Source organism: Papio anubis, chromosome 3 (genome assembly GCF_008728515.1).
Source record: "Papio anubis isolate 15944 chromosome 3, Panubis1.0, whole genome shotgun sequence".
Classification (NCBI taxonomy): Eukaryota; Metazoa; Chordata; class Mammalia; order Primates; family Cercopithecidae; genus Papio; species Papio anubis.
Window position 1 is genome coordinate 10,504,555 of NC_044978.1, and position 288,358 is coordinate 10,792,912.

The window sequence follows — 288,358 nt, forward strand, 5'->3', positions numbered from 1 at the left end:
ATAGGAAATTGTTGGGGTGGAGAGGCAAGGTCTACATAGTGGAGAACATTGTGGCATCAAATATTTTTTTTTTTTTTTTTTGAGACGGAGTCTCGCTCTGTCGCCCAGGCTGGAGTGCAGTGGCGCGATCTCGGCTCACTGCAAGCTCCGCCTCCCGGGTTCACGCCATTCTCCTGCCTCAGCCTCCCGAGTAGCTGGGACCACAGGCGCCGCCACCTCGCCCGGCTAATTTTTTTTTTTTGTATTTTTAGTAGAGACGGAGTTTCACCGTGGTCTCAATCTCCTGACCTTGTGATCCGCCCGCCTCAGCCTCCCAAAGTGCTGGGATTACAGGCGTGAGCCACCGCGCCCGGCCTGCATCAAATATTTTTTATGTTCAAGGCTAGAGAGTTTGATTTCTTCTTTCTATAAGTCTATGATTGTGCAGAACCAGTTGGGATTCTTAGGATTTAGCTAATCTTTATAGCCTCTTCATTACAGTAAATTGACTGATTAAGTAACATCTTAGATAAAGATTACTAGAGACTCTGACCCAGAGGGAATTTTCATATTTAATTTCTGATATATCTGTACTCTTGAGATCACAGAATAAAATACCTAAAACTAAACTAAAATAGATACAATGGTAGGGTCGAATAACACAAGTTAGAGTAGGCTGCACAGGTCTTGACTGACAGTATTCCAAACGATGATGCAATAAGGAGAGAAGATTAGAAGACAGATAGGTACAAAAATGATAGATAGATATTTGGATGGATGGATAGATAGAGAGATAGATAATAGACCTGCCACACTCATTAAGTTGCACATTGAGACATAAGATGTCTTCAGGACTGGTCTTTCTCTTGACTACCTTATCTTCATCTTTCTCTTGACTAAATTCTGAGCAGGCAAAAACTATTGTGGGGCTTAGAGAATATTGCGCTCAATAGGACAACTTATCTGACCTCTAAAAGAATGAGTAATATAGATATTTTAGTCCCAATTACTGTCTAGTTAAACTAAACAAAACTCTTCTATAAAGCAGAATGCAGTAAATAAAGTGTTTTATAATCTGAATGTGACATAGTTTCTATAACTTTTTATTCTTTCTTAAAACACTTATTTCTCATTTTGTACATTGTCTTGACAAAAAGGACTATGAACTCTAAACATGACAGTTGATTTTCTTAAAATTCTCAGTGTTCTGCTAGTAATCTAGGTCCAGTCTATCATTTTGAAAAAAGAGTGATGCTAATTAAAATAAATCTGAAAAGCTTTAAGAAAATATCAAATCAAGGTAAAAGAACACTAGCAGTGGATGAAGAAAGATGGAGAGAATTATAGTAACCAGTTTGACCATGTGATAAACAAAGGCTGCCATATTGGTCCAGATAGTTTGCTTTCAACTCAGAGAACATCAAATTGTAGACTGCAATAAAATGAAATGATGCCTGTAAAATATACTAATGTGGTAACTAGTGTCAAAAACTGACATTTATTAAGGTTTCAGCATTCATACCTTTATACTCTTGGAGTGCATCGTGCATGCACATTGTAATGTGAACTTTAATTAATAAATTATGTAAAAGGTAATTGCAAAGTTTTTATGCTTAGCCATTTCCACACTGTTCAGTTATCCATAAACATTCTTAGAAGAATTTAAAGTCTTATTTCAAGTATTTTGTTTTTATTTGGTATATGAATATCATTCTGCATAAACTTGAATTTGAAGTTCATATTAAACTTTTCCTGTTGTTGTTTATAAATGTATGTTTCTTTAGGTGTAAATTTACATATAAATTGAAACAAAAATAAAACTTCTCCGAAACAGAAATCTCCTGCTATAACTCAATGTTTATCTTCCTGTATTATGTTTAAGCCAAGACAAATTGGAACAAACAATTCTTTCTTAATAGTACATTATAAACCCTCCCCCAAAAATTCATGACAAAGGCTTATCTAGTCTAAACTCATTTGTATTTGACCGAGTGAAACTCATTTAGATTATGTCTATCATGCTCTTTTTAAATTACGAGATTCAACTTTGTAGTGTAACATGGGCGTTTTAAAATATTAAACCCATTTTGTAATTTAAATGTTATTCTAGCCATCAGTTAAACACAATGTCTAGGTTAAAATGAATAATTTTAGGTGAATTTTCTTTTTTATTTGTACGTTCTTACATGACAGTTTAAATATCTTTAATTTTTTATAATCATTCTGATTTACAAATGAAGACATTTTCACTATGTGATACAATTATCTTTCAAACTGAAGTACATGCAATCCCAGACCCCTTTTCTGCTCTCGAAAAATGCATTTGAATAAATTTGTTTGCATAATAATTTAACAGAAACTAGGAAAAGAAAAGAAAATTAGTGTGAGAGACATGATTAAGGATCCCTGAGAGATTTCTGCATGATTTTACACCAAGATTTCTTCTAAATGGATGAATAATCAAGATTCCAGGTTTGTAAATCACATTAAGCTGCCTAGGTAATGCTTCAATTTCTGCCTCCAGGTACAGTTGAAAGGTTTTTGGTTTGGTTTGGTTTGGTTTGGTTTGCCAGAATGAACTGTGTTGGACTCCTAGGTTTTGACCTTCAATTTGTGTGATTTGGGCTGAATTATGTATTCTGTTTAAGCCTCAGTTTACTTATGAGTAAAAGTACAGGTGTTAACATAAAAGTTGTAACAATTGTGAAAAACTGTAAGATTACCTGGGACATATCTGTGTGCAAGAAAAGTTAATTTCTTTTTAATCCTTTTCTCTTCTTCTCTACTTAATCATTTCCAAAACAATTTCCTACCCTTCGACCCCAACATTAGGATAATAATGTGCCCATACATTAATGTTTTTCTCCTGAAGCCTAATTCTACTTCCATAGTCCCAGTTTCAAAATATCACACCACCATTGACCCAACCTAAGTCAGAACTCCTTGATGACATTTTGACTCCTCAGCCTCCCTTGAGCAGCATTTATGAGGTCCCCATATTCTGTCAATGCTATGTTTTTCCTATCCTTCCAATCCCTCTCACCATTTAAGCTGCCCTTTCCCAAGTCTAGAATCTCTTTTTTTTTTTTTTTCCTGTATCCTTTAGACATATTTGGCTGCTATATACACAATCTTATTTTGATGAATGGCTCCTCTGTCACCAAAGTGATTTTTTAAAGTGTAGTATTGATTATCAAGTTAAAATCGTCAACGTTTTTATCACTCTGTTTTAAAATCAGAGCTATTTAGCATGACATGAAAAGCTTTTTTTTAAATTAAACTTGGCTTATCATTTTCACATCGTCTTATGCTATGTTTTCATTTTAAAATAATGAAAGGTAGTTGTCCAATGTCACAGTGTTTCTCACAGTATCTGTCTCTTTAGAGGCACAGGGCTCTTCTTTATGAGGAATCCACCTTGGCTTCCTCCAACCTCACTCGTAACCCTGACAACAACTCCTCACTCTCTCCTGTCCCTCAAGGTTGAGTCTAGGCAATAGTCATCTCAAGAAGCAACTGAGCCACAGCCGCTCTCTTCACCCTTCCAAGTCTGTTTTAAATGCCATTTGTACAAATAGTTCATTGCAATAGTCATCCTTGATGTACTTGTCTATCTTCCTAGAAATATACTTATTGATATACACTGCTTTAAATTCAACTTAGTATTATGAGAGCATATAAGACTATAAAAACAGTAGCTGTCATTAGATCTCCCATTCGAGGATTGGGGGGAGTGACGATATGATATTAGTACTGGCAGTTTTATACACAGCCCACCATTTACACTAAGATTCAGAATACTCTTGAAGATGGCAGGGAGTTAAAGATGCAATGCTTCTCACAGAAATAACATTGTGGTATGGTCTGAATGTACTACCCATAGAATTCATATGTTGACACCTAATTACCAGGGTGATAATATTAGAAAGTGGGGTCTTTGGGAGGTGATTAGGTCGTGAGGGCAAAGCCTTCAAAAATGGAATTAGTGCTCTTACAAAGCAAAGTCCTGGGGGAGTTTGTTTGCCCTCTTCCCTCCTACCATGTGAGGACACAGTAAGAAGGTGATATCTATGAGAAAGGAGTCCTCACCAGACACCGCATCTGCTGGTGCCTTGATTTTGGACTTCCCAATCTCCAGAATTACAAGCAATACATGTCTATTGTTTAACAACTACCTAGGGGCTGGGTCCAGTGGCTCACTCCTGTAATCCCAACACTTTAAGAGGCCGAGGTGGGCTGATCACTTGAGGCCAGCACGTTTGAGACCAACCTGGGTAACATGGCAAAACCCCATCTCTACTAAAAATAGGAAAATTAGCTGGATATGGTTGTGCGCACCTGTGTACCAGCTACTTGGGAGGCTGAGGTGGGAGGATCACCTGAGGCTGGGTTGCAGAGGTTGCAAGTGAGCGAAGATGGCACCACTACACTCCAGCCTGGGTGACAGAGTGAGACTGTGTCTCAAAAAAAAAAAAAAAAAAAAGAAAAGAAAGAAAGAAAATTGCCTAGCGTAAGGTTTTTGGTATAGCCACCAAAATATACTAAGATATGGTGTAACTGTTGAGATCTTACATATTTTCACATTTTTATGAAGATAAGTGTTTTTTAAAAATATTATTTTAATCCAACTGTAATAATCCTAATAATCCTTGAGCATTCTTTAATATCCCAATAAAGGAAAAAATCACCGAATCAATGTGTTTTTTATTCTTGAAAAACATATGAAATAGAAGAAAACCTACAGGTATTGCTATTAATTGAGTTCCTACACTTCAGTGAATGTCTGTACTTCTGGAAATCAGCACAATAATAACAAACTAACACTCACTTAACTCACTCTTCCAACCTCCTTTTCCTGATGTTCTACACAGATGAGCAGAAGTGTGCTACTTAATACCTCATAAATGCCTTTTTCATTAATGTGTCTTATAATTAAAATTTAAAATACTTATCTCACATTTATCCTTATGTACGTGGAATGTCATAAAACTAATAACATTTAATATTTAGAAAAACAATGTAAAATTTGTTTTATACAATTTATATTTACTGTGATATATTCTTCATGCTTCATATCTGTGGAAACATTAACCTAGTTGGGCCAAATGTAAACTAAGTATTTGTCTCCAAAAGAATGAAGTGTGAAAACTATAGGCAAAATATGTATATAGACCTGTAATACCAGGACACCACACTCCAAATAAACAATGTGAGCAGTGAAGAGCCATCAAAATGAGTAGTTAGGAGTAGCAAAAATAACCCTTGCGATGTAAGAATATTGGTCTGGACTTTCTGTTGAATAATGATTAGCAGAAGGTTAATCTGGGAGTCAGACTTCCAGTAGGAGCTGGTTGTGAAATTCTTGGATGGAGGTAACAACAATTTGAATTAGAATAACAGTTGTAATTGAGGAGAATGATCAGGAAGATTGACATGAGAGCCATTTCCATTCATTTGGCATATCTTCATTAATCTTGGTAATTTACCAACATGTAACCTTTGGGAAGTTATTTAACCTTTCTATGTGTTATTTTTCTCATCTGTAAAAACATATTATAGTGACATTGACTTCATAAATTTATTAATATTAAATGAATGAATGCATATAGAATGGTTTAAGTGCAAATACATATAAGAGATGACGATGGTGATGATGATGATAAAGCATGAACAGTTTTTGCAAACACGAATTAGAAGTGAAATGTGAGAACCGCCCCCACAACATTGCGCGCGCACACACACACACACACACGCACAGTCAGAGAGAGAGAGAGAGAAACAGAAAAAGAAATTAAGTTAAAACATCTTTGTTTTTAGGCGATTTGTGTTGCAACTTATGAGAATTATTAAAAATAGTAGTAAGTGGGTGGTTGAAAATGGGTAAGTGGAGATAGAAAAATTGTTAGTGATTGGAGGTATAAGTTTATATAGGAGAGAAATAGAGAAATTATAGGGAAAATAATCACTGCAGTTTAATATCTGGAAAAGAGAAAATGAGCAAGAATCATATATTAAGACATTGTGATGGAAGGAAAAAATGAAAGAAGAAATGCCCTCAATGAAGATGGGAACAAAATAGAGGTCCCAGGATGGTAAAATAATATAAAGGCTAAACTACTAAGAGTCACTTCGTATCTAATGAAGGGATGTGCAAATTCTATGAAATTTTCCACATCATTATTGACATCAAAATGTCCCTAAATGTGTGATTTTTGTACCATGTGTTTGTAGACTATGGATATTGGAAGTTACATCTACTAGAGAATGATTACTAATATTAGCAAAATTGGGGTGGTTTTAACTTATTATAAAAGATGATTTGCCAATCTTGTTATTTACAGTTGCAAATACTATCAAGCTATCTGATTTTGTAAGTATTAAAACCCAAATTGATTTATTGGATTGCACTTAAGTCAATGAGTGGGCATGCCTCTAGCCAGCTTGCTTTCTGTATGTTCAGGTAATCTCCATTTAACAACTCCAGCAGAAAGACAATATCTTGCTTTTATTATTCATTTATCAAACCTAATATACTACTACCCCCCAAATATTGTAGCTTAAAACAAGAAGGAATTTATTATATCCTAGAATTTTCTAGGTTACACATTTAGGCAAGCATTTTCTATTAACAAGAAAGTTTATAGAAAGTTGTGTCAACATAGGTTATTTGGTAGTATTCAGCTGACTGGTCCCCTCATCTGGAGAAGGCAAGATGAGTTCATGCACATATCTGCTGTTTTTGTGGAGATGGCTAGGAGGCATGATGTTAGAATTGGACTGGCATTTGGGTGCTTCCATGTGGAATATCTATGTGGTTGGGGCTCCTCCTTCCATTACAATGTCTTAACATATTATTCTTAAGATACTATTCAGGGTAATTGGCCTCCTTATATGGTCTTATATGGTTCCAGGTAAACAATGGGGAAACCGTCAGTTCTCCTGAAGCCTAGGCCCCAAATTGGCAGAGCATCACCTCTATTGTATTTGATTGGTCAAGCAAGTCACTAAGGCCAGCCCAGAGTCAAGAGAATGGAAATTAAATTCCACTTCTCAGTGGGCAGAGTAGCAAAGTATTTGTGACTATTTTCAATCCACTCTATTTAGAAAACATCCTGACTGACTCTGTTTCTGCCTCTGTCATATTCTCAGGTGGATGAAAACAGGTTATTCACCAACAGATCTAAAAGACAGGAGAATGAAAAAAGGTGCTGTGTTAAACAGTTACAGTACTAATGTAGAAGTATATTAGTCCATGTTTACACTACTGTGAAGAAATACCCAGGACTGGGTAATTTATAAAGAAAAAGAGGTTTAATGGACTCACAGTTTCACATGGCTGGGGAGGCCTCACAATCATGGTGGAAGGTGAAGGAGGAACAAAGGCACATCTTACATGGTGGCAGGCAAGAAAGTGTGTGAATGCAGGGAAACTACCCTTTATCAAACCATCAGCTCTTGTGAGACTTATTATCATAAGAACAGCATAGGAAACTTCCTCTCCCACGATTCAATTAACACCTACTGGGTCCCTCATGTGGAGATTATGGGAGCTACAATTCAAGATGAGACTTGGGACATATGATATGGGATATAACAAAACCGTATCAATAGACATCATCCACCAACAGGCTAATCATCTAAGTATCAATCTTCTTGCTAAAAATTTTAGAAAATAAAAAGTAAGTTATTTGGTTGCAAACTTTCTGAAAATATAAATATAGTGATTTTTTTTCTGTTCTACTTTTGACAATGTACTTGATTAGGTAGCCTAAATCTGAAAAAATAAAAAAATAAAAAAATAAAATGTTTCAATATTAATACCGAGGATGTTCTATTTGTAAGTTATTTTGTTAGGCTCTCTTCTGTTTTGGCACAAATAGGCCAATGTCAATGAGAAAAATAAAGACAGGTAGAGAAAAAGAAGAAAGCTAAACTAGTAAGAGTCACTTCGTATCTAATGAAGGAATGTGCAAATTCCATGAAATTCATAAAGACTATGAAGTTAAAAGACCAATATGATTTATTTTAGACATACACTTGTCCATTTTTTTCAGAAAGAAACAAAATTTTCACTGACTTTTTGCAATAATGCTTATAAATTAAAGGCAGTAGTGACATATTTGGTTAGAAGTTTATGGATATACATGACTGATCAACCAATGAAAACTATTTCATAAGGACTAAGAATTAATGAGAAAGAAATGGAAATACAATAGTTATGAAGAAAGTGGCACTGTGGATTTGACATTTATAATGGATTAGCTGTTAATTTTTCCTCTTCTATATGTTACTTTAATAAGATTTGTCAGACCACTGTACAATTTATCTTTCTGCACATTTCTCTTACAGATGATGGATCACTGCATATTATAAACCAAATTTTCAAATACAATGAAGAAGAGACTTGCTCCCAGCACTAGATGCATATGAAATAATGGCATTTGTATGGTTATAATCATGCCACCAATACTCTACTATTCTTTTTCCAAAAATATGTTTATAATCAGGGCTTGACTACCAGTTAAATTCTGTTAGTTTTTTGCTGTTGGTGGTAGTTCATATGTAAAACAGGTACTTTATGCACTTTTTTCTTTCCCCCTTTAATTTTCTCACATTCTTTTCTACCTTCTTTCATGACCCTTAATTCCTTACTGACCTTTCTATTTCTCTATGTATGTCTCAGCTGGCTTCGTGCCCCCTTTCTTCTGTTTTTGTATCTTCCTCTTTGTCTCTATCTGTCTTTATTTCTCTCATTGACACTGGCCTACTTGTGCCAAAACAGAAGAGAGCCTAACAAAAGAACTTACAAATAGAACATCCTCGGTAGATTCAGTAGATGTTTATTGGGTCAATGTCCATATAGGATTCAGGGCAAGACAAGATTGCTGGATCTGCAGTTTATAAGGCTAAAGTCAGATGGGCCAGAGATACTGTGAGCTTTCATTTTTAGTATTTCAATATTGTATTAGTCAGGGTTTGCCAGAGAAACAGACCGATAGGATATATATAGTCTGAAAGGAAAATAAATCTTGGGACCCCCAAATCGCTAAATCAAAGGGAAAAGTCAAGCTGGGAACTGCCTGCCTCCATTTTATTCCTAAATAAGATAGCTATTATACAAAGACGAAAAAGAAAAAAAAGAAAGCTACATACCTGCCTCACAATTTGCCCACAAGGAAATTCCTCTTAGCCAAAGGACAGACAGAACTCAAAATCATCCCTCTGCTCATCTGAGACAAATGCATATCTGCCAGCTTCCTCTGCCCTATTGCTTCACTAAGCCAGACTAAGGCAAAAGTGATTATTCCTCTGCCCTCCTCTATATAAATTGTGTATTCAGCAAAAGGCTAATCAGAGACTCAAAAGAGTGCAACCAATTGCCTCTTATCCACCTGTAACCTGGAAGCCCCCTTCCCTGCTTCAAGTTGTCCTGCCTTTCCTGTCCTAACTAATGTACATCTTACACCTATTGATTGATGCCTCATGTCTCCCTAAAATGTACAAAACCAAGCTGTGCCCTGACCACCTTGGGCACATGTCAGGACCTCTGAGGCTGTGTCACAGTCATGTCCTTAACCTTGGTAAAATAGACTTTCTAAATTGATTGAGATCTGTCTCAGATATTGTTGGGTTCACAATATACATACAGTCATATCTTAGTATCCACAGGGATTGGTACCAGGACACCATGCCCCATGGATACCAAAATTTGTGGATGCTCAAGTCTCTTATATAAAATGATGTTGTATTTTCATATAATCTATGTAAATCCTGCTATATACTTTAAATCATCTTTAGATGACTAATAGTACCCATATAATCTAAGTGTTATGTAAATAGATGCCATACCGTATTTTAAAATTTTGTATTATATTTTACTATTTCATTCTTACAAATTTTCTGAATAGTTTTGATCTGTGGTTGGTCGGGTTCATAAATATGGAACTCATGGGTACAGAAGACAAACTGCATATAAGAGGAGATTTATTATGAGAATTTGCTCATGCACTTATGAAGGCGAAGAAGTCCCATGATATTCTAACTTCTGGAGACTCAGGAAACAGCCAGGGGCATAATTCCATTTGAGGCCAAAGGCCTGAGAACTGTGCCATGGAATTCAAAGGCCCGAGAACCAGGAGCTCTTGTGTCCAAGGGCAGGGAAAAGGGAACATTCCAGCTCAAGGAGAGAGATAATTTGTCCTTTCTTCACTTCTTTTTTCTATTCTGTCCCTCAGTGGCCTGGATGATTCCAGCCATATTGGCAAAGGCAGATCATCTTTACTCAGTCTACCGATTCAAATACTATTCTCTTCTGGAAACACCTTCACAGGCACATCCAAAAATATATATATATATTTTTACCAGCTATCTGCACATCCCTTAGCTCGCTCAGGTTGAAACATAGAGTTAGCCATCACAAAGACCAATATACCAATATACCTTTCGGCATGGGTCAATGTTATGAATGTTTATAACCGGACCTGTCACTATCTCTTCGTTCAGGAATTAATCCTCTATCCTCTCCTTCATTCTATTCTTTCCCAAATAAAGATACCATCCTAATTAGCCAACATCACACTTTCTCCAGGGGTGAAATAATCTTGTCTACTATACAGTAACAAATATATATGGGCCAAAAAGGTCAATTTTTCAGCTCGTTTTTAGGTTTCAATAAAAATGACATGATTCTAGGTTTCTATAAAAATGACATGACCATTCTTTACTATTATTATTTTAGAGATAATGTCTTGCTCTTTTGCCCAGGCAGAATGCATTGGCACCATCTCAGCTCAATGCAACCTCAGATTCTGGGCTCAACAAAGCCTTCTTCTTTAGCCTCCCAATGTGCTGGGATTACAGGCATGAAACATTGCATCCAACCATCATTTATTATTAACTAAAATTTCCCCTTTATTCTTGGACCTGGGACCCCAATAGAACAATTTTTCTCTTGTTGTAAAGAATCATCAGGAAAACTTCGAAATGAGAAAAACAAATATTGAAAATTTAGTGTTATCAGTTGTCTATCTAAAACATTAACACAGTGCACTTTAAATTATATATATATGTACCTATAATATCTCCAATTTTAATTAATTTATTTATAGTATTTTAAGGCGCTATATTGAATAATAAAGCATGTATTTGTATAGGTATAATGAAATAGAAAGGAAAACAAGTTTATATCAACCTTTAAATTCACTCCTACTACCAAATTATGTTTCTATTTTACAAAATTAAAATCAAATACTTCTATTGATTGTAATCTTTGTCATTGATAAGTAATTCACTTAGAATAATTATTTCATTAAGAATGCTTACATTTATCAGATGTATAACATTTAAAAAACCCTAAGTGTACTACAAATTTACATATTTATGCCACATCTTATTTAAGAGAAGTTTTAAGGTTTATTACTGTAAGATAAAATAAAACAGACAATGAATAGATGATGAGGTCAATAAGACAGACAAATGAGGTTTGGACTAGGTCAACTTTTCCAACATATTTATTTGCTAGTTGTGGATTTTGCCAAAGGAAAAAAATGTTTAACCATGCCTATATGGAAAATAGAACTAACATTTCAAAGAAAACCATATATTCCTGGTCCTAAGACCAAAAATTATTATAGTGACATATTTGCATAAAACACCTTTAACTTATTAAGGAGATGAACTTTATCGTGTTATTTATTAAACTATCTTTTGATACAGATGTAAAGAAAATCACCTTGTGATAGACACAATTTTATACAGGACATCAAATCCATACATTACAAGTTTGTGGCTCTCCCTTTGTCTTACTCTCCAGGTGTAGAGATAGGTGAATTTAGAATATTGTTTTACATTTTCATAGCTAAAACTTGACAAACCATTTTTCCAGGTAAATGACCAAACGCCAACCACACAAGGCTTTACAAATGCATTTAGGATGTTTATGGTTTCCCTGAAGCCTAGGTTGAATACTCAAGATTATGAGCAGGGGATTCTCAATGAGTCTTATTATGAAAATCAACTGGGAGGACTTAAAAAAATACAGATTTCTTATCTGTCACCCAAGACATATTGAATCAGAATTGGAGGGAGTGGGGGGAAGGGGAGAGTTGAATAAAGAGGCTGAGAGTTTAAATGTTTAGGACATCTACTGGTGAATTTCACGGTCTGTCAGAATCCAGAACTACTAAAGCAGAAATGGCTGCCATTGCTCAGACCATTTTCCATCTGCAAAATAGATGAGACATAATCCAAAAGATAAAAATTATGAGATAAAAGATAATGTGTGTGAAACATTAATAAAGGAAATAATAGATCACATTTATTTGGCTTTTACTACATGCTATGTAGTATGCTAAATCTTAATATCATTTATTTCATAAATTTATCACTTAAACAAAACATATACAACAGGTATTATTATTGCTATCATTCCCCAACTGTTACATATGACAAAATTAAAGTTTAGAGAGGTTAAGTAACTTGTTCAAGATCTCAGAGTAAGTGAGGGGCGGAGAGTGACTTCACCCCAGATAATCTGATATCAGTAAGATATTTCAGTACAATGTGGAACTGAGTTACATTTTCATGTGGATAATACTTCTCTAGGATGGAGATCTATACTATACAAGGATGTCTCTGCTATGCTAAAGGGTTGTGTCCAGGTGATGGGAAGATTAGTAAAGCTGTTTACTTATAACAATAAGCTTGAGGGTATTTTTGGAGAGTAGACAGCTGGGCTTTTGGAACTATGTGTGCATTTATTGGCCTGACATTGAGAATTTTACAAACAAAGCTTTATGATATATCCAATTTGCAAAAACTCAAGTAGCATGTAAGACTTCTCCTATTAGAGAATAAAGACTATGGTTATAGTCAACTGTGTTGTCAGGTTTTTAATCTGGATTCTCTGTTAGACAAAGAAATTTACATATACATTTATAGTGCTCATAAGGTAACTAGACAGAAAATCAGCAAAAAAAAAAAAAAAAAAAAAAAAAAACAAAGTTATCTTTATGTATGTTTTTACAAAGGTCACCTGAAACAGAAATTTGTGAATTAATTTTCTGCTGGTACTCTTCCTCACTTCCTTTTCTTCCTGAAATTAATTAATATCATATTATATCCCCAGTCACAGTAGACAATATTGTCATAAGGCAGTTTTTTGGAACCAGTGTAGAACTCTGATTGTCAGGGTAATGGAGAAGGTCTACATATGAATTATTCAAAGGCTTGTATAATCAGTACGGTATTCAAATTAAACCCAAGAATGTGTAAATGAGGCAATTATTCATAAAAATTATTAACATTTTAATTTTTCAGAGTTCGATGTGACACTTTGCATAGCTTTGCTTAAATATAGGATGGAACACTGCAATTAGAGCCACAGTTCCATACATAAGCATTGGATGAGTGTTTATACAAATCTACAAGTAATATTGTGGAAATGAAATGGAACAATGAAATCAGACCCATAGTTCCATACTTAAGCATTAGACGAGTTTGGATGAATTCTTACAAGTCTCAAAGTGATGCTGTGAAAATAAAAACAAATAAGAAATACTAATAAAAACATTATTGATGATTCCACAAATGTCAACGTGGGTCTGATTATTTAAATTTACCAATTGCAATCAACCAGATATTTTGAAATCTGAACTTCAGCCCTTGTGAGATTCTCTACCACCAATCCATATTTTTCTCCTTGGAGAATACAGAGACTCCACAAAAAAATTCCATCACAGTTGTCATACACACAAAACGCATACCTCCTTGTATTTAGCATATTGTAGGCATTCTATTTTTAAAAGTGAATGACATTATTCCTCTTATAATATCAAGATATACTATTTTCAGTGGCTTAGCATAGAAATAATGAGACTTTGAAGTAAGGGCAGTAATTAAGTAAGTGAAAATGTTAAAGAGGAGCTGTATTTGAGTGTGAGAAATGACTGAATTTTCTGCAAGAGAGGAACATTAAGATTCAGCAGAATGTCTGCCTTTCTGGATTAAGTAGATTATAACATGACAAAACAATTTAGGAAACTCAAGAAATAAGTCATTTGGGAGTAGAAGTATGGCGTTTGTAAGAGACAAAAAAATGTATTTAGGACAAACTAAGTTCAATATGTTTATGAGAATTTCCCATAGATGGGATCCCCTGAATGCTGGCAGAAATCCTATTGGGGTAATGTTTTATGCTTGGGCATAGACATCCAATAATTTTGGTAGATTAAAAAGTTAGTTTATTCACAGGTGCTGGGTAACAGGATGTCTTTGGGAGGTCATTATTCTGCCTATTACAAGTTTCAGGAAGTGGGTTCAGAAGTTCAAATTTAAGAGTAGGAGGTATTATCGACAAAAGTATCGAATGCTGCGGAGAAGTTAAATATTAGAATGTTTCTGCTACTTTTTTGTCTTTTAGAGATACATTAATCCATGTACAATTGCTTTCAAACATGAAGAAGATTTAGTTAAGCATTGGAGTCAGGATGTGTGAGTGAAACCAGGGATCATGAGCTTAGGGAAGAGAAGACGAGAAGAGCATTCTCCAAAGTAAACTCTGCAAGGTGCTTCAGGATAAGTTAAAAACCAAAGCCCATCACAATGGGGGAAAAACAAAATGTGATATTAAAAGTAAAGTGAATCATTAAGCAACACTTTTAAATCTTCTCTAAAGTTTGAGAATCTTACCAGCTACTGCTGCCCGGCTGTTCACTGAACTGGAGTGGGGACTCCAGCTCAAATACTGTGTTAGAGACACAGCTGTGGCTGGGGGAAGAGGGACAGCCTTCTGAAATGAAATGGACTAGAGATTTTTGAGTACTGGTGTCCTCAAACACCAACTAGCTCAAAAAGCAAGTTCCAGCACTGAAGAATGTATGCATAGACAGCATTTGATGGAAAGAGAAGAATTGCTCTTTCAAGAATGAACATGATAAATAGGTAGAGTTAAATGCTGGGAAACCAAATGTCCCAAATAACTTTCTTTAATTATACTTTGGGAACCAGACAATGTATGAACCATTAGTTATTCTTCTCACAGTTCTTTTTTGGTTATTAAGTTTTCGTTGTTGTTTTGTTTTGTTTTGTTTTGTTTTAGGAAATGTTACTGGAAGAATAAACACATTAGGTTCTTTAAGCTTACTGGCACATTTCTTTCTTGAATTCGATTCTGCCTGAACGGACCACAAAAAACATAATTTGAAAGGTGAAAAATGCTACAACTTGGGGAATAAAGTTTAATTTTGACAAATTTCGCGATTTGTTCTGGAATCACGATCTAGAGGATAAAGATCGATATCTGAGCCACACAAACCCATAAATGAATCTCTGATCACATTTTATTGTGCTGTCATCCCAGTCAAGATATTTGATACATTTTGGCCTCTATATACTTAGACTGTATACATAAGTCTATTGCTCATATATAAGTAGATATAGTAGTCCCAAAACTGATGAAAAACTAGAGAAAATTAATGAAAACACATGACAGTGTCTGCTGCATAGCAGGCATGCAAAGAGAGTAAGCAAAAATAACCACCATAAATGTATTAGACTTCCAGAGTCTTCACACTACACTTGGACCTCGTCTTAATATTTGGTTGAGGAAATGCATTCATCATATGTATGTCTTTTACTTATTCACCTAAATATTAAAATTTAATTTATTCTATTTAAGGTGGAAAACTTGAATTGAGGTAGGGGTAAAACCCTCTTAGTTAATGAATCTTGTATATTAATTAATATTATTTATTTTCCTTTGGGATGCCATGTATAAGCATTTAACATAAAGAAAAATCCCATTTTAATTCTAATGAAATACTCACAGGCAAATGTTTAAAATAGACTTTTACTTCAAAGTAAAGCACTGCAAGGGGTTAACTTCTAATGAAAGAACTTGTAAGTGTTGATGATATCATAAATTTTCATGTAATATAAAATGATAATTATCTTTCATTTTCTTCCGAAGATTTAACTTGGCAGTGGAGAAGATTTCCATCCTGAAATGCAAGATTAAAATAATTAAAACAGCCCATTAAATCTAACAATTTTTTAAAGGTCTATTTTTTAAGGTATATAATTTAAACTATAATTTTCTTTTGAAAAGCCATTGGCACCATAACTAATTTGAATTGTCTGACAACATCTACCAGTGGGCAAGGCATGCTTTCGAAAAGTTAGAAATGTGAGTAACACCAGAATACATTCCAGATGCAACTAAAATATTCACTGTCCAGAAATGACTGTGCATTTCAAATTTTGTTAATGTATAAATAAATATGCCCTCCTCTGCAATTCTCTCCTACCCAAAATGTTCATATTCCAGTTTGGGATAAGTCTAACACATATAAGATGATATTTAATGCCAAAGAAAAACTGAATGTTTCCCAATTAAAAACACATTTAAAGACAAGCTTGAAAGCAGCATGGTGTAGAAAAAATGACCAGATTTGGAATGGAAGAGAATGAGAGGGAGTCAACTGCAGACTCTACCTTCTCTGAGACCTGGAGAAAGCTGCTTTTCTGGTCTCCATTTCCTCATCATTAAAGTCAATAGTAAAGAACTACCTGCCATTATTTCTGTGAGCTTATTTTGTGAAAGTATCTTTTTAGCTACTGTTATTGCACAAATACAAAACATTTTATATCTGAGTATTTTCTATTGATATATTCAAGAGAGAAGGAGGAAAACATTGCATGAAAAAAATTAAAATTACATGCAATGCAATCAGACAGTCCTGCTGTTAATCTATGATTTACCACTTAGTAGATGAGAGACCCTGGGCAAGTCTTTCAAATTTTTAGAATCTTTTTTAGCTCATTTGTAAGATGAGCATAATCCTGTCTTCATTGCAAGGTTTTGTGGGAAGTTAATGAAATATTTTCACACGAAACAATAAACATGAATGCCTGCGACAAGGTGGGCATCTCATCAATCTGAGTTTTCAGTCCCTCATTATATATAATTTATGAGAGTAATGTGTTCTCTTTCATATGTATTAACAATCTTCATTATCAAAATTCAAACTTAAGTTTAAGACCAAAAAGGGAAGACGTGAAGGAGAAGTAGGGCAAAACCAAAGAATGTTTCCTCTCTAACAGTGCTTTTGAAAATTCTTTTCTGACACTTTTTTTTATGCCCTGGTATCTCCTTTTGTAAGAGAAAGATGGCCAGAAATATGGCCTATCAATTAACCATTTTATCTCTCAGGATCAGAAAATTGGGGCCAAAGCAGGGGAATGATGCTTCTTTTCTTTTTGGTTTGTTTTATAATAGACGTTTAGCAATATAAAATACAGGGAGAAAAGAGAAGTGACATTGCTTAATGAAGGCAGTTTTAGGACTTTTAATTATTTTTTCCCTTCTGGGTTGTGCACATAGGCAATTGCCAATGGGGTATTTTGCCACCCAATAGAGAGCCCCATTGAATGTCAGATATAAGTCAAAGACACACACACACACACACACACACACACACGCAGACACACACACAATCAGCTGTGCAGTCCACTAAGTACAGATTTCCTAATAATTCACAGTAACATCAAGTCTTCTAAATAGCTGGGCCAAATTCCCTCTGGCCAGTTTTACAGCCTCTTGCACTTTGTTAAAGAAGAGCTGATCACATTCACTTTATTTGAATATCGTGAGTACATGTTGTCCCAGCCGACTTCTAACTGTCCCAGTCAAGTCATAAAATGTTTTCTTGTCAATAATCATGTTAAAAATTCTTAATATAGAACAGTAAATTGCACTTTTCAGTTTACATTATGAAAGTTTGTATTCATAAGGTTACATGACCTAGATATAAGTGGATAAAAAAAAACTCCTAACAGACCTTTTAGAAATCTCTATGAAGCAAATTTGATGAAATAACTCAATATTTCATATTAATCACAAGTTAACCTGTGACAGAAAAGCCTCTTCAAAGTCTGCTCAGTCCATGCACCTGGGTGCCCTAAGAATAGCTTATCTTCTCAGAAGGTGTGATAAACTAGGTCAGTTGGTGGGGGGGTGACTTACAGAGACATTTGTGGCCACCACTGAGCTAGGCTTGTTGTCAGGCAGTAGAATCTGTGGTTCTCTATGGAAACACTAAGATGCGGGGCATTTTCTTACAAAAGAGGAAAATTCAAAGTCACTGTAACTCTAGGGCCTTGTCTTATTTTATAAAGATGAACATCCTAATTCCCATAACATTGACTTTATGTCTGAAGTTTGAGGCTATCATATTTGCTAGGGAAACTCTCTCACACACACACACACACACACTCTCTCTCTCTCTCTCTCTCACACGGTCTGTCAGAAATAATAGATTGAATCTGAATCTACTAAATAAAAATATGTGGAGAAGAAATTAATAATTTCCTTATACAGTACTTTTAGGTTCCCATATTTAATTAGCACATGCCTAGGTTTACAACTGCAGTCCTGGTATGAGAAATCATAACCCTGGAGTGTTACTCCTTTAAATTTTTTGGCCATTGCTTTAAACAACCTTAAATACTGAGTATGTACTATTGGAAAGATAATGTCCCAAAGGATGAGCCACTGCTATTTTAAAGATTTTTTGTAAACAGACGGAGAGAGGCTCCAGGGATTATAGAAATTTAATCCACCTGAGCAATCCTCCTGCTCTATAGCTTCCTGGCCTACAGCCTGTACTTACCAAAACCACGGGTGGAATGCAGCCTCCTCGTTGGTTTAAACCAGGTCTTTCAGACTCCCAACAATTTACAGATGAATCTCAGTGAACTTTCCTCAGGACCATGCTAAAGTCTCCACCTTGCGGGGAGCTATAGCTTCATTATCATAACATGTGACCTGTGTGCTGGCGTGAGGAGCCACTATGATTTTGCCACTGGGAAGCCTCCTCTACATGTGATGATGCACCCATTCCTCTCTCCATCACCCCGTAAAACCCTCCTGCCACTTTCCTTCCCGGAGGCACTGCTTTGGAGAATACTCCAGGTCCTCCTTACTTGAGCCAACTATTACCATTTCTACTGACCAAAACTTGTGTTCTCCTGGAGAGTGATTTGTTTCTTGCCCGGAAAATAAACCCTGGTATTTTTCAGGTTTCACTGTGATCTTTAAAGTTCTAATTTAAAGGAAGAAGGGATGTTATAGAGAAGCTAGGGGAACCTTAACTGAGGGGCGAAAGTACCAACATGAGAAATGGAATGACACAGATAGAATTCATTCATTTACCCAACAAAAAGAGTTTGTTAGGTATAGTGTATACTATGAATATCCAGTTCGACGTGGCCCTCTTCACCAAATAGGGAAGAAAGACGAAGAATAATTCTCAAGGAAATGTGAAGAATGCTATGATTGTTATGATCATGGATAATGATGGAAACACTCATCAAGAAAACCTGCATTTGGTTAGAAAAGGCTTCTTGGAAGCAGAGAGAACTACAGGAATACCGAATGCATGAATGAATAGAAGTCAGATAGTACAGGATTGGATTTAGAGTTTCCGGCAGAGCACACTGCATTTGGCAGGGCCTAGTGGTGAGATAAAATGTAATATTCAAAGAACTAAAACCTAAAATCTTTCAGCACGGCTGAGGCAGGAAATGTAAATAGAGAGTGGCATAAGAAGCTAGACAGGAAGGTAGGGGCTAGACTTTGAACATCCCCTGAGCCAGTCAGGAGATGTTTATGTCATCATGATAGAAAGTCACTGCCCAGCTTTAAGCATAGGTGTGGTATTTCCTCCTTTGTGTCTTAGAAGAACCAACCTGGTGGCCATTTGTGGACTTCTATGAGGAGGATGATGAATGCTCATTAGCAAAGAGACCAGTTAGTGAGGGGTGGTTGTTAAATGAGAAAGAAGAAATGGGAAAGGGCAGAATGTTTTATTCTCAATAAGTTATATTTAAGAGGTGTGAAGGACAGCGCTGGTGACTAAATGAATGGGCATGGTTGCAATAACAGAGAAGGAAAGTCAGTGTCCACCCCATTTTTCTGACCTGAAAACCTGTGGGCAAGGAAATGTCTTCTACATGATTGGTAAAGACAGGAAATAAAGGAGCAGTGCGTACGGGTAGAGAAGAAGATGTGCTCATGATGAGTTAACCTGCTTTTGAAATACCCAAGTGCAGACACAGGTAGCTAGCTGTTTAAGAAAGGAGCTATAGACTTCTATGTACTTGAGTACATAGAAGTGGAAAGATCCTTCAGAGCAAAAGTGTAATTGAGAAGAAAATAGTGGCAAATGTATTTTAAGATGTATAAGACAGGAAGAACACAAGAAGTCTTCCTAAAAAAACAATACTGAGAGAGAAAAATCGAAGATAGAAGGAAAACCAAGGCAACGGGTTATGATTGCTATGAGTGCATTTTAAAAAGGAGGAAGAGGTGGGGCATGGTGACTCATGCCTGTAATCCCAGCACTTTGGGAGGCCAAGGGGGTGGGTCACCTGAAGTCAGGAATTTGAGACCAGCCTGGCCAATGTGGTGAAACCCCATCTCTACTAAAAATACAAAAATCAGCTGGGTATGGTGGCACATGCCTGTAATCTCAGCTACTTAGGTGGCTGAGGCAGGAGAATCATCTTGAACCTGGGAGATGGAGATTGCAATGAGCCGAGATCGTGCCACTGTACTCCAGCCTGGGCAACACAGTGAGACTCTGTCTCAAGTTAAAAAAAAAAAAAAAAAAAAAAAAAAAAAGAAGAAGGAGTCAACTGTTGTAGACACTTTTCGAAAGTCTCAGTAAGGTCTGAAATGTCCTGTGTATTACTCATAAGTGAGTCATGGGTAATTCTCCTGACAGGAGTTTGTAATAGAGTGACAGATGTGGAAGTCACATTGCAGGAAGTTTTACAGAGCAAATTTGATCTGGGTAAGGAGAGAATATAAAAACAAACACAACAAATAATGTCCACAGTTTGACTACGGCGTGTGTTTTAGGTGGGGTTCTCTATAAGCAGGCTTTGAGGAGGAGCTCATTGGGACGTTTATTAGGCAGTGTTCTTGGTAGAACACCTGCGGAAAGAAAAAATGGGGGAGAGAATATTTGGGCAGAGAAGAAGTGGAACTATGATGATGCAGTGCTGACTACAACTTTGACCAAATCCACGGGAAGCCCTGCAGCCAAAATGGCCCATTGCATGGCTTAAATGGCTGACATTTTATACCCTAGCCTTGATGAGTCAGTAGTTGTAGGTTGTCTCAGGAAGAGGGTGATTTTGGAAATGTTCCTTCTTTGCAGTTGAGGGAATCCCTGAAGGGTTGTCAACAGCACTTTCAGCAGTTGGAAAGTAAGTGCTCCTTGATGGGGAGCTGGGTGGTTCATAATTTGTCATCAGAGTTCACCTTTAGCGTTGTTCAAATCTACTTCTTAGGGAGCAAGCCCTCCAGGTTTCTGGTGGACCTCTTTGCCTTGGAGAAACTTTTTAAAAAGAAAGTAAGTGGGGCAATCTGTAGCCCTTCAGCTTCTTTTGAGATCACAGCTGATATTTATCTCCTTTGTTACTCATGACAGATTCTTCTAGCTTTAGCTGGTAGCTCAACCAGTCTCAGTGGCTTAGTTGATGATGTGACTCAGATCCTCAGACATTTGATACTCTGCTCATCATGCCCTTTTTAGGCCTGGGCAGTGCACATATCCATTTGTGGTCAAAAGTGGACAAGAGAGTACCAGGAGCTGCCCCAGTAGACAATTTCGGTGCCCTATATTCGTCTCTGCTTTACATGTACAACAGCAGTCCTATCTGCATAGAGATGATGACTCATTTTCTTGACTCCAGATAATTTGTCACAAGTGCAAGGAGGCAGGAGCAGTTTATAGTTAATTAAGACTCCTAATATGTTCCCCATGGGAAGGATCTAGGTCCTTGGGGACCTTGACATCTAATCATGCAGACCCCAGAGTTGTGGGGATGATTAAAGCGAAAGAGTTCCAGTGGATGACTGAGACTGATGGTTAACAGTGCTACTGCTGTGTTCCCTCTTGTTTCCTGAACCTGAATGATGTGATCTTCCTACTGGAGGAAACGAACCATATGAAATTTATCGATTCTAAGTACATGTTGAGTCATTTGTATGTCACACATCCTCATAAAATATCTCTTAAAAGTTCATATTTTAGCTGTGCCATCACCAGCTGTTTCCAATATTCTATCAGTCTGGCCACTTCTAGATCATGGCCTATTCCCACACATTCTTTGCAGCAAGGTATTCTGACCTGATGCAATGTTAGGTGGTAACTTTTGCCAGTTTATTAAATATTGGGATAAACCATCAGGTAATGGTGCTGACTAGGTCTTCAAGGCAAAAACGACAAACCTTTACTCCAAATATGTATTTACTCCTATCAGAATTAATTACCATTCCTTCTAGGGTGGAAGGAATGCAATGTGGTCAACTTGTCACCAGGTGACTGAATGGTCTCTTAGAGGAAGTAAATAAAATCAGGGCTCAGCCTTGGTCTCTGCTTCTAATAGGCTGAAAATTCAGCCTGAAAATCAAGCACATACTACAAGATACATGCATAGTTTCTTTGTCTGCTATCATGGATGCTTTGTTTATGTGTCATGGTGCCAGCACAGCACTGGACAGCCAAAGATAAAGGCTGACTGATATCAGCAAGCTGATTCATTTGATTGAATTTGTTGTTTATTGCCTCTTTCATAATAACTATTATTCAGTGGACACTCAAATATGATGCAAAGATTTTATGCTAGTTACCCACTCCCATTCCATTTATAGTTGTGTCTCTGGACCCAAACTGCCTTGTTCCTAATCTTCTGATCTTCTTTCTTTCAGGAGACTCCTGAGGAGAAAGCCTGCTCACTAGCAACTACAGAGGAAGCCATAAATATCCTATATGTAATGCAGCTTTTCTGTCTACGCAACATGGATGATAAGGTTCCTGGCACACATCTCTAATTATTGGGAAGATTTTCCCTCACCATCCTGGTGTTGGGCTGTAATGCAGCTGCAGTCCATTTTCTGCTTAAAACCATGCACTGAAATGACACATCGATAGACCAAGCTCCTCTTCTGTCAGCTGGTTGTAGGGATCTCTCATAGATGACCACAGGTGCGGGCTGTGAGAAAAGCACTGGCTGAACTATGGAGGCTGCTATGAGGGTCGAAGCTACCGCTCATGCAGCTTGCTAGTGTCTCTGGTCATGCTTGTGCTTGATTCTTCATGAAATTGTTACATTTATAAAACACTGGTCTGGTTTCACTCTACTTTACAGAATGGTGCATCTGGTAGAATCCAGCTCATGTTAAATATAAATAAATCCAACAGAAAATGGCTGGGCATGGTGGTTCACGCCTGTAATCTCCGCACTTTGGGAGGCTGAGACAGGAGGATCACTTAAGCTCAGGAGTTCAAGACCAGCCTGGTCAACATAGTGAAACCCTCTTTCTACTAAAAATACTAAAATTAGCCGGGCGTGATGGCACGTGCCTGTACTCCCAGCTACCCGGGAGGCTGAGACAGGGAAATTGCTTGGACCTGGGAGGCAGAGGTTGCAGTGAGCTGAGATCATGCCACTGCACTCCAGCCTGGGTGACAGAGCAAAATTCCTTCTCAAAATAAATAAGTAAATAAAAATAAAATTAAAATTAAAATAAGGCACTTTTATAAAAGTAACTACTGACAGTAGAGGAAAGGGCTCCATTCTGATTTGCACAGAGATGATTGGGTGTTTTATAGGGAGAATGGGAAAGTAGGAAGAGAGAACAAGGAGATTCAAGTGAAAAATTATGGAGCATTTGTCAGTATAAATGTGATTTGACCAGCCATGTCTGCTAGCTGGCAATTATAAAAGTTAGGATTTTATTATCTCATATTGACTGGGAGACAGAGGCCTTATCCTTCCTGGAGATTATATTTTAAAGGAGTGGCTTTTCAGGTCCTTGAGAAAAATATCCCTGAGTTATATATGTATATATATATATATATATATATACACACACACACATCTCAATGGGGCAGAAAAAGAATGATTAATCATTGTAAGCCGTTTAAGTGAATGTGCTAAGAAAAGGAGGTCACAGGCCTACCTTCAGGTAGGTCTCTCATTAGAATAAACAGCAAATCCTTTTTTGCTGCCCTGATATTTTCTAGACAGAAATTCATAACGGGAATGGTTGTCCCACTGATGTGGGGTTGGACTGCTAGAAGCATTGTTAAAGTTTGGCCAAGTCTCCTAGTGCAGGATTTTGATTGGAGGGCTGTGCTGAGAGCTTTCACAGTTCTTACTCAAGATTGGCAGTTTGGGGCATATGGTGAATTGGGACCCTACGGTCAGGTTCTCTGTCTCAACAGGAACCCAGGAGAATTCCAAGAGTTATGTTTAAAAAGGTGACTATGAACAAAGCTATGCTCCTGAAGATGGTATAACCTCACTCCAGAGCATTCTGTCTCTGAAGACAGAGTATTCTGTCTCTGAAGTCGCCGTAAATTCTACACTATATCTTTTCAGTCTCTTACTTTTAATTCCAAAGTGTCTGGTAGGTCAAATATCACAAATATCAAGGAAGCTGGCACTTTAGCCTGGATCTGCACGACCTGGTGCTGAGCCACACAGAAAAAATTGGTAGCCTTTGTTTCTGGAACATGGACAAAAATTGTATTCCTGGGTGTGGAAGAAACAAAATGTTCCAATATGCCCCACAACCTGATGAAGCATAGCAGGGAGTATTATTTTTTTTTTCTTTAGTAAAGAAACATTAGATGCAATATAATATACATTGTTCTTTCCTTTGGATGGTATGTTCATTCTTCTGACCATTGGTCAGCTAAAATATTTCTTAATATGAGAGGCCTCTGAAATTTCTTGAAGCTTATCTTTTACCCTCTGGAATACATATTCTTAGCAATTCATTTAATATGATAAATTCTTTTGGATCATCTGATCCAATTAGCATGATGTCTCTGCCATAATGCACGAATGTGATATGTATAACGCCCAGATAGTCCGTTTCTCTTCGGACTTCGTATGACAGATAACAAAATATTTCACATAGCTCTGGCCAAGAACATCCATGCTTGGTGATTGTGAACCATTTATGATTCCATATCCTGATAAGAATTAAGTGGACACACACACACATATCATCCAAAGCTATAATCATTTGCCATGTACCTGAGTCTTGTGGAGGTCTGTCCCGCAGACCCTGACCCAGCAATGGATGAAAAACATACACTGACACAGATATTATGCTTGTCAGTCCAGCTGAGTGTCCAGGCTGCTTACAGACTCCAAGGAGAATGGTGTGTAAAGAGTCAGCAGCCACGGCCCTGATCAACCAGCAAAGCTTCTATTTATTTAGTAAAGATTAATTGACAAAGGCTTGAGTCTTCACACTTGTGAGTAATTAACCTGGTCGTACCCACCCTGGAGAGGGCCATCTTGCCCATGAATGATCAAAGGTTAGTCTTAGAACCACATGGGTAAACAAGCTATTCTATTTAGATAAACTTCCCCACATTCCCTTGTAGCTACTTTAAGCTATTTACTCAAGGTAAAGATCAGGTTGCCTTCAGCCATAACCCTTCCTAAAGCTATACAAACTGCTCGGCCTTTCAAGAAGGTTTGTGTTTCTACTCCACAATTTCTCCCACGATCCTGACTGAGCCCCCACAAGTCCGATGTAGTGAGCTCTTGAAAAGACATCACATCTGACACAGCAGCTGCAGTAGTCTATTTCATTCCTGAGAAACTATCTCATTTTTACAGGTGCCATGGAGAAGTTAAATAGAGATCTAATAGGGGCTACATGCCTTGCAACCTATAGAACTTTAAGTGTGACACTAATTCTGTCCCCACTCCAAGAATTTTTTGATTTAGCCTCTTGCCTGGTGGATGGAAGTTGTCCTAATCGGTTTTCTGCTACTATAACAGACCATCGCAGATGGGATAATTTATAATAAATATAAATTTGTTTGGCTGGTGGCTCTGGAGACTAGGAAGTCCAATGTGCCAACACTGGGTGAGAGTCATCCCATGGGGAAGGCATCACATAGCAAGGAAGTACATTTGTGAGTACAGGCATGAGAGGGAGGGAGGGAGAGGGAGAGAGAGAAGTACATTTATGAGTACGGGCATGAGAGAGAGAGAGAGAGAGAGAGAAAATCAGACCAAACTCATCATTTATGAGGAGCCCACTCCCATGATAATGGCCTTGAATCATTCATGAGAGCTTGGCCCCTGACCTAATCGCCTCTTGTAGACCTTGTCTCCCTATTCCATTACATTGGAAATTAAATTTTAACATGAGTTTTGGCAGGAACATTTAAACCATCACTGAAGTGTGGTTTCAGGAGCTTCCACTTAGTCATCCGCACTATTATATCCCCTACTCTGGAGGTCAAGGAGTTCATGTGAGGTTAAACCAACTACCAAGTATGTCTATTCCAATTATACATCTGAGGACCAAGAAAATATTCCTGTATGACTCTCCAGATCTAGTGGACCCATTGAGAGTCAGACCTTGGCCAGCACTGTATGTATTGCCTGATCTCCATATCACCCTCAAGGGGTCATGGTAACTTTTCAGTTCTCACATATCAGTACCTCCCCAGACACTACTCATGTCATTCTTGAAAATGCTTGGAAATTCCCCTTAACACAGTATGCAGTTATCTGAATATATAACTATACATTCATTGTGGAGAGGATGGAGAGAGTTACTAGCATGTACACTTACCATTGGTCTTTCAGGGCTTATTCATGAAAAATGACCTCCTCTTCAAACCATAGACTCTTGACTGAGAACTGGCTTAGTTCTGAAAGCAGCAAGAGGTTTAATGTGTTATTGGTGTACTAAGTTGAGTAGTGTTTGCTCCAAAGTTAATGCCCATCTAAAACCTCAGAATGTATTCTTAGAAAATAGTCTTTGAAGAAGTTTTTAGTTAAGATGAGGTCATAATGAATTAGGGTGGGCCCAAAATCCGATGACTGATGTGTTTTTAAGAAGATAAGGCTAGGTAAATACATACAGAGAAGAAGTCACCTGAAGATGGAGGCAGAGACGAATGTGTCTACAAGCCAGGGAATGCCAGGGATTGCCTGTAAAAGCAGAAGCCAGGAGACAGGAGTGGAACAGATTCTCTCAGAACTTTCAGGAAGAACTAAGCTTGCTTTGTTTTTTGAACTTCTGGCCTCTGAAACTAGGAAAGAATAAATTTCTGTAGTTTTAAGCCACCCAGTTGGTGGAAAATTGTGGCAGCTCTTGGAAAATAATATAATTGGTGACTGCCTTTAATTCTCTAATAGTCTGCCTTTTGTTCTTCTCATGGTGCACGCTGAGAACCACCTTTGCTACTTGACGATATATTTTTACACTAATAAAGCTGTATTCTATTATCTGTGGGTTAGGACACTGTAGCTGCTACTCTAATCTTACTGGTCATTACAATAATTGAAACCACCTGTCTCTTGGCAGTCAAGCATTGCCACATAGTTCCTGTTTTCTCAAGATAATACTATCCCATTGGTATCAAAGAGCCAAGCACTACAACAAAATTTTACTATCAGCCCTGGTTCACAGATAAGAGGCACCAGAGAACATTTCAATGATGCTGGTGCCCCTATCACCAGGGTATTGTCTATGGGCTTGGTAAGTGTTCTAAACTGCATAACTTCCCATTGAATTAGATTCACCACTTGGTAGGTGTTCAGCTTTACTTAGTTCATTCACTCCAACATGACCCCTTCCTTGAGTCAATTCCTTCCCACACTGTCTGCTTTGTCAATTCCATCAGGTCAACCACACTTAACATGGGCCATAATTTTCTTCATGTTTCTGGGAGCAATTCCTGTAGCAAAACAAGCAAACAAAAAAAATGGAAAAAAAAAAACCCACGAAAAAAGCAAAAACATACCTGCCTTAGTGAGTTTACCCGTTTTTAGACATAGATTTTGCTGAAGGTAGATTCTGGACAAGTGCTCAGTTTTTTTATCCTCTCGCTGCAGATGAGACGTTCCTTGTATGCTACTAAGGTGACCTTCTGCTTTTACACGTGGCTTTGAATTTTCTATATTTTCAAACTTTAATTATAGTTTCCTAGATCTTCAATAGAAATTAGCAAAATCAACCAAACACCATCATTTGTATAGTTCTGATTTCTCCATCAGCTTGTGCATTCCCTTCTATATACCATTCTAGTTCAACACCAGTGAGATTTTTAACAATTAGATAGTTACCTGGAAGAAGAGTTATCTGTGTTCTCTTACATCGCCAGTTGTGAAACAAGGGATCCAACTCTAACACCTATATTACTGTTTAATCTCAGGCCACACCTGTTACCAACCCTCATAATTTGGAATCTCTGGGAAACAGACTTGAAAGAGACAGAATTTAGCATGCAGGACATTTATTAGGAAATGCCCTTGGGATCAGTAGCTCTGGAGAAGGGAGAAGTGGAGCTGTGATATGAGATCCGTCAGAGCCCAGACCAACCCTACATGGAACTCTGGAGCTAAAATGACCCTTAAGGGTTATCATACTTTGGGCCACAATGACTGTGCTTTCATCAATATGATACAGTGCAGAAAGGTTGTAACCTTTGAGTAAGAAGTCTCTCTTGCAGCTGAGGCAATTTCTACCAAGGCTAACTGATATTCTGAAGTTACCAAACTCTCTTTTAAGAGCTACTACTGGTGCTTTGAATAACACTGGCATACATTTTAACTTATTTCCCTGATCAGATTGTAATTTCTATGACAGCAGAATGAGTACACGATTATATTTTGTAATGTATCTCTCACACCTATTAATGCATATGACACATAGTAGATGTCTTACAGGTTTTGAATGAAATAATAAATGAACAGAAAGTTACACTATTGGGGATGTGATATGGTTTGAATCTGTGTCCCCACCCAAATCTCTTGTTGAATTGTATCCTCAATGTTGGAGGTGGGGCCTGGTGAGACGTGATTGGATCATGATTTAGCAGCATCCCCTTGGTACTGTTCTCACAATCTGGTTGTTTTGAAGTGCGTGGCACCTCCCTGCCTGGCCCCCCTTGTTTCTTCTCTAGCCATGTAAAATGCGCCTGCTTCCCATGATTTGCCTTCCACCATGACTGTAAGTTTTCTGAGGCATCCTCAGAAGCAGAAGCCATTATGCTTCCTGTACAGCCTGCAGAATCATGAGCCAATTAAACCTTTCTTTATAAAAGCCCAGCCTCAGGTATTTCTTTGCAGCAGTGCAAGAACAGACTAATACAGGGTAATGTAAAGAAAGGGAAGATTTTCAGCAGGAAATGGGTTGCTTGAGATATGTATCGAGATGACAAAGAAACTATCTTGACAAAAAACTAATAGATTCTATTAAAGGAAAAATAGGTAGTTAACTTCATTTATTCATTTAATTTGGGAAGACTTTGAGGTTTAGAGAAGCTAAACATTTTTTTTCCCAAGGTCACACAGTGAATAAGGGGCAACATAAGGATTGTCAGAGCTGTCAGACGAAAGATACTTACCTCTTAACTAAATGGGCCAGCAGAGACATCACAGAGATGGTAATCAGGAAACCTGGTTGCTCTGCCTAATTTTCTCCCTACTTATCTACAACCTCAGGCAAGCTAGTTATTAACTCTTGCCTCCATTTATTCATGTATTCTACCTTCTACACAGGATTGAATGAGTCCCAAGAGTCACAGAAAAAGTTAGGACTGTATTATACATGTTGATATCACTTTTATCAGTGTTAGTCCCAGTGCTGAAATCATTCTCTAATCATACATAACTGAGTTCTTAAGCATCTTGAAGATAATATGACTTCATAAGAACTGCTTACTTCCAACTGGAGAGCAAAGAGCAGAACATTTGTTTTAATATTAAAATTTTAAATGGATCAAAATCAACTTTCTAGACTCATAGGATACCTAGCATTCCTCTCCAGCCAGAGACAGCCCTGCCCCTATCATGGACCATGGAGGTGCATGTCTTGGGTCGAGGTCACCAGTTGACCTTCCTCAACTCTTAATTTGAATTCTGTTTCAAAACAAATTAGCATCTTTTCTCTTGAGCTGGTCTATTTTAATCCTGGTACAGCCTAAAGCAGTTAAACTTCAAACGGAAGGGTCAGAGTATACTCTCCTTTCCTTCCAGGAGACCTCTTGTACTATATGTGAATTATCCACTTGTCCCCCTGGAAATGACTATTATTCCAAGCAGTGTAAAGAACCACATTTCTTCATAAGGCATAAACTCTCTTGTCGCACCATTTACTCAACCAGTGACTGCCTCCTAGTTACCCCAGGTATTTTTTTCCAGAATATATAGAAGGCATTCTTAAGAGACTTTGCCTTTCACCTACTCACAGAAGGCACTGACAAATTTAAATGTGAGTCACTTAGGCACTACAATAATAGAAATACTTTATTTCTGATTTGAATTGCACTTTTTGCCCATATCTATTTATTTTTCAGGGGGCAGGGGGTTATGAAAATTCGATTTTTCTGTGGAGGAAGAATTGTGTCATTTAGAGTTCTGTGCAGGAAAGTAAAACAATCAATAATATTTTAAGCAGCAGTATGTTTAATAGTGGAAAATAAATGCTTATAAAATCACTGGGAGGGCTAGAGGAGTTGGAGTCAGGAGGATTCCACTAATACAACCTAGTCCAAGCATGTACACTCTCACTCTCATCCAGGGATCAGAATGCCACATAAATCCCCTCAACTCAAACAAAGCTGGTAGCTAAACAATGAGTGCTTAATAGAACTACCACCATAGCTGGCTTTTGCTACTCAGGATTTTATGTCTTTTCTTTAAGAATAGAAATAAAATAATCCAAAAAGGGATATTCCACTTCATATTCCTGCTAGGAATCTCACTCTGGTATATATAAGCGGCAGAAGCTAATTTACATTTGGAAAGTCAGCTGAAGGACAGTCTGGAAATGTAGCTGTTGGCATTTCTGTCTCTTCTTAACACAAAAGTTCAACAATTAAGGGTATGGAATGAAGGCTAACTTTCCCTAAATTTATTTCCCTCATTCTTTGGAACTCTCCTTTTGGTAATTCAACATCTACACATACATCCATTCACCTACATTTCAAAAAAAAAAAAATGGAAATAAAATGAGAACAAAATGAAATATCTCTATACCTTATGTAAGCCCTCCCCAAAAGAAGAATATGCTTTTAACTTATAAAACCTCTCCTCCAAGGAAGAAACCCAATAAGTCACCTCATTAATTTTGGAGTTACGTTTATTCTTCTCTTTAAGTCACAATCTCATCTGAATTTGCTGTAATCTAAGGAATCAATTATGAAGATAATCACTATTGATATGCCTTTTATAAAATATGAGGGAGAGTGAAAAGAAAGTATGAGTATGTGTATCACAGAGCTGGAACAAATATACGGATAGCCATTATATCTTTTTCTTTAACTAGACACCAGACTATGGTTAGTAGTAATGGGTTTCTTTCTCCACCATTTTTTTAAATTTATTTTTTATTTATTTTATTGTATTTATTTATTTATTTTTATTTTCTGAGACGGAGCCTCACTGTCACCAGGCTGGAGTTCAGTGGTGCAATCTCAGCTCATTGCAACCTCCGTCTCCTGGGTTCAAGTGATTCTCCTGCCTCAGCCTCCTGAGTAGCTGGGACTACAAGCCTGTACCATCACGCCCAGCTAATTTTTTTTTTGTTTTGTTTTTAATAGAGACAGGTTTTACCATGTTGGCCAGGATGGTCTTGATCTCCTGACCTTGTGATCTGCCCACCTCTGCCTCCCAAAGCTCTGGGATTACAGGCATGAGCCACTGCACCCGGCCTTCTCCACCATTTCTTACATTTTTATTTTGCTCTTAGCCAGTACTTGAATTGTCTGATAAGCTATACTGGATGGTGTTACCCAAACCTTTATTTCTACTTGCTCTGAAGCATTGTAAACTTTCCCACATTGGTGTATCAGTTTAGTGGGGCTGCCTTAGAAAAATTCCACAGATTGAGTGTCTTCAACAACAGAAATTATTTTTTTTCACAGTTTTAAAAACTAGATGTCCAAGATCAAGCTCCATCAGGATGGTTTCTAAGGAGGCCTCTTCCTGGATTGTCATCATCTTGCTGTGTCCCACATGGCCGTTTCTCTGTTCACGTTTAGAGAAAGAGAAAGAGATCTCTGGTGTCTCCTCTTCTTATAAGGAAACAAGTTCTACAGGATTAGCCCTTATGACCTCATTTAACCCTACTTCCCTTCTTAATGGCCCTGCCTCCAAATACAGTCACATAGGGGATCAGGGTTTCAGCAAAATACATTTTAGGCACACACAACTCTGTCCACAGCACTAGGATTTCCTGTTGGTCTATTTTACTCCTCCATATTTCCATTTTGTAGTAGTAATCCCACTTGCCTTGATAATAAAGGTCAGTAAATATAAAGTCGCTATAACTAGGAGTGTTACCTCACTGGCATAAAAAATGCAAAATAGTAAAGTGACATTTTAATTTCCAGCTCAATTGACCCATTATTAATGTCCTGATGCAAAGCATTTATTCCTTGGATACTAGGAATGCAAACTAAAAAAATTTAAAGCCATCAGGAATGAAAGACGATAATATTTATGAGAATGTAATTGGCTGTAATAGAGAGATGTGGCACTTACACTTTCAAACTTTAGTTACCAGCCAAATGGAGCCACGAAAACCCAGAACTCTGAGTTGTATATACAGCTCTGGGTATATTCTGCATTCTGTGAAATAAGACGCAAAGACTGCAAGGTAGTGTCGTCCAACAGGAGCCATAATTTTACCTTCAGTACTTTATTCCATTGTGCTGTACTTTATTCCATAATTGTATCTTCAGTACTTTATTCTATCGTACTGTAATTGTATCTTCTTCATCTATTCCATTGTCATAATTATTCTAGTTATTTCAGAGTGATGGGTTATAAGGAAACACGGCCTCACTTTGCCACTGCCTCCGTTCTTTTAACACAAAATCCATGCTCAGAAACAATATCGTGTGGGACACTGTAGAGGTGCATATGGAATTTTATTAGTTCTCAGATTGTTTTTCTGGAAAAAGCATATCAGCATGATGAGCAAATCTACATTCAGAATAAGTGACTGTTTTAATGACAACAAGTTGCTCCTCCTGACATAATGAAAGTGGTTTAATACAATCAAATTAATATTAGAACATTTACTAATATTCCTGAAAGATTGTGCTATGGTGGGGATCACCTTCAGTTCTGTTATGTAGGACTGTGTTTAGCAGTAAGATAGACTACATAAGCTTTGGATTGAATTGAAAAGTTCAAATTTTTGCACCATGTCCAACTTTCATCCCTGTCGTAGCAACTACTTATTTTATAGATATGTTGACAAACAGCAGGGTGACTGAAGGAGGAATGACATCCAGAGAATGGATCATTTGTATTCACTGTATGAGGTCTCTATAGCTGGAGCTATTTTGTAAGAATTTCTGTGTAACAAATATTTTGAGATTCTGGTCCGTGTTGAAAAGTCTGTCCACACATGGCTTATCAATGCCTCCTGTCGTCATGCTTCTAACTCTATTCTTTCAAAATTTTTGGCCATTTAGTCAAACTGTTAATTATGGTCAGCAGATGAATGTTCTCCCATATCTCTGAAGGTTTTATTTTCAGGTAAAGTCAACTACAAGATATTTTGACGTTGCAAAGATTTTTCTTTCATGCAGGATCTTTCCTGTGTGGGGCTGTAAAGTTGGTCGTCCTATTTCCCCTGGTACGTGTATATTGCTTGAAACCACTTATAAATCCGGTTTCCTGGGGAGTTCCCCATGAAGTTACTGGTGTGGGCTTATGGGGTTTGTACAGACAAGTGAGTGTGTCAGGGGAAGATACATTGAATGTGTGAGCCACATGACTATGTAACTTACTCCTTCAGGGATATCTCACAGTACGGGTCATAGGTACCACTTCTACTTCATCATACAGTGCTTCCGTGAACAACAGTTTTATGGCTTTGTGTCTCAATGGTCAGCAAAGCAATGTGGTCATAATCACTTAGTGTCTCAACCTCCCAGGGTCTAGTAAGAACGAAGAAAATGTTTCTTGATGAAAAAAATAGTTATTTGCTTAAGAGTGTTACAGACTGAATGTCTGTCCCCATAAAATTTATAGGTTGAAATCCTAATCCCCAGTGTGAATATGTTTTTGAGTTATAAAACCTATCCTCAAAGGAAGAACCCCAATAAGTCACCTTATTAATATTGGAGTTACATTTATTCCTCTCTTTAAGTCACAATCTCATCTGAATTTGCTGTAAGCTAAGGAATCAATTATGAAGATAATCACTATTGACATGCCCCTGGGGATGGGGCCTTTGTCAGGGAAGAAGGTAATGAGGGCTCTGCCTTCATAATGGGATTAGTGCCTTTATAATAAGAAACATAAGACAGTTTGCTGCTCCTTTCTTTTTGTGCCATATGCAAATATAGCAAAACAATATCTCTCTGCCAATCAGGAAGAGAGGCCCCCACTAGAAACCAAATTAGTTGGCACGTTGACCTTGGACTTCTCAGCCTTCAGGGTTGTGTGAAATAACTGTTTGTTGTTTAAGCTACCCTGTCTATGGCATTAATATGTTTGTTATACAATTCTAACTGACTGAGACAGAGGATATGGCTCTGCTCTAAATCACTAGGGACCTATATTCTGATTACTTCAAGGAGTTTAACACATTTGCAGCACAAATTCTATTTCTATTGCATCTGTTAGGAAATAAGGTCAAAATATCAGAGCTGCAAGACAAAAATGTCAGATAAATTCTCTCTTTTTGAGCCCAGCAAAAATACCAGCATATGTATATTTCACTTGGTAGTGGGTTTGAAGAAAATAATCATATGCAGGATATGTTGCCACAAAAATCCAACAAGTGTTTGCTTCTGAAGCTTGGCTTTGCACTTTCTGGAGTGGAACATGTTGAGATCATACTTCTCCCTTAGTGATAGAATGGGAAAGGGGAATCATTTTGATCTTCAATTTGCAAGATAAATCATACAGACCACTTGAACCCCCCAAATTTCACCATCATTGCATAATCTGAAATTTTGTAAGATATATCTCCATATCTCCCACCCTCTAGAATGTACCTGTCTTAAGAATTTGAAATCTCTTTTGTTTCCTGTCTGTAATATCCTATTGCTGGTTGCAAAATTTATCACCATGCTAGAATCTATGAAGTTGTCTAATAAGAGGTCAGGACTCCAACAGTAGAAATCATTTCAGGAGTTGATATAGCTGATAAATAAGGCATCAAAACTGTCCTGCTATCCTGCTGTCCTGCTTTCCTTGCCAAGTGAAAGCTGTTTAAACTATTTTTATTGTTCTCTCTCCTTCTCTCTCTCTTCCCTCCAAAATAATTGCTGCATATAACAAGCTAGAATTTATATTAATTTATTCTAGCATCTCAAAACCCAATTGCATTTGAAGTCACAATTTTACATAATTTTATTAAGATTGTGTGATGCTCTATCATCTGCTAAGTCCTAAATGATTTTTCTAGAGGACAATCAGTTGTGTAAACAAGAAGGAATGTGATAGGAATTGCCACCCCTGAATCTTTGAATAGTTTTATGGTTTTCTCTCCATAATTCTTTCAGGAGTCTACCGTTGTTTATGGTTAGTATTTTGGTAAGAGTTTCATTCACAGACATTTACTCTTGGATATTGATATAATAAAAAATCTTGCTCCAAAATTAAGAGAACAAATATAGGAATCTTTCAGTTGCCACATATGTCTCATGTTGATATATATTCAAGAACTGGGGAAATATCCAAAGGGTGTATTCTTTTTACAACCTCTAGGATACAGAATTAGTTCAGAACAAAACTTATTGCTTAACTCCCATAATGTCATATTCTCACCATTGAAACACAGTCATGTTTTGGATCCCTCTGATTAATATTAGCTCAAAGATGATGTCCATATATCTGAAATCTCATCTTATTATTCCTCAGTACCTAGTTACCCTTCTACACCGCTTCAGATCCATTTACTGAAATCCAGGAGGAATATTTGTAATAATTTTACATGCGTAGCATCTGTGAACTTCCCTAATTTGCCTGCAGACTCTTTATTGAAGTGTCCTGGGTTGTAAATTTGCCAGTTTAACTGGGTATAGAAGTAACTCTCCAACTCTCCATAAAATAGACTAACATTAAATTTCTCTTCTTCAGACCTAGAGTGGTTTTTAAAAAACTGTATTTTCTTTATTTCAATTTTACAAATATTATTGCTTTTGAGGATGCTCATCAAATTGTCCAAGGTCTCTGTGGATCAGAACAGGAGGGTTAGAGCACTGGCCCAAATCATATTGTGTAGTTAAACACAAACATGCGCCTTTTACCACTTTGGAGTTTACTAGAACCATCCACGTAGTAATAGAGCTGGAGATATCAGTTTGAACTCATGTTTAGCTTAACATAGATATAGATGGTTACACATGGAAATATTTATAGGTAAGAATATGTGCAAGAGTTGACATATACACATATAAATCTTTTATCTTTTAGCAAAGATGATCTAGAAACATCAACACCGCAGTAGCAGTAAGTACACATAGTGCTCAGATACAGTTTCTAAACCCATTCTCTGGTAAGAGGGTCCTAAAGGACTCCATAGAGAAATAACTGGTTATAGAATTTGGCAGAAAATGTACAAATAATCCTGGAGCATGTGTAATTTCAGAAAATAAGGAAGTGACTAGAAGTAAAATATTGCAAAATATAACCAAAAATACACATTAATGGGGTGTAGGCAAGGGCACAAGAACCAAAAGAAAGAGCTTTGAAAGGCCAAAGTTGGACAATTTGAGCAACAAAATTAATGAATGGTTTTGGGATTATAACCCAAAGTATGAAATAAAATATATAAGCTCATATTGATATAAAGAAATTAATAAATAATTGTAAAAGAGAAAAGAGAACAATCTCCCATGCAAAAGCATTCAAAAAAATTATGTAGATATAAAACACCCTCAGTGGGGTGGAACATGACTCTTCACTCCTTATGTATTAGACTTGTATAAAGGCTTTCTTCCAAATGGTACATACAGTATAGAAGGAATGGGATATGGTCCATGGAGAAACCTAACAAGCACTATCTCAGCCAAATGGCCAAGGCCAACATTGGCAGTGATAAGTCATGTTGATTATATGTACTCTTGATACGATGCAATGAAAATGGGATTTTACATCTTTGTTCTTCCTTCTCAAAACACCAAACCAGGCAGAGGACCCAGGTCAGCGATAGACTACAATAGATCATCATAAAGATTTCTAAGGTTTTTAAATCAAGTCCTTGTCTCCTGGACCACACCTTTGGATCCAGCCAGGGTCTGGAGGAACTCATTAAACTGAAAGAAAGAACACAAGCCTAGCTGGCTTTATTACCTGCTGATCGTAGAGCTCCAGGGCTTTGAGCAAACACAGGTGGTGGCCAGGCAGTGGTTACAGTAGACCTTGGGTGATACCCAGTGCTGTGTTGGCTTCAGGTTTGACCCAGCATAGTCCCAGTGTTGGTGGCCACATGGGCGCTTGTTTCAACCCACCCCCATCTCTAGGCAGCTCAGAACAGCTTTATTTGGAAGAAGATCAGATAAGAGAAAGAGATAAAGGACATCCAAATTCGAAAGGAAGGAGTCAAATTATTCTTGTAAAGTTGCAGGATACACAATCAACCTACAAAAATCAGAAGTATTTCTAGATGTCTACAGCAAACAATCTGAAAATAAAACCAACAACATAATCTCAGTTATAATAGGTACAAATAAAGTAAAACACCTAGTAATTAACTTAACCAAAGAAATGAAAGATCTCTACAATGAAAACTATAAAATATTGGCGCAATAAATTAAAGAAGACAGACACAAAATGGAAGGATACTCCATGTTTATGGATTGGAAGAATCAACACTGTTAAAATGTCTATACTAACCAAAACAATCTACAGATTTAATTCAATCCCTATCAAAATACCAATGGCATTCTTCAAAGAAATGGAAAAAAACCAAACTTCTAAAATCTATGTGGAACAACAAAAGACTCAAAATAGTCAAAGCTATCCTAAGCTATCCTGTTCTAAAAAGAACAAAACTGGAGGAATCCCATTACCTGACTTTAAATTATACTACACAACCATAGCGTAGCATAGTGTAGCAGAATAGCATGGTACGGCGTAAAAACAGACACATAGATCAGTGGAACAGAATACAAAACCCAGCGGTAAATCCATACACTTACAGCGAACTCATTTTTGACAAAGGTGCCGAGACTATACACTGGGGAAAGACAGTCTCTTTAATAAATGGTGCTGGGAAAACTGGATGTCCATATGCAGAAGAATGAAACTAGACCCCTATCTCTGCACATACACAAAAATCAAATCAAACTGAATTAAAGACTTAAATCTAGTAAATCAAACTATTAAATTATTCCAAAAATAATTGGAGAAACTTTCACAGGACATTGGGCTGTGCAAAGATTTCTTGAACTAAAATACCCCACAAGCACCCAATGGGATCACATCAAGTTAAAAATCTTTTGCACAGTGAAGGAAACAAACTACAAAATGAAGAGTCAACCCAGGTAATGGAAGAAAATATTTGCAAACTACTCGTCTGTCAAGGGATTAGTAACCAGAATATTACAAGGAGTTCAAACAACTCTATAGGAAAATATCTAATAACCTGATTTTAAAATGGGCAAAATATCCAGACTCTACAAGGAACTTAAACAAGTTTACAAGCAAAAAACAAACAACCCCATCAAAAAGTGGGCAAAGGATATGAACGGACGATTCTCAAAAGACATTTATGTGATCAACAAACATATGAAATAAAAAAGCTCATTATAACTGGTCATTAGAGAAATGCAGATCAAAACCACAATGAGATCCCATCTCATGACAGTTACAATGGCTATCATTAGAAAGTCAGGAAATGAAACATGCTGATGAGGCTGTGGAGAATGTTTAACCGTTGTGGAAGACAGTGTGGTGATTCCACAAGAATCTAGAACCAGAAATACCATTTGACCCAGCAATCCCATTACTAGGTATATACTCAAAGGATTATAAATCATTCTACTATAAAGATATATGCACAGGCATGTTTATTGCAGCACTGTTCACAATAGCAAAGACTTGGAACCAACCCCAATGCCCATCAATTATAGACTGGATAAAGAAAATGTGGCACATATACACCATGGAATACTATGCAGTCATAAAAAAGAATGAGACCATGTCCTTTGCAGGGACATGGATGAAGCTGGACACCATCACTGTCAGCAAACTAACACAGAAACAGTAAAGTAAACACCACATGTTCTCACTCACAAGTGGGGGTTGAACAATGAGAACACATGGACACAGGGAGGGGAACAACATATACCGGGGCCTGTCGGTGGGTGGAGGGCAAGGGCAGGGAGAGCATTAGGATACATACCTAATGCATACAGGGGGAAAGATCTTATTTAGATCTTTTGCCATATATATACACACACACACACTCAAATATATATACATATATGTGTATATATATATGGTAAAAGATCTAAATAGACATTTCTCAAAAGAAGGCATACAAATGGCAAACAGGTATATGAAAAAGGTGCTCAGAATCACTGATAATCAGATAAATGCAAATCAAAACTATGGGATATTATCTCTCTCCAGTCAAAAAGTCTTTTTACCCAAAAGGCAGTAACAATTGCAAATGAGGATGTGGAGAAAAGGTGAACCTTCATATGCTGTTGGAGGGAATGTAAATTAGTACAACTACTATGAAGAACAATTTGGAGGTTCTTCTAAAAAACTTAAAATAGAGCTAACTTATGATCCAGCAATCCCACTCCTAGGTATATACTCCCCAAAAGGGAAATCGGTGTATCACATAGATAACTGCATTCCCCAGTTTTCTGAAACACTGCTCACAACAGGCAAGATCTGGAAGCAATCTGTGTCCATCAACAGATGAATGGATAAATAAAAGGTGATACAAATATACAATGAAATAGTATTCAGCCATAAAAATGAATAAGAACCTGTGATTTACAACAACTTGGATGGAACTGGAGGTAATTTTGTTAAGTGAAATAAGTCAGGCACAGAAAGACAAACAGCATATGTTCTCACTTATTCGTGGCATCTAAAAATCAAAACAATTGAACTCACAGAGACAAAAAGTAGAAGGCTGTTTACTGGAGACTGGGAAAAGTAGTGGGTGGGGGGGGGAAGTGGGGAGGATTAATGGGTACAAAATTAGTTACAAAGAATGAATAAGACCTAGTATTTACTAGCACAACAGGGTGACTATAGTCAATCATAATTTAATTGTACATTTACAAGTAACTGAAAGAGTGTAATTAGACTGTTCGTAACACAAACAAATACTTGAGGTGATGGATGCCCAATTTAGTCTGATATGATTATTATGTATTGCATGCCTGTATCTCTTGTAACCCATAAATATATATATATGCATACTATATACCACAGAAATTAAATTAAAATTAAAAATACCCACATTACCAAAGTCTAATTGTGGAAAAATCTTCAGTCAAAACTACATTGGGAGCATTCTACAAAATACTGATGAGTACTCCTCAAAAACTCTGACATCATCAGAAACAAGAAAAATCTGGAAAACGTTTCCAACCTAGAGGAGACTAAGGGAATATGAAATCTAAAAGTAATGTGGTTTCCTGGGAGGAATCCTGGAACAGAAAAAACAACAAGAAAAAATTAGATAAGAACTAAGATAAACTTTTTTTTTTTTTTTTTTTGAGACAGTCTCACTCTTGTCTCTCAGGTTGGAGTGCAATGACGCTATCTCAGCCCACTGCAACCTCCACCTTCTGGGTTCAAGTGATTCTCCTGCCTCAGCCTTCCAAGTAGCTGGGATTACAGGCATACGCCACCATGCCCCACTAATTGTTGTTGTTGTTGTATTTTTAGTAGTGTCAGTGTTTGACCATGTTGGCCAGGCTGGTCTTGAACTCCTGACCTCAGGTGACCCACCTGCCTCCGCCACCTAAAGTGCTGGGATTACAGGCGTGAGCCACCGCGTCCTGCCAGAACTAAGATAATTTTAAAGAAGGATGGACTTTAGTTAATAATAAGGCATTGATATTGATCAATATATTGTAACACTTGTACTATACTAATTAAAGATGTTAATAACAGAAAGAATTGGGCGTATGTGGGGAGGCATATGGAAACTCTCCTTGCGATCTTTTCATACATCTCAAATTATCTGTGAAAACAAAATTTTATTTAAGTAGAAATAAAAATTTGTTGAAGAGTTTGGACATACTGAAGTCACGTGACAAGCATTTGGACTAGCTGTAGTAATATCACACGGATCAGGAAGCCTGCACAGCACTGAGCATACTGACTGTTTTTTGACAGCTAATGAGTAGACAATGAAACACTATGTTCAATGTTCTTGCCATTTATGTGCCCCTGCTTTTGATTCTCAGGAGAAAAATGTTTTTAAAAGCAGCAGGGAGATCACCTCTGTGTGACTTCCTTCTTTCAAGTTTCCTTCAAATGTATATAATTGGCAACATATTATTTGCTTCCAAAAACTTACTAAGAGAGTTTGTAAAATACAGAATTTAGGTTTACAGCCTCTGCAGATGGCAATACGTTTAAAGGAAGGAAAAAATGGATGCTGTGTATCAATCATCCAAATCCAACACGCTTCCCCTATTTGCCATCCATAACTATTTGGGTGATGTTTATTTATTTTCCTTCTGTCTCTAGGGATGTGGGTACAAATTAGGATTTGCCTAATGAAGATATTCTATTTTTCTAAATATAATAATGAATGCATTAATCTGAAAGCCAATCTTGGGATTTAAGGGGAACTATTGAAGCATGGAGCCAAATCCAAAAAAATCATAGCCATGATATAAAAAGCAGCACGATGTGTTTAGATTTTGGTTCCATTTTGCCTAAAGCTAGCCCTTGCCATGGCCTTCTCATTCTAAGTAAACGTGTTCATTCCCTTTTGTTTACATCTGTTTGAATCACAGTTTTATCAATTCACATTAAAATATTACTAACAAAGACGCGTTCCTTAAAATTTTGTTCCTAATACAAGAACCCAAAATGTGGTGTTGACTGAGGTAAAGTTTGAGTACGGGGCAGAGTGAGTCTCTCCACACTTAACTGGGAAGGTTACAATACTTCTTGTGTGTTAGCAAACTAACAGCTTAACTTTACCTGTTTCATCATGAAATTCGATTATATATTTAAATAGCTGGCCCATTAGGAGACTTGGTAGAAATAACATACGCAAGTAAGTTTGTTATTTTTTGCAGTCTACAGTAACGTCCTATAAGAGAGAATGTTTTGAAAACTGTTCCATTTGAAAGTTCAATGAAAGAAACTACAGGCTTTATAAAGGAGCTATTTCCACCTAAAACCCATAGCGAAAGAGTGCTGTGTTAATCTGGAAGATTTGAAAGAATCAAGATATAGGGGGAAAGTGGTACAAGATTAGGACTGGAGAATTCTTTCTGCTGTGTTCATTAAAGAACCACTATTTGCATGCCTCCAAAAATGAGTGACAGATTACGCGTGCCTTCACCTCTGCAGTGAATGCTTTCAATTGACCCTGAGTGAAACTCCAAAATAGAAGCCATTGAAATGAGAGCTAGGGAAATGATCAGCTCACTGATGTGTTGCTGAATGACAGACTTTCCCCACCCCTCTTCCAGGTTGTCGTCTCTCTGGCATTGGCCAGTAGCCCATACAATTGCAAAACTATTAGTACAAGGAATGACTAAAACTTTTTAAAGACAGTTTTATTGTTGAATAAACCTTAAACTTAGAAAACAGACTTTTATTTTCTCGGTCACGAATGAAAATCTTCAGGCGTCCACACTAATACTAAAAGGAAGTTATCTTCCATAGCAGTATATTCTCCAGCAGAAGGCTCACTAATATCTGTCTGGACAAACTATAGAGAAAAATGGACCAAAAAAAAAAAAAAAAAAGACCTCCAAGAAAGAAGAATTAAGAAAAGCTACTTTGGTGGTCTCAAAATAAGTCACTCCACCTGCAGAACTCAGAATCTTTGCTCATTCTTCCTTTCACAAATGATGTCACTGATGTTTATTAAAAAATGACCATTCTATGCTGTTTCTACTTATTTACCTTTTTCAAATGTACTTTATTACCTTATTTATCCTGAATCCAAATGTGCTTGGGCTGTTATTTAGCTATGGATATCTGAGTCTTGAGGAGCTTCCGCTGAGCCAGACATCAACTTAGGAAATTCATTTAGAGATTCTTGGTTTGGGCCAGGACGGAGAAACGAGATGAGATTTTGCATTAAGGACATGATCACTTTCAGTTTTTTTGAATGGATGCATGATATTAGTTATTGGCATTTTACAAATTGAATTACAAGATGAAAAGTGTAGGCCTACATGTTGATAAGCTGGACTGTAATGCTTACTCAACATCCAGAGAAATCATTATATAACTGCAGTAGCTAATTATTTTCTATAATTAAACACAGTTTTCAGGATAAGTCAGTATATGACGAGTGGTGTACCCGAAATAGAATATGCTTACATATTTTCACAACTAAATTTTCACCCAGTTATTAGGGCTTCAACAGAATCTGTAAAACTTAATCTGAAACGCTTGCATTTAACAATCATGAAAATTACTGAAATGTGGAGAAATAAAGTCCAATTTTATTTTGGACTAGATATGTTCTTCTAAAGCAATTAAAATGTAAATATAATTTGCAAGCAAATAGATAAAATGTCAAAACCTTCAGATAGGTAATAGTTCTTTAACTCAGAAATAAGTATACAACTGCATTAGAAAAAAATGTGGAAGGGTGAGATTTTTTCAGGTATTTCACAAATGCTTAAAATAGTAGTAGTTCAATAGCAATTATAATAATTATTAAATAGTCTAATTAGGATGAATGAATCAGATTTCATTTTATTTTTGATGTAATGTAACTATCATAAGCTAACTCCTTTATGGTGAGGTTGAGGAAAAAGGGGAACCCTTATACACTGCTTCTGGGAATGTAAATTAGTTCAGTCACTGTGGAAAGCAATCTGGAGATGTGTCAAGTATCTTGAAATAGAGCTACCACTTGACCTAGCAATTCCATTACTAGCTATCTACCCAAAAGAGTATAAATTGTTCTACCCTAAAGACACCTGCACAGGTATGTTCATCACAGCATTGTTCACGGTAGCAAAGATATGGAATCAACCGAGTTGCTCATCAATGGTGGACTAGATAAAGAAAATATGGCACATGCACACGTGGAATATTATGCAACCATCATAATGAACAAAATAATATCCTTTGCAGCAACATGAATCTAGCTGGAGGCTATTATCCTAAGCCAATTAATGTAGGAACAGAAAACCAAACACCTCATGTCCTCACTTATACATGGGAACTAAACATTTAGTACACAAGGACAAAAAGAAGAGAACAATAGACATCACGTCCTACCTGAAGGTGGATGGTGGGAGGAGGGGAAGGATTGAAAAACTACCTTTCTGATATTAAGTTTACTACCTGGGTGACAAAAATATCTGTACACCAAATCGCTGCAACATGCAATTTACCCTTGTAACAAATCTGCACATGTACCTCTTGAACCTATAATAACAGTCAGAAAAAAATAACTATTGGATGGAGAAAAGTAGAAATAATATACAAAGAGAAACTTTCATCAAAATAATACTTTTTGCATTGATTTCATCTGACTTCTTACTGGTCCAGTTAAATCACCTAAAACATGTTTAGATTCATGGTAAATCTATTCTACTGAATAATATAAAGCACTCACTCCAAAAAAAAATCATAAACAAGTTTTAGATGTGTACAGAAATGTAAATAGTATTCAATTGTTAAAATATTGTTTTCATTCCGTTCAAAAAATTATTGCATTCATTTCTTAAAATTCATAGTATTTTCCTTTGTGGCTCTGCACCTGAAGCCAAAGACATTATTTTAGGGACGAGCTATAATAATTCTTCCTTTTATTATACCTAGAAAAGGGGATTTCTGAAGCCTCCATGTAACACCTAAAGCGTTTATTAAGGCAGCAAGATTCCACAGATGAGAAAATACATGACCTACCTGAGGTAACTTCTGCAATTAGGAAATCTGCTGAGATCAATTAAGGCCTGATTATAAATGGAAGAGAGATACCTTTCATCTCTCTATATTTTTGCTGTCCAGAATTGAACTTCAGAGAGATTATTTCAGATAGGAAGCACTGACCTGCAAAAATGTACTTGAGGCTAAAACTGTCTTGACTGCTCGTGATAATCTCCTAAGCAATAAGCTCTTTGATTTAGCCCCCCACTGAGGATCATACTGACTCATATAAGAAAATGGCTCAATAAATTAAAAATTAACTAATACCTTGACTTGAAAACAGGAAGAATAAAGTAGGCACATATAAAGAAAGGGTTGACATAATGATGCTTTAACTTTACTAATGTACAAGAAAAAAGCTGCACAATTCTAAGTTTATATAATGATTTATCATACCTACCAGTTAAAATTTAGAGTATTATAATCTAATAATGTTAGTCAATTATAGGTCATTTTATTTTGTTTTTCTTGACTGTCAAATAAAGAAGCTCAACTAAGGCACTGAATATCTTTCCTTAAAAAGGAACAGTTTGGTTCTTGTATCTTTCAGAATTACAAGATATCTTCAGAGGTATGTTTTCTAGGTCCATATGAAAAAAATCCGAGTTCACAGTATTTACAAAGTTTGCTTTAAGGAAACTATTTATTTTCTACAATTCAGAAACATATAGGTGTTATCTTTTCTACACATAGCGAATAACTGACAGAATTTCCATGACTTCAGAAGCATGTGGGTAGAAAATGTCCTTTTGCTCCATGGTGAAGAAGAAAGATGCCTTCCAGAAGCTGAGTTTTGTAAACTCACTTTATTCTGAGTATATTCCTATTCACAGGAAGGAGCAGCTCTCTCTGTCTTTGAATTCATGATAATTTGATGAATATGTTATTTTCACCTATTACATCAGAATATGTCAATGGATCAATCATACAATGTTTTGCAGTGCAACAATCCATAATATAAAAATACACTCACTTTAAAATCTTACCTTCGCTGACTCAAATTCTACTCTGCCATGTTAATATGCAACTTCCAATATGTCTAAATAGTAATTTATTTTTTAAAAAAAAACACAGGAACAGATTTTTTTTTTTTTTGTAGCAAGTATATATACTAGGTATTTCAGCTTCTTATCCAAATAAAATCATCTAGCTAGCGTGAGGGGTAAACAGAGATAGTACAGAGCAGTACAGCAACTGAATGTGAGAAATTGACCCTGCAATATTAACGAAAACAGAGTCTGGTCACTTCTGGGAGTTAATAGAACATCCTTCTCCTTTATGATGCCTCAAATAGTTGATAAATAAGTCAGAACATTATAAAATGTGCATGATCACATCTAAAATGCTATGAGATACTCATCCTGCCTCTACCTCCTCCATTCACAGTAATTTTTAGTATTAATACCATTATTTTCTAAAAATACCAGTATTAATGTATAATTTTTCAACATAAAATAAATTTTTAATTGAATCTTGATTTTTAAATATATGGTTTTGTACTTATGATATTTATATATGATACTTCAGTGTGTGTGTGTGTATGGGTGTGTGTGTGAAGTAGGGAAATAACCAGAACACAATTGCTAATTACATTTATTTTGTATTTATCTTTTCAATGTAAGGCATTCTTCAATAAAATATATATCTTTTCACTGATTTTTATGGTGATTTTCCCATAGGAAAGGAAGGAAGGAAGATATTGTGATTTTCCCATAGGCAGGAAGATATGTCTTGACCACATTTTCAATTGTCAACTGCTTTAATAATGATGAATAATTTGTAAAATAACTGCTGTGCTCTGGCAAAATTGAGTTATTAAAAAATTTTCCTCATTAAGTCTCTTGCTTCGAATTTTAGTCTTTATACTTTATCTACATATCTATACTACACACACACACACACACACACACACACGCACACACCCCTCTTAAATCATCTGACCTTTTCAACATTTCTGGTTAATCAGACATGCCTTTTAAATATATGATATGATAATAAGGATAGGATAATATTAATTCCATAAAAAGAATAAAGTAAAACCAGGTTTTATAATGCAATTTACATTGGAGAAATTAGAAAACATTTACTGATTTGAAAGCAAACTCCAAACAAAATTAAAGATAAATTGAATATTTATTTTCCCTAATGATAATTCCAATAGCTGTCCTGTCATCTAACCAGTTATTTTGATCAAAGCCAATGGTGACAGCTATGTTTGGTATTTTGTTTAGATATATAATTAAAGTGAAGAATTATCCTCTATGAATATTCAATGTGATTAAAAAGAAGTTTTCTTATTTTTCTTGTTAAGTATATACATGTATCATACATATATACACACACACACATTTTTTATAACAATTTTAAGCATCATAACCTTAAAAAACTTAACAGTGCCACAATGCAGTAAAATTTATCCCCTAGAAAATACATTCTTTTTATATCATTATAGAAAATATGAGTAAAGTTAATATAAAAAAAGAGGAAACTACGTAAACTAGCAGCAAGGCTTCACACACACACACACACACACACACAAATTCATAGAAGATCAAAGATCACAGCTTTAGGCAGGCTAATTCAGTAGTACTACCATATGTCATATGATTTAATATATGTTTCACTATTATCTATTTCTCTAACTACCTGCATAAGAACAGACACAGGTGTCCCTCAACATGTGTGTGTTCAAGTGCTTGGAATGAGAAACTTGAGGAGCCCATATGTTGAAACAGATTTATTTTAGAGATTGATACACAACACAATGAGCTTTGAAAATAATGATGAAAAATCTGCCAAGTAAAATATCTCTACTAAAGATTTGTAAATTTTAATAGTAAAACCAAATAATATTTAAATCAGCTCTTAAGCAAAGAAAACACTAAAATGAGTGTGCTTTTTAGGTCAGTGATCATCAAGGACACATTTGAGAGAAGATGGAGTAGCTATGGCAGGCAAAAGACCAAACATGAATTTGACGTCAATGGCTCTGGTCTTTAAAGATCCCTACTCCATCAGATTTAGGATCACGCTGTTTATCTCTCCATCTGTCATCTTTCACATATATTTATATTAACAGGGATATTGGAATTCTTAAATATTTTGGAAATTTATTATTTGCAAGAAGAAGGTTGAAGAACTAGTGTCACCCTAGATAAGGAAATCCATTTATTGAGTACCTAATATAAAACCAGCCCTGTATTATATGTTTATATGTAATACTTAATACAATCTCATTAAGATTGTATTTAGTAAGATGGTAGTAGTATAACATGTATCAGAAAGAAAGCAATTACAAAAGTTAATTCATGCAAGTTCATGTATTCAGTCAGTGCTAACTCAAGTCTACCTGGCTCCAAAATATTCTCATTTATTATACATGGTTTTTGATACATATAATAGTTACATAGCACTATAGCACAGCACTCAATATTTCTTAAGTTTACTTTAAGTGTTGAGCATTGAACTCATATGTGATCTCGCAAAATATCTTGTCCAGTAAGTAACATTGTTAAGGAGTAGTTCTAACAAGTAGTATTTATTGAGAACTTCCTGTCTTCTAGACACTTTTCTCCTGCTTTTATATGCGTTAGTTTATTCTGTCCAAAACTTTTATGAAATAAATCACTGAAGTTACATTTTGACTTAGGCAATATGCTGTCCTCAGATCTGAACTTCTGGATATTGCTGTGCTGCACAGGGCCTGCACTGGTGGTCTCACTCCATCAGAGGCCTGGCACAAGTGTGCACAAGTGTTCATTCACCAGAATGTGGGATTTTTGTTTAGGAGGTAGTGGTGGAGTTACCGGCCCTCTGCTACCACTTGAGAATGACACGATAGCTGATATCCCAAATTTGTATGGAAGTAGTGAGTAGGTAGTAGAAATAAAGGCAGAAATCTCCTTTAATGAAAGAACTAGACTCCAGGGGAAGGTAGGAATCAATGAATTGGGGTGAAAATGAATTATTGGGTCTAATGCAGCAGTCATAGATGTTATAACTAATCAAAAATAAATATTAGCCAAAAATTGGGTAACTCAATTTACTTGGCGAAAGAATTCCATCAAGATATAGGATTTTGATATATGTTACTGGAAAAAAAGAATTAGAATTACTGATATGGAAGACGTGTCAGAAATTGTCCAGATAGAAATACAGAAACATAGAAGGAAGAATAATTAAAAAAAAAAAAACAGTTGTAGGCACGTACATACAAAATACATGTGGCATGATAACAGGGTCTGTGATTCAAGAAGAGAAGAGGAAAAATGGAGAAGAAGCCATATTTCAAGAGCTAATGGCTGAGAATTTTTCAACACTGGTGAAAGACTTAATGCATAAAGTCAAAATGTGCCACAAATAACAAGCAGGATAATAACCCAACCCCTAATAAGGCACATCTGTTGGAAAACAAGAACAAAGAAAAAGACAGTATAACAAGTGGGTCATACAGGGAGGAGATAGTAAGACAGTAGATTGAACTAAATGTTATCACTAATTATATTACCTATCATGGAGTAAAATTTTCAATTACAAGACACTGACAAGCAGACTGAACATTAAACAGAAAACATAAGTTGCTTCCCCCCAAAGAAAGACACCTTGAATACAAGGCTATACAAAGACTGAATATTAAGATATAGACAAATGTCCTTATAATTTTGGGTGTCATAAGCATGTTAAAATGTTTCACAATTCCTCAGTAGAAATTCTGAAATCTAAAATTCATAGTATGCCAAAAATTTGATCATCACTTTCAGTTCAAATATTTGACACAAACACTTCTGGAAGCAAGACTTGGGCTTATTTGACCTAAGGCTATCAGTCATCTTTCTTTATGCTTACGTCGAACATTAATATCATACTCCAGAGATATTAAAGTCCTGTAGTTCCCCCTATCTCAGTTTCATTTGTCATTGTTTCAGTTACCTCAGTCCACTGTGTTGGGGTCCGCGTGTTTCCTAAACAAAGGAATGAACACACAAGACAACACAAGACAAGACAAACATGGCGGCCGCCTCTAATGGCGCGCTCTGCTTTATTTTATGCAGTCGTTTGTGGAATGTTGCCAAGTCACAAGACACATTGTTGTTTTTCTGACCTTTCCCTGACTTTCTGGATTTTCAAGATGTTTACACATAAACAAGCCCCCAGGGTCTGCTGTTTGCAGCTGGCTCCTTTGTCCTCCCTGTTTAAGGATAGGAACGCCCTGCTTCCTTTGCAAGAGTAGGACTTATCGGGAACGTCTCATTTGCGAGCACGTAGTCCTCTACACCACTGCAGTTCAAAAACGTTAAATGAAAAATTCTAGAAATAGACAATTCATAAGTTTTAAACTGCATGCCATTCTGTGTAGTGTGGTGAAATCTTGCACATTCCCCCTCTATTCAGCCCAGAAGGTGAATCCTCCCTGGACACTATAGTGGATGCTATCATCCCCTTAGTCACTTAGTAGAAGTCTTTTCATTTTTTACTTTTTTAAGAAACAAGGTCTTGCTCTATTGCCCAGGCTGGAGTGCAGAGGAACTATTATAGCTCACTGCAGCCTTAAACGACTGGGCTCAAGCAATCCTCCTGCCTCAGCCTCCTGAGTAGCTGGGACTACAGGTGATCCCACTACACCTGGCTAATTGCAATCTTGGTTCAAATCCATTATCGCGATATGACAGTGTTTGTATTCAAATAACCCTTATTTTAACTTAATAATGCCCTGAAAGTCCAAGAGTGCTGTGCCTAATTTATAAATTAGGCTTTACCATATGATATATGCATAGGACAAAACATGATATATATAGAGTTTGATGCCATCCACGGTTTCAAACATCCATTAATGATCTTGCAAAGTATTCCCCAGGGACAAGGAGGGACTATGGTGTTTGTTTACAAAGCTCCGCCCTTCCCTAAGGGAAAGATTTCATTACATACAAAATGTAGTATCTTGAAGATCATTTACAAACATTTTACTCTCTGGAAGCAGTGTACTTCCCTGACCCATTGAGGCAGGACCTGGTGATGTGATTTGTCTGTCTAATGAGATGGGAGCAGCTAAGATACATTCCATCTCTGAAAATAAGTCTTAAATCCAACTACAAGTTCAGGTGGGTCTCTTTTTTTTTTTCTCTTGTATTTCATTTTTGGCAAGAGAACAGTTATCTCACTTAGGGGCTAGACAGAGACTGTTTTCTCCTGCAATGAAAAGAGTTGCAGGGTCACCCCCCTACCCCCACCACCCCCCGCTGACTCATAGCTGAGCTACCGTTTTTACGTGAGAAATAAACACCGTTGAAAATTTCTGTGTTATTCAGGTTCTTCATTATCATGGATAAACAGGCTAATATAGGGTAATATATAATGTATTATGTTTCTAAAAACTGATTCTATTGTCAATGCTAAAAACACTAGCCTCCAGCGTTTCAGAAAAGGCACTGGGTTTATTGATATCTGTCAATTCAGTTAAGTCCAAGTCTCCCAGCGGCTTGGTGAGGGCTTGGAAAGGTTCTTGGTTGTAACTATCCATGTAGTTATCCGTGTTTGTATATAAGATAGGTTGAAAAATAATGTACAGAAATAATTGAGGGTGTTCTCAATATATGGAATAAGGAAAGAAAAAAATTAATTTCCAGAAAGCTTCCCTTACTTATCTTTCTGCCCACCCATTTCTCGACTGTCTCATCTAATACACAAGACAAGAGAAATAGCTAATCGGATTTGCCGTAATCAAACACATTGATTTGCTTGTAGGGGAGATTGTGGTTTTAAAAGACGTAAGCCCATGGTATCCTCTTTTTGTTCTTTCTTTGTCTGTTAAGTTTTTGAGTAAATTGACCTAGTATCTGACTTGTTTTCATTTGTTAGCTTTGTTTTTTTGTGTTGCTTTTTTGTTTTGTTTTGTTTTGTTTTGTTTTTTCAAATGGAGTCTTGCCCTGTCACCCAGGCTGGAGTGCAGTGGTGTGATCCGGCCTCACTGCAACATCCACCTCCCAGGTTCAAGCGATTCTCCTGCCTCAGGCTCAGGAGTAGCTGGGATTACAGGCACACACCACCAGGCCTGGCTAATTTTTTGTGTGTTTTTCGTAGAGGCAGGGTCTCACCAGGTTATCCAGGCTGGTCTCAAACTCCTGACCTCAGGTGATCTACCTTCCTCAGCCTCCCAGTCCTGGGACTATAGGCATGATCCACCATGCGTGGCCTAGTATCTGACTTCTTAAAACAAGTTCAATCCTATTTCTCTCCCCGTGTTTCCTTAATCATGTTTGTAAATTCCTGGTTACTGTGTTAGATTCATGAATAGAGTAGAAAGTGATAAGATGCTAGCATTTATATGTGGGGAAAGAAGGAAGTGTCATTTATGTCTTAAGTATTAAATGGATTTCTCTTCATGGCTTTATTATCACTATCTCAGTTGGTGAACTTAGCATTCATATAATTATTAAAATATATTATTTATTTTCCACTTGTAGAATCCTTCAAGAAGGAATATACTAGCCAGGCAACCTCAATATATAAGCATAATATTACCAAATACATTAAATTCTCATTTTAACTCCATCCATGCAAGAGTGTCATTAAAATGACGCACCTCAGAATATAGTGAATAAAAAATTTACTCATAAATTAGCATGAGATTAGGAAGAATAAATCATGTCAGTAAGGACATAAGATATGTAGAAGGATAGGATGCTATAGTGAGAAAATGGACTATTATATTTGGTGCATGTGTATTAGATATTTTCAGTGCTGGATTTTGACAGTGTGTGTGGTGTGGCCAAGCTGTGCACAGCTGAAATGAAAGTGATACCCAGTTACTAGAATTTATCAGGTCAGGAAATCATAAGGCTAAGGGGCAGTGGTGTGAATGTTGAAATTCCTCAGTTTCAAAGCTGAAATTGGGATGGAGTGAAAAAGGTATCAGATTCCCACGTGTTTGGTGAGATTTTAGTTAATAGAATCTGTGAATTGATGATTAATCTTTTGACACTGGCAAGGGAGATTTAGGGAAAAACAACTGTTCGTTGTATGTGGGACATGATAGAGTGTGTGAAGGTTTCATTTAAGAAGGCTGCAGAGGTAGCAAGATTCTTGGGAAGAGCTAGGTTTCACCAAATCAAGTATTTGGATTATAGGTTCTGGAAGAGATTGATTGTGTATGGTAATATGTTTATAAAGTATAATTGGCTCCTAAAAACTTAGGTGTGAGAGTTGGTGGGTAACATGACAAGAGAAAAATAAATTAAGAGGGAATTATTCAAGTTAATTGAATACCTTCCTGTGCAGTTAAGTTAGCTAGTTAACATATAAAAAAAACCTTCAATGATGGCCTATAAACATATACATTTTATAATGTATTTGAAATCATGACATCTTAGATTCTTATTCAGCATATCTGGCAAGCATCCAAATCTATATTTTACTTTAACTTCTATTTTTCTAGAAAGACAAGCTATATTTGTTTATGTGTAATCTTTTGGAGCTAGGTCTGTTCTACAGTATTCATCAGCATTACCTGGTAGAGCTCATTAATGGCATTTGCAAGTCACTGATTATCTTGTGATGCTCATTTAATGAGGGAATTTAAACTCGTTTAGAGGATCTGGGTGTTTTCTCATGATCTCTTTGCTTATCTGAGTCTTCAACTGTATCCTACACATGTTTGTTCCAATCTTCCTTCTTCACGAATCAGTTTTATTAATGATGGAAAGCAAAGTAAGTGTTGGTTGCTCATTTCTCTGCATAGTGTGCATTATATCCCAAGCAGAGTTTTCGTGGATATTTAAAAAATTATTTTTGACATATTTAAACTCTCTGACTTTCTTTGGGTCTCTGTCCTTCTTTCACCATATTATTAATATAGGTATGCTATGTTATGTTTATCTTTTATTGTGCTTTGATGTTTTTGCCTTTCTTGCTCTTCTCAAGGGACTTAAAATGCTGAGTTGGTCAAGGATATGTACTGTACATCTCCCTTATGAATAACTTATTTTCTCAATAGGATCATTTACAATTAGAGCATAAGAACTCATTATTGCAAAAGATTCAGACTATAGATTTATGTCTCTCTGTATCTGCTTCCTAAAGTCTGAAATCTTCCTTTCAAAAAGTCATATTGATGAATATGTTGCTTTATAATTGGAGGCATTTTAGTGTGGCATTTAGAGTGAAGATCTTGGAGTCCGACAAGGCTGAAATTAAACCCCAAAGTTCTCATTTACTACATGTGAATTTAGTAATTCTTAATGAGTCCCAGAAACTATTTATTTGTCAATAAATGGCATAACAGTATACATCTAACTGGGTTACTGGGTCAACTTTATGAATTAATGATATAGAAAAATTAATCATGATATATGACGAATCACAAGCATTTAATTAAACTTTCTTGTTATTGATATTAATCGTTTTTTCTTTTTAAAAGTGTACATGTGTAATATCTAATCACAAATCATTTGCATTCAGAAGTTTGCAGGTTTCAAAACTATCTCTTACATCAATAAATATGGAATTTTTGAATCTTGCTTTCTTAATAAAAATAACATATTAGAACCTGTTTGAGGGTTGCTTTTTATTTTATTTTACTTACTGCTTAGTTTATTTCTTCTTCTTTTAATTTATTCATTATTCACTTCATCTTTTTGTTCTTACTTTTCTCATCACTCTGGCTTTTCTATTTTTAGCAACAGGATAATTTTTTTGCTTTTTTACATGAAATTTCATTATATATTTTTCTAAATATTATCTGTATTGGTTTTGAGAATTTACTATAGATGGAGAAGTTTTCCTGAATATTATGACTGGAAAGCAAATGTCAATTATATCATGCTTGCAATGTTTTAAACGAATTGTATATAGCAAGGGGTCAGAACTCACACGCTCTTCTGTCCTCTCTCCACGAATACTAAAAGATCACTTTATGACAAACAATTCTATAGTTGATGCAGAGAAATATCATGTTGAGGTTAATGCCTGGTTTTTGCTCTTTTTTTTAAGCATATATTTTTAATAATTATGTCATTTTACTTCATTTATGCTAACTAGTTAATGATTCAAATTTTGTACATATATGTAACATTTTAACTTAAGCAAACAGAATTTAACCCTTATTAAAATTAGAATGACTGAAGAAATACAAGTAATTTTACATTATGCTATTCTACAGTAATAAACATTTATGAAAATCTAACAGGCTGAATACCAAAGTTCACTGTGGTCCTTCCCCATCTTGTGGTTTTTGCATCTTACTGCAAAACTTCTGTGTTTGCTTCTGCGAAAGAAAGACAACTGAAGGATCATGTTCCAGCTGATAAATGCTTTGTTCACCGGCTTCTGGCCAGAAGTCATCGAATAGTTCACTCAACCAAACCACAGGAGGCTGGGGAATACGTGAGAGCAAGCACATGGCCATGTGATGACTAGGGAACATCTCAGCCACGGTAACCTTTCTCAGGGTTCTTTAGTTTCCTTATATTATTGTTTCCTAAGGAATTTTTCAAGGTAAGGACTCAATTGCATTGTTTGCTTTTCCTGATTCTATTGAAAGGTTCACGCTATATATTTTTTTCTCCTATTTTAATGTAATGTCATAAATTAAATCAATTATAGCAAACCCTCCTTTTATACCTAGGTCATATTACTATTTTAATATGTTACTGGATATGGATTGCTATTATTTAGAATGTTTGCATCTTTTTCACAAGATATTCTAGCCTGAACGTTTATGTCCATGTGGTATCCCCTCAGATTTTAAGAGCTAAATTACATATGCTTATTATAAGATTTTCAGTGTTTCCTCTTTTTCTGTTCTCTGGGAAAGTTTTTGTAAGATTGGTATAATGTCTTCCCTAAATATGAAATAATTAACTGAATAAGCAATCTGGAATATAAATTCTTTATTTAATATAATAATATTATATATTTATTTTATTAATAACAAATTTAAAGTAAATAAAAAATACGTTTAAAATGAATACATATTTTAAAATATAATTTTTAAAAAATAGAGCACATTCTTCATGCTTCCTATTATTTTCCAGTTGAAGATTGTGTTTTTTAGAGCAAAGATTCTCCTGATTGGGTTTATGCCAAATGTTGGAGGAGGAGGGGTGTGGATTGTGGGAACTGCTTCACCAACCTCTGTGTAGAACATGATGTAGTGTTGTTTGCGTCAGCAACTATGCCAGATCCTTCTAAGAAATAATACGTAACGTGGGAGAATGTTCATTAGCAAGCAACGTGGTGTCCTCTGTGCTAACAAACTTAGCTACTCAGCATAATGCATAATTTATCTACATGTCTACATCTTCTTTATTTGGCATATTGTGCCTACCAATATGTAAAGATAGTTTTTTTAAAATTGTGTTTTTTAAACAACTCACACTATTTAATCTTAAGCTTCTTTTCCTAAAGTTGCTTTTATATTTTTGAAAAGTCTGCGGAACTTCAAGTAATATTATATTTTTTTAACCTTGATATTGGAAGCTTATATTTTCTCTCTTCCATTTTTTCTTGATTAATCCTGCTGCATGAATCCTGCTTCTTTTATAAATGTAATCTTTTAAATGGCACAGTATTACCTTTGGTGATATTTTGATTGTACATTTCTTTCTATGTACCTAAGTTTTATTTCCTTGTTATTAGTTGCTGTCTTCTGTTTATTTAGGTTTAGTTTGTACTTTTCCCCAGATGTTTAGTTCATTTGGTATCAGCCATTGTTTTTTTTTTTTTTTTCTAATATGTGCACTTAATGCTTTAAGTTTCTTTCTGAGCACTACTTTATCTGAATTATAAAATGTCTTGCACAACATCTATTCATCATCAAACAGTTTAGATGCTTTCCTCATTATTATTTCAGTTATTTTCTGTCATTCCTTATGCTGAATAGAAATTATGAAAGGATTAAAATGATATAAATATACCAATGAATTTAAGAAGTAAACAAAGCCAATATCTGATTCAATAATTTTTTCTAACATTATTTCAGACATTTGATTTCTAATTTATTTTTAATAATAGCTACATGTTGCTTAACATTTCCTATTGAATTCCATATAAAATAATAGAGAAATTCTATATTCATTTGTTAATATTTATTTTTTATGTTGGAATGCTATGCAAATGTCAAGGAAGTTGAAGAAGTGATTTCATTATGGGGCAAAATCTAATGTAAATTATCTTTACCCCAAATTGTTTCAGAATATAATTGCATAAATTTAAAATATGGCAGAGAAACTGGGGGAATAATGAAAATTTAAAAATGTATTAATAAACAAAGCTAGTAATAATGACCACACTTTTTACATATAGAAGATCCTTACTCCATAAAGCAAGTTAACACTTTTAAGTATTTACCCTGTTTTTTTTTAATCATTTATCAAACTACTTTTTAAAGAAATAATAAGTGACAATTTTAAGAGTAGAACTAAATGACAAAAGATATTTTTTTGTTTTTTACTTAGTGATTTAAAAGGGAACCTATTGTTAAAATTGTAAGAAATAATAAATCAATATCTATTATGAACATGGATGCAAAAGTCTTCAATGAAATATTAGCCAGATAAATCCAGCAATATAAAAATAATTTATTCTGGTCAGGTGTGGTGGCTCATGTCTGCAATCCCAACACTTGGGCAGACTGAGGTGGGCAGATCACTTCAGGTCAGGAGTTTGAGACCAGTCTGGTCAACATGGTGAGACCCCCATCTCTTCTAAAAATATAAAAATTAGCTGGGCGTGGTGGCACATGCCTGCAATCCAAGCTACTAGGGAGACTGAGGCAGGAAAATTTCATGAACCCAAGAGGCAGAGGTTGCAGTGAGCTGAGATTGTACCACTGCACTCCAGTTTGGATCACAAAGTGAGATTCCACCTCAAAAAAATTAGAAAAATAAAGATAAAAGTAATTTATTCTATGACAAAGTGACATTTATCTCAGAAATGCAAGGTTGATTAAAATCTGAAAATATGTTAATGTCATATATCATAAGAGTAAAATAAGAAACAAATGATTATTATAATAGCAGCAAAAAAAAACTTCTGGAAAAATTCAACAAAAATTTGTATCAAAATTTAATGTTTTGATAAAAAACACTCCAAAAACCAGAAATAGAAGGAATCTTTCTCTAGTTGATAAAGGGCATTTATGAAAAACACACAGCTAACTTACACGTAATGGTGAAAAACTGTCTGCTTTTTCCCTAAGATAAGGATTAAAAGAGGGATATCTGTTCTCACCATTTCTATTCAGTGTTGAACTAGTAGTACAACTGAGGGCAATTCGGCCAGAAAAATAAACTAAAAGTATTGATACTGGAAATAAACCAGAAAGACTGTCTCTATTCCCAGATGGCATGATCCTGTATATAAAAAAATCTAAAGAACTGAGTAAAATTATTGGAACTAATAAACAAATTCAGCAAATTTGCAGGACACAAGATAAATATGTGAAAATTAATTGTATTTTTATACACTTTAAAAAGCAATTAAAAATAAAATTAAAAAATGATTTCATTTATAGTTGCATAAAAAATACTTAAATTTAATAAAAGTACTGTAAAATGTACTCTGAAAACTACAAAACACTGTTGAAAGAAGTTCAATACTTAAATAATTTTTTAAAATTACATCTTCGTGTACTATAAGATTTAACATTAAGATAGAAATACTAACCAAATTTCCCTACAGATTCTATGCAGTCCATATCAGATTTTCAGATTACTTGTGCAGTTGATAAGATGAATGTAAACTTCATATAAAATTAAATGGGACCCAGAATAGCCAAAACCATCTTGAAAAACAAGAGTAAAGTAGGGGGACTCATATTTCCCAATTGTGAAACTCACTAGAAAGCAACAATAATCAAGGTGGTGTGATACTAGCAAAATGATAAAAGTATAAGCCATGGGATAAAATTAAGAGTCCAAAAATAAACCCATAGATCTATAGTTATTGATTTTCTAGAACTTAACCAAAACTGTGTAATGGTGAAAGAATGATAATTTTAACAAACTGTCCTGGGACATCTGGATCATCACATACAAAAGAATAAAGTTAAACTCACACTATATAAAAATTAACTCAAAATAAATTAAATTTAAATATAGGAGCAAAAACTATACAATGCGTAGAAGAAACTATAAGGGCCAACTTTTTGACCTTATACTTGGCAAGGGATTCTTAAATACAACACAACAAGCATTAGCAACAACAACAACAAATAAATAAACTAGACTTCATCAATATTAAACATTTTTACATTTCAAAAGACACCATCAAGACAGTGAAAAGACAACCTATGTAATGGGATAAAATATCTACAAGTTACATATCTGATAAGAGGCTTGTTTCCAGAATATATAAAGAGAACTTACAACTCAGTAACATAAATACAAATAACTCAAATTTTTTAAATGAGTAGATAATGTTAATTAACATTTCTTTAAGTAAGATTGCAAATAACCAACAGGCAAATGAAAAGATACTCAATTTAATTCATCATAAGGTAAATTAAGTCAAAAATATAATGAAATACCACCTTATACCCACTAGGAAGTCTAGAATTAAAAAGTCAGATAATAAATGCTGGCTAACAAGTGGAGAAAGCAGAACCCTCATATAGTGCTGGTGGAAATGTAAAATGGTATAGCGTCTTTGAAAAATAATCTGGTGACCCCTTACATGATAACACAGAGATTTTCCAAATGGCCCAACAATCCCACTCCTAGGTACATACACTTGGAGAAATGAAAATTACATTTACAAAGAAACTTGCACAAAAACATTTGCAGCAATGTTATTCATAATAGTCAAAAGGTATAAACAATTCAAATGCCCATCAACTGATGAATGAATAAACAAAATGTGGTATATACGTGTAAAGTGACATTATCCAATTATAAAAAGGAATGAGGGAGGATAAGGTCCAAGAATCCAAAAGTTGCAGACCAACCTGAACCACGTAATGGAAATGAAGTATTGGATGCATAGTATAACAGGATGAACCCTGAAAACATTATGTTAAGTGAAAGAAGTCAGTCACATAGGACTACATAGATAATTCCATTAATATAAAATGTCCAAAACAAGGAAGCCCATAGAAACAAAAACTAGGTGAGTGGTTGACGAGGGCTGAAGGAAAGAGAAGGATCACAGAGTGGTGATAGCTAACGTGTACCAAGTTTCTTTCTGTAGTGACAAAAATGTTCTAAAATTGCTTGCAAATATAGATGCTCTTCAACTTGCAATGAGGTTATGTTTTAATAAACTCATCATAAGTTTAAAATACTGCATGTCAAAAATGTATGTAGTATGCCTAAACTACTAGAATATTATAGCTTAGCCTCTCCTACTTCAAATGTGCTCAGAAAACTTACATTAGCCTAAAGTTAGGCAATGTCATCTAACACAAATCCTATTTTATAATGAAGTGTTGAATACCTCATATAATATATTGAGTGTTGTACCGAAAATAAAACAAAGAACGGTTGTATGGTTATGTAAAGTATGGTTTCCACTGAATACATATCACTTTCACACCATAGTGAAGTTGAAAAGTTGTAAGTTCATTGAAAGCTGGGGAATGTCTGTATCTGTGAATACACTAAAAACCATTGAATTCTATATCTTAAATGTGTAAATTATATGTCCTGTGAACTATATTTCAATAAAGCTGCTTTAAAAATATTCTTTGACAACTGTATTATACATGAATATGTAGTCAAAACCAAAGTTGTAAAGGAACAATTGCAATAATTTCTACAATTTTACAAGTGCTCGATATACAACCCAAGCTACAAATAGAGCCCTGTGTCAAGCAGCATATACCAATTTATCCCAGCATTTTTGTAGGACATCCTGTTGATGCTGGAGATGGCAACCATGGCTCATTCCTTCATTTCCTCAGGATTGTGAGGTTCTTGACTCATACTCATAAAGATGTCAATGATATGATATCTTAGGGGTCCAGGGGAACTACTATTCCAAGGCAAGCTGATGTTTCAGGAAAAAGCCCTCCCCATTTCCTTTGAATATATTCATAAAATTAATAACTTCTAGACTGCATAATGTATGTGAGAGGGAAGCCACATTTTCCTGCAAAATGGCATTCATAAAGACTTTCTAAAGCTGCGAGAAAACCCTTCAGTGTGAGGCAATTTATAACCCATCACTACGTTCTTTACACACACACACACACACACACACACACAGAGGCTCAAAGATTTATAGTCTTATCACTGAATTAAAAACAACTTGCAGAGTCAACTTTGTCTTCCATGTGAGCCTAGAAATGACAGCTGAAATTTTATTTTCCCTTATCTACCTCCAGCAGGGTTTACTGGGTGAACAAAAGGGTTTCACCTTTCACCAATCAAAGAGGAACATGAAACTCTCAAGCAGCCCTCCCTGTTGATGAACTAGGCTGAATGGTGACGCAAAGATGATTCGTGGCTTTTCAGCTGTGTGAAATGTAAGAGCAGTTCAAACTTAATGTCTAATACATGTTTACTAGGCACTGAACAATACATTTTTGAATGTGTTCAATTAGTTTGAATTATTTTGCATATACTCAATAAAAATTACATGTTTTCATTCATAATTTTTTATAAATTTGTATTTTACTATTTACCAAGGTATCTAAGCACTCTTTAAAATAGGCACACATAGATATCACACTGTCTTAGTCCATTCAGACTGCTATGCCATAAATTGGTTTGCTTATAAACTAAAAAAATCTATTTCTCACCGTCTGGGGGCTGGGAAGTCTAAGATCAACATGACAGCAGATTTGGTGTTTGGTGAACAATCACTTCCTCACAGATGGCCATCTTCTCATTGTAGCCTCACGTGACAGAAGGGTCAGTGTGGAGATCTCTCTGGGATCTCTATTATAAGGGGATGAATTTCATTCGTGAGCGTTCCACCCTCATAACCTAATCACCTCCCAAAGGTTCTACAACCCAAAACCATCACCTAGAGTATTAGGATTTGAACATATAAATTTTGAGGGAATGCAGACATTCAGTCTATTGCACATACCATAATACTGTGTCACTTTATAAAGCATCATGACTTTTATATATGCAATTCATGCTGAGAGCAATTCTTGAAGACAAATATGACCTCCATTTTATAGATAAGAAAACTGAGGCTCAGAGAGACAAAGTCACTTGATCAATGTCTGGCCATGAGCAGGTCATAGAACTGGGATTTGTTCCCAACCCTAGCTAAATCTACAACTCTAAAATTAACTTTTATTCACTATAAATTAACCATAAATATCAATCAGGTTCAGTGGCATGCCTCTGTGTGTATGTTTACTTTGCTTATTTATTTGGATGTAGTCAGAAAATAATTGTTACTATTTAGTTCATTATGTTTACTATAATTTGTTCACATGTTTGACATTGTATATTTCCCAACACTGTTACTTAGAATATAGAGATTTGTGACAGTTATACCTTCATTGTTCACTGTATACTTCATCATTATAAACTTACCTAATTTATTACTTTAAAATAGATTTTTGCCTGTGTCAGATAAAGAAAGTATATAATAAAAAATATTAAGAAAAAAAGTGCTGCTAAGCATTGAATTCTGATGTTCAATATATTTGTGTTCAAAATCACACACATACAAGCACTGTATACACAGGCATGAGGTTATCATAATCTAATCAGATTCTATCTGTAATTCAGGTGAAGCAAGAGGCAAAGCCTTTCTTGTTGAATAGCTGGATTATTGATAATATTTTCATCAGGTCCCTTCAAGGTAAATCAAGAATCTTTCGGCCCAGCACAGTGGCTCACACCTGTAATCCCAGCACTTTTGGAGGTTTATGTGAAGTCTTTCTACTTTTTTCATGTGGGTATTTATTTCTATAAACTTTCCTTTTAGAACTGCTTTCTGCTATATTCTATATGTTTGGGTATGCTGTATTTCAATTTTTATTTTTCTCAATAAGTTTCTAATTTCTTCGTTAATCTAATTATTGTTCAGGAACACATTATTTTATTTAATTTCTATGGATCTGTACAGCTTCCAATGTTCCTTCTGCTATTGGTTTCCAATTTTATTTTGTGGTGGTCAGAAAAGATGTTTGATACGATTTTAATTTTTAAAAAAATTTGTTAAGACTTATTTTGTGACCTAACATATGGTTTTTCCTGGATCACTTGAAGCCAGGAATTTGAGACCAGCCTGGGCAAAAAATTGAGACCGTTTCTCTACAAAATGTTAATAAATTAGCCAGGTGTGGTGGTGCCCACCTGTAGTTCCACCAACTATAGAAGCTGAGTTGGGAGAATCGCTTGAGCTCAGGAGTTTGAGGCTGTAGTGGCTTATGATCACCCCACTGCAGTGTGGCCTGGGTGACAGCGTGAGACTGTGTCTCTAATTAAAAAAATATATATATATATTTAAAATAAATTTTAAAATTTTTTAGTTTTTTTTTTTTTTTTTTTTTTTTTGTCTTTTTGCCTTTTTGCTTGCCTGAGTTCTCATTGGTCAACTGATACTTTCAATACCTGCAAAAACTGGGACGCAAAAACTGTACCTTCCAATGAGAGTATTTATATCATGTTCCAGGAGTGGCTGAATTTTACAGAGAGGAAAAAAATAACAACAACAACAACAACAACAAAAAGAAACTCACTTTGTGTTCTGGGTCTTAAATTTGGGTGTTTAATTGGTGCAATAAATATCAGAAATAGAAAAAAAAAAAACCTATCAAACCTCCAAAGTTATTTCTGATGTCTTTGGGGCAACAAATCAAACTGCAAGATGACATTCTGGTTATATGCTTTGATACCGGTCAGTCTGCGAAGTTGTTATTTAGGTTTTGCAAAAAAGTATGTGTAACTGCAAAGTGATTTCATGACACTTGTGTTTTGCAATACATTGTTACTAAAAAAGCTTTAAAATATTTACTATTATTTTGTATTTTGTATCATAGCACCTCACACTTTTATATTGATATGATAAACCTACCTCCTTTATGTATTAATGATGTATAGTTAGTTGTTCTTTTATAATTCTATATGATGCTTTTTAATGTTTTTTGTCCGTTTGTTTTTGTTTGTTTGTTTGTTTTGGGGGAGATGGAGTTTTGCTTTTGTTGCCCAGGCTGGAGTGCAATGGCACAGTCTTGGCTTACTGCAACCTGCGCCACCCAGGTTCAAGTGATTCTCCTGCCTCAGCCTCCCGAGTAGCTGGGATTACAGGCATGTGCCACTACACCCAGCGAATTTTGTGTTTTTCGTAGAGACGGGGTTTCTCCATGTTGGCCAGGCTGGTCTGGAACTCCCAACCTCAGGCGATCTGCCTTTTAATGTTTTATTACAACCCTATAGTCTTTAAATATGCTTGTAATTCTTTTAAATTTAGGATGTATAACCCGTTCATAATTATTGCTATAGGACACGTGGTTTTGCTTTTGTCATCTTTATATTATTACTAATATTATTATCATATTTATTTCTATTTCTTCCATTTTTATGTGGTTACTAAGTTTTACAATTCAGTCGAATGCTGTATTTTAAATCTATATCACCTTAAAACCAACCATTTGCGACAAGGGAATATGAAAATAATTTTTTTTTCTCTATCTACTTTTGCTACTCAATTCTCAGTCTTTGTCAATAAATTATTAAGAAATTTTAACAGTTATTATGTTGTATTATATATTTTTTTCTAATATTCTCATACATTAAATTTTACATATAATTGAAGCATAAACATCAATTGGTTTTAATATTTCCAAGAATTTCTTTTATAAATATTTCATAATGCTTAGGAAACCTTTATTCGATGGTAGGAACACCTGAAAATCGCATATCTTGCATTTGCCTTCACAAAAAAAGTTAATTTTGCTGGGTCTAAAATTTTAGAATTCAAAACTTACATTTGAACAACCTTATACATGTAAAACTTTGGTATTATAACGTTTAGTATTTCAGTTAACATATTAAATAACAACATAATTTTTAATAATTTTTAAAACTTTATTTTTATTTATTTATTCTTTTAGAGACAAGGTGTCACTCTGTCACTCAGGCTGGAATGCAGCGGCACAATCTCTGCTCACTGCAACCTCCACCTCCCAAGCTCAAGTGAGCCTAGTACCTCAGCCTCCTGAGTAGTTAGAACTGCAGGCATGTACCACCATATTTGGCTAATTTTTGTATTTTTTGTTTAGACAAAAGTTTCACCATGTTGCCCCGGCTGGTCTCAAACTCCTGGACTCAAGTGGTCTGCTCACCTCAGCCTCCCAAACTGCTGGGTTTATAGGTGTGAACCACCATGCATTGCTTAAACTATTTTTTTGTGAGGATTTTTAGTTTTATTTACTTAAAATGTTTCAATATTACTGAGAATATTAGATGAAAATATTAGAATAAATAAATACTTAGAATATTTGATGAAAAGGTCATATTGATAGTGCTGGAGATTTTGTTGGTTGTCACAGTATTTCTGGAAAGATGTTTGGCAGAATGTAACAAAAGTGATACAAAATGTTAGAGGTTATTTGAGCCGATGAAATTACATGCCCAAAAATTTTGCAAACTCAAGCACTATACAAGAATTATTATTTAGTTCAGATGAATGTTATAGCATTTTATTTCTCATTGTCTATGTCAACGCCTATCTGTTTCATCCATTTGAGAGTCTATTTCAGAGAAACCAATTATCTCCATGTGTACTTTCTACTGCTTTCCTCAATCTTAATAACTGTAATCATTTATTGTTTTATCTCCGTGTTTATTAGTTCTCCATATTCTGAGAATCCCACAGTATCTTCTATTATACAAACATGATTTCCTACTTTTGGACTACCTATTCTCCAAGTATAATTTAAATCTCTTTTGTTTTAGATACCCGAATACTGAAAACTGACAGCATGTGACAATTCATTTCATCGGCTTGTAAAGATATCCATTGCAGTTACATATCTTAAAATCGCAAGCTCCAGTTTTTGTTTTTTTATTTGTTTGTTTTTGTTTCTTTGTTTTGAGATGGAGTTTTGCTCTTGTCATCTGGGCTGGAGGGCAATGGTGCGATCTTGTCTCACTGCCACCTCTGCCTCCTGGGTTCAAGCAATTCTCCTGCCTCAACCTTCCAAATAGCTGGGAATACAGGCACTCGCCACCATGCCTGACTAATTTTTGTATTTTTAGTAGAGATGGGGTTTCACCATGTTGGCCAGGCTGGCCTCAAACTCCTAACCTCAGGTGATCTGCCCACCTCAGCCTTCCAAAGTGCTGGGATTACAGGCATGACCACCACGCCCGGCCACAAGCTCCAGTTCTATGCAGATCTTCTATTATTGGAAATGTGAACCTTTTCTAAACTTTCTTCTGATTTCTGCAGTAAATTATTTTCAATAATATGATTTACTTGAGTCTTAAAAATTATGCGATGTTTTATTTAAGACATGTGAGGTCCCATTTTGCCATTTTATCTTTGAATTATACAGGGCAGCATCAGTTAGCATGTGAGGGCCAGCAGATGCATTGAAGGTTACACTTGGTTATATACTTTGTCTAGCTGTGCAGTCATCAAATCCTCTTTTCAGACCTATTGCTAGGCAGGGGAATTTATTTCAACTTCCAGTTACTAATGAGATTATACAAATTATCTTTCTTCTGTAGGAGAAGTAGCATCTTTCTCTCAGTCCATATTATAGATTCTGTATTATTCCTATGCAGGGGATGCAAAACCACTTGGATGGAATACTGCTAGAGATTGCCTCTTTCTCCATTCCTACTTCAGGAATTTTATTGCTTTTAATTTGCATATCCCATAATAAGCCATTAATTTATCTAGTTCTACTTCCTTATTTTTAGAAACAAAAAATTAAATTGATCAAAAATCTAACATGAAATATACTTGCACTCATAGGTGGGAATTGAGCAATGAGATCACTTGGACACAGGAAGGGGAACATCACACACCGGGGCCTGTTGTGGGGTGCGGGGAGCGGGGAGGGATAGCATTAGGAGAGATACCTAATGTAAATGACCAGTTAATGGGTGCAGCACACCAACATGGCACATGTATACATATGTAACAAACCTGCACGTTGTGCACATGTACCCTAGAACTTAAAGTATAATAATAATAATAATAACAAAAAAGAAATATACTTGCAGAATATTTGATGAAAAAGTCATATTGATAGAGTGCTGGAGATTTTGTTGGTTGTCATAGTATTTCTAGAAGGATGTTGGGTAGAATGCAACCAAAATGATACAAAATATTGGAAGCTATTTGAACTGATAAAATGACAGTTATTGCTACAAAGAAATCATTAGAGATATTCAGAAATCATTAAACTATACATGTGTTTAGTATTATATATATCAGTAAGATTTTAGATTGGATTTAAATATTTAAAACAAAGATATTCAAAAATAATTATGGGATAAAATGAAATAATTACATCTATGGATTTATAAATATTTCTTGAAAATCTTGTTATAAATGAGATTCATTAGTATGTCAAAATATTCAAAAGTAATATTAAATGAAATGAGGTTAGGTTAAAATATTAAAACAAAGAACTGATAATAATATAAAAGATAGAATATAGATTATATTTTGAGAGAGTGATATTTTATCTTTATATTTTGAGGTGTTTTCTATATTTTGTATAATAAGTATAGATTACATTCATCAAATAAAAATTATGATAAAATTACTGCAACAATTTCTTGGGGCCAAGTGGTTTTCTAATTTTACTTATAACTTCTTTCTTAATTTGTTATGAACACATTTTGAAGAGAATGTAAAATTCGATATACTGGTCTGATACATTGTTAACTACGGACTTTATTGGTCTTCACCTCTTCCTATATGGATGCTATGATAAAATCTTACTGCAATATCACAGCAGTGACCCATTTCTTTGTGTATTATGGTTTGACAATATAAGAAAAATTAAGTAAAATTAATTATATTAAATATTTTTATGTAGTTACCAATTGGGACAACTGAAGATGTGCATATTCATGAGTTGCTGCTGTGTGTGTGTGTGTGTGTGTGTGTGTGTGTGTGTGTTTGACTATAGTTCCTGGAGACATAAATATGACTCAACTTTTTTTTTTTTTTTTTGAGATGAAGTTCCACTCTTGTCACACAGGCTGGAGTGCAATGGCACAATCTCGGTTCACTGTAACCTCCACCTCCCCAGTTCAAGTGATTCTCCTGTCTCAGCCTCCCCAGTAGCTGGGATTTCAGGTGCCTGCTACCATGTCCAGCTAAATTTTGTATTTGAATTCCTGCCCTCAGACCATCTGCCCACCTGGGACTTCCAAGACTCAACATTTTGTGCTTCATTATGTCATATTTTCTATTTAGTAGAATTATTTCTTTAAATTTTCAATTAAATCTTATATTTAAAACAAATTATATTAGACCTACTGTTTGAGTTCCTGAAAAGATTATATAGGTTAAAAAGATCATATAGTTTTTAAATGAAAAAATTAGCAACACTAACAACATCAGTATTTTATCCAAAAATGTATATTTTCAATTAAAACTCAAAATAATGCTGGTGTATAATATATATTATAAATGAATACTCATATATGTATATTAGAGCGTGTATTTTAAAATGATATTAAAATATGCTAATAAATATGCATGATGTTTACAGATTTATTATATTGCAATGCAGACAATATTTAAAGTAAATAGCATACAATTTTATAATACAATTGTATGTAAATATGATTATATACAACATTGATATTGATCATGTCTGTCACTGCTACAAAACAGTTTTTTAAATACAGACTTTAAAATTTTGTTGGATAGCATATCATGTTGGTAGATTTTTTTGCATGTTTATATTATTTTAAAATTAAATGGCTAATGTGGAATAATAAGTTTTAAAAAATGATTCATAATTTCCTGTCAACTTATGTTGGTATATATGTCATGTTTATTTTTATTTTTTCATACTCTCAAGGTATAAAAAGCACATCTGCTATCTGAATATTTTTATTGAAGTGCTGCAGAAATTGAAATAGTTTCTACTCCTAGACACTAAAATATCACCTGCTTTTGGTTAGTTAATTGAACTAGTAATTATTCTTGAACATGTGGGTTGGTTGTTTTCTGCCTGAAATAATTACTCAATGAAGCTTACACTAGGGCTATCAGCAGGAAGCTAACAATTGGGGTGTTGGTAGAAGAATGTACATAACACTTTTGTGTCTGCTGCCAGATGGAGAAGCAGATGGGTGTGTAATACATGCAAAACTAACTACATGATCTAAAATCTGCTTACTACCCATTATCAACAAGGTCAAGGTTTCTGAAAATCAAATTTATCCAGCCAACAGATTACTTCAAACTAGATAAGAACAGGTTTTCATTAATAAGTCTATATTTTACCTGCAAATTATATTTGAGCCAAATAGTATATTTATTTCCTGTTACTAAAATGTATAGTAATACTGATTTTTATAAGTTTATATGACTAATCAGGTAGTTACGAAAAAGAAAATGAGGCTACTTCTTAGTGTTTCTTTTTTATGTCCTTCCCAGAGTAAAGATTTAAACAATTAAACAATTCAATTTGGTAAAAATATCTCCCTAAAGTGTGGTAAATAGAGATTTTAGTTTGAAGACAAATTTACATTTGTACCATGTAGGCCTGTGTATCCATGAGCATCTATACACACATGCATATGATTTATTATAATTACTGCACTCTGCTATCCTAGAGAAAGAAGTTCAAATTTGTCCAACATATTTGTTTAATATATTCATTGGGATTTTAAACTTAGTTACATGATTCCTATAAAAACATTATTTAATGTTTAACATTCCCATAAAACATTAATTAATCAGTGTTACTCAGCAAAGTGCACTTATTTCAGATAATCCCTAGTTACGCATCAAGGTTTCCTTATGTGTTTGTCATTACAAAGGAAAAAATAAACTACCGAAGAATGTGTTCATGTCACTAACTCAAAAAGGGAAGTTAATCATAACAATCAGAAAATAACACTCAAAAAGTACATATGTACATTCCCAGTAAATCTGGAAAGGAAAATCCAGATAGTTACACACACAGTCTGCTTACCTGAAGGCAATAGCTGCCAGATCCATTCTAGTACGAATACTTAGGAAGTAATTTGGTTAACTGCTGGTGGTTGAGTGTGATCTAGCATGAACAAATAACCTCATGCTCAACCACCAACTAGCATGGGTTTTACTTCCAGGAGCCCACCAGTGACTTGTTGTGAGGATCTAAGAAAGATCTCATAGCTTTGACAAGTGGGTGGGAAGAGGAGGAGTGATTCTTCTGGAATATGCCCAGAGCCTTCTCCATTAACAAAGGCCTCCTCTCCAGTTCTTTACCAGAGCCTTACACAGCTGGATAAAAAGCATTTTTTCCCCCTCCAGGCCTCTACGGTCTTCTTGTCTTACCTAACTGGGAGGGAAGCAAAACAACATAAGAAGAACAGCTTCAAAATTCAGAGGCCAAAGACACAAACTCGCTAAATGAGACTTAATCATAAGACTATAGAATGTTTCTCCTTCATTCCATACTCTACCACAGCACCAATAGAGTTTCACTGTAATGATAGCGGACTGTAGGCGAAGGACCTGCAAGATGTAGACTCTCTCTGAGGAGATGTCCATAGAGAAACACAAAATCAAGAGGGGAGATTAAATAACGACACTGTAGGGATTTGAAGTATCAGGCATGGTATGGTCATCATTAAACAAATTCAGGCTCCTCTTCAAATACACGCAATTTCTCACAGTAGAGGATTTTTTTTTTCAATTACTCTTATCCAATACTACATGTTCAACTTTCAACAAAAAATTACAATAACCACAGAAAAACAAAGACAAAATGTATAAAGATGCAAAACAAGCATCAGAACCAGACTCATATATAACACCAATGTTAAAATTACCAGGTGGGGAATTTACAATAACTATGACAATATGTTAAAGACTCTAGTGAATAAAATAGACAACATGTAAAAACAGATAGGTAATATAAGAAGAGAGATGAAAGTTCTAAGAATAACAAATAAATATTGGAAATGAAAAACATTATAACAATAGTGAAGAATGACTAGAAGGACTCACAAGTACATGTGACACCGCTGAGGAAAGCATCGCTGAGCTTAACATAGATCAATGGAAATTACTCATTTTAAAATGCAAAGAAAAAAATGCAGAAGAGATCATCCAAGACCTGCAAAAAAGTTCCAAAGACATAACATGCACCTAGTTAGGATGCCAGAAAAATAAGAAAGGAAATGAAAAGGAAGAAATATTTGAAGTAACAATGTCAGAGAACAATTCAAAGGTAATAACAGACCAAATCACAGATACAGAAAGCAAAGAAACAACCATTACGATTAAAACACAAACACACAAGCAAATAACTGTACCTAGACAAACAATATTCAAACTACAGAAAACTAAGGCAAAGTTTATCTCACTTTTCTTTTCTTTGCCATAAAAGTTAAGAAGTTATCATTTTAAAATAATGTGTTATAACTGTAAGATTTTTTTTTTTGAAAAATCATGGTAACCACAAAACAAAAACTTAAAATAGATACTCTTAAAATAAATAGCACAGAATCAAAAAGTACTACCAGAAAACAAACAAACAAAACAGTCACAAAGGAAGACAATAGGAGAGGAAGCAAGAAAGCATTATAAAGCAATCAGAAACCAAGGAGGAAAATGGCAGTAGCAACACTTTACCTAGCCATAATAACCTTGAATGTAAATGAATTAAATTCTCCTATTAAAAGACATAGAGTGACTGAATAGATAAAAAGACAAGACCCAACTATATGCTGCCTGAAGCACTCACTTCACCTCTAAAGACATGCACAGACTATGAAAGGATGCCAAATATATTCCATGCAAATGCAAATCTAAAAAGAGTAGAACTAGCTATATTTGTATCAGACAAAATAGACTTTAAGTGAAGAACAGTTAAAAGTAAAAGAAGGGCATAATATAATAATAAAGGGATCAATACAGCAAGAGTATAAAACTCAACATCCCACTGTCAGCCATAGACAGATCATTCAGACAGAAAATCAATGAAGAAACATTGGAGTTAAACGTCACTGTAGGCCAAATGGACCTAATAGACATTTACAAATATTCCATACAATAACTACAGAATACATGTTTTTCTCAACAGCACATAGGACATTTTCCAGGATAAACCATATGTTAGGTCACAAAATAAGTCTTAACAAATTTTTTAAAATTAAAATCATATCAAACATCTTTTCTGACCACCACAAAATAAAATTAGAAACGAATAACAGAAGGAACATTGGAACCTGTGCAAATCCATAGAAATTAAATAAAATAATATGTTCCTGAACAATAATTAGGTTAATGAAGAAATTAGAAACTTGTTGAGAAAAGTAAAAATTGAAATACAGCATACCCAATCATATAGGATGTAGCAGAAAGCAGTTCTAAAAGAAAAGTTTATAGAAATAAATACCCACATCAAAAAAAGTAGAAAGACTTCACATAAACAACCTAATGATGTACCCAAAGGAACTAGAACAGCAAAAACAAACTAAACTCAAAAAATTGAGGCTAAAAGATAAAAAAAATCAAGTCAAATAGTTGATATTTGAAAAAATAAACAAAATAAACAAACCTTTAGCTAGAATTAACTAAGAAAAAAAGAGACATTACAACTGATGGCATAGAAATGCCAAGAACTGTTAGAGTCTATTATGAACGACCATATGCCAACAAATTGGAAAGCCTAGAAAAAACAAATTCCTGAACACATGTAACCTATCAAGATTGAATCATGAGGAAACAGAAAATCTGAACATTCTAATAAAGAGTAACAAAATTGAAGCAGTAATAAAAAGTCTTACATAAAAAAGACCAGAGGTGGATGGTTTCACTGCTACACTCTCCCAAATAATTAGAGAATATCTAGTGTTAATTATACTGAAACTATTTCGGAAAATTTCAGGGGAGATAATATTTCTAAACTCATTCTATGAGGCCAGATTTGCCGTGATACCAAAATCAGACAAGAACACAACAGAAAACCCAATTATCACTGATGAACATAAATGCAAAAATGGGCAATAAAATATTAACAAACATAATGCAGCAATACATTAAAAGTTTATTCATCAGGATAAAGTGGGATTCATTCCAATGATGGAAGAATAGTTCAATACACACAAAACCAATAAAAGTGATGCATAACATGAACATAATCATGTACATTTAATAAAATTCAACATCTATTTACAATAAAAACTCCCAGTATACTAAGTATAGTAAGAACATACCTTAAAACAATAAACCCACATATGACAAACCCACAGCTAACATCATACCAGACAGGGAAAAATTGAAAGCCTTTCTGCTAAGATCTGAAAGAAGACAAGGATGCCCACTTTCACTACTTTTATTCAACATAGTATTGGATGTCCTAGTCAGAGCAGTTGGGCTGGAGGAAAGAAAAGAACATCAAAATTGGAAAGAATGAAGTCATATTAGCCTTGTTCACAGGCAACACGATCCTACATTTAGAAAAACCTAAAGACTAATAAATGAATTTAGTTAAGTTGCAGATAGTAAAGAAATATAAACGTCATCACATTTCTATACACCAACAGTAAACAATCTGAAAAATAAATCAAGAAAGCAATCTCATTTACAATAGCTATTGAAAATAATAAAATACCTAGGAAAAAATTTAATAAAAGAAGTGAAAATCCGTGCAAGAAAAACTATTGAACACTGATGAAAGAAATTAAAAAGCAAATTAAAAAATAGAAAAATATCTTATGCTCATGGAGTGAAAGAATTAATATTGTTGAAATGTCCATACAACCCAAAGTGATTTACAGGTTGAGTGAAGACCCTATTAAAATGCCAATGGCATTTTTCACCTAAATAAAGTAAGTAACCCTAAAATTTGTATGGAATTACAATAGTCACCAAATGACCAAAGCAATCCTGAGGAAGAATAAAGTTAACGGTATCAGCTTACCAGACTTCAAAGTATACTACGAAGCTACAGTAACTAAAACAGCATGGTATTGGCATAAAAGCAGACAGTATAGACCAATGGAACAGAACAGTTAATTCAGAAATAAATACATTTACAGCCAACTCATTTTTGACAGAGGTTCCCAGAACATATATTGGGGAAAGAACAGTCTATTCAATAAATAGTGCTAGCATATGCAGAAGAAACTAGACTCCTAGCTCTCACTATATACAAAAATTTAATAGAAAATGGATTAAAGACTTACATGTAAGTCTTGCAAATGGGAAACTACTATAAGGAAACTTTGGGGAAATGCTTCAAAACATTAGTTTGGGCAAATATTTTTTATAACACCTGAAAAGCATAAGAAACAATAGCAAAAATAGGCAAATGGGATTACTTCAAGCTAGCAAGTTTCTGCACAATGAAGTAAGCAATCAACAGGATGAAGAGACAATCTACAGAATGGGACAAAACATTTGCAAATTATCCATCTGACAAAGGCTTCATAACCAGAATATACAAGGAACTCAAACAACTCAATAGTGGAAAGAAATAAAATAAAAATAAAAAAATAAAAATAAAAACAATTTCAAAATGCACAAATTACCTGAAAACACATTTTACAAAAGAAGACATACAAATGGACAAAAGATACATTAAACAATATTCAACATTACTAATTATCAGGGACATGTAAATCAAAACCTTAATGACATATCATGTAACCCCAGTTAGGATAGCTATGAAATATTATTCAGCCATAGAAAAGAAAGAAATGCTGTCATTTGTAACAACATAGAACTGGTGGGCATTATGTAAATGAAATAAGTCAGGCATTGAAAGATGAATATCACATGTTCTCATTCGTATGTGGGAACTAAAAAATATTTATCTCATGAAGGTAGAGAATATAATAATGGTTACCAGCAGTTGCCAAGAATAAGAAGGAGGAAGAATAAAGAGAGTTGTTTAATGTTTCCAAAAATACAGTCAGAAAAGTGTTCAATAGCACAGTAAGGTGACAATGGTTAATAATAATTTCTTGTGTATTTTAAAATAGCTGGAAAAGAAGATTTGCAATGCTTCAAACACAAAGAAATAATAAATGTTTGAGATGATAGATATCCTAATTACCCAGGTTTTATCACAATACATTGTCTGCATGTATCAAAATTTCACATATATCCCACAAAAATGTACAATTACGATGTATGAACTAAAAACTGTGCCCTTCATAAGTAAGAAAGATATTAAGACATTTCCACATAAGCAAAAGCTGAGGCCATTTGTTACCACCAGGCCCTCCCTGAGAGAAATGCTTAAGGCAGTCCTGCAGGATGAAATGAAAGGACACTAGAGAGTGACTAAAAGACATATAAAGAAGTAAAAAGTTTCAATAGAGGTAAATACATGGGCAAATATAAAAGCAACATTATTTTAACCATAGTTTGTCACATCACTTTTTGTTTTTTACATGATTTAAAAGACTGATACAGATGGGTACAGTGGCTCACACCTGTAATCCCAGCAGTTTGGGAGGCCGGGGCTGGCGGATCACTTGAGAAGGGGGTTAATGATGAGACTGGGCAATATGGCAAAAACCCATCTCTACTAAAAATACAAAAATTAGCTGGTGTGGTGGCAGGTGCCTATAATCCCAGCTACTCAGGAGGCCGTGGCATGCGAATTGCTTGAAATTGGGAGGCAGAAGTTGCAGTGAGCCGACATCATGCCACTTCACTCCAGCCTGTGCAACATAGGAAGACTCTGTCTCAAAATAAATAATAAAAAGGAAAAACTAATACTTTAAAAAAAATTACTCAAAATTCTAGTAGGATGATAAATTTTAACTCCACATTTTGTTTTCTACATAATTTAAGTGAACTTATGCATTTAAAAATATCATTAGTTTATGTTTTGGGTGACATCAACAACTGAAAGGGGAGGGGGACAGACCAGACCAGACCAAAGACCAGAGTGGTTGTGTGTTACTGAAGTTAAGCTTGTATACATTTGAGATGGAGTGATAACTCTAGAATGTTAAATATAATCACAAATTTGTAAATTGTAAGCACAAATAAAACAGTTGCACAGTATATTCAGGAAAAGAAAATGAGGAAGAGGCTGGGTGTGGTGGCTCACACCTGTAATCCCAGCACTTTGGGAGGCCGAGGCAGCTTTATCATTTGAGGTCAGGAGCTTGAAACCAGCCTGGCCAACATGGTGAAACCCCGTTTCTACTAAAAATGAAAAAATTAACCAGGTGTAGTGCTGCATGACTGTTGACTATAATCCTGGCTACTCGGGAAGCTAAAGCAGAAGAATTGCTTGAACCTGGGAGGCAGAGATTGCAATGAGCTGAGATTGTGCCACTGCACTCCTGCCCAGCCTGTGTGACAGAGTGAGACTAGCAGAATGGATAACATAACATTATCCAACTATATGTTGTCTATGAGACTCACTTTAGATCTAAAGACACAAAGATTCAATGCAAAAGGATAGAAAAAGGTATTATATTACATTAACCTGGCATGGTGGCACACACCTCTAATGCCAGCTACTTGGATACCTAGGGCATGAGAATTTTTTGAGCCCAGGGGATGGAGGTTCCAGTGTGTTATATTATTACTAACCAAAGTAGAGCAGCGTAACTCTACCAATATCAAAACACACTGAGTTTGTAAAAAGCAAAAATGGTTACAAAAGACAAAGAAGTACATTATATGTTAATAAAGGGTTCAATACAACAAGTAACAATAATAAAAGCTTACGCACTTAACAAGAGAGCATCTAAATATAGGAAATGAAAAATTATAGAATTAAATGAGGAAACAGACAGTTCTACAGCAGTAGTTGGCAACTTGATACCCCACTGTCAATAATGGATAGAACAAGCAGAGAGAAGTAAGACTATAGAGGCCTTAACACAATGAACTGTCAAGATCTAAAGGACATAGACTGAGCATTTCATACAACAACATACAAATGTTTCGCTTCCCCAAATGCTCATGAGACATTTTCCAGGATAAACCATATGGTGAGCCACATATTAAGTCTCAATAAATTTTAAAAGAGAGATAACATACAAAGCTTTGTCTTTGACCTCAATAAAATGTTAAAAATCGTTAGTCAAAGTAAAACTGGAAAATTCACGAATTTGTATTAATAGAAATTACACAACACATTCTTAAACTATCAAAGAAGAAATAACAAAGGAAATTAGAAAATACTTAGAGATGAATGAAAACAAAAATACAATATATCAAAACTCAAGGGCTGCTGCCAAGACAATGTTAAGGGAAAAAATCAGAGATGTAAATGGTTACATTAAAAAACAACAAAGACCTCAAATTAACAATTTAGCTTTACAACTTAAGAGACTAGAAAAAGAACAATCTAATCCCAAGGCTCTTAGAAGAAAGGAAATAATATATATTACAGCTGAAAAAGCAAAATAGAGAATTTTAAAAAATAGAGAATATATCAATGAAACCACAGTTAGTTCTTTGAAAATATCAACACTTTGGCAAACTTTTAGCCAGATGGACTAAAATAAATAAATTAATTAATTACATTTTCTTTTAAAAAAAAGAGACACACACGGAGTGAGATGAGTGAAATTACTAAAATTAGAAATGAAAATGGGGACATTATTATCTATCATATAGAAATAAAAATAATTATGATAATATGGTATGAATAACTATATATCAACAAACTGAATAACATAGATGAAGAGGACAAATTTCTAGAAACACGAAGTCTATTAAGATGAATAGAAAGCCCCAATAAATCTATAAAAAGAAGATAAAAATAAATCAGTATTCAAAAGTTCATCACAAAGAAAAGCCCTGGACATGATGGCTTTACCGGTAATTCTGCCAAACATTTAAAAAACTGTCATCAATAATTCCCAAACTTAAAGAAGGAAGACATCCAAACTGATTTGATGAGGTCTGCATTATCTTGATATTGAAGGCAAACAAAGACACAGCAAGAAAGAAAACCACAGACCAATATTCCTTACCAACAGTGATGCAAAAATAAAATGTCCTTCACAAAATACCAGCAAACTGAATTCACCAGCATATTAAAGGATTTTACACCATGACTAAGTGGGGTTATTTCTGTAATGCAAAGATGTTTCAGCATACAAATTCATCAATGCAATACACTACATTAATAGAATGATGAAAAAAACCACATAATTATCTCAATCGATGCAGAAAAAGCATTTGACAAAATTTAACACCGCTTCATGATAAAAGCACTCAACAAGCTAGGAATAAATGGAAACTACCTCAACATTATAAACACTATATGTTAAAAACTCATAGCAACCATCATACTAAATGGTGTAAGACTGAAAGCTTTTCCTCTATAATCACGAATTCCTGATTTTACCACTAACATTCAAGATGGTATTGGAAGTTCTAGTCAGGGCAACTCAGCAAGAAAAAAAAAAAGGCATCTAAATTGGAAAAAATAAAATAAAATTAAGTTTGTTTGCAGATGATATAATCTTATATTCAGAAATCCCTAAAGATTTTATGTAAAACTGTTTGAACTAATGAATGAATTTAGCAGAGCAGAAGGATACAAAGTTAACACAACAATAATTGGCATATCTATACACTAACAATGAGTAACTTGAAAAATAAATTATGAAAATAGCTTTTTTAAAATAGCATCAAAGAATAAAATACTCAAAAATTAACCAAGGAAGTAAAAGCCTTCTTCAATGAAAATTAGAAAACATTTATGGAAGAAATTGAATAAGAGATAAATATATTAAAACACATTTGATGCTCATGGATTAGAAGAGATTCAATTGTTAAGATGCCAATACTATGCAAAGCAATCTACAGATTTAATGAACTCACTATCAAAATCCCAATAATGCTTTTTGAAAATATTTTTTAAAAGTCTTAAAATTTATATGGAATCTAAAGGGATCCCAAGATACCAAATAATCTTGAAAAATAAAATAAAAGTGGAGGACTCACACTTGCCACAACTCCAAAGCAATATTAACAAACCATGTGGCACTGGCATAAAGATAAATATATAGATCAATTTAGTAAAACAGAGATTACAGAAATAAACCCTCACATATATGGTCAAATGATTTTTGACAAGTGTGTCAATACAATTCTTTTGGGAAAGGGCAGTCTTTTAAATAAATGCTGTTGGGAACCTGGATGTTCATATGCAAAAGAATGAAGATGGATTCTCACTTCATACTGTTAACAAAAATTAATGTACAATTAATTTTTGGGTTAAAAATTAATTTAATACAGATTAATTTAGATCTAAGGATTAAAGACTTAGATCTAAAACCTAACACTAGAAATCACTTAGGAGAAAACAGAGCAACTCTTCAGGACACTGGATTTGGCCATGTTTTTTTTTTTTTTTTTGTATATGACAACAAAGGCATAGGCAACAAAAGAAGTAGACAAATTGTATGTTATTAAGTTTTGTTTTTTTTTTAAACATGCATTAAAAACCCCTCTCATCAAAGTAAAAAAGCAACCCACAGAGCGGGAGAAAAAATTTTCAAGTTTTGTGTCTAATAAGGGATTAATATCCACAATATGTAGAGCATTCATAAATCTCAACCAAAACAAAAAAGCAAACCCAATTCAAAAACGGGTGAAGGACTTGCATAAACACATCTCCAATGAAGATATTCAAATCACCAATAAGCACATGAAAGGATGCTCAACTTCGCTAATCATTAGGGAAATGCAAAACTAAATTATAATGAGATTCCACTTTGCACACACCCATTAGGATGGCTACTATTAAAAAAAAAAAAAATACCCTGCATTTTGGGAGGCCAAGACAGGTGGATCACCTGAGGTCAGCAGTTCAAGACCAACCTGGGCATATTGGTGAAACTCTGCCTCTACTAAAAATACAAAAATTAGCTGAGCGTGGTTGTGAGCACCTGTAATCCCACCTACTCAGGAGTCTGAGGAAGGAGAATTCTTTGAACTCATGAGGCAGAGTTTGCAGAGAGCTGAGATGGCACCACTGCACTCCAGACAGGGTAACAGGGAGAGACTCAGTCTCACAAAACAAACAAATAAACAGAAACAGAAAATAACAAGTGGTGGCAAAGATGCGGAAAAATTGGAACTCTTGTACCCTATGGGTGATGTCAGAGGCGTGTGAACCAGAGCAACTTCATGAGGCTGAGATCTACTGGGCTGCATTCCCAGACAGTTAAGGCATTCTAAGTCACAGGATGAGATAGGAGGTTGGCACAAGATAAAGGTCATAAAGATCTTGCTAATAAAATAGGTTGCAGTAAAGAAGCTGGCTAAAACCCACCAAAACCAAGATAGCGACGAGAGTGACGTCTGGTCGTCCTCACAGTTTACAAATGCCATTGCAATGTTAGGAAGTTGCTCTATTTGGTCTAAAAAGAGAAGGCATGAGTAATCCACCCCTTGTTTAGCATATCATCAAGAAATAACCAAAAAAATGGCAACCAGCAGGGCTGCTTTGTCTGTGGAGTAGCCACTGCAAGCTCTGCCTCCCGGGTTCCCGCCATTCTCCTGCCTCAGCCTCCCGAGTAGCTGGGACTACAGGCACCGCCACCACGCCCGGCTAATTCTTTGTATTTTTAGTAGAGATGGGGTTTCACTGTGTTAGCCAGGATGGTCTCGATCTGCTGACCTCGTGATCCACCCGCCTTGGCCTCTAAAAGTGCTGGGATTACAGGCGTGAGCCACCGCGCCTGGCCTTCTTTTATTAAACTTGCTTTCGCTTTAGGGACTCACCCTGAATTATTTCTTAGGGGAGATCCAAGAACCCTCACTTGGCATCTGGATCAGGACCTCTTTCCTGTAGCAGTGAGAATGTCAAGTGGTTAAGCCACTGTGGAAAACAGTATGGCGGTTCCTCAAAAAGCAAACATTTAAAAACTTCCTTACAATATGTTCCAGCAATTCTACTTCTGGGTGTTTGGGCGAGGGAGAAGGGACAAGATGGAGGAAAGTGAACAAGATGGAGCAGTCCCTGTCCTTTCCGGGTTCTTCATCACAGATTTTCCTGCGCCTGGGAAAAATTCCCGCGCCCGGGAAAAGAACCAAATCAACTGAGCATGCGCAGAGTGACATCAAGCCCGGGACACGGAAATTCAAGAAGCCACTCCTACACACACGCCCCAAACTCCTCCCCTTCCAGCTCCCAGGCGTAAAAGTCCGCCCCCCATAAGCGCCTGTGTGACTTCCCCGGCCCCCACATTCGTGGACCAGGGAACTTCACCGGAGAGCGCCAGCGCGAATTCCCTGGCCCCCCCACACCTGAGGACCAGGGAACTTCGCCCCAGAGTGTGTGCATATTTGCAATAAAAGACTGCCACTTTCTTATGTACTTTGGCCTCATGTTTAATTATTTAGCTCTCCTAAATTAAATTAAATTAAATTAAACAAAACACTGGGTATATATCTAAAATAATTGAACAGAAGGTATTTAAGATATATTTGTACAACCATGTTTGATAGCAGCATTATTCACTATAGCTAAAATGTAGGAGCAACCCAAATATCAATTGGTAAATGAATGAATAAACAAAATATAGTGCATACAAACAATCGAATATTTTTCAGCCATAAAACTGTTGACAAAAAGAGTCAAACTCTGTAAAATATTTTAAGAGATTATTCTGAGTTAAATATGAGTGACCATGGCCCGTGACACAGCCCTCTGGAGGTCTTGAGAACATGTGCTTAAGGTGGTCAGGGTGCAGCTTGGTTTTATATATTTTAGGGAGGCATGAGATGTCAATCAAATAGATTTAAGAAATATATTGGTTTGGTTCAGAAAGGTGGGACAATTCAAAGAGGGGTCGGGGGTGTTCCAGGCTATAGGTAAATTTAAACATTTTCTGGTTGACGACTGGTTGAGTTTGTCTAAAGACGTGGGATCGATAGGGATAGAAAAGAGTCTTCAGGTTAAAGATAAAGGATTGTGGAGACCAAGTTTTATTGTGCAGAGAAAGCTCTCAGATAGCCGACTTCAGAGAGAGCAGGTTGTAAATTGTTTCTTACTCAGACTTAAAAGGGTGCCTGGCTCTTACTTGATTATCTCCTGGATCTGGAAAGAAAAGAAGGAAAACAAAGGAGGAAGGGGATTTTCTATAGAATGTGGATTTTTTCCCACAAGAGACTTTACAGAGCAAATTCAAGGTATGGCAAGGAACTATATTTTGGGGTAAAATATTTTTTCCGTGTCTCATAATGTTATTTATGCCAGAGTCAAATTGAAAACTAAGCCACAATGCATAGGGTCAAATGAAACCCATCTGATGAGAGTTTATGTTTTGTCGGACATGACTCCCTAGACCCCTTAGGTAGGAATTTGGTAAGAATAAAAAATCAAAGCTTAGTCCTCAAACAGTAGGAAGTTTTGATATAAGCTATAAGAAGGCTAAACCTTGAAGACATTGTTATATGAAATAAGTCTGTCAGAAAAAGACAAATACTGACTGAATCCACTTGTGAGAAGTAGTCAAAATCATAGAGACGGAGGGTAGAACAGTAGTTCGCAACCTCTTGGAGAAGGGGATGATGAGGAATTATTGTTTAATGGGTGGACAGTTTCGGTTTATAACATGAAAAAAGTCACGGAGAGGGATTGCGATGATGGTTGTACATTATGAATGTATTTAATACCACTAAATTATTTACTTAAAAATGGTTAAGATGGAAAATTTTATGCTGTATGTATTTTACATCAATAAAAACATTAGGGAAAAAAAAAAGGAGGCAAACAACCCATTTGGTTTGCCTCTTGTTACACAATTTCCTAACATCCTCAACTTGGATTTGGCCATTGAAGCATTTCAAGCTTACACATGTGAGTCTAAAAAAGCATGTAACAATTAGCACTGTAAATCCTACATGTGCTTATAAACTGGAAAGAGCCAAGCAAATGTTGGTCGTGCCGTTCTTCTGTGTGCTATGTTATGTGCTTCTCTATTGGTGTGCCTATCACCGATGAATGCACTGCAGCAACTACCTGGAAGGTTTTGAGTAAGGCTTTGTTCAATGTGTAAATAAAAAACACGAGAATATATTCAGATACATCAAGGCCCAGGAGAATGCTCAAATACAGAGAATGTTCAATCCCCTCAGAATTGCTAAACGCTCTCATTTTCTGAGTGCTTAACTGTTTGCCAGGAGTTGTCCTAAGGGCATCATGCATGCTCACAGAGACCCCTTAACATAAGTGTTACTATTATCTGCCCCATCCTAGAGATAAAGAAACAGAACCAAAGAAAACTTAAGAGACTACCCCAGGCTATACCCAGAGTGGCAGAGCTGAGATTGGAAAAGAGACTGCCCAGCTTTGGAGTTCATTGTACTAATCACTGCGCCCTGCTGTTCTCTGAGAAGAGAGCTCGGCAATACAGATTTCAGATTTTGAAAAGAAGTGGACGTTTATAGCGTCAAATATATATTTTGGTAATGATATGTGATTCAAAGCAATTCCAAACTACTTTTATACTCTGAGTGGTGAAAAGAGCTCAGTGGGTTAGAATTGCAGTCCTGCAACTTGAGAACTGTAGGTCTTGGGCATACCACTGAGCTTCTCTAAGCGACAATTTTTTGTATACAGGATGTTTCCTTGGAATCCTGGAAAGTGGGCATGTTACTGCAAGCCCGTTGTTCAACTTAGAGATGTTGCACATAAACATCCAATAAGAGTGTCACAGTGTATACGCTCAATAGAGGGTAAAAATTTTACTTAAAAAATGTAGATTGTGTTAATAAATTCTAGGCAAACAGTGACAACTGTTTTGAAGGAGGTATAATGGAAACACTTAGCAGGGAGATAAGATGGAATTATAAAATGCTCAATTAAAAAGAGAAGATAGAAGAGGAAGTCATAGCCAGCGCGGTGGCTCATCAGAACTTTGGGAGGCCGAGGCAGGCGGATCACCTGACGTCGGGAGTTTGAGACCACCCTGACCAATATGGAGAAACCCCGCCTCTACTAAAAATATAAAATTAGCTGGGTGTGGTGGCACATCCCTGTAAACCTAGCTACTCAAGAGGCTGAGGCAGGAGAATCACTTGTACCTGGGATGCACAGGTTGCAGTGAGCTGAGATCGCACCACTACACTCCAGCCTGACCAATAAGAGCGAAACTCTGTCCAAAAAAAGAAAGAAAAAAGAAAAGAAAAGCAGAACAATGAATGGAAACAATTACAAAAATGATTACAATTAATCTAAATATATCAATAATCATTTTAAATGTGAAAGATTGTAATTCATCAATTACAGACAAATTGTCAGAATGATACAAAAAAAATCCACAGCACACAACTATGTTATCTATAAAACCCACTTTAAATATAAATATTCTGGTACAATGAAAAGTAAAGTGTTTGATAAAGATATGATAGCACTAATCAAAAGAACGTAACAGTATCTATATTAATTTCAGAAAAAGCAGACATCAGAAGAAGGGAAATTATCAGTGATAAATAGGAAAGGGGTCTATTCCTTAAGAATACCTAACACATACAGATACGCATCTAACAGCAAATCATCAAACAAGCGGGAGTAAGCACTGACAGCAGTAACAGCAGAAAGAGACAAATTCAATATAGAACATAGAGACTCCAACAACACTTTGTAATTTACAAATCAAAAAGGCAGAAAATCAGGAAAGATGTAATTGTCCTGAGCAACATTATCAATCAACTTGATCTAATTAACTATTCTAGAAATACTTAATTCATAAACAAAAGAGTACCCATTCTTCTCAAGTTTACAAAACACATTTACCAGGACAGACAACATTCAGTGCCGTGAACTACATGTAAAATAATTAAAGTATTAGAAATCAAACAATAAACATTCTTAGATTACAAAGCACTCAAAGTAAAAATCAGAAACTGAAAGATACACGGAAGATTTTCAAATATTTTAAAGATACGCTTCTCGGTAAAACAAAAATCAAAGAAGTACCAAGAAAAATGTTTAAATATTTTTGAACTAAATAAAAATATAACCCATAAAAATGTTGCCTGCAACAAAAAGCATTGCTGAAAGGGAAATGTATCACATTAAATGTCTGTGTTAGAAAATAGAAAAACTCAAAAATCAGTAACTGAAGCTTCCATTTGGTAAACAAAGAAAGAAGAGTAATTTAAGCTTAAAGCCAGCAGAAGAAAAGAAATAATTCAGCAATTAGTAGAAATTAATGAGATAAAAAACAAGACAATAGAGAAAATTAATAAAAACAATAATTTTTTTTTTTTAAAAAAGAAAAACTAAGGATATTGACAATCCTATATGTAGGCTAAATAAGAAAAAAAAGACAATATAAATTACCAACATTCCAAGCAAAAGGGGGATCATCACTAGATACAGTATAAGCATCAAGTAGGATAAAATAGAAATACAATGAACAATATTTTTATGTCCACAAATTGATAGAAGAAATGAACTAATTTCTTAAAATGCACAAGCTACCAGAACTGTAACAAGGAGATGTAGACAACTTGAATTGTCTTATATCTATTAGAGAAAGACAGCTGAATTCAACCAACCATTTAAGGAGAAAATGAGGTTAATTTTAAGAAATCACTCTCAGTAACAGAGAAAATAGTTTGTAACCTATTCTGTTAGTCCAGTATTATCCTAACATCAAAATAGATGAAGACTTTACAAGAAAAGAAAACTGCAGACTAATATCTCTCATGAACATAAAAGCAAAAATACTCAAGGAAATATTAAAAATCAAATCCAACAATGTATAAAAATAAGTGTACAACATGGCCAAAAGGGATGCAGTCTAGGTACACAGAAATGATTCAATATATTAAAATCAATCAATGTAATTCACCACATCAAGGACTGAAAAAACGTCATATGATTACAGTAATTGATGCAAAAGAAACTGACAACATCTAATGCCCATGTATGTTAAAATTTCTTAGTAAAAGGAAAATAAAAATGTTCTTCAACTTGATTCTTAAAAATCTACAAAAATCAACTAACTTCATTTTTATGGTTAGAAAATGAACACTTTCCCAGTATAGATTAGGAAAAAAGGAGGATGATTTATCTCACTCAGGCTACTCAACAATATACTGGAGATTCTGAGCACCGCACCCCGCCCAATGAAATAAATGGCATACTAATTGAGAAGGAAGATATTAATATGCTTCTCTTCAAAGATGACATTTGTCTACTTTACAGAAGCCCTAAGAATTGACAGAGTAACTCACAGAACTCATAAACAAGTACAACAAGATTGTAGAATACAAGATGAAACATAAAAATGCCAATTTCTTTCTTTCAGCAATTAACAATTGGTGTTTAAAATAAGAAATACCATGTATAGTAATACCCCCAAATGAAACACTTAGGTATAATAAATCTAACAAAATATATACATGAGCTATATGTGAAAACTTAAAACACTGATTTAAAAAAGAAGCAGAGATTTATATAGAGATATAGTTCATATTCATTTATTGAAAGACTCAATATTATTAAGATGCCTATTATCTTAACTTCATATCTAGATTCAACTTAATCTCAAGGTAGAAAGACCTAGTGTAGCCAGTACAATATTAAAAAAGAGCTAATTTGGAAGATTTAAGGTACCCAATTTCAAAAATTACTATAAGGCTACAGTTATCAAGGTAGTGTGATATTGGAAAAGAAAAAGATCATTGAAGAGGATACAGAAATTAAAACAGACCAACATAAATGTAGTCAACTGATCTTTCATAAAAGAGCAAGGGCAATTCAATAGAGAAATAGAAGGATTTTTAACACACAGTACTGGAATAATTGGAGAGATATATACCTATATAGAAAAAAAACGGACCAATGAAACCGAACTTACACAAAAATCAGTTTAAAATACATCCTAAAATGCAAAAATGTAAAACATCGTGAAATAAACAGAGAAGAAAATCTACTTGGCCTTGGCTTTGCAGGTGAGCTTTTAAATTTAAAAATAGCATAATTCATGGGTAAAAATTACAATATTGGACTTTACTAAAATTTTAAAAATATGACTTTGCAAAAACTACTAGCAGGAGGATAAAAAAACAAGCCATAGGCCCGGAGAAAATATTTGCAAAATAAATATCTGGTAAAGGATTTGGATCCGAAATAAGCTAAGAATTCATAAAACTTAACAAGAAGGAAGTGAATAGCCAAGTTAAAAACAACAACAACAACAGTTCTGAATCAACACCACCCTCAAAAAGACCTACAAATAAAAAGTCATATGAAAAGATGTTCAGCATTTTAATTAGAAAATTGCAAATTCCCTTAGATATAAATACATAGGAGTTAAATTGCTGAGTAATAATACAACCTTATGTTTGATAATTTGAGAAAATGTCAAACTATTTTGCAAAATGACTGCATGTAATTTCTCCACATTCTTTCCAATATATGTTAATTTTTCTTTTTGATTTTAGCTATCTTAATGCATATGAAGTAGTACCTCATTGTGATTTCGATTTGTATCTCCCTAATGACTAACTGCATCATATATCTTTCTGTGTGCTAATTGGTCGTGTCTCTGTGTGTGTGTGTGTGTGTGTGTGTGTGTGTGTGTGTGTTTGGTGAAATGTCTATTCAAATTATTTGTTCATTTTAATTGAGTTATGGTCATTTTTCTTTTTATTTTTAAGTTATAAGTGTTTTTTATATATTCTGGATACAAGTCACTTATCAGATATATGATTTGCAAATATTTTCTTTCATTCTATGGGCTGTCCTTGTTAATGGTATCCTTTGAAATACATAGATGTTGAATTCTGATGAAGTCCAATTTACCTATTATTTCTTTCATTGTTTGTGCTTTCAGTGTTGTGACTAAGAAATATTTCCTAATTCAAGGTTATGAAGGTTTACTCCTCTGTTTTCTTCTAAAATTTTTACAGTTTTAGTGCTTACATTTATATATCTGATCCATTTTAAGTTAATTTTGGTAAATGATTTAAGGTTCCAGCTTCTTTTGCATGTGACTATCCAGTTTTCCTATCACCATTTTTTGCAAAGTCTATTTTTTTGTCACTGAATTGGACAGACATCCTTTTCAAAAATTATTTACCATAATGTAAAGATTGATTCTGGACTCTCAATTCTATTTCATTAGCCTACCTTTGTAGCCTTAAATCAGTGTCATATCATCTTAAATATTGTAGCTTTGTAGTAAGTTTTGAAACCAAGAAGTGTGATTCCTCAAAGTTTGTTTTTGTACTTCAAAGTTTTTTTTTCTTTTGCTATTGTGAGTTCCTTAAATTTTAATATGAATTTTAGAATCAGCTTGTCAATTTCTGCAAGAATAAAAAGACTGGAATTTATAGGGATTTCATTGAATGTGTAGATCAATATGAAGAGTATTTACAGCTTCATAATATGAAGCCTTACCTTAAATGCAGAAGTGTAAATGTGGGGATATCTTTCTACTATAGATTTTTTGAGATATGAATGTGGGGATATCTGTCTATTTGTCTTCTTTAATGTTTTCAATGATATTTGTGATTTTCAGACTTCCTCTTAAAATTTTTGTTAAAATTATTCCTGGATGTTTTATTCTTTTTGATGCTATTGTGAATGAAATTATTTTCTGATTTTCATTTTGGAATTATTTATTGCTGTTGTTCAGAAAGACAAGTGAATTTTGTAGATTGATCTTTTATTCTGCAACATTGCTGAAATTGATTGTTAGTTCTAATAGTTGTGTGTGTGCAGTCATGTGTGTATTCTTTAGGATTTTCTGTATACAGATCATGTCATCTTTAAATAAAGATACTTTTACTTCTTCCTTTCCAATTTAGAAGTCTTTTGTTTCTTTTTCTTGCTGAATTGTCCTGACTAGAACTTTTAATACAATGCTAAGTAGAAAAAATCTGTGCATTTTAACAAATACATAACTTTTATCTTGAATGCCTAATAACACATATTGTATTCACTGCAAAGGAGTAAGACCTGCTAATTTTTATTTAGCATTGCAAAATCCGTAAAAATCACCATTGGCTATTCACCCTTTTAATATTCTCTGGACTTAATAATCAGCAATACAAAACTAGCTTTGTACACTGAAGTGCACAGCTCTTAGCAAGGGATTAACATGTAAAATAAGTTTTGTAATGAGATTGGAGATTTTAAAAAATAATCTTTATGATAATGTTCATATGAGTAATGGCCATATCTATTAATTCAAATAGCCTTGCTCAAGTATCTCCTCATATAAATGTATTCAGTATCCGAAATTGCCTAGGCTTATCACTTCAGAACCAATATATCAAAACTTTTATTACCAGTAATAATATATTAGGATTTCATAGCAAGACTGATTGGTAGTGGAAGGAGATACATTGCCAACAGTTTTTTGCATTTATTATAGACAATGATTTTCTTAAGTATTGTGGAAAATTGTTATATTTCTTTTTGTTTCTTCAGTTGACCATCCATATTCCCCTTGCTATGATAACCGAATCTTGATTTATCACCCAACTCTAACTCCATGTCTGTGTCTTGGATGGAGTTTATTCTCACTAGCAGCGTGCACAGGATCTCAGGCCTATTACAGTAGCATCTCCCTTTCCCTTGAGTTATTGATTTATACAGACAAATGAGGCCTTGCAAGCAATAATTTCAGATTTTTTAGTAATAATAAGATAGAAAATTCCTTTTTCTTTTAGATGTAAAAACAGGGAGATACAAACCAATACCTACTACTGGACATGGGGACATATCAAGGAAAGACCTGCTTTGATAATCCAATCAATTATTTATTAAGAATTCTATCCTCATTCTTTCTCAAGTTGAAATGTTTAAATTTATAAGTTCTTCATGTCATATTGCTGTTTAATTAGCAACTAATAGACTCAATTGTGAGTTATAAATTCTCTTTTATAGGAAGTGTAAGACTTACCCACTTTCTTAAATAAAGATATCAAACATAAAGAAAAAAACAAACAAAAAACAACCAGATATCTTGATAACAGGCCTTTAAAAATTCATTCATTCTTTCAAACAGTCCTAATACATGTATTAAATACCTACTATATGTCAGCCTGCCTTTTAAAGCTGTAGATAGAAGAGTAAGTAAGATGAATCCCTGGAAATCATGGAGCTTCTTTCCAATGAGAGAGGGTAAGACTATAAAGCAACAAAAAAACAGATAGACTTTTTGGTGGTAAATGCTATGAAGAATGAGTTAACATAGAAGAGATAAAATGTGAAGAATGGTGCCATTTCAGAGATACTTGTAATCTGAGGAGATTACATTTGAGCAGAAATTTGAAAGAATAAGGAGCAGTTATGCAGAGATCTTGGGGGAGAACATTTCAGGCAGAGGAAAGAACAAATGAAAAAAGACTTTAAGAATCCTATTGTTGGCTGGACACGGTGGCTCACTCCTGTAATCTCAGCACTTTGGGAGGCCAAGGCGGGTGGATCAAAAGGTCAGGAGTTCGAGACCAGCCTGGCCAACATGGTGAAACCCATCTCTACTGAAAATACAAAAATTAGCCAGGCACGGTGAGGTGCGCCTGTAATCCCAGCTACTCAGGAGGATGAGGCAGGAGAATGGCTTGAACACAGGAGGTGGATGTTGCAGTGAGCCGAACTCGCGCCACTGTACTCCAGCCTGGAAGACAGAGCAAGAGTCTGTCTCCAAAAAATAAAAATAAAATAAAAACCTATTGTTTACCTTGTTGATATGAACTGAGATCGATTCAAGTATTATTGTAATAATTATAAATATTTTTGTTAAAATTTTAATTAATATCTTAATATATGTAAAATAATGTAAAATAATGTTTTATATATAGGACAAAAACATTAGTTAATTCAGAAAATAAGATAAACCTTCTTTGACTTAATGATGCTTTCTGCAGTCTCGGTATTCACACCCCATTCAAAAGGATGATGCATTTGTACTGCTGTTGGAGGTGTGCAAGGGTTCACATGTATGTAAGGAACGGTGGAGGAGAGGGGAATCCTACAAGGTAAATTTTCGTATTTTCTTATTATTGCCATTCTTAAAAATGGTAAATTTTGATTTGGAGTCTGACATATATTCCTGTCATCTAAATAATACTTTATTTTGAATATATTTTCTAATTATATAATAAATATATTTATACTGTTACAGAAACTTTACATAATATAAACTTAAAACATTAAAATACAACTTTTTTGTTTTACTCATCCATTATAATTTATTAGAAAATGCCTCATAATAAATCCTCGATGATACGCAAAATTCATGGTGTTAACATTCTTAATTGCTATTCAGGCAATGTATTTCATAAGCACAATTCTAAACCCAGCCTTCATTCCTACTCTTTTTCCAAGATGTTGCAATGGTCCACCATAGTGGGTAGCCTTACCGGCCATATTCTGTATGTTTAAAAGCATATAAAACAGTGTACATATTTTTGTGTTGATTTTGCACTCAAAATATCTTTGATGTATTCCCATGCCAATATGTTTGTCTTCTTCATTCTTTTTAACAATCACATGCTTTCAATATTTTAAATTACTCTGCCAGGTTGTTGGACAAAAAACTCCTCTCATTGTATAATTTTGCATTAGTTATTTTAGAGAGTTAATTTCTAGATTATTTTCAGTGCAACCAAAATCATTCTTTAACATTTCATCAGACTTTGCACTCATCCACCAAAAATACTTCAAGGCATCTTACATCACTCCAAGTCAAATCTAATACCCTGAATATAACCTCCAGGGCCCCATAATATCCTCTCGCTCTTCCACTCCCCATCACTGACCCATTCCCACTCCCTCCTCATGCTGCTCCACACACACTGGCTTTGCCACTCCTCCCTTGTAACAACCACATTCATACTTTAGGGACTTGCACCTGCTATTTTTCTGTCTGCAAAGTACTTCCTTTTTCAAAAACATTTTTATCATATATATATTCTTTATGTATACTCTCTCATATATATCTCTCTATATATTCTCTATATATATTCTCTATATGTATTCTGTATATATTCTCTCTATATATTCTCTATATACATTCTATATATATTTAGATAGATAGATAGATAGATAGATAGATAGATAGATAGATAGATAGAACCTACTATTTTAGTTCCTTCAAATATTTGCTCATTTGTCTCTGTATCAGAGAGGCCTCACCTGCTCATTTTATGCGACCGCTCACTGACGCTGTTCCTTGCTGTCTTCTTAAACTGCTTTAACCTTTCCACGTGGGATCTTTCATTTGACATATTGTATATTTACTTGTTCATTGATATTCTGTTTTCTTCTCTTGCCATTCACAAAAATGTAAGCTTTTGTGGGTGGGCTGTTTGTGTGTTTTGTTCCTTGATCTATCTGTAGCAACAATTTTCTTAAATGGCATTATAATATATTTTCACTTGTTTGTTTATCTTCTAGTATTTTATTGTGGTATTCAGCATTTTTTAATTGATATGTAGGGGTCTACTATAGCTTTGTTTTTCAAGTTTGTCCTGAGGAAGGACCAAATTTTCAGTATTTTCTTATTACTTGAAGGAATAAAATTAGTTATTAAACTTAGAAGTCCTTACTAATGTTATTTACTATGGTCTAGAGGTTTTATATAACTCTAAGCTGTTGCTACATAGCATGTATTGAGAGCAAGTATAGGAGATAAAAGAAGAAATTATTGTGATTAATGGAAGGGGGTCATTTAAAATAAATTATGGCTCCTTACTCTAAATGTTCTTAAATGTTTCATTCCCAGTGGAAGAAGGAAAGGAGTTGTTAAGATGTAAGCCCAGACATATCTCCCTGAATTATAAAAGTTGAGGAGACATTTGCAGTTCTTTCTACATTCAGCCTAAATATTATTGGTTTAGAGGTCTTAAGAGAATATGGTTGATTTAAGCTCAATTACATTTTGACTTAATTTATGATAGTGATTTTCTGTAACATTACCTAGTTTGTAACATTTGCTAAACTAAAGAATGGAAGTTCAATAATTTATAAAATATTATGCCATATTTAAAATTTGAGTATCTTTATTTATGAACACTTCGTATATCAAGTAATTTAATAGGATTTAATAACATGTATGTGTGTTTATTTTCAAAGTTTTAAATTGTATTTTACTTACTTTGGAGACTCTAGGTTTACATTAAGACATTTTATGAAAGCGATCTGGAGACTACAATTTGTTCATAATTGTCCCAGTTTTTAACAGGCAATAATCTCTTAATTTATCAACTGCACATGTTTTCACATTTTTAACATCTGTGAAATTAGCTTGAGTCTTACAATAGTTAACATGAAAACATAATTGGCAAGATTTTTCTTTATTGGTGGTAAATGTTAAATTATACCTATAAATATCAACTAAATATGTTATTTTTCTTATTGGGCTTTGCTTTATCCATGTATATGGAAGTCTACTCATTTTTCCAATGTAATTAGAGAAAAAATAAGCAGATAGCAATGAAATTAAAACAATATTTAAGTTAAAACTAATTTAAAATAAAAACTAAATATAGGTAATTAATACAACTGGGATATCCCATTTTAATATTAATAGTTTAATAAAGAGATTGTTCTTTTTTAGATGGTATCTAGGTTTTTTCCTTAGAAAAGGCTGATAATTACAAAGGTGAAAACTTGAAATGATGCTTGGAATTAGATGTAAACTATTATAATAATGTGCATACTGAATATCCTGGAAATAAATAAGTTCAGGTAAATATTTGTATAAATTATGATGTTGAAATGGCATTAACTGGCATTAGGAACATAATGAGAAGACATATCATTGTTTCCTCTTCTGACCCTGAATGCATAATCAGAAAAATCCAGGATTACTCAGATTCTGCCCTTACTAACCATACCATTGAGCCAGACCTACAAGAGCTACATGCAACAAATAGAGAAAAGCCAAGTAACATCTTATTGTTATTTTTTTTACTTTGATTTGAACAGAGATTTGAAGAAACAATCTCAGTAAATATACTGCATTTTAAAAACAGTCAGGACCAAATAGTTTCAAACTAACATAGACTTCCAAGTTCCTGTAATCAATGACATCCCTGAAAGTCCAAACATGAGTCTCAGGACATATCCCCCTACAAGAGAAGCCCCACTCAAAATATTCACACTACAGTCTGAGCATCCTTAATTCAAACATCTAATATTTGAAATGCTCCAAAATTTGAAACTTTTTGAGCTATAACACTATCAGCGGAAAATTCCATACCTGACCTGAAAACACAAATCAAAAACACAGTCAAAACACAGATACACAACAAAAAGTCCATTCTCAAAGGAAAAAATATCCTCCTAGACCCTGTCAGCTACAATATATCTTTTCTGTGCATGTCCAGATTCTCCCACCAAAGCACCCATGAAGGATAATAAAATAGCACCTGCGCAAGCCAGATGTGTCACTGACAGCTTCTCCAAGATGTCCCACATAAGATCAAGACCTACAGTCAATACTCACTGTGTTTTTCTTGCTTATTCTCTGATATGTGGTGCAAATATATTGTTGAAGATATCAAAGAGGCCTGCAAAATGCCTGTAGAGGAATGCAAATATTTTATAATCTGAAAAAAAATTGCAAGTCTGAAACACTTCTGGTCCCAAACATTTTGGATAAAGCATATTCAACCTAATACATTCTGTATTAGAATGTACCTGAAAGCAGAAACAGATTTGGCCCAAACTGACAAGAATAGATTAGATGTGTATGTGACCTATTTCCAGAATCTGTAAAATAAATAAATAGATATTTTAAAATATGCTATTTTAAATCTATTAATTGCTAAGTTCTTCCTTTGAATACATTGCCAAGTCAAATAAATTTGATTTGTAAGACCAAATATTATCTCCCTTTTGGGAATAAAATTAAAAAAAAAAAAAACTCAAAAACTAAATGTTTGAACTCAATGGAGAGATTTTTTTAAGAGTCATGAAGTTTCTGTTCAGAAATGTCCTTTGCAAATTTGCATCTTTGTACAGGCTTTTAAATTTTTTTCCTTTTGTATTTCAGTGCCTCAGTGAAAGCTTCCAAAGTAATACCTTATGGAGAAGAGGAGAAAAATACAAACAAACCAAAAAGCAGAAGAAATATCTTGCCTGCCTTCCATCACTGAAACTTCTTGCCTGGAATGGGCCCTGTCATTGGGAGGAAAGTTGTCATTTTTTAGGAAGTTGCTACTTTCATTTTATTAAATTGTACCTCATATTCAAAGTGCTGAATTAAAACTGTTTCTGCAACAAGACTGAGTTCAGTTCCAACTACCAAGATACCCCTATCTTTCCAAATTGTCATTTAAGTGGAAGTAGATAAGCTAATGGCATGTTTTTGCAGATTGTTTGTGTAAGCATCGTGCTTCCTAACTCTCTCCCACCCTGCTTGTGTGAAGAGCAACACTTGTATTGCTTGCCATGTGGGCCATGTAGGTAGAGACCAGGCGTGTTCTACAGAGGAGCCAACATAATCACACGCTTTGTAGGCAGCAGGTACCATTCTGAGCACTTAAAAATATTGGTTGATTTTCTCAACAACGGTAAATGGAAAGTATTGCAGTAATATGCATCTTAAAGCACAGGAGAGCTATATCCAAAGAGCCTAAGGAACCTGTCCAAGGTCCCACAGTTACGAAGGAGCAGAGCTGAAATTTGACCTCAGGCATTCTGGATAGAGTGGGCACCACTGTTTCCACTGCCTTGAGCGGTAACATTGTCCCCTCCTAAGATATGAAGCAGGGAATGTGCTTCCATCATTTTACTAAGCCCGGCAGGCAGCTGGAGGAGGATGAGTGGGAGGGTTTATTGCTAACTGAAAGGAGAGCTGATAAAAGGTACCTGGGCAGGAAGAAATCAAGAACTAAGCTGAGAGAGCAGCATGCAAACGAGAGACAGTGAGAGGTGAGAGATAATGAGGCAACAGAATGTAGAGGGAAGTGAGTTCACGATAGTCTAGGATTACTTCACTGTTCTGACTTTGAATAAAAAAAAATATCCCCTTGCCTCTGTTTCCTTCTAACTGATTTTTTCTACTCTGTAGAGAGAAGATTCTAGGACATTTCTAAATTTCCCAATACATGTCATTATGTCAATAGGGAATAATTAGGTAAATACAGACCCAAATCTGAAATTCGGACAGAAATTTTAAAAATGAGAAAATTTGCAAGAATTACAAAGCCTACACCAAAATAAGTGCTCTGTTCCCAAGGACACCCATTTATAACCTGTGATCTGTGAGCTCAGTTCAAGCTCTAAGGGGTCTGAGCTACTTAAATTTACAGGCAAACTTGGGCCAGTCGTTGCATCTGTGCAGTTTTCTGGAGACAGGGTCCCCAGCATGTGAAATAGTCTCAGAGGGGTTTGTAACACAACACAGCTTGTAGACTACATCCCAGACCCATAACGTGGTGCCGTACTTACTTATTCTCACATACTATGGCATGGTGATTAACATGGCAGAGACTGTAGACAGACTGCCTTAAAGCACAGCCCCACCACTTCATTGTTATGACCTTGAGCAAATTTCTTATCTCGTCGTGCCTCAGTTTCCTCATCTGAAAAATGGGGAGTCGATTTCGACCATTTTAAGGATTTATCAGATAAAGAATTTAAGAATTTAAGAATTTATCAGTGCCTGGAACCTACAATAAGCTCTGATACCTGTCATTATATTACTCTTCCTTCGAACCAGCATTTTCTTTCTCTATGCAGTACCATATCTTCAATCATTTCATGCACAGAATTATATTGAAAGATTATGTTAACATCACATTATGTAATCTGAACTCAGTAACTTGTGAAACTAAGGAGTCCCCCTCAGATAGGAAGGGGTGGCACTGATCATAAAATAACACAAAAAGAGAAAAATGCAAAAAATCATCAGAAGTGCATATTTGATGGATCCCAAACTGAATATATCCTGATTCTGTAGATCTGCTTTGAGACCAAGATTTTGCATTTCCAATGAAGGATCTAGTCAAGTAGGAACAATTCTGGTGATCCATAGACCGCTATGACTAGCACTGCTTTTTTTTTTTTTTTTTTTTTTTTGAGACAGTCGCGCTCTATCTCCCTGGCTGGAGTGTGCAGTGGTACCATCTCAGCTCACTGAAACCTCCGCATCCCTGTGCTCCAGCAATTTTCTCTCCTCAGCCTCTAGAGTAGCTGGGAGATTAGGCGTGTGCCACCACGTCCAACTAATTTTCATATTTTTGGTAGAGATAGGGGTTCTCCATGTTGCCCAGGCTGGTCTCGAACTCCTGACCTCAAGTGATTTGCCTGCCTCAGCCTCCCAAAGTATTGGAATTACGGGCTTGAGCCACCATGCCCATCAGAGCACTGCTTTTAATTGCTCAACTTTTTGCCTTCAAAAAAAAAAAAGAAGAAAAGAAAAAAAACTAGACCCTTCTTTGTTACCTCTGTCAGGTCTGATAAGATCTCTAAAACCAACAGATGGCACACAAATTAACTATACACCATACACGGAAGTAGAATGGAAAAAAAACTAATGCCCCTTCTTTCCAGAAAAATAGTTTCTTTTCTCTCTCCTAAGAAAAAGTTTACTTATCACCTTTCTATTCCCAAGCTAGCTTGTGTTTTAAAAATATTTCTTATTAAAATAGCCTTGATTATCATTTGAAAGTCCTGTTTTTTCCACCTGCCTGTATAGCTTTATTCCCTGTCATAAGAATGTCGTTGCCACACTACATGCAAGAGATGACTGTATCAATCACAGTCATGAAGAGCCACACTTTCTGTTTTCCAAGAGCATGCCTAAGAAGCAAAACAGAAACACACACACGCACACACACACACACACTCCTCACCGTTTGTCATGTGAGTTTGCATGAGAAATATGAAAAACTACAATGATGGCCAAGACTTGCAAGCATCCTGCATCAAGACATTAAAGATATTCTGATTTTTCAACGTAATGTAGATTCTTTAAAAATTAACTTCTCATCTTCAGTGTAGCTAAATATTTTGAAACTGTGTAATTTTTTCATCATAGAACAAGGAATTTAGAAACATATTTCTTGGCATATCATTCCAATGGGAATTTCATGCAAAAGTAATATTGTAACAGCAGGCTGAAAAGAAGACTCATTGCCTTGTCAAATGCCAGTTACAAAATTAGACACAGCCTTAAAGGGAATAAATGGGGGATTAAAACGTTTTTGAAGCTGCTCATTTGTCTAAACTTTATTAAAATTTCCATGAAAGGGTAATGATATTGATCGATATATTGTCATATGTACAGAACAAAAACAAGGTGAACAAAAGAATGATAAATTATTTTGTCCTAAAACTTAACTTTACTGATGGCTAATGCTGTCTGAATAGTATTTAGATGAATTAAGCAGATGTTACACCTCTATTTTTAAAGAATGACATTCACTTCAAACCAAAACATAGAAAGATACATCTCAGAAAAATATGTAAAGATTTAAAACTAAGTCAGGCATGGTGGCTCACACCTGTAATTCTAGCGCTTTAGGAGGCCGAGGAGGGCGGATCACAAGGTCAGGAGTTTGAAACCAGCCTGGCCAACATAGTGAAACCCTGTCTGTAGTAAAAATACAAAAAAAAAAAAAAAAAAAAAAAAATTAGCCGGGAGTGGCAGTGGGCACCTGTCATCGCAGCTATTCGGGAGGCAGGAGAATTGCGTGAACGCAGGAGGCGGAAGTTTCCGTGAGTCGAGATCACGCCATTGTACTCCAGCCCAGCCGGGGTGACGGTGCAAGCCTCCGTCTCAAAAAAAAAAAAAAAAGAGAGAGAAAGAAAGAAATTTAAAACCGTCAACCTTACCAGGGGGAGGTACTATTAACAAAACACAATTTTATCTAAAATAAAATTTGTATCATTGCCATACTTATTATCAATATACAATGTATATATTCACCTCAGTGACTAATTTAGGTTATAAATCATGAATGATCACATCATTTTTCTTCTATTTTAATATCTGAGTCCATTCTGGTTCCAGAGTGACACATTCCTGGTTTCTTTTCTAGGTCTTTGGGCTAGTGTCCTTATACTGCTGGGCTAACAGAGCTACCTTTACTCTTGCTTGATTCCAAGTATAAATAATTCATATATACTTTTTATTTCCGTTATAGTTAGGTTTTCTAGTTACAAATACTTTGTTCATGTATGAATATATCATTCTACTCAAGAGCAAGTCACTGGACAGCATGTACACTAGACCTACCAGAGCAGTATGTATTTGAAAATCTCACGGGGTGAAAAGTTGTAGGTGAGTGTGCCGCTTCCCCGTTGCCCACCACCATTTGGGCCCCAAAGAGTTGCCTATGAGGTCTTTAAGAAACATGTTGAGGGAATCACCAGGCCCTTCTGTCATGATACCAGGAGCTGTGACCAGCACAGTATGACCTGGTGGAGGCTTGGCCTTATCACCGATTTACCAACACAGGGTTCAAGACTGAAGTAATGCCATTTCCTCTTCTGCTATGATCAGGGCTTGGGCTTCAAGTATGACGTCTGCATTTGTACATTGGCTGCAGTGAGTTGGTTGCTATTTCAACATTCCTCCTAGGGAGGACAACACCTTGCCCACTTACATGACCTACTCCTGTTTGGGATTGCAGCACTGTTATTAATCTTGACCTTGGTCATTTTCAGGGAGCTTCATTAGAGACCAGTATCTTTCTGGGGAGACCAGCTTACAGTGAGAAGTCTTTCACTAACTTTTACCTAGCTCTAATTAAAAAAAAAAAAAAATCTGTTAACAAATTAAAAGTAGATTTACCAAAAAGCAGAGAATATATTATAATCATCAAATTTGTAATGTATTTAAAATTATAACTTGTTATAAGTTAATATTCATAATTTTTAAATTACATTAAAATATATCATGTTTAAATATTTGTCATACATATAAAAGAACAAAAGACTCAGAAATTATTACAAATATGACTGGCAAAACAATAATTATCAAAATAACAGTTAATAGAAATTATTATAAATATGACTGGCAATAAAATAATTATAAAAATAACAAATTAACTTTTGTGACTCTACAATGAAAACATGTCCACAGAGTTTCATTACTGTTTTATTTCAATACAAGTAATGTACTTACATGGTAAAAAGAAAACATTTAATAAGAAAATAAGTTGTATAGATTGTAAAATTCTCCCTTTATAATTTCCACATTAAAGCCTACTCTCCATAAGCCTCCATTCTTAAAATATCTAGTTGTACTTAATTTTATTATTACCCCAATAAGGCTAATGAATGCAATTAAAATGCAATATAAAATTTTACATTACATATACTTCTTCTCTATTCTTAGGGACAATAAATACAGGTATTCAGATTCTGAAGGCCGACTTGGGTCTTGAGAAAAATACTTCAATGTTCTGTGCCTAATTTTAAAATCGAATAATAATAGTATTTATCTTGCAAGTTTGTTGTGAGAATTCATTGAGTTAATATGCATAAAGTGTTCAGAACTGTGTACTATGCATCATAAAGATTCACACAATGTTAGTAGTAGTAATAGGAGCCAGTTGATGGACCTGAATTACAAACCCTGTTAACTTCCATCTCTTTTATCTTCTACCTCCTCTTCAAAATTTTGTTGATTATATAACTCATAGTTTCTCTATCAATTACTTTTACAGTTTAAAGTAGAATATAAATCTATTTTTGGATCCATCATATTTTGATAGGTTTTTTAAATTGATATATGTAATTGATATCTCAATTGATAATATATATTGCTTTCTCACTTTCAAATATAAGTGCCATAGCTGTACTTTCCACCGCTCTCTGTTTTATCTTTCTTTGCCAAAGTCAAGGCTTATAACATTGGTAATATGTACTGTATTTATAATAATCTAAAGACATTTTGTTTAAAGATTTATGCCATGTATTGGAACACATTGAACACTATTCCATTGTAGTAAGTAATTATCAGGTGTTAATTTTGTGCCAGTCACTGTGCTAAGTACTAAGTATATGAGATTAATAATCTTGGTTTATGATTAAGACAATCCTGTAAGTAAGGTTGTATTTTTAGAAATCTGTTTTATGAATGAGATTATATTTTATTTTCTAGTTAATTAATTTTTTAAGTTGGTAAATAAAAATTATGTTTATTTATTGGGTACAATATGATGTTTTGAAGTATTTACACACTGTGAAATGGCTAAGTCAAGTGAATTAGCATATGTATTACCTCACATACTTACAATTGTTTTGTGGTGAGAACAGTTAGAATCTACTCTCTCTAATTTGTGACAGCATGGATAAACCTGGAAGACATTGTGCTAGGTGAAGCATGCCAAGCACAGTAAGATAAATACTGCATGTCACTTATAAGTGGAACCTTAAAACGTTGGACTCATAGAAGCAGAGAGTGGCATAGTGGTTACCAAAGGTTGGAGGTAAACTTGAGGTTGGAGAGATATTGTTCAAAGGATACAAAATCAGTTAGACAGGAGAAATAAGTTCAAGAGACCCAATGTACAACATGGTGACTATGAATTGAAAACAGTGCATTGTGTTCTTGAAAATTGCTAAGAGAGTAGATTTTAAGTGTTCTCACCACAAAACAGTAAGTTTGTGAGGTAATACATATGTTAATTCACTTGATTTAGTCATTATGCTGTACACTGAGTCTCTTGAACTTATATTATTTCTTCTGTCTTCACTTAGTATAATGTCTTTCGGGTTTAATCATGTCACAAATTACAGGATTTCCTCTTTTTTTAAGGGTGCATAGCATTCCATTGCTTATAGTTACCACATTTTCTTTTTCTGTTCATGGATTGATAGATATCTTGACTATCATGAATAATATTTATATCAACGCAGAACTGCAGATATCTCATTGACATAGCAATTTCATTTCCTTTCAGTATATGCCCAGTAGTGAGATTGCTAGATCACATGTAGTTCTATTTTTAATGTTTGGATGAACTTCCATACTGTTTTCTATAAAGGCTGTACTAATTTACAATCCCACAAGCAATGTGCAAGTGTTTCCTTATCTCCATATTCTCACCAAAACTTATCTTTTTTATCTTTATAATAGTCATTCTAAAATATATGATGTAATGTCTCATTGTGGGCTTAATTTTCATTTCCCTTATGATTAATGATAGACATTTTTATATTTATCTATTGGGCATATGTATATTTATATATAGCATATATATTTATGTATAGTATATATGCAGTGTATTTATATTTATCTGTTAGGTATTTATATATACTATATATTTGTGTATATATACATTCACACATACATTATATATACACATAAATACATACATCATGTACATGATGTATATACATACTATATATGTGCATATATATATGTAAATATATATTGTTGGGCATTTGTTCTCTTGAGAAATGTCTATTCAAGTTTTTTGCCGTTTTTAAATAGAATTGTTTTCTTATAATTTAGTAGTTTGAGTTCTTTGTATATTCTGTATATTAATCCCTTATCAGACGTGTGATTCACAAACAATTTCTTTCATTCCATAGGTTGTCTCTTCACTCGGTTGATTGTTCCCTTTGTTGTACAAAAACATTTAATCCTATTTGTCTCTTTTTGCTTTTCTTGCCTGTATTTTTGGGTCATATCCAAAATAATCATGGCTCAGACAAATGTTATAGCCTTTCCCCTATTTTCTGTAGAGCAGTTTTGCAGTTTCAGTTCTTAAATTTAAGGCTTTAATCCATCTTGAGTTGTTTTTGTATGGTATAAGATAAAGTTATAATTCCATACTTCTGCATGTGAACATCCAGTTTTCCCATCACAATCTATTGATGAGATGGTCCATATCTAGTGTGACATCTTTGTCAAAAACCAATTGACTGCAAATGCATAGATTTATTTCTGGGCTTTCTATTTTGTTCCACGGGTCTATGTGTCTGTCTTTGTTATTGTTGTTGTTGTTGCTGCTGTTGTTGTTGTAGTTGTTTTTATGGCAGTGTTTTGCTGTTTTGGTTACTATGGTATGTAGTATATTTTGAAGTCAGATAGTGTAATGCTTCCAGTTTTGTTCTTCTTGCTCAAAATTGCTTTGGCTATTCAAGATTCTTTGCGGTTCTATCTGAATTTTAGAATTAGTTTCTATTTACATGAAAATGGAATTTTGGTAGGGATTGTATTAAATCTGTAGATCACTTTGGGTAGAATGGACATTTTAACAATTTGATTCTTGCAAGCTATGACAGGAGATGTCTTTCCACTTATTTGCATCTTCTTCAGTTTCTTTCATCAATATCTTATAGTTTTCAGTGAGAAGATTTTTCTTGTCCTTTCTTAAATTCATTCTTAAGGGGTTTTTTGCAGCTATTGTGAATGGGATGGTTTTCTTGATTTCCTTTTTGGAGAATTTATTGTTAATGTAAAGAAACACTACTGATTTTTATATGTGACTTTTGTATCCTGAAAATTCACTATATTTATTCATTCCAGAAGATTTTTGGTAGAGTCTGTAAGGTTTTCTATGTATAAAATCATATCATTTGCGAATAGGGACAATTTAACTTTTTCATTTCCAACTTGAATGCCTTTTTCTTCTTTCTCCTGACTAAATTCTCTGGTTAGCAATTGTAGGACTATGTTTAATAAAGTGGTAAGAATGATCATATTTTTCTTTTTCCTGATCTCAGAGGAAAAGCTTTAAATATTTTACTATTAAATATGATTATAGCTGTGGGTTTTTTCATATGTAACCTTTATTGTGCATGTTTTCTATACCTAATTTGCTGAGAATTTTTATCATGAAAGCATATTGAATTTTCTCATTATTTTTCTGTATCTATTGAGATGATCATATGATATTAATATTTTCTTTGATCTGTTAATGTTGAACGAGGTTCTATTTCTAAAACCCAGTTTTGTACATGGAAACACTAATATATAGAAATATTTTACAAAACTCTGAAGAGTTAACACATAATAAATGAAGGAAATCTGTCATTACAGACTGCATTTTTAAAGTATTATGTGTTATGATGCCACTCAAATATATTTACAAATCAGCATTATAGCTATATAAATATTATTAATGACATAATTAGGTACCGTGATGGACTCTTAAGTAAGGAATGGAAACCTTTGCTTTTAAAGAGCTTGAAGAAAGTGTAACACTATCAGGTTAAATGCATTCTTTCTTACTCTCTATCAGTTGCTCAAAACTATATCATCTATTAGATTGCTTTATGATCACACCATAACTACTTTTAAAGCATTGTGGATTTTCTGGAGTCTTTAGTGAATGTTTTTATACATAGATATACATAGATATTTAAAAGTATTCCAATTTCATTTCCCACAACATGCATTTTACTGATTGAAAACTACATTTAAGGAGATATCTTTATCTTTTGACTTCTGAATCTTTAAATTTAACTAAATTAACCTTGCTAATACAACATTCTTCATAGAACCTCCTTCTTTCTGGAATCTTGTTTTCAGTTACCTAGAATAGATACTGGAGTTGGCTGAGTGAGGATGACTCCAAATAATAGAGACATTAATAAAAAGATAGTGTATTACTCAAATAATTCAAGAGGTTCCTTGCTAAAAATCAGTTCCATAATTGTCAGGCTTCTGTGTCATATTTCTGTCATCTTCAGCATATGGTTTTATTCTCATGGTCCAATACGTCAACTCCAATTTCCTCCATCATATCACTATTTTAGCAAAAAGGTGGAAGAAATAGGAAAGGCAGTGGTGTAAGGAAGGTTTCTCTTTCTGTGAAGGAAATAACCCAGACAGCTCTCATGTTTCCATTGCATTGGTTAGAACCTAATCAGAGAGACACACATAGCTGTAAGAGGTTGTGGGATCATATTTTTAACAGCATGACTATTGTCCATTGTAAGAAGAGATAATAGAGGACAGTTACCTCCTACTGCCACAGTTCACTCTCCTGAAAAGCCAAAAATATGCCTGCATGCCTTTGTATTTTCATATAGCAGCCATGAAGTTCTTTTATTTATATATTTATTGAGATGGAATTTCACTCTTGTTGCCCAGGCTGGAGTGCAATGGCGCGATCTCGGCTCACTGCAACCTTCGCCTCCTGGGTTCAAGAGATGATTGTCCTGCCTCAGCCCCCCAAGTAGCTGGGATTACAGTAATGCATCACCACGCCTGGCTGTTTTTTGTTTGTTTGTTTGTTTTCTATCTAGTAGAGACAGGGTTTCTCCATGTTGGTCAAGCTGGGCTCGAACTCCTGCCCTCAGGTGACCCACTTGCCTCAGCTGCCCAAAGTGCTAGGATAACAGGCATGAGCTGCTGTGCCCGGCTAGCAGCCATGAAATTCTATCCCATTATGTCATCCACCTCTGGATTTCTGACTGCTATGTTGACCTCCATGTGAATCTGGCTACATATTAACTATACTAGAAGAAGAAGAAGAAAAGAAGAAGAAGAAGAAGAAGAACAACAACAACAACAACAACAACAACAACAACAACAACAACGGCAGGTTATTTGCACACTCTGCTCACTCCAACACTCAGTAAACACCAAAATAAAACAGTTTGGTTGAAATAGGTAACTACAATATAATATATCATGTGAAGAATTAAAAAAAAGACAAACACTGTCACCATCAAAATGCATAAAATACATTGGTTTATAGCTATTATCATATTTTGCTAGGTCAGAATTATTAAGACTTTTGGTTAAGGCAACGAGGTAGACTTTCTGGTAAACCTATTTTTCAGCCCTGTTTTGCTCTCTGGGAGGAATTCTTTGTCTGTTGTCTGCTGATGTTGGTTTTGTACTCTAAGTGGTCCTTTTTTTTCTTTTATCCTTTGTACCCATTTTGAAATTTACAGATCATTTGCAGCTAAATGTTTGTTAATGCACGTTGGAGTAGAACAGTCACAGGCTTCTGTAGACTAACATGAAGTCTAACAATATATTTTCAGTGAAACATAAAGTAGGCTTCCAATCTGCTTGCTTTTTGTCAATTTCTTCTGCAAATAACCCATACATAGAGCCCAGCTAGACGTAGAGATTAAATATAAACTGTCTTACATTCTATGTACTAGTTTTTACAGTTTCGTCCTTCAAAATCTCTCTTGGACCATAGGAAAGGATATTAACTGAAGCAGTTTTTTAAAATATTTACCAGTCAACACTGAGTTTAGAAATCTGTGTTTTTGCTGACAAGTGTGATGGTTTTTAAATTCTTATTTCATTGTAGGTAGCCTATTTTTTCATTACATAAACCTTTGGATTCATCTATTTTTCACTGAATTATTGAAAACATATTTCTATGTGTCTAGGTCAGGGAACTGTGTGCTTTTCAACTGAAGGATTTAATCCCTTTATGCAACTATAACGATCATTCTAAATGGAAAATGTTTAATAGTTGGAGCAGGATGGTTTATCTGGTAACCATTTAATTAGTTGCCAAAGATATTTTCTGTCTTCCTGGTCTCTGTCAATGCATCTGTATTTCCATAACCAATATTATTAGAAATGTTGTAATGTTGGTGCCTATTTAATGTAATTTTGATGGGATCATGAGGGAGAAATCAAGTTTGGTAATATGTTCTCAATTCACACTTATTTAAAGCCTCAAAAACATTAACCAATGTAATTAATGATTAGAGTTGTATGAATGAGAATATTTACCAGGTATATATGCGGCTACCAAACTATTTAGAGAAGCAGAAACTTTAATAACATAAATTTATCTTTCTTTTTGTATATAATAAACATAAAAATAGCTTTGTTGTCAATAAATTGACTTATTTTTTCATTTTAATTTGTTGCTATCTTTCAAATATTTAATAATAATATATTTCCTATTCTAAAACTAGATACTGTTAGATCTCTATTTTGAAAATAGAACAAAGATAATAAAAGGATTGACAAAATGCACTACAATTTCTTCCTTGAGTAGCACAATATGAAAACACAAAGTGTTTTATATGTAAATAAATGCTGTTCGGATCTATGTTTTCATGCTCAAATGATGCTAGATTATTCTGATCAATGGTATTATTTTAATAAACCTGTGAGAGACTGCTTGAATTGGTAGAAACCACAAAGCAATTGAGCAGTGGAACACTGGAGAAAACCATGCATGGACACTGTGAACATGGCTGCCTATTTATATTTAAAATATTGCTTGCCACATTTTAAAATAAATTAATGTCATATGAAACTTTATTGATCAATATTTAGAACTACCTTTTGTTTATCTGTTTATAAATACACACATATGCATTTATCTATCTACCTGGGCGTGATTTAATTAGATAAAGAAGTCACATTATTTCTTAGTTTATTTTGATGACCTGACCATGTTTTTTTTCTCCAGAAACCCCAAAGAATAATGAAAAATAAAGAAATACCCAAATGATATTCTCCTTTGTTTTCATATTTGACATAAATCAAATAATTTACTTTACTGATATCCTAGGCATGATGGATGAAGTAGATTATTCCAATGACAACACTTCTTCCTTGCATGTATTGCTCCTTCAGACTTTCAACTGACTTATTTCATAATTAGTTGCTAAGAAATTTGTTTTGAAAAGGAGATGTTGTGAAATATTACTGTTGGTTAACATTGAACCTGAATGCAATATTTAGTAGATTCGTAGGGATCATAGCCAAATTTGAATGAATCTAGGAAAAATGACAAGAGGAGGTATTTTGCAAAAGAGAGAAAACAACCTGGATGGTAGCTGTTTGGGAGCTATAGAACCAAGCAGGTTTTTGTTGTTTTTGTTTATTTCATTTTGTTGCTTAGGATGTAAAGAGAAGTGATATATTTGTTTGCTGCTGGGGAGACAGCAGCAGAAATTGTAAAGTCAGTTAGAGAGAGTGGAAAATTGCTAACCAATATACTTAAACAGAGGATGGAGTCTAGAAAGTAAGTGGAGGGATTGGCTTGGCATAATAACTGTCAGTCAGTGAAGTTATCAGTGGGGAAGGCAGGGCATGGTGTGCAGATGTTGGTGGTTGGGTATATTTGATAGTGGGAATCTGTAGAACATCATTCCCAGTGTTTCCAATACATTAGCAAAGACAAATCAAAGGTATCCGCTGTCATGAGGGAGAGGAGAAAGTTGGAGATTTGAGGAGAGAAATAGATCAGTCATCAAGGAGAGTGAGAGATTAATGACACAGGGGAGTGTGATTGTCAGACAGTCCACTAGGTCATTCTACTTTTGTATCATTAAGTGAGGCCAATCTGATGCATGGTTGCAGAAACAGAGGTAGGAAGCTGGATTTAACCAAAAAATGATGTTTTTGCCATGTGCGTTTAAACAGAGAAAAATACAGAGGAGTCAAGGAATTGTATAAAAGAGAATTATTTTTATTGATCATGATATTGAAGTTGGTTCAGAAAAAGAGAACATGAAATGAGTTACAGGCAGTGAAAACGTAGTAAGACTTGACGCCCCTTTGGGGGAGGATAATTGTTAGAGCCTTCAAATCCTAGTAGGTAGTGGTCAGAAAATTGAATGAATGAAACTGAGATTACAAAAATTTTGCAGTTGTTTGTAATGACAAAATCTGTAGCAAGTTCCTTAGGTGGAGAAAAGAATAAGAGCATCAAAGGAGAGGACTCAAGGATTTGAGAAGTTAGTATGCTGGATGATCATCTACGTGTATACTAGAATCATGAAGAATCAAGACAGGGTTTCTTGTAAAGAAAATGTCAGTGAACTAGAAACTGAAGTCATCCAGAAATAAGGGAAAATGATCCAGGTATTGAGAAGTGACAGCAATAAAGCTTCATAATTGGTAACATGAAGTGATGATAAACATTTTAAAGTTGGGCAATTTTAGGGACATGGGAGACAAAATGGCCTCAAGGATATATAAAGAACAGGAAAGACAGGTGTCCTGCATCCAAACCTGGTGTTTGCAAATCTTTTGTCAGAGAGAGTTTGCAAAAGCATTGACCTCTCCAGTAGAGGCAAGGTTCATTGGAATAAGCAGATTAAGGGACTGTTCATAGAAAATATAGACAATAAAGTGGATTTTCAGAAGGCATGATAGAAAGATTTTAGGGAGGATGACAAAGTGATGAGGATAAGGAAGATTTGGATTATTTTGCTGAATAGAGTATGGGAGATAGCTGGTAGAATGAGAGGCTTGGGTGTTTTGTGATTACCATTTACACAGTGTGTGAGGGTATGATGAAATCAATTCCAGTATATTTGAGACACGATGGTGGCAAAGGTGTGGTTGTTGGAATAGAGGGGGCATAGATGTTTGGGACTCAGTAACAACTCCCGTGAGAAGAAACCAAGACCTCAGCAAAGTGAATTTTTAACAGAGAGAAGGCAAATGCAAAGACTCTAAAACAAAGGCAAAAAGCATTTGATATGCTTAAGAAACAACGAAAAGTCCAGGTAGAATGGAGATAATTGAGATTAGGTCAGAAACGTGACCAAAGGCTAAATCATAGAGAAACCGGAGGCTCTGGAAAGAGTTGGATTCCATTTAAAATGAGATGAAGAGTCTTTGGAGAGTTTTGAGCAGAGGAATGATTTTATCTAATTTAGGTTGTGAAAGTCTAAATTGGGTTTTGTGTAGAAAGACTGGTTAAATAAATATGCAGGAAAGCAAAACTGGAAGCTTAGAAAAAATTACAAGTGGTGGAGGTGTTGAGAATTTATAGGATGTTGCATATATTTTGAAATGAGAGCAAAATAGATTTGTTGTTGGAACATCCATACATTTGAAGAACAGAAAAAGAGTGAGAGATAACTTAAAACCCTCGGTTCTTCCCAACTGATAATTTCCACTTACTGAGATAAGAAGGCCAATGAAGAAGACTTGTCCATTTGGGGAGAAAGTCAAGAGTTCAGTTTCAACATATGGTAATTGACATATGTTTTAGACAAGTAAATGGAGATGCTAAATGGGAAGCTGATTTCATGAGTCTGGAGTTGAGGGATAAAGTCAGAGTAGGAGATTTAAATTACATTAATTTCTTATTCTTTTGTTTACATGCTTTATATTAAAACAACACAATTATACTACTAGTTTTGTTTAGATAACACATTAACTTTCTCCCTGTGTTTTAAAAATGTGAGTAATACTTTCCTACTTTTCAGTGTTCTCACCCGTACCTTCTATTTCATACCATTTAGAAGTTATACCTCTTCTTCTTCTTTTTTTTTTTTTTCTTTTTGAGCTAGAATCTTGCTCCATCACCCAGACTAGAGTGCAGTGGCATGATTTTGGCTCACTACAACCTCCGCCTCCCAGGTTCAAGAGATTCTCCTGCCTCAGCCTCCCCACTAGCTGGGATTACAGGTGTGCACCACAACACCTTGGCTAATTTTTTGTATTTTTAGTAGAGACGTGGTTTCACCATGTTGGTTAGACTGGTCTAGAACTCCTGACCTCGTGATCTGCCTGCCTTGGACTCCCAAAGTGCGGGCATTACAGGCATGAACCACCACTCCTGGCCAAAGTTATACCTCTTCTTTTATACCCATTATATTTTTTTTCACAGTTTCTCTTTCTGTAAACATTGACCCTTTCCCCTGAGATAGCTGTCTTATTTCATTTGGCTGTTCCTTAGTTTTCTCTCTCCTCCTCTTCTCATTCTGCTTTTCAGCTCATTATTAGCTTTCTATTTTCTTCACAACAAAAATTTTAATTTTAAAAATCTTTGTATGCTACTTCATGGAAATGCTGCCTCCCATATCACTCTGAAGTTATAATTTATATTTGTGTTGATTCTTTTATCTGTTACTTTATACGTTGGTGTACATTTTGTTATTTTTTATTTTCTGTTTGTTGATTTGATCTCTCATATTTATGAGGCTATCTTTTCTGAAAGTTTAATTGATTCTTGGTTTTATCCTCATATTTTGAATCTTAGATTGCCCATGGCATGTTTTACAAATACAATATATGCTTACTCTGCCCTGTCTGCAGTGATGATGTGGGAGGGGACAAGCAAGCTTCAGAAATGGAAACTTTTTGGGTATCCCAGTGTCTCTGTGCAGGGTTCTTCCCTGCTTTCTGTCCAAAAGGCCTACCCCTTCTGCCCATTTCTCAAGAAGATAATGTTGTCTACTGTTTGGTATGAGTAAGTGAGGAGCAGGGAGTCTAACCAGCCTGTATGTTCCTCCAAACAAACATCTGTTGTCTCATCCTCAGTCCCAAGATTTGCCACATTTTAGTTCAGAGCAACTTTCACAGAAAAGCAGGCTGCTACAAAATGAGAGCAGGTAGGAAGTTTTGTACCCATCTTCCTGCTTAGTGTGTGCAAGGCATTCTGCTAAGCTCTTTATAAAGATGGAACCATTTCATGCCCATATCAGACATATAAAATAAATTCTGTTCTGATCCCTAATTTACAGATGAAGATACTCTCAAAGAGAGATGATGTAATTTTACCAAGTTTACCATATTAAGTAGTTGATCTGGGATCCAATCCTGGATCCATGGCTGAGCCACCGTGGGTCAATCCTACAGGGTCCATGCCTGAGCCACCACGATTTACTTGCCAACACTCAATAATATTTTATATTTTTCCTTTTCTGAAATCTGGGTGTTCATCCTTTGACTACTTTCAGTCTCTTCTCCAGGAATGACTCCTTTTTTCTCCACCTCTCTTTTCTTTATAATGTTTTAGTGTCTTCAGCCTCTTTTAAGGGATCTTCTTCTGAATTTGTAAAAAATGCATAAGTATTAAGAGTTAAGTATTTTTGTGTATTAATATATCTACTTTCATTCATTTCAAGTGTAGTTACAAAACTGAAGCATTTGAAGTTTTCAGAACCACTAATTGTGTCTGTTTCTGTTGTTTTAATTTTTATTCTTTGTATATGAATGTAAAGAGAATCCAGGGTATATCTGATTTCTCTTAAATTATGTACAGTATTGTGTTCATGTCTACATTTGTATTTTTTTTCCTGTGGGAAAGAGCCATAGATTTTATTAGATCTTGAAATTGTTGTAAACCACAAAAGACATTACATAGGAAAAAGTTGTCCCTGCATGCTCATTTTTACCATACTTATATTTTCTAAACAAAATGATGAAACCAAAAACTGCCTAAAAACATAGCTATATTGAATGAAAAATCCAATTTCCAAGTGGATTATTTACTTAAGAAATTTCCCATTGGAAATGCAAGTAAAAAGAGATCAGTAGAAGCACTAAATGCTAAATTCTAAATCTTGCAAATATATATGAGCACAACAAATGAACATCTCTCATTTCCTCATAAAATATAGCATTATTTACAAACCACATAAAACACAGAAAATTGCTTTAATGGTAGTAAATATGTATTATCATTCTAAATCAAGCCATAACTAATGACACTCTGGGAAAGGTTTAGTTTATACTGAGCCTAGGTGTCTTGCAAATGAAAAGCTATTTAAGTGCTAAAATCAATTGACTATATAATACCATGTTTTCTGATGGGAATAGTGTACAAAAGATGCCTGGAAGTTGTTTGTTACAATGGCTAAATGAGATTCTACCTCTGGTTATTATCAACCCATACATTCATCATTATAAACCACTTCATTTTTATTTTATTATATTGATTTACCTTAGCACCCAAGATAGTTTGTACTCCTACAAAATTCAGAAAACATTGATTTACTTAAATTATTCAATACTTTACTGTATGGCTATTATGTCATTTAACATTTTAGACAAATCAATACAACTTTTTTTAATTGCTTGTCACATACCTAAGGTATCGCCAATGTGTTTTGCTGGAATCATTAATTTGCACTATGCTGATGACATTTTTATATATCAACTAGTTTAAAACAATAAAGTATCACATGTGGGAAAAAAGAACTAGGATATGAAATGAATAATTTAAACTAGTTGGACTATATAACACTGCAGAATACTTTATCAAGTTTCTAATAATTCTGTTTCACAAATAGCTGAAAGTTAGGCTTCTGTCTTCTGTGGACAATGTGTGTGTGTGTGTATACATGGATATATATATATGTACAAATATATATATGTGTATGTATATATATTCTCTGTTAAATGCTACATAGTATGATATATAGAATGCTAAGTAAGCTCAATATAATGTTTGCTATTTTGAGAAATCAACTGTAGATAATTTTGACTAAAAAGCATAGTAACCATTGTAATGAGAGGAAATACATCCTTCAGAGGATGCTTACTATATTTGTAAAATAAAAGAGACTGAGGAAGTTAATAATTGAAATGGTAATAATGAAAGTACATACCACTATGATTATTTAAAAATGTTACTTCCACTTGCACATATTATCTTCTTTCTGATCATCCTAAAAGAATTTAGTATGAATGTTGGGCTGATTCTCCCACCTGGAAAATAAGCCCTACATGGGCAGAGATTTATGTCTGTTTTATTCATTTTCCTATACACATAATACCTATAACGTTCCTAACATAGGTGTTCAGTAAATATTCATTCAATGAGCATTGCATCAAAAGTATAATTTTGTCTTTGATTTAATTGGAGTACAAGCGCAAGCCACTTGGCGAACCTATATGTGTAATTTCCTATAGTCTTAAATAACATTGAATGAAATGAAACATGTGCAACTTAAAAAGGTATCAAGTGACTGGGCGTGGTGGCTCACGCCTGTAATCCCAGCACTTTGGGAGGCCAAGGTGGGTGGATCACCCGAGGTCAAGAGTTCGAGACCAGCCTGACCAACACAGAGAAATCCCGTTTCTACTAAAATTACAAAAATTGCCTGGCACAGTGGTGCATGCCTCTAATCCCAGCTACTTGGGAGGCTGAGGCAGGAGAATCGCTTGAACCAGGGAGGCAGAGATTTCAGTGAGCCGAGATGGTGCCATTGCACTCCAGCCTGGCCAACTAGAGTGAAACTCTCTATCTAAGAAAAAAAAAAAAAAAAAAATCAAGTGTTTAAGTGGACACAGTTACCATAATACATGGAAGCTGAGTTTGAACTTTAGTAATATTTCTAAAATGTTGTCTATAATATAGCAGAGCTTTAAGAAGAATATAACAGTCACCCAACATTAGAATAGCCAAATTATAGCCAGATAGAAACCACTGGCATTTTGTAGAATAACTTTGCATTGGCACTTGAATGATTATGTTCCAGTGACTTTCCTGTCAATTCAGTTTCACAATGTCAAGTATTAGAAAATTTTTGTATTACCTAGGTAAATATAAGAATATTGTACTGTTGAAGAATTAAAACTGTATAAGTGTGTTGAATTACCATAATTATTTACTCATTGATTTTCAAACTACTATGTCTGAAGCATATAAAAAATCCAGAAATAGTCATAGATAATTTATTGCAATTAAAACACTTTATATCTGAGAAAAAGAAGAAATTAATTAATAAGAGCTTTCAAAAGAAGTGTGTGGAGAATGATAGGCTACAAGAAGAACGGGTTGTAGGAATATAAATTATACTAATGCTTCTAATACGATATGTGGTATAGGACCATTTCTCTTACAAATTGTCACAGACCAATACTTTTGAAAACACCCCCAAAATTGAAACTCTATAAAAATGAAATTTTAAGACATACAAAAATAAATCGCAATTTTTAAGTATTAAATTTAACAAGGAAATGTGTAAAATATGTAAAACAATTACAGCATCCAAAAATACAAAAAAAAGTACGTGTTGATCAACGAAAGTGAGCATTTTGCAGATAAGACAATCACCATTGCACTTGTAACTTTGTGTCATCATACATTATAATTAACTAGAAATTTGTGAATGAAGTAGCAGTTCCCCTATATCAAAAATCTTTAGGTCTATTTTAATCAAATACATGAATTAAAAATTTTATTAATGTGATGAATGTCCACGCTATTTCTCTATCAATTTATCACATCTAAAGTAGATTACAACCTCGTCAACCACAGGACGTAATGTGTATTTAAACTCTTCTATTATTTGTTTAAAAAATACTTATGGTAGGTGAGTCAGTCTCAGACATGCATGTTGACAAGAATGGGGGAAAGGATTATAAAGCAAGTTCAGCATAAATATTTACAATTTTTATCTAGATAAGGTTATTACGCTGTATTTTTGAAATTAATTAACCTAAAATTTTACAGTTTAAAGCTGTTAAATTTCAGTAAGTTTTTGATGAAAATGAAACAAACAAATAAACAAAAAAACAGATTCAAATCCATGAATCTCCTATGGTTGTATCTATTTTAAGAAAAAATGAAATATAAAACATCGTATTAAATTCATAAGGAGATTGGTGATAACTTTCAGCGATGTACAATAGTGAGATGATGACCTATTTCACTGATAATTGTTGTTAAACTATGAAACATGGCAAAACAATTCTTAGAAACACATTTTTTCCAAACGTCTAACTTTCCTTTGTGCTCTTTGATCTTATCTGCTATTTAAAATAGCCAGTTACAATGTTGTCTTTCTTCCTTGTGTGCAGAAATTAAAATCATTAAAAATACCAAATATATGAGAATTATAAGCAAGTTTGTCCAAGTCATATCTTTAAAAAGCCTGTACCAAACTGGACCATTGTCTCACAGAAACACTGAGAGTTTCTTCTGTAGTTCAAATTTTCCCAACTGAACTCTTGCACTTGAAACATCATATTTTAGCATGAAATTCCATTTGTTCACAATTGTTTTTAGATAATTCCTTTATTTCTATATTATTACTTAATAAAGTGTAATTTGATTTTAATACATGTGTCTTCATATACAATGATTTTGATACATATCGCTAAATGCTAATCACTAAATATGCTGTTTAGTTTGTGTGACTTCTTTTTCATACCAAGTCGCTCTCAACATAGAAAATAATTGTTGATGTATATTTTGGTGTGACACCCTTAATTTGATGCACTTTTGCCATTAAAATGTATCTTATAGAAAAAGAAGTCCACCTCACAGCTTATCCCTCATAGTTTTATATTGCTCACAACGAGTGTGTGTGTTTGCAATGGCTATGAAAAACAGAAAGATTTAATATTTCATATCACCATTATGTTCAAATATTAACTATATAAAAATATGTTAACAATATCTGCATTTTTCAAGTTGCAATAAAAAGACTTTGCTGACTTCATTTGTTCAGTGAGTTGGTCTTTTATATCTTTAACCACTTTCTGACTATGCCCCGGTAAGAGGGTCATTGGAGAGTGGACTGTGAGCCTCCCTCTTTGCCACAGATCCACCTAACATTTGTAATCACATCTTTAAAGCCATCTTACACTAATGTGAAATATAATGAATTTTGAAAAATGTCAAAATTTATTTGAGCTGGGCTGTAATTAGCATTCTGAGGGCAAAAAGGAAAGATGCATTTGCTAATGATGTATTTTTAAAATGTTCTCTCCATGAATTCTGAAGTGTCCTAGCCAGAAGCATATTCCGTAGGCATAGTCTGTGGGTAATATTTTGTACATTAAGTTAAATAAAAATTGTCAAGGTATTGTGCATACATTGAAATTGTTATTTATTGTTACTTTTTGTAATACTATGTCTTTACACTTTATGCTTGATAAAAGCAATTTTTTTCTATCACATGTCATGTATTCAGTCAAACCCATCCCCACTTTTACACCCGTTATTCATGCCTCTATACAGAATTACCCCAATTCTTTGCTATGGTAATCACCACTTACATAATACATATTAGGTTAAACATTCTCTTAGATGGGCATAATTAAATTTAAATAAACTCTGTTTTCCCTTTCAAAAACTCTAATAAAGTTGTAGCACTATTCCAGTTTCAAACTATGTATTACACATTATTTTCAGTGTTTAATAAAGTTAGTGACCATGTCTTATTCATCATTATATATCCGAATTTTAACATAGCAGTTGGCACATAGAAGGTCTTTAATGATTACTTGTTCAATGAATAGCTGAATATTACAACCTGCAATGACATAGGTTGAAATATAACTAAGTGCTTTTCAGATTCTCCATTCATATTACTTTTCTTAATCTCTCAACTGGATAAGATAGTTCCTTACTGTGCTTCTGCTTAGATTTTACTCATTAGAACCCATTTTGTTTTCAACAAAGATATCTTTTTAAAAAAATGAAGCTAAATTAAATTGCTCTCTTCTGAAAACTTCTCACTGAACGTTATTAAAATAAAATGATTTACAAGGCCCACCAGGCCATCTGTATTAGTCAGGGTTCTCTAGAGGGACAGAACTAACAGGATTTCCTAAGTATTAACTCACATGATCACAAGGTCCAGCAATAGGCTGTCTGCAAGCTGAAGAGCAAGGAAGCCGGTCCAAGTCCTGAAGCTGACGAACCTGGAATCCTGTGTTCAAGGGCATCTAGTATGGGAGAAGGATATAGACCCGGAGGGTAAGCCAGACTAGTCTTTTCACATTCTTCTGCCTGCTTTTGATTCTGGCCGGGCTGGCAGCTGATTAGATGGTGCCCACACAGATTGAGAGTGGGTCGGCCTTGCCTAGTCCACTGACTCAAATGTCAATCTCCTTTGGCAAAACCCTCACAGACACACCTAGGAACAGTCATTTGCATCCTTCAACCCAATCAAGTTGATACTCAGTATTAACCATCACACTACCCTTGAGTGGATGACTGCTTGCTTCTCAGAAATGAGTCTCTGTCACCTTTCTTCATTCTGTGTGTTATGCACACTGATTTTCTAATATTGTTTTCTATGCACAAAGTCATTCCTGCCATAGGGTCAATACCAGATAGATCAGACCAAATTTTCAGAACCAATAGTACAAAAAATTAGTGGTTCATACCTCATAACAATTAATTTCTCTCATACATACCCAATTAGGGTAGACAAAGGAGCCTTTAACTTGCTGCTCTGATAGCTACCTATGGTTTTGTCTTTGCATTACTTAAGCCATCAGTGCCATATGTGGATTTCTTCCCACGGGAAGAAGAAAACAAAAAGTAACTTCTTCGTTAGATGGATGACCTGGAAGTTGAACATATTTCCTCTTCAGAGCCCGTAGGTTGCTCATTTCACAGGGCCACATCTAACAGTCTGGGAATGTAGTCAGTAGCTGTGCAGGTACGTGTTCTGTTTAAATTTAGAGGAAGTTGTGTTTATTAAAAGGAAGAAGGAGAAAATGAACAACAGGGGAGACTACCTGGCTCTTATACAAGGTCTTACATGTGCTGTTTCCCTTGCCTGAAATGATTGGACCCCATATCTTAAAATGCTTAGTTCCTAATTGCCATTCAGGTTTTAACCAGAATTAATCTCCTCAGATAGGTTTATTTTAACCACCAGTGCATATGGTCTGAATTGTCACTTTCTATCATATTATTATTGTTTTCATAACACTAATCCCTACCTGAAAACATTTGGCCCAATTATTGGCATATATTTCTAATGTACGTTTAAGCATATTGTTCTCTTTTTGTTTCTGCATTGAAATAAGTGCAGGTAGTTTCTTGAGAGCAGAAAATTTGTCCATGTTTTGCTCTATGCTTCCTAAATATGAATCAGTGTCTGGTGCATACTATCTTCTGAATAAAAGTATGCAATGAATGAGCAGGATTTTATGCATCTGAGATTGTTTTAGCTAGTCACGGTGGCTCAAACCTGTAATCCCAGCACTTTGGGAGGCCGAGGGGGGCGGATCCCCTACGGTCGGGAATTCAAGACCAGCTGGCCAACAAGGGGAAGAAACCTCCTCTCTACTAAAAATACAAAATTAGCCATGCATGATGGCACATGCCTGTAACCCCAGCTATTCAGGAGGCTGAAGCAGGAGAATCGCTTGAACCCAGGAGGCGGAGGTTGCGGTGAGCTGAGATCATGCCACTGCACTCCAGCCTGGGCAACGAAGAGTGAAACTCTGTCTCAAAAAAAAAAAAAAAGAAAGAAGAAATAGCTTTATGATATATGAAGAAAATCGTCTTTCCTTATTTGCCCTTATGTTTGCATGACACAGATAAATGTGGCATTATTAATATAATATTATTATATTACATATAACAAGTATTACATTGGAAGCAATTAAGATCATTATTTTAAAGACATTTTCACTTTGATGTATGTACAACAGACAATCAGTTCTTTAGTGAAGATCCACAGTAATGTATTTTCTTAACTTTATAGGTCATTTCTGTACAGTGTAACTAAATATCTAAGGTATTTCTACCTAAAATATTTCTCCCAGAAAGGTAACTTGATCCTTGTGAGTGTGCATTTTCATTGCCAATAGCACAGCTATTGTGGTAAACAAATGCAATTACATCTGTAAGTGTACAGTTATATGTGGAAATTGATGGCTTCAATTCAATTGTAAGAACTGAAGCTCATGTTAAGAATGCTACATATAACGTGTGACTTTTTAGTAGTTTTGAAGGAGAAACAATTTATAAATAGAAGAAGAGCACTTCAGAAAATAGAATTGTATGTGTAATTTCTGGAAGTAAGAATGACCCGCCTAATGTAGCCTCAGATGATCAAGGGGAATCAGTTGATAGGCTTGAAAACAGTTTTCTTTCAAATGCCTTTTTCAAATGCACAGCTACTTTTGTTCTGTCAACTTCCCAATTTGCAAATTCTAGACTTTGATCCTAAAATATATTTAATCACCAGTATCCCATGATCTTTCTGGTTAACTCTTTTAAATTTTTTTGCTTGTGAAGGGCAAATTGAACATTAATTAATTTAATTTTTGTTAACATTATCTCCAAATAATCAGATTTGGTAGCATCCCATTACCAGATTCCCTTACATGAGACAATCTCATTAACAGACCCCTGAGATGTCACTTTAGATCCATTTGGTAAGAGAGATACAGACATAAACTCATTATGTGATGCACTCTCCATTCTTAAATTGATGAGGTTTGCTCTGGCTATTGTTTGAAAGCAATATAGTTATTATGGAGTATTTCTGGAAGGGCCAAAAAGAAAAGGTTTAAAAACAGAAGGGAAAAAGAAAGGAAGGAAGGATAAAAGGGAAGAAAGAAACTAGCAATGAAAGGCTGGAAAAGTGAAATTATAAGTTTGTTTCTTAATCACATTGCACAATAAAAATATGTTAATCAAAAATTATAGAAACATTTGTGCATGCTTTACTTAACTCCATAGAGCTATTGATTATGATTCAATGTTATCAAATTATTTGACAACGGAAAAATATTAATACATATTCTTGTCATTTCCACCAAAGGTAGTCTTATACCTTTAAGATAATTAGTACTAAATGTGTATCTATTATTTGGATGTCAGTTAAGCAATTAACAATAGGTTAAGTCCAATGAATATATTGGGTTAGGAAATGTAAGATCCTGCCTCACTTCAATATACTCTGCTTACTGAAATACTGAGGTGTAACTAGTGATGAGGTGGTCATTGCTCAGGGAACCAGAAAATGAAGCTTCTTTCTTTGTTCTATCCAACTGACATTGATACAAACTGAGGTGCTGGGGCAACATTATAACTGATAAAACCAAAAGTGTCTTGACAGAAATATTCTTTCACTTCTAAGCAAGGTGAGAGTCTGCATTTCTTTGCCTTGGGAATGTTTATGGGACTGAAATAAAGAACTCTAGGAAGACGAGTCTTTTTCAGTTTTACTTTTGTTAAATACACAAGCTTTGTTTGTAAAATAATAATAATAATAATAATGCTACAAGATGTAAAACTAAGAATAGCAATTTTCGTCTCATCTCCACACCTCTGATTTCTCCTCCCCAAAGACAAATTGATATCACCCATTTCACTGTTTCTTCTGGCATATTTCTCCGTATTTCTAAATAGTGGTATAATGCATATTACCATTTAGAGACTTTTTCATTTTAGAAAACAATTAGCTGCCTACTAAGAAAGATAAGAATGTAACCGTCCTATTCAATGCCCTCTTTGTCAGTTTCCTTGTGAGACACTTATCTCAGTACTCTCAGATCTCAATTTTTGACTCAATAGTCAGCGGTTACATTTTTATAACTATAAATAGCATTGAGAACAGACCCGCATGACCTATGATGATTATGGTTACTGATTTTGACAACATCTTGCTTTTCTCGGCATCAATAAGTATTTCATCTAGGTGTCTTTTCTTTCTGCCTATCACTGATTGATTAACCCAGACTTTCTGAGAGAACTATGAACCTCTTCTCAACATGTTTAAATACTTTTATCAGGTAAACTATCAATTCCATTTTTTCTTGTATTCTTTCTTCCTGAAACACTGTCAATTCCATTTTTTCTTGTATTCTTTCTTTCTGAAACACTCTGTCTTAACCTTCTAATTTAAATGTACTCTATTCTAGACTGGTTACACCGATATTGTCATGGAACTTGTTTTGATTGTATTCCTGGGAAGTCTTGTTGCTTTGTCCTATGTTAAGTACTTGCTTCCCAATTCCAGTATTAATATGTTTTCCTTTCAGGATTAAACTTTATTGATTTTATTAAGCATACTGTCCAGTGGCTTCATGAGGAACAATGAAAGGAGGTAAACATTTTTAGAACTTGCCTAAATAGTCTCGTTTATAGTCTCAAAATTAATAGATATTTGATTAGACATGACATTCTAAGTTACAATTTATGTCCTTTTTTAACCCAATTTATTCCTTAGCTGCAGATATTTTGCTATTAGCCTTGTGAAGTTACTACTACTTGCTCTTAATATCCATTTGCATCATTTTCCCAGTTTTTTCCTGTGTAGTCTCTGTGTGCTGATAAAGAAGACACCAACTGTGTAACATCAGATTTGGTTGCTGTGGGGGGACTCTGAATAACAGTAGCTTAAGTTACATAGGAATATTTCTCTCTTAGACAGCTAAGTGATTTTATATTGGCCGTTGGCAGCTGACATGGTAGCTCCACAGTATTAGGGATCCTGTTTAACCTGTTTTATTGCTCTGCCATTTTCAACACGTGGCTTCCATTTTATTATTTGTGATGGTGGATCCAGCATGCCAATCAGCAGGAAGTGGAGAAAGGGAAGTGGAAGATTCCTTCCTGTTAGCAGGTGTGCCAACATATCAATTTCTTCATATCTCATAGCTCAAAACATAGTCATATGGCTCTTTTTATCTTCGAATTACCCACTTTGTATAAGATCACGTTTAAAAAAAAAAAAAATTTTTTTTTATTTGCCTGAATTACTTGATTTTTTTTTTAAGTTTTTTTTTTTTTTTTTTTTTTTTTTGTGGGTCCTTTTTTGCTACTGCTTTGGACACATATTTGATGATCTTGACAAACTACATATAATTAAAAGTGAGACACTAAAGGAATAATTGGAGAAATTTGTGGATGAGTTTCACTTATTGAGTAAAGAGTTTTGCCATTAGTGTGAGAGCCTGTTATTCCATTGAGGATGTCCTGAAATGTCATTAGCTGTAGGCCTGCCATTGGTCTCTCTACTGCTCAAAAAAGAATCCTGGAAAATATGTTGAGAAAGAGAGCAGAAAGGTGCCACTATTCATTGTGCAGATCTGCATTAATTCTTAGTTCCACATCCATCCTCTGCTGTGTTTAGTTCTTAGAGTCCAGAGCTTGCTGATTTAGAGAGTAAACTTTCTCTATGTGGCTGGAGTGGGATACATATATTTGCCTGGCAACAAAGACTTAGTCAAGAAATCTGGTTACCTCAATCATACTGTTTTCAGTCTCATTCCCCCATAGTTCAGACTTCAGAAATAATTGTTGCTCCCAAAGCCCTGAGCCATCTGGTTTTCAGGGGGTTAAATTAGCTAGCTTATTACTGACTCCATGACATTGAGGATTATCTTTCTCTCTCTGCTCTGTCAGTTGCCAATCACTCACCATTTTCCATTTCTCGAAATGTGTTGACATTTCTTATCAGCAGCTGTAACTTTTCCATTCTTTCTGCCCTTGTTGAAATACAGTTTAAATTTTTTATTTTGATTTTTTTATTGTTACATGAGTGAGAGTTGAGGAGGAAACAGATAAAAATATGTGATCAATGCTGCATGCATAAGCAAAAGTTTCCTAACTTTAGTAGTAAAATATAAAGGTAGTAAAAAAAATTGCCCCTATAAAGAAAAAGAGAAAGGATAGACCTATGTGGTTTCCAAAAAGGATCCATATCCTGATCATTGTCTCCTTTCCAGGGAGTGGGCACACAGTCAAGATGATATCTCTATGTGGTACTTTCAGAGCCTGGATCCTAGGTACCTGAGCTCTCAGCCTCAGCAAGAGTCCTTCAAACCAAACAAAGCAGGGAGGCGAAAAGACTTCATCAATCAGGACATGAGTGGTGACCAAGATGGTCAAATAAAGTAAGCCATTCTCCAATTTGTAGGCCACCCAGGGCCATCCATGCTCTTAAGGCATGGATATGCTCTGTGCCTCAGTTAGAGCTGTTAAAGAAGATGCCATCTAGACATACAGGTATTTGATTAAGTGCTGTTTATTGTCATTGTGGCCAAAGGTCTCACTCCTAATTACGTCATGGGACTAGTGATACTTTTTTTTTTTGGAGTTATCAATATTTTCCTGTTATGGTTTTACTTTCTATTTCTCCAGACGTATAATTATCTGAAATTGCTAATTATTCAATAGACTGACACTAAATTCTGAGAATTTTCTCAATTAGTTGAAAATACTTTAACTAACTTGCTTTTTTTTAAAAAAAAATTACCTCTATTTCAAATAATACAATTTTATGATACAGCCATAATTTTGGGGGGAAAAGACATTAATTTGAACATACTGCCCTGGGTGCAACTGATTATATTACACGACACTTGGTTTTATTTCTACTATATACAATCGACATTCACAAAGGTATTTAAAAATGTGTGTATGTAATAGAAATAACAACTCTTGGAGAAATCTAGTACTTCTTTTCGGACACAATACCAAATATGCTATTTATAGATTCTTTGTCTTAAAATATTTTATAGATGAATAATCAATTCCAATGCTAAAGTATATACTTTACATTAAATAGCCTGTTTTTGTGTATTCAGTTGATTTTCTGAGTCTTTTGCCAATCAATTACAAATAAATGGAACACGTAGTTATTTGGTTAAAAACACAATTAAAAAATGAGAGATTTGTATAAATTAAGCTTCTAAGATGTCAGAAAATAAGCAACATATTAAAAGTGAAACTATTAATTCCTCTAAATTTGACAGTTTAAATCCTAAACTCAAAGAAATGTCTGTTAATCAAGTATGCCAAACATGTATCTAGTTATTTTTGGAGTGTTGCAATTTCAAATATTTGATCACCTTTTCAGACCGTTTTGTTTTGGAAAATACACTCAGAATGCAATTAAGACATACTTTGAGGAACTGCAAGACACATACCAAGAGAAATGTTAACACACTCAGAAAATGCCAGAGCTACTTCCTTTTGTATTGTTAAACGAGCTAGGACTTGCTTTGTGTAAAAGAAAAAAAAAAGGAAAAAAAAATTTATGTTGGTTTTTGTGAACCCTCAGCACATGTGGTTTGCTAATGTTTAAAATTTTGTAGATGGAATTTCTAATTTACTTGCTTTTTTTCCTGGCATTCTTTAGCTCTTCCTCTCCTCTGGATCTCCTCAAAACAAAAACATATGCATCCCTCTCCTCCTTGACCTTCTTAGTTTCTGCCTGGTTTCCTTCTCATCTCTTTTAAGTTTCTCGAAAGAGTAATCTCCTGTGCTATCCCAAATCATACTTCAGTCTACTGCCTTTACATTTTTAACTCTATTACTTCTCTGGAGCTTCTTTCTAAAGCTATTTGTTCAAAACAAATGAGTATTTATTAAGTTCCTATATTGATCGCCAATTGTTTTATCATATATATCTGTTCTCCTTTCCTTTCCTCCTTGCGCCTCTATATCTCTTTTCTTTGTCTCAGTATCTTAGGACTCCTGCACCCCGTGATGAGCAGAATTCCAAGAATACCCTCCCAAAGCTGTGCCATTGTCTGACGCGTTTGAACCAGAGTGACTCCATCTTGAATAGGGGCTGGCTAAAATAAGGCTGAGAAATGCTGGGCTGCATTCCCAAGAGGCTATTCTTACTCTCAGGATGAGATAGGGGTTGGCACAAGACACAGGTAAAAAAAGACCCTGCTAATAAAACAAATGCAGGAAATAAAACAGGATGCAGGAAAGAAGCCCACCAAAACCAAGATGTCTATGAAAGTGACCTCTGATTGTCCTCACTGCTCATTATTGCTAATTATAATGCATTAGCATGCTAAAAGATTCCCACGAGTGCTATGACAGTTTACAAATGCCATGGCAATGTTCAGAAGTTACCTTATATAGCCTAAAAGGGTCACCCAGTTTTAGACTATATAGGGTAACTTCCAAAATCTCCACCCCTTTCCTGTAAAATTCAAGAATAATCCACTCTTTGTTTATGAAGAAATAACTGTAAGTATACTCAATCAAGAAGCCCATACCACTTCTCCGTCTATGGAGTAACCATTCTTTTGTTTCAGTACTTCTCTAATAAACTTGCTTTCACTTTGTGGGCTTACCTTGAATTTTTTTTTTTTTTTGGTGCAAGTTTCAGGAACCCTCTTTTGAGGTCTGGATCAAGACCCCTTTCTGGTACTATCACCCTAAATCTGTGAATATGAGGAGGTATCGCTCTTAAAATTACGTCATGTTATGTGGCACAGTTGACCTTAAGGTAAAGAGAATATCTGTCGAACCTAATCACATGAACCCTTTCAAAAGCAGATTTTTTTCTCTGACTTTAACAGAGGGAAAGATTTGAAGCAAGCAGAGGATTTAATGCACTATCTCTGGCTTAAAGATGGAGCAGACTATTTAGGGTAGAATGTAGGTGGTTTACAGAAGATGAGAGCAGCTCCCAGTTAATGGTCGTTGAAGAAATGGGGACTCCCATGCTGCAACTTCAAAGAACTCAATTTCCTGAGCAGAAAATCCAGCCACATTACAGTCTTCTTCTGACACATTGAACTGTGAGCTAATAAACAAATATTATTTTAGTCACTCAGTCTGTGGCAAGTCATTACACAGCAATAGAAAAATAATATGCACCCTTTATGTTTAGTAATTCCTTTGGGCTATTGATTTTTTATACAGTTATTTCACAGATAATCCTATTCTTTCTCATCATTTCAAACCCCCTGAATATTCATAACTATCAAAAGTACCATCTCCAAACCTTAAACACTATATTTTATACAAATTTCCTGTTATATGTCTGCTTTTGACTATCAAAGAGATGATTCATACACAACTATTCTCAAACTGCATGTATACGTCAACTCACCATCTTCAACAACTGGTTCCTCTTATATTTTATAACCAGTCATTTTACAAAGAGCCAAAGCTTTGTACATGTATGTTAGTCCTGAGATCTTTATTTATTTTAAACAAAATTGCATAGATAAGCCATTCACCCTTCCTTTCACGGTTGTATAACTGGTATTACTGGAGGAATACTTTCAATGTATATGTAGAAACTGAAGTTATGAAAGCACTCTAAACTAAAACAAATGCTTCCAAAATATATTCCGTTTTTGTCTTTTTATATTTTACTAATTTCTCAAAAGAATATGTGAATACAGTCATTAAGCTACAATGACTGATTATATCTCTCTTTGTAACATACTATGAATCCACAGTGACTATCAATAAACATAAACAATGAACAAAGGACACAGAAATGAAAGAAAATAAGCTGGAGGCCACAAAAATAATTAAATATTCAAAAACGTCTTCACACTTAATCTTTGAGGCATTTGCCACACAGGGCAAATGAAAGAAATATTTTTATTACTTTAATTTATTAAAACAATAGATTATTATAATAATTTAAATAAATAAAATATAAAATTGAAGTGTACATTGAAAATTTTAAAGATATTTATATTGATCCATCATAGCTGAGCAGCTAAGCTTTCTCTACACTTTTATTTCTAGTAAATATATTGAGCTAAAAGAAAAAATAAGAAAGAAAGAAGAAAGAGAAGAAGAAAAAAGAAAATTGAGACTCCGAACTATATGTAATGCAAATTTGAGATATCAAGTTCATGGTTTATCGATTCCTGACTAGCAAGAGTTTATTTCTTCATTCTTCATGAATAGTTTAATAATTAAATGAGAACAGAGATGAGCTTAACATCCCAATAGGATTGCTGCTTAGCAGAATTAAAGCACTCAGACACTTAGGACACCAGCAATCTTACTTGACTTTGAAAAAGATGAAATCCAGTTAGTTTGGACTAAGGATGAAGATAATGTGTCCTCAGTGCCTTCCTTTTTATCCCTCAAGAAGGTTCCATCTGGGTTGATGTGCTCAGAGATTCTTGAGGTCAAAAAGTGCTGGGTCTTCCAATTGTCTAGCTATTTTCTATCAACTCTGGAAGCCACTTCATTAACTTCCTAGCTCCAAAACAAAGTTTGAGAGTTAAACTGTGACTGATTCCTAATTGCACCTGAGTTTTTCAGCCCAACATGAATTTATTCAGGAGGCAGAACAAACCCAAATCATGACTGACCACAGTATATGTGTCTTGCCCAAATGCATATACTCATTTCAGTCTTCCTTTATTTTCATGTTGGAGTAATGAGGTGGAAATAAATATTAGGTAGTATACAGTTGTTTCTTAATATCTGTATGCCTTTTTAAAAAATACACTTTGTTTGTTAGAACAGTTGTAGAATTATAGTACTAGTCCCATACCCTCCAGACCTAGCTTTCTCTATAGTTAGCATCTTATATTAGTAGGATATGTTTGCTATGATTAATGAACCAATATTGATACGTTATTACCAATTTCGAGCTCTTTCATTTTTCTGAGTTTTCCCATTGCAGGTTCCCCGGATGGATTACATTTAGTTACACATCTCTAGACTCCTGTTGACTGTGATGGTTTCTCAGACTATCCTTGCCTTTAATGACTTTAGTAGTTTTGAGAATTACTGGTCAGGTATTTCATAGAATATCTCTCTATTGGGATTTGATGTTTTCTCATTATTAATCTGGGGTTACAGGAGGTAAAGTATCACTTTCATCACGTATCAAGGGCACATGTTATGAGCATGTCTTATCACTGTTGATGTGGACCTTGATCACCTGGCAAAAGCAGTGTTTGTTGGATTTCTCCACTATACTGTTACTAAATTTACCCGTTTGTATACTGTATTCTTTGGAAGAAATTCATTAAGCAGTGCAACAACATTTTTCAAAGTAGTAGTATTGGATTATAACATAAAGTACAAAATAAATATCTATTAGTCCATGCTGATGTAAGTACATTATCTGATAAATAAATAAATAGGGGAGATAAAAACAAATCACTCATGCAAAAGACTTCCAAATAGTTTATGTAGATATGCCTTGTTCTGGAGACAGAGCATAATTCCCTGATTCTTACATGGTTTTTCTTTAGACTGCTCTTAGTGGTCCCATGTAAATATATGTCTAAGAGGATTTCCGATATATGATGGGGGTAGATGATATTAAGCTTAGATTTTCAAAAATTAAAGAAAGCCACGTAAGTCCCTATTCAAACATTCTAATGAAAGTTAAGTATTATATTTACTAATAAAAATTCAGAATATTTAAGGCAAAGTGAAACTAAAAGTATTTGGGAGAGAAAGGTTGTTTATTTCAAAATATGATATGTACTTTCATGGACATAGGAAACCTTGAGGACATGCTAAATGCTAGAGTTAAAGGCGTATTTACTGAAATTTTGGGAAAGAAGTTCCAGGAGAGAGGAAGAGAAAAGATCTCATTAGTGAAGTGATAGATTTGGAGCTTGGTAAATGTTACTAATGAAAGTTTATAAATTTATACTGCCCTCAAATTTCTTCTTTATTCTGGCAAAAGTGTACTTAAATATACTTACACCCATATGAGCAAGCATACACACTCCACATATTTGAGTTTTTGTATACTTATGTCTGTCTGTGTTGTGCAAGTTGTGCAGGTTACACACATATGTGTATGTGAATGAGTTTGTATATGTCTAAGAGAATGGAGTCGCCATTAGTATATATGCTTATGAGAGTCAAGTAGTTTGGTAAATTGCTTGATTATTCCTTAGGAAATTTTTATGTGCTGCAAAAGTGTATCTTAACAGGGAAATTACAATACAACATCCGTGATGCTCCAGCATATAACATTAAATTACTTAATATCAACGATCATCTATTGTGCATATATTGATATATTTTCTTCAATGTAGGTTATTTAAATAATATTCACTATTATTTAAATAACATCTATTTAAATAATATTCACTATTATTTAAATAACATATCTAGCAAATTTGATACTCTTAGGAAAATAATTTATGACACATGATGCATAAAATACCTTAGTGCCAACTGGTAGTTGAATTTATTATATTTAAATCTACTTATTTTGTAATAATTTAGAACAGCATGTTAACTTTTTCTTAGATTTAAACTAATGTAAAATGCAATCAATTATGTATGAAATCTTATTTTGGTAAATTTCAGCCATTTTAAATATCACTGAGTTGAAAATTAATATGAAAACACAAATGCACCTACATGATTAACGAAACGTTTTAAAAATTACAACACTATGTTGTCAAAAACTGGAAAGAAAAAAAGAAAGTGCCATTAAGAAGGCTACGTTGTACAAAAACTAAACACAAATCTTTACATTAGCAGCAAGATGGCGCATTTAGAGGAAATATAAAAGCATTGTGGCTGATCTGCCTTACCTTTACTTCTCTTCACTCTGCGGGGTGGAGGCGATTTTTTTTTTTTTTTTTTTTTAAGAAGTAGTCTCTTAGGAACATAGTGTTGATAAGCTCAGGATTTTGTGTACTCAGAGTTTTTTCTAAATGACATAATCTTGCTCAAAACATCACCCAGAAACCCATTTGCTCCCACAAGGGACTTTTTAATTAACAGTCACATCTGTGCTATTACACTATATTTTTGCAAAGCTAGCAACAACTTAAACCACATTATTAAATTATGAAAAAATTGTATAAATCTCAATGGACTTGTTTGATGTTTCAAGAGCCAGAAGTAGTGATCTCTATGACTATAGGGTTTGGGTTTGACTTACTTAAAATTTTGTAACAATGTTATTAAATATTTAATGCTATAAATATTTTCAGCACCTTTTAAATATAAATGACATTAAAAATTAACCTGTTTAAACTATTAAAGATTACCTGAATAAATTTGATTAGAAATCTGTTTTAAATCTATTTAAGATAGCAGTGATGCTAGAATATGCATTTTAAAAAATATACTAATAAATCAATAATTAATACTTCAATGAAATGTATATTGAATTAAACAATGTAAGTCTAAAATTACTTTGTAGAGTTGAGGCTGCTTAAAAAGATTGAGGTAATTTATTTGCATTGCTATATTATCCTCATCTAACTTCTGTATACATCTTATTTAAGAAATAATAGTCACTGGCCTAATTATCGTAAAACATAAGATTAAATGTTTCCTATATCTTTCTTGTTTTTCAGTTTTCCTACTTTTTATTTTCTTTTCATTTAATATGCTGATATTTAATCATTCACTGGAAATGTATACTGAAATTTTCCAATTTTTAATTTTTAAATTATAATTCAAAACCAAACTCATAAATTCATATCTAACATTTGATAATAAAATGTTACTGAAATGAGGTAAAGATAGAATCTATATTTATTAAGTAAATTCATCTCTTTCAATGTCTTTGCTAAGTTAATAGCTATACTCTGCACTTATCAAGTACAGTATGTCAAAACTAAAATAAGCTACATATTAAACATATTAATGCTAACTCGTTAAGAAAAATATAATTGTGCATGGTTGAAAAGCATTTAATATTATGTCAAATATTTCAAATCACTGTATGAAAAATTGTTGACGTTTACTCAATTTTAAATCACATGCAAATCCGAGAATTAATTATAATTGATTTTATGGAACAGTAAATCAGAACTTTTAAAAATCTGTTGTTTTACAGTAAGTTTTGAATAATACAATTCAACTTTTTTTATATCACTGAAGGCCAGAAAATGCTGATTTAGTTGGATAGTGATAAGACTTACCCCCTTCTAAACTGAGTATTTAAAGTATGTCAGCCAATTCTGATGACTTGATAATTTACATAAAAAAATTAGGGCCAGGAGGGTGGCTCACCCCTGTAATCCCAGCACTCTGGGAGGCCGAGATGGGTGGATCACCTGAGGTCAGGAGTTGAAGGCCAGCCTGGCCAACATGGCGAAACCCCATCTCTACTGAAAATACAAAAATTAGCTGGGCGTGGAATCCCAGCTACTCGGGAGGCTGAGGCAGGAGAATTACTCCAAACCAGGAGGCAGAGATTGCAGTGAGCCAAGATCATGGCACTGTACTCCAGCCTGGGCGACAGAATGAGACTCTGTCTCAAAAAAGAAAAAAGAAAAAAATGTAACGTAACATATGATAATATCGTTACTTTCCAAAAATTAAAAAGGATCATGGACTGTGTTGGATTTTATAATTTGGAAACATGAGTGTGTTAGCATTTGGCGTGTTTTGGAAAAGGTGTGATATTTATAATTGATACTCCTTAATTCAATCAATACAAAGTATTTCCATTTGTATCAAACAGTGTAAGAGTGCATGAACTTGGACTGTGACCCTTCTTCTTTCTGAAATGCTTCTTTTAAATGACTCTTTCTATTTATGTATTCATTATATAAACCTATACAATGTTTTATGATGTCTAGACACATATTACAAATTTTCAGTGACATGAATTATGCAACATCATGTCTCTTTTCTTGCAATTGCATATGTTTATATACACCGTATAACTGAGGCTGGGACTATTGAATGCATCTCATCTTTGAAATAAAACAGACTTCAGTGTGGCCCAAGTCAGCAAAAAAATACGATTAGCCTTAGATTTAAAAATAAAAATAAAGCAAAAAAAATCACCACTTCCCCTGAAGTAGCAGAGAAATAAGAAAAGTTATGTTAGATGCAGTTTAAGATTGTACACAGCTGAGTATCTCTGGCCACTTGAGGACGTATGAGAGACATGAAAAATGAAGCCATCAAACATTTCACACAGCTGACTTGGGAACTAGGAAATTGTCAAAAGATTACTGATGTTGGAGTCCCTGAATCCTCCCAGTGACACCCTTTGGCAGAGTTGTGTGATTTGCCAGAATAGCGCTTAGCATCCCAAATAAAAGAGAAGGGATTGATGACTGCTGGATTCATGCAAGATATGGGTATGAGGGAAAAATTATCCTGGGAGAAAGGGAATTTTATCAGTAATCGAGAATATGGCTGGAATGATGAACTGTATTGTCTGGAAAGAAGTCAAGCAATAAGTGGTTTGGAGACATTAGGAGAAAATGGTCCTGGGTATAACAATAGGGCTGATAAGCACTAGTGGTTGAAGGCAGGGCTTGAATGAAATGATGTGATAAAAAGTACTTAACAAAAAGTGGAGACCAGGAATGTGACATTGAATAGCCAAGAACAATTTTGTTAGGAGCAGCTGTGAGAGTCAGTGGAGATGAAAACCATTGGAGTCTACTTTAACATATATTTTTCATGGAGACAAACTCTAAACCTCAGGTCTCCTGTAAGACAGACAATAAAATAATGTGGCTTATTAAAGTACGGTGAGAATTAAACTATATAAAGTAAGTGATTCACACAGTACTGGGCACACTGATAGAAAATATTTTCCATGTATAAATGAACATTTTAAAGCATTTTTTTTAAAATTTTCACCCCTTCTCTCAATAACAAAGGGACCACATGATGACTCATCCTTTTGGCTTAATTTGTAAGATTTTTATTTTTCAAATGAGAAAGTCTCCAGTGCCTGCTTCCTGCTGGCTTTCTCCATGTGCTGCTGAATTAGTTTTACTAAAGCAAATCATTATCAAATCTGTCTCACTTTTTTGTATGTTCTATGCTTTGACCACTAGATAAGTTATACAGCCTTGTCAGACTTTCTGAAAGCTGGTTTTTGATCCCTGGGAAGCCAGCCCACGGTGGTTTGTTTAATGATTTTACATGTGCCAAAACCTTCTCAAGCACTGTGGATTGTATCTTTACATTAGTTTCATATAACTCATTTCTTTAGTTGCTAGCAAGCATACGAGGAGATACTTCATTCCATTGTTCTACAAACTACTCTGCCTGCATTTCAAACTATCTATCATGAAAAGAGAGTAACGTTAAAGAGTTTCTCTCTGTCTGCATCAGTAATTTCACATCTAGCAGCAAAGTTTTTATTTTCCTGGAGTTTGCTCAAGTGCTCCTTTTTTCTCATTACATGTGTTTTGGTTTTGTTTTGTGCTTGGTAAAACTATTTCTGTGTATTGGCCTGGAGTCAAACTAGAAATAATTATTGACTGATTTCTCCACCATTAACTCTGAGAGTCTCTTGCTTGTTGCTCAGCCATTTGATTGTGGACGTATTCATGACAGACTCTGTTTCACACCTTTCCTGGGAGTTGTTCTAACATTCTCGTGTCTGCCTAAAAAACCTATGCCCTATGTACGGAAATGTTATCAGCCAGATGTACAACACCTCTGCCGTGAAAATAAGTGAAGATAGAAGATTCATGATTCAATCATAACAGTCCTTTGATCTGTTTTTCATTTCTACAATAGGTGTTTCCATGTCAAACTCAATTCTTTCTCATTTTGTTCATAAGTGGTGATTTTCAGGGCAGCATGATGCTTTATTAACTCTTTCAGCTCACTGGGGTTACATTAAAGTTAGGGTTTTACTCTGTGAGAACTAAGGAATAGAAAATAGTGTGAACTTCTGATGGGGCTTTGACATTAAACACTTTCCTCTTCCTGGGGTGTACTCAGTGTTGTAATTAAGCTGCTCTTAACTGCACTAAACAATACCCTGGCAATATAAAAGTGATATTATTTAAAGCTGCCTAGTTGGTGACCAGAGAGTAACCAAAACCCTGTGAAAATCAGATCATTATATATTGACCCCTGCTTTGCCCATTTTTTCTCTGACCCATCTTCTATTATATACCTATAGTTACTGCTAAGCAGTTTGAGTATATAAATACACATTGGCTTTAAAATTCTGTTGGTGGCATATTAGTAGACATATTAGATCTTCCTATGGTAATTTCTTTGGCTCAATGGGCAGCCAATTAGCACTGTGGGACATAGAAATATAGCATCACAAACAAGCTACTTGTGTATTCCAGTATTAAATTATTTTTCCTTCAACTCAATAAAAGTAATGTTAATGATAATATCTCCTGAGTAAACTTAACTACTGAAGCATTTTCTTTGATATCTAATTCACTCTACTTTTCTTCATTACTTCAATTTAACCTTGAAGGTGACTCATTAGAGAAAACACGAAGATATAAATGTAAGGATTTAAGGCAAGCAAAGAGCACTGTCCAAGGTACAGGGACATATCAAAACATTTTAATTAAAGTAATGGAACTAGTGAGGCATTTTACAAGATGAAATCTCTAAGCTTGATAAAATGAAAGAGACATCTATGTGCAGCCAAGTGTTATCTTTTCTTAAAACGCATACAATGAAGAAAATAAAAGGCATTCAAATTACTATCATAATAAGAAATATTTGATGTTCAACAACATTTTAACATGGAGGTTGTAATTTGACTTATATTTTAAAAAAAATCTCTCTAAAGACATAAAACTTTCATTTCAGTAGAGTGAGGTTTTTGATAACATTTTATTTGTAGATGACACAGCACAATGGAAAGCCATTTGGCTAAGAAGTGTATACTAACTCTGATTTATAGAAAATGTTTGTTTTCATATCCAGATAGATGAATTCAGTAATTATGAAAGCAATCTTATAATTTAAATTCATCCAGCCAGTCATGGGATCATTTGGTGTGGTTATTTTGCTGGACTGTCTAAATATCTGAGTTGTATAAAGAACATAGATTCTCCGGAAAACGTGCTTTTGTGGGAATAGCTGCAGCACTCACTGAGACCATCTGAGTCAATATGTAGTGTATTCCAATTTGTTACTTAAAATATGATGGCAAGAAGAAGAGACTACCTACACAATAAATGGAAGGAAGGAAAAAGCTGTAAAAATAATGTTCGTAAGTTTATGTTAGGAGTTTAATAAATGTTACAGCCAGTATTTTATCAACAACTTGATAATCTAATGATACATTTCTTAGGAGTCAATTTGGTTTTAAAGCATTATAACTTATAGCACCACCCTTTGACCCCAGCGAGGAGAGCTGAGAGTTTCTGACAGGGGCCTAGCGTATTTGAGGGGCTCATTCTAGCTGCTGAAGAGTGTCCAATCCAGGGTGCAACTCCTCTCCCCATTGGAGACGTACTCCAGATACTCTCCACCCAAAACAAGCCTGAGACTTGTTCTGGGGCCTGTGTCAGGTTCTTTGCCAGCCAGTCCTCTAGAAATCAGATCTCCCTGCAGACCCAACACTATTTTAGAGCATCACTCAAAGGGAAGCTGTTCATAGTTGTGTAGAGTCTACACAGCAGGCAGAGTTTGAGTAAGTGGGCTGGAGTATGTGCATGGAAATTCCTTCATGGTGCTGGAGGCTCCTGCAGGTGGAAAGAAAAGTGGGATGGGCAGCAAGCCTTCTAGATAAAAACGAAAACATCTTTATTAATGGGAGGATACAAGATGTTTTATTTAATAGCTTGATAGCTAACAAATATTTAGACGTTCAGTATGTGACAGTTTTCCATTTTGCTCCTTTCAGAGATGGAAAATGTGAAAGACATGCTCAGTGGTGGTTTCATTCAACCAAATGCCATGAAATACAATGTGTACCCTATGAATACAATGTGTACCCTATGAATACAAGGTGTACCCTATGAATACAATGTGTACCCTATGAATACAAGGTGTACCCTATGAATACAATGTGTACCCTATGAATACAAGGTGTACCCTATGAATACAATGTGTACCCTATGAATACAAGGTGTACCCTATGAATACAAGGTGCTACAAAAACTATTCAGAAACATTGACAACTCAATAACCACACAATGTGTTTTGTAACTTTTATGTTTATACTTTTTGAAAAAACTTTTTAAACTTGAAAGTATGATCATATGCAACTCTGTGCTTATTTTAAAAAGTACAAGAGAAAAGTATTAGTTAAGTTATGCCTAACGGTTTCCATAGTCACACCCTGAAGATTCAGAATCAGATATTGATTCTGGCCTGTTTATATCTGTGTTTTTCCATACATTATTTTGCCCTGTGCTTTGAAGAGCTGTGGTGATGCATCATTTCTGAAAAAGTATTCCATCATTTTCTCTAGAAATTCTTCAGGCTACTGACATTCACTTTATAATATCTGATTTTCTGCATGCTATTACTATCAACAGAAAAATTTCAAACTAAGCTAGTACATGTAAAGGAAATGACATCACCATGGCACTGCCCTAGCTAAGTGTGATTGCAAAATGTGTTCTAATTTAGGAAATGTGAAAGTGTGTGCATGTATGGTATGTGCATAATTGTTGAAATAAAGTCATCCATATGTAATGTTCTAACAATGTTAAGCCTGAAAAACCCACCTGGCACTCTTATTAGTAGGCTCCTGTTTCAAGTCTTGCCTGCTTTAATATCCTTCTTTACCTTCCTCTCTTCGTTCCTGTCCTTCTTCCTTCTCATTTTCTTTATACATTGTAAAGATTTTTGGGGGCATTTATTTTATTATAATGCACATGACACACATATGCATGACTCATTAACTGTGAGATATTTCAGGATTACTAAAAGTGCCAAGGTTTAAGTTATCAAGTGATGTTGAAAATTCAACTGGGTCAAATTAGGTAATAACAAATAAATAATAGCTTAGTTAGTACATTTAGTTACTACATAGTAACTACAAATAATTAGCTACATTTGATCTTAGGGCAGTTTGTTTACTTTGTAGATACTTTAGATAGACTTTGTTAAATAAATAAAAGTAGGTATTGCAAGAATTTGAACTTTTATTTTGTAAAATTATATTGTTGTCTCATTCTTTGTCAATTATGGGTTTCGTGGTGTTGAAAGAAGGTGTATTTTCACTAAGTTATTAACCAAAGTTAATAATTTAAACCTGTTTACTCTTTTCTTTCTGGAATCTTGATATGGTTTGGGTGTTTGTCCCTTCAAATCTCTTGTTGACAAATGATCCCCAGTGTTGGAGGTTGCAGCCTGGTGGGAGGTGTTGGGGTCATGGAGGTGGATCCCTCATGAATGGCAGGGTCACATCCTCGCGTAATGAGTGAGCTTCCGCTCTGAGTTCACTCGAGAACTCGTTGTTCAGAGCAGTGTGGCACTTCCTCCTCACTCTCTCTCGCTCCCATGCTCCCCATGTGAGATGTCTACTCTCCCGTTTACCTTCCACCATGACTGGAAGCTTCCTGAGGCCTCACCAGAAACAGATGCGAGTGCCTGCTGCTTGTACAGCCTGCAGAGCCATGAGATAATCAAACCTCTTTTCTTTATAAATTACCCAGCCTCAAGTATGTCTTTATAGTAAGGCAAGAGCAGACTAACACAGACCTTATACATAATTAACCTCATAGATCTCTCCTAATTATTTAATGTGGTCTCTATGACATTCCAGAATTGTGCCTATATCCATGCCTTTCATTTCATGCTACACTATATACTCACTGTTTTTGGAAGTTGACCCCATTGATCTTTTTTGAATTCCTATTAACCACAGCACCTCTCTCTCCACTTTCCTGTTCCATTTAAGAGTCTTTTCTTGTGAAGTTTACCCTTTAGAAACCCTTCTTTGCTATCCTTAGTCTCTATGGATTTTTCTCTTTGGTAAGTTAATTAAAGATTAACATTTTGGTTGTTTCGAGTTTTTGTTTCCAGTTACTATAAACAAAGCTGGTATAAACAATCATGTACAGGATTTTCTATGAACATAAGTTTTAATTCCTCTGGGATAAATGTTCAGGAGTGCACTCGCTGTATCTAATTTTATAAAAAAAACTGACAATTTGTTTACCAGAATGGAAATAACAGGCAGGATACTAAGATGGATTCCAAGATTCCCTCCCACTAGTGCACCTGCCCCCTATAAAATCTTCTCCTTGAATGCCAGTAGAATTTGTGAATATAAAAACTACTCCTGTGATACGGCCAAAGAAATGTTTAAGACGTAATTAATGATCCTAGTCACTTGACTCTGAACGAATCAAAAGGGTGATTACCCTAAGTGAACCTTACATAGTCACGTGAGCCCATTAAAACAGACTCAAAGACGCATAGACTTTCTTTCTGGACTTAAAGGAGCATATTAAATGGCATGGGTCATGTGGAAAGGACCCAAGAGTAACCACTAGATGCTGAGAGTGGCCTTTAGCCAATAACTAGCAAGAAAATTAGGACCTCAATCACATAACCATAAAGAAATGAGATCTTCCAACAACCTGAGTCTTCTTAAAATAAGCTCTATTAATCCAGCCACCCAGTGAAGACACAGGTACCCAACATCTTAATTTTAACCATGTGAGGCTCTGAGAAGAGGATTCGTACAATAAACAATACTTGTCTGGCTTTTATTATCAGATTCTAAGAGGTAGGTAGCCTCTAAATCTTTGGGTTTTGTCAAGTGATAGAAGTATCTTTGTTATTCATGGTGACCCTTCGGCTCACACATGAGAGTTTATACTGACAAGGTGACTCATGGTGGGCTCCTAGATTAATTTGTGTTAAGGAGATGACTCAAGATGGGATCTGGTCAAGCTAGAAAGAACAACCATGTGATAAGAGGGTTGGGGCTTTGAGCCTAACTGCTGGGGACATGAGAAGGGCTGAAGATTGAGTCATATGGCCAGTGACTCAATCACACATAGATAATTAAGTCATAATTAAAATTCTGGACACCAGCACTGGGTGAGCTTCCCTGATTGGCTGTAGTCTGATTATGGTAACACATCAGTGTGCCTGGAGGGTAATGGACCCTGATTACATGGGAGAGGATAATGAAAGTTTCACCTTTGAAACCCTCTCAGAGAGGATTAAGAAAGCAGCTAATGATACTAGGCTTAATACTTGGGTGATGAAATAATCTGTACAACAAACCTCCATGACAGAGTTTACCTATGTAACAAACCTGTACTTGTATCCCTGAACTTAAAATAAACATTAAAAAATAAATCAATCAAAAATTTAAATTTAAGAAGTCAAAAGTAATCCATAATCTTGAATCTATGTATAGAGAAAGGAAAGAAAGAAAGAAAGAAAGAAAGAAAGAAAGAAAGAAAGAAAGAAAGAAAGAAAGAAAGAAAGAAAGAAGGAAGGAAGGAAGGAAGGAAGGAAGGAAGGAAGGAAGGAAGGAAGGAAGGAAGGAAGGAAAGGAAAGAAAGAAAGAGAAAGAAAGAAAGAAACCCTCCCAGACCTCACCCCAAGTGTCTTTCCATTTGGTTGGTTCTGATTTGCATCCTTTAGCTATAATAAAACCATAATCATATGTATAGGATTTTCCTGGGTTATATGAGTCACTCTAGAAAATTATAGAACCTGAAGGGAGATAGTGTAGTGACAGTCTCAGAAATTATAGCCAACTGGACAAAAGTGAGGGTAGTCTTGGAATTTCCAGAAGTGAAGCAGGTGTCTGAAGTGAGAACAATCTTATGAAGGACTGCGCCATTAACCTGTGAAGTTTGCCCCAACTCTGGTCATTGGTGACAGAAGTCAGGCAGTCTCCCTCTACTACCAGCCTCCTGACACACGGAAACTGTGAGAAAATGGACTGTTTTGTTTTAAACTGCTAAGTTTGTGGTAAACAGTAACAACAGAAAATTGATAAAGTGACTATCCCCTTTTATGTTTCCACAATATTTCCACAGTTGTCCCCAGCCTCACCACCAGTGTTGTCATTTTTTTTTTTTTTTAATTTTAGTAATTTTGAGATACCTAAGATTGTCTTAGCCTGTTGTGTCCTGCTATACCAGAAATCCTGCTAGAGGGTAATTTAGAAGGAACAGAGATTTTTTGTTTGTTTGTTTTGTTTGTTTTGTTTTAGAAGCTAGGAAGCCCAAGATCAAAGGGCCCACACCTGGTGAGGGTCTCCTCACTGCATCATCCCATGGCAGAAGGCAGAACACAAAAGGGCAAGCGAGGGGGCATGTGCAAGAGGGGCCAGAGTTGCTTTTGTAACAAATTCACTTTCAAGAAAACTAACCAACTCCAGTGAGAACACCATCACTCCATTAATGAGAGCATAGCCCTCATAACCTAATCACCTGTTAAAGGCCTCTCCTCTCGATATTGTTGCACTGGGTATTAAGTTTCCAACACATGAACTTTGCGTGACACATTCAAAACATAGCAATGATGGTATCTCATCTTGGTTTTAATTTTCATGTCCTAACAGTTAATTAATATTGAACATCTTTCCATGTCCTTACTTGCAATTTGGTATTGTCTGTTATCCATTGTGCCTTTGGGGTCATGTCTAGGAACATTTTTTCTAGCCCAAATTCACAAAGATTTTCTCTTATGTTGTATAGCTTATGGTTTACATTTAGATCTATTTGGAGTAAAATTTTTTGAATAAAGTGTGAGATTTAGGTTGTGGTTCTTTTTTAAAAATATATTGCATATTGTCAGTGCCATTGGTTGAAAAGACTTCTCTTTCTCCGTTAAATTGCTTTTGCACCTTTATAAAAATCATTTGGGCATATTTTTGTGAGTCTCTATCTGGATCGTGTTCTCTGAGTTGTATGTTTATCCTTCCATACAGTTTTGGTTGCTGTAGGTATATAATGAGTTATAATTGGGCTGCATGAATCCCACAACCTTGCTCTTACTTTTCAAATGATTTTACTAATTCAGTATTTTTTTGTTGTTGTTGAGACGGAGTCTCGCTCTGTCGCCCAGGCTGGAGTGCAATGGCGTGATCTTGGCTCACTGCAAGTGATTCTCCTGCTTCAGCCTTCTGAGTAGCTGAGATTACAGGCAGGTGCCACTGCATCTGGCTAATTTTGGTATTTTTAGTAGAGACAGGATATCACCACATTGGCCAGGCTAGTCCTGAACTCCCGACCTCAGGTGATCTGCCCGCCTCAGCCTTCCAAAGTGCTGGGATTACAGGCATGAGCCACCGTGCCTGGCCATTTTTTTTGTGTGTATTTTCTTATAAATTTTAGAAATAGCATATCACTATTTACCAGTATCTACCTGAATTTGATACAAATTGCATTGGGGGAAAATTGACATCTTTGTTATGTTGTCTTCTGTTCCACAGCCACAATATTTGTCTTCAATGGTTTAGGTCTATGGGTTTTTTTTAGCATAATTTAAAATTTTTTGGCATATAAATATGTAAATATTTTGTTGGAATAACATCAACTTATTTAATTTATTTGTGGTATTCTCAGTGGTATTGTGTTTCTTATTTAATTTCTGTTTATTGCTAGTATGTAAAATAAGATTGATTTGTATTTTGAGTTTGTGTCCTACGAAAGCTTGATAAACTCTCTGATTGGTTCTCGTTTTTCCTATGTCCTTGGAGTTTTCTGACTAGACAATCATATTATCTGCAACAAGGAACCTTTATTTCTTATTTTCCAATCTGTATATGTTTTATTTCATTTTATTTATTTTATTTTATTTATTTTTATTTCATTTTCTTGTTATTGCTCTGCTTAGAAATGTCAGTCGTTTGAAAACTAATTTACTTGTTTTTTTTTTCTATTTCTCTTTTCAGTTCTATCAGTGTTTTCTTCACGTAACCGAAGTTCTGTTTTTAGGTTCATAGACATTTATAATTGTTATCTCTGATGAACTACTTACTTGTCATTACTAAATAACTCTTCACGTAGTTTGTGATCCTTTTTTCCTCTGGAATCTCCAGCATTTTATATTAATATAGCCATTCCATTAACAAGTTTTGTTTTTTTAATTGGAAAGCATATCCTGTTTGCCTTTAATTTGATTATTGATATTTTAGAGGTTGTATCTATCATTTTGCTGTATTTTTTTCTTATCCATTTTTTCTTAGTTTTTTTTTTTTTTACCTTTTCCTGCCATTTAAAATGATTCTGTATTATTTGCTCTGTGCGCTTATTAGATATATCTTTCTCTCTCTCTCTCTCTCGTGTGTGTGCGTGCATGAGAGAGAGAGAGAAAGAGAAGTGGGGGAGAGAGAAATTGCTTTAGATTTTCTAGTGTAGGCCTTTACTTATCACAGCTTACCTTCAAATACTGTTGTAATATTTAAACCTTAAAAAACCTTTAAAATAAAAGTTTTTACATCTACTTTTCTAGGCATTGTGCTATTATTTTTACATATTTGTTTTTACATATGGTATAAGCATCACAATATGTTGGTGTTACTATTTAAATAAATTTAAAATTGAAGAAAAATTCTATTTATTTACCTATACAACATTTCAAATGTACTTTACTTCCTTTTAGAGATACAGATTTCAATCTGGTATCATTTTATTCTACCTGAAAAACTTTTTTTAACATATTCTTAGTGTAGACCTATTGATGATAAATACTTGTAGTTTCTCTGAGTCTGGAATAATCTTTATTTTCATCTTTGTTTTTGAAAGATTGTTGGCAATTTCTTAAGTTCAATGAAATGCTGCTCTATTGTGTTTTGTTTTACCTGTTTTCATCCTTATATTTATTCTTCTATCCATAACATGTCTTTTTTCCCCTTTGAACAATTTCATGATGATATACTTTTATTAATTTTCTTCATGTTTCTTGTGCTTGGAGTTTGTTGAGATTCTTAGCATTATGGGCTTATAATTTTCATAAAATTTAGAAAAATTATGTTATTATTTCTTCATTTTTTTTTCTCTGCCCCTCTGCCTTCAGCTTGCCCACTCTTTTGGCTGTGTCCTAGACGCTCCCTCCAGAGAGTAAGTGGAGACATGAATCCGTCTTACATTCTTTATTTTCTGTCTTTTAGGTGTCACCATCCAGCACTGCCAAATACTCATTGTCTGAAAGCTATCAATTTATATGCTGCGTAAGTTTCTTTATATATTGTATTTTCAGAGGTAACTAAAGCAGCACAGTCAGAAATAGTAGGGCTCCTGAACATTCAAAGAGGTTTACTCTAAAATGTTCTTCTCAGGAAAGACAGCATGTACAAAAATAGTTCATTAATGCATTCCTCTCAAATGTAATGCATTTTAGCTGACTTTACAGTGCAAAAACTAATTAATACTTAATCTCATGGTAAAGAGGTGTCCTATGCACACTGCATCAATAACTTTATTTAGTTTTACAGCTTTAAAATTCAGCTGTATAATGGTATCAAATATATAGCTCTAGAACATTCTTTCTCATGAGCTTTTCATACTCATATGCACAACTGTGTACTTAACATCTTCAACCGAATATAAAATACAGACTTCAAAATTCATTTAAAATAAAAAAAGAAAGAATAGAAAAAAGACAGAAAGAAAAAGAGGGAGAAATAAAGAAAAGGAAAGAAACAAACAGCTTAAACCCTACATCTGTTCTTCTCCCTGATTCTCCATCTTGATAAATGGCAAAGCTGTTCCGGCAACTGCTTGGGCGAGAGGTGGTGAGAACCAAACCTGTAGTTGTCTCCTCTTCCCTTTCCTCTAATCTCAGAGCATTTCTTCTGTATTTTCTTTGTACATATCTGATCATTTTACTTCCCTATGCCAATACAGTCTTTTCCCGGACAATTTCAAGGATCTTGATATTGGTTGACTGTAGTTTGCCTTGTTTCACCTTCCTCAAACATTCACTTCACTCCTGAACACTTCCTCAGCTTCACTTTCTGAAATTCGTTTCTCAGCAGCAGCCAGATCGTGTCTCTCCATTCCTCTAACCAGCTTTCGCCATTTGGTTATTCCTTACCACAAATTATCATTTCTGGCTTCCTCAAACGTAACTTATTTCAACCCCCTCTTTCCTCAGCTTACTCCATTTCAGAACAACTGAATTTATTTCACTTCATTAAGCAGTTTAATCTTGTTTTGAACTCAGAATTTTAACTTTTATATTTACTTTCTCATCTGCCTGGAATTCACTTTCCTTGTATCTTCAAATAGATGTTTCACTGGCATACTCCTTTCTTATTATGAACATCATTGGAATTGACAAGTTCACACTGCTGTCACTTCAAATATGTAATGCATTTTATTTTGTGAGAAGAAAAAACTCACAATTTTGGATATGGAAATTTGAGATAAGAAGACTGAAGTTTAAAATAAATTATTCTTACAGAATCCACTTTTATCTTGTCTCTTTATCATGTTAATATCTATAAATCCTTTAATCAGAATAGTAATGCTAATAGTGAAAGTAATTAGTAGATAATAAAATGCAATCATCTGTAATGACTTCAGTCACTCTAACCAGTGGAAATATTTAATTACACATATGAAAGAGAATAAAAAGTTTTACCTATGAGAAGTAACAACACAAGTTAATCTACTTTGAATAATAAAAGCAATCAAACTACTTTGTAGTTTGATTATTATAAATCATAAATTATAAAACATTAATAAAGTTCTCCATGATGATTTGTCTATAAATATATGCTTTAAAATAACCTTAACTTTTGATTGAGAAAAATTCAAACACATGCAAAATAAAAGTAATATAATTGCTATGTAATTATCCTATGCGTCAATAATTACCAGCTCATGTCTGAAGGTGTATTATCTATACCTTACCTACTTCCAGAAAACATAGTTTTTCTGTAAAAATTTTAATATGCATTTCTAAATAATATGAATAGAATTCTTACCTTACAAAAATAGATTTTTAAAAAAATCTACAATGTCATTATCACATTCACATTAAAAACTAACTTACATAATTAAATATGTAGTTATTGTTCATATATTTCTAGTTCTCTGGAAAATTCCATTGTTTTCATCTGTTTGTTTGAGTTAAAATCCACATAAATAAAACTTATTGTAATTGGTTGATGCACACACATGTGCACACACCAACATTCACATAAACATGAAAATGCACACACAGTATCTCAACGGCAAGTTTTTCCATCTCTTGCTTTTCATCTTGCAGTTTATTTGTTGAGAAAGCAAATTCTTTCATGTTCTGGATTTTGTTGATTCAATCTTCATGCTATTGGTTAGCACATTTCTCTGATATCTGAATTTCTGTAAATGGGTAGTTGAATTTGAGAGTTTTTACAGATTCAGGCTTAACATTTGGATTCAGCAATTTTTCATGAATCATATTATGTTCCTCCATCAGATGGCATATTGTTTCTGATTTTCTCTTTTTTGTGATATTAGCAGTTGTGATAATTAATATCTATACCCTTTTTCTGATAGATTTATTAAAGTTAAATTAATATGTCTTAAAATGGTATATTACATTTCATTGATAATAACTTTTTGGCAAGATCTTTTTAATTGTCAGAAGATCAAAGGTATATATCAGTTTAGCCTTGACAGAATTATTATTAAATTTGGATGATAATTTATGCCATCTATATTATATTTTAACAGTTACTTCTAATAAATGCATTTCCTTTGAAAACGTGTTGTTTAATGTGAATGTGTACTATGAAATATAGTTGATTTATAATACTCAAGTGAGGCAATATTTTAGAAATAACCAATTGAATATCTTTCACTTCTTGGAGTTTAATATGCTATTAAGATAAATTTTAAATATTTGCCAATTATATCAATAAAACATGTATTCAAATAACTTTCTATTGTGTTTTCAAGGCAGAAATTGATTAATTTACAGTTAATATTAAAGGGAATGTTAAGCCTTTTAAAGCTGAATAAATCCTTTGAGATAAATTAGACCAAACACTTTAATTTTTTGTTGAAAATGCTTTAACTATGATTTTTCGTGTTATCATTTCAGCGAGTGTTTGAGTTAACATAAGGGCATGTATCTCTAAGTGTGACACTAAACACAACTATGAAGTGAAATATATTTGCCATGAATCTTAATCCCATTTTTTATACATAAGCAGACTTTTTCTCTTGTTTGCTATGCAAGGCCTCTGTGACATTACTTTAATATACAGTATGCCCTCATTCTACATCAACAGGTCTTACATCACCGCTGAAGTTTCTTACTTCTTTCCTGTTTTCTTGGTACTTTCATTCAATATTGTTTTATGCCATGAATATCCCAATGTGCTGATATTATGCACTTGTAACTCAATATTGTTCAAAGGTTTATTCCATAATAGGTAGAATGTATACTCTGTTCTAAACAAGGTGATCTTTGGTTTTGTTAACAAAAGACCATGTGAACTGCAGAGCAAAAAGGGAGAGCTCTATTTTCTATTTTTTTAAAAAGCCACAGGTTAGGGAGACATAGCCTCTGTTGTACAAAAGTAAGTGTCCTCCAAGGGGCAGGATGGAGAGTTAGAGATGATTAAAGCGAAAACCAGAAGGCAAGGGAGGGGATTCAGGGGAGTGAGGGACGGAGTTGTGATTGGATGACCATTAAGCCCCAAATCGCCAGTCTCTCTCTCAGTTGGCTGGTTCCTGGAGGTCTGTCAGTTGGCACCAGGTGGTCTGCTGTGATCATTTGGGAAGTTTCCAGCTGCTGTTGTTTCCAGAAATAGTTATTTGACTTGGAGGCAGAAAAACAAGTTTTACAACACTTTGTAGGACACAGAGAACTTGACCATTCCTCAGCCTGCCATGGCCTCTTGGCTCTGCTCTTTCTTTTGAGCCACAGGGAGTCCATCTTGCCTGTCAACTGGGGGCATCATTTGACAGTATTTAGGGCTTTATCCTTTATTTTTCTATTTGCATAAAAATATTTCATTAAACCATTCTCTGAAGGTGGCATATTTACTATGTATCTTCACAAAATAATGCATATATTATTTGCCTTTAAAGAGAGTTCATTAAATTGAAAATTTAAATTATATAACCCCCTTCTAAATTCATTTTTATGTTTACCAGATATTTTTATGTTTCTGTGGAATTATCAATAAAAGTATTTTTTAATCTGTAATCTACTAGTTACTGTCAACAATTTAAGTGGCAGTCCTTCAGCCTTGCTTATGTAAGGAGCTATTATAGTTAGCATTATGGGCAGTAAATTACACATTCTACTAATGATTAATAATGGATGTTCTGCTAAACCAGGTGCTTTGCCTCTACTAAAAATACACCTGGCTTGCCAAGTAGAAAAAGCTACTGAGAAAGCTCATCTATCAAAACAAATGTCTCTGCATCTTGTTTGAGTAAGTAACTGCTATGTGTTATAATTCTTTATACATGTATATGTTGAATTTTTACATAACTGCCACAATTAAGTTGTATATCATGGGTCTTCATCTTCTCAAAACATAAGTCGGTGAATGACTGACTTACAAACTTATGAAGATATAATGACTCCATTGACTCATGAGGTGAAGCTTACATCATGGGGCTAAAAACGGAGGGAGGGAAGGGGAGTTTAATGCAGTTTTTACTAAAGTGTAAACTAACAGTGATGAGCTCAAATTTCTTTGAGTTATATGTAAGAATGTATATTCCTAGAAATAATGAAGATCCACTGAATTCAAATCCATGGGGTAAGTTAAGGGATTTATACATTTTTAAGGGGTTCTTGAGGGTTCAGGGATACATGCATTTTAAGTAGTTGATTACTTAACTACAGTTTGAGATCACTGGCTTAGGTCTTCAAATATTATATTTTTGAAATAGTTGGCAATTCAATCTATGGCTTCTTTTTTCTAGTATCCTTTTGTAAATCACTAAATTGCCTACTTATTACATAAGATGAAAAAATCAGTAGTCAAATATTTGAAACAAACTTGGAGGATCACTATAATCCCAGTACTTTAAGAGGCCAAAAAAGGAGGATTGCTTGAGGTCAGGAGATTGAGGCTGCAATGAGCCATGATTGCGTCATTGCACTCCAGCCTGGGTGTCAGAGTGAGACATTGACTCAAAAAAGAAAAAAAAAAATGGCACAGGTGAATATAGAAATATTTGTTATACAGGGTTAGGAAAAAAAAAAAAAAAAAAAAAAAAAGCTTTTTTGTTGTTGTTGTCTTGTAATTCTGAAAGGCCTTAAAAGTGTTATTTTGAGGACTGTACTATTAATTTAAAAAACATACAAGGTAACCTATTGAAGGAAGCCAAATTACTTCACCCCAAAATATATTTTCCTGGCATATGTCAAGGTGGCTACTTAGAAGGGCTTGGAATAAAAAGATAGTCAAAAAGTTGTCTTGCAGGATGAGATTTGCATCTGCAGGGGAAATCTGCATTGACGCAGTCAGGTTTTTTCTGAGGCCCACCTTTATCTGATCTAGGAAATATTAACTAGAAACCTGACATCTTTAAAGTCTGGAAAAAGCATTTCCCATCTTATTCTCTCAGGGGGCTGCTGCCTGCGAGGCTTCATCTGCTTAACAAGACCACTTTGGCTAGCCAGGCCTGCTCTTCTCTCCCTCCTGCAACCCAACTTCTTGCAATAACCTGTTTTGGGCCATTCTCTGAGCCCCCATTGATCATGTAACCAGAAGATGGTCTATAAGCTTCTGAACCTCACGGGGGCTTGGGGTAATCACTCTGTGAGTTTCCTCCATGCATGTTAATATATTTCTATGCATTTTATCTCATTAATCTGCCTTTTGTCAGCGGTTCAGTGACCCTTCAGAGGGTAACGAGGAAGTTTTCCTTTGGTCCTTACATTATATTCATAAGAAAGATGTAAATGACTGTTATCTTTTTAAAAAATTATAGATGAGTGAGACTGAAAGGGAAAAAATAAATTTTCATTTTTATTTTTGATCTGTTAATATAAACTTGGGAGTTTATTGGGAGAAAGAGATGGGAGGATCATTTGAGCTCAGGAACCTGGGCATCACAGGAAAAACCTGTCTCAATTGGAAAAAATTCATGGTGGTGCATGCCTCTGGTCCCAGCTACTTGGGAAACTGAGGTGGGAGGATCGCTTGAGCCCAGGAGTTTGAGGCTGCAGTGAGCTATGATTGCACCACTGCACTCCAGCCTGGGTGACAGACTGAGATCCTGTCTCAAAAAAAAAAAAAAAAAAGACAATTATAGAACAGAAAAATAAGTTTTTGATACATCTTGTTATTAATGGTGACATGTATCTACTATAATTTTGGAATTTTGCATTGGTAATTTTATGTCAACCATATTTAAATATTTATAACATTCCCATAATATAGGTAAGTTTTCTAATAAGTGAAGAATTTAGATAATTTGCCCAAGGGCACCCATTTGCAAGTAAAATACCTGAAGTAGAAATTGAGAAAATTTTTATTTCAGGAGACATCTATTTACTACATTCTTTATGCTTCCCTTCCTCGTTTTCCTCCTCCCATTCTTTTCTTTGTTTGTTTTTATTAATTTGTGTTGTGACTATTATAAAGTTGCTTTGTGTACAAACCATTTGTGATTCTTCAAGCATTTTCAAGGAAAATAACATAAAAATCTTTTCAAAAGTAGACTTATTATTTTCCAAGATGTTTGGTTGTGACAAAACTTGGCTTCCTTTTTAATAAATAATAAAATATCTTTATTGATATGATTAGGCTCTCTGTCCCCACCCAAATCTCATCTTAAATTGCAATCTTCACATGTCAAGGGAGAGATCTAATGTCGGTAATTGAATCATGGTTGTTTTTTTCCCACGTGCTGTTCTCGTGATAGTGAGTGAGTTCTCATGAGATCTGATGGTTTAATAAAGGGGGGCTCTTCCCTCTCTGTTCAGGATTTCTCCCTCCTGCTACCTTGTGAGGAAGGTGCCTTTCTTCCCTTTTGCCTTCCATCATGATTGTAAGTTTCCTGAGGCCTCCCCAGCCATGTTGAAGTGTGAGTCAGTTAAACCTCTTTTCTTTTTAAATTACCTGGTCTCGAGCAGTTCTTTATAGCAGTATGAAAACAGATAAATACATTTATGTAGTTACAAAAGCACATTACCCACTGTGGAAAAGATTAAAGACTGTATACATATCTTAAATCTTTGCTCTAGGTGTAACTCCCATGATCAATAGAGTGTTTATTTCTTCCACTTCTTAATTGCCCTGCAATATATGTATACATAGATATATAAGGTTTCTCAGGTGTGTGTTTAACACAAAATCATAGAAAACAATATGTTGTTTTCCATCTTGTTTTTCATTTAAATTGGAAACTTGAAGCTTTGCAGAATAGTTCATTCAAGTATGCTTAATTCTTTCAAATGTTGCATAGAATTGTTAATGTGAAAACAATATATTTAATTTAATAGTCACCAATTAAAAAAAATTAAATGTTCCTGATATCTGCTATTATAAATATTCCATAAATTTCTTGGTCATGTATGCTTTGTGTAAAAGTGTAAAAATTATTTAAAATAACTGCCAAAAAGAGAATCTGGGATTAAAGCATGTGCTTAATAAATACTATAAATTTTATGTTGGCCAATTTGCACTACAAGAAAAAATTATTAATTTTAGTTTTCACTTTCTCTATTACTGAGGTAGTAAATTTTAAAATACATTTTCACTTGCTAATTGTTTTATCTTTTTAATGAAACACATTTTTGTTTATTTTACCAGTTTTGGTTTTGTCTTTTTCATTGTTAGTGATCTGTTAGGAATTTTACATATTTTGAAAATGAAGTCTTTGTTGCATTTGTGGTAAATACTTATACCCATATTGTATTTTTCTTCATTGCTTTCTGTTGTATTTTTTAATTAATATATTTTTAATTAGTAAAATATGTTGATCTTCCTCTTTTATGGATTCTGGGTTTTCTGTTTGGCTAAAAATTTCTCAAGATTTTAAAGTATTCCCTAAATTTTCTGTAATTTTACTTGCAGTTTCATGCTTACTTAAAAATCTTTATTCTAATCCAGGCTTTTAGCAGGTTTCTGGCGAGCCAAAAAATAGAGACTTGGGAAAAAATATAAAGGGGTCTCTTTTTTAACCTCTTCTTCAACTTGGTGCTAGTTTACTCTGGGGATTTCATTCTCAGTTATTTCCCGTATGTGGGTAAAGAAGGCTCAGAGATGCAGCATTACACAACTCATGTAACTAGTGATCCCAGAGGAATAAGGACCCTCTCTTCTCCATATAAATTTTGTATCAAATCTCAGTAAAACTTTCACAATTCTGCTTTGTTTTCCAAAACCTTCTCTGACTTTGGTAACAAAATCAAAAGGAAAGAAATTTTTCTGGGCAGTTTAAAAAATATGTTCACTCTGAGACATGCATTAATTGAGGGAAACTCGATAAAAGTTCCACTGCACAAAGTTCACTATATGCAGTGAGAGAGGTGGAGATAAAGCTTACAGCTTGTTAGAAATGTCTCATATTTTAGTTGAATATGTTTAGATTTTATAGTAACATTTTATTATAAAGATAAAAAAAGACCGTTGATCAGATTATAAATGGGGGAAGGTATTTTCTGTACCTTCTCAAAGGCCTTTTGTGTGGTTCTAGTGGGGCACGTGAATCAGCACCATGGAGAGCTCCGTACCAAGGCAGAGGCAGCATTCCCTTAGGGTGACCATTTCTGTCTCCTTGTTTTCATCTCTATAACAAAATTCCCATTTTATTCATGCATATTATTCACCTTTTTCACTAGAGTTCTAAATGTATTTTTCATAGTTGTAACGCATTTTCTCTCTGATAGTTCCAACAACAAAGGCATGGTTTTGTTGATTACTTTCTTTATCGAGAGTGTTTACTATTCTTGTTTCTTTGTGTGTGTGTGTGTGTGTGTGTGTGTTTATGATTTAGGATTGAAAACTAGATATCTCATGTAAGCCACCAGAGACTGTGTTAAATAATATCAATGTCTGCCAATGGACACGTTTCTTTTTCTTCTAAGCCTTTGCTGTGGGATGTTAAGTCAACCTATTTAGGAGTTAACCAGGTTGGTTGTGTTGTTGTTATGGCTATTCTCACAAACCATGGGCTTCAGATTCCTCCATAATTACCCTGTTCTTAATGTGGGAGTTAATTCTTCTTATGGTTTTACTCAATGTTGCTCCACCCTCAGTTTTAGGTGTTTTATCTGTGCTTGTGCCTCAGAAAATGTGTCTCTCGTGCTCTTGAGCCTCCTCAACAATGGATTGCTGTTGTTTGTTACTCAGTGCGTGCCAGCCTCTAGATGGGGAGAGTGGGGTAATTTTCTGTTGTCTTGGTTTAGCCTCAGTCTTAGCTTCTTCTCAGTGATGCTGTCTCCGTGCTAGTTATAGGGCATATCTGTGTACTGTTCCTACCCATCACTCCAGTGGAGAATGAGATGCTTTCTCTTCTCTTCCCCCCACTGCAATGGATCTTCACCTGTGCTCCAAACGCAACAGGATTTACTCCTCTTCTCCCAATGTCTTGATGTCTTTTCTCTTAGGAAGGAAAGGATCAAGGATCATTCTGAGGTGGTGTCACTTTCTCACATAATATGAAAGGGGGAGCATACAGCTCTTCTTTTCCAAATTTGCACAAAGGATTCTTTCTCTGGTCTCTCGTCCTGACTTCAGTCTTTCTCATAAGCACACAATTGAGTTCATGAAGAAGAGCCTATAAGTGTTAATGGCTCTTGGTTCTGTGTCCTCCAATTTTATGTAGACCCACAACATCCTACAATCATTTTAAGAATTTATTGAATTCTGTAGTTCTTCTTAAGAGTTTGTACATCACATTGCATCCGCTGCAAATTTCAAGTGCTTGAGATCTGAACCTCTTTGGAATTGTGTGTCTTTCCTTAGGTTTAAGGCTAGTGGGTTGCTCTTTTACTTCAGTGTTCTAAGAAGCCAACAAAAGTTATATTCTTACAGGTTAAAAGGTTTTCTTGTTCAAAATATAAAGAGGTGTCTTTTTCATCCTCTTCTGTTTAGTGCTACTTTCCTCCTGGGATTTCATTCTCAGTTACATTCTGTATGTGGGTAAAGAAGACTCAGAGATGCAGTATTACATAACCCTTCAAAGTATTGATCCCAGAGGAATCAGGACCCTCTCTACTCCATATAAATTTCATATCAACATCCCACACTGAAGGCCTAGAAGCAAAAGAAAGGTGTCCATGTGCAGGCATTGATATTATTTAATTTAGTCTCTGTTGGCTAACATGAGATACAAGCTTTCATTCCCAAATCATTTAAAACCACACACACCAAGAAACAAGAACAGCAAGCACTCTCAATAAAGAAGGTAATCCACAAAACCAGACCCAAATATGCCCTCGCTACTGGTACTATCAGACAGAAAATTTACTTTAACTATGAAAAATACGTTAAAGACTTTAGTGAAAAGAGTGGAGAATACGTATCAACAAGATCGACATTTTGTAACAGAGCTAAAAACAAGGAGACATAAATGGTGACACTAAGTGAATGTTACAGAGGCGTGTTCATGGAGCTCTCCATGGTGCTGATGCGCTTGCTCTCCTAGAACCACTCAAAAGGCCTTAGAGGAGTACAGTCTGAAAATATCTTCCCCTGTTCATATTTTATAAGATAATTTTTACCTTTATGATAAACTATTACTATGAAATTCAGACACAGCCATTAAAATATGTGACATTTCTAACAACCTGTATACTTTATCTCCACCTCTGTCAGTGTGGATCAGAAATCTGGTGCAGCTTGACTGGGGTCCCCTAGCTCAAGGTCTGTCATAAGGATGCCATTGAGTTGTCAGCTGTGACGGGAGTCATCACGAAGTTTGATTGGGAAAGGACCTGCTTCCAAGTTCCCTCATGAATGTTAGAGGCCTCAGGTCTTTTCTGACTTTTGATCTGAGATAACAGTTGATTGTTACATGAACTTCTCTATGGGGTAGCTACATCATGGCAACTTACTTCTTTGAGAAACAGAGAGAGCAATAGAGAGCTGATATCATTGACATATCCTCTGTGTTGCATATTTTATACATTATCAGAAATTCACTTGGTTAAACCTTCCATTGAAAGGAAGAGATTACACAAGAGCATGACATCAGGAAAATGGGAGGCCTGAAGTTGAGAATTATGTGTCCATCTGACTTCTCTTCCAAAGAGATAAAGTTTTTCCTATGCAAAGCAAATTAATGTTTCTGCACTGTGGAGTTTGACTCTCACCATTGTTTTAGTAAAAGACGTGCGTGAACCTTCTAGTCTTCCTACTGCGCATCTTTGCATTTCTTTGTCTGAGCACATAACTGTATTTAAATTTTTTATCAACTTAGAAAGACTTTAAAAGCTTTAGAACACGTTGGGAGGCTGAGACGGGTGGATCACGGGGTCAGGAGATTGAGAACATCCTGGCTAACACGGTGAAACCCCGTCTCTACTAAAAAAATACAAAAACAAAACAAAACAAAAAAAACTAGCCGGGCGAGGTGGCGGGTGCCTGTAGTCCCAGCTACTCGGGAGGCTGAGGCAGGAGAATGGCATAAACCCGGGAGGCGGAGCTTGCAGTGAGCTGAGATCTGGCCACTGCACTCCAGCCTGGGCGACAGAGCAAGATTCCGTCTCAAATAAATAAATAAATAAAAATAAAAAAAATAAAAAATAAAAAAGCTTTAGAAAGCTTGACTATGAAAAGAAAAAGTGCTGTAGAGTTATGGCAATATGTCTCAGTCCATATGTTTACCTTCCAATCACTTATTTACCTATTTCAATCTTACTCTTGTATCTAACTCTTCAGTGAAAGTTTACTGAATAATGCTTTTGATGATTGTTACACCAAGTTCATTCAGCACTCTTCAATCCTGATTTTATTTAAATTTTTTTTCTGGCATTTGACACTCTTGGTATCTTTTTTTTCCCTTGAATTTATCTATGTGATTTACTAAGATTTTTATGTTGGTTTAGGCAGGCATCAATTTATACCTGCATTCAGAAATGCTCAAGGTAGAACCAATTCAGCCATGATATGTGAAATAGAACATTGTAAGCTTAATTCTCAAGTCAACTGTGCAGTAAAGTGAATTGAAAACCATTATCTGAAGTTGATTTTGGCTGCTCGGCCCAGGGCCCCTCTCAAGGCTTATGTCTGAATATAGGTTGAATGTTCTACAATTCAGATGCCTTTTAGGCTGTTCAGCTTTCATGGAAGGGTATTAATACCTTGTCAGCTCAACATGTGTCTGATGAGTGCCATTTAATAATTTTCGAGCAAGTTTTGGTCAGGGAGTATGATTTTGTATTTATTTTAATCTCTAAATATTTATCAAAATCTTAGTTTGGAGAAATAATATTGAGGAAATATTGATGAAAATATAAGCAAATTATCCCCTCTTTCTGATATGCCCAGACACAAACACACTAGCTCCTCCGCCCAAACAAAAGGGATCTATGCATGTATATCGCATTATGCTGACCCATAAAAACTTGTTATATATTGAGAAGACAATATAATATAGTAATCAAAAACTTGTACTTTGGAGTGAGACAGCCCTGGGTTTGAATCTAGTTGAACAAATTCTTAACTGGGCAATCATGTAAAATGCTATTTCATCTCACTAAATCTAAATGGAATGACAATTACACCCACCTGTGTAAGTTAGCTTTCAATCCTAGTAAAAAGTAACTCTAATAATATTCGTTATACCTTCTTATCCAGCTGAGACTAACAGTTTTCCTAATAGTACCACTAGTATTAAAGTCCTCAGAAATCAGAAACTTCTTTTATACTTTTACACTTAGGAATTTATCCTGATACCACAAGGCCTAGTATCTGTTTATCAGTCAGTAAATGTGTGTACTGTTGTCTTCTCTGCCTTAGGAATACCTAGTATCTTTTACACCTATGCTACCACTATATTATACATTATATATATACTTATACATGATATATGCATATACTATACATTACATATAATTATATATATTATATATAATTTATTTTATAGACAGGATTTTCTAAAATGTGTTTGTGAATATGGTTGTGCATGTGTGTGCATCTCTCCACCTCACTGACCAGATGTATAAACTTCGGGGAATAGAAGGTGGTTTTCATTTTTTGTTTGTTTGTTTTTTTTGTTTGTTTTTGTGTTTTTGTTTGCTTTTTAGATTTTTATGGCCATTAATTAATACAATAACTGGTCATTAAAAACATTGCTAAAGCAGTTTCTGGATGTACATATAAACAAGTAGTTGATAAAATACATCATAGCTTTATCTGGAGTCCTATCTTCTGTTTTATCAACATTTTATCAATAATTTTAATCAATCTATGGAAAATACCAAATTTGCAGATGACAGAGAAGAGAATAACACATATATGATTAAAAGTTTGTCTTAAAATCTTTGAGTGGATGAAGTAATGAGTTGGTACTGAAAACATCAGATACAGGTAAATTTTTCAAATATAGTTAGAAACATCTCTGTACATGTTCAAAATACAGATAATATAGATTAATGGACACACAAGTATATATGACTTTAGGTTTTTCATGCTTAAAATAATTTTATAAGATTTTTACTTCAAGAAAGTTGCAGCAATTATATTTTCCCTTCTCTTTTTGCTAAGTACAAATGAAAACCTTAATCAGTACACATGAAAATTATAAGTAAACTCTGAAAGGCAGAGAAAAACCTAAGGACCAAATAGAGGCCTCTGGACCCAAGGAACTATAGGATAGTGAGATCCTTGTTTTTCTTTGGTTTGTTTTTCTTTCTATATCATGAATTTAGAGCCAAAGAAACTGACAGCTGGAAACCTCAAAGGGTACAGACAAAACTTTTAGACAATAATTGCACTATTACAGAAAAATATTGCATAAAAAACATATGTCCCCCATTTTTACCCATAACACAAAAGACCTAATGGAAAGCTTAAGATTTCATGCTCTTCAGGCCAAAATTAGGCACATCAAACCTCTCACTAAGGTGGTATCAAAGAAGTCCAGTTATAGGTCCAGACCTTACATCCCTGCCAGGCTATAGCCAGGCAAGCCCATACCCCTCTGGAAAAGCAGTGACCACAGTGAGGAATATAGACTGCTACCTAACCAGTGTTCTCAGGTGTCCTTCTCCTGTCTTCCTCTTTTGAGTGGTGTCAGAGGAAACATTGTAGAGTATCAGGACTTTCACTACTGCCCAGTAGTATTGATCACCCATGCTTCCATTCTGTCTGTGGATTCCATGTAGGGAACAGTACGAAGATAATCCCAACCAGATATATCACAGGAGGCTTAGGAGAGAGCCAGAACACCCACCATACTCAGTATTAATGAGATGTTTTGTGGGTGTCAATACATGCCCAGTGAGGGGCCCTGGCAGGGCAGTAATGATAGGTCATCAGGCATCAGGAGAATAAAACAGAAGACCTAAAACATAGTCATGTTCAAAATGCTCAAGTTTCTATAAAATTACTTATCATACCAAAAACCAGGAACAACTCAAACTAACGAAAAAGAAAATCAATAAATCACCACCAAGACAGCATAGATGTTAAATTTTTTTGTAAAAATGTTAAAATATCTATTATAAAAGTGGTACAGTGAGCAATTGCAAACATGCTTAAACACTGAAAAAGTAGAAAGTTTCAACAAATATGGAGTCTCAAAAAAGAAACAGAAGAAAAAGAGAAACATGAAATTGTAGAACAGAAAATTACAATAAGCAAAATAAAGTACACGGTTGATAGACAGAACTGCTGAATGGAGGAAAAGAAAGAGTAAATCTGAAAGTAGGAAAAATTAAATTATCCAAACAGAACAAAAGAGATAAAATAAGACAAGAGGAACAACAACAGCTATAAGAAAACAGGGCATCAAAAGTTATAGTATTAAACAATAAAACTAAAATTTTTGTCCCTGGATTCTCAGGAAGGAAAAAAATGAACAAGGCTGAAAACATTATTCAAAAAAATAGATGACAGAAAGTCTCCCAAATTTGGGAAAAATGTGTCTAGAAATTCAGGAAGTTTAACAAGCTGCAAACAGGATAAAGTCCAAGACATTTACACCATAAGACATGATAATCAAACTTCTGAAAACTAAACACTAAGAAAATATATTGAACGAAGAGGGAGGGTAAAATGACATATTATCTGTAGGGGAAAAACAGTTTGAATGACAGTGGAGGCCTCATCAGAGACAGTAAAAGCCAGAAGGAAGTGTCTCAATATTTTTCATATTTTTCATGTATTGAAAGAAAGCACATGTGCACATCCACACACACACACACACACACACACAGATGAAAAGCACTGTCACACCAGAATTTTACATTCAGAGAAAATATCCCTCAAAATGAAGGAGAAAGACATTCTCAGATAAAGAATAAAGAATAAAATTCAATTACAAGAGATTTCCCTTAAAATAATGACTACAGAAAATTTTCTAAACAGATAAAAATAATAATAAAGAATATTGAAACGAGGAAAAAATCACATTTCACACAAATATAGGTAAATACAATAGACTTTTCTTGTCTTGAGAGAATTATGTTTGAAAGTTGAAGCAAAAGTCATAACACTGTCCTATGTGGTTCTAAATGTAGGTATAGAAAATAATTATGATAAAAAATTTTGATAATGATAATAAAGGGAAATAAGGTTTCTAAACTACTGATGAAATGGTAAAAAGTTGATGCCAGTAGACTGCAGTGAGATATAGCAACCACTAAAAAGAGAAATATATCTACAAAGACACACTCAACAACACTGTAGACAGGTTTTATTAGTCTGCTTTGGCTGCCATAACAAAATATCATAGACTGGTTGACTTAAATAACAGAAATGTATTTTTTCACAATTTTAGGGGCTAGAAGTTCCAGGCCAAGTTTCCAGCAATTTAGATTCTGGTAAGGGCTCTCTTCCTGATTTGCAGATGGCAGCTCTGTCACTACGACCTAACATGGCCTTCTTTGGTGCATGTGTGTAGAGAGAGAACGAGCTCATTTGTCTCTCTTCTTATAAGGATACTAGTTCTGTCAGATCGGTGCCCCACCCTTATGATATCATTCAACTTTAATGGCCTTTTTAAAAGTCCCATCTCCAAATACAATCACACACAGTAGAAGTTAGGGATTCAACATATGAATGTGGTCAGGGTAGCACAAATACTCATTTTGTCATACATCTCTAAAACCATGAAAAACAGGAGCAAAATAAACCCCAGACAAGCAGCAGTATGGAAGTGATAAAGATAAGAACAGGAAGAAATGAAATTGTAAATAGAAAAAGTGATGGAGAAAATCAATAAAATTGAGCTGGTTCTTTGTAAAGATCAATGTATTTGACAAACTTCTTACAAGACTGACAAAGAGGAAAAGACACAAGTTACTAATAATGAAGAAGGAAAATCGCAACAGACCACACAGACACTAAAATGATAATAAAACAATACTACAAAAGGCTCTGCATACAAAATGTAACAAGTTACATAAAATGGACCAACCCTAGAAAAGTACAAATTCCCAAAATTCATCCAGTATAAAGGAAACTGAATAGTCCTACTAATTATTAAGAAAATTGAATTTGTGATTTAAAACAACAATGAAAAGCCCTCTAAACCCAAGTGATTTTCCTAAATAATTCTGCCGAATGTTTAAGGAAAAGCCAATTCCTCACAATCTCTTCCAAGAAATCGAAGAGGAGGAAACATTTCCCTTTTTTTTTTAAATGAATCTAGAATTGCCTAGATATCAAAACTAGAAAGAGATAGAAAAGGGGGAAAAGGAAGAAAGCTAATATCTGTCATGAATATAGGTACAAAGTGCAAAGTTTCTAACAAAAATTAGCAAACAGAATTTACTAACATAAAAAATATTTCCATACCATGACCAAATAAGTTGATTCCAGAGGTGCAAAGCTGATTTGATGTTGGAAATCATTCAAAATAATACACCATACTAAGATGTGAAAGAAGAAAAGCCATATGATTATTTCAATGAAAGCAGAAAAATTATTTGACAAAGTTCAATGACGATTACATGTAAAATTTCTGAGGAAAACAGCAAAGGCCATTATCTCAAGCCATGAGTGTCTTCTACTTAGCTGATATTATACTTAATAGTAAACTTCTAAGTGCTTTCTCTCTAAAATTTGAAATGAGAAAATGATATTGACTCTCACCACTATTATGCCACATCATACTGAAGTTTCTAGCTGGTAAAATAAGGCTACAAAATAAAATAAAAACATTCAGATCACATAGGAAAAATGAAAGTGATTTATTTTTGCTGATTACCTAATGATCTATGTATAAAATCACTAGGAATCTATAAATAAACTTCTAGAAATAACAGTGAGTTCAGCAAGATCAAAGAAGTAGTATAAACATACAAAATCAATTCTTTTTCTATATACTTGTCACAAAAATAGAAAGTATGATACTATTTACAATTACTGAAAGCAACAAAACCTGGGGTGTAAGTCTTTCAAAACAGTTACAAGATTTATATAGTAAAATATTTTAAAATTACAAGATTAATCAAAGCAGATTTAAGTAACTGAAGGAACAAATATTAATTCATGGTTTGGAAGATTCAATGTGGTAAATTTGCCAATTTTCTCCAAATTGAAAAGAAGTTTATTACAATTCCTATCAAAATCTCAGCAAGATTTTTAGAAGATATAAGCAATATAACTTTAACTTTTTCTGTAAAGGCAAAGGAAGTAGAATTGCTAAAACAATTTTGGAAGGGAAAAATGGGGTGAGGGGACATCTCTACTCAGTTTCAGGACTAACTGTATAATAACAGTGATCAGGACTGTGGTGCTGACATAGAGATAGACACATAGATGTATCCAGTAGAATAGAGAATCTAGAAATAGATGGATATATACATAAACACACACACAAACACATATATACACACACACACACATATATGTCATAACTGATTCTATACACAATCAGATGCAATTCAATGGAAGAAAGCTAGACTTTGCAATAAATGGTGCTGGAGAAATTGGTTACCCATAGGCCAAGAAGAGAGGAAAAAAATAACCTTAACTTTTGCTTAATATTTATATAAAGTTAACTCAAAATGGTATTAGATTTAAATGCAAAAATCCCTAAAGAATTTTTAAAAGGCATTTGAGCTAATAAACAAGTTGAGCAAAACTTCAAGATAAAAAATCAATATAAAAATCAGTTGTATTTCTATACATTAGCAATGAAAATAAAACTTCATTGAAAATTAAAATTATTTAAATGAAATTTAATTTCATTACACTAGCCTCAGAAACAATCAACACTAGGAAATAGTTTAACCAAAGAAGTACAAGATTTGTTCACTAAATACAAAATATAGTCTCAGAAAAAAATTAAAGAGGACCTAAATAAATGGAAAGATACTTCTTGTGCTTGAAATGTATGTCTCGATATTGTTAAGATGACAACACCCTCAAATTGCTCTGCAAATTCAGCGTGGCCATTAGAATTTTTCAACTGATTTTTCTTTTTGCAAAAAAAAGAGCACACTTACTCTAAAATGTGTATGAAAATTCAAAGGGCCCAGAATAGACAAAACAATACTGATAAAAAAAAGAAAAACTTGAAGGTCTCATGGTTCCCAATTTTAAAACTCACAACAAAGCAACAATTATCAAAAGAGTGTGGTGATGGCATATGTAGATAGATAGATAGATAGATAGATAGATAGATAGATAGATAGATAGATCAATCAGTGGAATATAAATTCAACATCTATGATGAATTGACTTTTGACATGAGTGTCAAATCATTTAATGGGAAAATAATTGTCTTTTCAACAAATGGTGCTAGGGCAGCTTAATATTCATTTTCGAAAGAACAAATTTGGACCTCTGCTTCATAATCTATAAAAAACTAACTCAGTATGATTCAAAGACCTGAATCTAAGTGCTAAAACTCTATAAATCTTATGAGAAAACAGAGATAAAGTTTTGTAACCTGGAATTGGGCAGTGGTTTCTTAGCTGTAACACCAGAAAGACAATAAATAAGTAAATAAGAAAAGATTGATAAACTGGACTTCATCAAAATTAGAACCTTTTTTGCTTCAAAGAACACCATCAGGAAAGTTAAAGTCTCAAGGAACCACAAATAGTGAAACTTTACTGAAAAAGGAGAACAGAGCTGGAGGACACAACTTCCTGACTCAAAATTTGCTACAAAGCTATGGTAATCAAAACAGCATGGTGTTTTCCTAAATACAGGCACATAGACTAATAAAATAGAACAGAGATTCCTGAAATAAGCCTTCACATACGTAGTCAAATTATTTTTAAAAGGAGTGCCAAGACCATTCGATTGGGAAAATAGCCTTTTCAAAAAAAGATTCTGGGAAAACTGCCATACATGCAAAAGAATGAAGTTCAACACTAAATTAACACCGTAGTCCATATTACACTCATTACAGTAGCTACTATCAAAAAATGGAAAACAATAAGTGTTGGTAAGTATGTGGAGAAATTAGAACTTTTGTGTACATTGAGAATGTAAAATGATACAACCACTGCAGAAAGCAGTATGAGAGTTCCTCAAAAAAATTAAAACATACTAGCCACATAGTCCAATAATTCCTCTCCTGGTTATATATTCAAAATATTTGAAAGTAATATTTCAAAGTGATATTTGTATACCATGTTCATAGCATCATTCACAGTAACTAAGATGTGGGGAAAACTCTAATGAATGATTGAATTGAAAAATGGAATATACATACAATGGTATATCATTTAGGCTTAAAAAGGGAAGAAATTCTGACATATGCTATCACATGGATGAAACTGGAGCACATTGTGCTATGTGAAATACGCAAGTCACAGAAAAGATATATGCTGGATGATTTCACTTATGTGAAGTACTTAGTGTCGTCAACATTGTAGAGACATAAGGTAGAACTGTGGTTGCCAGTGCCTAGGCATTGGGGTAATGGGGTAATGAGGAATTATTGTTTAATGTGCAGAGAGCTTCAGTTTTGCAAGACGGAAAGAGTTATGGAGATTAATCACGGTGATTGTTGCACAATATTAAGATATTTAATACCACTGAACTTCATATTTAATAATGATAAAGACAGTAAATGTTATGTTATGTGTATTCTTACACAATAAAAATTTGTGGAAAAAATGAAGACAAAATAACTTTTTTAAACAAGTGACATTATATGGCTCTGATGTGAGGCAATAAAGAAGACACACCATGATATCTGTATATTCTTAGTAAAAAATTCTAAATATTTTCATAAATAAAATATAAAAATTAAAATGTGACTTATTTGGTGAAACCATTGGCATACATTCTTAAAAAAAGCAATAGAGTCATAATAAAAAGTAAAGTGTGGCTAACTTTCCAGATTAAATGAGACAAAAGAAATGTCAATGTCTAATGAGACATTAAGTGTCATGATGTTTACAACATGAAAACTTGTCAACAACTGGTAAATATTTGGGTGATGTGTTTGTAAAATTCCATTTCAATCTTCATTTATCTTTTCCCATTTTAAATAGTTTCAAAATCAGAATTTGGTGGGAAATTTTAAGATATTAAATATCTGTGCAAAAGCATGAATATTTAAAATAAATTTCTATTTGGAATAAGGGCTTAATTACAACATAAATGAAGTGATATTTTAAAAGTGTATGTTATGTATTGCATGCATTTATGGTGGTATCTAATGACAAATAATAAGGTTATATTTTCATCAAGAGTTTTAATTCCATTAAAATCTTCTCTGAACAGTATTTTGTTGTTCAAAATAAGTAAATTGAAAGAACATCCTATAACAGATTATATAAAAATTAAATATAAAAAGACCTTTTAATATATATCAATGTTGTATACATATATGTTTACATATGTGTGTGTGTGTTTTATATGTGTGTATATGTGTGTGTAAGTATATGTATATCATATCAGAAAAATATTTGGTCACATGTTCAGGCAAATGTTTGATTTTGTTGACTAGTGATGGTGTTAAATCATTTTCAGATATTTTATGGCATGTAAATATTGCTGCCCTGGGACATCCAACTGATACCACGAACTTCCGAGCTTCAATGAAGGTGTGTTCATCATGTAGAATTAGAAATTTATTGATTGAATATAATTGTCAACCATGGGATTATGGACTTGTAATCTAAGCATTTTTTAAAAGGAAGCATATTTTATTAATTTCATTGGCACCTGATTGGTCTTCTTGATCATTTTAGTGTTTTATGTAGTGGAGGTCTCAATTAAGCAAGAAGGACTGTGAAAGAAATTTTCCTTTCTGTCACACATAACATTGTAAAAATAAAAAGTGATAAGTAACATTGAATATAATAAAACCTAAGGCCAGAATACCCCTCTGTCGATGCAAGAATGGAATAATATTGGAGGGCTGGGATAATATTTGAGGGGTGAGATAATATTGAAATATTTAAGAAAAATGCTTAAGGAAGAAAGATCTCATCTTTCTTATTGTTTAGTACTCTCCATCTCACAGCACCTCATTGTAGAAACTACAGTATGCCCTTATTGAGTGTGGCTATACAGAAGGAAGTCCTCACTTTAAATATTCAAACTTTTTCTCCATTTTTATCTTACATGAACAGTGTTAATATGGGAGTGGATAATATAGTCCCTTACAATATAATATGGGAATCTTAATATGGGATCTCTGTTGCCAAAAGATACAAAGTGAACTTCCTGGTTCATGGTTATATGGGAATCACAGCAGACCCAAAATGGCAGGTGGAGAATATGTAGATAGACTCAAGGGCATCTGCAGTAATAAGGGCTGATGTAGAGCTGCCACATCCCAGGAGATGCTATAAATATGTACAATTAATACAAAAAGAAGACTAATATAAAAAAAAATTGGGGAATTAGCATGAGATATGCTATCAATGACAGCATGGGGTGATACAAGCAGATATCAACTAAGAGCAAAATCTGGACTAGTGATTTCTAATCAGAGGCTACTGAGGATATCACTTTTACTTGACCCCCATACGGTCAAATAATTCACACGAGTCCACTGTGAATCCACTTCATATCTTGGAAATTAGCAATAAAGAATGTATGGAAAATATTCTTTTAAAAGAACATTTTATCTAACAGAAACTGCATTACTTATGGGCATATAAAATTATCAAATTAGAAGGACTTTTCTGGATTTTAACAAATCCCCATCTCGCTTACCATAATGAGGATTTTTAATGGAGAAGAATGACTTAAAAGGAAACAAAACAAGGAAGGAATAAAATGAGTTATCTTTATGTCTGAATATAGTGTCAGTAAATTTGGGACCACACATAAACAATGTAAAGTGTGTATAAGATAGAAAAAATCTATACTAAAGAGATATAAATTCTCTCTATGGAAAGACTGAGGTAAATTTTATACACACACACACACACACACACACCCCCACACACACCACTTGAATAAGATTATTGAATGAACCTTCATCGGATGCCACTAACTAGGAGGAACATTATATAAAGTAACCAAGATGTCCAATGTCACTGTATCATCATATATTCTAGAGGTTTGGGAGAAACAAGAGGTTTTAGAATCATTTAAGTTTGAAGTGCAAATAAAAGAATGATGAAAGACTGGACTTGAGAAATAGAAAGAATTAGGTCATGGATTGTCTACTAAAATGTTTTTTAAAAGGGAGGGCTATGATTTGATACGTGTTTTGGCTTGATCACTGCCTTAGCAGTATGAAAAATTCACATAAAGATGGAAGATACTTGAGCAGAGAGATTACTTATGAAATATTTGTAGTAATCTTGGAGATTCAAGATGAAGATCTGCTCAAAGTAAATTATTAATGGCAGGAATCCATAGGTGAAAAGAAATTTGAAAGATATTTGAGAGTGAAACTGATAGTATTCAGTAAATGGTTGGCGAAGGTTACTGAGGGAAAAAGTGAAGACATGGACCCTTCCTTAAATATATATGTTTATAATTGGATGACCACTAGTGCCATTTGTATAAAGTTAGAAAAAGCAGGGGTGAAGTGGGTTTGAGTCAGAGATCAAAAAGAGGAAATACTGAGTTCAGTTTTTAAGTTGAATTCGTTTTCACTAGCACATCAAAGAGAAGATGTCTTGCAACAAACATTCTCTTCAGAAACTCAAAACTAGGGATATGAATGTGCTGGTCAGTGACTTACCTATCTACCATCCTCTTGTGCTTCTAAGCTCTCTGACTGGGACTACAGGCATGCACCACCACGCCCAGATAATTTTTGTATTTTTAGTAGAGACGGGGTTTCACCACGTTAGGCAGGATGGTCTCAATCTTGACCTTGTGAAATGACTGCCTTGGCCTCCCAAAGTGCTGTGCTGGGATTATAGGCGTCAGCACTTATTTGCAAAAAGAAAGTTTGCATTCCTTCCATTATATTAAAATTAATGTAGCTATTTATATGATACAGAGGAAACTAAACATCAGGATTTGGATTCAGTTTTAGCTGGGACAAGACGTGAAATAAATATTGAAATTATTATAATATCCATATTTTCTGAATGGATTACATTGAGAAAATGTTTCTATTTTTTTCATTCATTTTGATTAACTAACAATCTTACCAGAAATGGAATGTCATGGCAAATACATCAGTATACTCAACTCAAATCTTTAATATGATTCTTTACACAAATTGTAATATCAAAAAAATCACTTTCCTGACAGGAACTAAAAAGAATAACAAAAGCACTAAAATGAAAGCCAGCATTCCACTGAGTTAGACAGAAATTCATTTAACTGGTTAGGATTCTGTCTGAAATAACTGCACTCAATTTGCTAATAGGTCTGTGAGTTCTTTTATAGGCTGTAAATTTTAAAACTGTTCCACTGACAGTTCAACATTCACAAAACTAGCTCTGGTTCTATCAACTCACTGCATGAATTGTAAATTTCACATTTGGCAAGCAACAGAAATTACTTTACCTACAGTGAGTATTCTGAAATGTAATTTAAGGCATGGTGTTTAGTCTTCTGTTTGTTAATAGCATCTACTGAGAAATAACTTTTATTGAGAAGCCAAACAACTGAAATTTATTTCATGCTCTATAATTTTATGAGAAACAAATGATAATAAACAGACTGAAAGCATGACTATATTCATAAAAGCAACTAGAGATTACAGTCAGTATAGATACTATGTTAATGATTGTACTTTTTACAGTAAGATACTTGATGTATATAGAATAAATCCATACTTATTAAAGGTAGCATATTGAACTCTCAGAAGAGGTGAGCTTATTTGCGAAGTTTAGATTCCGGAGCCTAACTACTTGAATTTCAATTAGTATTCACTGTAGTTGTTGTATTAAATGCAGATTGTGTTAACCTAGCTAAGAACAAAACAGGAACCTACACATTAGGGTATTGGTTAATTATCTTTTCATTACAAATATTTATTTAATTACACAATATAAACTTTTAAAGACCTGCTTATTATTCTCCCCATTTTACAGATGAGAAAACTAACACATTCAGTGGTGAAGAAACATGCCTAAGTTTACCAGCCAGTAAGTATTAAACTCATGTTATCAAACCAGCTAATACTCCATGGATGCCAAGGATATTTATTCTATTAAGAATTCTGTTCTAAATGTATAACTGTAAAATAAAAAAATATCTTACGATGATCTTAGGATGATCTAGCGGTCTTACTGGACTCACTAAAAGAAGATTACAATGTCTAACTGTTAAGAGAATATAATCTGAATTGATAATTATAAATGTCATTTATTTATCTAAAGATATCACCAAAATATGTTTTGGACTCTTAGCTGACTATACATTAAATGCAGAGTTCACTTAGGCCCCATGTACTAGAAAATATCATGTCACTCTAGATAGTCATTGTCATTATTACTCTTAGAGTTTACCTAATGGTCATTTAAAAATATGTAAGCTTGCATTTTTTACCTTCTTTTACTGGAGTTAATAAGTGAGGGTTTGAGGTTCATTGCACTGATGTAGCTCTCCTTACCTGAGCATTTGTCAAAACTCTTATGTGTATTTATTACTTATATGTGGAAATGTATATTTCTGTGACCAACCAGCCATGGAATACATGTCCAGCCTGTAGGTTCTCTATGGTGGTTTAGTAAATCTTAACACATGTTTTTGTTTACTTGTTTGTTTTAGTTTCCTACAGACGCTTTGAATCATGGACTTACTTATGTTTCACAAATTGAGAGATGAAAATTTTATAGTAAAATATCTGTATTGCTTCCCTATAACAATTGTTCTAGACTTTCAAAATGCCTTTTTGTACTTTTCTTATATCTGACTTAACCTTATTTCTCACATCCTCTTCCTTTGGCTTTAATATCTACTTAATCAATATCTTTGATATCTATTATTGATCGTGGTAATGAATGAATTCTTTAATTTGTATAAATAAAGACTGGTATTTACATGTATATTGCAAATAAGGAAACAAAGCAAAGCAAATCACACGATACCTTTTAGGGTATTTAAAATCTTGAAGTTTCAGAGTCAGGGCCAAAGGAAGTTTAACCAAAACAGTTATGATAAAAATTGGCATATCCTAAGACCATCAATGGTGATATATTTAATAATACTTACTAAATACTTAACTATGCCTACTTATGGGCACAGTATATTTATAACCAAAGGTGAATGAAATATCTGAATTTGAAATAGACACTATTTAGAAGAGTATTTGTAACCTTATTAAAGATATATTTGCATGATCTGAATGCGTTTCTTATGGCAGGCAGGAATAAAAGCTGTGAACAAAGTCTGAAAAGCATAATGACCTGCTCTAACACATATAGGATACTACGTTAGAGGACCACAGCAGAGAGGAATCATGGAAGCAGATATGTGAATTGAATCTGATGTGGAAGGCACTGGCAACCTCTCTTCATAAAATAGAAATGTGTACCGTCTTTAGTGTTGTGGATTGCTGATGATTGAGCAATTACTGTGAACCACTGCCTCAGAGCTCAGATGTGGTTGTTGCTGTTATTGTTTGTCTTTTTGTTGTGCATGCTGAAATACTTCCGTATCCAACTGCTTTGGGGCATAAATAGTAATCCTTGATAGTGTGACATATTTTTTTCTATTTGTAAACATTATATTGAAGTATCATAAACCATACAGAGAGGCACACAAATCATAGGTGTTCCCTTCAATGAATTTTCACCAAGTGAATGTCTCCACGTAACTACCATTTAGATTTTGAAAAAGAAAACATAAACAGGACCACAGATAACTGCCTTGCCTCTATCAGACACTAAACCCTCTAAGGAGAATCCGACTTGACTTCTAGACCATAGACATATTTTACCAGGTTCTAGATTTTATATAAATAAACATATACAGCATATACTCTTATGTCTACTTCTCTTACTTAACATTGTGATTTTCAGTTTCATCCATATTATTTTATATATAGTTTTAAATAATTCATTCTCAGTGTTCACAATAGAATTTTCTGCAGTACTAGAGTACTTCTATATCTGACCTGTCATATTGATGCTGTAAAATAACAGTAGCCATTATTCACGTACAGGTACTTAGTACTTAAAATATGATTAGTGCAAATGAGCAACTAAGCATTCCAAGCAGTATACCACTCATTCTTATGTAGAATACTATTTGGGTATTTCATGTTTATACTGTTTGGAATGCTATTGTTTTGCATTATATTTATATGTCTTTTCGTTTTGAGACGGAGTCCCACTCTGTCATTCAGGCTGGAGTGCAGGGTGCGATCTCGGCTCCGAAAGATTCTCCCTGGGGCCTGAAAGCTTAAGGGAATGGGTAGCTGCTCCCTCCTCAGACCTAGTCCCAAGGCTCAAGACCACTTGCGCCAGCAGCGTTCGTCAGCAAGATAGCAGAAGCAGGCAGAGAGCTGGCCAGAAGATACGTAACCCCTGAAGATCCAGAGGGAGGCTGTCCGGGTGCTACGTAGCAGTCACGTCAGAGAGGGACACTTCGTGTTTACAGAGGACTATAAAACCCATGCCCTGTCCTCACTTGGGGCTGATGCCGTTTTAGGCCCCAGCCTGCCTGCACCCAGACGCTCATTAAAACAGCCTGTCGCTCCACATTGCCTCGTGTTGTTTGTTGGCACTCTCTGGGCGTTCAAATCCATACAAGAACCTTGAAGGCCCACTGCAACCTCCACCTCCCAGATTCGAGTGATTTTCCTGTCTCAGCCTCCCGAGTAGCTGGGATTACAGGTGTGCACCACCACGCCAAGCTAATTTTGTATTTTTGTTAGAGACAGGGTTTCACCATGTTGACCAGGCTGATCTCGAACTCCTGACCTCAGGTGATCTGCCCACCTTGGTCTCCCAAAGTACTGGGATTACAGGCGTGAGCCACTGCAGCCGGCCTACTTTTTTATTTCTTTGGGGTAAAATATGTATATATTTCCATTAAGTACTTATGTAGGAGTCATATTACAACCTGTAACTTTAACAGATTCTGTCAAATTATTTGTCAAATAGGTTGCACCAAAGTATCCTCTTAACAGCAGAGTATGTGTGCTCTATCTAGTTACTCCACATTCTCATTAACTATATTGTCTGTCTCTCAATTTTACATTTTGGTAGATATTCGATATAGCAATTGTGATTTTTACTTCCATTTTTCTTATTACTCAAGAAAGGGAACATTTTTTCATACATTATGAGAATGGCAGTTCACCAATGTGATCTTCCTCCCAAACACTCATAACCCAATGTATCAGAAAAATCCAATTGAGCGGCATTCTAGAAAAAAGCTGACCAGTACTTTTCACACTTTGAAAGCAATGAAAATCATGAAAAGTCTGAGAATCTGTCACTGTCAAGGAAAGCTTCAGCTACATGACCACTAAACGTAATGTGGTTTGCTGAACGGGAACTTGGACCAGTAAAAGTATAGCAAGTAAACCCTGAGACATTCTGAAAAAGGCGTAGACTTTAGTTACTAATAATGTGTCCCATTAGTTCATTAATTGTAATGAATACACCATATTCATGTAATATGTCAATAATACAAGAATATTAGTGGAGGTTATATGGGAATTCTCTGTACTATCATCACAAATTCTCTCTCAATCTACAACTGTCCTAAAATGAAAAATTTAAACACATAGACCTAGAATGTGTTTTTTTTTGCATTGTTTGACTGTCCAGAATCATACTCCTAAATCTTAATAAACAACTTTAAAATACTCTACTAATAAAGATATTGCTCAATCTTAGAGTAGAAATTGAAGTTTCATGTCTATACATGTTTGAAAGAATTATTTTATTTTTTTCAAACTTCAATGTAAAAGGTCACTAAATTCTTAAAGGTACTTTTTGTAGACTCTGAATGAGAGACTAAAAGGAACATAGATTTCTAAACTGCCTCACAGCACTGATAGTCCATGATTGACTTACTGTGACAAATAGTAAATGAGATTTTTTTTTTAAAGTCCACAATGCCACAGTGAGTAGTTTTTCTGCCCCAAGCATGCAGTAGGTAAAAGAAGCCAAATATGTCTTTTTGAGAAGGAAACATCACTTTTATTTTATCAACACATGAGATTAATTTCAGTAGAGCTGATCTCCATGAATATATTTCCCTTCTGACATTGCCAAGGTCAATGGAATTTTAACTTCCTGGTGCATTTGTACTGGTTACACAGCTTAAGCCTTCGTAGAGCAAATATAACTCACCATCTATCCAGTTTGCTCTTTAAAGTTCAAGTTGAATATTTCTATTTCTAGCTCAGCCTTTACATGCTCTGCTGGCTTTTTCTCTGTGCCATATTCCTTGGCTTCTTTTATGTACCTAAGATCTCAGATTATATTGATTAAGGTTTCTTAGTGAACACCAAAAAAAAAAGGGGAAAAAAAAGATTATTGGATTTAAAGCAATAATTACTCATGAGCACTGAGCTTGCAAGCATAAACTAGGGTTGATGTTTACTATAATTAGAATTACGTGGTGATGAGAAAATTCAGTGTTATGTGTATATGTGTGGAAGAATGGGTAATGTGGTGGCCTTTTTAGACCATGTGACTTATGTGATTGTTCCAGACAGATTTTTAAATGAATGACTTCAAGCAATATACAAAGTAGAATAATGTACACAGATAAAAAATAAAAATATTGAATTTATACATCTTAAATCATTTGATTTTAAACTAAATCTGTACTCTAGACATTTATCTTTACATATTTGATCCATTTGAAACATCTTTTAAGTTTCAGCAATTTATCATTTTTTTTAATGAAGAACTCTATCGAAGCTGTTCCTCTAAATTTGCCAATTCTAATACTGCCAGTTAAAGTAAACAACCCTGCAGTTTGATAAACGAAAGTTCTGCTGTATATTTCAAAAAGTAAAATACAACCAAGCACATCTGCTTGGGTACACTAAGGCATAAATATGATTTTACTTTTAATGAAAAACTCACTTGTTGTTTAATGAATGAATTTCTTTTTTAAATTTAACTTTTATTTTAAGTTCACGGGTACATATGCATTTTTGTTATGTAGGTAAACTTGTATTGTGGGGGTCTGTTTTATAGATTATTTTGACACCCAGATATTAAGCCTAGTACCCACCATTTTTTCTAATCCTCTCCCTCCTCCCACCTTCCAGTGGGAGGCCTCAGTGTCTGTTTTTTTCTTTTATTTGTCGATAAGTTGTCATCATTTAGTTCCCACTTATAAGTGAGAGCATGCAGTATTTGGTTTTCTGTTCCTGCATTAGTTTGTTAAGGATAATGACCTCCAGCTCCATCCATGTTCTTGCAAAGGACATGAACTTGTTTTTTATGGCTACATAGTATTTTATTGTGGGATCTGGCCAGCAGCCTGAAATGTAACGGGGCTCTCTCTTTGTTCCCAGGTGGATCGGCAGGTCGAGAAATAATAGACACACACAAGATAGAGAAAGCTGGGTCCGGGGGTGTTACCGCCTTCTGGTCCCGCGGTGCCAACAATGCACTGGATATACCAGCATTTATTATTACGTTTAGTGAGGGCCGGGGTAGGTTAGTGAGGGATTTAGGGTCATTTGATTATGAGGTGAGATGGTTATATGGGCATGAAGTAATTCTTTAACATAACATCTGTATGCAGAAGAATAGTACACAGAGGTAAGAATTTACAACATAGTGTGTGCATCAGTAGTTTCTAACAGAGCCTTAAAACAGAAACACAGTCTTTCCATAACCTATGATTAGCAAGATATTAATCAACAGTAACAGTTGCAGCAAGAGTTGGGTACAAACAATCCATAGTAACAGGACGTGAAGCTGGACAAACGGTTAGACCAGAAATTCTCAGAAGGGAGTATGCCTTAACCCCAAAGAGGCCTAGAAGAGCCGGGGCAAGATGAGGGCGTTTGTAGCCCTATCTTATCCATATGGACAGGCGCCCCCCATGTGTCCATTTATAGGCTCTCCACAAGGGTTGCATTCCATTCCCTGAGCTATGAACACCTGTTTTTCTGGGATAGGAATCTTGGTGATGTGAAACCTCCCTGACTGCAAGTCCATTCATAGGCTCTCTGTAGGGGGGACACATCACGTGCTGTTGGCTCATTCTGGCAGTCCAACCTGGCATTGTCTTTACACAATCCTGCATACAATTTTGTATTTATAATAATCAGGAACATTTCATCTTTTATTCCATAGCAATAGTTTCAGGGGGTCTCCCTACAGTATTCCGTGGTGTATATGTACCACATTTTCTTTTTCCAGTTTTCCTTTGATAGGCATTTAAGTTGATTCCATGTCTTTGCTATTGTGAATGGTGCTACAATGAACATATGCATGCATTTCTTTATGATAGAATGATTTACATTCCTTTGGGTATGTACCCAGTAATGGGAATTCTGAGTCAAACAGTGTTTCTGTTTTAGGATAGGTCTTTGAAGTAATCACCACACTGTTTTTCATAACACTTAAACTAATTTATAATCCCACCAACAGTGTACAAGCATTCTTTTTTCTCCACAACCTCACCGGCATCTGTTATTTTTTGACTTTTTATTAATAGCCATTCTGACTGCTGTGAGATGGTATCCGATTGTGGTTTTGACTTGCATTTCTCTAATAATCAGTGATGTTGAACTTTTTATATGTGCTTGTTGGTGGCATGTATGTCTTCCTTTGTAAAATGTCTGTGCCTGTCCTTTATTCACTTTTTAATGGGGTAATTTGGTATTTTCTTGCAAATTTGTTTAAGTTCTTTTTAACTTTCTATTAGTTTCTGCACAAAGAGTGCAGAAACTCTTTAATTACATCCCATTTGTCAATTTTTGCTTTTGCTGCAATTGCTTTTTGTGTCTTTGTCATGAAATCTTTGTTATTCCTGAGTCCAGAATGGTATTGCCTAAGTTGTCTTCCAGGGTTTTTATAATTGTGGGTTTTACATTTAACTCTTTAATCTATCTTGAGTTAATTTTTGTATATGGTGTAAGGAAAGGATCCAGTTTCAATCTTCTGCATATGGCTAGCCAGTTATCCCAGCGCCATTTGTTGAATAGACTGTCCTTTTCCCATTGCTTGTTTTTGTCAGTTTGTTGAAAATCAGACAGTTGTAGTTGTGCAGCCTTGTGTCTGGGCTCTATTCTGTTCCATTGGAATATGTGTCTGTTTTTGTATCATGATGGCCTTTTCCTTCTTAATTTGCCTTATAGACAACTTGCCACCTGGCAACATTTGGATATGATAACATTTGTATAAACATAAATGTAAAAATTTTTAAATGAGAATTTCAGACTATTGAAGAAAATAATATTAAAGAGATTCATCAGGGAAATAATTTTTCTATTTCATGGTTTCTTTCAAAATATCTAACATCGTTCTTTTTTATTCTAGTAACAGAATCCTATGTTTTTTGGGGGGATAGTTCCTCCCTTACTTGATGTGGTCAAGTGAGGCCTTCAGCATGAGAAACACAGTGATAGAATTATGAGCCAGGTCGTTCAGTATCTGCCAGCTCCTTGGGCATGGTTTTTGGTTGAGAAAACGGCATATGACAGACACAAACTGGGACAGTCAGATTTGTTTTACTGAATTGAAAGGACACAGAAAGATGACATTTTCTTTTAAAGGTTATTAAGAGTAAGATACATTTTAGCCTAAACCTTCTGGTGCTTATTTGTTCCACCATGTAGAAACATCCCTCGAGAGAATGGAGTCAGCCGGTACGAGCATGGAGCCAAAACACAGACAGGCATATCCCTGAAAATATTTTTGAGTGCTTCTCTCAAGCCGTACCTAAAGCCACTTGTAGCTTGACCTTCTCAGTGAGACTCTGAACACTTTGCATTTGATTTCTGTCCCTTTCATTGAAACATAAGAGAATAATATGTGAAAGCATACATATATAGTTATTTCCTTCATCTATGTCCCCGTCTGGTTTCTGGCCAACATTGTTTATAGCAATTGCAATGGACTGAATGTGTATATGTCCTCAAAATTTATATGTTGAAATCCTAACCCTCAAGGTTATTAAGAGGTAGGGCCTCTGAGAGATGACTAGGTCCTGAAGGTGGAGTTCTCATAAATGACATTATTGCTCTGATTACAGAGACCCCAGAGAGATCCTGTGCCCCTTCCTACACGTGAGACCGGAGTGAGAAGATGGCCATCTGTGAGGAACTGGGTCCTCACTAGACCCAATCTGCCTGAGCCGTGACCTTACACCGAATCTGCCTGAACCGTGACCTTATACTTTCCAGCCTCCAGAACTGTGAGAAATAAACTTCTGGTTTTTTTTGTAAGCCAGTCAGTCTGTGGGGTTATACTATAGCAGGCTAGCCTGAACTAAAACAGCAGTCCATGATAAATGCCATATATACATTAGGAAAAAGGAGACCACAATGCTTAAAACATCTTGCCAAATACACAACCACCTTAAGCTTTTTAGGAAGTCACAACTATGAGAAAAGTCAGTTCTAGCAGGGGTTTCAGTAAGGTGATTCTGCTTTGTGACAATGGAATCTTTGTAAAAACAGAATTAAAAAAAACCAAAAAACCCAAAACTGTTGTACAGATATTCTCCTTTGATTGATTGTGTATCAGAAAAACACTAATTGTTCTTTTTGGGAATACAATTCAGAAATTAAAATGTATACATGCCAAATCAGTAAAATCTAAAAGAGCAAAATTGAAGAATTTTGCCATTAATCTGCATTTAGCCCCATTTGTCATCCAAAAGAGTAATGATCCCATTTTATCAATGTCAAGTTTTAATGCCTTACTTTTATGGCAGGGGCTCTATTTTCTTTCACCTGGTGCACTTTTAAATTTCACAATTAAAGAACAGCATTTACTAAGCTTTAATTAAGTTGGATTAATATGTATGAATATTTCACTCCTATTACTGGAAAAAATTTTTGGACTTTGTTTCAGTAGATGACATGCCAGTCTAATATAAAAATCAGACTTTTAGTTTTGAAATTTTGGCAGGTTTTGCTTTGTGGAATATTCCAGTGAATCAAATAATTTCATGTGGTGTATGAGCTTAATGGCATTGGAAACTGCAGGGCCTTGGCTTGTTTTAAATCAGAATTAGAGATGTGCCAACCTGTCACAACTCCTATGCACAAAGTACACTATAGTTCTTCACACCCTTTTGAGTTCATATCAATCATTTGAAAATAACATTTTTCCCTCAGAATGAGCTGTCACTATCAATTTGAATAGTGGCTGTTGCGCTGGAATTTATCCAAATTTTCAGCAAGCCATTTGGTTCATTATATCACAAACCAAATGACTCACAAAACCGTATTTTTTCATACCATTTTAAACCAAATACAGTAATATCTCTGCACGGATTTCAGTAATAATTAAGATATTTTAATGCAAATATCTATTTAGATTTCTATTTTTTCCTATTTCGTTAGTATTTCTGATTCACTTTGCGATACTCAATTAAAAGCCATTTTTCTCAGTTGCAAATGTGTTTCATTCAGTGGTACTCTAGTCCTGGCTATATGTGATTACCAAAATGCAAACAAATTTTGTGATGTCCTGTTCCTGTTAGAAAACTGTAAAACACTAAATGTCATTCAATAAAGATCGTGCTCATGGTAAAAGAATACTTGTGAAACATAGATCTGAATAAAAAAGATTTTTCTCATTTTAGCACAGTTACCATACATGGCATTTCATAAAAGTCCTGTGATTCTAGGATGTTACTTGCACTGATGTGTCATTAAATGTGGCCCAATCTTTTTCATGGGACCCACAATGTAAAATCAGCTGCATTTTTTCCTAGAGGAAAACATCTACTGCCCTTCTCTCCTTGCGTTTTTGTTTCATTCTATTTCAAAATTAATACATAAGCTTTTGTATTTCAGGAGATAAATTATTTATTTTTTCAACCACAGATTTCCATTTGTATAAGCTATCAATTCCAATTGAGTTTGTATTATTAACTCAAATAAGCTTTACAAACTATTATGTAAGACATATTCATAGAGGATTATTGCAATGAGATCACATAAACTTTACAGAAAACATATTTCACAAGTTCCAGAAAAATTAATACCTCAGAAGATATTGTTGATGTAGAAAATATGAAGTCCAGCTTGGGGCATTCACTTTTGATTCCTAGATTTCAAATTACTTTGCCACTTTGAGTTTACTCTGTGTTATATATTAGATAACATGAGGCTGAAACACTAAACTGCCTATATCACTAGGAAGTTGTAAAAGTAACACAAAGTAACAGGTGTAAAAGGAATTTGAGGCACTGGAAGTGTCACACTGCAGGAAGTACAGAGACATCACCTGCTACAGTGATGCTAGAAAATCCAACTTAATTTTACCTACATTTTTAAATGACGTCTGAAAACACCTTTTGCAGCGCATTTACTTCTTTCTATCTTTTATCAAAACCTAAAACCTCAGAATTTATTTGTTGGTTCTCCTGGCTAGCCGATCAATTCTTGGTAGTTACTCTTCTGTCCTTTCTATTTTGCCCTAGGAAGTCTGCATTCTCATACTGAACAAAATTTTTGGTCTTGAACATTCGCAATTATTTCTTTGATTCTGTGTTCTTCTCTGGTGATAACTTCTCTTTCAGTCATAGACAGTGTGCTTCCCACTCCCCTAGTTCATAAACATGGTGTTATGGATCATCATGTTACTAATTCACTTTCATTTGCAAATTATTGATCTGACACTACCATTAAAATTACTTCATCACATTTAATGGCACTTTAGCATGACTTTCTATTTTCATTACCTCGATTTATGCCCAGGATTACATCAGTATCTTGTTCATTTTCTTTGTAATTAGATGTGTTTTGCCATATATGTCAATGACTACTGATTTCCTATTGATTTCTTATTTTTCTTCTAAATTTTGTAAAATTATTATTTTTAATCACCAAATTTCAATGAATTTTATATGTATTAGGTTTCACTTACTCACATGGGCAAATAACACTTGGATCACATCACCCTGAACTATGCTTTGATTCAAAGATTTTAAATTCTAACACTCATAGTCATCCCCAATAGTCTAATTATTGCAATATCTATATCGAATATTTGTATAAAATACTCGCATTCCTTCAATCTTAACTTCAGCATTTAAACCATCTCATATTTTTTCAAAACTTAAGCAGCAAAATGAATGTTCTATCCTTCCATTGACTCTTTGGTGGATCATTTAAAAAATACATTATATTCTCTTTTTATTGTTGTTACTATTATTATTATTATTGCCATATTAGTGGGTGTGAAGTGACATCTTGCTGAGATTTTGATTTGTATTTCCCCAGTGACTAATGATGTTGAGCACCTTTTAGCCCTTTGTACATCTCTTTGGAGAAACAGCTATCCAAGGTTTATTCCCATTTAAAAAATTGGTTCTTTGTCTTTCATTGTCAAGTTGTAAGAGTTCTTATATATTCGGGATAGTAGATTTTTAGGATATCTTGATTTGCAAATATTTTTTTCTTTTCTGCAGTTGATGAAAATGTGCTGAAATTGGAATCCTCAAACATTGCTGGTGAAAATGTAAAATACAGCTGCTATGGAAAGTAGTTTGTTGGTATCTCAAAAAGTTGAACATAAAATTATTATATGAGCCAGTGATTTCACTCTTAGGTATATACTCAAAAGAATTAAAAACAAGCACGCAAACAAATACTTGCGCATGAATGTTCATTGCAGCACTATTCACAGTAGCCAAAAAGTGGAAACATAAATGTTCATCAGAAGATAATAAACAAATGAAATGGAATGGATTCATACAAATATTATTCAGTCATTAAAAATGAAAATAGTTTTATATGCTGTAACCTAGGGGAACCTCAAAAGCATTATCTAAGTGAAAGAAGTTAGACACGACAATCCTACATTATATAATTCCAATTATATGCAGCTTTTAGAATAGATAAATACATATAGACTGAAAGCAGACTAGTGGTTATTGGGGGTTGGAGAAGAGAGATGGGATTGATTGCCTAATGAGTATCAGATTTCTTTTAGAATGATGTAAACACCTTAGAACTAAATAGGGGAGATGGTTGCACAATATTGTAAATGGACTTAATACCACTGAATTGTACACTTTATAAAGGTTAATGCTTAAATTGATGTTATATGAATTTTATCTCAATTTAAAAAGTTAAATATTATAAAATTTTGTAAAACGTCTTAAAATTCTTTCCATCTAACTACAGTACTATCTTTGGGTATCCAGTGAGATCTGTTTGTGCTTCCACTCCTCAATGACGATTTTTTTTCATCGTATGTAAGACTTTCATTTCTTTAGCCACCTTTCATACCATTTCTCTTTTTCCAGCAAGAAATGTCTCATTCTTTTCCAAAGTTACAGTTTTTACATATATTGGCTTCATACCCTCTTCCAGGTCCTGCCTCATCAATTAAACCTACTCTTCCTCTTTTCCGTTTACCTGCCATCCATATTTTGTCCTTTCTTCTGGATCTACACATTTAACTTGATTGATTTACTGTTGGTACCTTCCTTTACCTTCACTCCATATGAAAACATCTACCCCTCTTTCTTTAAATTTTAACAGCACTCATCCTGAATGAGGGAGATGAAATACATCTAAGGCACTGGGATTGTCTATTGTATTTGAGAAAGGGTCAGCAAAATATATCCTATGGGCCAAATATGGCCCAACATCTATTTTGTAATTAACATTTTTGGGAACAAGGCACACTTATTCACTTATATATTGTCTGTAGTTACTCATATTACAATGACAGTGTTGAGTAGTGAACACAGAGACAATATTGCCCACAAAACCTAAAATATTTACTATCTGGCCCTTATAGAAAAAAAATTCAGGTTCCTATATTGAAATATCAATAGATTTCAGAATTCTATATTAGAGTAACAGTAGGTATTTTAAGAGATAAAGCTCCAAATCTCTGGATTTACATGATAGAAATGTATTCTCACCTAAATTCTATGAAATAGCAATATGGATTCAGGAAACAAGCTTGCAGATGCTTTCCGAAAGTGCCTGGACTTCAACTGGCACGTGGTCAAAAAAAAAAGTGAATAATTACATTGAACTTTTCCTATTTTTCTTTCTTCTTTAATAGAATATACCTTTAATTGTTATATATTGCTTCCACCAATGCCACCTTCTGGTTACACTTCTACTACTAGCTCAATCATGCCTCTTCAGAGGTACAGGGTACCAGTAACGTCTTGGAAATTTAACTCCTTAGATTTCTAAGGAGAGAAAACATTTCCTCCCTGTTCCAGACATACCTGCAACAGGCTTTGAAAATCCTCCTGGAGCTCTGGATCTTAGCTGTGGAGGGGGCTTCTTCTAACTGTTTGGATTTAGACAGTATCAATTCCTGGTGTTTCCTGGATCTGGCTAAAATGACAACAGTGACATAATGCCAAGTTCTGCTGAAAGACAACTGGAGTAGACTACGAGTCTCCTATCTCAATCCAGAGTTGCTTTGGGGGCTTGGACTGGGCAGGTCTTGCAGGTAAGAGAATGAATATTGTCAGTGCTTCTAGAGATGGAGAACACAACACTTCAGACAAACTTTCATTCCCCGGAGAAAAATAACTTTCCTTATGTGTCTGTTTTTGTTGTTGTTGTTGTTGTTGTTGTTTGTTTGTTTTGTTTTTGAGACAGGAGTTTCATTTTTGTTCCCCAGACTGGAGTACAATGGCACGATCTTGGCTCAGGGCAACCTCTGCCTCCAGGGTTCAAGCGATTCTCCTGCCTCGGCCTCCCAAGTAGCTGGAATTACAGGCATGTGCCACCACACTCGGTTAATTTTGTATTTTATTTTTGGTAGAGATCGGGTTTCTCCATGTTGGTCAGGCTGGTCTCAAACTCCCGATCTCACGTGAGGCCTGCATCGGCCTCCCAAAGTGCTGGCATTGCAGGCATGAGCCACCCCACCTTGTGTCTATTTTATACAACAAACTATTTAAACCCTTTGACTCGAGCTTCGAGCAAGAGCTGGTTATAACGTACCATATCGAAGGACAAAACGTAATGAATTCATCAACCGATCAATATAATGAGTGTTTTCTTCTTCCTAATCCTCAGTATTCTACATGTTTCTCTTATATTTCAAAATACCGAAGTACACTATTTTAACTGTTGTTAAATATCTCTTTCTTTTTGAAATCTGTGTTCTTGTCTTCTTTAAAGCCCCTTGTTTTCCTCATATATATCCCAGACTATTCCACCTTTATCTCTCTTACTAAATCTATATCCTAGCACCAACTAGTCATTGCCCTCACTGTTAATTATGACCAGATTCTGTACTTGGTTTTAATATCTCATTTTTCAAAAGTTGTCTGCAGTTTCCCATTTCCCACATTCAAAGATCACCATTATTTTATCATTTACATTTCTATGTACTCAGTACTAATGTATTTTTTTCAATGACTAAATATAACATACAAAGGAACAGGATTATAGAGTATTTTAGTGCACCGTAGAAATAAAGCGAGCAATTGTGTAAACAATATTCTTATTCCTGTGATTAGAAATTAGAACCCGGTAGATCTCTAAATTCTTTTTTCTTTTTTTTTTTTTTTTTGTAATTATAAGGCCTGCCCACTGTCTTCAGATAAATACTTTCCTGACTAATTTTCTTTTGTTCTGATTTTCTTCATAGATTTTATCACCTAAGTTTTCATCCCTAAACTATAATTTTGTTTTGCATATTTTGAATTTATATTAATGTAGTCATACTTTTCAAGTTCATTTTGGCTAGCTTATTTCCCGCAGCATTACATTTTAAAATGCATCCATGTTCCTGTATACTGCTATCGTTTGCCTTTTATTGCAGTATAAAGTCTAACTGAACATGCAATTATTTAATCAGCTATAATATTTGTGATGGCTATTCAAGTTAGTTCCAGTTTTGTCAATAATAATCTACAGCTTATGAACATTCTAGTACGTACATTATGGTGTTCATAGGGGAAGTTTTATAAACAGCAGAAAGAAAAATTGTGGCATAATAAGACTTGTGTTATTTTAAATGTTATTAGATGATGTCAAAGGTTTTCTAAACTGAATTTACCAATTGATATCTCAATTAGCAATGAATTAGAGTTCCCATTTCTTTGTATCTTTCTTGTAATTGCTTTTATGTACAAAAACTTTCCTGATTTTACATTTTTTTCACATGGATAATGGCACAATTAATCAAAAACCATATTTTCACCACTCTTTTCTTTAATAACTTCTAATAGCTTTTAAAATGTTTCATGATTATCTTTCCCGTATCTGGTTGCATGTACTTTAAAGATGTCATATAGTTTGATGTAATAATAACTGGTAGCTTTTAAAACTTCATTTTCTAATTAGCAGATTATCTGCATAAATAAATAAAATATCTATTTTTACATAATTTTCATATATAGCAGCTATATCAAAAAATCTTAATGATTGTAATATTTATCTGGAGATTACTTTTCAGATTTTTTTCTTTTTTTTCGAGATGGAGTCTCGCTCTGTCGCCCCGGCTGAAGTGCAGCGATGCGATCTCCGCTCACTGCAAGCTCCGCCTGCCGGGTTCACGCCGTTCTCCTGCCGCAGCCTCCCAAGTAGCTGGAGCTATGGGCGCCCACCACCACGCCCAGCTAGTTTTTTTGTATTTTTAGTAGAGTCGGGGTTTCACCGTGTTAGCCAGGATGGTCTCCATCTCCTGACCTTGTCATCAGCCCGCCTTGGCCTCCCAAAGTGCTGGAATTACAGGCGTGAGCCACCACGCCTGGCCTCAGATTTTTTTCATATCTCATCTCGCTTCTGTAAACACTTGCAGTTTGTTTTTACCTCTCCAATTATTTCACATTTTTTACTTTGTTTCCATATACTTACTTATATGCATTTTAAATTTAACGTGTCAAAATTAAATATGTTTACAGTGTACATTGTGTTTTGTTATATGTATACATGTGAATAATTAAATCAAGCTAGGAACATATCTATCACTTGAAATACTTTTCATTTGTTTGTGAACATTTAAGATATCTGCTGGAATGTTTCAAAAATGCAATACATTATTAACTACAGTCACCATGCTGTGCAGTAGATCTTTAGAGCTTACTTATCTTATTTAACTGAAACTTTGCACCCTTTAAGGAACATCTCCCCGTTCCCCTGGACCTTACCACCACAGCTTCTGTCAACCACCATTCTACTTTCTGCTTCTATAAGCGACTATTTTAGAGTCCACCTGTAAGTGAGATCATGCTGTTTGTCCCTCTGTGGTTGACTTATTTCATTTAGCATGTCATATTGCATATTTATTCATGTTCTTGCAGATGACAGGATTTTTCTTTTTTTTAAGTCTGAATGGTACTACATTCATTTCATTATTTTCCCTTTGATTATACACTCAGAAATAGGATTGCCGAATTATCTTTCTATATTTTAAAAATTTGAGGAACCCCTATATTGTTTTCCAAAATTATGGCTCCAATTTAAATTTCTACCAACTGCATACAAGGATTTCCTTATATCTACATCCTCAAGAGCAGTTATGGTTTACCTTTTTGATAACAGCCATTCTAATAGTCATGAAGTTTGATTTAATAGTTTATTGTGGTTTGATTTTGCATTTCCCTTAAGATTAATGATGTTGCATATATTTTCACATATCCATTGGCCATTTGCAAGTCTTTTCTTGAGAAATGCCTGTTTAGGTCTTTTGCCCCTTTTTTAATTGGATTATTATCATTACTTTGCTATTGAATTGAGTTTATTATATATTTTAGATATTGACTCCTTATCAGATGTCTGGTTCACAAATACTGTGCCCCATTCTGTAAGTTGTCTCTTTGTTTATTGTCTCCTTTGCAATGCAAAGCTTCCTAGTTTGATGCGGTCTTATGTCTGGTGTCGCTTTTGTTGTTATGCTCTTTTGGGTGATAACAAAAAAATTATTACCCATACTAATGTCAAGAAACTTTTCTTTCATGGTTCTTTCTAGCAGTTTTATAGCTCAGTCTTTAATTCATTTCAAACTGATTTTTGTATATGGCATGAGGTAAGAACGCAATTATATTCTTTTGCATGTGAATACCCAATTTTTTCCAACACTGTGTATAAAATAGATTGTCCTGTTCCCATAATGTTTCCAGTACCTTTGTCAAAATTTGATTTACTCTAAATATGTGAGTTTATTTTTGGTGTCTCTTTTAGTTCCCCTGCCATTGGTCTACATAACTGCTTTTATGCCAGCATTATGATGTTCTGATTACTGCAGTTTTGCAGTGTATTTTGAAATCAGGTAATGTTATGCTCTAGCTTTGTTCTTTTGTTCAAGATTTCTTTGGCTATTTGGATCTTTTGTTGTTCCAACTAATTTTAGAATATTTTCTATTTATGTGAAAAATGTCATTGGTGTTTTGATATGGATTACATCAAATGTTTGTATCAAATTGGGTAGTACAGACAGTTTAACATTATGTAGCCTTCCAGTCCATGAACATGGGATATACCTTTATCTGTTTGTGTCTTGTTTAATTTCTGTCATTAATGTTTTGCATATAAGTTTATTAGAGATAATGGCCTATAATTTCATTTGCTCGTAGTGTCTTTGTCTGGCTTTGGCATAAGGGTAGTGCTGGCCTCATAATGTGTACTTAGAAGTGTACTCACCTCTTTAATTGTTTCGCATTTTCTATTTCTTCATGGTAACCTTGATATGTTGTATGTCTTCAGAAATTTGTTCATTTCTTCTAAATTATTCTGTTTGTTGATATATAATTATTCATAGTGCTCTTTTATAATCTTTTTATTTATTTGGTGTCAGTTGTAATATCTCCTTTTTCGTTTATGATTTTTGTCTTCTCTTTTTTCCTTAGTTGGTCTTATCTAAAGGTTTGTCAATTTTATTTTTAAAAAAACAACTTTTGTGGATAATTTCTATTAATTTTTGAGACTCTTCTTAATTTTATTTCTGCTCTGACCTTTATAATTCCCTTCCTTCGTCAGAATTTGGTCTCAATTCTTGAGGTGTAATGTTAGGTTGTTTATTGAAGATCTTTCTTCTTAATGTTTGAGTTTATCACTATAATTTCTTTTAAATTTTGCTTTGGATTTCTTCTTTAACCTTTTGATAGTTCAGGAGTGTTTGTTTATTTTCATATATTTGTGAATTTTTAAATTTTCCTCCTGTTATTAATTTCTAGTTTTATACCATAATGGTCAAATAAAAAAATACTTGTTATAATTGCAATCTTCTTGAATTTGTTAAGATTTGTTTTGTTGCCTAACACATCGTCTATCCTAGAGGATGTTCCTTGTGTATTGGGAAAGAAGGCATATTCTAGTATTCTTGGATGAAATGTTTTGTATGTATCTGTTAGGTCCATTTCATCTATAGTATTGCTTATATCCAGTGTTTCATTATTAATATTCTGTCTGGATTACCTGCCTATTATTTAAAGTTGGGTACTGAAGTCCCTTTCTATTATTGTAATGCTGGTTGTTTCTTCCTTCAGTTCTGTTAATATTTGCATTATTCATTTAAGTACTCTAACATTGGGTGCACATATAGTTACAATTGTTATATCTTGTTGATGATTGACTCCTTTATTATATAATGACCATCTTTGTGTCTTGTGATAATTTTGACATGAAGTGTATTTTGTCTGATATAAATATAGACACACTTCCTCTCATTTTCATGAATTTTTTAAATCCCTTCACTTTCTGCTTATGTGTGTCTTGAATCTAAAGTGAGTGTCTTATAGGCAGACTATAGACAAATCTTTAAAAATCAATTCATTCACTGTATGTCTTTTGGTTGAATAATTTAATCTAATATATTTGAAGAACTGATGAAGAGGTAAGGACTTATTATTGCCATTTTGTTAATTACTTTCTGATTATTTTGTATTTTCTTTCTTTCTTTTTTCTATCTTTCATCTTTCTTTCTTTTATCTTTTTTGATTTGATGAGTTTTCGTAGTGGTAAGATTTGATTTATTTCTCTTTGTCTTTAGTGTACCTACTATAGATTTTTTTTGTTACCATGAGGCTTAGAAGAAACATATTATAGTTATAATACTTTATTTTAAGCTGAGGGTAACTTAATTTTGACCATATACCAAAGGTTTATATTTTAACTTCTCTCCCAACATTTAATGTTATTGTTATCAATATAAATTCTTCTTGTGCATCTATTAAATTATTATAGCTATAGTTATTCATAGTATTTTCATCTTTTAAGTTTTATGTTAGAGTTAAAAGTGATTTATGAACCATTTTTACAGTATTAGAGTATTCTGAGTTTAAATGTATTTTTATCTTTACAGTGAGTTTTATATATTTACGTGTTTTCATGTTAGCCACTAGTATTTTTTCATTTCCACGTAAAGAACTTTCTTCAGCATTTCTTTTAAGGAAAATCTAGTAGTAATGAACTCCCTACCTCAGCTTTTGTTTGTTGAGGAAGGTATTTTACTTTACATCCTTGCTTGGCATTCTTTTCTTGGCAGGCAGTTTTTTTTCTTCAGCATTTTGAATAGATCATTCCACACTCTCCCAGCCTTCAGTGTTTCTGCTGAAAGGTCAGCTAACAGTCTTACAAAGATTCTTTTGTATGCGATGAGTTGGTTTTTTCTTGTTGCTTTCAAAAGTCTCTCTTTTTCCTTGGCTTTTAAGAATTTGATTATAGGCCGGGCGCGGTGGCTCAAGCCTGTAATCCCAGCACTTTGGGAGGCCGAGATGGGCGGATCACGAGGTCAGGAGATCGAGACCATCCTGGCTAACACTTAAGGGCAGAACCCGTCTCTACTAAGAAATACAAAAATAGCAGGCGAGGTGGGGCCTGTAGTCCCCAGCTACTCAAAGGGAGGCGGCTGAGGGGCGAGGAGGAATGCAAGTAAACCCGGGAGGCGGAGGGCTGCAGTAGGCTGGGATCCGGCCACTGCACTCCAGCCACAGGCTACAGAGAGCAGAGACTCCGTCTCAAAAAAAAAAAAGGTGAGGGTTATAATATGTCTCAATAAAGATCTATTTATATTAACTGATTTAGGGTTATTTTGACTTTCCTGGAGCTGATGTTCATTTTTTCTCTCCAGATTTGTGAAGTTTTCTGTCATTATTTCTTTAAATAAGCTTCCTGTTATTTTGTTTTTCTGTTTATTTTTTGACTCTCATAATGCATCTTTGGTCACTTGATGGTGCCCCATACTTCCTATAGGCCTCCTTCACTTGTTTTTATTTCTTTTTGTTGTATTTTTGTCCCTCTTACTAGGTAATCTCAAATGATCTGTTTTCACAAGGCTCACGATTCTCTTCTGATTATTCATTATGAAGATGTCACCATGGAATTTTTCAGCTCAATCATTGTGCCATTTTGCTCAAATATTTCTGTTTGATTCTTTTTTATGATTTTTTTTTTGTTGAATTTCTAATTTTGTTCACATATTGTTTTCCTGATTTTGTTTAGTAGTCTATTTGTGTTCTCTTGTAGCACACTGAGCTTCTTTAAGATGATTATTTTGAATTCATTGTCAGAAAGATTATAAATATCCATTTCTTTTTGGATCAGCTTCTGATTCTTTATTTTATTCCCTTGGCAGTGTTATGTTATCTGGTTTTTCATGATCCTCATCACCATGCATTGGTGACTATGCATTTGAAGAATTAGGCACCTATTACAGTCTTTACAGACTGGCTATGGCAGGGAAAGTCTTTCACCAGTCAACTGGTCCAGAGATTCTGGGCAGATTGTCTAGTGGGATCCTCAGATGGGCCTGCTGCCCAAATCACTGGGCAGGCTTGGTGCCTGGGTAAGAAGGTGGGGTGACCCTGTGCCTGGGTCCAAAGGATCCACAGTTATAGGTCTGAAGCTTAGGTCCACCATAGTGATACCGCAGCTAGGATATTCTCAGGTGGGCGTGGATCCTCAGTGTCTAGTTTGGCACTCTTATCTACTGAGATATACCTGTGCATTGGGTCCTTGGAGGCAGGCCTGGAGCCCATGTCTATGGGAGCAGCCGGAAGCATGGGTTGATAGGGGCTAGACTGGTACCAGGGTGGACCTGGAGTTTGAGATGTAGGGGAAAGTCTAAAGCCAGGGTGTATGGGTGAAGTTCTGGAGTCTGACTTTAGTGGGGAAAGCCTAGAGTCTGGGCTTGTGGGGACCAACCTGGGGCCAAAATGGGCCTGAATCCTGAGACTATAAGGCTGACATGAAGGCTGAACTGTGAGGGCTGGCTTGGCATTGGGACAGACCTAAAAGCTGGATAATTGGGTTCTGGCCTGGAGCCTGAAGCTGTGGGGCTGGCCTGATATTGGAGTAGGCCTGGAGGTTCAGTCCATAGATACCAGACTGGAACTTGGGGCAGTAGGAGTTGGTTCGGTTGAGTTTCACTGAAATGGCCTAGTGCTGGGGTTCACAGCAAAGTTGGGTGCTCACTTCACACTCTTCCCTCCATGCAAGCAAGGAAGGAGTTCTCGACTGTCCTTCTATTTATTTAGGGTATATGGATTATTAGATTACATATTTTATAGTTTTGCATTTTTCAATGTATTTTATCATCTACATAAATTCTATGATATGTGAAATTTTCTAGGTCTCTTAGTCTTACTTATTTTTTTCACAGGAATGTTCACTGTCATTAAAGTCATTTTCTATTAATCATTCCAGGAAAAATATAGTGAAAATGCTCAATCCATTTAAAAAATTAGTGCTTAAAATAAGATACTATCAGGAAACTGGCTGTTTATGCCTGTTTATGTGCAAACTACAACTTCTTATCCAGATTCACCTACAATGTTAATATTTTCACTGGAATCGGCATGCAGATGCATAGTAGCAGTGTTTTTATTTTAATATGAAATTTTTGATTAAAATAATTGTAGTTATTATAGCATATATTTGGGTATGTTGACATCAAGTTTAAAGATCTAGTCCTTTAAAATAAAGATGTATTGATACAAACGTTAGGGAACATAACATGAAAACATGACAGAGAAAACATGAAGTAGGGAGAATGCATTTTCCTGGGGCTTACAATATTTCTCACAAAAGATTTACTAAAATTTTGTAATTTGAGCCAAAAAGAGTGATCCTGGATGAGCACACTTATAGAGCCAAGAAACAAGAGATTCCTCACTTTGAAGCCTTTAAAACTTTGATTGAGTATGACCCATCAAACTCATTCACGAATATCTAAAATTCAAACACTTTCTCTGTTTTTTGTGAGCCAGAGTTACATAATCAAGAGTTAGGATACTGAAAATCTAACAAATTTTATTTTATATTTTTATCAACATCACATTTTTAGTGAGTTATTTATTTATTTTTCAAATAGCTATTAAACAGCTATTCTTTACTAGGGACTACTCTAAGCTTTGGAAATGGAACAATAGCTGAACCAGATAAAGTCTTACACTTCAGTAACTTACATTCCAGTAGTGGAAGTAGATAATAAATGAATGATAAAAAAATACATAGTGTGTCAGATAATTTTTAAAATACTGAAAAGATTTTAAGAAATAATGCATTGGGGGCAGAGTGTGCTGGAGAATTAATGAAGGCTTTCCCAATGTTGGGACAGTTAGCTAGGACATATGCAATGGTCATTTAATGGAAAAATTTTTCAGACAAAATTATGTTTAAAGATTCCGAGGTAAAGCTGTACTTAGTCTAATTGGAGAAGGGCAAAAGGGTTAGGTAATTGAATCAGGCAAAAATGTGAGAATGACAGAAAATGGAGTCTGAAAATTAATGTAGGAACAGCAGCTTTTGGCTTTCGAAAGGTATATAAGTCATGGAAAAAACATTGATTTTATTTTATTGAAACAAAAATCCATTAGAAATTCTAGGTTAAAGGAATGATCTTCATTACCTCTAAATTATTCAATCTACTTTCATATTAAGGAAAGATTTCCTGGGATGAAGGAAGTGGTGCTGATAATGGCGGAAATAGGATGTATTTGTTTTCATGCTGCTGATAAAGCCATACCCGAAACAGGGAACGAAAAGAGGTTTAATTGGACTTACAGTTTCACATGGCTGGGGAGGCCTCAGAATCATGACACAAGGTGAAAGGCACTTTTTACATGGCAGCGGCAAGAGAAACCTGAGGAGGAACTAAAAGCAGAAAACCCTGATAAACCCCTCAGATCTCAGGAGGCTTATTCACTATCATGAGAATTGCCCAGGAAAGACCAGCTCCCATGATTCAATTACCTACCCCTGGGTCCCTGCCACAACATGTAGGAATTCTGGGAGATACAATTCAAGTTGAGATTTGGGTGGAGACACATCCAAACCATATCATAGGACATCATTTAAAAGACTATTGCAGGTATTCAGTTGAGAGCTAGCATTGATGGATGGTAACAGTGCACGTATTGGTTAATAGTTAGATTTGGAATCTATTTATGAGGATGAATCCACAGTACTTGATAATGTATTGTATATGGATGGGGTTTATTGGAAGAGAACAAAGACAACTCTAAGGTTCTGTGTTGCAACTGATGAGTAGAAGGTATAGCATCAACTGAGACATGAAAACGTGCAAGAGAAAAATTTTACTTTTTTAAATTACAAACTCATAGATGACTATCAGAAATCTAAATTGAGATGCTGAACGGACAGCTGTATTTATAATTCTGAGATCCATGAAAGATTCTACAACCACACACACATACACATACACACGCACACACACAAATGCACAGAAAGAGAGAGAGGAAAAATTATCTAATGAGAAGTTTCTATTCTGGATAACTTAACTCTAACTTAAGAATTTAAGAAAAACTTTGAGCGACAGAAAGATGAAGCTAAAAGGAAAATGAAATAAAAGTAAAATCAATATATTTGACTATTGGACAATCATCATGTATGTTCCACCCTACTTTTGGAATACATATGTTTCCTCTAACCCTGTCCAAATGGATATTTATAGTTTTTTTAAAGAAATTGAGTATCTTCCGCAATGACTGTGCATACTTACACTGTGAGATCTCTCTTAAAAATAGAGCACTTAAAACCAGAACACACTTCAATATCAGCATTCAGCATTTTTTTTCTGTTCTCACATGTGAATGATTTTTCTAGACACCAAATTGTTTGTTGGATGCCATTATACACCAACATTTTGGAAGCCTTGATCCATTCTATTAAAAACTTTAGGCCATTCACCTATTTTTTTATTTGACTGTGACCTTCCTGCTGTCCCTCCATCCTTACGCAGGAACTTTGATGATCAGCTTTTTCTAATGTTTAAATAGTCCTGAAATTAGTTGGAGGCATATTTTAATATGGGTCTTTTACATTTATTGTGTCAGGCATGTGGTTAAGGTTGCCATTTTAATGATTACAATTTTCTTCATTGCTGTCTTTGTTTGTGCTGCTATAGCACAACACCAGAGTCTGGGTAATTCATAAAGAAAAGAAATTTATTTCTCACCATTTTAGAGACTGGGAAGTTCAGGATCAACTCTCCAGCAGGTTTGTTTTCTAATGAGGATTCAGTCTCTACTTCCAAGATGTCCCCTTGAGTATCATCCAGAATGGAGGTGGAGGAACACTGTACTCACAAGGCAGAAGATAAAATGGCAAAAAGGGACATTCTCCCTCTGTCAAGTCCTTTGATTAGGTGACCTCATCCTATTCTTGATGGGGGTGCCCTCATGGTTCAATCATTTCAAAATGCCACATCTCTCAATGCTGTTGCATTGGTGATTAAGTTTCAACATGAATTTTGCAGGGGACAAAAACATTCAAACCATAGAAATTGCTGGGAGACTATATATTTATATGTAACCAAGAAATAGAAAAATATAGAGTCAAGGAGTTTACCACAGGGTAGTCATTGCAATATACAGTTAATTGCTCTTTCTGAATAGGGTCATTACAGTATATTCATTCTCACATGCTGTTCTTGTAATGTGATGTCGATACTTTTATTATTGAGTAGAAGCGTCCATTCCTCTTGAACTTCATTAAATTATTGTGTCTGCTTCTCTCAGTAGCACATGCCAAGAGTAAAGCTATTTGTCTTTTAAATCCCAGTATAAAAACGTTATGAACTTCTGCTTTGTTCCTTTTGAGATGCTTTCTCTGGAATGCAGCCATCATGCTGGGAGGGAGACATGAACATACATGAAGAGGTCCTATGAAGCCATTCCAAATAGCAGACCTAGCTGAGGTCTCAGCCTACAGCCTGTATCCACCACCAGGTACATGAGAGAGCAAGCTTTCATGTTATAACAGCCTCCCCCTGTTTAGTTTTATAAAAGAAGTCATCATAATAATGTATTTTGATTCATCATTGAATATTATCATAATGAGAATAACTACTGACTGCTAATTTAATGTTAAAAATCCATCCACTTATTGGTTTGGTAGCAAAAAGGAACCAGTGAGGATTTTAAACCTTTTTCTAGCAAAAAAAAAAAAAAAAAGATTTAATAATATTTAAAATTGGTTATTCCAAAAATATATGTATAACCATTTTTATTTAGAATGACACAATTATACCAAAGGAATTCTCCATTTTTTCAACCTTCAGCACTATTGCTTTTTAAAATATACACCTCTAGTACTCTAATATAAATTAAAATAATATTTAAAAATTATGAACTGTGTTCTTTAATTTGAAAAGTTTATTTATTATGGAAAGTATAATTTGCAATAAGTCAGAGAAGATTTGGGGTCCTCAAAGTCCTAGCTTTTTTAGATAAATACAAATTTTCCAACTATCAATCGTGATCTTCAATTACAGTCATCAAATAATACTGTAAATACCCATATTCTAGCATGAGATTGTTTCCAGTTTGTTCATAAAACTGGTGCCTTCCTATATGAAATCATTATACCTTTTTCTTTTAGGCAAAAGATGCTTATAGTATGATTTACATAAGGTCAGAGCCATCTTTACTGGTCTTTTCTAAGTTCTTTTTCATAAGTTATCTTCCTATGCTGGCAAAAATTTCAACTTTCTAAAAGTTCTTATAAAACCACTAATTATACAAGAGTGAAATGCTTATGATAAAATACAGAGAAAATAGAACTAGGTTTATTTTATTACCTCTCCATTGAAAATAACATATGCTTGGTACATAAAGATGTGGGAGAAAACCAAGATTATCTTCAGAGAGGGTAGAATGAGGTAGAAAAAGAACACTGCACATTCCGAAAGAGTGCAATATCTGCCTTTGTAGAATATTGAGTTTCCATCAACTCGTTCCGTAATTGGCTACAAGGATTATGCAGTTTAGTTAATTAAAAACACTGATAAAACACCAACATGAATTTCCATATGATTTTATTAAAGGAAAACAATATGTTACTGCAGGAGAAAGAAAACACCAGCAATTATCAGGGCTTTGAGAGACTTACAGAAACGGCATCCTAAAGTGTATGCTTTGTCTGGAGTATGGTAATATAATACATATGAGAAATCTTGTTTGTAGAACTCCCACAAGAGTTTTCAGTGGGGTCTTTTATGTCTCTCAAGTCAGGGAGTCAAGCCTGTTCAACAGATTACAGCAGGTAAAAGCCAACAACAAACAAGGTCATTAGGGAAGGGTAAACTTTAAACAACACATTAGAAATTATTATTTGGCTGACTCATCCTTATTTTGTGAAGAATCAGTATTAGATACAGTCAGCACTATATGTAAGCATATAGCTTTTCTAGGTCTGCTATCAAATAACTTGATTTTATACACTGTCGCATAGCAGGCACTCAATAAATATTTGCTAAATGCCTGAAATAGTGTATAGTCTCACCAAGCAGAAACTATAGCTCCAATAGGTAAAAGACATGCGTTGAGGCAAGTTATATCAGATTATTAAATATATGAATTAAAACTGAATGAAATAAGTTCAATTCAAACTTGGATATCAGCAGTAATAATTACCATCAAAATAAGGGAGGTCAATTTATTCATTAGTCATGCAGTCAATCAAGAAATATTTGTTGATAGTCAACTATATGCCACACATAGCACTCCTTATTACTATTATTATTATTATTTTATTTTTATTTACTTATTTATTTATCTGTATTTGAGACGGAGTCTTGCTCTGTCGCCAGGCTGGAGTGCAGTGGCGTGATCTCGGCTCACTGCGACTTCCGCCTCCAGGGTTCAAGCGATTCTTCTGCCTCAGACTCCCGAGAAGCTGGGACTACGGGTGAGCGTCACCATGCCTGGCTAATTTTTTTTTATTTTTAGTAGAGACGAGATTTCACCATGTTGGCCAGGATGTTCTCAATCTCTTGACCTTGTGATCCGCCCACCTCGGCCTCCCAAAATGCTGGGATTACAGGCGTGAGCCACCATGCCCGGACAGTTCTCCTTATTATTTTAAAAATATATTTAACCTCCTCTTTATTATTTGTAAAACATATTTAGGTAGGATGTTTAGTAGAATCCAAAACCCTTATATATATCAAGAAGCAGCCTGTAATCAGGTTTCTTGAAACAACTTTGCATTAATCTATAAAAACCAATCCATTGCTTCAAGAGTATTTTATTTGGATGTCAATAAGAAACATCCCAAGAGAAGAATGTCGGTCACTGGGAAGCAAACTGTGAAGAATTAAAATGGCCATACAAATATAGCCAAAGGCCATGGTGACAGTGCTATCCTACTGCTGTCATAACCATTTGAGTGGCTCAGTACAAATTAGGGCGGCCAAGGTTTTCTGGATCCACAAACGATCTCTAGCTGCGTCTTAGAGAATGCAGAAGGTAGCCAAATGGTAAGTTAGCTGAACTAATAAACATTTTCTGTAGCAGGGCTCACAGGTAAATCAGCATAGGCCATTGCATGGACTGTTACTAAGGGACTTAGTAGAGAATGGGATAGAAGAGAAGACATCTACAATGCTTTGCTTCACTTTGTAGCCATGGATTGCATTTATTATGAAAAAATAGTAAATATGTTAAAATGATTTAGATCTAAATTTCAACGATATCCAAAATTTAACATCTATTACTCACGCAAAATGTTTTGTGAACACGATATTTTAGAAATATTGGTATTTCAACTGTGGTACTCTGATGGTTGCAACTTGTCTTATTAAAATGTTCTAATTATGGAAATTTGAAGAACTGAGTATGATTTTATGATGTTTTAGTTTGCTTTTTTATATGTAATATCATAATATTCAATCATAACACAATAAATGAGCTCAAAATTATTAACAAGTAAGGCGTGTAGTCAGGTTATAGCAAGAATAACGAAAAGCAAATTTTTTTAGCCTGCCTGTGTCTACTATCAGAAAAAACACAAAATCAAAGGTGATAAAATTTATTATGTGCACAACTGACCATATACTGGACTGAGAACACAATACTACCCTTTAATAATTTCCTTCCATTTCTCCCACCCCACAAGCAAGAGGAAAAAAATAAGAACTTTATTATCTTATTAAAAAATGGGATCCAATTAAAAATACACATTATATCTAAAGGTCTGTTATTATGGGTAGTTTAATCATGAGGTTAGCTATATTTATAAATTGTCCATATAAATCATAAATAATGAAAAGTACTAATTTAATATCACAACAGAAAAGTGTTCTGTTTTATTAATTGGTATTTTTTGCTCATGTCTTTACCATCAAATGAATGTGTTCTCAAGCATTTGGTTATAAAGTATTTAATATGACAATATGACTTTTGACTTCTGATCATGGATTTGTGCATTGTCTTCTTTATTTTAATTAAAGATAGAAAATTGTATTAGAATCATGGGCCCCATATTGACTTAATATCTTTACTCTCTAGTTCACCTTGATAATTCATTTGTTATTGTAACTCATAGAAAATAGAAAACAATATGCATCACTCTTTTCCCAGCTTTTGTTTTCTAAAGGGGAAAATTATATAAACCTTAGAAAGTCGCTGAACAGTACAATCCTACGAGCTTTGTTACAATGTTATTGATGGAACCTGAAAGGCATTTTGCAAAGTATTGCTGATGTACATTAAATATTATTAGTGATCTACTCCATATGATGAAATAATCCCTTGTATTTCTACCCTATACAACATGCCTATTTCTTTTTAGAATGACTATTTTGTTTCTTACTTATGACTATCTTCCTAAACATGTACGACTTAAAAGGGGAAGAGAATAAAAATAAGAACTTAAGCTATCCTGTGTTTTTCAGAAGACTATATTTTTATGGCCATTTAGAGCTCTTTAACTACTTGTTTTTTGTTCTCCTTGCCAATTTTTTTCCCAAGCCACAGATGTCAATTCCTACTCATCTGCTGCTCTGTTTCTTGCTGACACCCTGCAGCTTGCATGGGTTTTATTCCAGCTCAAATTTGAGCATTTGAGTAAGATGGGAATTTTACAATCTGTTGTCTTTCTTTTAACTTCTCTTTACCTCCTTCCCACACATTTGTATACTTTTGTAAACAAAAGTGTTTTGTATTTTTTTATCTTAATATTTTAATGTTGGGCAATTGACATATGCATAGGTCTTGGTTTTGCTTTTGAAAATTCTCAAAATACAAAGCAATTCCCTTTTCAACAATAATTTATAACAGGAAATTGTATATTTCGAAGATCTTAAAATGGTAGTCAATTATGTAGATATTTAAAGCAACAGACAGCATGATTCTGCAAAAGCAACATAAATGTCATATTACAATGCATTTTAGTGATATTTGGTTCATAAAAGTCAATTAATATTAATTTCCAAATATTTTAATATAATTTAACTATTTGTTTTATAAACGACAACCTAAAAACAAATAGTCAACATTTTTCAATACATTAAATAGTTGGTAATCTTTTGCAATATTTTATAAACATTTACTTCTGACAAAAAAAAATGATTTGAAATCATCCTCAATCAGTGGCCTCTTTCAGTAGCATTTTAATGTTTACAAGAATCTATGACCGTTTCTTTGTATTTTCAGTCTTTCATCTTTAGTGACATTACAACTCAACAGTTTAAGTTATCCAGTATATTCAAGCTCACTCACGCCTTACTTTTAGGAATATATAATTAACTATTATGAGAGCCAAGGTTTAACACTTTACTGTACACATAAATTACCTGAAAACTTCTTTAGTACCCATTTTCAGTCTCCACTAGCAGAAATGGGATATATCTAGAAATGTTTAAACAATTTGCACATTTGGTAATTTTGATACCAGGGCTCTTTTTGCCCACATTTTAGGAACTCTATACAAGAGAACAGGTGATTAATTGCAACGTGAAGTATTTTCCTATCCACAAGCGTTCTTATTTTACTGTATTATTTTAAGCAAAGGGATTTAGTCATTTATTAATGGATTGAGAACAAATACAATGAGAAGAATGAAAGAGATTATGTTTTCCTGGAAAATTCTAAAGTGTTATCGTAGTAGTGCTTTTACATCATTTCAATACACTATGACAGCATTATCTGCAAAATTATTTTAGACAAAAATATCAACAACTTGCTGTTCTGTGAGTCAAAACAATTTACAAGCAGATGTTGAAGTCAGACTACCTAGTGTCAAGCTCAAGCTCCTCGATGTACTCAGTGATATAAACTGTGTTCTAGTTAAGAAATTTACAAAATTACTTGAAAATATTGTCAGCACTTCATAAAGTTATCATGAAGATGAAATGGGTGATAACATCTAAAACATTCAGAAGTGTCTCATATATCACATGTGCTTGTTAAATGTTAATTCTGATTACCTGTTATTTTGGTGACTAAGTCAATTATTACTTAATATTATTTTTATTTTAACTATAAATAACATACAATAAAGTATGTTGATATATTTGGGCTAGTCAACTCTTCTAATAAAGATTTACAAAAAAGGTTCCTCCTTTTAAATGATTAATGAAGATGCTCTTTGATTTTTGTAAGAGAATTTACCTTGGTTATTTTTGCAAATCCCAAGGAATATATAGAAATAGAACAATAACATATTATTGGGAGATAAACAGTCTGAAAGTTCCCTGCCCACATTTTGACTCACAAGAACTTTTAGGAAATGAATCATGGAATAGATATATACAAAATTAGATATCTCATTAAATTCCTGCTATGCTTTAATGGCTTTGAAAGTTTAAAGATGTTGTACATAATTAGAAAATTATAATGTATTGTGACTTAATTCCATGCAATTATTTTACCTCAAAGCTTTGTCAAATCATATTGTTTCTATTGCATATTTACCTCAAATGATGACTTCTTAACTTAATTCATACCAAGTTTCAATATGTATAATTTAAAATCATTTGAGGATCTGTCTTTAGCAATATCACTGAAATCTTGATATTCTACAGTCTTTGGTACAGACAGCTGAAAAAATGAATAGTCCATGTGGACCATTTCAGTTTTCTGGTCACTGCTCTATCATGTAGAGTCCCCAGGGCTCCTGTGCCTCCTTTATTTTGTTTCTTGCAGCCTTTGTAAATTGCAGTGTTCCTATTCTCATCTGCTCATTCCTTTACTCTCATAACAATCCCATTTTGTATTGGAAATTGGCCTTCTCAGAGGCTTAAATATTGTTTTATGTTCTTTATGGTTTCTATATTCTAAATGAAAACTAAGATTTATGATGCCCTGGAGAGACCACTAGGTTTCAGTCCTTCAAAGAAAAATGCTGCATTAAAGACAGTGTTAGTAACCCTGCAGTGTATCAGAGCATTTTAGGACATACTAGCTATCCTAGAAAGAGAGATAACAGCACGCCTGGTTATGGAGCTGACAATTATTATATGTGCTAATGTGATATTACGAATATTTACAATGTTTCTTAAATTACTCTTTTTCTAATACAGTGATCAACACTAGACCTTCCCCAGAAATAACTCCTACCCTGTCATCAGCTCTTCACCTATTCTCTGTATATCACCATGCAGAAAGTGAGGAATAACCTCAAGGTAATTCATCTGTCGTCTTGCAAAAGAAGAATCTGTCTTTTAGGATAAATGAGAGACATTAATAAATTCCACAGGATGCCATATAAGTTGCATTCCCATCCAAAGCAGAAACAACCATTATTTCTAAGGTTTATCTTCAAAGGATTATTTTTATATTATTTTCCTGAACTCCAACTAGAATAGTGAAAGAAACAGCCCACCTTTAATCTACCTATCATTTTAATCACTGTCATTTTAACCCCATGGATATTCCAATTTCCATTTTCTATTTATTTTCCTCCTTCTAAGACTTAAAGCAGATGATCTTAGAGTTAAGGAGGGTCAGCCTTAGGAAATACCATTCATAAGATGGGTTGTTTTTGAGATATTATAAATATTTCCTTCCAAGTCTGTGTACTCCTGTCACTCTACAAAAATTATTTGGCAAGAGTTAGAAATGACCTTCAAATCATTAGTGTGTTTTTATTTCTGTATCTCACTTTGAATCAGAATCAATGTATTTAGTTAATTAAGTTCTCCCTCTTCAAACTGTTGCTTCCTTGACTTCTGCGATGCTACTTTCCCGCTGTTGGTCGCTCATCCTTACATTTTATTTACGGAAAGTTTTTAACCACTTCATGCCAAAATAAATAATCTTGTGTCTAACACAGAGGCCCTCAACCCCGGGTCACAGACTAGTACCAGTCTGCCGCCTGTTGGGAACCCAGCCACACAGCAGGAGGTGAGTGATGGGCGAGCATTACCGCCTGTGCGTGGCCTCCCATCAGATCAGCAGCTGTGGTAGGTTCTCAAAGGAGCACAAACCTTATCGTGAACTACGCATTCAGCGGATGTAGGCTGCACGCTCCTTATGAGAATCTAATGCCTGAACAGTTTCAACCCCAAATCATCCCACCACCCCCCATCCCTGGAAAAAATTGTCTTCCACGAAATTGGTCCCCGGTGCCAAAAATGTTGGGGAGTGCTGATGTGACAGACTCCTGTGATCTCAATCTCCTTGCTAGTGATTAGTAAAAGGATGCCCATGGTGCCTAATTATGCCCTCTGGAACCCAAGAGAGAGCCTCTTGGTCAGCTTCAGGGAAAGGTTTTCTCTGATAATGCAGACAGTTGATGGAGGAAAACACGTCTCTTCTCTGGGTATCATCCTGTGTTCACACAGCGTTATTACTGCTATGGTCCTCTCATGATCATGAGGGAAGATAATACCAAGAGGTGGCCATGTCAGCATAGAAAGGGCCCAGTTCCTTGAAGATGTTGCTAAGCAACCGAACTAACCAACTTTGAATTGTTCCTATTTCCTACTTGCTTATTATCTCTAACTCACATATAAGTCTAGCATTTCAGTGGAAAACATTCTAAATCATTCACCTGGATTTGGGGTTAATCTTTACCAAGTAAAGAATCAAAAAATCATTTCCTTAGGAATGGGCAATGTCTGGCTAATGTCAAGGCCCTGTGTGAGGTGTGGTGTTCCCTGTTTCTGATCAGACGCCTGGCAGCACTCACAGAGGACACCGGCAGTTAGATTACTTTTTTCCTGAGATACGTTCTGAAGTATTTTAGAAATAATCTGTAGTGTAATAATGTTGGAGTAGTAGAGAGTCAAAATATAGTCATCAGATTGTAGTACCATTGATGTCAAGTACAGGGCAGTAGAAATAATTGAAGAAGAAATATAAGCAGAAGGGTTTTTTTTTTTTTTTTGTTTTTTGTTTTTTTTTTTTTTTTGAGATGGAGTCTTCCTCTGTCGCCCAGGCTGGAGTGCAGTGGTGTGATCTCAGCTCACTGCAACCTCCGCCTCCCAGGTTCAACGATTCCCCTGCCTCAGCCCCCCAAGTTGCTGGGATTACAAGTGCCCACCACCATGCCCAGCTAGTTTTTTGCATTTTAGTAGAGACGGGGTTTCACCACATTGTCCAGGATGGTCTCAATCTCCTGACATCGTGATCCGCCCACCTCAGCCTCCCAAAGTGCTGGAATTACAGGTTTGAGCCACCGTGCCCAGCCAGAAGGTTATGTTGAAAGAGTGTTTAGTGGCTGACATTTTGGTGGTATCAATGTCCATGATATAAAGATATTATTATATAACTGAAGTAGAATGGGAAAAAAAATTGCATAATAGTTTGAGGAGCAGAGAGAATAAGTTGCCACAGAGATCTTAAGTTTCCTGACACCTTGTATAAGAAAGTCAGCGAGTCAAGTGCTAAAGTCCCCATTTCCAAAGAGAAGTGTCGATAATTTTTAAAAATCCGTTTATTTAAAAGCCTTTATTGAGCATTTGCTATGTGTTAAGTGCTGTGCTTTACTGCTAGATGCCAACATTAAAGAAAAATGAAAAAGAAACATATAACTTATGCACTCATGGGATTAATAGTCTAACAGGGGCTACAAATATGAATTGAAAAATTTTATAGTACAGAGGAAAAGACATATTTTAATGAAGGTGTCAGGTGAAAGGATCTGACATAAACCAAGGAGTCAAGGAGATTTTTTTCAAAGGAAGAAATACTTTCCCTGAGAATGAAGGATGAAAATTAATAAGATATACATTTTTAAAAAAAGAGTTTGAAATTTAGCAGGAACAAAATTATAACCAAAAGATATGTGTAAGAATGTAATATAACATAATTTATTTAAAAAGATAAGGTGTCCTGTTTGAAATGTAAGAGGAAGAAAAAAGTGTAATAAATTTGTAGAGTTGAGGAGACTGGCAGTAGTTGAATATACAAAATAATAAAAGTCATGTAGGATTTGGTTTCAATATTTATAGAATTTTGCAAGCTGGTCAAGTGTGTTAAACAAAAAAGTAACATGGTAATGTAAGTTTTTAAACATTAAATTGGCCGGGCTTGGTGGCTCACGCCTGTAATCCCAGCACTTTGGGAGGCCGAGGCGGGTGGATCACGAGGTCAGGAGATGGAGACCATCCTGGTTAACACAATGAAATCCCGTCTCTACTGAAAGTACAAAAACAAAGTTAGCCGGAGATCATGGCGGGTGCCTGTAGTCCCAGCTACTGGGAGGCTGAGGCTGGAGAATCGCTTGAGCCCAGGAGGCAGAGGTTGCAATGAGCCGAGATTGTGCCACTGCACCCCAGCCTGGGCAACAGAGCCAGAATCTGTCTCAAAAAAAAAAAAAAAAAAGTAAATTAAAAAACCTAACCCAACCCAACTATGTGCCATTTATAAGAAACACATCAAATTCAAATTCAATGAAATATAGGTTGAAAGATTTAAACTTAAAATGTGATGCAAATATTAGTTAAAAATGCAGGAGTTTTTGCATCTTTATTTAATTAAGTGGAAGCCAGTAAAAGAAAAAATTACAGCCGGGCGCGGTGGCTCAAGCCTGTAATCCCAGCACTTCGGGAGGCCCAGACGGGCAGATCAGAAGGTCAGGAGATCGAGACCATCCTGGCTAACCCGGTGAAACCCCGTCTCTACTAAAAAATACAAAAAGCTAGCCGGGCGAGGTGGTGGTGCCTGTAGTCCCAGCTACTCGGGAGGCTGAGGCAGGAGAATGGCGGGAACCCGGGAGGCGGAGCTTACAGTGAGCCGAGATCCGGCCACAACACTCAGGGCGAAAAGAGGAGACTCCGGAAAAAAAAAAAAAAAAAAAAAAAAAGAAAAAAAAGAAAAGAAAAAATTATTGGAGAAAAAGGGGAACATTATATAAAGATTCAAGGATGAACCCATCAGGAAGACATAACTACTGAGATATGTACATATGTAACAACAAAATTCCAATATACGAAACAAACACTGATAGACCTGAAAGGAGAAACAGAAAAATTCACAAATACAATTTGAGACTTCAACACTCTCCTCTCAGCAACCGATAAAACTACTAGACAAAAATCTACAAATACTTAGAATATATGAACGACACAGTCAACCAACAGGATCTAATTGACCTATACAGAGCATTCCTCTCAGCAGAAGAATGAAGGTTTTGCTTTTTCAAGTATCCATGGAATATTCATCAATATAGACTGTAGCCTGGGACATACAAGAAACTTCAGAAAATTTTTAAAAACTGGAATCACACAGATAATATTATTTGACCATGAAGTAACAGAAAGACTATGGTAAAATATCTGAATATGAGGAAATCAAAATCATATGCTTGTGAATAACCCATGGGTCTAAGAGAAGGCATAAAAGAAAATTTTATGTGTGTGTATGTGTATGAATTAAATTAAAACTACCACATTTTAAAATATGTGTGATGTGTTTATGGAAGTATTGGGTTCATAGCATTAAATGCTTACAATAGAAATGATGAAAAGGTTCAAATCAGTGATGTATGCTCTCCCTTAAAATCCTAAAAGGTGCAAAAACAAAAACCATACAGAAGGAAAAAAAAGTAAACACTACAGCAGGAATCAATGAAATATTAAAAATAACAATAAGGAAAACAAAACAAATATCTTGTTATTTTTAAAAAGCCAATAAAATTGACAAAGCTCTAGGAGGATAGACAAAAATAAAAATAGAGAAGACACAAATCATCAATACAAAGAATGAAAAGGGGAATTTCATTCATATCTTGTGGCCATTAAAAGAATTATAAAGGAGTACTGTTGCCATTTGTCTCATAGAAATAAAAATTATACTAAACCCTAAACAAAAATACGCATTGTAGCTTTAATCATAACAGTCTACACTGGAAACAATACAGATGTCATTTAATAGGTAGAGGATAAGTGGTAAATAAACCATCTTGTAGATGGTACATCCATCTTATAGAATAACTACACAGCAATTAAAACAAACAAAAACACAACGACACACCAGACAACTTGGATAAATCTGAAAGAAAGAAACCATCTCAAAAGGTTACATACAGGTTGATTTCATGTACAGGATGTTTTGAAAAGCCAAAATTAATTAACAGTTGCCAGCAATTAGGGTGTGGTGGAGGGGAGGGGATGATGCCTGAGACAGGTGAATATTAAAAAGGCAACAGAGAGTTTTGTGGTGATGCAACTGTTCTGTATCTTGACTGTGGTAATGGATACATGAACCTACACATGAGATAAAATTGAAATTCATACACACAAACACAAATGAGTACAGGTAAAACTGAGGAAATTTTCATAATAATGTATTATATCAATATGAATGTCATGGTTTTAAGTATAATACTGTAGTTTTGCTGGATGTTAACTATTAGGAGAAGCTGGGTTAAGGGCATATGGGATTTCTGTTTTATATGTTATAATTTCATGCAAGTCTATAATTAACTGAAAAAAATTAACTACAAAAATAAATAACTAGTGTTCTAGACAACCATGGTTTACACCTTCCCCCATTAATATTTTAGAAGTGGAATTTAGTTATTAAAAATTTAACCTGTAAAATAATCCTAAATTCTGACTTAATACCTGTTTGGTCTTTATTGTTCATCATATTCCTTTATATTTCACAAACATGTTGTATTATTTTATGTATCTTTGGAGGCAAATAACAAAAACAAACTAATAAAACCTTAGGTAGCTTAAATAGTAAAGAAATGTGTTCGACATGAAGGGAAATTCAGTGATAGTGAACCCTCATTATTGACCAGATTTGGAGTTTAATGGCATCATAAAAATTTACTTTCTTTTCTCTTAACCACATTTGGTAGATGGGATTTTATGTCAGTCTAGTTTCCCTCTTGGTAACAAGAGGTATGCAGCTTTCTGACATATCATATCCAGAAACAAATGTGTCCAGAGGAAACAGAGATCACAGATTATATATTCATGTAGATCTTTCTTTATATTGAGCAAACTGTTCCTAGAAATTCACTCACACCTACTCTTGTTTTACCCCATTCTTATCTGCCTTCCTTTAATACCTCATTATCAATTTTTAAGTGTTCAAGCCTAAAAAAGCTACTAGTAATGGAAATTAAATCATCAAAATTCTCTCTATCCAACTTGTGAAGGGAATGAAGTCAGATTCCCCTGAGAAGTATAATGAATTTTTCTAAGTCTTCTTAACTGTTTCCTGCTCACCAAGCCTACAATATCATCACTCTAATGAATGAATGTGCTGTCTAGGAGCTGCGTATAGTTTTACTTACTATTCCAGTTGTGGTAATTTTTACATGGACCATTTTATTTGTGTTCATAGAAATGTCTGATCTGTCACCAGTCTCAAATATTATTATCTTTATCTTTTTCCCCCTCCCTAAATTATGGTATGCTTGGTAGGGCTGACTCCAGAACTCCTAGAACTTCAGAGAATTCTAGGTGCTCTGTTTCACTAGGGATGTGAAAGAGGCCTTTGTTTCATCTCTACATTGGGGTAAATGAACCATTTCAGCAAAAGTTAGGCCATAGCAAAGCCCTGTCTCCAGATGACTAGCTTACTTATTTGACTACTTATGTTTTCAAGCTGCAGCATGTAGAACTCTGATTGATGTTAAATATTTTGTTGTTTTACAGCTTCTTTGAAGGCAAAAATCTCAATCCCTGCCTCAGTCTGTTCTTTACTACCTGCCCATTCAAAGTAAGTGGTTCACTTTCAGTTCAGATAAATACTTTCAGAAGCTGAAATAATTCTGTACTGATATTAAGAAGACCCATGGACTGAAAGATTTCTATTTTATATGGCACTACTCCTACCCTTATTCTCTTGCTCTCTTCTGTGGCTACAGACATTAGATTACCTCTCGAAAGGCATTCCTTTGCAGAGGCTGAAAGCTCTATTGTCAGCCTCTAAGACTTCATTATAGCTGGATTGGTCACATGACCTTTCTCTGTTAAGTTGTAAGCAGAAATCTCTGGCGATGCTCTCAGCCAAGCTGATGACAGAGACAGGCTGGATTGGCTTACAGGATTTTCCTCTTTGTGTCTCTGTACCTTTGGTAGTCCCTATTCTTTCTATCTGTGACACAGATTGAGGCTGGAAAGGGCTACAGTCACATTGCAATCATGAGGAAAACAACTACACGCTAAAGGAGAAAACAAGCAGACAAAGGGATCCAGAGTAGTGACAACAGCCTGGAATTCATTAGAAGTCAACTTGAATGATAAAAATAAAGCTTTATGTTATTAGACTGTTGTGGCTGCATTATCCCTTTCTTCTAACTACATGTACACAACTCACTGAAGCAATCTGTAAATTAGAGAGCAGCGATAGAGTTTTTCAGTATGTCATTATACAGTTTTAGCAGTACCTCATTGCATTAGTGCAAGTTGTGAGCCAACGGCTGGAGACTTACCCAGCAGGGTGATGATGAGAATGGAGATGATGATGACTGCAGTTAAGACGGTTATGACAGCTGCAATATCCACAAAGCTATTGACCACTTATTTTATATCAGACATTGTTCTAACTACTTCATAGGTATTATTGTCTTTATCTTTCCAAACAATTATTGTGACTTTAAACCATTCTGTCTCTATTTTACATGAGATGAAGCTGAGCTCAGAGTTAAATTATTTGCTCAAAATGACAGTAGGGGTGTGGCAGAGGTTGAATGTCATTCTGGGTTTGCCCAACTCCAGAGCTTGATGTATTCATTCTTGCTAATTACAACTGCATTATGACTACTTGAAAACATTAACAGATTTGACATTAGTGTGGCAACATTTCTCAATATGAACTTTTTTTTTTTTTTTTTTTTTTTTTGAGACGGAGTCTCGCTCTGTCGCCCAGGCTGGAGTGCAGTGGCGCAATCTCAGCTCACTCCAAGCTCCGCCTCCCGGGTTCACGCCATTCTCCTGCCTCAGCCTCCCGAGTAGCTGGGACTACAGGCGCCGCCACCTCGCCCGGCTAGTTTTTGGTATTTTTTTTTTTTAGTAGAGACGGGGTTTCACGGTGTTAGCCAGGATGGTCTCGATCTCCTGACCTCGTGATCCGCCCACCTCAGCTTCCCAGAATGCTGGGATTACAGGCTTGAGCCACCGCGCCCGGCCCACCATTGAACATTTTTATTTCGTGGTGGAAGTTTCCTTTTGATGAAATGGGAATTTTCTCCAAGTGCTGTGTGTTGGCTGAACCACTTTGAATTCTCTGAATTGGTAAAAGCTATAGGAGAGTCTTCGTATAGTCTCAATACTGTAGAAAATACCAAAAATATATAATTAACGTTTTATGTGAAAGTAGCTTATTTTTCCAGATGTATAAATACGAATACAGATTTTAAAAGTATAGACATATTTGAAACGATAAACATTATTTCTTTTGCAGTGGTTGTAACAGTCAGAAGACAATTTTTTAAACGAGTAGTTTTCTTTCTCACTTAAGTATCATTTTGTGGGTCAAAAATAAAAGCAAAAACTAAAGAATCTTAAGTGGTTAACTAAGGAAAATCAGTTTTAGAACATTTTCCACTTTAAAGATAACATTTAATCTGAGTATAAAACGTAAGTTTCACAGTAAAATTTATTTTCAAATTCTCACATTTTTGTTAGCTTAGGTCTATCTAATCCATCCACTTTGGGCTTGAATTATATGGAAGTTACTTAGCATAAAAATATGCCATTAAAAATTGCATATTTTGTGTTATTTATGCAAAGATAGTATTCAGTTTATCCAAGTAATTCATGATGATATTTTCTAGGTATTTTAACATGTATTAGTGTGAATACCCAAATTGGAAGAGAATCACAAGTAGGTGAGTCTTCATCTGTTTTTGGAGCAAACACTGTGGTGGATTAATTCTTATGATCCAGTTCATGCTATAACACAATCACAGCGATCGTCACTGGGGAGGCAGCAGACTCTGTTTCTTTTATTTGTCTAAGTTTTTTTCTAAGTTGTTGCATTCTTTTGATAGTAATAAATTCCATTATATTTCCTAAATTTCAAGTCAACTATTGCTACATCTAAATGGAATACAAAGTCAATAATGGATGATATACCAATTAGATAGAACAGTTAGAATGCCATTTTGCTTCCAGGTGTCACCTACAATAATTGCTGTGATATGTGTTAGAAAGAATAGCCAAATACTGTAATTTCAACAATAAATTTGCAAGTATTTTTAAAAGCATAATCATAAATACAAAAAACGACAAACCTGCAAGAGCAGATAAGGTAAGATTGTTATGCATATGAAGTGTTTGTTCTTTGAAAAACTGCTTAATTAAGATACTGCAATATAATCTGTATATTCGCCTTCTCCATGAGACTCTTTCATAAATCACATCCCAATGGATTATAAAACCGACACAATGCTAAGCAACACAGAACCTGTTTCTGTTACTGCAATAACAGTAGTCTCTTCTTGGATTGGTTTCATTCTGTGTTACCGTTAATCTTTCCTTCTTTATTCATTTTTTGAAGACATTGTAGAGGGCACATAATGTATAGAGTAAGCATTACAATTCTAAACAAATATACAGATATGGAATTATAAACCCAGGGATTCCACATTAAAGCAGTGTAGCATGCAACTCTAGTTTATTATATGCTAGCGTATAACACTTACATCTTATTTTATCAATAGGTGTCCAGTGTCCTGCCTGAGTCTATTTGTAAGTGCTTAATTTTGGAACACGTTAAAATATTATTGTTCATTTTGACAAAACTTCTATTTAATGCTGTTTAAATGTTATCAATATTAGAACCAACTAAAATATAAATATTTTAGATACTTGTTGTGTTTAAGGGCTTCATACAAGTTGTTGTGATTAATGGCTTCAGAAATAATTCTGAAATTATTTGACCAGATATGATGATATTTCTTGAGGTATTTACATTGCCATTGTATCTAGTGTATTACATGTGTATATGTATATACAGAGAGATGTGCAAACAATATATATTATTACATTTGCTGTTACTTGCTTTTTATGGTTACTAAACATATTAAACTTAAAATGAAAGTTTATTTAAAATTTAACTTTCTTAGGTTTCTGTTATTGTACTCTAGTTACATATCATATTTCAAGGCTATCATTCTTTAGTGTTTCTCTTAATGTATGAAAAATATGATGAGGAAAAATCTCAGTGAATTATGAGAAAGAAGTGGAAGCACTTTTATGCTATTTCTCAAGTGTTTTATTTTAATTATATTATTAGACAGAGCTATTTGTCTTAATTCCCAGTTTTATGAAAGTTCACAAGTCTGTAGGTCATAATTTTTTTTTTTTTTTTTTTTTTATTTTTTTTTTTTTTTTTTTTATTTTTTATTTTTTTTTTTTTTTTTTTTAAAATTTTATTTATTATTATTATACTATGTAAGTTGTAGGAGTACATGTGCATAGCACGATGCAGGTTTGTTACATATATGTATACTTATTGCCTTGTTGGTGTGCTGCACCCATCAACTTTCGTCATTTACATCAGGTATAACTCCACAATGCAATCCCTCCCCCTCCCCCTCCCCATGGTAGGCCCCGATTGTGTGATGTTCCCCTTCCCGAGTCCAGAGTGATCTCATTGTTCAGTTCCACCTATGAGTGAGAACATGCGGTGTTTGGTTTTCTGTTCTTGTGATAGTTTGCTAAGAATGATGGATTCCAGCTGCATCCATGTCCCTACAAAGGACACAAACTCATCCTTTTTGATGGCTGCATAGTATTCCATGGTGTATATGTGCCACGCAAAGGTCATAATTTTTAAAGATCAATTTAGTTCCTAACCAAACCAAAAGATCAGAGTAGGGCAAGCATGAGTTAAATACATACCATTATCATGTATTTACCAACTTTATGTTGGAAATATAATTGACAAAAGTGATAAGCCAGGTGCAGTGGCTCATGCCTGTAATCCCAGCACTTTAGGAGGCCAAAGCAGGCAGATAACCTGAGGTCAGGAGTTTGAAACCAGTCTGGGCAACATGGCGAAACCCTGTCTCTACTAAAAATACAAAAATTAGCTGGGCATGGTGGAGCCTGCTTGTCGGGAGGCTGAGGCAGGAGAATCACTTGAACCCAGGAGTGGGAGGTTGCAGTGAACCGAGATCACGCCACCTCACTCCAGCCTGGGAGACAGAGGAAGAGTCCCTGTCTCTCTCTCTCAAAAAAAAAAGCAAGAATGATAGCAAGATATTTAAAAAGTTCTATATGATTAAGGAGTAAGATACAAATAAAATGATGCACATGCAGAGAATATTGATAGAAATTAGAAGAACAAGAAAGCAATAGAAAGTGAGAAAAATGAAAGTTTGGAAAAGGTAAAAATAAAATTAAAATAGTGATAGTTAAGGAAGCCCCAGTACTGCCTTTTGTAGCAGGATCCTGAATTTAATGCAAAGTGATCCTGAACTTTTGAATTAAACGGAGCTGGAATCTCTTAAACCCACATCACTCATCTTCTCAATAAGGTATCGCGAGTTACACCTTATGCTTATATTTTGCTCATCTTGGCTGGCAGTAAAATTTTTCCCAATGCTTCTATATGTCCGTTACGAATATCACTGCCACTCTTATTTTATTTGCTTAGCATTAACAGTAATACTCCTGACATATTTCATTTCTGCGCTACACATTTTGGAATAACAACAATAGGTATAAAATTTCTTTTAGTGTCAGTTTTTGAAAAATGTGCATGGAATATAATTTTTTCTTACCCTTAGTATGAATTTCAAGACTTTTTTTGAAAAAAGACTGTATTTGCTCTGTCGACCAGAAAAACAGAAAAGTGAATAGATTTTATCTTCTATTTATTTTAATTCTAAATAATTAATTGGTTGTTATAGTAGTAATTATTTTGTTAGTTATCCAATTCATTTCTCCTTCATCCATGGAGACCCGAGAGAGTCAGCACACTAACAGTTAATTCATGACTCCACAAATGGAGTAAGCCATCCCCAAGCTAAGGACACATCTTTTAGGAGTTCACCCAAATCAGAGATGACCAGAAGGGGATCTAAGCAGGTGAATAAGACCACATTTGACTTAATCTTTGCTTTGCCTTTATTAGGGGTTAAAAAAAAAAAAAAAAAAAAAAAAAAGAGAGAGAGAGAGAGACATCAATATTAGAATAACATACTTATTTCCCAGATGTGCTCAATCCTATCAACAGTCATCAAGAACGAAGCCCATGAACTCAGTGGAAGCTAATCTGTCTTTCAACAGAGCAGATGAATTAACTCTCATTCTGTTTGTAAATGCTTGTCTCCACTGGGCCATTTACCTTCATCATCAGGGGCAATCAATGTAATTGAAATAAGAACCTACTTGCTTTTATACACACGAGTCAAGAGAGACACAGATACTCACCCTTCTATCTCTCCTTTCACCCACAGCTGTACAATCACTATCTGCCTTGAATCTACCAAGACCATGAATTCCTGTTCATGTGAGTTACAATACACATTTCTAGAATCAGGTCAGCCATATCTCCCAGATTCTAATCCTTATCAGCTCTGCACATTCCTGTCTGTCCCCTCCCTCTCCTCCTTCCAAAGTGCTTAAGCCCTCTCAACGTTCTCTTAGAATGCAAAGTCTTCCAAATCTCAATGTCTTCTATGAATACTCCTCTCAACATTTTGCTCTATTGGGAAATTGGCCTTCCTCTGAAGACACCACTTTTCCTGGAGCCCACTCAACTGATGGCTCATTTTCATTTGTTTTCCTGTAACCTTCATACCTTTGGGCTTGGAATGAGAAATATAAATGATATTCGTTCCCCTTTTCCACTATTTGTCCTTTCTCCCTGTGCTTTTCGCTAAAATTTCCTCACTTCTATTCCTGTGTCATCATACTATATCACCCACTACACTTAGTTGTCATTGTAATTACATTACTTTCCTTATTCCTCGTGGTTTTATTTTCTAGCTCAATGTTACTCTTAGACTCTATTTCTGCCTTATCTTGGTGATTTTAAAATACAGTTAAGTAATCTTCTGCATACCCTGCCTGCACAATTTCTTGCTCTCTTCTCTCTTTCCAGTGAGCTTGACCTCCATTTCACTATAGCCATTTATTCACATGGTCATATCTTATGCTCATAATCCTTACACTCATACACCCTGCAGAATCTCAGCAAACTCCAATCTGTCAGACACAGAGCTGACTACTCACTCCAAATAGTTTACAGTCTCAACATTAGCTCACACTACACTCCTGTTGATCATGTCCTATCTCTGCAAAGCTGGGTCTTCAGTGATTTCTGTGATATAAATCGAGTGCTATTTGAAATTAATGTGGGATAGGCAATGAGATGTCAGTGTCAAATATGATTCCAAAACCTAAGGAGCTCTGCAGTGCCCTACAGCCACCCACACTGCCTTCGTCACCAACTGTGATTAGTCAAGAATGAAACTATGTTTATTGTTAATGTATATGTTTTATTTTTTCAAAAGGCAACTAAGTTATTAGAGCATAAATATTTCTTATTGGGACATAACTATTTATTAAAGGGAACTCTTAGGGATTCTTAAGAAACCATAGCTATTTAGGAAGAGAAACAATTTGTTAAGTATTTGTCAGAGACTCAGAATGTACCATTGGAATCCAGGTTTCAGAAAAATTTGTTGAGCTTCTCTACACAAGATAAGGGATGTATTTATTCAGTTTGAATAGAGCATAAAAAGTAAGAAGATTTTAAAGACCCAAAGACTGTATGAGAAAAAGTGAGGATGTACTGATTTTACTATATCCATTGTAGCGTGGATGAAGAAGATTCATAAGGAAAGAAAAATCTGACAAGGTGACATCTGAAATAAACATTCTCTTCTTCAGTCTTATAAAGTTTTTAGTAAAGTATATATGCTTATCCATACTCTTTATTTCAAAAAAATTTTAAAGTAAATTAAACTCAAAGAGGTAAGGTGCTGATTTCTTTGGAGGAGGTGCTCCAAAAACAAGTTTAGCAAATTCTATCGGGTATCTCTTCCCTTAGTAATTCCTTTAGTTATATGCTATAGACCTAGCCCTGTGTGACCCACTTGGAGAAGGGTGGTTTCACTAAAAGAAATGAAAGCCAACATAGGAATAGGATTTAAATACAAATAAAATGTGTAAATTATTTTAAAAATATATTTTATTAACCAACCAAGCAAAAATGACTATTACAAAGGGAAGAATTTATTTGCAATGTTATGTGTTTCTGAAAATAAATGCCTATTAACTAAATGATTTGTTCTTTATTTAGGAAGTGTTATTAGTTAGTAGACCGGGCTGAGGCAGTGATGAATAAACCCTGAAATTGTGGTGTTTAACACACAAAAAAATTATTTCTCTTTGTGTGTATTTCATAGTTTAATAATTTGAGTTATATATAACGATATGAATACATGAAAGATGATTAAATAGATTGATAGATGATAATAGATGAAGGCTGAATTATTCTCCTGTATGACATGATACTCTCTAATTCAGGCTGCTTGCATAATCTAACTTACTATTTTGTAACTGTTTAGACAAAATGACTTCAAAAACACTTATATGTAGCTTATTTCCGTGATCAAAAATAGCAAAGATGTTGATTAACGTTCATTGACAAAAATTAATTGTATGACCTCACTTCAATATGTAAGGACAGGGAATTGCCCATAGATTTAGTCATACTGACACTTCTTTGTGAAAATGATGTTCCTTTTTCCAATAAGTTTCCCTAATGTTACTCAATTAGGAAATCTACTTTTGGTTACATTTTAGCTGGTTATGAAATAAGTTCATCATTTGCTCACTAGTTTGGATGTTGAACAAAAACTTATTACCACACTTTAGTGCTAAATTGTATTAATCTGGTGTTCACATCAATGAAAGGGACATAAAATATAAAAGGCAATCTAAAGGGAGCGTCATTAGAGTATGAAACTAGCATCTGACATGCAAATTTATTTCATAACCAGCTAAAATTGAAGATAGAACAAATTGAAATTCTCTAACTGTATATAGGGGAAAAAAGTCTCATTACTTTCAGGAGGATTATGTAGGTTGCAGACACACATAGTACCATTTTATACTATTAATATGTAGTAAAGTAGAAAGTCTGAAACTTGTTTGAAGATTATAATTGTTATATCCTATTTATATTTTTAAATTTAAATCGGCAAGCATTTTTGGAGCACCCACTTCATTCAAAGCACTTTACTAAAGACTGGGAATTAAAAAGATCAATCTGACATATTTTCCAAAGAAACAATTTAAATGCTACTCAGAGAAACAAAAACATGTAACAACATCAAAACAAAGCAAACGAATGACTGCCATTATAAATGAGAAAATAGGGATAGAGATGATTTCCGATCCAAGAAATTGAGACATTTTTCTGAAAGGAAGTACTCACTCAGTAATGGCCAGAACAGGGGTAAGCAGAAGTTAATGAAGATGATACCTAGTAACAATACCATGGGCAGAGTCACAGTGCAGGATGTTTCAGGCGACGTTCTGGAAAAAAATCTATTTTCTTTAAGCTGGAGCATATAGGAAGATAGAATAACAATGCTACAGTTGATTTTATTGTTAGTAGTAAATAATCAATTGAATGGTTGCTCAGCGCCAAGCATTCTTAATACCTCATATATATTAATACGAATTAATTTAGTTCTTATGCAACTGTGTAAAGTAGGTTATGTTATTATTCTCATTTTACAGAGACAGAATTGAGAGATCAAGTATTTTTAACAACTTTATACATCTAGTGATTTATATATCTGAGATTCAAACCCAGATCCTATGGCTGGTGGGTTAGAAAAATGTGAAAGTGGCCACAGTATGAGATAGAAGAGTTTGATTACACGATGAGATACTTCTTTTTTTGTTATTGTTTCTTTTTTACTCTATTTATCATGGGTTTATCTATATTTGAGTCAAATAATCAGATCTGCTTTCTATTAAAAATAAAAACATGAAACCATAGGGTATACTGAATAGGGAAAGCCTAAAGGTGGATAAAAGTTTTTCATTCTTGAATTATTGCCAATATCAATTAGGAAAGTGCCAGGAAGATCAAATGAAGAAGAGAAGTGAAAAGCATGATTTTATGAAGTAGACTCAAAAGAGGACTTAAGAAAACACACCATTAACTGGATGTAAACAAATAAAATAACTTAAATGCCAAACATTGGCCACAGTGAAGGTTGTAGTAAAATTTACCATCTTAATGAAAACATGAGAATTAACTCATATATGCACTTAATATATATTAAGAAAAACTCAAACTATGCAAAGACAGGAGAAAGAGCAGAACAAAGGTAGAAGCTGGGAAAAGGAAATGAGAGCTTGAGTAAAGCAACTAAGTCAGAACTGAGGAAGGTAAACTGCAACAAAACTCCAAAGGCATTCATTAATTAAAATGAAGTTACACCGATTTTGATATCTTTCTGTTTGAACGATACAAAAATCAAAGCCCAGCCCAAGGCCCACCCAAGATGAGAAGCCTAATGGGACACTGCCCACAGGCCACACCTTCAGAGTGGGAGTTACGTCTGTGTTCCATCATCTCACATCTTTAGAAAGAGTCTAGGGGTTTTTAAGGAGTTTTTTCACTTTATTTATAAACTCAAATATGGGGCTACGTATTAGGTTACACTACCTTCAATAAAGGAACCGCTATGACAGAGTCTAGAGTATACATAGAAAATGGAAAGTAGTCTAAAATATAAGACGTGTAAACCAGAAAAATGTAAACACCTTACACTTGTTCAATGGCTAAACGTCCTTTGAAATACAAGTATCAGAGCTTCGTTTGACCTTCACAAGATTTTCCTAGAAAGGCCTATTATATAAGTCAAAGCTAGATATTGACAGTTCAGTCATATTTCCAAGGTCATACAAATAGACAATATTTGGGCTGGAAGACAAGGCAGTATATTTTGACTCCATGTTTATCAATCCCTTAATTAAACTATAATCCTAGAGAAAAATAATTAGAAATTTGGCATGTTTGTGACGGCATACATCTATGATTTTTTGTTTGTTCCCAAAGTACTTTATCAAACTTGATTAATTTGTAATAAATTTATGCTTACAATTAGTAAATCTCTTTATATGTAAATGCACACACATATTTGTCTATAGCATAAAATTATTGTATACATAATGTATAATACATATTTACATATGATATATACAATAAGTAAAACATATTATATATAGCATATCTATTAAATTCTCTACAAATACACGCAACTTATTATGGAATATATAAAATTACAATAAACAAGAGAAATTTTGTGGGAATAACTATATTATAAAAATAAAGGCTAAAATTACTTAACAGTAACACTAATTACCTATTGTAGATTAACAATTTAATTCCAGCAACACAATATGAATGTTAGCAAGAAAGCAAATTATTTGCTAGGACAAAATAATACCCAAATATTAGGCTGGAGCTTAAAACAGAGTTCAGTCAAGGTACATTATTCTTTCTCAGCTGTTCTGTTCTTACTTTGAAACATCAGTGGCTGTCGCTTCTGCGTATGGAGTTTTGGAAGTCCTGTTGGTGTAAGCTGAGGAACAACCAAGCTTCTGCCTATGATGTCATCTCTATTCTTGAACATAGAGGAAACCTAAGGGTGCAACTGAAGAGTGTGGCGACTGTATGTGTTAAAGTGAAATATTAAGTTTACTTTGACCTTTAAAAAGATAAAAAGACAGCAGAGAAGAAAGCAACATAGCCTAGGACACCTTGGATTTGGAAGTAATATGTTTCAAAAGATGAGAGCTGTGACACAGATTTTTGGTATTTTAGGTGGAGTTTTATTTTAAAATTCTGCCTCTTTTTTGTTTAAATAAGAGATTTCATCCTTATTAGTTGATCTCACTATTTATGTATGCAATATGTAGATATATGATTCTTCATTTGATGTAAGTAATGTCCATAATCTAAACAATTTTCATAGAATTTAAGAAATGTATGTAATAAAGCTATTGATACTACATAATAATTATTAAGGGCAAGTGTTTTGTTGCCATCTTAGTCACATTAAAATTAAGTCTGCTTATGTCACACAGAGAATGAAAAATAGTAGCTAGATAGATATTATTATAATTTTAAACTTTCCTTAAAATATTCCTGAAAACATAAAGCTGTTAGTTTTATCAGTCTTACATACAAATATAATATTAGCTTTTGCAATAATGTCTTTAAATATGAAGGACAAAGGTGCATTTTACTAAAGAGCTTGTCATGTGCATAACAGTTAAAAATGCAAAATGGAAACCATTATGAGAAGATGGATTACTCTCCCAAATAGCCCAATGAATGGAATACAGAAGTTATTAGGAATGACATTGGTGAAATAGTGTATTAGGGATTTTATTATACAATTTTAATTTTAAAATGGTCAAATTGTGTCTGCTATTATGTATAAGACAATTCAACCATGAAAATAAGTGCTGACACTGTGTGGAGAAATTAATTAGGGTGTGGCTAGTAGAAGTAAGTCAATAGTGTTAATGAGTCGTCCACAGGATATTTTCAATGTACTTTGCTTTTTCTTTCTATTTTTTTTTTTTTTTTCAGATTAGGCTTCATGACAATCACTGTAAGTAGAGAAAAGCAGAACCTATTTCATATAGGCATGTGTTCCTATGACTCACTTACAGCTGCTGCTGGTGTCACATTAGCACTCCAGATCATGAATTGCAATTATTTCAGACTCTGACTAACTTTCCTCATTATACTTCTACTATGACCTTCACTCCAGTTAATAAAACTTATCTGCCATTTTCGACATCTATTTCTTCTTTTCCTTGAATTTACAATTTCCTTATTTGGTATATCTTACACATTCTTCTTCCCCAATTCACTCTTTTAGTCAAAATCTACAATTTTTCAGTTGCTTATTTTTTTTAGAGAATGTCTGGAATACTTCCAGTTGTGCAGACTAGTCAGTTCCTTCCCTCCAGCTCACTGCCTAGTCTAAGCATGACAGAACAAAAGGACAAGAGAAGGAAGACATAGCAGGAAATAGAAAGGAAAACTTGCTTCAAATCTTTCTTGGGGAAGATGAACTATAGGCATCTGGACACAAAAGAAACAAGCAACTTAATGTAAATAAGAAGAGTATACAAAAAAATGGAAGTGGGACAAAGGAAGAGATGGTTCAAATTGATGTAAAATGAGAAAACAAAAGGTGGGAAGAAATGTATGAAAAAGTCCGATGAAAATGAGCAAAATCATTCTTCAGTGAAATAAGAAACAGTGGCCAAACCTGGTTCAGAGCACGCACTCTGGCTATGGCTGATTGGCAGATTGTAAAGTCAGGGTTCATGGATGAAAAGAAGGGAGACAGTCATAGGGGGACTAGTATCTCCAAAAGAAGCCTAGAAGAAGAGGAAAAAGCAAAGCCTAAAAGAAGCAGGAAGCTTGGAGAAAGGTAATGAAAGGAAGAAAAAGAATTCAGTAAGCAAGCAGAAAAAGAAAATATAAATGAAACTCAATGTCAAATTAAATGGACATTGATTAGGGCCAAACATATATAAGAAAAAGCCTCAATATTTTAAGATTAATAAATATTAAAACAAGAAGGAAACAAAATATTGGAAAGGAAAAAAATCTCAGCCATCATTAATATACATAAGACATTTTAAAACAGATATTTGGTTGTATAATCAATTACATTACAGTGTGCTCTTTTAGCTTTGCTGTCCACAGACAGCTTCAGTGTTTAACAGCTCAATGTGACAGCCCTCTGTATCCTGAGCTCTTGTTCAGAGTCCAGGAAGAATCAGGTCACGCGAATGAATTGAAGACAGTGAACGGGGGGATTTTATTGCCAATGAAAGTGGCTCTCAGCAGGATGGGAGCTGGAAAAGGGGTGGAGTGGGAGGGTGGTTTTCTCCTGGACTTCAGCAATCCCCGGCTGAACTCTCCTCTGAGGTCCCATAGTCAAGTCGTCCTCTGAAGTCAAGCAACTTCTCACCGACGTCTGGCTGCTGCTGCCCTTCTCTCCTTCTCTGCCCGTCTTCTGCTGCCAGTGGAGCCTCGGGGTTTTATGGGTACAGGATGGCGGGTGGGGCAGCTCAGAGTGGCTTTGGTGAATATTCTCACTTTGCGCGGCAGGTCTAGGCTTGAGGGTGGGGGACCCTTGCCGGTGACCGCCCTCTTCGACCCAGTATTTCCCGGCCTCCTGTCTGACTCAGAATCATTTCCTCAAATTCCCTCCAGCTGCCCCTTGTCTAAGCCCCAGCCGAGAACACTGACCTGTTCTCTATCCCTACCTTAGGGTCTTTTAAAATATGTCACATAAATGAAATCTTGCAGTATATAGCCTTTTTGATCTGTCATTTTTCAGCTAACAAAAAACATCTAAGATATATCTGCATTATTGAGAGTATTGGTTGTTTCTATTTTTATTGCTGAGTGGTACTTCCTTGTATGGTGACAACAGTTTGTTGATCTGTCAACCAGTTGAAAGACAGTTGGATGATTACTAGTTTGAGACTATTATGAATCAAGCTAATACAGATATTCACATACAGGTTTTTAAACAGATACACTTATTTGTCTACAAGAAACATACTTTAAATATAGGTATATAGTTAGGTTAAAAGTAAAAAGATAAAGTAATTTATACCATGGAAATACAAAGAAAACAAATCTGAGACAGACATAATCATTTTAGACAAGCCAGATGGCAGAACAAAGATTATTATCAGGAATAATGTGGGGCCATAACATAACAAAAATGAGTCAATTCTCCAAGAAGACATATCAAATATAAACTTAGAAACTCAAAATACAGGAGGCAAAAACTAGCAGATTTGAAAGAAGTAGGAAAACCTGCAATTATTGTTAGAGATTTAATACTCTTCTCTTAGTAATTTATACAAGTGTAGTGTGTTTAACCTTTTTCCCATCTGCCCTGAGCATACTCGCCAGTGGTGCTTGCAGCTGCAGCAGTTACCCTGAGAAAACGTTGCCACGAACGATTTCACTTTTATTATTATTTTTGCATCATCCTAATATGTCAACTTTGGAAACAAATGACATAATTCTACTTATAGCATGCTGTTTTTAGTAGTGTTATTTCCTTTTACAAAATACGGTACTTCTCAATCTCTAAAAATGTCAAATCCTAGAAACGTAGCATTCCTACATGTGATGTTAGCATCATTCTTGAACAGTTGTTGGCTGCAGATTCATTTGACGAATCTAATTTTACCAAAATAGACAATTCTGATGATTCAGATGATTCTGATGTTCTGTTTAGATGTAAGTCCAAGAACAGTTTTTAAATTTTATTTCACATTGAAAATTAGTCAGATTTGCTTCAGCCTCAAAGAGCATGTTTATGTAAAATTAACTGAGCACTGGCAGTGAGCTGTACTTGATTTTTCTAAACAGGAAAAGGATTAATAGGGTCCCCCCAGAATTCGTGTCTACTCTGAACTTCAGAATGTTACCTTTTCTTGGAAAAAGGGTTTCTGCAGATGTAGTTACAATTAGTTAAGACCTTGAAACCAAAACATTCTGTTTTTAGAGTAGGTTCTCAATCCAATGACTGGTGTCCTTATAAGAAGCAGAGAGGTTTCAGAGGCACACACAAAATATACAAGGCCATGTGAAGATGAAGGCAGAGGCTGGAGTGATGTCAAGGAAGACCAAGGTTGCTGACAACCACGAGAAGGAGAAAGGCATGCTATAGTTACTCCTTCAAAGCCTCCACAAAGGATCAATCCTTCCAAGATCTTCATTTCAGGATTTTGACTTCTAGAACTGCTAGACAACATGTTTTTGTTATTTTAAATGACCTGGTTTGTGGTACTTTTTAATGGAAACTCTAAAAAGGAATGCAACAAGTAAACAGAAAATTAGACATATACGACATAATTTAAAAATACGGAAGACTGAACACTATCAACCAACTTAACCTAATTGACATTTCTAGAACACTCTCCCTAACAACAGCAAAATACAAATCCTTGTGCTGTGCACCTTGACCACTCACTAAGAAAGACCATGTAAAACAAACCTTAAAACATTTAAGCGAATAAAAATCATACAAATTATTCTCTCTGACCAAAATTATTTAAGCTGGAATTTAAAAACAGAAAGATACTAGGAAATTCCCTTATAGTTGGAAATTGACAGACTTCTGCATAATTTGTGGATCAAGAAGGAAACCTCAATTGCAATTTAAAAATATTTTTAAATAAATGACATGGCCACATTGAAAATTTGCAAGTTCCTTGTGAAGTTGTACACACACTTACCATATGCAAACCTTTATGTAAAAATTTATAGAAGCTTTCTTCAAAACCTGGAATCAGTCAATATGTCTTAAAGAACTGAATGGTTAAACAAACTACAGTACACTTATGCAACCGAATACCAGTGAGCAATGAAAAAGAAACAAGATCTTGAGTCACACCACAACCCTGGTACACCATAGATGCATTTTGTTAACTTGTGCAAGTCAGACCAAAAAGACTACAGGCAGTATGACTTAACTTATATAATATTATGGAACAGACAAATTAATAAAGGGACAAAAACATAGATCAGCGTTCATGGAAGGTTTGGAGGCAGGGAAATGGATACTCCAAAGAGTTGCTCTATCAAAATGGCAAGGATGCCATTTTGTCTGGATAATCTTTGGTTCTTTTTCGTTTTTGAAAATTATTTCCCTGTGGCATAGAGTTCTTGGTTTAGGTTCTTTCCATCCTCCCTCCCTTCCTTCTTCCCTCTCTCCCTCCCTTTCTCCCTCCTTTCCTCCCATCCTCTTTCTCTCTTTCTCCTTCCTTCCTTCCTTCCTTCCTTCCTTCCTTCCTTCCTTCCTTCCTTCCTTCCTTCCTTCCTTCCTTCCTTCCTTCCTTGCCTTCTTCCTCTTCTTTCTCTCTTTCCTTCTTCCTTCCTTCCTTCCGTCCTTTCTTCCTTCCTTCCTTCCTTCCTTCCTTCCTTCCTTCCTTCCTTCCTTCTTTTTCATTCTTTCTTCACTTTAAAGATGTGAGTTCATTTTAAGTTGTTTTCTGGCTCACGTGACTTCTGACAAAAAAGGAATTGTTATATATATATTCATATATATATATATATATTTATACATATATATATATATATTTATATAGTGTGTCTTTTTTTTTTCTGGCTGTCCTCAATATTTTCTTTGTCTTTGGTTTTGAGAGCATTTCCAGGAATACAGTGATTCTTGCCCTTCCCCAGCATTTTAAGGCTTCTCTTCCTGAAAAAGATCATGGAGAAATTCTGTACGGGGGCTCCTGCCTTTTCCTCCATGGCTCTAGATATCTTTATTTTATGAGTGAATCTGCATTTTTTTTTACGTAAGATGACATAGACATACAGGGCAGAGGAAATATTCAGGGAATCTGCATTTTTACATAGACAAAATGGGGCAGGGGAGCAATCTGATGCGCATCTGTATCTGGTGGGCAGGGGGTGACTGCACCTGTAAAGATAAGCTATCAATCTGCACTGCCATAGTGAACTTTTAACAGAAACTGCTTAGGGTGAAGATTTTGGAGCTCACTAGGAATTTCCTTAGGGGCAAAATACGGGGGAGACATGTAGCTTTTCATCTTGTAGCCCTCTTATTTAAGCACCAAAAGGAATGGCAGATTTGTGTGACCCAGTTCCCAGCTTAACTTTTCCCTTTGACTTACTGAGTTTGGGGTCCCGAGATTTATTTTCCTTTCACACTACCGATTTTTTTTTTCAAATTCTCAAAGGTCATATTTGAAATTGAAACTGAACTTGGTTGCCAAAGATGGATGTTTGTCACCAGTTAAGTTTTATAGAGTAATGAATTGTGTTTCACTTTGTTGGTGAGATGATTTACTTATCTCTGTTCTTTCACTCTCATTTGCATTATTTTTCTCTCTTCCTGTTTGTTTCACGCAAATGTCTGTGTGTGCAGAAATCTTCCTGTGTAAAGAAATTGACGCTGATGTCAGCTTGCATTCTCTTTGATACAAATAATTGCTGCCAATTTTATTTCAACTTAAAAATTTTTCTCCATTAATTCTTTATGTGACTCCCCTTGAGCAAACCCTTTGTTTGAAGCAATTTGAATGTTCTTTTATACTCTAACATTCTTAAATCTACAAACTCTATACTATCATGTAGACAAGTCGGGAACACAAACAGGTGCCTTTTTCTTTCGTATTTTGAGTCATTTAAAATCTGCTTGTAGATCACTTTGGTGAGCTGAGTATGTTAGATATAGCAGAATGGTGCTCTTCAAGCTAATTTCAAAGAGCTCTAAATGCTGCCGCGGTAACTTCAGGTCCAGTGTCAGCATCCTTGCTGGAAATATGAATACAACACTGCATGTTGGTACTGAAAATAAGCAGTTTTTTCTTTTGACTTCTTATTCCTATTGGTATTCATACTATCAAGGTATGTTTTGATTATAGTGTGGCTTTTATTGCGATCTCTTTACAGAAATAAGCTGAAGAGATTGTGCTAATTTAATTATTCTGTGCTAGATTGCATTTTTCACTGCAAATTGATAAACTGGTTTTCTCAAAACTTCATGAGAAATACATGAGAATCAGTCTAAAGTTCAGATAATCAACAAAAATAAAACAACACATCAAAACTAGATCTGGGAAAAACAGAAACATGCTTCTCACACACATACAGAAACAAGAGTTTGTACTCTTAGCTAATGTAATAAGTTTCCATATGCTATTGACTCTTCTCCAGTTAACATGTTAAAATCAAGTATATGCTTGATATATTTGTATGTAAATTAAACATTATTAAATATATTTATAGGTAACTTAAACATGTGTTTATGTATTTATACATATTGAATATTTTAAAATCAACTGTGTGGAAAATACCATAATAGAAGCTGCAGGGAATACACAGATAAGTAAAACAGCTCTGTATTTTCAGAAATTAACATTTTCATGCTGAACATGTAGTAAAGCTAGCAGAAATTTGCAACCTCCTTAAGCAAAGTACTTTTCTTAATATGTCATCTGAAAGGAATTTAGCACGTTCATTTATTCATTCAGTAAATATATCCTGACACTTACAGTGAGCCAGGTACAATTCTAGATGCTAGGATTAAATCTGTCACTACTTATTTGAGTTCAGCATGAGACAGGTTGTGACCCAGAAAATACAGAGTCCATTGAAAGTGCCAGAGTGGGTTTTGTAGAAGAAATGATAGCTAAATTGAGACTTAAAGGGAGAACAAAAGGTAAATAGGTGAATGAAAGGGACAGAAGCTGTGGTTCAAGCTGACTGCATATACTCTACCTTTGGAAATATGATGTGAGAATGTAAGATAAAAAAGACTGTAAGAGAAAATATGTAATAATTGAGCTCTAGAAGCTAGGACAGTGATATAACAAGAATACAACTGTTGGCAAAATGCTTTAAGTCAGGACACCTTCAAAGTCAAACTCTGGCAGTTTGGGTACAAACTGTTCAAATGGGTACACTGAGTCTTCTATCAAAAACTATACATTGAGGCTGGGCGAGATGGCTCACACCAGCACTTTGGGAGGCCAAGGCGGGTAGATCACTTGAGGTCAGGAGTTCGAGACTGGCCTGCTCAACATGGTGAAACCCTATCTTTACTAAAAATACAAAAAATTAGCTGGGTTGGTGGTGGGGGCCTGTAATCCCAGCTACTCAGAAAACAGAGGCCGGAGAATCACTTGAACCTGGGAGACGGAGGTTGCGGTGAGCCGAGATGGTGCCATTGCACTCCAGCCTAGGCGACAGAGAGAGACTTTGTCAAAAAAACAAAACAAAACAAAACAAAAACAAACAAACCCTGTATATTGAGAATATTTGCAAGAATAAGAATTAAAAATTTTTGAAGAGAATTTATCTCCTCAAAGAATGTACTAGTTCACAACACTTTTATTTATCTGAAGTACATAATAAATAATTTCAACTATTGGAAAGAATTACTAATAAAGTCAGGAGAGAAATGAATAGATATAAAAAGCTGGATATGAGTAGAGGTAAAAGTTCTATGGGGGATAAATGCAATGCGTTTAAAAATTATTTTTTAAAAATTTGGCGAAGAAATAATTGATTTTTAGACTTCTTTTCTGCATCTGAAATTGATAGAAATGGTCAAATTCATTACCAAGGAAAGTGATCAGAACAGAAAGATGTACAACAAAACCAGAACAGATGACGTCAGCTTTTGCAGAGGTCTGAGGAGAATACTATACAGGGATAGACTCTGTACTGAAAGATATTTATCTTCTGGAGGAAGTGCTTTGAAAGATGAAAAGAGGAAAATGGGGTAGGATAAAGAATATATTCAGGCTGATAGAGAATACATTGTATTTCCCATTATGTTGGCAACTATTTAGAGAAAAGGTGAAAATGCTAAATGAAAGAGAAGAAAAAATTTAAAAACAGAAAGACATAGCATCAAAACAGTTACTTTTTAATTGCTTACTGTTGCTGACATGGTATGTATTTGTATGTAAAAATATTGATTGAAAACCGGTCAATCTGTCCAACAATATTGAAAAAAAATGGTGTTCAAGGGTAATAAAACTTACTATTTGAAAACTGGCTTACAGGAGAAAATATAAAACCTTTTCAATAAAAATGTTGAGAGAATAAATGAGATGTCACCCCAACAATTTTTTAATAAAAATCAGCAAGGATAAATGAGATAATATACTGAAAGTACTGTGAGCATCTTATACAAAAAAATCCACTATATAATTCCATCGTATTCTCTTTATTATTATAGGGTTTCCCTAACCCACGCTTTATTGAATCCTTAATGTGCACAGTATTGAAAAAAAGAAGCAAACATTTATATAATATAGGTGTAAAGTTTCTTAAACAATAATTTAAATATATTACACATATATTTAATAAGTAATTTGATTTACAAAACATGGAATTATATATATATATGTATTCTTCATTTACAAGCATTAATAGACTGAGACAAATACATCTAACATTGGAAGGAGTAATTAATAGAGTTGGATCATTGTATTCTAGGGTAAATCCATTAATCTACTATTTATTAATAATCTAAATAATTGATTACTAATTTTATCTATAACATCCATTGGTGGTTTATTAGAAGTGAAGCATGTTTTATTGGCTTAATGCTCAGGTATTTTACAAAATGTATGCTACAAATTCAAAATAACTTGCCTAAAAGCTACTATTAAGTATTTATAATCATTCAATGTGAAAGCATCCTACCGTAACAGAGATGAATAGGGATCAAGAGAGAATAAGTAGAGATTAGATTTTATGAAGTAATTTTCACCTTTTGTGAATGTAGACATAACATTAAGGATGGTCAATAAATCTCATTTTCAATGCTATTCAAAGTTGAGACTAAAATTATCCTTATCTACACCATGCATATACACACAAAAAGCATTAATAATACAAGAAAAAAATTGCATAAAGGTATTATGGGATGTCATGTGAGTCCATGTCGGTATTATTTATGGCATTTAAATTAAGGTCACCTTATTCACTTCTCTTATTTTTTAAATGTAGAAGTATAGACATGTTTTTTCCTGTAAAGAAGATTATATTTATTTTTATAACTAAGACACATTTCTGGCAGTAACTTCCTAAATTTCAATTTAGTACCTGATTTGTGAATAGCCTAAAGCCACACTAATGATTTACTAAAGGGTTAAAAAAGCAATTAACAGTTTTACAAATATGGCTTCAGCTTCTCATGGGAAGTAAATTAGCTTCCTGTTAAGTTTGGAGCACTATTATAATAATTTGACAAATACTTTTGTGACATGGTAGTCTTAAGTTAAAGCTTTTAGCATTGCACTAACTCTAGATTCAGGTAGTACTTTATTCTGAAGTCCAATGGTTACTAGCAACTACCTTGTAATAAATGCTAAAATGTAGTGGTGAAATGTATTAGGGACAATCATAGCACTCACCTCCTCTCCATTCCCAAGATAACATCTAATATCACAGATATCAATAACTATCTGAGATGAGAAGATACAAGAAAGCTTATATGGCATGTGTTTAGAAAAACCACACATCTAGCCTAGTGTGCTTGAGTGTAAGCCAGGGAACTGGACCACTGGGGTTTGGAACTTAGCCTAGGGCCCTGGGCAAGCTGCTTAACCTCTCTAAGTTTTGATTTTCTGATTCTCAGTGGAGATAATTGGAGGGGTGATGTGAGCAACAATAGGTAAGTTTCAACACTCCAGCTTTCTTCTGCACTCCTTCTCTTTATCTCTCTTCCTCTCCTCCCCTTACCTTGCTTTCTCTTTTCTTCCTGTTACTTCCCTGCCTTTCTTATTTCTCTCTCTCCTTTCCCTCCCTGCTCCTTCTTCCTCCCTTCTTCTTTCTCTCCTACCTTTCTCCCTTGCTCTTAGTATATCTATATCCATATCTATATATAGATCTATATGTACATCATCAGCTTTTAAAAATCCTTTTAGAGATACCAGTCACAGCTGAGCAATTCTCTCTCCTAAGAAGTCTGATTACTTCAAGGGTCTTTGTCTCAGCTCCTGGGTTACCCACAGCACACAGAGTCAAGAACCAAGTGAGGCTGAACCTGGAGAGCAAGGGAGAAAGGTGTGGCAGATGCAATCAGAGAAGAGAGCCTACTCATGTTCATATTAGGTTCAAGGTTTGCCTCCTTTAAAGAATCAATTTGACAATATGTTATTCCTCACTAATTATATATGTATATAATTAAAATATATAATTCCTGTTGCATGGTAGCTGATTTTCAGTTACTATTAATTTTGTTCTTTAATATAGATAAATATATTCTTAAATGAAAAATTTGGCTTCTTTAATAGAGTTATAAATTCCCTTAGGACAAAATCTATGCTTTTTTTTCCCCTCCCTTTGTCCCCAAGCGCAGGGCACTGTATTCCACAGAATGTAGAAAAGCCAAAGGTTTCTTCAATGATGCTGTGTAACTTTTACCAACAGCCACTGAAAAGGGGCTATTATGTTTTTATCCCCCTCACTCCATTCCATGCCTGCATTCTTTTCTGGGCTCTGTATCAACATATGGTTTCCCTAAGATAATTGTGTCTGTGCTTTCTGCAGCCAGTCAATATCTGATTCCCTTCAATGACTTATATTGCCTCACAGAAATATAATTTGTGCTGATTTTTCATTAGCTTGCTTTAGCATGGACAAGAGTTCTTCTGAAGAGGAAAATTTCAGAATACCTTATTTGATGTCAACATGTTTATAGAAAAGAAAAAATTTTAAAAAATTATTATATTATCACATTATCTAAGAAATGTTATGGAAATATTTTCATTATAACACCTGGTAACAGATGGATTTCAATAGGGTTTAATATAGATTGTTTGAAATCTTTTGTCCATATACTCGGATGTCAATTCATGCAGCTATATTTAAATGAAAATCTGTGGTTAGAGGGTGGTTTAGTATCCACCAGAGTTGTTGTTCTACAGCTGTGACAAACCCTCAGCTGTTTGCACTTGCAAGTTCCTTTTTAACCAGGCAAAGAGGATGAGCCACTCTTGGGTGTAAGAGAGAGCATCTCTATTTTACATTTCATTATGCAGGCTATTTTTTAGCCAAGGAGTTAAATGCTAGCTGCTTGACTTTGCTACACTGGAACTGACCAAGATAATTATTGGTATTCTGCAGCTGTTCGAAGAGCATTTTTGCAGGGAGAGTATAAAGAGCCGTAGATTTCTTTTATTTTGCCAACAACCCGTGATAAAATAAGATCATGTGCATACGAATTTAAAACATAAGAAATGGAATTATAGAACATAGTTTTCTACAGTATTGAAATCTCAAGAGAAAGAGGCAAAATACAAAGTTCGTCATTCATTGAGCATCAACCTTTGAGCTATTCTGCTGTGAATCTAAAATTACAAAGGAGATGTGCCCTTGTCTCTCCTTTATCTGGATTAATTAAATCTGTCTATTTACTGAAAATATGACACATTACTTCCTGAGATAACATTTTCTCATGGTGATAAGTGTATTTTTTAAAGTAAAAATTTATGAAACTAAGATTATTTTTAAAATATAAATAATTTTTGAAATTTTCAAACCTTGCTATGTTTTTGGAAATATATAAAAATGTTCTATTTATTCAGTCCTAGTGAGAAACAGTCCTGGGATCCAAGGCTAAAAAATAGTTTTGGGCAGATTTTGAAGGTCTTCAAACACAGGCTAAGTCATTTGGAGTTTATTATGTCATCTATAAGGGCGCTTTGAAAGTTTTTAAAACAGAAGAGTAGCAGGGGAAAACAGAGGCAAAATATTAGAAAATATTTAATGTTGAAAATATGCAGAAGAATTAAACAAACCAAAAAGAAATGCTCTAGACTGAAACCATATTAAGAAACAAATGCAACCATGTAAAGGTCTAGACGTCCCCATGTCAGGAATAGCTCTGCTCTCTGGGCTTCCCTGACACTGAGTTACGATTTTCTGGTTCCAAATCTACCCTATGTTTTCTTTGCCATGTGACTTTTTCTTCCATTTTGCATGTGAAAGTTCCATATTAGTCATCTGCTTTCCTCCCCGCTCTGTTTTTCTGTCTTTTCACCTTCCTCCCCTCTCCCTTTTTCTCTTTATCTCTCTTCCTCTCCTCCCCTTGCCTTCCTTTCTCTTTTCTTCCTGTTATTTCCCTGCCTTTCTCATTTCTCTCTCTCCTTTCTCTCCCTGCTCCTTCTTCCTCCCTTCTTCTTTCTCTCCCACCTTTCTCCCTCGCTCTTAGTATATCTATATCCATGTGCATATTTACATCTACATATACATCATGCATTTCCTTCAGAAATATGGTAAGAGTTCCAGTCCCTTACCTTGAAAATGCACTTTTGTGGCCTCTCTGATTATAAATTGCAATTTTCTAAATCTAAAGTTATAGTAAACAGTGAACTTTCTTGAAAAGGTAAAATCTATCTGACTTACTGTATAACCCTAAAGAAGTTAATATCATAGCCTCTCTGAACCTTAGTTATCTCATCTATAAAATGAGAAAGAGGATGATGGCTATTTCCTCGAGTCTGCTATAAAAATTAGATTTTTATGTAAAGTGCACAGTCCTGTCTTTTACGTAAAGTGATCTCTTAATAAGTTTGTTCTTTCCTTACTTCATAATTCTGCAGGTCAAATGGAAAACAACTTACCACTTATCTGGTCTTTGTTCTTTGCCTCGAAGTATATGACTTGTATTCAATGATTGGATTTAATCATAAATTGCACAAATACTATCACTTCCTAATTTGAAATACTATAGAATGAGGGCGCACCTTAACATTGGATAAGGCACTTACATGATTTGGGCCTAATAGTTTTTGTCTGTGTGGGGAGAAGAATTACTAACTACATTAAGTCTTATTTTGAGTGGCAGAAGAAATGGTGTATTTGAAAACATATACCCGTAATTCCAACAAGTTACAAGGCATTGCTTAGACCAATAATGTATAGAGAGATTGACACACATACAATACACTGTGACTTAAATAGATTTCCCCTGGTAACAGTATTTTGGAGTTTAAAGTTTTTTCCTGGATATTAACTTCAAAAGGGATATAGATCAGCCGTATATTTTTCTTTTATTTCTTGAAAGTTGATAAACTAGTTTTAAAAATTATTTTATTCTTTTCTTAACTAATTATTAACTAATTTTACCAGATATTTATATTGAATTGCAATAAGTAAGTGATATAGAAAAAAAAAATTACAAGCCTTATTTCAATACTAAATACATGTAGATATCGCATAAATATCTTAAGTATAACATGACTAATGTTAAGACCTTCTCTTTGTCTTACACTGTCTTTTGAGTGTTTGAGCTCCAACAATATAGTTCAAACATTCAAAGACAGTATAAGACAAAGCAGAAGAGAGACCAGTTAGCTCAACCCACTTCTTTTACTGTCAAGAGAAAAAACAAAAACAAAAACAAAACTAAACAATCAAAAATCATGAGTAACTCGGCCACACCACTGAAATATTTAGCATTATAACTCAAAATTGGCTTCAGATCTCCATTTTAACGTTAATTGAGTAATTGTTCTAAGTTCTGCCAATGATCAGTGAAGTTGGATAGACAAAAATATTCTTGAGATGTGCTGATGTATTAACTAGTTGAATAGTTCTATGGGGGCATTCCATCACTTTCTTCATATAAGTTTTGGCTGGGCCACCTTCTCAGTGTCCCAACACAGCCTTGTTTTAGAGAGTTTCAATTTATGTATACTCTGACTTGAGTCAAATAATGTGAAAATGATTTAAGGGCATCTTCTGTTTATGTAATGCAAATATTAAGCCACTTTTATAGTCAGTCATTTAAAACAATAATTTTGTTATCCAGAGAATGTAACCTATCATACCTTGAAGATCTTACAATTTGTAATACTGTTTTTAATACTTAAGTAGATTTGCATAGTTACATTTACATATTCAATCTCTAAAATGCAGGATCTCTGAAATAGGAGATGTTGATATTTTAAGAGATAACTATTGAAACTATTTATCTTATAAATTTAATTATATTGCTTAGAGAAAAACTTTGTTTTTCAGTATCGAAAACACTTCATTTGAATGAAAGCTAAAACAACCAATTTAAAAAGAATCACATCAAAATATTACATTTTTTCTTTTCATTTTTCTTGATTTACTAAGTATAATAGCATGCATGAAAATAACCAATTTAAAGAGAATCCCATCAAATTATTACATATTTTTTGTTTTCATTTTAAAATTACTAAGTGTAATAGCATATATTAATGAAGTATGTCTACTCACATACTCTTAAAGTAGTTCCAGTGGCAGATTTTGTCTGCTTTATAGTTTAGTCATAATACACATATTTTAAATGAGATCATCAACCAAGCAGTGAGGAGTTAGCCAATAAAATGCAGTTTTTTCCTTCAAATTTAAGCATTAAATCATATCTGCTTGTAATATTTACTCTTGAAATTGGCTCTCCCTTCTTTATCACAATGTTCAAAACATTGAGGAAATGGAAATATATATCTCTATATATTTTAGAAGTATTATCTAGAGCATCAAACATTATATTTGGTTTTTATACAATGATAGCTAAAGAGCTATTGCAGTACAAAGCAACATTCATCCCTCTGCTGTGCAAAATGACTATTTGTTACATCATTTCTTTGTTAATATTTTAATCTGGGCTTGTAAATGTGATCTAATATTATTTTGTACAGTAAAATGTTTGCTTTAGTCTGTTTCATCTCATCTTCATATTGCTGTTTCAAATGTTAAAGGTTTTAAGAAATCAATTTACGACATGTTACAGCTATGAGTAAATAAAGACTTAATAAATTAACAGTAATGCCTTAGGAGGCTATACAGTGGCCAAAGGTGGAAACAGTGTTAATTAAATTTTATAAATTCCTATTTTCTCCTTTGGATTATTTTACTTAATTTTAGAAAAATGCTCAGGAGTTATGGCAGGTATGGTCAGTTTTTTTTTTTTTTTTTTATTAGAAGCCTCCCCATTCATTTTGTTTTTATTGGCAATAGTCCTGGTTTTGTGTGATTAATTGCCATCTGCTGATCCATGTGCACAGGAAAACCATCCCACTCCGAGTGGGATCATTACTGGATAAGATCACATGCACATGTGACCTAAACCTAGCCAATGGGAATCAGGTGAAGTCTGCTGGAGGGCATCTGGGAAAGATTTTTCTCATTGATAAAATAGGTACACACAGAAAGGAATGTATTTATCTTTTCCGGACATTGTAGTTTCTGCGTGTGACGACTAGAACTCAATAATGAGGAACTTGATTACCAACGTGCTAAGAATGACAGGACAGAGAGCTGCAAATACGTTGGATTTGAAGAATGGCAGGATTAAGCTGGTTTGTTTACAGTTATCTAAAGCAGGAAACATTCTCTCCAATATAAAGGTCAAGATTGCGTCTGGCATAGTTGAAATTACTCCATAAGGAGCTTCTTATGTAAACCACGTAAAGCTGCACTTGGTATTAATATTCAAGGGTAAAAAGAGAGGGCATGTCCTTCGAATATAATTCTTCATTCCCCACAAGCTCTTTTTCTCTTCTATCTCCTGGTTACATTTCTATAAACTGAGTAATGAGAAACAATATATGCAACATGCAACAGACTGAGAGTCTAAAATGCTGGTGCGGAATGTTCTTATCCTTTAATTTTGTGAGTCCTTTAGGAATGCTGTGTCATTAGTATTTAAATCACTTCATAAATATTTCACTTTAAATACCATTGTAATGTCTTGTGCATGCCTTAATTTGTGTCTAACATAATGGTTTTGTATTGTGAGACAATTTCATCAGGGCACTTACACGATTAAAAAGAGATTTAATGGAGCTCTTTATCTTTACTTTGAGTTGACCAGGGAACAGAAAGCAAAAGGCCATATCATTCCTGCAAAAATAGCTTCTTCTATTTAGATACTTTGTATTGTGAAAGAAAAATCAATATATATATGTCTTACAATATGTACTCAGAACAACTGTAGACGTTGTAGTTTAAACAGGATAAAGTAGAGAAGCGAAAAGGAGAGAAACAGGGGAAAAACCCTCAAAGCCTTGTATGGGGAAAATGAGGGAAAAAATGGAGGCTACAAATGAAGGTTAAAATGTGGGAAATTTCTTAGACTATTTAAAGCTTTATTTTCTTTGACTTCTCTTCTGTTGTTCTTCCATTACAATATCGTTCTAGGGTGTTCAAGAATTTGAACGCCATATGGATACATTCCACAGAAAAAAATCTTCTCAAGGATAACATCGTCAGTGTTTCATTATGCACATGAAGGAATTTGAGGTTTTCTGTTCTTGTAACTCTGTTAAAAATATATCTGATGAGAACCCAAGAGGCATATTTCTTTCCCTAAACATCTCATGTCTTATTAGTTTGCTCTTACTGTATTAATTGAAAGTCCTCCTGAAATTACTGAAGAGTGGATTATATCTTATACATTGCATCTTTTATAGTATCAAAACAGCAATTGCTGAAAATTGTCTTTTAAAAAATTGTCTCATGATAACAGCATAAAATCATCTCTTCTTGTTTGTCCTCAATGATCATGTTCTTAATCATAAAGTAAAGGTTTGGGGATATTTTTAAATTCCATTCAAATCTAGAGAAAAAAAATGGAGAAAATTTGCCACAAAATTACAAGCAAGAGCAAAACTAACATTTTAACTAGCATGAGTGTTTCAATAAGATTAAAATCATTAAGATTGTATGCTAATTTACATATTTACCCTTCTGTGGAACTTACGTACCATGTAATTTTGATACTAGAAAGAGACATTATGGAGAGTTGAGTTATTATTTTCAGGGAAAAGTGCACTGTTTTCTGGCTAAGAAAGTTACGCAGTGCAGCAGCATCGAAAAGAATCACAGATCCCTCTAAATCTGAAGAAAAAATGGGGCCAATAAACTCATATTTAAATCAACACTGACTTGATCTCCAAAGACCAAGACTGGATTCTCATTCTTGAATACAACTTTTTTTTCTATATAACTGACATCCTAGGGTAAGAGCCCATGAAAGAGAAGAGCATTAATTTTCACAAGCTTTGCTTAGAAGGAAAGACAGAGAAATAAAGAAAATATAAGAAAATTGGAGAGACATGGAGAAGAAATGAGAATGTCCAGAGAATCTTTGGAAAAGAGTTCCAGAAGGATAGAATAAAGAGAATTAGGAAAGACAACCTTCAAAGAAAAGAATGACCGAGGATATTTCAGAGTCGCTGAACCATGTAATCTCATATTATAAAAACTTATGAAGTCTGGAAAAGTATTTTAAAATCTATTTCTAGATACATACCAGTAAAAGGCAGAGAAGAAAGAAAAAGATCAGGCATAAGAAAAACAACCCATAACCTGAAAAAAGAAAAGTTATCTTTCAAATGATCAGACTTAGAAAATTCCCAACAGATTTTTCAAAGCCAACAATAGATGTTAGAAGATAATGGACAGTAACAGGTAAATGCGTAAACTTCAATAAGGTCAAAACAACCACGTTCACCTGGAGGTACAGACAGATCACAGTTTATTAAGAACCCAGGAGCATACTCTAGTCTTCAAGTGTCTTGTATTGTGAGTCAAGCTGACTCACGATAGCACTTCTCTCAATACTAGTATTAAATAATTAGCATTGTTGCTTCTTTTATAGAATCCCCATGTAACATTTGGAAGGACACCTTATGGGTTTTGCAGTCCAAAGCATGTGCCCATGTGTCTTCTCTGTCTCTATGCTGCAAATTGTCATCAAACACTTTCTCAGTTGACCTAGGATGAATTAGAGCAAGGAGATGGATGAGTGATCACATTTGTACCATTATTCTTCAATGTCAACGTAAAGGCATGGCAAGTAGCAAAATAATGGCTGTGTCACATTTTGAGACACTTGAATATAACTCAAGTCGGAGGAATTAGGTGGCTGTGGAGTGAACTTCATTTAAATTAGAACATTCGCAAAAACACACAGAAATACAGTGAGATAGTATAATATGTCACATAATATTGAGTATGCTTAAATTTATGTAAGGTACAAACTATTCTAACATCTTCAAATTGCTGACAGTAGAAAAAAATAGTAAAATTTTGTGCAATGAAACCATGACTCTACAACAGTTCATGAAATAAAGTCACTTTAGAAAAAGACTAAGGGAATTTATTTCCAATACAATAAAACTGGAAAATAGTGATACAGTATTTGGGAAAAAACGTGGATCCTAAATGGAAGATTCAAGAGGAAACATTGACATGGGGAGGCAGAAGTAACCATAAGAAAGTGACTCATTTGATGAACATGCAATGGGTAGAGCTATAATGCTGAAATATGCAGCGTGTACCACAGAAGTTGGTAGTCAGAATTAAAGGAGCCTGAGATCCTCAACAGTTTTCAACAAGTGTAATGGTGATATTTGCTTTTAAAAGTTAAATTTAGGCTGGGAGCAGTGGCTCACTCCTGTAATCCCAACACTTTGGGAGACTGAGGCAGACAGATCACCTAGGTCAGGAGTTTGAGACCAGCCTGGCTAAGATGATGAAACCCCCTCTTTACTAAAATTACACACACACACACACATTAGCTGGGCATGGTTGCAGGCAGCTGTAATCCCAGCTACTTAGGAGGCTGAGGCAAGAGAATTGCTTGAACCCGGGAGGTGGAGGTTGCAGTGAGCCAAGATCATGCCATGGCACTCCAGCCTGGGCAACAAGACTGAGATTCTATCTCGAAAAATAATCATAATAAAAAAGTTAAATTTGAATAATAACAATTTAAATCACTGTGAAATAGAAATATGATATCAGTTGTTTAAAATAACGGCAGTAAAAAGGAGGGTGCTAACCCCAATCAATTACAAGGAAGGTAAGATGGAAATAAAAGAGAAAAAGCAGGGTTAAGGAAAGTATGAAAAATGGATGGCAGTAACAAATCAAAAAATATCAAAAATGATAGCAACTCACTAGTTACAAAGAAGATAATACCTTTAGATTTTGTTTTCCCAAATCCAGCTATAAACCACTTAGAAGAACACAAAAAGACTGAAATTTAAAAGTTAAGAAATAGAGCTAATGTTGCTGTATTAACACAGAAGATTGAAAAATGTTAAATAAAAAAAAAATAGGGCTAATGAAGGTCATTACCTTCATTATGATAAAAAAAATTACCAGGAAAAAGAATATAATGTCAAATTGAAATACACCTCATTGCATATTATTTGACAGAATGACAAGAAGAAATGGACAAATATATTATAGTAGAAAATATTCCAATTGAACTGTTTCCTAGGTATCAAGAATATAGTGAGCTTCACGGGTTAGAAAATTCTATGTTAAGCTTGAAGCAATGTAGGATGCAATAAATCCCCAGCCTTGAGAACCTTCTAATAATCGTCTTGACAATTCTGGAATTCACATGTCTCAACTGTAAAATAACTTACTCGTATTACAATTTTTCTGACCTCAAACATTTTGATATTAATAACACTATATATGATAATACTTTTAAAATTATATAACTTATATTTCTAGAAAGATGAGGTAGATATACTTTTCCCTATGTCTTCACTTAAGTTCAACTAAAAATACTTAAAATGTTACAGTGTTTAAGAAGACTCTAAAAGTGGAGGGAAGACGGCAGACCAGCCAGGGACCTTGGCAGCCAGAAATGATGTGCTGGTGAGTGAGCTGAGCCTTCATTTTGCCTCTTATGCCCCAGATGTGGGCAGGAGACGCTGACAACCCAGAAATGCCAATAAAGGCTCCGATAAAGCTTGCTGTCTCTAGCGAGCTGACCAGAAAAGGGAAGCATAACCGTGCAGAAAATGTACAGTCAATACTGCCCAACTCTAGCCACAGAAAACAAAATGTCTCAACCGCTACTCCTCCCTACACCCGCAAAGGTCCCCTGGGGAGCCTGGACTTCCACACTTCCCCGGTTGTAATGATGTGACCCAAATACCACCATCCGCCACCAAGGTGGTCTCAGAGTAGGCTGAATAGAGAATTGGGACACTCAGCCCTGCCAGCGCAATCAAAAACCATTTTCCACAGTGCCGGAGACTCCACGGAGGGCCTGGATGTCCACTCCCCACCCGGCAGGAACAAGGTGCCACTTACCCCAAGTGGGTAGTACCTCATGAAGGTCACTACCTTCATTATGATAAAAAAAAAAAAAAGTTACCAGGAAAAATAGCGTAATGTTAAATTGAAGTACACTTCATTGTATATTATTTGACAGAATGACAAGAAGAAATTGACAAATTTATATTATAGTAGAAAATATTCCAATTGAACTGTTTCCTGGGTATCAAGAATATAGTGAAGCTTGTTATTATTATAAGTGGGTATTATCAGAGGAGGCATGTGGAAAGGAGAGTCAGGGCTTTCATCTCTAGCTAGAGATAACAAGGCAACCGCTGACTCCATAGTATCGGTAATAAGGTGTCCAGTAGGGTGGTATCAGCAGAGGCCTAGGAGAAAATCAGCATATCTATTAGTAGTGACGGGCTGCTTCTCACCTTGGGTGGCAGCAGCCTTTTCATTTTCACAGCCCACTCGTGCCTTTGTAAGGCTGGAGGTCGATGACTATAATGAGTGTCATAATTGAAAGACTTTTTTTTTCTTTGAGACAGAATCTCACTCTTGTCCTCCAGGTTCACTACTCACTGCAGTATCCTCCTCCTGGGTTCAAGGGACTCTCCTGTCTCAGCCTCCCAAATAGCTGGGACTACAGGCACGTACCACCATGCCTGGCTAATTTTTGTATTTTTAGTAGAGACAGGGTTTCACCATGTTGGCTAGGCTGGTCTCAAACGCCTGGCCTCAAGAGATCCACCTGCCTCAGCTTCCCAATGTGCTAGGATTACAGGCATGAGCCACCGTGCTAGGCCTAAAAGATATTTTTATTTTAGCCTGGGCTCCTCATTTCTTAGGCAATGCATTCCTCTGAAAACAGTCTGTTCTAACCCTTTCAATGCTACTAACCAGTCCAACATTTCTTTCTTAGACGTCACTTTCAAATATGTTTTATTTCATTTCTTTCTTGCTCCAGTGCCACTTTCTCCAGATCATACCCCGTATGTCTTGGTTACATTTGTTCAATGACAAATGTTACTAGTCCTATGCTATCCAATACTTTTTTTTTCTTTTTTGGAGACTGGGTCTCACTCCTTTGCACAGTCTAGAGTGTGTAGTGGTGCTATCATAGCTCACTGCAGTCTTGACCTCCTGGGCTCACAGTATCCCTTCTGGGTAGTTTCAACTAGAGGCGCACATCACCACGCCCAGCTGATTTTTGTATTTTTTGTAGTGATGGTGTCTCACTATGTTGTCCAAGCAAATCTCAAATTCTTGGCCTCAAGCGATCCTCCCACCTCAGCTTCCTGAAGTGCTGGGATTACAGACGTAAGCTCCTGTACCCAGCCTCAAAGACTTAAATGTTTAATTTCAACTATTTGAAGTGGAGGTACAATATGATTTTCTAACTCTGAAAGTTCAAGAATTTATGGAAGCTTTATAATCTATGTATTTTCTTACTTATAAATCATTCACTTACTTCCTGAACTCATCTTTCTCATCATATTTTTCCAAAAATAGTGAATTTTAGCCAATACATACAACTATGACATTATTTTCCAACTTCTTACCTCATGGTTTCCAGCACAATGGCATATACCTAGTCCTTTTATGCCATCAAATTGATGATTTTACCAAAAGTTTTCCTGACACATAACATATATCTTTACAAATTTCAATGTAAAATTCCTTATCATCCACACCTTAACATTAAGCCAATGACATATAATAATTTGATATCCCAGCTCCCTATTTCTGGATACAAATTTGTTTTATTTAGGGTTGGCTAAACTGTTTTTCAGGAACAGAGAAATCTCAATATCCCAGTTAATTTAATAGCGTGAAGCTTTATTCCCTGCTCAAACAAAGGCATGTGTTCTCGTTTATATAGATCTTCTGAATGGTTCTCCTCCATATAATCATTCAGAGACACAGATGCTCTATATAGCATTTCTACTTCCACTTAGAGTCTTGGGGTCCTACATGAATTCCTGTTATCTAATTGAGCAATGAGCAGGAGTGGGAGAACATTTTCATGGGCCATTTCCAAGGTTAGGCTGGAAATTGGCACACATTGGAAATGTGTCAATTCCAATGTCCCAGACACATTACGTGGTGGCACAGGGATATAAGGGGGCTCAGTGAATGTAGTTTACATGTGTCCCAGGAAAAAGAGGAGCTCTGCATATTGGTCAACACAAACAGCTCCCCTAACATGAAGACTGAAACACTTGGTTGCTAAATGGGCAGCCCACTTAAAAGGATTAATACAAAAGAACAGATAAATATATTTTGAGGGCCAAATAGCAATCCCCATCCCAAGTGTTAACTTTCATTTCTTAAATGCCTTATGAGGTATGACAATTGGAATCACCATAAATGAAAAAATAAATAAAATAAAATAAAAAATGTGGCCAGACACCTTGTCTCACACCTGTAATCCCAGCATTCTGGGATTCCGATTTGGGCAGATCACAAGGTCAGGAGTTCAACACCAGCCTGGCCAACATGATGAAACCCCATCTCTACTAAAAATACAAAAATTAGTTGGGTGTGGTGGCGGGCACCTGTAATCCCAGCTACTAGGGAGGCTGAGACAGGAGAATCATTTGAACCTGGGAGGCAGAGGTTGCAGTGAGCTGAGATTACCATTGCACTCCAGCCTGGGCAACAGGGTGAGAATCCATTAAAAAAAAAAAAAAAAAAAAAACCTCATATATTGCAATTTACTATATGTCAATGTCATTTTAATATTAAATAAACTCTTTTGCAACTACATAACATTTTGTTAAATTGGTATTCCCGAAATACGAAATGCTTCAATCTCTATTTATCAAACATGTATGAGTACCTACTTCATGGCAGGCATGTAGTAGGGGAGTGGAAGACAGCAGTAAACAGGAAGGTGTGGCTTCTAACCATGAGGAGTGCCTTGCAATTGATCTGGTTGATCTGGTGTTGCTCCAGTCACATCCACAAATGCCCCATAGGGTAAATGTACCCTGATTTGAGAAACTATCTTACACACTCTTTAGAGAGTCATAGGCTTAATTATTTAAAAAGTGCCAAATTTAACCAGGCTTAAATGATCACTCTAGGTTTTACAATTAATAACTTATTTAGATAGGATCAAATTTCAGTTCTTTTGGAATCTTTTCAAGTAGCATGTCCTATATTTTACCTCCCCATTAGTGTTGGTGTTAGAAACAGGGCAATCCAATGATATTATGGAGTGTCCAAAGTGAAAAGAGATACAGATAGAAATAATAACTGAAATTCCAGGAGTGTTTGAAATATTGAAAAGAGACTAAGTAGTTTTTGTTTGTTTTCTGTTACATTAATATACAAACACAACATTGCTGACATTTGTATTTAAGGTTTCTTTCATTAGAAGATGGAATAAGTATGAATTAAATCGACGGTTCATTTTATATCCTTTAATAAACCAATAAATTATAAAAGTAAATTATTTTTTCCCAAATAAGGCAAGATAGCATGCTCTCCTTAAAGCACGAAAAGATTTATTTAACAATATATGGAAAGTTATAACATTGGACACTACATTAATGAAGGGTAACCAGGCTCGCCTGACATTGTTCCAGTTAATATCCCAGGAAGCATCACTCACAGAGAAAATATCCTTTTTGGGGTTAATGACAGATGCTGAAATGTGACGTCCACTGAATTTAATTTTTCAGGGAATTTTTACACTGTGTCTAAAACGTGCAGGAGAGGAAGTACCCAGAAAGTGGAATGCCTGTGACAATAATTGCCTTTTTTAAAATCTGGGATATTTTGACATCCTTATTCATATGCCCCCAACATCAAAAGGAAAATCTGTAATTATTTAAAAATCATTTTCCCTAATAAGATTACTATTAGGATTTTGTACACGGAGGACATACACTCAAATAATACCTTGTTATAAGAAGCGTATCTTAAATATTAATTATTTTATAACATATCAAAAGAAATCATGTTGCTTGTAAGTAGTTTTTGAAGCCACATGTGGAAAATGTAAAAAAAAATTTATATTTTATATGGAAGATGCTTGTCCTCTTTTATCAAGTAGCGTTTGTTTTTACTCATCATTTTCTGCACACAGCAACGTGGGTTTGTTAGCTTGACTTACATTTCAAAAGTAGGAATCTTTTCTGTTTTAGCTCAATGCCAGTTGTGTGCTGACTGCCTGCTGCTTCCCAACTACATATCTAGAATTTTGTAGTTTAATTGCCACTTGCACAGTAGTATTGTACATAAACACAGCAGCTGCTACTGTATGTTGGAAGTGGCTCAGAAAAATCTATGGACACTGTTCAGCTTGGACTAAAAAGCCAAAAATTTTAGACCCAGCTGCATTACTCTAACAGCTTGGCAATATAGCACCTTAACAAAAAAAATCCTCAACTCATTGGAAGTCTTCTTACAATATGTTTGAGACCACACCAGAGAAAATTGCGTGGAACCATGTGGTCTAGTGGTAAAACTTTCCCAAAATGATTTTCTTTCTCTTTTTTTCTAGTCACTGAGGTCCTTAGATTTTGTTTGTTAGTATTCTGGATTGCTAGAGATAACCGCTAGAGATAAGAAAGCTAATATGAAACTTGGATATCTTCCTGTTACCAGGTAGAGATTATGGTCTTTTTGGTTAAACCAATTAAAAATGTGAAACCAAAGGGGAAATGCACAGAAACCTTGACAGAAGACCTTTGCTGCAGCAGCTTGCAGACTTTAATGAACACTGTTATGTGGAAGAGGTAGGCTGATGTCACATTAAAAGCGTAGTCATGAAAAAAATCTCAGTTCGTACTTAAGTGTTTCCACATAACGTTTTTTAAAGGGGAAAATTAGAGAGTTATTTTTATTTTTTGTATATAAACAAAATTCAGGGCATTGCAATAAAAGAAATCAAGACTTCGTTTGTTTCACTGCTTTGATATTTTTCCCTTCATTAGGCAGAGTTTTCTGTATTTCAGTATTTAGAAGCCCAAGTAGCATCATCTGAAGAATAAAACGTCCCATGAAAATTAGAAGTTGGGCATTTATAGGTTCGCTATAGAATATTGTCGTTCCCATGATGTTATTTTTAACCACTCTGATGAATTTAAGGATGCCTAAGATTGTCTAGCAAGAGCTTAAGCTCGATTTATAAATGTGACATTATTTTTTAAACAATGTTAAGCTTACTATTCGAGGGCTGTAAAACATTGCTAATATCTCTGTCAGTGTTGGTGTGTTAGGTACCTAAGAGAATGTTAAGGTCTGATGGCAAAATGGCTTCCTTTAGAATACAGTGGATCCAAATCCAGTGGTTGTTGTCTAGTATTTGAACAAATAATTCAGTTATTTATTTTCTCTCCCAGTATTATAAGCATTAAGAGACAGATGTGATAGACTTCCTTCACAGAGTCACATGAAGGTATTTCTCTGAGGTAAATATACTGCAATAGCAATCTAGCAATAAAGTGTCTCCAAAAGGATTTTATTAAATCAATGGTAGGGTCTTGGTGACTTTTTACCTAATTAACTCAAATGACTGCAGCTGCAAATAATGAGGAATTGGCTGAGTAAGTCCATTTACAAATTTGAATGCAATAGAAATATATTTAATTTAACTATGAAATCATGATCCTATATAGTTTTTAAATAGATCACATTGACTATTATCCCATTTTGGGGTGAAAACTTAATGCCAATATTTCAATAGTTATCAGCAGACAACCACCTCACCTGTAGGCACTCAGTTATTTTGTTTACTTTTCTCATTTTCTGCCATTAATTGGAGTTAACAAAATTTAAATGTTATAAATTATTTTCCATAAGAAATTTTACCACTTCCAAATATGTTAATACTCTAAAGACTCAAGGTTTCTGATGACTTATCTTATGTAAAAAGAATGTGCTGAGCACATTCATATTTGGGCAAACTGATAAAGACAGAAAATATAGAGCTCTGTGAAAACAGTATAACAAATATACCTGAAAGTTGATGACAATGTAGATAATTTCTGCAACAAAAAGTACCTAAAAAGACTACTGGAAAAGAAAAGATGTAGAACTATCCTCCATCCACGTGTATACATCTCAAAGATTAATGACTGTCAATAAGAGAGAGGCACTTTGAATAACAGAATCCCATGATACTAGCTGTCAGAGTTGATCCTCTATTTAAAAAGGTCATTTGCACAATCATAACCATACCTTATATAATCTTTTTATAAACCCATTAATAAGTCAGCTTTTCTGCTGTTATGAAAATAAACAAAAACAGTCTCTCTGTGCATTTAGCAATAAGCATTTATTTCTTGCTCGTGTCACAGGAAGGCTGAAATTCAGTTATGACTTTTTTTCTCTATCTGGATTGTCTGACTCAGCTAGACTTTGCTTCATATATCTTGTCATTCCAGAATGCAGAATGAAGGACTGGCTTTTATCTGAAACATTTTGTTCTCATGGTGGAGAGAAAGGAAGAGGTCCCAGGAAACCATATGAGCATATTTAAAGCCCCTGCTTAGATGTGGCATGTCAATTCTGCTCAATATCCGTTGAACAAAACAAGACCCATGGCCAAGGCAAAGTCAGTATGGTGGACTGTAATATTCCTCTTACCATAAAATACTGTCAGGGTGGGAAGAGAATAATTTTGAACAAATAATAAGATGTGCAGTTGTCACCAGCCAAGTTATTGCCTGTGGCCAAGGTATTTATATCAACTGTTTAACAGTAATTCATTCTAGTTTATTTTCAGCAGCTTAGTTTTATAAATATTCAATCCTTTGGAATTCTTCCTCCTCTCCATTTTCCAACCAAAGAGGGCTTATAGATGTGTGGGTGAAATAGGTGACTTAATGACATCATGATGCTTGGAGAAAAGTTTCTCTGAATTTGCAAAGGTTCTTATGCTGTTTTGGAGTTGGCTGGATCATTTTTGTAATTGGATCCTACATGTTGATATCTACTGAAGTGTTGTTCATGGACTTGTGAGCTATTCTCTTGGCTCATTCAAGCCTAGATCGTCTTCCTCAGGGATATAGCTTTTCATTCGTTTCAAAGATGTGGCAGTTCCCTTTAATTTGCTACTACAATTTCTAGTTGGGCTCTATCTAAATTGTCCTTTCTTCAGTCACTTCTTTCACTGGAGTGGTCTCACACAGATTTTTCTGACACTTGTTGCAGTTAAATTAAGGCTGCGACCTTGTTTGTGTGACAATACTTTTTTTTTCTTTATATAAACAGTTTATTTACTCTAGACAGCAACACAGACAAAACGCCATATAAACACAAAGGAAGAGACACAAAGCCGAGATGAGGGCTGACCTGGATCTGAGACTCAAAAGCAACACAGCCCAGGCTCTAGAGAGGAGGGATGGGAGGGAAAGCACTTTTCCATGCAGCCAGCCCAGGCAAAGTGCAGCTCTGCACGGTGAGAAGCATGCCTGCATCCAAGAGCGAAGAACTCGCTCCTGGGGGACTTATCCAAGGATAAAAGTTTATAATTTTACAGCAGTTGAAATGCTGACATCAATATTAAAATAAAAATGAGTTTTACATAACAATCAACAACAATTCTTGATGTTTTCTACCCCACAGAGAAGCTGCGGTAGGTGCAAGACTGTAAGCTCTTAAACTTAGTAGTCACTGGCTTAACCCACTGTACTCTTTCTTTTGGAACCCCCTAGCTATTATAAAATGCTCCACTCAAACTTTCAATGTGTGTTTGAATACATTGTCTTCTTCCTTGAGTAAATATTATAGAAAACTGTTTTTCCCCGAAACTACTATATCCTTCACTACTATAGGAAAGGGACATTATATTGTTGCTCTGAGTCAGAAACTTCAAAGAAACAAGTAGTGTGATACAAGTAGTATCCTTTGATTGCCATTGTTATTAGGGGATAGCTGATGCACCACCTTTAATGGTATCCTCCCTTTTTGAAAAGTATTGACATCTATTTATTCTGTAGTGTCCTCTTCCCTGTTTTATAGCTTCTTAAATTTGTCAGGTTTATCCACTCCATCTAATTTGTTCCAGTTCAATTATCTACAAATACAACCCCCTTCTGTGTTTCATCACTATTAAATATTGGTCTACAATGAATATTTCAAAATCTGCAATTCTTCTTTTGGCCACGAATGCTTGTTTTTTGGTTTTTTGGTTTTTTTTTAATGTCTCCCATTTTCTCCTTCCGCTTTATTCTACTCATCTCCATTATAAACTCCAGTTCTTTGAAATACATTATAGTTCTAACCCGTTACTACAGTTAAAATTTCACTTAACTTCCTCAACCATTTCTTCCTTATGGTTGGATCCTATGTTAGTGTACTTATGCTATGTGCATTTAGCTCCTTGATCATCTTCTCTTGTAAACTTTTGTCAAATTCATTTCCACAATTCTTTGATTATTCTATTTCTCCTCTAGGGCTGAGCATTTTATATAAGGTCATGAAAAATGCTGAGTGATTCTATTTTAAATGCCCGCCATTAAATTTTAACTAGGATTTTGTTATTAATTTGAATTCCATATAATTTTCTCTTGTATCCAAGTTATACTAACTATAGTAGCTGTTTTAATTATTTTTCCATGGTCTTCAAAAAATCCACACTTCCACAAGACCTCTCAGAAAATAGACATAAAAAGTATACGTAAATTTCCAGTTTCACCTGAAACATATCTCTCCACTACCAGTCAGCCCTACTAATTTTTGCAATGCAGGCATGATGTTACTACCTAAGGAATAATGTTCTTGATCCTCTTGTATACAGGAAATATTTTTTTTTCTTTTTTATAACCAATTGTCAGAATATATGGTCTACACATGAATTACACTCCAATGGAAATAGAAAAAAAGACTATTTTAATTCAGAACTGTCCCAGGAAAGACAATAATTATCATGTCCCTGAACCACTGATCATTCATAGACTTCTGCAGGACACATCCAATTTCTGTGATGCTCTACATGCACACAACTTGATACGTGTATCTAGACTGAGATTTTCCTGCCTACTGAGCACAGCTGGAATACCACATCAAGCAATCACGTCATCATTCTCCAGTGCACGAGAAAATCTCACCAGGGAATTAGGGCAAGGAAGGTCATCTTTCTTTCATATCTTGAAAATATTTTTCTAATGTGTTCCAAACATTAAACAACTTAATAAAGAGATGATGCAGAACCAAAGAAATGTTTAATAAAAATATTTTTATAAGAAAACAGAAGCTATAAAAATTTCCAATACATTCTATAAAAATATTTCCCCAAAATTTTGAGTGAAATGTCTGTAGTAGTACCGTGTTTATTACATACAAGATGAAAAATAAATAGTATTTCTGCATTGCCAGCAATAAATTGGGAGTTGTTATTTCAGAGATTTTAAATTCCAGATTTGGAAGTTCAAGAACTTGCAGCTGGCATCTATTATACCTCTGCTGCCAAATGCATCATATAATTCCCTGCGTTCTAATTAGATGCATTTACAAATAATGTAAAGTGTTTCTGAAGGACAGAGAGAAAAAAATTAATTTAATAAGTAAAATCTAAACAAAATATGAAGGACAAAAATGTCACCAATAATTTTATTTTTTAAATGTTATAAGTAATTGTGCTGAAAAATTAAGCATTTTGTGGTGAAAATGCAAATAATTTCTCTTAATTGTATGTATTGTGATAGTAAGACAATGTAAGAGAATAACTGTCCACATTAAATTAGATATAAATGCTAAAATAATTTGATATCTGTTTACATACTTACAGAAGTTAATCTTCCTGTAAGAAAACATACTCATGAATACTCATTCTAAAGTAGATTCACTTACTATTTTAATTTGAGAATGTAGATTTTAAAACTTGGAGATGAAAGAGGGAGAAGGATTCACTGAAGAAAGGAAAATCAATGCAGACAAAATGGAAAGGCATAATGGAAGATTGTGCTTGAAAAGGTGAGGGTTAGCTAAGATCCTGTGCAGAAATAGTTTGGCTGATCGGACTTAGATTTTACAAATTAGGTTAGTTCATTTAAAGTAACAGGAAGGAAGGCAAACTATGGTTTATGAGGAAAGATCCAAGCTGCTGGGTAGACAGGTTGTTTGGTTACAGAGGAAGCTCTCTTTGCAATCTTCTCCTCATCTCCCTTAGTGAAATTAAAAGGAAGTCGCCAACTGAGTCTGAAAATCGGGAGATGCTGGAAATTTATGAAGAAAGAAGATAAGGATGGGAAAGTCTTCTAGGCAAGTGAGAAAGGAACTGACTCGGAATATGTAGTTTTAGAAACTTATATTGAGAAGTACTTAAAGTTAGATCCTACAATAAACAACACATAAACAATGAACTGGCATGGGCATGCTTTAGTGTTCCTGAGATGCCACCCCACATTGCCCTGGGCTTTAGGGATTCAGGGTAAACATTTTTTTTAGTTTACAAATAATAGGCAACTTTAATGTATATCACAGTCTTTGGGAGACAGTAATATTCCAAATTCAGCAAAAATTGTATAGATCATCCATTGTAACAATTAACAATTACATATTGCAGCATGTCAAACCACTTCAAAACTTTGTGGTTAAGAAAACATCATTCATTTAGTTCCAATTCTATGGGTTGGTAAATGAGGCTGAGCTACATTGGACAACTCTCTTGTCACTCTCTGGACAGCTGCTGGTCAGCGAAACACTTTGCATTGAGAGATTGGCTGTCTGTCAGGGGCTTGAGAGCTACCGTGCCATGTGATTCTCTTCATGGAGCAGGCGGACCAAGCTCAGGGCAGAGGTATGAGGTATCCCAGCAGCAGCAAGAGAGGAATCTGAAAGACCTTTTCAAGCCTAGGCTTGGGGCTTGTACAATATCAGTTCTGCCATATTCCACTGTGGCCGTTTTTACAATCCATCCACACCTGTTACTTAATATTATAATGTCTTGTTTCTCATTTGACAAGATCCCACTTACGGAAAAGTGTTATCAGCTTTGTCTTCAAAACATATCCTGCATCTGACCACTTCCTTCTATTCCTCTGCCACCGCCTTGTTGTCAGTGCCCATCTCCTGTTCCTGGGATTATTGCAATGATTCCTCATAGATCCCCTTGGCACCTCCCACTTTAATCCATTTCCAACCACGTAGCTAGTGATTATGATCACTACTCTTTCAGCAAAAACTCTCCAATACCCTGATACCTTCACTCAGAACAATAACTTAAAGTATTTACCGTGACTCTAATTTTGAACGTGATCTATGCCACCTCTCCATGCACTCTATCATATCTCAGAATGTATTACCTACTCTAGTTCATCTCACTGTGCTCTTGTCTTCTTTGTCCTTCCTCAAATATGCCAGGAAAGCCCCCAACCCCCTCACATGCCTATATATTTGAAGTATTTAAGAAATGATATAATACAGAAATAAGATGGATGAATAAAAGGCAGACAACATATTAGAAAAAATGTTTCAAGTAGAAGAAAGAAATTATTTAAAAAATCATGAAATACTGGTCTATGAAAGCAGAAACATATAGGCATGCAATTTTTTATTTCATCTTCTAAATATCCACACGGTTTGTTTTCCCTCAGGTCTCTTCAAATGTTACGGTCTCAGCATGGTCTTCCCTGACCACGTTATTTTTCTTCCTACCCCTTGATCCTGATTTTTACCTACCCTGGCCCAGTTATTATGTGGAGACAATGTTCTGAATATTTTAAGCATACAAAGTCATTAATTCACATAAGACAACGATAAAGAATGTGCTATTCTAGCGTCCATTTTACAGGTAAAGCCATTGAGGAGGCATACAGTTAAATGTCTTAGATGAGGTCCTGCTGTTATTAACTGACAAAGCCATGATACGCATGTAAAGTCATCTGGATACACAGCCAGCTTTCTTAAACCAGTTCTTTATTCCATTGAATTAGCTCATGAACAGCATGGTGCATGCTTTAGCACTGTCTTACTTTATGAGGCAGGTACTGTTGCTAACGTGATTTTACAGAAGAACAAGTGGACATGTAGATGATTTAAAATACACTTTCAAGATTAAACTCTTTGTGGAGTCAGGACTCAAACCCTATCAGTCTCATGACAAAGCCTATATTCCAGCTGTCTATGCCACACTGTCTACCCCATGATCTGATCCTACAGTCTCCCAAATCCTTTCAGATTTAATTTTGGGTTCTACAACATGCTCCACTCTAACATGAAACATGATATTACAATTTTTTTCTTCTACTTGGAACATTGTTTCTAATTACTTTGTTTCTGTCTTTTAGTCATCCATTTTATTTCTGTATTATATCAGTCCTTAAATACGTCAGCCAGGTGAAGTGGCCTTCCTATGTACATATCGTATCAATTTAAAAATCAGTCTTCATTGTTTATTTCTCACTATCTCTTTCTGAAGGAAATAGAGATCCTAAACCAGACCTAGATTATCATTGTAGCTCCAGAATTTTACAATGCTAACGACATACTAAGGGTTAAATAGATTTTTGAAATAATAAAAATAGATATATTTTGTAAATAACCGTACGTAAATTAAATGAAAAGTTAATGCCTTAATTTTATGCAAGTACAAGGAGACAAATATTAACTACAATAACATTTTTTCCCATTTCACAAAAAAAAATTGTGATGTGATTTCTCACAACTTAATAGATAGAACAAATGTAAATAAATCTTCCCAAGTCAATCCTGGGAGGTGGGGCTAGAGGGCTGCCTTGTTTGTCCCTTTAGGCAAGTCCTGAAGCATTTAGTGCCGTGGAGAATTTTGACTGAAACCCTCTGCTATGGATCACTGGATTCTCAACATTGGAGGGATTCTGGATTTGCCATTGATTAAGTATATGATTGTAACTAACACAGGTTGTTTTGCGTGGCCTAACTCCTTCACCTATACATTGAAGGTTACATTAGGTGACGGTTGGTATCCATTTCAGGCATAAATTTATTTACACAATAAATAATTAGCAAGTGTGACTTAATTGTGTTCCTTCCTAATATATATCCTCCCCAGTGTATATGTATATTTTACATAGGTCATCACAAGCTGTGCTAACACACACACACACACAAATGGAAGCAGGAAACGTCATTGAGCTGCAGCATGGTCAAATGTAGTCTAAACTGCAAGAGTAACTTGAACAAGGTTATTGTCAGAAGCCACGTGTGAGACCGTAACTCAATATATGAGCTGACACAATGGAGCTCTCACGATACCTGGAAAAAGGCCAGGCCTGGTGGCTCACGCCTGTACTCCCAGCACTTTGGGAGGCTGAGGCGGGTGGATCACGAGGTCAGGAGATTGAGACCATCCTGGCCAACACGGTGAAACCCCGTCTCTACTAAAAATACAAAAAATCAGCCAGGCGAGGTGGTGGGCGCCTGTAGTCCCAGCTACTCGGGAGGCTGAGGCAGGAGAATGGCGGGAACCCGGGAGGCGGGGCTTGCAGTGAGCTGAGATCCGGCCACTGCACTCCAGCCTGGGCGACAGAGAGAGACTCCGTCTCAAAAAAAAAAGAGAGAGAGAGAGAGAGATATCTGGAACAAGAGAAACAGGAATTCCAACTTGGTTTGGGTACTGAATGTTTGGGAGGTTTACAGTTATTTTATGCCTAACTATTTCTACATCATCTCAAGCCTAGAAATATCCCCAGTAATCTCAGAGCAGAAATGTAGCCTTGTAGGGTTTCTTGGTGTGGGAGTTTGACAGCAGTTGTTGGCCTCTCCTAGAAACTCCGAAATGAATGAAAGATTTTCCCTCTATTTTGGGCTCTGAAAGTTGCTATGTGTTTGCCCTGAAAGTTTCAGTGGCCAGAGACTAATAGGTTAATTAGTGTTGCCAATTCCTGAAATATTCTTTTTCCTGCTTTTCACTTTCTATCTAAGTCTTTAACTATGCTTATCACTCAGTCCTCATTATCTTAAATCAGATCCTCATTACCAACTTGGTGAAACCCTGTCTCTACTAAAAATACAAAACTTAGCCAAGCTTGGTGATGGTGCCTTTAATCCCAGCTACTCTGGAGGCTGAGGCAGGAGAATCGCTTAAACCTGTGAGGCGGAAGTTGCAGTGAGCCGAGATCGCACCATTGCACTCCAGCTGGGGCAACAAGAGCGAAATTCTGTCTCAAAAAATGAAAACAAACAAACAAACAAAAATGTATAATTTAAAAACTTTTTTTTGTTTTTTTTTTTTTTGTTGTTGTTGTTTGTTTTTGAGACAGAGTTGCTCTGTCGCCCAGGCTGGAGCGCAGTTGCGGGTTCTCAGCTCGCTGCAAGCTCCGCCTCCCGGGTTCACGCCATTCTCCTGCCTCAGCCTCCCGAGTAGCTGGGACCACAGGCGCCGCCACCTCGCCCGGCTAGTTTTTTGTATTTTTTCAGTACAGACGGGGTTTCACCGTGTTAGCCAGGATGGTCTCGATGTCCTGACCTCGTGATCCGCCCGTCTCGGCCTCCTAAAGTGCTGGGATTACAGGCTTGAGCCTCCGCACCCGGCCAATTTAAAAACTTTTTATATGACTTTTTAAAAATATTCTTCCCATGTAAATTATTTTTATTCAATAATTAATGAAATAAACAGCATGCACAAACAGCTGCATAAGAAACAAGGAATTTTTGCCGGGTGCGGTGGCTCACGCCTGTAATCCTAGCATTTTGGGAGGCCGAGGTGGGCGGATTGCCTGAGTTCAGGAGTTTGAGAAAAGCCTGGGCAACACGGTGAAAACCTGTCTCTACTACCAAAAAAAAAAAAAAAAAAAAAAAATCAGCTGGGCATGGCCTCGTGCGCCTGTAGATCCAGCTACTCAGGAGGCTGAGGCAGAAGAATTGCTTGAACTCAGGAGGCGGAGGTTGCAGTGAGCCGAGATCGTGCCACTACCCTCCACCCTGGGCAACAGAGCGAGACTCCATCTCCAAAAAAAAAACGAAAGAAAGAAGCAAGGAATTTTCACCCCTTTTCTCTTTTCCTTCTCCTCCCAAGTAGCATTATCTAGAATTTGGTGCCCAGTATTTCCTGGATTTTCTTTTTAGTTTTACCATATCTATTATATCCATATATGTTAAGATGTAGATTATATTTTAAATATCTAAATATATGAATTTTCTGGTTATTTTGGCTATCTTTTAATTTAATCTCATTGGATCAGATGCTATTACTGTATGGAATAATTTTTTAGATAATTTCAATTACTGACACCTTTGTGATATATAGTTGAGTTCATCATATTCATCAATTTATGTAATTATCACTGTTAATATAGGCAATGCTTTCTTTACTTAATCACTTTATTTGATAAAATGTTCTGTTTTGTGTGCAAAAAGAAATTTTAATTCATTGTATATCTCACACTGCTTTTTAAAAATAAATTCAGATAATTCTGTTTTCAGAATCAGCTCAGATAATTATTTGCACATTAATTCATTGCTTCTAATTGCTGTTACAATACTCCATCATGAAAATTCACCACTATTTTCGAGTCCCCTAGGAACAAACATGAAGTTTGCCTCCAGTTCTCTGATACCCACGAAGAAAGCTGTGTGAACATCTCGTACTCTATATGTCACTTTAGTATTTTACTTGATATTTTTGGGTATACCCAGGAAAAAAATGGTTGATTCACAGTGTATGTGTGACAGATTATAATATTGTTTATTATAATTTACTCCCATCTTTCTCTGCCCCCTGCTATATGACTAGCAGGTCTTTCCAGTGGGAAGTGTATCTACCTGAATTTCTCATCTATAAAAAGTGAGCAAAAATGACATATTTTCACTTAATGTTGAAGGCCTAAGAGCTATTGAGTGTGCCCGATAGCTCTCTTGCTTTCTTCTTTCCACCATGAAAAGACATATTCCAGACCTGGCATCCCACTTCAGCCCACAGCCCAGAAAGAAGACGTGTGAACACATGTGATACAGAGTTGAGCACAGCCACAGCCAACCAGACTGGCATGTAGTAAGAACAAGGTATAACGTTTTCTTATTGTGAGCCACAAGAAATATGGGGACGTTTGTTACCACAGAGAAGCTTAGTGGAAAATTATCATCACAAAATGTTTGTAATTAATTTTTGTAACCATGGGAGATTGGTTTTTTATTTATTTATTTATTTTTCAGATGGAGTCTCACTCTGTCACCCAGGCTGGAGTGCAGTGATATGATCTCGGCTCATTGCAACCTCTGCCTCCCGGGTTCAAGTGATTCTCCTGCGTCAGCCTCCCAAGTAGCTGAGATTACAGGTGTGTACCACCACGCCTGGCTAATTTTTGTATTTATAGTAGAGACAGGGTTTCACCATGTTGCCCAGGCTGGTCTTGAACTCCTTTCCTCAAGCGATCCACCTGCTTTGGTCTCCCAAAGTTCTGGGATTATAGACTTGAGCCACTGTGCCCAGCCAAGATTGCTTTTTAGAATATCCATCTACATACTAAGCAGCAATCTCTATATTGAAGCCAACACTTGACATAGTGATTTTTTGAAACACTAAGAGGAGAATGATAGCAAATTATTGTTTTACTTTTAGTGTTTGTGATTACAAATGATGTAGAGTATCTCTTCATGTATTCATTATATTTTTAAAATTTCCTCTCTGTAAATTTTGTTAAGGAAACATTTTGATTTTTTCATATGGTTTGCCTGCTTTTTCTATCTTCTACTAAACGATCTCATCTCTTCTCCCCTTATTCATGATGCCGAATTTAATGCATATTGAGTCTGTCTCTGAGATTGCCATTTTGCTACATTGGTATATTTATCTATTATTGTGAAAATGCCACATTATTTTTATTGCTATGACATTCAAATATCTCGTTAACTTCTAAGGAAAGATGCTTCCTCTTTTTTTCTTAAAGCTAACCTATAGTAAAGATTTTTAATAGTCCATATAATGTTATAATGTTTAGCAAATCATTCAAGAAAGTTTCTGGCTCTTTATTGATAATCAATTCATTTTTAGATTTATTTGTGGAGTGTTGGTTTCTATAATGTTACATCAATCGCATAAAATATGAATGACAAGAATTTTTACTGCTGCCACTTTGTCCAGTCTTCCAGTTGTTTAGTTCCTCTTTTAAGTTGCTCTTATTGCCAAGAATATCTTAATTTTAGTTACTTTTACTAATTGCCAGTTGCTGTTTAAAAAGAATTATTCTGTGGGTTGGATCATTACATTTGTACATTTTTGATTTTGTTAAATTTTTTTTTTTTTTTGCTCATCTCTCAAGCTGATGACAAAATTATCTTCAAACAGTGACACTTCCATTATGTGCTAATGATAACACCTCCCTTCAAATCTTTTTACATCCACCGCAGGGAAGGCTGGGAACTGTTTTTGCACACATGGTGAGATGTCATGGCCAATGTCAGGTATCATATATCTAAGTAAGAAAAGGAGCACAGGTGTTCGATAACAAGAAGCTTTGCTGCAGCTGCTTTCTCTAGCATAAATATTTGTTAAGTTTTTTTTTTACCTAGTAAACAATAATGTACATAGATGTTTCTTAATAATTCTGTTTGAAAGATTCATATCTTGAATGAAGAATGGGTTCCCAAACTTGGTGATGTATTATTAACCCAGTGAAAAACCAAAGGAAGAATCTAGACTGAATTTATTCAAAAATGTAAGATTAGCATTTTGCTGGGTCGTAAAAAAATTGCTAAAATTCAGTACTTTTATTTTATGCTCATTACCCAAAACTTGCTTTCTATCAAGTAAAAAGTCATGATCTTTTAGCATGTAATGTTATTTAATATTGAAAACAATTGAATATCATAATAATCTACCAATACAAATATTCTAATAGAGTCTCTATGCATTCACATTTGTGGATTTTGTATTAAAAAGTAAAATAATGCAGAATTGTGACATATATCTTACTGAAATAATTTTAAAAATCAGGTGAAGCAAGATGTATGATCAGCAGCTTTGCTGGTCTTGTTTTCTTTGAGCAACATTAGCAAATTGCAATGGTATGTTTTGTATAACATTTATGTAAACCTGTAGGCAGTGTTAAAACAATTCTTTAATTAGTTTTATAGATTCCATTTTAAAACGTTAGTTATTTTTTATATGATCCAGCAGGTGAAAACACAACAGCAGAATTGGGCGAAGAAAACATTGAAGGCAAGCTACAGATGTTATTTCAAGGACAATATTGGAAAGGGCATCGTCCTGTTAAGAGCTGAATTCAGTGTTTTTGCTTTTCTAAGATCACTTTGAAATGGAAATGATAAGAACCTTTAATGTCTTGTCCAAATAAAAAGGTATACAGAAATCAGAGTCATGCTTGGCAAGAGATAAGAGGCATTGCAAATACAGCTGGGATGAGCAAGTCTAACATGCATGTTCCCAACAGAATAATGACAAGATAGAATAGCCGGGGATTTTAAGTGGAGGTACAGAGGTGGTTAGAGATACCTTCTTTATGCATTATCTTGTAATAGTGGGCACATAAATATGTATTTTGTACATAGGGATATTGTAGCAAACCTGTATCCAAATTGATATATACATTGCTATTTAGCTTTAGAAATTTCTCCAAAGATTTTCCTGCTTGATATATATTTGCTCTCTTAACTGAGGTACAAATTATTTTAATATTATACAGCCTTGCTTATATCATGTATTACAACAACCTGTATATGAATAAAGATGAAAACTGTTGAAGACTATATCCAGATTTTATGATAACAATAAGTGCCAGAAATAAAGAAAGGAAAGGAAACAATATATTTAAAGATGTGTTCAGGAAATTTGCACAGCTATTGCAGATAGAGTTACGGTGTTGAGAATATTATTCTGAACTCATTCTAAACACTACCCTAAGGAAAAACTTGATCTACCTTTTTCTTAACTTTTGTGTATCAGAAAGCTTGTACAGGGGACTTCCTATAATATTGATGCTTGTTATCTTTCTTTTATTGTTATCTAGAGAGAGCACTTTCAAAAAGTAAATGTACTCGGCGCTGTGTTCAATGAGGGAAACTGATAGCTCAGCATTGGACAATTGAGGCCAACAGGGAGCTTCTGCGGAATACAGAGTCATTGATTTTTCTTCTTTTCAGAAAGACACTACTCCATTTACTCTGTCAAAACCCTTGCTTCCAGGCCATGTAGGTGCATGCTGGGTGTGAAGAAAAATCACATGCTCTCAGACAAGGGTCTGTGATTATTTGCTCTTTATTTAGACAAGAGTTTTGGAAAACAAGCTAGTCTTTAGCTAGATTACAAAATTAACGAAGTAGATACACAGATATATAAATGGATTAGTTCACATAAGTTAATAAAAATAAGTTATTTAATTTATATTAATGTTCTTTCCATATGGAAGCTTTACCTTTTCAAAATATAAGTGCATATTTCATAATTGGCCTTTTTTCCAAAATGAAAACAATCTTTAGAAAAATTCTTTTGGAGAAAACTGTTAAGAAGTAATGTTTTTAAAACTACTACCGCCTACAGACATCTTTAAAGTTAACTTTTCATTGTATTTTAACTTTCTAACAAACGCTCAATGATTACCGTGCGTGGTGGGGGTGCCTGTAGTCCCAGCTACTCGGGAGGCTGAGGCAGAAGAACAGCGTGAACACGGGAGGTGGAGCTTACAGTGAGCCAAGATCGCGCCACTGCACTCCAGCCTGGGAGACAGAGCGAGACTCTGTCTCAAAAAAAATAAAAAATAAAAAATAATTAAAAAAAATAAAGAGGCTCAGTGAAATGAAAATGAGTTTATAAACTGAAGCTTAGTTAACCTGTAAGGACGTTGCATTCCGTATGTTTAAAGAAAACAACAACTATGTTTTTCATCTTTCAACAATGTGAGCTTGAACATCAGTAAAGAAATGTCCATAGTAAACTTACTAAACTTAGATATTAGAAAAAATATAATCATGTCTATTACATAACTTGAATTCATTGTTTTATTGATTCGAAGCCAATGTGCCAATTCTACTTGGATTTTTGGGCATTTGATCGAAGAATGTGTGTTAAAACTCCAACTATAAGTACCTTTCTTACCTATACTTAAAATAGTTTGGATATAAAGGAGATGTCAATTTGTAGATCTTACCAATTGTCAGATATAATTGGCAACTATAATCAGATATAAGTCCTAGGATATAATATTAAGAATGTTGGGTAGACTGATGACATAGGCCCTTATTTAAGGGAATGGAAAGCAAAGGTGTCAGAAAAGGTGCCAGATTAGATACCCATATAATTGTTGCACATACTGCTAGGTTTGTTGTTGTTGTTGTTATTATTGTTTTCGTTGCCATTTTAAATAAAACAAGCAACGATTTTCTCTATCTTTACTAACTATTGAGACAATAGTCTTCCTTGCCATGATCTTACCAGGATCAACCTTGTTTTATACTGCCACCTAAGTTTAGCAATAACTATTTTTTTTTTTCTCTACAAGACAAAGCTCTATCAGGCTGAAATTTTTTCAAAACTATAAAATGTCATGCCATCTTTGTGTAAGTGACAACTCCTAGGTACATTTCTTTTTAAATTAGGCCGAGATACTGAGTTAAGTATTACAACATATTAAGGAAGGCATCATAAAATGTTTGATAATTGTTACATTGGCATCACAGGAATTCTAACAAATTACAGATTTGCATTGATAAATAAGGAAGCTATGAAATAAACAATAATTAGAGATAGACCATTGAAATTATAAAGAGAGCCATGTTTACTGCAGTCATATTTATGCCACATATCCATTACTTACTTAGTAAAATGGATAGTTAAAAATAGATACTCACTGTCCCCCACATCAGGGGAACATATAATTCAGTGCTCTTTCTACTAATAGATCATAATCTAAATTAAATAAATATTATCTGTTATATAGAAATATATACATGTATTTTACATATGACCATGAAAATAATTATTTTCAAACCTTCAACTCTATAGTAGCTCTATACTTTTTATCTGGATCTTGAGTCTTCTCGAGTTGTACATTAAGTATTTAAAGAATTGTTTTAAATCTTGCTGTTCATCTGAATACAGTGAGTTATTACTACAAAAAAAGATTTTGAGGATCTGGAAAATATAGTCTTCTTCCCAGTGTCAGACTTGAAAGAAATTGTTTTACTGTTTATTCTGAGAAGGTGACAATTAATCCTGATTGTCATTTTCTATCCATAAGGAGGGAGGCAATTTGATTAACATGCATATGGCTGAATGATTTCAAGAACAAATTGAGACACATTTTCCTTAGATAGTTTTGTAAATGATTTTGCACTCTGAGGTCAATAGGATTGTAGCTTCTCGGGGATGTGATCTTGACAGAATAAAAGCAACTGCTTATTTTCATTAAAAATTCAAGAAACTCTGAATACTTTTTGAAAATATCATTCAAATATTTCATTCATTTCCTCCAATATTACTCAGGCATTCTTCTGTATCCTCAATGACGGCTCTTCTCAAACTTTAATGTGAAAACAAATCACATGGGGATCTTACTAAAATTCAAATCTGACTCAGTAGGTCTGAGTTGGAACCCATGACTTCGTTTCCAGCAAACTCTCAAATGCTTACACTGTTGTTTCTTCGAAACACATTTTGAGTAGGTAATGTTGATACTTCCGGTTTCTTAAAAGACAGAGTTCTATGACCATCATGGGGGAATAGGTAGAATTCAAGATCCTTTGGGTTTATGCTTGATCATAATCTTAATTATAGGAGGGTTTTTTTACAGTTTTATTTTCTGTTATCATAAAATCAAGGATTGTAGCCAATATTCTCTTGGATTCCTAAGAGAAAGCATGAATCCGAGTAGATTCTAACACTTCAGATATTGTGGCCAATTTTTCTCTACCAGCTATCTCAGTAACTCACTGCTGATTTTGCATACCGTAGGTTCTCATTAAGAAATCATATTCACTAACAGACTGCAACCTACAAGAAAACTCTTGAACTTTATGCAAACTTTAAAAATAGTAATAAATGAAAGCAAGTTTTTTAAAAAACAAGAATACTTATGCTTAAAACTTTACAGGTTTACTTCGTTAAAAGTCCTTAGACATTCATACCTCTCTAAATTCACATAGCCTAGCACCCAAACATAAAGCATCCATTATCCAAATGATGAAAGAAATGGTGGTGAGTACATGTGTGTATATAATCAAGAAAGATAAGGATATGGACATACATACAAAAAGAAAAAGAGAAAGAAAATTGTCAGAATAAGGTGAGATTTTGAACTTTTCACTTAAGCAGCTGTGTCGGAAATAATTTTTCTCCTTGTTGTTCTTCAAGACTATGGACCATTCCTCTGCAGCCTGCATTTTCTAACTGGTTAAAGAAAGTCGCCTGACTTGTACTGCCTTTGTCTTTGCTCTAAATGATATAGAGCATCAATGTAATATTGGAATTTTTCCCCTTTGCTGAAAGTCAGAGAACCTTGATGGTAGATTTGCTAAATTCACGTTGTTAGTGGTTTTATCCTACTTTATTTCGTTTCATTTTTTTGAGACAGAGTCTCACTCTGTCACCCAGGCTAGAGTGCCCTGGTGCGATCTAAGCTCACTGCAACCTCCACCTCCAGGGTTCAAGCGATTCTCCCACCTCAGCCTCTAGAGTAGCTGGGATTACAGGCATGCCCCACCACACCCAGCTAATTTTTGTATTTTTACTGGAGTTGGGGTTTCACCATGTTGGCCAGGCTGGTGTCAAACTCCTCGCCTCAAGTAATCTGCCTGCCTTGGCCTCCCAAAGTGCTGGGATTACAGGCATGAGCCACTGGACCCTGTTTGTAAAAATGCTTCTATCAGCATTTCTATTTATCCACAAGAAAGCCTTTTAAAATTATTAAAAAGTATTATAAATATAATTGTCTTATATTTTTTCTATATCAGACCCCAAATATACAATGAAATAAAGCAAAACACACTACTACACATTTTATTAACACTGAGAAAAGAAAGCATTTCTTGATTCATGCCTGTGGTTCATTATTTCACTTGCCAAAAATCAACAGAAGAGTAATCATCTAGACTAGCTTGATTTACAATGACATGGGGTTATTGGTTGAAAGATATCTGGACTGTTGCACCACCAAAATGATCTAAACCTGAGGCATTATTTCTTTGGACTGGTGCCCAGACTGTCTCTATCTTGTAAACAAAATTTTGTCTCAGAGTGCTTTCAATTTCTTTTCCACCTTAGATTGGCCATTTTTAGAAAATACTACTCTATAATGCTAGGATTTTTTCCCATGAACAATTTTTACATAAATGTGTTCCTCTTAAAATGTAGCTTTGTAACCCCCTTATTCAAGCCCAATAGGAATGAAGAAGGAGGGCTTGAGATTTTGTTCTCCTGATAACAAATTTCGCCCTGGCTTTCAGCCTGCTCTTAGCAGGAAAGGAGGAAAGTCACAGCAAGCATTTGCCCCTGGAATACTCAAAGTCTCAACGAATAATTTCAGGAGACCAGGATTAATCTCTCTATGCCTTCTTTGCATATTGATGTCAATCACCACAAAATGTCCTAAATAACCAGGTTTTCTCTCATATTGCAATGTCTCATGCCTTACGGAATCTTATTTTCACACAACACTGCACAGACTTCCACCTTTCTCCAAGCATAAAAACCTTTCCACTCCCCTTTCTGGAACTCATATGTCATCTCTTTTTTATTATTCCTTTTATTTTTTGCCCTAACTGTAACATGGCTTTTCTCAAAAGATGTTGCTTCTGAACTGCTGGTACCACAAGTTTCAGCAATTTCTCTCCAAATCTCAAATCAGTTGGTATGAAGATGAGGTTGTATTCTTTGCTCCTCATTGTAACTTACAGATCATTGCTCTCTTTCCCCTAAAGCACTCCAAATTTCAAACCCATGTTACCAGATGCTACCTACCTTTTCAGAACAGAATCCATATATCCTCACAAAATGTCCCCAATATACCTAGAGTATATTAACTCTGGATTTTTGTTCTTTTACGCTAGTTATGTCTTTAAAGTTCAAAATCTCCAGGGGTTAAGAAATGTCTTTGAAAAGGAGGAAAAAGAATGCCTTGTTTGTAACTAGAAAACCTAAAGATCTCCTTCCTGTCAATAAGAAAAAGACAAGTCAATAGAAAGAGAAAAAATTGAAATGGTCAGGAAAAAATATAAACATTGGTTCTTACTTTACTAGTAATAAAGTTGCAAAAAGCCACAAAGACTATGTACCTACCAGATAGACAAAAATCAATGTGTTTGATAATTCCAAGTGATGACAGAAATGTAGACCAAAGGAAGTTTTAATACCCTGCTGATGATACTGCACTCTGACGGCATTTGTATATTGTATTTTCTAATAAAGGTAAACATCCATGTAGCCTATGGCTTATAGATTGTGTTTCTTGGTATTTAACCAGTAGATGTATAACAACCTTGTCTGTAATTGCAAAAACAAGGAAATAACTAAACATTTATCAGCATTTAATTCTGGCATATTTAGAGAATGGAGTTTCATGTATCAATGAAAATTAGATTTTCTATATGCAGGAACATAAGTAGAGTTTACAATTTATGCTAGTGCAATAAACCAGACACAAAATATGTATCCTGATGCCTCCACGGATGTAACATTCAAACAAACCAATCAAAACTGTATTTTAGAAGATGCATTTTTAGGTGGCAAAACTGTAATAGAAAACATTGAAACAATTTCAGTTGACACTGGAGCATGAGTTTGAACTTCATGAGCCCACTTAGAAACAGACTTTCTTCTACCTCTACCACCCCTGGAAGAGCAACACCAGCAGCCCCACTTCCTCCTTTCCCTCGGCCTACCCCATGTGAAGATGATGAAGATGAAGACCTTAACTAAGATCCACTGCCACTAAATGAATAGCAAATAGATCATCTTCTTTTTTAGATTTTCTTAGTAACATTTTCTTTTATCTAGCTGACTTTATTATAAGGATAGAGTAAGTAATACATATATAAAGCATGTGTTAATCCACTGTTTATGTTATCTGTAAAGCTTCTAGTCAGCAGTAGGCTATTAGTAGTTACCTTTTGCAGGAGTCAAAAGTTACACTTGGGGGCCAGATGCGGTGATTCACACCTGTTATCTCAGCACTTTGGGAGGCCAAGGCAGGTGGATCACTTGAAGCCAGGAGTTTGAGACCAGTCTGGCCAATATGGTGAAACTCCATCTCTTCTAAACATACAAAAATTAGGCAGGCATGGTGGCAAGTGCCTGTAATCCCAGCTACTCAAGAGGCTGAGACAGGAGAATCACTTGGGTGTGGGAGGCAGAGGTTGCAGTGAACCGAGATTGTGCCCTCGCACTCCAGCGTGGGCTACAGAGCAAGACTCTCAAAAAAAAAAAAAAAAGTTCCACTTTGATTTTTGGCTGTATATGGAGTGGCGCCCCAATCCCAGCATTGTTCATAGGTCAACCATATTGTTGATGTCACTTATGGCTACCTCTAAGAGATTAATGGGGTTTTGATTGGTAAGGAGGATATGAGGAGTTATAAATTACTGGGAGTCTTCTACATGGTTTGAAATTACATTTGCTTCAAAATATTTGGTATTCAGCAGTATATATGTTACTAAATATGCAGCTTCTTTAAAAATATGAAAGATTTATATTTCATATAAAGCTTTGAAATTTCTTTGAACTCTGCATTAGTTTCCTATTGATACAGTAAAAAATTGCAACAAATTTATTGATTTAAAACAATGCAAATGTATTTTCTATATATTATCCACATTCCTGAACATCAGAAGCCTAAAATTAATCTCATTGGACTAAATTCAAGATATTGGCAGTGTTGCATTTCTTCTGGAGTCTCTAGGAGAGTCTATTTTCTTGGCTTTTCTGACTCCCAGAGCTCCCTGCAGTCACTATCTTATGACCCTGTTCTCTACCTTCAAAGCCAGCAACACAGCATCTTCAAATCTCTCTGTCTCTGCCTCTCTTTGTCTTTCTTTCTCTCTCTCTCTTTCTCTCTTTCCTTCCATCTTTTTCTCTTTTTCTGTCTCATCTCTGTTTCCATCATCACATCCTCTCTGAGTCTCACCCTCCTGCTTTCCTCTTATAAGGACCCTGTGATTACATTTGGTCCACCCACATCATCTTCAATTATCTTCCCATCTTGAGCACCTTAGCTTGATCATATCTGCAGAGCCTCGTTGCCACGTAAAGTAACATAATTCTAGATTCTGGAGATTATTATGTGCACATCTTTGAGGGGCTCTCTCAGTCTACTAAACTTCAAAATTATCTTTTAGCTGCTTACCCGTTTCTGTTCTCACCAGTATAGCAAAACATATCAAAAAATGTTAGGCTCCAGATCTCCAAATCCTATAGAAATTCCCTTTTCCCATAGAAACAACTTTATTCAGGCTTTTCTGTCCAATATTGTACACAAATAGCCTTTGTTACCTATGTTGATACCAAGTCCAGTGCTTAGTTCTCATTCTTCATTATAGGATCAGTAGTTGAACAAGTTGAATATTCTGCATTTCTGGAAATAACTTTGTTGTTTATTTCTTGCATATACTTCTACTAAGGCTGCTTCTGTTCAGACCTCTCTGATGGTCTCCCCTCATCGCCCTGACCCCAGTATGCTGTAGTGTTTGGGAGCAAAATCCTTTTCTATTCACATCAAGCCCTTAGCTAATCTCTTCTAGTTTTATTTCTAGATCAATGATTCCAAAATGTGTATCTCCAGCCCAAACTTCCCCTCTAAGGAAACTGACTCATGTCCAGCTGGGTTCTGGATCTCATCCTACAAGACAAAGAGATATTTCAAACTTCATAACCAGAGCTGACTCTCAATTTTGCCCACCACAAACTTGTTCTTCTCACTTCTTAAATGACAACTCCATTCTCTATCATTCCAACTCAAACACCTTGTAATCACCCTTTTCTCCTCCTTCTTACTCACACCTGGCATTGATTTCTTTATAAAGATTGTTTATAATCCCTTTAATATATGTCAAGCATTTGATCAATTCTCCACACCTTCACTACTGGACTCCTAGTGCAGACTGTCAGTTCAGAGACTAAGGCATTCATTCAGGCAAAAGGTGAATGTGCATTTTCTCATTTTATTTATTTATTTATTTTTGCGTGTACTATTCTATAGTCTACTCTAAACAGAAAAGCCTGAATCATCCTTTAAAAAGTATGAATCATATATTGTCACTCCTTTGCTCCCAACTCTACAATGTCTTCCTATATCACTCCTAATCAAAGTCCTTACAACAAAACCCTACATGATCTGACCCTTTGTGCCTCTCTGATTTCATCTCCTTCTACTCTCTCCCCTTTCTTCCTCACATTACACCTATTATATGGCTTCCTTACCATTATTCACACATTCAAGTCTGTTCCTCTCTCAAGATTTTTCCCCTTGATTTTTTTCTGTTGGAGAGCCCATTCCCCAACACCTGCAAACTATACTCTCTGGCTATTTCTTGATAGTCACTCAAGAACCAACCAATTAGTGAGGCATTCCCTGAACACCACCAAAAAAGTAAGAAGCAGCAGTTCCTGACCAGGCCAGTCCTCATTAATTTTGTTTTATTTCTTTTCAGAACACTTCCATCATCTAAGATGACATTTATTTATTTATCTATTTAAATTTGTTATCTGCTTACCTGTAGAAAACAATCTTACTGATTCCAGCAGGGGCTTCGTTTTGTTCACTGTTGTACCTCCATTTCTCTAGACCAGTACCTTAAGCATAGCAGACACTCAGTAACTACTTGTGGAATGTGCAAGTGCCTTAGTCAGTTTGGACTGATGTAACAAGAATACTTGGTAACTTAAACAATAAAAATTTGTTTCTCACTGTCTGTAGGCTGGGAAGTCAAAGATTAATTGCTAGCTAATACTGTTGTTTAGGAAAGTCTTTTCCTGGTTTTCAGATGACTGCCTTCTTGCTGTATCCTCATAGGGCAGAAAGAGAGATTGTGTCTCTCATTTCTCTTCTTATAAGGACACTAGATGAAGCCTCCACCCTCATAAGCTAATAACTTTCCAAAGGCCCCACCTCCAAATACCATCAAAATGGAGATTAGGGTTTCAACATGTAAGTGTTGGGGGGATGCGAATATTCAGTCCATGGCAACAAGCCAGAGGTTAAATGGATTACAACTCTCCATACTCTATATCAAATAAATTGATTCCTGAAAATTAACAATGCTAAGATAACCAAAGTACACAGACCAATGTAAAAGCATTAGTGGGCCAGGCACAGTGACTCACACCTGTAATCCCAGCACTTTGAGAGGCTGGGGCAAGTGGATCACTTGAGCTGAAGAGTTTGAGACCAGCCTGGGCAACATACCAAAACCCTGCCTCTAAAATATAAAAAAGAATTAGCCAGGCATGTTGGTGAGCCCCTGCAGACTCAGCTTCTTTGGAGGATCGCTTGAACCAAGGAGGTTGAGGCTGCAGTGAGTCAAGATCATGCCACTGCACTCTAGTCTGGGCAACAGAGTAAGACCCTGTCCCAAGTAAGTAAATTAAAAATAAAACCATGTAGTATCCATAGTTATTTGCTTCAGCTCACAAGAGACAAAGTGGCTACTGAAACATGAGATCTCTGGGAATGGACATCTGTGAACTGAGGTTAGTGTAACAGCACAGATTGTGCTTCTGTCACGTTTCATGACAAGGCTTTGCTGGTGTTTTTGGAACAGTGGGCCTTATTGTCATATTGGAGATAGAGGGTGCTACAAAAACTAAGATCTGGAAACTGCTGCCATTGGAATTAGAATTTTGCTACCATATGTCACCATATAATTTGCCCCCTTACACACACTGAGGGGTTCTGGTGGCCTGCATTCACACTGTTACTCATATTTATAACAAGGGCTAAATTACTAAAATTTACTGCAAGTCAGGCACATGGTGGCTCATGTCTGTAATCCCAGCACATTGGGAGGCCCAGGTGGGAGGACTGCATGAACCTGGGAGTTTAGGACCAACCTAAGCAACATAGTCAGACTCTGACTTTATAAAAAAATTAAAAAATGAGCCAGGTGTGTTGGTGGCAGCTGTAGTCCAAGCTACTTGGGAAGCTGAGATGGGAGGATCACTTGAGTCCCAGAGGTTGAGGCTGCAGTGAGTTGCAATCATGCAAAAAGATAAATAAAATAAATAAATAAATAGAAAGAAAATTATTTTAAAAAATTATTAAAATTTACCATGAGATAGGGTTATACAATCAGAATCCTACTCTCACATCAGTCAAAAAGACCTTCTGACACATATACAGATGCAATGATCTCTAGCCAGCTGGTTGTGACTCATACTAAACAACCAATTTAGATTTGCATGGTAAGTAGTCAGCATTTTCTCTACTCGTGGAAATGGCCTTTGGTAACCCTTGCTGGTTCAACAGGTAAAGTCCAGAATCCCCAAGGTCAAAAAATATTACAGAACTAATATTTTGCCTATTACCTAACTGTACCTTCTTCTTTCTTATTTGATTTTCCTAAAGCTATCACCTTGCCCAATTGACTAACAGATTTTTTTCATGGGCCTTCCAGTTTGCTGTGCAATGCTATTAATTGGACCCTTCATCATTGACATTTAGTCAGGGCCAACTTTATGGTAAGCTTCCGGGGTAGTTTTACAGGGCCCTCTGCTTAGGATTTAATGTTCTGCCTTGACCATCTTGAAATTTCACTTTGTATTTTGAAATGAATTCTGGTAGGGTAATGGTGGATGAGTTGGGGGTGTGCAGCCTCTGTTTACCCAAAGTTGTCACTTTTCCTGTTGCCACTCTAGCATGGGATCTCGGCAGCCTACTTCTTGTTGCCTGGTGCAGCAGTCCTGCTAGCCTTTTTTCTAGCTTGCTGTCCAATGGGGTTGGGTATCTGCAGCTCACAGCATGTCAGTGCAAGGAATGGTGGCCCATCGCTCAAATATCATTGTGTGTCTGGTGAGCATCCATCCACAGGTGGCATCTCTGTGAGCATGAGCCTCTCACACACCCCCATGCAGATAACTAGTATGACTCAGCACAAAGATTTAAAGATCTTGGGAGTCATCTATCTGCTATGGGTCGGGGCAGTGAGCTTGTGAGAAAGCTTCTGTCTCAGATTCCCCAGACCCCTTCCAGACTGGGGTGCGCAATGTGAGTTTGGCGGCTGGCAGGAATGAACATTCCACAAGACGGGGTGGTAGTCCCATACTCCTGTGAGGGTCCGCACTCCGAGATTACCTCCATGCCTGGAATGTTCTTTCCCCCAGCTTCTTGCCTGGAGGGAGCCTTTCTTCCTCCTTCAACCCTTTTTGAGTCTGGTCTGTGATTTTTCTCTTTCTAGCCTGCTGGAGGCATTTTCCTGGATGAGCCCCAAGAAACAAATTGCTTAACGTTGCTTACTCTGCACTCAAGTTAAATGCTCTCATATTTCCACTTGAAACTGGCATTGTAAGATATAAAGATGAACAGCAAAATGTGTTCTAATAATTTAAAATATAAATTTTTCTTTACTTAAAACAACATTAAATAGCAAACAAGAAAACTTACCGTAAATCAAGTTAGAGGCTGCAGAGAAAAGGATGATCTGTGCCTTTAACGGCATTGTTTTCCTGTTTTTTATACAGAGAACTCCAGACTTTCTTTTTGCTGTAGGCTCTGAAAATTATGTAGCTGGACTTTATGGTGTAAGCCCTGAATGGTGTGTTGCCTTGATGTTCGGTAAAACCAAGTAGACTCAAATGAATGGCTTGACAGGTTCTCCTCACCATTCTAGCCCTGTGGATAAGGTCTCCCTAGCCAAACAACCTTCTTTATCAAGGGGGACCAGGCAACGCTCCCACCTAGCCTCAGTGGCAGGATGTAGTTCTCTTCCAGACTGTGGAATTATTCAGACAAGCCAAGCACATCCTCCTGCAGGAACCAGGGGGCACCCTATCCTCTTAGCACTACAAAATCTACCTTCTCCTGCCCCTTCTGGTCCACTGTTTCCAAAACGATCTCTGTGTGACCCTGCATGGCATGTAATGTCTTCCTCTCCTTGGCTGTGAGTGTATATCCTAAGAAACTGCTGCTGATCACGTTTCTCCGGTGTTGAGGAGCGCAGGTTCAGCCACCCCCGTAATCTTCGGGTAGGTATCCCTCTCTCGCCAACAGGGGAAGAGAAGCCAAATACAACAGCTGTACCTTTGTTATATTAAATAAATCATCTTTTAGCTTCATTTCTAGTCACTGATTGTGTTAGTTATCTATTGCTAGGTAACAAATTAGCCCCAAATTTAGTAGTTTAAAACAACAACCATTTGTTAACTCTCAGTTAATGCGAGTCCAGAACTTAGATGTGGATTAGTTGTGCACCTCTGGGTTAAGGTTTTTCAAAAGTGCAGTCAATTGTTTCTCAGGGCTGAGGACTCATCTGAGGGCTTGAGTCGGGGGCAGATTCTATACCAAATTCATGCAAATGATAATTGGACGCCTCAGTCCCATGTCATGTCTTTCCACAGCATTGTCTCTCAGTATGTCAGCTGGTTTCTCCTGGGCTGAGAAATCCAAGAGAGAGCAAAAGAATAAGAGAGATAAAAATCTAAGATAGAAGCTGTAGTCTTCTATAATCTAACCTCAGAAGTGACATCCTGTAGTATTTTATTTGTTAGAGGCAAGTCACTGTATTCAGGTCCCATTCAAGTGGTGAGAATGATACAAGGGTGTGACTATTAGCAGGTGAGGATAATTGGCTCATCTCAAGTCTGCTTACCAAAGTCAGCTCCAATGATTAAAATACCTTTCACAGGCAAAATATTCTCCCTCCCTCCCAAGGTCTCTGTGACTAGTTTCTCAGAGCTGCTATAACAAAATAGTACAAAGGGATAATTTGAAACAATAGAAAGTTCTTCTGGAGCCTGTGAGTCTGAAATTAAGGTGTTGGCAGCGCCATGTTTCCTCTAGTGCTTCTAGAGGAAGATCCTTCTTTGCCTTGTTCATCTTCCGATAGCCCCAGATATTTCTTGGCTTATGACAGCTTAACTTTAATCTCTGCTCCTATCTTCACATGGTTTTCTTCCCTTTATGTGTCTCTGTGCCTTTACATGGCATTCTCGCCTCTGTATCTCCTAGCCTCTTCTTGTAAGGGTACCAATCACATTGAGGATTGAGAGTATACCGTACTCCAATGTGACTTCATCTTAACTAATTACATCTGCAATCATCCTTTTCCAAATAAGGTCACATTATACGGTTCTGGGGTTCAGGACCTCAGCATATCATTTTAGGAGACACATTCAACCCATATCAATCCCCAAATGCCTCAGTCTATTAAAATGATGCTCTGTCTATGACATATATAAACATCTTTTATTTATGTATCAAAAATCTATATAGGTTTTTATCTTATGAAAAATATAGTTTTGTTATTTTGTTAAAGTTTTCTTCTTTGTATTATATGCTTTTTCTAAATTAAACTGGAAAATAATCTGTAACAAATGTATAACTGACATACAAAGCAGTCATGCAACTCCAAACAATAACAAAGACGTTGCAGAGGAGTTCTTGAAACCTGTATATAGATGTATCCTGTATTAGTATCTGGGTATCCATAATAAAAGATAGGAATGTTGAACATGCACTTGTTTTTTTTGTTTTTGTTTTTTTTTGAGACAGAGTCTCACGCTGTAGCTAGTCTGGAGTGCAGTTGTGTGATCTCGGCTCACTGCAATCTCTGCCTCCCGGGTTCAAGCGATTCCCCTGCCTCAGCCTCCTAAGTAGCTGGGACTGCAGGCACGACCCACCACACCCAGTTATTTTATTTTATTTTATTTTTTGTATTTTAGTAGAGATGGGGTTTCACCATGTTGGCCAGGATGGTCTCCATCTTCTGATCTCGTGATCTGCCCACCTCGGCCTCCCAAAGCACTGGTATTACAGGCGTGAGCCACCATGCCCAGACAAACATGTACATGTTTATTGCTTATTGAGAGAAAGTGAATATTGATTCAAATAGGTAAATTCACGCTTGGCTTTTATTTTAAACATTTAAACATAAGTAAACATTTACATATGCAGGTCTACTAAGCTAACTTTCGTTCAGCTATAACTGTGTTCTCATTCAAGTAACAAAAAAATGCAACTTGCAGTGGCTTAAAACACATGTATTATTTTTCTCACATAACATAGTCTAGAAGTAAATGTAACCTGCATCAATTCAACAGACCAAAGATGCCAGCCTTTATCTCTCACAGTATTCTCTCAAAGTGTAATGGCTTTATTCCCCATGCTTGTTACTTTTTGTTCACAGACAACTGCTTTTGCTCTAAAAAAATACATTTATTTGAAAGACAGGATGACAGAGAAAAGAGCACAATGCTATCTACTCTTGCCCCATTTATAAAACAACAACAACAGCAAAAGAAAACACTTTCTACAAAACAAAACTCTCACTAAAAAAAAAAAAAAAAATCTATGCATGTTTCAATGACCAGACGTGAGTCACACAGCCACTGCACTTGTGAATTCTGAATGGCAAGAGGCCATCATCGTCACAGTGGAGCTCAGTATTTAACGCAAGTTGATTTCATTACCTCTTTTTTTAAATATCGAAGACAAATTTATTTCTGTGCAAAATGCAGTGGAACATAAAACAACAAAAAGGGAGCTTTAATTAAAGAAAATGACTTTCTGACTAATATGCAAATATCACTAGTTGTTATGTTTGAATAATAGAGAGAAGTCATCATTATTTCTAGAACCAATATCTTGCATAGGCAATTCCTATAAGAAATATCTGGGCTGGGCGTGGCGGCTCATGCCTGTTATCCCAGCATTTTGGGAAGCCAAGGTGGGCAGGTCACGAGGTCAGAACTTTGAGACCAGTCTGGCCAACGTAGTGAATCCCTGTCTCTACTAAAATATAAAATAATTAGCCACCGGGGGCTGAGGCACTGAGGCAAGAGAATCACTTGAACCTAGGAAGCAGAGGTTGCAGTGAATCAAGATTACGCCATTGCACTCCAGCCCGGGCCACAGTGTGAGACTCTGACTCAAAAAAAAAAAAAAAGAAAACAGATGGATCTGGGCCAGGCACTGTGGCTCATGCCTGTAATCCCAGCACTTTGGGAGGCCAAGGTGGGTGGATCACCTGAGATCAGGACTTCGAGAGCAGCCTGGACAACATGGTGAAACCCTGTCTCTACTGAAAATACAAAAATTAGCTGGGTGTGGTGACAGGCACCTGTGATCCCAGCTGTTTGGGAGGCTAAGGAAGGAGAATCACATGAATCCGGGAGGTGGAGGTTGCAGTGAGCCCAGATTGCGCCACTGCACTCCAGCCTGGGTGACAGAGAGAGACTCTGTCTCTAAAATAAAATAAAAAAAATAAAATAAAATAAAATAAAATAAAATATAGTAGTTTTAAAGAGTAGAACTTTGTGCTAGCTTTCTGGTCGAAATATTCCTAAGCCTTACACATATATCCTGCATATCAAATGTTGCAACCAGATCTGTCTCTATGTGACTCTGTTTTTGCTGAGATTATTTCTTATATTTTTGTTAGTTCATACCTGCTATTTTAATTATTCTGTACATTTTTATGTGTCTTGGATCAGTTTCTAACTAATATTTGCTTTGAGTCAGCCAATGACACAGCACTGTACAACCATTAGAATAGCTGTCTAAATTATAATGCCTCAATGGTAATCATAGCATCTAAAAGAGATGTAGAGGCAGTTTGTTGACAAAATGACAATTATTATGGTAAGTCATTCATAAATAGACATGGATTCCAGAAGATGATTCAAATGTCTCAATTTTTCTCATTTATTTGCTTTGGGTACGTACAGAATTGATATCAGATGGTCATTTAAGTGAAAAAAAAAAGTGCCTTTCTTGTTTCTTTCTTTATTATTCTTCATACCTCAATTCTCTTTCATTGTTGCTTTTCAATTCTCTTATCAGCTTCTATTCACACCAATGCCTAGTTCTAGCTTTTTGTATGTAGGGTAGTTATAGATTCTTACAGTTGGTAAGAATCTTCAGTATAGATTCTTCAGTAGATTAAGGGTTTGGGGATTATTCGGAATAAAAAGGCAACACACAGTCTGAGATAAATATTTGCAAACAATGTGTGTAACAAGGGACTTACATTCATAAAATATAAAGAACACTAAAAGCTCAACCATAGGAAATCAAAACAATTTAAAAAGGACAAAGTATTTTGAGTACTTTATCAAAGAAGATTGCAAACGGTAAATAATTTGTATGAATGGAAGATGCTGAACATCATAAGACAGTAAGGAAATCCAAATTAAAACCACCTGAGATAGTGTTGTATTCTTATTAGAATTGGCCAGAAAATGTTAATGTGAATTTCTGGCAAAGATGTAGAGTGACTGGTGCTCCCAAACGTTTCTGTTAGAAATGCACATGTCCAAAAGAGTGAATTCTAGCCGGGCGTGGTGGCTCGCACCTGTAATCCCAGCACTTTGGGAGGTCGAGGATCAACTAGGGTCAGGAGGTTGAGACCACCCTGGCCAACATGGTGAAACCCCGTCTACACTAAAAATACAAAAAATTAGCTGGGTGTAGCTACTGTACTGTTCAACTGTCAAATTCTCATAAAATATGATGTATATACACTTATCATACTATGCAAAAATCTCACTCCTTTGTATTGATCTGAGAAAAATGAAAACATGGGTTCACACAAAATTTGTACATGAATGTTTATAAAGACTTTATTTCTGATTACCCAAAACTGAAAACTATTCCAATGTCCTTCATCTGCGGAAGGTATAAACAAACTGTAGAATACCTATGCACTAGAAAACTACTTAGCAATAAGGAACAAACTACAGACACATACAATAATATGAATTATTGCAATGCATCACAAATGCATCATGCTAAATGAAAGCCAGACTCAAAGACTACATATCATATAATTTCATTTATATAATATTTTGGAAAAGGAAAAACAATGGAAACAAAAATTACATCAGTTGTTATCAGGGGCCGGATGTGGGAAACAAGAAGATTCTAAACAGGCATGAGTGAATTATAGAATGGAAATATTAAATATCTTTTGTTGTTGTTGTTGTTTTGATACAGAGTTTTGCTCTTGTCATCCAGGCTGGAATTCAATGGCGCAATCTCAGCTCACTGCAACCTCCTTCTCCTGGGTCCAAGCAATTCTCCTGCCTCAACCTCCCAAGTAGCTAGGATTACAGGCACCCATCAACGTGCCTGGCTAATTTTTGTACTTTTTTAGTAGAGACAAGGTTTGATCATGTTGGCCAGGCTAGTCTCGAACTCCTGACCTCAGGTGATCCACCCACCTCGGCCTCCCAAAGTGCTGGGATTACAGGCATGAGCCACTACGCCCAGCCTAAATATCTTTATTTTAGTGGTGTTTACATAATATGTATGTTTGTGAAGAGTCACAGAATTCTATGTCAAAAAATGAATTCTGGCCAGGTGCAGTGCCTCATGCCTGCACTTTGGGAGGCCGAGGTGGGTCAATCACCTGATGTCAGGAGTTCAAGACCAGCCTGGCCAACATCAGTGAAATCGCATCTACTAAAAATACAAAAAATTAGCAGGGCAGGGTGGGCAGCGCCTGTAGTCCCAGCTACTTGGGAGGCTGAGGCAGGAGAATTGTTTGAACCTAGGAGGCACAGATCGCATTGAACCGAGATTGCGCTACTGCACACTCGATCCTGGGCAAGAAGGACAAAACTTTGTCTCAAAAAAATGAAAAAAAAAAAAAAAAGTGAATTTTGCTGTATGTAAATTACTATCTTAATATTCAAAAATAGAGAATGATATAATTTCTTTGACTTCTTCCCTAATCTTTGGTATTGTAGCATTGAAAAAACAATTTTTGTCCTTCCTCCACATTAATTTTGCATTTTGCCTCCATATACACAGTAATCCATATACACAATAATGCTCATTGCCCTTGGCATTAGTCTGTTCTCGCGCAGCTCTTAGTACACACCCGAGACTTGGTAATTTATAAAGGAAAGAGGTTTAACTGACTTACAGTTCCACAGGACTGGGAAGACCTCAGGAATCTTGTAATCGTGACAGAAGGGGAAGCAAACACATATTTCTTCACATGGCAGCAGGAAGAAGTGCAGAGTAAAGACAGGAAAAGCTCCTTAGAAAACCATCAGATCTCATGAGAACTCATTATCACAAGAACAGCCTGGGGAAATGCCCCCATAATCTAATCGCCTTCCAGAAGATCCCTCCCATGACACGTAGGGGTTATGGGAACTACAGTTTAAGATGAGATTCAGGTGCGGGTACAGTCAAACCATGTAACTCTTTATACCTTCTATATTCATAATCAGACCACAGCATGATCTAGGGAGGCAATTACAATTTCTGAATTAGAAAGAGGAAGGTTACAAAACAAAAGAGGAAAAAGTTTTTTTCATTTATAGAGCAAACTATTAGAAATACATGTGAAAATAAATTGTAAGTGTGCTGGTATGAAGCAGAGGCAATACTTTTATATCAGGATCAAATAATCAATATCAATTACCAAAATTCTGAATTCTCATCCAAAAGGAAAGAAGCATTTTATCTGTTTAAGAAACTGGTTGAATAAAATCTGATTATAATGGTGGTTATCTCTAAATGAACTTGAGATACTAAGTTTCCTGTATATAATGTAGAGAAAAAAAATGCAGAGCCTAGACATATAAAAACATTAAAACATATTTAACACACATGACCTATATTTGTATTTGTATTGTCAGTCGTGGTTTGGAGTACACAACAGTCAACAAGCCATTGGGGACTGATTGGTTAAGGTAATATCCACATTCTTGAAAGGTGAAGTAATTAGTGGCTTTTCTCTGTAGGCCAAGAATAAAAGTGAAGGAACAGCTATATAAATGGTTCCTAATATTAACAAGGATGACTGGATATTGGAGTCACAAGTGGCAGTGATTAAATGATAGATAATTGAACAGACTTGTTTAACAGTAATAGACAGGAAGGCCAAAATTATACGGTGGTGTTAATTTTAATATAGAGTTTCAAAGTTTGAATACTATAGAGGCCAATATAAATTTATCCTTGCTATTAAACCACAAGTTTTAAATTGTCTGACCAAAAAAAAAAAAAAGGATATTTGATTTAAATGAATTTAAGATTTAAATTTAAATTTTTAAACATAATATTTACAATTTTAGACTGGAGAGTTGTAGCCTATATCCCGTTCCCTTAGTGGAACTAGTTCACACCTCCACTACCTCCTAAATGAGGGGGAAGCTGTGAATCTGTGAACCGTCACATTTATGTGCTTTATATACAGCTGCTAGTCTTTCCCAAATGGACTGAAAACAACTTAACCATGGACCCATGCACGGAGGAAAGGGAAATACCAAGACTTTGGGGGATTACTGAATACTGGCTCTGAAATAGTCATAATTACTACAGAATTCAAATGACGTTCTGGTTTACTATCATAATGGGGGACTCAGAAGATAAATGGGAATTTTGACTTGAATCCATTCTCATGAGCTCAGAGTGTCCCTAAATGCATACTGTGATTATTTCTCCCATTTTGAATTAACTGTTGGCATCAACACATACAGACACAGGAAACATTCTTATTTTAGTTATGTCACCTGTGGAGTGGGGGATAATGCTATAGAAAGAGCTAAGTTAAATCCCAAGAACAGCCAATCCCCTAGAATTAGTAAACTGAAAGCAATATCACACTGATGGAAAAATGGCAATTTCGTCTTCAGGAGCATCTCAATAAAACAAATAGTGTGCAAATAAAGCTCTGATCTCTTTGGCAAAGGAAGAAAACCGAGAATCTACTTTTGGCATGTTATTGGGTACGGGCAGAAAGTTAACGCCTGATCATGGAATACTGAGTTCCCATGAGACAGACAGGATTTTAAGTTTACAATGTAATGTGACAGGAGTAGAATAGGACAAGTAGAGCAACTGATGAGGCTTTAGCCTAGCTTTTTGGAAAAAGAGTGAGCATGTTTTCTTTTGTGTGAGCAAGATTTACATCCTATTAAGGATGATTTGCTGTACTTGTTTTTAGATTGAGTTACAGGATGATGTGGTTACTGAGGGCTACAATGGACATTATTATTTTGCACTCTACCTCCTTTCCAATTTGCTTCTAGTGAATAGCCCATTGGATAAAGGCTAAAACTCTAAAAATGGATGTATTCTTTGCAAATAGAGATCTTGATACAAATTGGGTTTTATCACTAACATGCCCAAACTAAAGCATGGGATGACAGAAATGCCAAATTCCTGTTGTTGTTGTTGTTGTTGTTTTCATGTATTTGCTGGCAAGTGACTAGATTTACTATTCCATATTTATATATATGTGCAGACAATTGTAGTGGTGGTGGTGGTGGTGATGGTGATGGTGGTGATAGTGGTGGTGGCAGTGGCAGTGGCAATGATGGTGGTGGTGGTGGTGGTGATGGTGGTGGTGGTGGCAGTGATGGTGTTGATGGTGGTGGTGGTGATGGTGGTCGTGGTGGCAGTGGTGGTGGTGATGGTGGTGGTGGTGGTGCTGGTGGTGGTGATGGTGGTGGTGGTGGTGGTGGTGGTGGTGGTGGTGGTGGTGGCAGTGACGGTGGTGGTGGCGGTGATGGTGGTCGTGGTGATGGTGGTGGTGGTGGCAGTGATGGTGGTGTGGGGGTAGTGGCAGTCATGGTGGCAGTGGTCATGGTGGCAGTTGTGGCAGTGATGGTGGTGGTGGCGGTGGCTCTGGTGGAGAGAGTATTCTGCAATGGCTTCCTGATACTTGGAGAGAAACCACACAATGGCATGAACGATTTTAAAAATAGTTCGAGTGGCAGCCTCTAAAGAATATTCTTCCAATGCTTTCAATAATTTTATAAGCACCAAGTTCTTCTACTAAATGTCTTCTCTCCTTCATATACTTTGGGTGATTTCTGTTTCATGCAGTGAATCCTTGACTGGAAGGATGCACAGTGACCTTAAAAATGTAAAAACTATAGAATGAAAACAGAATACATAGTTTTAAGGCAGTGAACATAAAAGAATAAAAAGAGAAAACCGACTCAATTTAAAAGAAAGAGTGCAAAGAGAAAAGAACTATAAGAAATACAGGACAAAAGAAAAGTAAACAATTTGGGTATACAAAAAGTTTAAATATAATACTACTAAAACAAAGGAATATAGACAGACTTCTAAATTTATTAGGTTAACACTGACTGTCTAAAGACAATCAGCTACATGCTGTTCATAGAAAAATAACTCAAAATAGATAAAAAGAGGTGAGCCTAGTGTTCCATTAACGGAACACTAAGCACGTGGGAGTTATTTATATCCTACTGCTTAAGGCCATCACCAAGGTCTGATTGCAAAAATTCAAAAAATTGCAACCTCAGGCATAAATGGGTTAAAGAATGAACAAAATATATCAAGTAAATGCCAATCAAATGAACGTTTGGGTAGCTGTTCAACATATATAAATTGACAAATACATGGAGACATTAAGAAATACATCAATATAGTGAGATGTTTGAAAATGACTTTCACACATAATTAATCCATTGGTCATACATAAGAGCACATACACAAAAACAGTGACAAATACCACATAGATTCAAAGAGCATAATTGACAAGATGTGTTTAATGGAAATATTAATATAAGGATTCCTGCATTCAGCAATTACAGGAAACACATTTTTAACACACATATCATACTCTTTTTTTAAAAAGTCAGTAATTGGGCCGGGCGCGGTGGCTCAAGCCTGTAATCCCAGCACTTTGGGAGGTCGAGACGGGCAGATCACGAGTCAGGAGATCAAGACCATCCTGGCCAACACGGTGAAACCCCGTCTCTACTAAAAAATACAAAAAACTAGCCAGGCGTGGTGGCGGCGCCTGTGGTCCCAGCTACTCGGGAGGCTGAGGCAGGAGAATGGCGTGAACCCGGGAGGCGGAGCTTGCAGTGAGCCGAGATCGAGCCACTGCACTCCAGCCTGGGCGACAGAGCGAGACTCCGTCTCAAAAAAAAAAAAAAAAAAAAGTCAGTAATAAAAGCAGTCATAACATTTTTTAAAAAGAATAAAAAAATGAAAACCTTAAGTAACAGGCAGAATGCAGTGTGATGCCGTTCGAAGTAAGCATCCGAATTTTCGCCTGTGGATTTCTAATGGTTCCAGCACCATTTGTTGAAGAGACTATTCTCTTTTTTCTCCTGTTGAATGGTCTTGCCGCTCTTGCTAAGTATGTTGATGATGTATGTGTGGGTTTATTTCTGCACCGTCAATTCTATTTTATTGATTTATATGTCTATCTTTGTGCCAGTACCAAAATGTCTCGAGCATCACAGCATTGTAGTAAGTTTTGAAATGAGGAAGAGTGAGTCTTCTATTTTGCTCTTCTTTTAAAGATTATTTTGGCTTTTTTAGTTGCCTTGCAGTTGTATATAAATGACCAAATCAGCTTGTAGTTTTCTGTACAACAGTCATCTGGGATTTAAGGGGAATTTTGCTGAATCTATAGGTCAGTTTGAGGAGCATTGCCTTGTTAACAGCATCAAGTCTCTGATACATTAACATGGAAATTTTTCCTAATTGCTTGGTTTTTTCAGCAATGTTTTGTAGTTTTCAGAGAATAAATTTTGCATTTTTAATTAAATTTATTCCTAACAATTTTGTTTTCTTTAACACTTTTGTCAATTGAGTTGAAAATATATAGAAATACAATTGATGTTTTATATTAATTCTTTATTCTACAACTTTGCTGAACTCACATATTTGTTCTAATAGTTTTTTAGTGGAATCCTTAGGATCAACTATTTACAAGATTGTATAATCTGTGAATAGAGATAGAATTACTCCTTCCTCTCTATTATAGGTGATTTTCGTTATTCTTTCTCTTGTCTAATTGCTCTGGATAGACCCTCTAGCATAATGTTAAATGGGGTTGGTGTTAGTGACATCCTTTTTGTGTTCCCAAGCTTAGTAAGTAAGCCTCCAGGTGTTCATCATTAAGTATAATATTAGCCATGGGTTTTTCATAAATGCTCTTTATTAGGTTGAAAATATTCTCCTCTATTCATAGGTTGCTGTGTGCTTTTTATAATAAAAATGCATTGAGTTTTGTCAAATGCTTTTTCTGAAACTGTTGAGATTATTATGAAATTTTTGTTTTTTATTCAATTGATATGATGTATTACATTGATTGATGTTTGAATAAGCCAGCCTAGAATTCTTTTCATATCTCATTGACCATGGCATATGAATCTCTCTATATGTTGCTGAGTTTGATTTGTTAGTATTTTGTTGAAGATTTTTGCATCCATACTCATAAGAGATACTGGTCCGAGGTTTTAACTCTTTATGATGTCTCTGTCTAGTTTTCATAGCGGGGTAATACTGGCCTCATAAGTTTGGGTATCACAGTAATACTGGCCTCTTAAGTTGGAAAATGTCTCTTCCTTTTCTAGTTTTTGGAATAGTTTGTAAATAATTGGTATTGATTCTTTAAATATTTGATAAAATTCAACAGTAAAACCGTTTGTACCTGGGCTTAATTTATGGGTAGATTTTTAGTTACTGCATTTATCTTTTCACTTACAGATTTACTCAGATTCTCTAGTTCTCCTTAGTTGGTTTTGCTAGTTTGTATCTTTCTAAGAATTTGCCGGTTTCATCTAAGTTATCTAATTTGTGTATAGTTGTTTATAACATTCCTTTATCTTTTTTGTTTCAATAAGATCAGTAGTAAATGTCCTCTCTTTCATTTAAGATTCCAAAAATTGAGTCTTCATTTATTTTTCTTCTTTGATCAGACTATCTAAAGGGTTTTCAATTTTGTTAGCCTCTCCAATGAATCAGCTTTCAGTTTTATTAATTTTCCCTATTGTTTTTCTATTTTTTTCATTAGTTTCTTTTCTAATCTTTATTATTTTTTCAGCTCACTTTAAGTTTGCTCTTCTTTTTCCAGAATTGTAAGGTGGAAGTTTAAGTTATTCATTTGAGATATTTCTTTTTCTTAATATAGACATTTTGGAGCTATAAATTTTTCTCTACTGTTGTAGCTTCATTCAAAAGATTTAATATGTTATGTCTACATTTTCATTCATCTCAAAGTATTTTCTAATTAACCTTTGATCTTTTTATTTGACCAATTGGTTATTAAGTAATGTGTTATTTAATTTTAAATAGTTGTGAGTTCCCTAAATTTTTCCTGCTACTGATTCTAATTTCATTCCATATGGTCAGAAAGTATACATTTATCTCTATCCTTTTAAATGTGTTGAAGTTTGTCTTATGGCCTAGAAGATATCCTAGAGAATGTTCCATGAGCACCTGAAATGAATGTATATTCTGTTGTTGCTGGATTGAGAATACGTTAGATATTTGTTAGTTCTATGTAATGTTCAAAGTCTTCTATTTTTTAATCTTCTGTCTAGTGGTTTTATCCATTATTAAATGTATAGTGTTGCAGGTTTCCAGTATTGTTATTGAATTTTCTATTTCTCCTTTATTTTCTGTAAGTTTTGTGTAATGTATTTTAGTACTAGGTTAGTAGATGTGTAGATGATTATAAGTATACATTCTTGATGAATTGACCTTTTTATTATTATAAAATATCTATCATCTATCATTGTCTCTGGTAACATTTTTTGTTTTAAGGTCTATTTTGTCTAATATTACTATAGTCACTCTAGCTTTCTTGTGTTCACTGTTTGCATGATATATAGGTTTCCATCCTTTTTCAATCTATTTGTATTTTTGAATTCAAATTGTATTCCACATAGAGAATATATAATTACATCATATTTTTAAATCTAGCTTGACAATCTCTGCCTTATGATAAGATTGCTTAACCCATTCACATTTTAGGTTACTATTGACATGGTTGACAACATCTTCAACTATATCAACTAAAAATTTTGAATTTTGTTTCTATATGTCTCATGCATTTTTTTTGTTTCTATATTTCCTATTCTGCTTTTCTTTTGCAGGGAAGAGTTTTTGATATAGCATTTTGATTTCTTCAGTGATTTCCTCATTATACATTTTTGTGTTAATTTTTCTGTTTTGTTTTGGTGGTTCCTCTAGAATTTACAACATATATTGTAACTGACAAGAATCAACTTCCCATGTATACTAACCTAGATCCAGGGATATATAGAGATGCTACTCCTACAGAGCTTTATTCATTTTCCTCTATTGTGTTGAATCATTTTATACATATTACATCTATTAATGTTACAATTGCGACAATACATTGTTATATTATTTTACTTTATGTAGCCATTGCCCTTGCCTAATACAGCATTTCCTCATCTATCTTCTCTGTGTTATTATTGTTAAATATATTACACATGTAACTTTTCTATATATTATAGTATCAACAATATATTATATACTTATTGTTTAATAAAATTGCTTTTTATAAATCTGTAAAGAGAAGAAAAGAGGAAAAAGCATGCCTGAAAACTCTCTTGTACAATTACATAGTTAGATTAATTGTTGCACTTTGTTTTTTCCTGTGAATTTTTATTACCAGTGGAATCACTTGCTTTCAGCTGGAAAAACTTTTAGTATTCTTTGGCAAATATATTAACAGAAAATTATCTCCATTTACGTTTATGTAGGAAAGTCTTTTTAACTTCTATTTTTTAAAGATTCGCTGGACTTAGAATTGTTGGTTGTTTTTTCCTTAGAACACTTAGAATGTATTAACCCACTGCCTTCTGGCCTCTAATGTTCACACTCAGGATACAACTGTAGCCTTAGTGAGCTTCTTCTCTAAGCAATGCATCATTTTTGTCTTGCTCCCTTCGTAATTGTCCATGTGTTTGATATTCAGCACTATTACTATGATGTGTTTATCTGTAAATCTCTTTGTGTTTCTCCTGCCTGGGGTTTGTTCAACTTCCCAGTAAAGGAAATCAAAATATTACACCCCAAAATATGGCTCATTTATATAGCAAATAGTTTGAATTAAAAAGCCTTGGAGAACAATAAGCACTGGAAGAAACTTTTCCTTTGTGTGCATAAAAATAGGACTAACCCACGAAAGAGAACAATTATCCTTCATCTATTCCCTGTAATCTTATTATCTGTTATAGGAAAGAAGACCAAGAATGTAACCACAACTGTTCAAGTCCTTCATCAAGATATTGATTGTTTCCAAGGTTAATTTAAATTCCAGAGAGCAATTTACAAGTTAATTTCTGTTTCTCAGTCTAATCATTGTTCCTAGTGATCATTTATTGCTCCACAGTAGAAATCCTTTTCTCCAGCTTCCGTGATTTGTCTTACAAGGATCCAAGCCTTCATTCTTTCTATAACCTCAAGATTGTATGTAAGTTTATATAACTCATTGAGAAGTTGCTTCTTCATTCGGAAGGCTCCTGTGTAAACACGTTAAACAAATCGGTGTGCTTTTTCTCCTGTTAGTCACTCGGCCTCCTGTCAGTGATTTTTCAGTGAAGCTTTACAGGGCCAAAGGCCTTGGTGCCCACACTGTATATGCAATTTGTCGATAAATGAGGGAAGTTTTCACATATTATTTATTTGAATATCTTCTCCACTCCTTTTACTTTCTTCTCTCATTTTGTTGTTTTCATTATGCATATAGGCATTAGTGTGCTTAATAGTGACCCTCATTTCTCCAAGACTCACGTTATTTCTCTTTATTCCTTTTTCTTTCTGCTTTTTAGCTTACAAAATCTCTGTTGGTGTTGGTCAGTCTTCAAGTTTGCATAGGCTTTCTCCTGCCAGTCTAAATATATTCTTGAGGCCATCTAATGAAGTTTAAACATTTCAGTTATTAAACTTTTTTTTTTTTTTTTTCATGAGTCAGAGTCTTGCTGTCACACAGGCTAGAGTGCAATAATACAATCACAGCTAATTGCAGCCTTGACCTCTTGGGCTCAGGAGATCTTCCCACCTCAACTTCCAAAGTATCTGGGATTACAGGCATGTGTCACCTCACCTGGTAATTTTGTCAGTTTTTGTAGAAATAGGGTCTTGCTATGTTGCTGAGGCTGGTCTTGAACTCCTGGGCTCAAGCAATACACCTGCCTTGGCCTCCCAAAGTGCTGGGATTATAGGCCTGAGTACCTGGTCTACTATATTTTTTAAATCCAGGATTTTCATCAGGTTCTTCTTTTATAATTTGTCTATTAACAATCATATTTGATACAAGAGCGTCATTATACCTTGCCTTATTTCCTTAATAATGGTTTCCTTTAGTTCCGTGAACATGTTTATAATTATTCTCTTGGAGAATTTTTCTGATATATCTGATATGTGGTCATCTTCAAAGACAATTGCTGTTACCTTTTTTTTTAGTTTTGGGGTTATGCTTTCTTGTTTTTTGTTAGAAATTTTTGTTGAAAATGGGAAATTTTAAACAGTATATTGTGGAATGTCTGGGTATTATTTCTTCTCCTCCCACCCCTCCCAGGATCTTTGAATGTTTTACTTATTTATTTGTTCTGTGATGGACTAGATCGTTTGCATGAACTTGACCTTTCCTTCCACAGGTTAAAACTCGTGATATTAAATCTAAGGGAGGGGCAGCTTTGCATATGCCTACAATCACCCTGGGATGCAATTGTTTGGGTTAATTTCTCCTTCTTTCTTTCCTAGACTATACAAAGCTGTTAAACTCTACTCATTGCCCATTAACTGAACAAGTGCTTTCAACAATGCCTTACAGCATACATTCTTCTACAAACCAATCCAGTCACATTATAATTCCTTTGAAAATGGTTTCCAAGGTCAGTGTTAGATACTTGTTTTGACCCCATTATCCGAGCAGCCTTATTCCCCAGTTCTGTCCTGAAAACTATATTGCCTGCAGATTAACTTGTATCTTGAATCTGCTCTCAACTCTCTCTCACTACCACTTCCACTGTTCTTGAGAACACCCTTAGGTTTGAGTTTCTCTACTCTCTGCTTCAAGTGAATTCAGACTTTTGGAAAGAGATTAGGAGTCATGTGCTTTATGATCTGCTTCTCTCCACAGACAAAAATCTCTGAACAAGCACTCTGGATCTGTGGGTGTGCACAATATCAAGGTTTTCTTTGAGTGACAGAGAGAAACCCCTGCTCTACAAGCTAAGCACTCGGTGGAGAGTGGGGCAGCATCCTGAGGACCTCTCAGTTTGCCTCTCTTGATGTGGAATCACTGCCTTTGAGCCAGGGAAATGGTGAGAGGGCCCAGTTTTCATAGCTGACTGTACTCAAGGTAAAGCCTCAGACCCACTGGTAGAACTAGGTGGCATAAGAGACCTACCCAACCTGTAAACTACACTTGCCCAGAACTTAGCCCCAGCAATAAGTCGGTGTTACTGGATGAGAAATTCTGATGTTTTGGTCCTCAGAGAGGAAATCCGTCTAACTGATTACTGATGGCAAAGGAAGCCCTGTATTCTTGACTGCAGCTCTATTAAGTAGAGTATGCAAATCAGTGAGCTAGGAGACAGGAGACAGGGAGAAGACTTGGGTCAAATACCACAGACTCTACTTTTTACTGAATCTTTGTAGATTTCCTTGATTAGATGTGTCAAAGGAATATAGAAAATCTCAGCACCCCAAACTCACTAGGCCAATGGGAAAAGTTAAGCTTGGGAACCAAAATATACAAAAGCTGCCTTCTATTTTGTTCCTAAATAGATAGCTACAAAGATAAGAAGGTCACATATCTCCCCACACTGCCTCCCTCACGAATTACTAAAAAGGAAATTCCTTGTGGGCCTGAAGATTTTTATCCCAAAACAGAGTTCTGTTGACTTTCACCCTGACTGCAAATGAACAGCCTATATTTCCAGGTACGGGACAAAGACGGGACTAGATGTCATTCCTCTGCTCATGTAAGACAGATGCCTGTTTGACTGCTTCTTCTACTCTGTGTTTACTTCATCTTATGTAAAATTTCAGATTTACTGAGTGGGAGACAAATGCATAATTGACAGTTGCACTGCCCTTCTTTCACATGTAAGCTGTGGATTCACTAAGCACTCATCAAAGTGCCAAAAGAATGTAACCCTTTGCCTTTTTTTTTCACCTTTCTCTCTTTTTTTTTTTTTTTTTTTTTCAAACTTTCCTCTTTCCCTATTGCCCATTCTTTTCCCTTTCAATGTTGAAGTCCTAACATTCTCTTTGGAGAAAGGATGTATCACAAATGTTTCTGTGATTTATTGTTCCTTTTTCCTGGGTGTGTCCTCAGCTTTGGCAGAATAAACCTCTAAATTGACTGAGACTTGCCTCAGTCATTTTCTTTGGTTTACATATGTTTCTTCATTTGCTGTTTTCTCTTAGGATGATTTCCAGAGAATTTAAATGGCAGTTTTTATTTATATTTATAATTTTTGCCAGTTTCACTACGGAGCAGTCAGCAGAGCTCCTAGCACCATTATGCCTGCAGTTAATCTCCTTCTCCAGTATTCCTTGACATACATCAGCAACAGACATAAAATAACATTTAAAATATAAAGTGTTTGTAATTACAGAAATATTAGCCACTAGGAATGCAACTAATAAAAATACAAATGTGCCATTTGTGAAGATATAAAATGTTACTGTAACATAACACAAAGTCCTAAATAAATAAACACATATATTTATAGATAATTGGTACATTATAATATACTTGTCAAATCTCCCCAAATTGATCTTTGGATTTCAATGCAATTCCAATGTCAATATTTGTGGCACCCAAAAAGACACTCTTTGAAATTACAATGTAATTTTAAATTGTTTTGTAAAACCAGTTTAAGTGAAAAAGCTGAAGAAATTGTTTTGAGTAGGATTATTTTATACGATAAGTAACACATTTAAGAAACACACAGGCACACACATAAACACACCATGTACAGTGAAAATAGATGTCAAAAGAACACAGGAATCGAAGGACTCCCAATGACCTGAGCTGGAACAGCTTAAGCAAGAAAATAAATAAAGTATTGTTGGATAATATCCTAATAATAAAGAAATATGTATGCCTCTACACTGACATAAAAGGATAAAAAATAATTAACTGTAAATGGGTAACTAATGTCCCATGCAGAAAAATTGCAAATAACGGAAGTAAATACATCCATTATTGGAGATATTAGACATATGTATATATATGTCCTTCATCCTCAAGGAGATAGACAATAACTTCCCCTTTCTTAGGTATGGGCTGCATGCAGTGCTCTCTTTCCAAAGAGTCCAGTATGGAAAGGAGGCAAAAGATTAACTTGGTGGTGGAGAAGCTTTATAAGTACTGCCTCAGCAAGATTATCAAGGGTAACATAGTATATTATAATGTGTATATATTTATACATATAATTGATATAATATATAATATAAAATAACTACAATATGTAATATATTTCATTGTATATAATGTATAAATGCAAAATTGATGAGAAATCCAAGTGACAAGAAACATACAACAGGTTCTCAATATAGTTAATAATTAGGCAAATATAAAACTAATACTGAGTTACTCCTTTTACTGTATACCAGACTAACAGAAATTAATAATCTGGAAAAACCAAGTTCTATTGATGATGAGAAGCCATTATAACTCTTAGTTAATGCTAAAGGAAATGGGGATTTGGTAAAACCACTTTGGAAAACAATTCACATTATTTCAAAAAGGCCCTGTATTTTACATACTGCATGAAATATACAATCATTACTGGTGATAAAAATCGGGGAAGAACACAAAAATATGTGTTGTATATATTTCTTAAACTCGTTTTTTGAAAATAAATGGTTTTTGCCTAATTTTAAATTAGACAGTTGGGTTGGGGGTACTTGTTGCATTACATTGCTTTCCTATCCATTCTTTCCTCACATATATGTTGCTATTTTTAAAATATTGCATGATTAAATTTCAAATTGAATTTTATGCATGCTGAATTTAGAAGTACTGTCATTCAAGTATATTTTTGTTATAAACAGTAAGAAAATTTATTTTTAAAAAATTAATAATATTTTAATTATCTTGTTTTCAATTATATGAAAACAACTAAAGGTCCTTCACAGCAGCAGTCCACAACGTTTTTGTCACCAGGGACCGGTTTTGTGGAAGACAATTTTTCTATTAATGGGGGAAGGGGTGACTGTTTTGGGATGAAACTGTTTCACCACAGATTATCAGGCATTTGATTCTTATAAGGAATGTGCAACCTAGGATCCCGGCATGTGCAGTTCACAGTAGGGTTTGTGCTCCTGTGAGCATCTAATGCCAGCTGATCTGACAGGAGACAGAGCCCAGGCAGTAATGCTAGCTTGCTTGAAGCTCACCTTCTGCTGTGTGGCTGGGTTCCTCACAGGCCACCAACTGGTACCAGTCCGTGGCCAGGGGATTGTGTACCCCCACTTACAGGTTTCCTTCATCTGATAACCATGCTCCTGAAAAAAAAAATGTGTTTGTGTATTCAAACATTTTTGTAAAATTAACTTCTGGTGCAATTCAAATTTTAAAATACTTAATGCGATAATTTTGTGAGAACAACTTTTAAACCACTGTAAAGGAGGAATTTTCATTTAAAAAATTATATATTTTCTACTTTTTTAAAAAGACTTTAAGATGCTTTAATAAGTCATTCTACAATTATAATTAAAGTAGCAAAGCAATAGTTTTAGGCAAGGTAATGTCTTTTTAAAAATACTATCACTTTTCCTTTTTTTCCTACAATCAATTAAATAGAAGTATTACCTTTCATAGAGATAAGATCACTTCATAGTAGATAAATGAGAGAATACATTTGGATTTAGTTAATGAGGCATGACTGGTCAACTAGCAAATGGATTCTATTTTCACTTAAATGTTTTTTAGTTTTCA